This window comes from Peromyscus maniculatus, chromosome 5, assembly GCF_049852395.1.
Source record: "Peromyscus maniculatus bairdii isolate BWxNUB_F1_BW_parent chromosome 5, HU_Pman_BW_mat_3.1, whole genome shotgun sequence".
NCBI classification, from domain to species: Eukaryota; Metazoa; Chordata; class Mammalia; order Rodentia; family Cricetidae; genus Peromyscus; species Peromyscus maniculatus.
Window position 1 is genome coordinate 40,360,707 of NC_134856.1, and position 286,726 is coordinate 40,647,432.

The 286,726-nt window shown below is 46.5% G+C and overlaps 3 protein-coding genes and 1 long non-coding RNA gene across 6 annotated transcripts; 1 reads left to right on the forward strand and 3 right to left on the reverse strand.

Moving 5' to 3' along the window:
* Positions 1 to 12,721: 12,721 nt before the first annotated feature.
* On the reverse strand, positions 12,722 to 24,260 carry Nob1 (NIN1 (RPN12) binding protein 1 homolog). The gene is made up of 9 exons (XM_076572125.1): positions 24,122 to 24,260; positions 23,884 to 24,016; positions 19,184 to 19,314; positions 18,060 to 18,131; positions 17,653 to 17,781; positions 17,388 to 17,567; positions 16,041 to 16,138; positions 14,648 to 14,792; positions 12,722 to 13,315 (listed from the first exon to the last, which is right to left on the reverse strand). The coding sequence occupies exons 1-9, from the start codon at positions 24,185 to 24,187 to the stop codon at positions 13,046 to 13,048; spliced, it is 1,224 nt and encodes a 407-aa protein (XP_076428240.1). The 5' UTR covers positions 24,188 to 24,260; the 3' UTR covers positions 12,722 to 13,045.
* Positions 24,261 to 37,862: 13,602 nt separating this feature from the next.
* Positions 37,863 to 177,068, forward strand: Wwp2 (WW domain containing E3 ubiquitin protein ligase 2). 3 transcript variants are annotated; one of them, XM_006974134.4, is made up of 24 exons: positions 37,863 to 37,956; positions 50,735 to 50,819; positions 55,261 to 55,408; positions 55,706 to 55,827; positions 84,457 to 84,594; positions 87,645 to 87,741; positions 110,898 to 111,022; positions 123,928 to 124,138; positions 142,954 to 143,043; positions 158,744 to 158,918; positions 163,836 to 163,890; positions 166,765 to 166,846; positions 167,383 to 167,511; positions 167,842 to 167,917; positions 168,157 to 168,228; positions 168,418 to 168,506; positions 170,724 to 170,883; positions 172,129 to 172,262; positions 172,577 to 172,717; positions 173,123 to 173,243; positions 173,555 to 173,659; positions 174,732 to 174,828; positions 174,977 to 175,049; positions 175,326 to 177,068. In XM_006974134.4, the coding sequence occupies exons 2-24, from the start codon at positions 50,750 to 50,752 to the stop codon at positions 175,423 to 175,425; spliced, it is 2,610 nt and encodes an 869-aa protein (XP_006974196.1). In that variant the 5' UTR covers positions 37,863 to 37,956; positions 50,735 to 50,749; the 3' UTR covers positions 175,426 to 177,068. The 3 variants fall into 3 exon arrangements, with proteins under 3 accessions (XP_006974196.1, XP_076428241.1, XP_015848445.1); XM_076572126.1 differs by lacking the exon at positions 37,863 to 37,956 and adding an exon at positions 41,787 to 41,972; XM_015992959.3 differs by lacking the exons at positions 37,863 to 37,956; positions 50,735 to 50,819; positions 55,261 to 55,408; ... (5 more) ...; positions 142,954 to 143,043; positions 158,744 to 158,918 and adding an exon at positions 163,673 to 163,739.
* Positions 177,069 to 177,584: 516 nt separating this feature from the next.
* On the reverse strand, positions 177,585 to 180,046 carry LOC143273311 (uncharacterized). The gene is made up of 3 exons (XR_013051289.1): positions 179,609 to 180,046; positions 178,441 to 178,543; positions 177,585 to 177,703 (listed from the first exon to the last, which is right to left on the reverse strand). It is a non-coding gene; the product is annotated as an uncharacterized LOC143273311 (long non-coding RNA).
* A 16,434-nt stretch (positions 180,047 to 196,480) lies between these two features.
* Positions 196,481 to 205,092, reverse strand: Psmd7 (proteasome 26S subunit, non-ATPase 7). Its single transcript, XM_006974133.4, has 7 exons — positions 204,877 to 205,092; positions 202,739 to 202,830; positions 201,974 to 202,066; positions 201,250 to 201,347; positions 200,093 to 200,173; positions 198,495 to 198,586; positions 196,481 to 197,390 (listed from the first exon to the last, which is right to left on the reverse strand). The coding sequence occupies exons 1-7, from the start codon at positions 204,948 to 204,950 to the stop codon at positions 196,958 to 196,960; spliced, it is 963 nt and encodes a 320-aa protein (XP_006974195.1). The 5' UTR covers positions 204,951 to 205,092; the 3' UTR covers positions 196,481 to 196,957.
* Between the last annotated feature and the right edge of the window lie 81,634 nt (positions 205,093 to 286,726).

The following is a 286,726-nucleotide window of genomic DNA, read 5'->3' on the forward strand; positions in this document are numbered from 1 at the left end:
GAAATGGTGGCGGGCAACCACTCCCTTAGAAGTAATTTCTAGAAGTCCCTAGAAGCGAGCCAATCAGAATTGTACCTGTACTAGCACCCCTAAATGATGTAACCTTGTGACTTTTCCCTTTAAAAACTGAGCTTGCAGACAGGTGGGCGCTTCCTCCAGCCTCCACTGCGTTGGATGTATTGGACGAAGTCCCTGCCTAGGCTTGTATTGCTTTTGGATATCCAGAATTAAACCTTGCTTTTGCATTCCGGCATGCTCGTCTTTGGTGGTCTCTCTGGGGGTCACGATCTGGGCACAACAGACTGCATGAAGTGATGTCCCCTGACTGCAGGAGGTGAGGCAGAGGTGAGTGGTAGAGTGCTCACCTAGCATGTGGGAGAACTTGGGTTCGATTCCTGGTAGTACAAAACAATAAAACCCTTTAAAAACAAGCAAAACAGTGCAACAGCAAGACTCCACACCAGCCACATCTGACAGCTGGTGTGTGTGGCTGAGGAGACAGGGAGACTGAGGCAGACTGAGGACTCCCCTGGCGTGAGCTGTCCCTCAGTATTGATGTAACCTGCTTGGCTGCTTGTCCATCCACCTGCTTGCCTGTCTGGACCTGGACCCGAGCCACAGCTGTTCCCTGCTCCGGACCCATTCCTTGCTCGGGACTTGGTTTGACCTTTTCACCTCACAAACTCTGCAGCTCCGTTCTCTGAGTCCAGCAGGTTTTTTTGTTGTTGTTGTTGTTTTGTTTTTTTGTTTTTTTGTTTTTTTGGTTTTTCGAGACAGGGTTTTTCTGTGTAGCTTTGCACCTTTCCTGGAACTCACTCTGTAGCCCAGGCTGGCCTCGAACTCACAGAGATCCGCCTGGCTCTGCCTCCCGAGTGCTGGGATTAAAGGCGTGCGCCACCACCGCCCGGCTCAGTAGCCTTTCTTTAACCTGTATGTATGTGTAGAGATATGTAGCTACATTTACTGTGTGATGTGTGATATGAATTAATATTAGCAATTAAAATTGGAATAAAGCCAGGCAGTGAGGTACAGAGCTTTAATCCCAGCACTCGGGAGGCAGAGGCAGGCGGATCTCTGTGAATTTGAGACCAGCCTGGTCCACATAGCAAGTTCTATAACAGCCAGGGCTACATAGAGAGACTCTATCTCAAATAAATAAATAAATAAATAAATAAATAAATAAATAAATAAATAAATAAATAATAAAAATAAAAATAAACAAAAAGGACTGGAATAAAGAACATACATTTGCCTTGGCCAAGCTGCTAAGGTAGGCAGGCTTTATACAAATGGCCATCATTAAAACTGCTCAGCCTTACAACTTTATTGTTGATAAATCCCGACACCGAGAAAAGACTCGAGTGCCTTCTTCTGTTAGTGGTGACAGGCCAGTCACTGTATGGATCTCAGTGGCTCCTCCTCTTGGCCAGTGCAAAGCCAACACAAGCACACCCAGAGAGAAGAAGCAAGTGTCGGGGCAGCAGGCAAGGAGAACGGGGCATCCTTTCTGAAGCGGTGCTCTGCCCAGCCAAAGAAATGCGGAGGATTGCTTAGGGAGGCCCATTCTCGTTCCTACGGGGGACGCACTCTGGGGAGGGTACATTCCTGCCCGGGCCCAGTTTGCTGGGCCCTAAAGCTTTATCTGGAAACGAAAGGACACCCCGTCATTAGCACAGCCACTGCCCTTCCAGGTGCCGGCGTTGCTTAGCTACCAACAGCTTGAAGCCAGTGAAGCTGCGTGAGACCTTGTGTCAAACAGCAACAGTAAGAGCTGCGGTTAGAGCTCCTTGTCTAGAGGCTCTCTGCTCCCTGACCGGGTGCAAGGTGACCCGCCACTTTCAGCCCCACTGCCGCGACTGCGCGGCCATGACAGACTCTGCCTTCAAACGATGAGCTAAAGCACCCTCCTCAGGTTGCTTTTGTCTCGGCAACAGACAGGTAACTAATACACCACATCACAAGGCCGAACACCGGGTTTTCTGGTGTTTCCTTACATTTTCTGACTGAGGGCAATGCCTTGTGTTATCTCTCCGGTGTAAATGAATGCCAACATAAAAACCACAGCTCACCCTAAAGGGAATAAGAGAAGGTTTGTTCTGGAGCCATTATGAGTAAGCACGGCCTGGGAACACAGGTTTAGGTTACCCAAAATTCCATGTTCCAATGTGGAAGCAGTTTCACGGGGTTTTAGCAGTTTTACAGATCAAAGAAAGTCATAAATCACACACATAGGAACACACATAGGAACACACACACATAGGAACACACACACACACAGGAACACACACACACACAAAGGTAATAAAAATAATAAAAGAATTCTGAAGGCACCGTCAGGCATGGGCTCACGCCTACAGTTCAAGAACCTGGGAGACAAGGGCAGGAGGATCAGAAGTTCCCAGTCATTTTTGTCTACATATTGAATTTGAAGCCAGCCTGGGCTACGTAAGACCTGCACCCTCCCATGGGGCGGGTGGCGGATTGATCTTTTTTCCAGGCCTTAGGGTTGCATCAGGGAGTCTGTCTTCCACCTTCTGAGTGTTTGGATGTAAGCTGCTTTCCCCCTGTCAGTCTCGAGGTCTGCTTCTTCCATGTTCTCCCTCACCGAACTTCTGTCATCTGGTTTGTGTTTCCGTGCTGAGATTAAGAAAATGTTGCTTAGCCGGGCGGTGGTGGCTCACGCCTTTAATCTCAGCACTTGGGAGGCAGAGCCAGGCGGATCTCTGTGAGTTTGAGGCCAGCCTGGTCTACAGAGCGAGATCCAGGAAAGGCGCAAAGCTATACAGAGAAACCCTGTCTGAAAAAGAAAAAAGAAAATGTTCATTAATCCAAAGATGTGAAAATGTATACAAATGTTTTCATCTCCTTTTTTTAGGCAGGGTCTCATGTAGCTCAAGTTGGTCTTAATGTATGTCTAAGGATGACCTTGAGCTCCTGATCCTCCTGAATTCACCCCCATATGGTGGGATTATAGGTGTGTGCCAACATGCCTGGCCTCCCATCCAAGTACTAACCAGTTCCAACCCTGCTTAGCTTATGGCATCAGGTGGTATGGTCATAATCCAGTACGCCTGGTTTACAAATGTTTTCTTCTTGAGTGTGATACGAGGTAGAGAATAAAGCGCCCAGCTTGTAGAAAAGATATGTACCGCCGGGCGGTGGTGGTGCCACGCCTTTAATCCCAGCACTTGGGAGGCAGAGCCAGGCGGATCTCAGTGAGTTCGAGGCCAGCCTGGGCTACCAAGTGAGCTCCAGGAAAGGCGCAAAGCTACACAGAGAAACCCTGTCTCGAAAAAACCAAAAAAAAAAAAAAAAGAAAAGAAAAGATATGTACCAAGCAGTCACATGATCTGCTCATTATATATGGGAATAGTCCAGAAGGTAAACCTAGGCCACCAGGAAACACAGTTGGCTCTCTGTCCCTGCTTACTCATTAGCTGGGTTAGAGTCAGGACATGTGTTGTTGTTCTTGTTGTTTTGAGACAGGGTTTCTCTATGTAGTCCTGGCTGTCCTGGAACTCACTCTGTGGACCAGGCTGGCCTCCAACTCAGAGATCTGCCTGCCTCTGCCTCCTGAGAGCTGGGGTTAAAGGTGTGTACTACCACCTCTTGGTGAGTCAGAACATTGTAAAAATATTTATCTTTATTTATTATGTGTGTGTATTTGTACAGGTGAGTGCAGGTGCATGTGGCGGCCAGAGGTGTCTGATTCTGTGGGGCTGAACTTACAGGTGACTGGGAGGTGCCTGATGTAGATGCTGGGATTGGAACTGGTCCCCCGGAAGGCACTCTTAGCCACTGAGCCCTCTCTGCAGCCCAGAGTCAGAGGTCTTGAGTGTAAGTAGGACCCTACATGTAATCTCAGCTCTCAGGAAGCTGAGGCACGAGGACTGTGAATTCAAGGCCAGCCTGGATTATATAATGAGTCTACTTCAAAAAACAACGAATGTTTATCTTATTATTTTGAGACAGGGCCTCATGTAGCCAGGCTGTCCTGGAAGCCCCCATGTAGCTAAGACCTTCTGCTCCTCCTGTTTCCACTTCTAAGTGTCGGGAATTCCAGAGTGCACCACCACATCTGCTCACGAGGTGCTGGGGATTGATGCCTGGGAATTCCAGAGTGCACCACCACATCTGCTCCCGAGGTGGGTGCTAGGGATTGATGCCTGGGAATTCCAGAGTGCACCACCACATCTGCTCATGAGGTGCTGGGGATTGACACCTGGGCTTTATGTGTGCTGGCCAAGCAGGCCGCCAACTGAGATACATCCCCAGCCCCCAAAGAATTCTCCAGCCACCTCAGGAAGCTGCTAGTGTGCTTCTCTTTGAGCCTGGGTTGACTCACCTGGGATGTCTTAGTTAGGGTTTCTATGGCTATGATGAAACACCATGACCAAAAAGCAACTTGGGGAGAAAGGATTTGTTTGGCTTACACTTTCACCATAGTTCATCACTGAAGGGAGTCAGGACAAGAACCTGGAGGCAGGAGCTGATGGAAAGGCCATGAAGGAGTGTAGCATGCTGCTTACTGGCTTGCTCATCATGGCTTGCTCAGCCTGCTTTTTTTCTTTTCTTTTCTTTTCTTTTGTCTTGAGACAGGGTTTCTCTGTGTATTCCTGGCTGTCCTGGAACTCACTCTGTAGGCCAAGCTGGCCTCAAACTCAGAGATCCACCTGGGACCACCAATTCATGAATGGCACCACCCACAATGGGCTGGGCTCTCCCTCATCAATCACTGATTAATAAAATGCCCTATAGCTGGATCTTATGGAGGCATTTTCTCAGTTGAGGCTCCCTCCTTTCAGAAGACTCTAGCTTGTGTCAAGGTGACCTAAAACTAACCAGCACTGGAGACCATGGGTCAGCACTGCACTGTCTTTAAGTTTTCATCATATTTCTGTCTGTGGTCATTACAGGGCCTTCATCCCATGGTCTTGCATGAAACAGGCCTTCGTCCCAGGCTGTGTATGCAGTAGGCATCGCTTGTGGACTGAGATGGTGCTCTCAGTGTCCCTCCCCCACACCCGAGGGGAAAGGCAGGGTCAGAAGCTGTGAAGCTTTGTTGATGTTGTCACAATCTAGAAATAAAAAGTAGCGGGATCCCAGGAGTCCTCCTCCTCCTCCCGGTGAACGTACAAACAGGCTCATTAGTCACTGCTAATACTCGGTGTCCAGGTGTGGACCAGCTCTTCAGCACAAGAAGTCCCCAAAGCCACTAGCGTTTCCCTGAGCTGCGAGGATGGACTTGGCACATTGCTCACAGCCATTCTCAGGTCTGTCTGGGGACTTGGGTATCTGTTGTCCTCAACGGTTCCTGTGAGTGCCAGCCATATCTCTGGGGGAGAACAAGGCCTCAGTCTCAGGGGAGAGAAGTTTCTGTTCTAATCCCTGTCTTCTCTCTGCTTCCCACCATCACTATGGCAGAGGCTACAACCACTCTTGCATTCCCTGTGTTCTTGCTGTGGTATACAGTGCCTGAATTAGGGCAATGAAAGGGAGGGCCTAATAAAGAAACCAGAATAGCCGCTCTGTGGGGGTAAAAGGGACAAGTTTATTCCAAACTGCCAAGGTTGTCTCTTGGGAAAGCTAAGAGAGGAAAATCTCCAGGGTTCTAAGGGAATGGGTACCTGGGAGGAGGGAGCCTGGGGGCTGGAGTGGGAGCTTTGAAGTGGGTAATGCGTACTTGTGAGTGGGGACTGAAGGAGTCTGGGGGCCAGCATGGACCTTGATATGCTGACAGGCACAGGGCACAAGTTAACAGAAGAGCCTGTCCCTTCTGACAGAAATAAGGAGAATGACTTTTTGGCAAGTGGGGACTAGCTTCATCAGTTCCTGAGGAGATGCTGGCTTTTCTCTAACTACCCAGAACTTGGGAAAAGGAGTTTCTTTGGACCTGATAATCCTCATCTCCCCCAATGTGTAGCCCAGGCTAGTCTCAGACTTGCAGCCTCCTGTCTCTGCTTCCGAAGAGCTGGAGATACAGGCTGTACCTCCACCCAGCAAAGCGTCCTTATTGGGTCTATAACAATAGCTCAATTGAAATGACCTTCAAAAACTACGAAGGTTTTGTTTTTTGTTTTTGTCTCATGTAGCAAATTAAATTTTGGTCGCAGCTCACAGAAGGCAAGGTAGAGAAGGAACTCCATTGTCCCTGCTTGTCCATTCACCAGGAGAAAGAAGAAGACCTCCAGGGAAGTGGGACTCAATTGCTACCAAAGACAAGGTCGGGAAAAGGCATTTCTTCCCTGTTTTCTGCAGATTGGTGTGACTCATGCCTTCAATGGCAAGCACTTACCGAAACCTCACCAGACCCAAGGCCCTGGCTCTATGCAGTGGGGGTAAACATTAAACATTAGCCTCCTGCTCCCAGCACTTGAGACCAACGCAAATCAATGACAGGCCACCCTGCCTCAGCACCCACTGGCTCACAGAATTACATTCTTATGACTCAGCATGAAGAAGGGTCTCGTGCATAAGAAGCTTGGGTTCAGTGCAAGAGCACACGGGCACTTAGGTGCAGACACACTCGTCATCTTGGCTTTGGATTTCTTTCCATCCCTGTGTGCTGGTTTCACAGGCAAGTACCACCATGCCTGGCTGTTTTTTTTAGTTTTTTTGAGACATGGTCTCATATAGCTCATATGAGAGGAATCAAGCTTATGTGGCCTAGGCTGACCTTAAATTGTGGATCCTTCTGGATCCTTCTGCCCTAAGCCTCCCAAGTGAGCCACCATATCTGGCCTTTTTCTTTCTCTTTTGATTATCATCTCTCTCTCTTATCTATCTATCTATCTATCTATCTATCTATCTATCTATCTATCTATCTATCTATCTATCATCTATCCATACATCTATCATCTATCAATTTATCTATCAATCATCTATTTACTTCCCCCCCATCTATTTATTTATTATGTATACAGTGTTCTGTCTGCATGTATCCCTGCAGGCCAGAAGAGGGCACCAGATCTCATTACAGATGGATGTGAGCCATCATGTGGTTGCTGGGAATTGAACTCAGGAACTCTGGAAGAACAGTCAGTGCTCTTAACCGCTGAGCCATCTCTCCAGCTTCTATCATCTATCTATCTATCTATCTATCTATCTATCTATCTATCTATCTATCTATCTGTCTGTCTGTCTGTCTGTCTGTCTGTCTGTCTGTCTGTCTGTCTGTCTTCTGTCTATCCATCCATCCTTGCTAAGGACTAAATCCAGAGCCCTGACCATTACTACCCAGTCCCTTTTCTAGCTTCCCTTGCCCCTCTGTGCTACTCTCAAGGCTGGCTTCAAAGCCCTGATTTTTCTTAAATTAAAAATCAATAAATCCATTATTTGTTTCTATGGTGCATGAGTAGAGGTCAGAACAATGTGCGGGAGCTGTTCTCTCCTTTCACCATGGGGTCTCAGGTCACAGTCAGGGTGTCAGGCTTGGCAGCAATCAATTCACCTCCTGCTCCTTATCCCTCTCTCCCCCTCCTGCAGTGATCTCAGGCATGTGTAACAATGCCCAGCTACTGTTTGTAGACTCATTTTTATTTATTTGTGCAGTACTGAACCCTATGCAGGACCACCTGCAAGCTAGGCGAGTGCTCTACCATGGAGCTATAACCTAGCCTTAAAAAGTACTTTTGGGGGCTGGAGAGATGGCTCAGAGGTTAAGAGCACCAACTGCTCTTCCAGAGATCCTGAGTTCAAATCCCAGCACCCACATGGTGGCTCACAACCATCTGTAGTGAGATCTGGTGCCCTCTTCTGTGTACATAATAAATAAATAAATCTTTTTTTAAAAAAAAAGTACTTTTGGGATGAACTCTCCCTAGGTTGTCCAGACTGGTCTTGAACTCACACTGTAGTTTAGACACATGATCTCCAGTCTCAGCCACCATCTGGCTGTCCTGGAACTCGCTCTGTAGACCAGGCTGGCCTTGAACTCACAGAGATCTGCCTGTCGGCCTCTGAATGCTGGTGTGTAAATGAGTAAAGGTGTGTAAGTACACCAGTCACTTGACATTGTAGTAGTATTTCTCAGCTGGCAGTGCCTTCTTACAAAAGTATCTTATCTCCTCCTTGTGGCAATTCTGTGAAGTACGGCACTCCCATTTCGCAGGGAAAAAGCTGAGTCTCAGAGTTGTTGTTTTCCTTCTTCCTTCTTCAAAACGGGGTTTCTCTATGTAGCTCTGGCTGTCCTGGAACTCACTCTGTAGAACAGGCTGGCCTCGAACTCAGAGATCCACCTGCCTCTGCCTCCCAAGGTATGCACCAACATCGCCGCCGCTGGGCTAGTCTCAGAGACCTTTTTCCTAGAGTTACAGCTGATCTAGGAACTTGACTCCACACTTGAGCTCCAACCCTACCCTTTCCTCTTGCTAAAGCAATAGTACTTTGCTTACCAGAAAAGAACTGTTGCTTGTAGGACAAGAGACAGCATGTCTCTTCTTAGGCTTAAGTCCGGACCTACAGTAAGCAGTGCCAATACAGCGTTATGCTGTAAGTCAGCAAACCACAGAAGAAGTGACATCTGCATTCACTTCAGGCTGAGGTGTAGCTCAGTGGTGAACCACTGCTTAGCATTTAGGAGGCTCTATGATCGATCCTCAGCACCAAATGAATTTAAATAACGATTGTACTTGAAGTGGGCAGATTGATTAGAAATGGATGAAAATCTAGAGATGTGGGCAGCTGCTGACTTCTCACTCAAATTTTAGGACTTTCTCAGTAAGGAGAGATAGTTAATTATTTGCTGTTGTGGGATATTCCATCACACTGTGACCCCTGAGATTTCATTATTTAAATAAAATCAACCATAGGTCAAGAGGCAGAGCAGGCAATCAGTTGGCTGGAAGTAACCATAGAGAGTGAGGGGAAGTCGGGAGGTGGGTGAGAGAGAGAGGCACAGGAAGTAGCTGGTTGGGAGAGAAAGAGAGAGAGAGAGAGAGAGGGAGGGAGGGAGGGAGGGAGGGAGGGAGGGAGGGAGGGAGGGAGAGAGAGAGAGAGAGAGAGAGAGAGAGAGAGAGAGAGAGAGAGAGAGAGAGACTCTCTTTCTGGGATACCAGTGAAGGAGGGTCAGCTGGCTTTCTCTGCCTCTCTGAGCTAGCAGGTTTTCATCAGGAGCTAGCATCTGGCTCATGGGCCTTTATTGGTAAAATAAAACGATAGAGACTTAGTTAAAAAACATTTGGCCCCCAACATGGAGGTGGCTGAGGCAGAGGCAGAGGCAGAGGTGGCAGTGACGGGATTCGAAGGCTTGCCCAGGCCTCGGAGGCAGCAGCGGCTGCAGGGGTGTGGTCAGCAGCCGAGGCAGGCACAGCCACCGTGCAGCAGATTAAACAAGAGTCTGCAGGGTATTTGTGTTCCTATTCCTTCTGTAACCACCGACTCACCGTTTGAGGGGACCCAGAACACTGCCATGGGAGGCACGGTGGCAGGTGGCTTCTGCGGCAGGGAGTTTGCAGTAGCTGCTTGCTCACACCTCAGCCGACCACGAGGCAGACTGGGAAGCAGGATGCACCAGGCCAGAAGCACAAGGCTTGTCCCTCCAGCAACCCCTTCCTTCCAGGTAGACCCCGGCTCTCAAAACAGCCACAACCTGGCACCAAGGGCTCAAACACGCGAGGCTATGAGGGACATTTTTCAATCAAACCGTAACAACAGTTATTAACACATCTTTGGCCATGGGTAAATGATGAGAAGAAAAATGGAGACTTCCAGAAGTCCAGAGCGAAGACAGTTCTCCAGGCTGCTCACCATGCTCTGCTGCCTGTCTAGATGGTGTTGTGTGTGCAGGAGCCTCCAGTTTCCTGTCGTGTCCCTGTGTAAGCTCCAGCACCACAGCACCCCTATTCCTCCTGAGGAGTAGGCCTGTCACTGGTCATCATCGTGGAGGCTGTGCTTGTGGCACAAAGATGAGGACTTGAGTTTGGAGTCCACCACTCAGGTCAAAAGCTCAAATTCATGATTCTCCTGCCTCTACCTCTTATTCCAGGAAATAAGACCACATGAGACAGGAAAGTGAGTTAGCCAAACAGCCTGCTTTTGACCTCTGAGAAACCAGAACCCGGCTTGGTTCAACCCTTCAGAGTTGAAATTTTCTGCAATTCCACAACTGAACTGTAGGTGGCAGTGGCCACCACCTTTCCCCATTCCCTCCCATCAGGGAAGGGTATGAACATCTTTTGAAAACATGAAAATTCTCAATTACCTTAAATTTAAAAATTCTTAATCTTTTTCTTTGCAACCCAGGCATATTTTGATTTTTTTTTTGTTTGGTTTGGTTTTTTGTTTCTCGAGACAGGGTTTCTCTGTGTAGTTTTGGTGCCTGTCCCAGATCTCGCTCTGTAGGCTGGTCTTGAACTCAGAGATCAGCCTGCCTCTGCCTCCTGAGTGCTGGGTTTAAAGGCGAGTGCCACTGCTGCCTGGCACATATTTGATTTTCAAGAAAAAAAAATTGTTTTTGAAGGGGACAGTTTTGAGCCAGGGTCTCTCTACAGAACCCTGGCTGTTGTGGAACTCACAGAGATCCACCTGCCTCTGCCTCTAGTGTGCTGTGATTAAAGGCATGCACCACCATGCCCATCTTTAAAACATTTAAAAAATATTTTTTAAACATTTTTCTTTTCTAGTTTATTTATTTTTTACTTTGTGTGCACTGGTGTTTTGCTTGCATGTATGTCTGTGTGAGGGGGTCAGATCTTGGAGTTAACAGTTGTGAGCTGCCATGTGGATGCTGGGATTGAACCTGGATCCTCTGAAGAGCAGTCAGATGGCTCTTAACCACTGAGCCATCTCTCCAGGCCCTAAAAAAATTTTTTTTAACACTCAGGAGGCCGAGGCAGGGGGATCTCTAAATTTGAGGCCAGCCTGGCTTAGAGAATGAGTTCCAGGACAGCCAGAGCTACTCGGAAAAGTCATCTCAAAAAAAAAAAACAAAAAAAATTTTTTTTAAATTTGTTTTATGTGTATACTGGCTACATGTATGCACGTGCACCATGGAATGCAGAAGGCTGCAGAGGACCCCGGGCCCCCTGGAACTGGATTTATACATTGTGAACCTCAAGGGGAGTGCTGTAAACCAAACCCTGGTCTTGTGCAAACAGCAGCAAGTGCTCTTAACCACTGAGCCATCTCCCCAGGCCCACTCTCCAACTACTTGAGGTTTTTACTGTAGTGCATCTGTTTTTGTCCGTAAGTATGTTAAGCGCCATACACATGAAAAGCCAACATGGTCAAAGAGGGCATTGGATCCTCTGGAACCGGAGTTACAATCACGAGCTGGAAACTGAACCCAAGGCCTCTAGAAGCTCTCCAACCCCTTCTTGTTTTTTTTGAGACAGGGTCTTGCTATGTCTTCCTGCCACATGCTAGGAATACAGGTGTTTATCACACCTAGCTGAAATGCTTCTTTCCTCTTTCCACCCATGAGTCCTGGGACCTGAATTCAGGTCACTAGGCTGTGCAGCATTTTGCTGCCCTTGAAATGTTTTACTGTTTTTTAAAATACACACACACACACACACACACACACACACACACGTATTACCTGCATGTATGTCCATGTACTATATGCATGCCTAGTGCCCAGAGGCCAGAAGAGGGTGTCAGATCCCCACGAACTGAAGTTAGACGGTTATGAGCCCCAGTGTTGATGCTGGGAATCCAACGTGAGTCCTCTCGAAGAGCAGCCAGTGCTGTTGCTTGAGACAGGGTTTCTCTGTGTAGCCCTGGCTGTCCTGAACCTCACTCTGTGGACCAGGCAGGCCTGCCTCTCTCTCCTGGGATTAAAATCATGGACCACCGTAGCTGGCCCTCAGCAGCCTGGGCTCTTATCTGCTGAACTAGCTCTCCAGCTACCCCCCTTTCCTTCCCCCCGCCACCAGACAAGATTTCACTGCATAGGTCTGGCTGCTATGGAACTTTTTCTGTAGATCTATTACTAGTCTCAAACTCACAGAGATCCACCTGCCTCTGCCTCTTGAGTGGAGTCAAAGGTCAACACAATGGAATGACAAGACAAAGTGGAGCTGTCAGCACAGCGCTGCCTTCTTTCCTGTGACTTGGCAGAGGGAGGTGAAATGGAGGTGTGATGTGCCCTGGGTTCCAGCACTGCTTTCTCCTGCAGGCTAGGCTCCCAGTGGGTGTCAGCCCCTCAGCTGGCTCAGCCTTCATCTCAAAATTCCCACAGGTGCATTGACTGTTTACAAGCATGTACAGACTAAGCTGACACCTTAGATATCTTGTCCATCTAGTGATAATCTGGTCAAGTCACAAAAAGCCTGACACTGATATCATCTCTACGTCCTGAACTACTCGGTAACTCTGCATGAGGGAGTATCAGTCAGCTGTAAAAACAATAAGCAGCTGGTGTAATAAATGTACTATCCTGGGTTGAGTGTGTATTTAATAGAAGAAATTTTTCTGAATTTGATTAATACACTGCACTTATGTAAATGACCGTCCTTTCCCCAGATGACATATACTTTACAATTGCATGTAAAAAGATACCAAATGTTAGTCAGATGTGGACCCAAATGAAAGGCTGCGATGTGGATTTACTATACTGAAGTTCCTGGATGACTGAACTTTTTTGTTTTGGGGGAAAAAAAAGTAAAGTTTTATTGTAGAATACTTACAATTTCTGGGAAAAAAAAAAAAAAAGTCTATGTAGTTGGCTGTCAGGCACATGTCATTAGCGTCCATATCCACCAAGGATAGAGAATTTAAATGCACCTGGGCTGGCAGTCAGGTTTATTAGAAAAAGGTTACCTTTGGACATTTCTGCCTTTGAACTTAAGGCTCAGTGTTTGCTCCAGGGCACCCTTCTTTCTGCTTCAAGCTCCCCTTCCCAGGGCCGAGTCTTGGCTCTGGATGCTCACAGGCAGGGCAGCCGTGTTGCACTGCCACCCCACACAGCACAAAGTCTGAGGTGGTCCGGAAAGCCAGGACTTCTGCTTCTGTGTAGATGGTTTGCAGCCCACACACTGGGGTCGATTCTCCAGGCCTCCTCAGCAGCCAGCTGCAATCTGCTTTGCCTATGTGGCTTGCAATGTCACCTTTTCTTTACAAACTTCTTTCTGGAAGCGTTGGGATTTAAGCGTCTCCGCCCAGCTCCCAAGGTGCTGTCCCGGACCTGCAGGGTGGCTGAGCGGCTGGAGATGTCATTCTCCACAAAGGGAGACACGCCAGCTATATAGCCAGGGTCGAACACGTTGGTCTTCTGCCTGGCCTTGTGGGAGAGTCGCAGCTGGGGGAAGCGCTGATCCTCAGTCAGGTGGGGGTTGATGGCATATTTGCCCCCTTTGGGCATGGGCAGCGAGTACTGTGGCAGAGGGCAGGCTGTTAGAACAGGCACCCCACCCACACGGGTCCAGTTGCGGTCTACTCAGTGCCCTGCAGATGCTCACGCAGGCAGACACAGTGGTCGTGCCCACCGTGTGCCCACAGGACATGGGTTTCCCACATCATGCTCACCTCAACTGACAGATGAAAACCTGAAGACAGCGTCTTAACTACACTCTTGGCTAAAGACAAATGGTCAGAGCGCTTCACGAAGCTGCTGCCATTTCCACAGAGGTGTGCATTAGCAGCTCTGAAATGGCCACGTGGGTTCTCGGCCAGGCAAAGGCAGACTAGCATGAAAAGGGGCACTTCTATGGGTTTTATGGCCTTGAATGTACTCTGTGGTGCTGGGTTCATATTCAGGGCTGCAATCTTTGTTACTAAAAAGCATTCTTGGCTGGGCATGGTGGTGCACACCCAAAATCTAGGTGAGATAGAGGTAGAAGATCAGGAGTTCAAGGTCATCCTTAGCTATACAGCAAGTTCAAGGTCAGCGAAACTATTTTATTCAGAGTAATTGGAACTTTACAGTGCAGAAACCACCTTCACCAAGAGACAAGTGTCACCTGATTACCATGTACCCTCTGCTACAACACAGAAAAGTACCTAACAACCTGCCAAGTTGCCCCCACCAAACACTGAAGCACACCTGCAATCCTGGCACTCGGGACTTAGAGGCTGGGGGAGGCCGAGGACTGCAGCTGAGAGGCAGTCAGGACGCTGCCCTCTTACCCTCTCCCGACTCTAGTCCCTGCTCTAACTTCGGGGCTACCTCTCCAGGATCCCCTCCCACCTTTGGAGACAGTTTTACTCTGGAGCCACGTGGGCCTCCAACCTTGTAGCATTTCTCCTGGCTCAGCCCCTTGACTGCTAGTCTTACAGGCATGAGCCACTATACCTGGCTGTCCTTTCCTGATCCATCCCCACAAACCCAGGACTCTCCTGTGCTGGGCACTCCTCTGCCTCTGCCTCACCAAGCTCAGAGCCTTTAAACAACTCCTGTACAAATCCGGCCTCTACTGTGTTCCAGGCAACCCTTGATGAGCTCTGCCTTGACCAAATCAAGTGGCCACCACTTCCTGTCTGTGTACTGAGACCATGGGCTCCCGGCCCGAGTGGGGTGCTAAGAAGGCTCAGCTTTGGTCCTCTGGTCTTTTTTGAGACTGGGTCTAGTAGCCAAGGCTGGCTTTGAACTCTTGTTCTTCCTGACTCCACCCCAGTGCTGGGATTCCAGGTGTCTACCACTCTGCCCAGTTTTCCCTTGGTCTTTTGATTCTGAAGTTATTAGGGGGACAAGATACATGCCACCTACCCGGAGGCCTCGAGGATTCAGCACCTTGGGGTTTTGGGAGAAATGCATGTGTAAGGTACCATCGTCATTGACAGTCACGGACACCTTCTTCAGGGTCTTGTTCCCACAATGCCCACAGAACACTCGGTTCATGTCTGATGTCGTCCTAGGGGAACACAAAAGAAAGGGTACACACTGGCACCATAGGCAGGAGACCCCACCTCCAGCCTCAGAGAAGGAGAGGACAAGAAATGCAGTAAAAGCTAAATTCTGGTATACCCATCTTCCAAAAAACAAAGGCTGCTAGCCTTATGCTAAAGGAGGATGCAGCCCAGGCAGCTGCCTTCCTTAGAGGGGAAAGGGCAGAGAGGGAGGGAGGGAGGGAAGGAGAGAGAGAGAGAGAGAGAGAGAGAGAGAGAGAGAGAATGTGTGTATATGTATGTGCGCACGCGCGTCAAATCCTAGGATCCTTTGTTGGGGGGCGGGCAGTGGTAGTAGAGCTGTCACGAGTCTTGTGCATTTAAGACTAAGAACCATTACCTCACACTAAGGCTTCAGAGACTCTAAGGAGTGTCGTCACTACTGTAGAAGGTGGTGCCAAGGCTGAGGCTATTATCCTCTAGGGGATTAAGTCCACACCAGGAAGCTCCAATCTCATCAAGAGTCCCTCCCTCAGGCTCAGCAAAACACCCCAATGCTTCAGCACCACCCCACACCAGGCTTCTGCAAAGCTGGCCTCTGCCAGATGACCTACAAGATGTCCACAGACCCAGCCCACAGATGCAGGATGGCCATAAACCTGCCCCTAAGTCCTACAATGTACTTCCACAGCAAGGGAGTGGTCAGTCAACTGACAGTCCATCAGAGGGAACATCTCCTATGTGCCAAATACCCTGCTAAACCCCTGTGACTCACGTTCCCAATTCCTTACAACAAATCTCTCCATTTGAAGACCATTTTAAAGAACTAAGAAAGCAACTAAATGTTAAAACCTGAAAATCACATAGCCAGAAGGCATCTAGATGTGAACCCATACACTCTGGATTCACAGAGATAGAGTAGCCATGAAAACACAATGAATCCCCACGTGCCCATCACCCAGCTGGACCATCAACTCACAGCTATCGTGTTTCATCTCTACCCTCTGCTCCAGACCTCTCTCCTTCTACACAGGCCAGTGTGTGTCATCAGGGAACAAGTGACCTCTGTTCCAGAACCCACATCCTTAACTCTAGGCTCCTCAGAGAGGTGTGTGGAGGGACAGTCACTGTCAACCTGCCCCAGGGATTTCAGTGTGGTGGACAGTAGGTAGGCCGCAGGGAACACTGAGGTGGACGGAAAGGGTTCTCTTCTGAGGAGCCATCAGCAGGGACAGGGACAGGAAGACCCTGGGTGCAGACCCCCAGCCACATACTTGAAGCAGCCATGACAGCGTAAGATGTAGCTCCGGGCCTCTCGGATCAGCATGCCGTTCACTGCCAGCACGTGCAGCCCCATCTGAAGCAGAACGTTCTACAACAACACGTTAGTGGAAGACTGGAACCAGCTTCTTTACCACTAATTTGGCAATAATTCTGTACACAGTTATGGGAATCCAACTTCTAGTTTGGTTTATAATGCCTGGGTTCTGTTAGCGAACACCTGAGAGGTCTGGCTGAGAAGACAGGGACCTGCGTTAATGGGCAATTGCAGGAACAGAGCATGGTCTTATTGGCAATGCCTCCCAACGGAGATATTCTTTTTTCTGTTGGGGAATATATTTTCTTTTTTGGTTCGTAAGTTCTGTTTACTATCTCTAAAGCCTCAAACATTAAAAAGATAAATAAAAAAAAGCACCAACTGCTCATGTTAAGAACTATAAAACAGCCGGGTGGCGGTGGTGGTGGTGGTGGCTCACACCCTTAATCCCAGCACCCAGGAGGCAGAGCCAGGCGGATCTCTGCGAGTTCAAGGCCAGCCTGGTCTACAGAGCAAGTTCCAGGACAGGCACCAAAACTACACAGAGAAACCCTGTCCCCCCCCAAAAAAAGAAAAAAAAAAAAAAAAAAAGAATTATACCTTTGATCCCAGCACTCAGTGGGCAGAGGCAATTGAGTTTGAAGCCAGTCTGGTCTTTAGAGCAAGTTCCAGGACATCCAGGGCTACACAGAGAAACTCTGTCTCAAAAACCAACCCCCACAGCAAATGTGTGTGTGTGTGTGTGTGTGTGTGTGTGTGTGTGTGTGTGTGTGTGTGTGTGTATAAAAAACAAATACCCAGGGCCATCAAGATGGTTCCCTGCATAAGGGTGCTTGCCACTAAATCCAACAGCTTGAGTTTGATCCCTGGCATCCACATGGTGAACAGAAAGATGTGACTCCTCCAAGTTATCCCGACCTTCACACACTCTGTGGCACATGAACATTCACACTAAATAAGTAAATGTAATTTAAAAAATTAAAAAAATTTTTTTAAAAAATTTTTAAATGTATGCCTACAGACCAGAAGAGGGCACCAGATCCCACTATAGATGGTTGTGAGCCACCATGTGGTTGCTGGGAATTGAACTCAGGATCTCTGGAAGAGCAGCCAGTACTCTTAACCTCTGAGCCATCTCTCCAGCCCCAAACAGTCTTAAAAAACAACAACAACAAAATTGAACCCCTATGCATACTGTCACTAATATGATAGGCTCCCCTCAAACAAAATGAACAATCAGTCAGGTTTACAGAAGCTCCGCACCCCTCACCCCACAGCGTTGGCCTGGGTCTACCCCTCCTACCTGCATGGCGAAGTCTGTGGTCACACAGCCAACCTGTACATCCTTAGGGATGTCACACTGCTCCAACTCCTGCTGGACCTGCTTGATGTTGCTGGGGGTTATCCACCCACCCCCATCGTCATCACTGTCTTCAAATTCCTCTTCCTCCTCCTCCTCTTCCTCCTCTTCCCTTCTGTCAATCTGAAACACCAATAGACAAACTCCCAGGTCAGGACTCTTGTGGAGAGGCTCTGATGTCACTAGGAGACCACAAGCCAGGCCTTACCAGCAGCTCCTGCAGTTCATGATCAATGTTAGGCAGAGGGTTTCTCCAGAACATGAAGGAGCTGAATTCCAGGTTCTCAGGCCCATCAGCTGGGTGGCCACGATCCACTGCTTCATGTGAGGGTTTAGGCTGAGATTAAATGAAACATTTCTTTTTTCAGTGCAGGGGAACAAACCCTGGGCCTTACAAATACCAGCTAAGCACTCTTCCACGAAGCAGGATAAAAATAAAACTTAAATTTAAAAACATGAAAATTGAGAGGTTTAAAGGTGAAACCACTTTATATGCAAGCTGGGTCTGGAAGCACTACAAAAATATGCTCCTGGCCCAGGTCAATTTGCTTTGTTATCAAGAGCTATGACATGCTGTAGAAAAGAACCCCAGGGTCAGGGATCCTGAAAAGTTACCTTGGAGGGCAGATGGAAACCAGAAATGTGAAGAGGAGTTTCAGGGTGCTGAATCGAAGAGCTCACTTTAACCTAAAAAAAAAAAAAAAAAAAAAAAAAAAAAAAAAAGAGCATCGAGGAAGGACAATTAGTTTGAAAATACAAAATTAAGGCTAATCAAAAACAAACAAAAATCGCCGGGCGGTGGCACGCCTTTAATCCCAGCACTCGGGAGGCAGAGCCAGGCGGATCTCTGTGAGTTCAAGGCCAGCCTGGGCTACCAAGTGAGTTCCAGGAAAGGCGCAAAGCTACACAGAGAAACCCTGTCTCGAAAAACCAAAAAAAAAAAAAAAAAAAAAAAGAAAAAAAAAAAACTGGAAGTCACAAGGATATACAGACAAAATGACAACACTCCAACATCCTGACACCATTATTAAGTGCTTTCAGGGTGTTTGTGCCAAAATACAAAAGTTGTGAAGTGTGCACTTCTACCTTGTTTTTGTTTCAAGGAGGTCTCTCTCATTTCTGCTGTACTATAAAATGGAGCATCCTAGCAACTCTCCTGTTTCTCTCCTCTGTAACAGGAGTGCCAGGACTGCAAATCCCAGCCACTGCCACCTACCTCCTTAACATAGGCGCAAGCACAGGTCATCAGGTTAGAGAGGCTCCACAGAGACACAGGAAAAGCTACACATCACTGAAACAGCAGATGACCTCCTAGATGCAATACTCAAGGCTGTGGCTCCATGTAAATGAACAGCTCCCCTATGGATGTTAACTGTAGAGGTGAATTATGATAGGGACACTCAGGCTGTCACACTATTCCCTCTTTCATGTGTGACAGTTCCCATAATAATAAGTGTAGTAAAAACAAACCCGGGGCTGGAGAGACATGGCTCAGTGGTTGGGAGCACTTAGTGCTCAATCATGAGGACTAGAGTTCAGATCCCAGCACGCATGTTGAAGGTTAAGGGGCTCACAAATACCTGTAATTCCACTCCAAGGGACGCGATGCTCTCTCTTCAGGCCTCACAGGCACCCTCCCCATCACCCCAAACGCTTATACAGTCACACAGATACATACAGATACACAAATTTAAAAACCCAAACCAAACCAACCAAACAACCCAATACTCCTGATGTACCTTTTCTGGTTCTTGTTTTAGATGAGATACCCCAACGAATTCTGCTTCTAATTGGTAAGTCAGAGCCAGCACTTGGATATCTGTGGCAGAGAGGCTGGGATAGTCTCCAGTTTTCTTGGAAAACTCAGTCACTACAAGTAAACAAGAGATTTTCAACTTTAGTTAAGGGCAAAAACTAGCAGGTCCTTGGATAATCACAGTATCAAAAGAACATATATAGGGGCTGGAGAGATGGCTCTGCAGTTAAATTCCCAGCATCCACATAGTGGCTCACAACTAATTCCAGTCCCAGGAGATCTAAACCTTCTTCTGGCCTCTGAGAGCACCAGGCAGACACATGGCTGCTGTGGAATAATACTTCTGTACACTGTGAAGACATGTTGCTCTCACTGTTCATAAAACGCTGATTGGCCGATGGCTAGGTAGGATTTCGGGGCAGAGATTGCTGGGGAGAAGGGCAAGTTAAGAGAAGTCTCGAGCCAGATGCTGAAGAAGCAACATGGAAAGTTCCATAGATGAGGTAAACGAGCCTCTGGGCAGCACATAGATTAACAGAAATGGGTTAATTAAAGCTGTAACAGCTGGCTGGAGACAAGCCTAAGCTATCGGCCACACATTTATAATTTATAAGACTCTTCATGGTTACTTGGGAGCCAGCTGACAGTTGACAGGACAGGACCACAGGTTCCAATGAAAAACTCTGCCTACACTTGGTACACAAACACACATGCAGGCAAAACACCTAGTCACATAAAACAAGACAAAAAACATATGGGCCACTGAGATGGCCCAGTAAAGGTGCTTGACAGCAAATCTAACCACCTGAGTTTGACCCCTAGGCTCTAGACGATGGAAAGAAAACCAGTTCTCTCACCTCATTTGAATTGTGTCACATGTAAACTTTTTTTCAAAGAACTTAGAATCAATATCCCTTCTGGGAGTGGTGGCTCATACCTCTTATCCTGGTACTCAGGAGATGTAGATAGGAGGATCAGGAGTTAAAGACCATCTTCAGCCTTATAAAAGTTCAAGGTCAACCCAGGCTACTTGAGACCCTGTTTCAAACCACCACCACCACCACCAAACTAACTAGCCAAAGAACCAAACAAAAACAAGAATCAGGGCTGGAGAGATGGCTCAGCCGTTAAAGGCTAGGCTTACAACCAAAAATATAAGAGTTCGGTTCCCAGCACCCACGGCTGTCTCTCCAGCCACCATAAAAAAAAAAAAAAAAAAAGAATCAGTATCTCATGAAAAACTGCAACATCTATTTCCTGACCTTTTCTTCTTTGTGACTTAAAAGTCTGTATTTATCACCACCAAGTCACCTGCTGGGTAGCTTTTGGTTTTTTTTTTTTTTTTTTTTTTTTGGTTTTTTGAGACAGGGTTTCTCTGTGTAGCTTTGCGCCTTTCCTGGAGCTCACTTGGTAGCCCAGGCTGGCCTCGAACTCACAGAGATCCGCCTGGCTCTGCCTCCCGAGTGCTGGGATTAAAGGCGTGCGCCACCACCGCCCGGCACTTTTGGTTTTTTTTAAAGGTTTATTTATTATGTATACAGTGTTTTGCCTGCATGCAGAAGAGGGCACCAGATCTCATTACAGGTAGTGGTGAGCCATGATGTAGTTGCTGGGAACTGAACTCAGGACCTCTGGAAAAGTAGCCAGTACTTTTAACCTCTGATCCATCTCTCCAGTTCCATCAGGTAGCTTTAAGGTAACACTCTCATCCACCAGATCAAGGGATAGGATAATAGTAAGGAAAACAAACAAACAACCACCCAAGCTAACACAGTATTTGCCCCTGATAAGAGCTCCTCACTGAAGCTTTGACATTGTCAGAAGCCTCTTTTTTCTTAGCTCTAAAAGTCTTTAGCTCTAAGTAAAGCAGCTATGTTAACAGAAGAGATGACTGGATTTCAAAATAGAACAGAAAGTTAACTGTAATCATGGGCTATGATAAAACCCAAAGAGAGGGTTGCTGTGTAATAATGGACAGTTTTTTCAAAGATTTTAAGAACTGCACACCTGCCGGGCGGTGGTGGTGCACGCCTTTAATCCTAGCACTCGGGAGGCAGAGGCAGGCGGATCTCTGTGAGTTCGAGGCCAACCTGGGCTACCAAGTGAGTTCCAGGAAAGGCGCAAAGCTACACAGAGAAACCCTGTCTCGGAAAACCAAAAAAAAAAAAAAAAAAAAAAACAAAAAACAAAAAACTGCACACCTATAGTGAATGCTAATGGTTACTGTGGTGTTTGAGACACTGACAATAAACACAATAAAATTTCATCAGTGTCTTCTGATTAACAATGGCATAAGCTACACTAAACACACTGCTAACATTTCCTATAAAATGGTAATAGCCAGGTATTGTGAGACCCTCACTCTATTCTCTAAGACAAAGAAGGAGGCTTAGACAAAGATATCTTGATATAGATAGACTCAGGCCAGTTTCAAGCTCCCAGAAATGATGGCACCAGCCCCAGGAACTTAAAAGTACAGCCATCTGATAGCAACTAATTAACAAAAAGAGTGCCCCAAATGCCGAGCAAAAGCCAGGCCTTTTGGCAGTGACTGATTAACCATGGGATGTCCCAATGCTGGAGATGGCACTTCTCAACTCCGGAGACGGGGTGTAAAAGTTCTAACAGAACAAATGGACAAACTAAAACAAGATAACACGGAGGCCCGGGAAGATTTAGCCAATTAAAATTGTACCCGTACTAACTCCCCCACAACTTGGAGGGACTTGTGGTTTTTGCCTTTAAAAAGCCAGCCTCACAAAGAAAGAGCAACTCCTCCCCGCCTCACTGCACTAAACCGAGTGAATGCTTAAGGTGAGTTCCCTGCTGTGCGACTTGTAATGGAAATAAACCTTGCTTTTGCATTCTAGACATCCTTGGTCTTTGGTGGTCTCTCTGGGGATGTTTTTTGGCATAACAGTATGGCAGTGCATCTCTTTATTTTTATGCTTACAAGTGTTTTTTATATGTATGTATGCATGTCTGTGCATCATGTGTATGTCTGGTGCCCTCTAGGTTCAGAAGAGGGTGTCAGATTCCTGGACAGATGGTTGTGAGTTGCCATGTGGGTGTTAGGAATTGAACTTGGGTTCTTTTTTTTTTGTTGTTTATTTGTTTTTGTTGAGACAGTGTTTCTCTGTGTAGCTTTGGAGCCTGTTCTGGAACTCATTCTGTAGCCCAGGCTGGCCTCAAACTCACAGAGATCCGCCTGGCTCTGCCTCCCGAGTGCTGGGATTAAAGGTGTGCACCACCACCGCCTGGCGAACCTAGGTTCTTTAGAACAGTCTGTGATCTTAACTGCTGAGCCATCTCTCCAGTCCTATCATGGTACACACCCCTTGAATATTAGTATGTGGGAAGCAGATGTAGGCAATTCTGAGGTTCAAGGCCAGCCTGGTTTACATGGTGTGTTCCAGGTCACCCGGAGGTACATAGTGAGACTGTCTCAAAATAAACAAACAAACAAGTAAATAAAATTAGTATTACCAAGCCTACCTGGGCACCCAGCAAACTTTTCAGTATATTTTTGCCGAGATTCATTTATTTGATGGTCAGTGGTGGCACACTTCTTTGACCCCAGCACTTGGGAGGCAGAGGCAGGTGGATCTCTTGAGTTCAAGGTCAGCCTGGTCTATACAGTGAGTTCTAAGACAGCCAGGGCTACACAGAGAAAACCTGTTTGGGGAAAAAACAAACAAACAAACAAAACCCCGACATTTATTTTTGTTTATGCGCTTGAGTGTTTAGCTTGTATGTGCACCACACTGATTCATTTCCCCCTCAATTGCATCATATGAAATATTACTAATATTTTGTAAAGTTGAAGCCACTTGGCAAATATCCGGTGACTATTAAGTTGGTGGTGAAAGCTACAGAAACCACAAACTAGCAAAGTGGGCAAGTGTCTCCACCATCCCCTCGTTAACACTTCCCAACCCCACCAGCCTGGATCCCTAAAGAGGAAGACGATCCCTAAGCCACTAGTTTCCTTTCAGACCGAATGCAAAGCCTAAACATATCCCTTTTTGTTCTTTTTAAAATTTATTGTTTACTTTTGAGATGAGATCTCACTATGTAGCCCTGGCTGGCTTGGAACCTCTCACTCCAGAGGCCTTGGACTACCATGCGACTTCACACTGGACCCATCTTACATTCAGTAAGGCAGAGTCTCACTATCTAGCTCAGGCTGGCTTGGGACCCAGGACTCCGAAGCCTCTCTCTCTCCCCAGTGTTGAGACTACACCACCCAAGCCGGCTGCCTGCCATTTTCTTCATCGAAGGCTGCCTCTCTATTCAAAACTATAATCGTCCTACAGATAGGACCACAGATCTATGTTCTTTATTCCTAAATTTCTTTCGTTTTTGGCAGTACTGGGGTCATACTCAGAGCCTTCTGCATACTTGGCGAGCGCTCGCCCACTGAGTTTTTAATCATCTAAAGACCTTTACTGAAAGCTTCCAATGTGCCAAGAGGTATATAATACTCTTCTTCCGGCCCACAGTACTATGAGCGGCAGATATTACTATTCTCATTCTCCAGCTGAAGCCTGGAGTCTGTGGGATGGACCCGGGGGCGCACTGCTAGTTACTATTAAAGCAGGCTGAACTGACTGCCGACGGGCACCGGGACAGGCCTGTGTCCGCTCGGCCCAGCTCCGCCGACAGGGCTGGATGGGTACTCACCCAGGCGCACGTACTCCGGGAAGGGCTCCTTGAACCGCAGCTCGTAGGGCAGCACGGCCAGCCGCCTGCGCGTGGCCCTGTCCCGGATCTCTCGGACCACCTCCCGCAGAGTGTAGATGTTTTTCCCGATGTCCTGCGGACAGACCGGACCAGGTAGCACAACTCGCCTGACCCCCACGCGCACCCCTGGAGGGTCTCGAGCCCAGGCCCCCGCGCCCCTCGGCGGGATCTCCCGTACCTGCAGTGGCGCGTCCTTCAGGAAAGCGCCGGCGTCAGCCACAACGTGCTCCACCACGGGCGCCATGTTGGCGGACGTGGACAGACCGCGCGTGCGCGCAGAGCTCTGCGTGGTTCCCTACGTTTCCAAGGCAGTCCTCCCCGGGCCGGAGGAACAGCCGCCGACACCGAGCGGCGCCCCCTGGCGGGCACCGCCCACCGCTTCGGGACGATGCGCGCACGCGCAGCTGCGCCGTTTGCCCTGTCCGGGGAGTGTGCTTGCATGATCCAATTTGAGGGACGCCTGAGATGACCTGCCTCAGGATACACTTCATAGAGCTTTCTGTACTTTTAAAAGCAAAACTTGTAGACATCCACATGACTGAAAATCAGTAGGTAGAGAAAGAAAGAATCTATCACAACAAGTCTATAAGGTGTGACTCGGGCAGATAACCTCCAAATTGACTTGGAACCACTTTTTAAAATCTGTTATGCTGAACAGCGATTCCTTATGTAGCCCTACTTGAACGTCTTGGAACAACGGATGCATTAATTAATATCCTGGCCCCACTTCCCTAAGCAAGGCTCGTGGTTTTCTAAAAAATAATTCGTTGCTGAATTGAACAGAAGGGGTATTAATAACTTCCAAATTTCCTTTCAAATCTGAGATTAGGAGATCTGGACTACTACACGCTGGCAATGCTGATCTGAGTCTTTATCATCTGCTTTCATTTAAAATGTTCTGTTTTATTCATCTGTCCTGTATCAAAAATTCTTCAACACCCTTGATGGTACCCATTGTCAGTGACTCAAATATCTTCTGCATGCTCAAACATTTTTAAACACTTTAAATTACATTTTGGGGGGAGGCATGCCAGGTGCTCATTTGAGGGCCAGAGGACAAGCAAGAGAGTTAGTTCTTTTCTTCTGGTAAGAGAATCGTAGAGATGGAACGAGGTCCTTGGGCTCTGCAGGTGAAGGTCCTTCTCCTCCTCCTCTTCTTCTTCAATTTTATTTTCATAGGTTGTATTCCAACCATGTTTTCTCCTCAATCATCTCCTTACAACTTCCTCATAATTACAATTGCACTGCTTAAGAGGAGTTTAAAAACAAGGGGAAAAAAGCAGCTCTTAATATCAAGAACAACTAGACTTCCTTTTCCAAAGTCTGAACCATCCCATTCTAGATGGTGTTTCTTGGAAGCAGAAGGAAGAAAAGACCTGAAAAGTGCACTATTTGAAGAGTACCATCCCAGGGGAGATGGAATGCCGCAACACAAGGTGAAAACTGGGGACTTAGGGGTGTATTAGGTGTCCATCACTCTTCTTCCAAGGATGCTCACATTTCAGAGCCCATGATGCAAGAGGTTACATCAGCATAATGACTGACACTCGCACCTCATCCTCATAGCAATTTCCTTTTTTTCAGGCCTCAGATGGCCTTCTGAAGGTGCTTCTTGCTGCCTCCTCATTCCCAAAGGTTCTCACTTTGTAGCTCTGCCTGACCTTGAACTCAGAGATCTTCCTACCTCTGCCTCTCAAGCTCTAGGATTAAAGTTGTGTGCCAACACACCTAGCCCCCAAATATTTTATATGGATAATCTCAGACCAAATGTTTTATATGGATAATCTTAGCCCTCAGTCTCTCCAATCTCCAGAATTTCCCAGTGCTGCCTGTTCTGAAATAACATCCAGCTGAAGACTATCCAACTTCTTAGAGAATTTTTTTTTTTTTCAGTGTTTGGCATCTGTTTCTCTGCAGGATCTGACATTGCCTATTGTCTCCTCTTTCTGGATTTACCTAATTTATTTTTATTTTTTATGAGCATTGGTGTTTTGTCTGCATGCATGTCTGTGTGAGGGTGTCAGATCCCCTGGAACTGGAGTTACAGACAGTTGTAAGCTGCCATGTGGGTGTTGGGAATTGAACCTGGGTCTTCTGGAAGAGCAGTCAGTGCTCTTAACCTCTGAGCCATCTCTCCAGCCCTCTAATCAGGTTTTTGTCTCTTTCCCAGATTTCTCTATCTGCAATGGATTTTCCTCATTGACCTAAACAGTGAGTGAAGACACAGATCGGAGTCTAGTAAGAGAGATTTATACAAGTTGAAAAGGATTCCAGGGCTTAAACCCTAGATAAAGAATAATCTATAAAGTAAGTCCTGGCAGCTCATGCAGACAATTCCACCACTTCAGATTTGAAGGCAGGGAGATTGAGAGAGGCAGGGAGGCTGAGAGTCCAGGGTCATCCTTAGTTACATATCTAGTTCCCTAGCCTGGGCTACAGGTGAGTCTGTCTCAGATAAATGAGACAGAAGAAAAGAAGCTGCTCTGGGTCAGTGATTCTGACACTCCAGTGTGCACTGGAACCCCCTGGAGAGCTTGTACAAACCAGCTCACTGGGTCTGTTTCTGACTTGGTAAGTGTGGACAGGTCCTAAGAAGTGACGTCTCTGGTAATGCTGCTGCTGTGGCCCAGGGACACACTCTGAAACCCTGGTTAGGAGATTAGTCTGGAAAGGAAAGATCAGTTTTGGAATACTTATTTTCTATCAGCTATTAAGAACACTTATTTATGAGTCTGGAGAGATGGCTTAGTGGTTAAGAGCGCAGACAATGCCAGGCAGTTGTGGCTCACACCTTTAATCCCAGTGCTTAGGAGGCAGAGCCAGGTGGATCTCTGTGAGTTCAAGGCCAGCCTGGTCTACAGAGTGAGTTTCAGGAACAGCCAGGGTTACACAGAGAAACCCTGTCTCAAAACCCCTTCGCCCCCAAAAATTGCTTACACTTTACAGTATTCTTTTTTTTTTTTTTTTTTTTTTTTTTTTGAGACAGGGTTTCTCTGTGTAGCTTTGCACCTTTCCTGGAGCTCACTTGGTAGTCCAGGCTGGCCTCGAACTCACAGAGATCTGCCTGCCTCTGCCTCCCAAGTGCTGGGATTAAAGGCGTGCGCCACCACGCCCGGCTCAGTATTCTTACATTAAAAAAAAAAACTATTTTATGCAGAAGGGTGTTTTGCCTGTGTGTATATCTGTATACCAGTTTGGTGCCTGTGGAAGCCGGAAGCAGGCATTGGACCTCCTGGAACTAGAACTAGAGTTACTGAAGGTTGTGAGCTGTCATGTGGGTACTGGGAATCAAATCCACATACTATACAAGAGTAGCAAATGTTCTTAACCACTGAGCTGTTTCTCCAGCCCTGTTAGATTTTTTTAAAAAATCATTTTGCTCAGCTGGGCGGTTGTGGCATACACCTTTAATCCCTGCACTCTGGAGGCAGAGGCAGGCAGATCTCTGTGAGTTCAAGGCCAGCCTAGTCTACAGAGTCAGTTCCAGGACAGTTTCCAAAGTTACACAGAGAAACCCTGTCTCGGAAAAAAAAAATCATTTTACTCTCTTTTATTTCTCTGTTAACAGTTTTGAAAGGCCATTTATACAATAATAGCACTGTGGATTGGCTGAAAAATACTTATAAATAGTGATATTGTGCTTAGTGTCTAGGGAAATCTTAGAGTATGAATTTTGAGTTGGATTTTGAAGGACCACACACAGGAAGACACTGAGGTGTAATAGTCCAAGAGAGTGTTTGAGGATTTGAATGTGGTACCTGCAGCTGGTACAGGGTATCAGGGAGAGTTTCTCAGAAGTAAAGAAAGACCCTGGGACAATTCTGTGGAGCTTGTAGCTTTATGAAAATAAAAAATATGTAAAACTACAATCTTAAAACACTGAGAGCAAAATTGTGTCTTTAAAACATTTACAGGGGTTAGAGAGATGGCTGAGACAAACCGCTGCTCCTGCAGAGGACCTGAGTGTGGTTCTCAGTGCCCATGTCTGGTGGTTCCTAACTGCTGTGACTTCAGTTCGAGAGGATGACACCTGTTCTCACCTCTGAGGGCTCCTGCATCTATAATGTGCGCCACCACTGCCTGGCCTGAAACCATGTCTTTAAAAGAAAAAAAAAAAAAAAGCTGAACTGGAGAGATGGCTCAGCTGTTAAGAGCACTGACCGCTCTTCCAGAGGTCCTGAGTTCAATTCCCAGCAACCACATGGTGGCTCACAACCATCTGTAATGAGATCTGGTGACCTCTTCTGGCCGGCAGTCATATATGCTGTATACATAATAAATAAATCTTAAAAAAAAAAAAAAAAAAAAAAAGAATGCTTAAAAAAAAAAGAGCACTGGCCGCTCTTTCAAAGAACTTGAGTTCAATTCCCAGCACCCACATGGCAGCTCACCATTGTCCCGAACTTCCAGGGGATCTGATGCCCTCTTCTGGCTTCCAAAGGTGTAACAGGGCCCTAGATCTCAATAGGCCCCCAGAGCTCGGCATAACCCACCCTATGATGGAAGTACCGTTTGGGCTGTAAAACTCGGCACTCGGACAGCACCAATGGCCAAAGAACAAAGATCTAATCCATCCAAGTCCATAGTTCTGGAAGAGTCTTTAAATGCACTAACCTTGCTTTTCAGCTTCTATAGTTCTGCTTCTGGATAACTCTTCTTGTTAACTGAAGCATGTCAACCCACATTTTTTTTTTCAGGGACAAGGTTTCTCTGTCTACCCCTAGCTATCCTGGAACTCACTCTGTGGACCAGACTGGCCTGGAACTCACAGTGATGTGCCTGCCTCTGCATCCTAAGTGCTGGAATTAAAGGTGTGCACCACCACTGCCTAACATGGTTTTTTGTTTTGTTTTGTTTTTGTGCTTAAATTCTTACCCTGAAGCCAAGTGGCGGCAGCGCACACCTTTAATCCCAGCTCTCAGAAAGCAGAGCCAGGCAGATCTCCGTGAGTTCAAAGCCAGCCTGGTTTACAGAGCTAGATCCAGGACAGGCACCAAAGCAGAGAAACCCTGTCTCGAAAAAACAAAAACAAACAAAAAAATCTCACCCTGAGAAAGGTTTGGTGCTCCACTGGGATCCTGAACACACGCTGTAGTTGCTGGCTGACTAATAAAGACTTTCTATTGGCTCAAACCCGTGTCTGAGCAATCTTCTCTGGTGGATATCCCACATTTTGGGAGGTCCCACTGAGATCCCCAGAGATCAGACTTCAATACCCTGGGGGTCTCAGAGGCCCTTGTAGTGGGGAAGAGTGTAGTGGTCAAGGAGCTCCTTGTGGGTATGGAACCTGGGTTCCAGGTGACACCTCCACCCCAAAAGGAAACAAGAAGGCTGCCTGGCCTGTCACCTCAGGAGGTAAGTCGGCTTAAGGGGCCTTCTGTTTGGACACATAGGAGAGGTTGGATGCAGCCACTGGTCCAGTGTCCAGGACCCATGTGAGATGTCACTGGATTCCCTCTGTCTGTGCAGGTGTATGAATGTGTGGTGGCCACCCCCGGTTGTCTTTACTGTGTGTCTCTGGGTGTCTATGTGTTTCTGTCAGTTCTGTTTCCCATTATTGACCAGTGGCTTGTTCTGATGTGAGAACCCCCTGGCTTAAGACCTCTGCCCCTCCTGTTGGGGATCCGAACCCTTTTGGCTCTACCAGGTCACCCCGGAAGACCAAAAACCCAACCCAACCCAAACCTCCACTTACCCCCACTGGGAGCAGGAGCGCCTGCTTGTTTTGTTGCTCACAGTCAGGGTTGGTTCCTCCGTGGAGGTGGGGACGGGCCAGGTCTCTCATCCGGGGACCCCTGCCATTTAAGCAGGATGCACACAGGGAGGGGAAATAGTTCCGCCAGCTGAACATTCCCTCTGCCTGTTCTAAGTAGCCCCTGGGAAAGGGAAAAGTTCCCCTGTGCTGATCCTGAAGGAAAAGAGAAAGTTCCACTGCTCTCTCTTTCATGATTTAGTTCTTCTTTTAACCAATGATCTGTATAATTGGGAACAGCCATCTTTGAAAAAAGAAAAAAACTGCCCTTGGGCTAGGCAGGGGTATTGAAGCCAGACAATGCAGCCCGGATAGAATAGGTCCAACACAGACTGAGGAGACGGTAAAAGTTATTGCTAGGTCCTTTTTAGAAAGATGAAAGATAACTACTAAAAAGATTTCCTTTGTCACTCCCCAGGTACTGAAAAAAGTTAGAATTTTTATTTATTTATTTATTTATTTATTTATTTATTTATTTATTTATTTATTTAAGAGACAGGGTTTCATAGGCTATCCTGGAACTCGATCTGTAGACCAGGCTGGCCTCAAAATCAAAGATCCTTCTGTCTCTGCCTCTCAAGTGCTGGAATTAAATGGAATTAAAGTCATAGGCCACCACTGCCTGGCTAAAAGTTGGAAAAATATGTAGGTCCCAGTTGCTGGAGGTAGCTCAAAAAATGTTTAATAGGCTGGGCAGTGGTGGAGCGCTCCTTTAAACCCAACACTCAGGAGGCAGAGGCAGATGGATCTCTGTGAGTTTGAGGCCAGCCTGGTCTACAGAGTGAGATCTAGGACAGACAGAGATGCACAGAGAAATCCTGTCTCAAAAAACAAACAAACAGACAAACAAATGGCATTTAACAATAGAGAACAGAATGGGACAAGACCTTTTTATTTTTTTTTTAAGATTTTTTTTATTATGTGTACAGTATTCTGTCTGCATGTATGCCCACACACCAGAAGATCTCATTATAGATGGTTGTGAGCCACCATGTGGATGCTGGGAATTGAACTCAGGACCTCTGGAAGAGCAGCCAGTGCTCTCAACCTCTAAGCCATCTCTCCAGCCTGCTGGAACAAGACCTTTTGCATAAACTGAAAGCCACCATCACCTTCTCTGATAATGAGACATAGTTAGACTTACAGATATCTGTTGTGGAATATTTGTTTAACTATGCAAAGATGTGTTGCATTTGTTTAATTATGTGAAGATGTTTTGCTCTTTTACCTTGCCAGCCTAAGCACCTGACTGGTCTAATAAAAAGCTGAACAGCCAATAGCAAAGGAGGAGATATAGGTGGGATTTCCAGGCAGGGAGAGTAATTAGGAGGAGGAATTTAGGCTCAGGGAAGAAAGAAAGAGAGCCATCAGGGAGATGCCAGGGGCCAGCCAGCCAGACATGGAGGAATCAGGAAATTAAGACATACAGAATGAAAAAAGGGTAAAAAGCCCCAAAGCAAAACAGATGACTAGAGACAAGTTAAATTAAGTTAAAAGAGCTAGTGGGACAAGCCTAAGCTAAGGCCAAGCATTCTTTTTTGTTTGTTTGTTTTTTGTTTGTTTGTTTGTTTGTTTGTTTATGAGACAGGGTTTCTCTGTGTATCTTTGGAGCCTGTCCTGGAACTCACTCTGTAGACCAGGCTGGCCTCAAACTCACAGAGATCCTCCTGCCTCTGCTTCCAGAGTGCTGGGATTAAAGGTATGTGCCACCATCGCCCAGCTGGGCCAAGTATTCTTAATAACAAGTTCCTGTGTCTTTATTTGGGAGCTGGTTGGTGGCCCAAAGAAAATTCCAACTACAGATACCCAGCAAAATTTTTGTGTCTTACCCTCTGTCAGAAGAATATTGCCTAGCTGGAAGTTCTGTCTCCAATCAAAAGGTATAGTTAGACTATCTCTCAGACTAACAACAAAGTTTCCTGGGGTATGGGTAGAAACCAACACCCCAGGACTGGTCTAAGTTCCTATAATTAATTGTTCAACTAACCAGTTCAGCTACTCCATCCAGATTAAACAATACCCAATGACCCTTAAACAAAAAGGGAAACTGCAGTCCATATTACCTTGCTTGGAGAGAAAGGCATCCTGGTGCCCTGCCAGTCACCATGGAATACACCCTCCTGCCTATGAAGAAACCTGGGACCTCTGACTGTCTTGAGTCTGATTATTTCAGAGAAACAGGTGTACACTGTCTTGGACATGAAGGATGCATTCTTCAGCATTCCATTGGCAGAGGTGAGTCAACCCATCTTCGCTTTTAAGTGGACAGACCCAGTGGGAAGTTACAATGGGCAACTTACATGGACTAGGTTGCTCCAAAGATTTAAAAATCTGCCAGCCTGTTTGATGAGACATAAGAGCTGACCTCCTGCCCTTCTATTAGAGGTTTCCTGGGAAAACAGATTATGAAAGGGCCATTGAGGGACTGCTGCAAGAGTTACAGACCTTGGGCCACAGAATGTCAGCTAAGGAATCCCAACTTTGTACATCAGAGGCTGCCTATCTTGGATACTGGCCGAGGGGGAGGCACAAGGAGCCTGTCTCAGAGTCGGACTGCTGTCATCCTTCAGACACAGGTTCCAGAGTTCCCAGGAGCAGCGAGGCACTGCTGCCTCTGGATACCAGAGTCTGTGGGAACAGCAAGGCCTCTCTACATCAGCACAAAGGCGGACACCGAGCCCCTAATCTGGACTGAGACTAAACAGAAGGCATTTGAAGCTTTAAAAACAGCTCTGAGCTGGGCGATGGTGGCACACACCTTTAATCCCAGCACTTGGGAGGGAGAGTCAGGCTGATGTCTGTGAGTTTGAGGCCAGGCTGGGCTACAAAGTGAGTTCAGCTCCAGCTCTAGTATTTGCAGATGCCTCAAAACCGTTTGATCTGTTTGTCCATGAAACAAAAGACAATAGGGGTTTTGATCCAAATTCTGGAGCCATGGAAACACGCTGTGATACACCTGTCCTAACGATTGGACCCTGTATGAAGCCACAGGATAACCCACCTGTCTAAGAGCTACGGCAGCTACCGCTAGTCTAATGAAAAACAAACAAGTTAACTCTGGGTCAGGATCTTATAACTCACAGTCCCCCACATGGTTGAGACCAGAATGCTGGCTGTCTAATGACTGTGTGAGCCAGTACCAGGCCCTGCTCCTGGCCCACCCTCAGGTCTGGTTTGAGAAATCCACTGCCATCCATCCTGCTACTCTCTTGCCTGATGACAGCCCACAGGTGCTCATCCATGACTGCCGTGAGATGAAAGATGGAACCGAAATGATCTGGGCCCAAGCCAGGGACCTCAGCCCAGAGAGCAGCACCGGTCAATCTGACCCAGGCTCTCAGGTGGGGAATAGGAAAGTCCACCACCATATACACAGATAGTCGCTTTGCCTTTACTACTGGGCATGTCTACGGTATGATGTACAGAGAAAGAGGGCTTCTCCCTGCTGGAAAAAGGACACTAGAAAGCCTTGGCCCTCCTAGAAAAGGTTTGGCTCCCCCTATGAACTGCTGTCCTTCACTGCCAACCGCTGACCTGGCTGTCTGACAAATGGCCCTCAGATGGGTGGGGCCTATAGTAACTAACTCTATAGTAAAGAAGAAATGGATAGCTCGAACCCACACGTTGATGGACGACACGAGAGTGAAAGATCATTCTCCCAGAAACAACTAGCAGGAAGGACTCTGGCAACTGCCCTTCACCAGGCTACTCACTTAGGGATCACAAAGCTTTCTGATCTGTTCAGACCAAGGCATGTTATAACTAGGCTGGATAGCCTGGCACAAGATGTCTCAGCCAGGTGCCAGGTTTGTGCTCAATTAATTCAAAACAGAGGTCCCTTACCTAAAAAGGGGTTCTCAATGAGAGACCAACACCCCAGTGAACTCTGGGAAAACTGACATCCCTGAGATCAGCCTGCTAGGGGAGAATACAAATACTTGCTAGTTTTTATAGATGCCTTTTCCAGGTGGGTAGAAACGTTCTACCCAGACTGAAATTGCTCAAATGGCAGCTCAAAAGCTCCTCCAGGAACTGGTGTTGATTTAACCTTCCCCTAGCAATGGGGTGTGACAGTGGCCCAGCCTTCACAGTTAAATCACTCAATTAATAGCTAAAGCTTCAGACATACACTGAAAACTTCATTGTGCACACAGACCTCAGAATTTTGGACAGGGAAAAAGAATAAATAGGACATTAAAAAAACAACAACAAAACTCTCATTAGAGTCCAGTGAAGGGTGGATAGACTTCCTTCCTTTGCTTGACTTTGAGCCTGCTACACCCCATAGAGGGAGGGGGGTTTATTCCCTATGAGATTGTTTTTGGAAGACCTCCCCCGACGCTTCTCTAGCTCAGGGACCAGCAGTTGACAGATCTCTAACCACTCCCTTCTCAAGCCGTTACGAGCCCTCCAGCCCTCCACACAGGCTAGTCATTGGACGACCCGAGAGACCTAGCCGACCTCCGGGACCGCCACCACTTTACCCTTGTCCTTCAGCATCCACCGGGTCAAGCTGGTAACGAAAGGGATGCTGGGACCCACTTGGAAAGGCCCCTCGACGGATTCTCTCCACTTCTCTGATTGTGAACATAAGTAGCATGACATCGTGGATCCACCACACTCAGGTCAAGAAAGTGGAAGCAGCAAATGATGATGCCAGACAGATGGTCTCTGGGCTATGGACCCATTACAATGAAAGTCTCATTAGCCCCAGGCTCTTCTGCTCACTGCCCTTCTGCCTGCTCCTGAGTCTTATGTTTGGTACGAATACAGGGTCATGGTCCAAACCTTAAGGCCCAGACCTGGGACCTGAGACAGACAGATACAGGGGAGGTGATAACTAATGTGGTTACAGACCAGCAACCCACATTCCATCTTATTTACTCCCTGGTGCCCAGTTTAAACTTCTGGTTGTACCGGAGGAAATAAAGATACGGGAGTTTATCTTTTGAGACAGGAATACAGAGTTTATGATTCTATGCACGCTTTGAGGCTGGGCCTCCCCAGTTGCCAGGAACCAGGGGATTTCCATTGCAAAAATTAAGAGTTGTGAAACTGAGGCTTCCTGAAGAATTCCTTAAGAAAGAGTTTGGCCTTACAGGGAAAACCTGGAGAATCAGACTCTATGCCACAGGAAGAGACTCTGGGGAGAGAGTCATTTCCAGAAATCAGGCAGGATTTACTGGTTAGACTGTCAGCCCATTGACTGACAAAACTCACTGTGACTGGGGGCAGCCAGAATTAATGTTAGAGCACTTACAAGGGACTGGAACTTGTCTAATGTCCAAACCCTCTCATCTAGGCACTTGCCCTTACTCTGATGCCCACTTTTCTTTCCTTTTCTTTCTTTCTTTTTTTTTGTTGTTGTTGTCCCCCCCCTCCCGCCCCCCCTGCCCAAGAGGGTTTCTCTGTGTAGCTTTGAGCCTTTCCTGGAACTCACTCTGTAGCCCAGGATGGCTTCGAACTCACAGAGATCTGCCTGGCTCTGCCTCCTGAGTGCTGGGATTAAAGGTGTACACCACCACCACCACCACCACCACCACCACCACCACCACCACCACCCGGCTGATGCTCACTTTTCAATGGGTTAACTCACCTGCACAACAGCAATATTCCTGGGCCCTGAGACTACTTGGTGGGCATGTACCAATGGTGATTAAATGTGCCTCTTCTGATGCTTTCCAAACTCAGTAGACAGGTTCATCAGGACCTAGAGGTATTAATAGTTTCCATTTCTGAATTAAAACAAAAGTTGGATTCCCCTGCAGAAATGATCCTACAAAATTGGAGAGACTTAGACTTACTGCTCAGGAGACAAAGGAAACTGTATGGCTTTGAGAGAAACCTGTTGTTTTTATGATAATTGATCAAGAGTAATTAGAAAAAAAATTGTCATGGTTGAAGAAAACCTCCAAAAGGAAAAAGAGACAAAGACATAAGTCAAATAATTAATATCAGTGTCTGTTTTCTTAGACCCCCTGGGTCTATCAGCACTGGCTGGACCTTTAATTCTCATTCTGAATGGATTAATGGTAGGGCCTTGCATCTTAAAGTATATGGCCAATTATGTATCAGTTCAGTAAAATTAATGGTCCTGGTACCAACTACACCTCTTTTTTTTTTTTTTTTTCTTTCTGATACAGAGTTTTTCTGTGTAGCTTTGGTTGTCCTGGAACTTGCTCTATAGACCAGGCTGGCCTTGAACTCACAAAGATCCGACTACTGCCTCCCAAGTGCTGGGATTAAAGGCATGTGCCACCACTGCCTGACCCAACTACACCTCTTTAGTAGGGTAAGTCCACAGTTTGATTCATTCACTAAGACCAGTGGGGAATGTATTGGTCTCAGACCTTAGTAGGTCCTCCAGACCTTGGCACAACTGACTCCATGATGAACGTACCATTCAGGCCATAAAACTCAGCATGTAGACAACACCATCTTCCAAAATGAAAAAAGACTTAATCCATTAAAATCCATAGTTCTGGGAAAGTCCCTAAATGTACTAACCTTGCTTGATCCTGAACACCCAGAGTAGTTGCCGGCTGGGTAATAAAGACTTTCTATTGGCTTAGACCCATGTCTGAGCAGTTTTCTCTGGTAGATACCCCACAACAAAGGCACCAGACACCCAGGTGGTTCACAGGTGTAGATGCCGGCAAAACATCCATATAATAAAATACTAATGACAAATTAAAAATTTCAGTTAACCGCCCCCTTCAAAAAAACAAAACAAAAGCCAGGCGGTGGTGGCGCACGCCTTTAATCCCAGCACTCGGGAGGCAGAGCCAGGCGGATCTCTGTGAGTTCGAGGCCAGCCTGGGCTACCAAGTGAGTTCCAGGAAAGGCGCAAAGCTACACAGAGAAACCCTGTCTCGAAAAACAAAAACAAAACAAAAAAACAAAACAAAACAAAAAAACAAACAAACTAACAAAAAGCCAGGTGGGCGGCAAGCATCTGTTATCTGAACAATCAGCTGGGAGGTGGATGCCAGCCTAGGTTAGAAACCATGATTCAACCTGTCTCCTCCCCCCACCGGCACACACTGGTAATCCTAACTACTCAGAGGCTAAGGTAAGGGAACCAAAAGTTCAAGGCCAGTTAGAGCACTTTAAGCAAGACCCTGCTCCAAACAAAAACTAGAAAGGCAACCAAAGGGCTGGCAACATAGGTCAGTAGTGGCACCCTTGACGAGTACGAGCAAGGTCCTGAGTTCAACCCTCAGTCCTGTAAAACCCAGGAAGTCTCTGCATCCAGGCTGTGGTGAGGCGCGCCGGCAATGCCAGGAATCAGGAGGCCGGGGACAGCACTGAGTTCCAGGTCAGCCAGGGTTACAGGGGCCCTGTTTGCTAATTCACAAGGTCCAGTTTACTCCACACAGGCAGGGAACGGGAGTTGGTTCCCAATGGGGACTGGACTTGGGTGAAGTTTTGAAGTGTGCGGCGCCCCGACCCCCCCCTTTCCACTTTTTCTTCCTGGAACAAGAACAGAAGCTCTACAAAGGCCAGGACATTTATACTTTTAGAACTGAGAACAAGGCCTAACATAGAGCTGGCACAGGCTGCCAACATTAGCAAATGGACGAGATGCTTACGTTTGACCAGCATACCTTTGTGGGCGTCAATACATCCCTTGCAAATTTGGGGACGTGGTTATAGTTACAGGGTTTGTCCAGCATTCAAATTTGGGGGAGCATACTGTTTTTTGGGGTTAGCAAGTTTTTTGGTGGTTTGTTTTTCGAAACAGCGTTTCTCTGTGTAGTACAGTCCTGGCTGTCCTGGAACTCACTCTGTAGACCAGGCTGGCTTCGAACTCACAGAGATCTGCTTACTTCTGCCTCCCAAATGCTGGCATTAAGGCGAGCGCCACCACCGTCCGGCTAGCATATATATATATATTTTTAATCCAGTAACCCCCGAAAGACTTGGCTGACCTAATTGACCGGATGGTCATCTCCCACCTGTACGTACACACGGAGGGAAACAACTCTACTTCCAAAGGAATAAATAAAGCCCCTGGTGCCCGGTGGGCCTCCAGTTTCTACGTCCGCTGGGGCACAGCCCGGGACGAGGAGCTCCTTTCCCACCCGGACCTCAGCAGGGTCGAAAGCTCGCAGCCCGGGTGTAGGTGGTCCGCACCTGCCCGCCCCGGCCAGCCTCTTCCGGGTCAGGTGACCGCGCGCGCTCACGTGACCCGGCCCGAGTGCGGGCGCTGGAAGGCGGAAGTGGAGCGGAGTTCGGCGCCGCTGGTGTGGCCGCTGCAGGTAGGTGGCGCGGGCGCTGGGGGCTCGGTGGCGAGCGGGCGGCGCGGGGTGGCTGGGGGCGGCGGGCGGCGCGAGGGGCCGGGGGCGGCGCGGGGCGGGCGCCGGGGGGCGGCGGCTTCCTGTGGGAGGGGCCTGGCGCGCGGTTCCGGCCTCCGAGGAGGGGTGTCCCGGCTCGCGCCCGAGCGGGGTGGGCGCTGGGCCCGGCGAGTGTCGCCAGCTGCGGGCTCCTCCGGAAGGGGACCCCGTGCCCGGGCGCCTGCGGTGCGGAGGAGCCGCGTCTGTGCAGGGGGCCCGACCCCGGCCCGGGAGACCCGCCAGCTCCCTGGAAGGGGCTGCCTGGGAGTGGGCGTCAGGCTTGTAGGGACCGGGAGAAAAATCTGGACGCCGCGGCCTGGACCCCTTTCCGAGAGTCTCTTCCTTCTGTCCTCTTTGAAGATGATGGCGACCTGAGACTTTGATTTCGGTCCCGTTCAGTTTTTTAAACTTCAGGAGGGATCCCCGAGTCTTGATCGGCTGACTGTGGTCACACCCACTTTGCCCTGTTTGCATAGGGTTTTCCACTTGTTGGGAGCCTAGCCCTTGAGATCATCTTTCTTTGAGATGCTCCCGGATCGGCTCATCTTCGAGGGGAAAAAAAAGATTAAAGACGTGTAGGTGCTTTGCTGGGATCATAACATGACTTTCAACCTACACTGTTAGCGACCTGGGCCAGCGTTACCTCAGCAACGCATTGACTGCTTAAGTCTTGGACAGTTGGAAGTCTACCGATACTGTTTTAGACGTTCCGTCTTAGGCTTAAATTACGCAGTTTCCTTTACCATGTGACTTTTTATCTTGACCAGCTGTGACTAGGTGGGGTGACGGAGAAGTTTCTGTTTTGTTCCTTAGAACTGTGACCTAGATCATACTTTTTGAGGTTAAAATACCTATTTTAAGATTGTTCATCCTCCAGGCTGAGGCATGAAGATGGCTGCAAGTTCCAGGCCAGCCTGGGCTACACGGTTAAGACCTAAACAGACAAACAGGCCATCCTCTTTCCCTTCACGTTTACTAAACTTTGCAGAAGTGAAATGAGTTTTATGAATGCAGTGAAAAGAAGCCAGGGTTCAAATGGGACGTTGACAGAAGCCAGACTCACGGGTCACTAGGGGAAAAAAGTACTTGGCATTAATACATTAGGAGTTGAAGACTCCGGGGTCTATGACAAACATGCGAAAGTTAATGTTTGTAGCAGACTTGAGAAGTCCTTCCCACTTCACAGAGGACAAACAGCTAAGAGATTTGGCTTAAAACAATTAGTTTTATTTATTTATGTATGGGTGTGTGTGCGTGTGTGCGCCATATGTAGGGTGTGGGTACCCACAGAAGCCAGAAGAGAGAGCTACAGGTGGTCGTGAGCCTCTGGACTTTTCATGCTGGGACCTAAGCTTTGGTCCTCTGGAAGAGCATTAAATGCTCTTAACTGCTGAGCCATCTCTCTAGCCCCAACTTGACTTGTTCTGTTTTTCTTCCTTGTTTACTCATCTTCCTGATAGACTGTAAATCATTCAAGGGCAGTGATCCTATTTTATGTGGCTTCCTTGGCTACTAGCCTCCTGCCTGGAATGTTGTGAGTACTTGGTCAGTGTTTGAGAAGTAAGGGAGTTTTTAAAGGTCATACTGCTGGATGTGGTGAAGAAGAGGTTTGACCTTAAGTTTTCTCTTTCTCTGGTCAGTGACGCTAGCTCTGCTCTGTGTTACTGTATGTGGGAAAGCAAGAGCCGGAGGGACAGGCTGGGATTGGCTTGGCATTCTCTTTCATTATGTTTTTGTTGTTGAACTTCGCACCCTGCCACTGAGTTAGCCATGCCCTTCATTTTGTAATTTTTTTTTTCTTTTCCTTTAGGGACAGAATCTCAGTAAGTTTCCCTGGGTGGCCTCAAACTCCTGTAGCTCAGGCAAGCCTTGAACTTGAGCCCCTCCTGCCTCCGTCCCCTGAGGGATGGTAGGCCTGCACCACCAGGTCTGTGTTTCTCTTAGTGATTACTTTCCCATTTGCAAAAAACTTATACCAGAATCTCACTTATTCTTATTTTTTGGTTATTTATTTACTTATTCGAGACAAAGTTCCTTATGTAGCCCTGGCTGGTCTAGAACTCACGAAGCCCCACCTGCCTCTGTCTCCCAAGTGCTGGAATTAAAGTTGTGTTAAATTAAAATTAAATTAAAACTATGCTCAACCTTTCTTTTCTTTCATTTGAGACAGGGTCTCATTGTGTCTTTTGGCTTTTTGATACAAGGTAGGGGTAGCCTAGGCTAGCCTCGAACTGGCTGTGTTGCTAAGGAACTTAGTAATGTTTGACTCCCTTGGCTCTCCCTTCCAGGTGCTGGGTTTGCAGGCATTCATTTACCATTGTGCCTGGCCCAGCACCTCATTCAACCCGTGATCTGTGAAGAATGCATCGCTCTCATTCTGTGGAGGAAGAAACTGAGGCTTACTGAAGTCTGACTTTAGATTCCAGAACTAGTACATAAATGGAGGAGTTGGTTCTCTCCTTCCACCATGTGGGTCCTGGGAGTGGAGCTCCAGTTGTCAGGCTTGGTGATGAGCCATCTTTTCCACATAGTTTTTTTTTTTGTTCCCAGACCCATTAGTTTTTATTCACAGAAGCAATAAAAAGTGTCATTTAAAAATAGTTCTCAAATATAAAAAGTGTGCTGTTCGAGTGGGTATAAGTGGCATATATCAGTAATCCCAGAACTTGGGAGGCAGAAGCAAGAGGATTGCTCACAAGTTCAAATGTTCAGGTACAGCTTGAGTTACAAGAAAGAAAGAAACGACATGTAGAAAAAAATAGAATAGGGTCAGCGAAAACATTGTAAATGAACAATGTCACTGACCTTGTTGAGAAAATCCTGCCTGCACTAATACACTGTTTCAGTCCATTTTGTGGTGCCATAACAGACTCCCACAAGCAGGGTAACTTATAAACTGTTGAAGTTTGTCTTGGGGGTGATGCTGAGCAGTCTGAGATGGAGGGCCTTCCCGCTGTGTCATTTCATGATAGAAGGTGAGAGAGCAGGACTAAGAGCCTTTGGTGACAGATGCTGTTGTGTCCTGTCAGCACCGGAGCACTCATGACCTAGTCCATCAAAGGTCCCTCCTCCCATTCCTGTTGCACTAGGGGTAAAATGTCCACCACATATATTTTGGGGAACACATTCAAACCATTGCTTATGCCCTAGGAAAATATCTTTCTTCAGTGGACATTCGCAGACTCCTACTTTATTACAGGCATCGTTCTAGAGTTTGGCCATTCAGTACGGAGGCCACTGACCATATAGGACATTGATCCCTGGTATAGCCGTGGATGTCAAATACATCAGGTTTTGAAGAACCAATATGAAAACTGAAATGGTATACTTTTTTTTTCCCCTCCAAGCCATTGTTTCTCTGTATAGCCTTTGCTGCCCTGGAACTCACTCTGTACACCAGGCTGGCCTCAAACTCACAGAGATCCACCTGCCTCTGCCTCCTGAGTGCTGGGTTTAAAGGGGTGTGCCACCACTGCCTGGCTTACACGGATATTTTTATATTCTAGTAAAATCATATAAATGTGATTTATAAATACATGCTATAAATACATGCTATAAATGGTAATATTTTATATTTATTATGTTAAATACAACATAATTAAACAAGTTTTAGGAACAGTGACTCATGCCTATAATCTTAGCACTCCTTTTTTGGGGGTTGGGAGGCAGCTCTCACACTTGCTTAGTACTCAGGCTTTCTGGAACTCATATTGTAGCTCAGGCTAGCCTCAAATTGATACCTTGTTGTACCTTAGCCTCTTGGGTGCCAGGATTACAGGTGTGCTGGTTCCTGTATGAAGATCCCAAAGAGGAGACGGCATGGATCACGTGACTGAGGTTACAGTGGTCAGGTGAAGGGATAAGCAAGGTCAAACCCTGGAAGGAGAACCACCTTTGGCAGGCTTGGGGACCAGCCAGGAACACAGTGTGGCTGGAGAGGGGTAAGTGAGTCGTGGGTGGAGAGAAGGAGTTTGGAAGGGTGGCGGGTGTGGGAGGAAACACTGGGCAGGTCAGGGAAGGCCTTGCAGGCCTTTGTGTGGATGTTGGTCTTCATGGGATGAGGGAGGGAGGCATCTGAGCTGAGGATGGGTACAGTCTAGCCTGCCTTTTGGCGGGCCCACTGGGATGTGTGGAGGGAAAGGGAGCCAGAGTAGAAACAAAAAGAGGTATGAGGAGGACATTGCCACACTCGGTGAAAACGCACTGGGATATGTTTTGAGGCCCAGCCAGTTTTGTGGATGAGTTGACGTGGCTATGGAGTGTGAGAGGGTGAGGGCAGTCAGAGGTGACTCCAAGTGTTGGGAATGAACAAGTAGAAATGGAGTTATCACTAAATGGGGGACGAGAGCTGGAGGTGTGGTCCAGTTGATAGAGTACTTGCCTAACGTGCGCAAAGCCTGGGGTTTGATCCTCAGCACTGCGTAAACACCTGGCGGTACACATCTAATCCCAGCATGCCTGAGGTAGAGACTGGAGGAGGGTTAGAAGTTCAGTCAGGCTTATCCTCTGGAATCAGCCTGGCCTCCATAAGACCCTGTCTCAGGAAACAAAAAAATAGGGGGAGACTGTAGCGTAGTCAGGGCTTGGGTTCAGTTTCATTCACATTCATTGTGCAAGTCCTAGTATAAGCCCAAGGGAAGATACTGGGGGCAGTCAGATGAGGAAGTCTGGTGGCAGCAGGCTCAGGAGGTGGATAGTGTGGGAGCTGTTGCTTCGTGGGCTGGAGTGGAGACCTGACAGAGTCACCCCGAGTGTAGTGTGAATACCCCTCATCTGAGAAAAGTGCTGCTGCTGCTGTGCTTGAACTTGTGGGGTAAATCGCAGTCGTCTGAAGGCCAGCTGCGCACAGCTGTCTGTAACTCCAGTTCCGGGGCACCTGACACCCTCATGCAGGCCAAACACCAAATGCACGTAAAACCAAAACCAACAAGCTGATGGGTTTCTTTCGCTGTAGTTGAGAAGGCTGGTCTCCCAACTGCTACCTAGTAGTATGACTGAGCTTGGCTCGAGCCCCAACTTAAGTAGTTTCTGGCTTTCTGTGTTGGCCACCAGTTTAGGAGCCTTCAAGGCTGGAAAAGAGAAAGGCGGGTGGGACAGTAAGTGGCTTTTTAGAGTTTAAAATTCCAGCTTCGCCAAACACAAGTCGAGCGTAGTAGACTCCCCCCCCCCCCCCATGCAGCCTGCCATTATATAGATTTAACACAAATGTAACCTCACACTGACTGGTGAGTGATTGGATTTCAGTCTTGATCTTGGGATCTGAAGTTTTCCTCAGTCAGATAGTGGATTCATGAACATCAACTCAAATTGTGATCAGATCAGTAAGCTGTTGCTTAAGAAAAAAAAAACGCTTGTTTATTTATTATGTGTGCATGCATGTGGAGGCACATGTGTGGAGGCCATGGCACACGTGGAGAGGACAGCTTTCCGGAATTGTTCTTTCCTCCACCGTGTGGGAGGGAATTCAGATCCTCAGTGCTAGCAGCACACCTTTTCCTGCTGAGCCATCTCAGCAGCCGGGCCCCAGTGAGCTTTTCAGGACCTGCGTAACTTAGGGCTGGGATGGCCTGGAATCTCCAAGATCCTGCTCCCTTGGATTCCAACTGGAGTCTGTTTAGAAGGTCATGAGCTTCCTGTCTCATCACCGCCCTCAGCTTAGAAACAGTGGCTTGAGTGGTAATAAGTGCTGGGCAGTGCCAAGTCTCTGGACTCAGGGCAGGCCTCTTCCTTTGGTCACTCATGCCTTGTCTGTCCTGTTTATCCTGAGGTCTGTTTTGCCATCTCTGTTATTAGCTGATAGTTTTCCTTCCACCATTGAAATAGCTCACCCCCCACCCCCCACCCCCGCACCCCATAGGATTTCTCTGTGTAGCCCAGGCCATCCTGGAACTCACTCTGTAGATCAAGCTGGTCTTGAACCCAGAGATCCACCTGCCTCTGCCCCCCTAATGCTGGGATTAAAGGTGTGCGCCACCATGCCCAGCCTCTGGTTGCTTCCTGACTATCTGGGCATTCCACTGCTGCTGACATCATATGATCACCCACATGGCAGCCCACAGGCTGTGCAGTACCCAGGATCTCCTTAATAATTCCAGACAGTTCTGTAAAGATGGGTGCTGCATCTGTGCGCCAGTGTTGACAATCTCATCAGAAGTGATACTTCTACTGTGTTTACTGTTCTTCTGTTTCTGGGTGCTTCCTTGAGGGCTTTGATGATGAGGGCAGAGGCAGAAGGTGCAGCCTCAGTTCGGCCTGTCTGCTCTAAGCGGGCAGTTTCCCCATCACCCTCAGACTTTCCAGTCGCCAGTTGCCACGGCAATGTTGTTGCCTGCATTGTTTTGGAGGCAGATCCAGGGCACCGATCTTGTCAGACGTGCTGGTCTCATCTCCAGTGCACCTCAGGAACACTACTTTATCTCCTCAGGTTGAACTGGGACTGCATGGTGGAGGCAGCTGGTACTGGGAGCCTCTTTCAGCAGAAAGCGCCTCTCTAATTTTTATGTGCTATTTGGCAAAGTTTTCCAAGTTTGATTGTTTTTCTATTTGGGCCTCTGGCGAATGGAAGGCAATTCAATGCTGGACAGTGGAAAGAGGCCAAGAAAGAAGCATGTGTGTTGGAAAGATCTGGACAAGCTTGAGGGTGGGAAGGGAAGGAGAGATCTTTGGGACAAGCTCTTCTCTTTCACATCTTTCAGAAGAGAAACAGGGTTGGTCTTTACTTAGAAGTAAGCCTTGCCTGTTTCTCTCTTGTTTAGGGTGCTAGGAATTGAACCCAGGGCCTTGTGCATCTCAGGCAAGCTCAGTACCTCTGAGCCACAGCCCCAGTTCTTCTCTGCCTCCCTTTCTTTTTTGAGACGGTTTCAGTCAGCTGCTCAGGCTGGCATTGAACTCACTGTTGTAGCATAGGCTAGCCCTGAACTTGTGATTCTCCTGCCTCAGCCTGAGGTGACAGTCCTGTGCCACTAGCCTAGACTGACTCTTCTTCGTCTTCGTGTGTGTGTGTGTGTGTGTGTGTGTGTGTGTGTGTGTGTGTGTGTGTGTATGTGTGTGCAGCATGTGTTGTTTTTAGGAAGTACGGGGTATTGAACCTAGAGCTTCATGTGTGCCAGACAAGAGCTGTACCCCAGCCCCCCTTTTTTCTTTCTCTTCTCTTCTTGAGACAAGGTCTCTCTATGTAGCCCTGGCTGTCCCAGAACTCTCTCTGTAAACCAGGCTAACCTTGAACTGACAGAGATCTACCTACCTCTGCCTCCCTAGTGCTGGGATTAAAGGAGTCTTCTCTTTTTATTTTGTCGAGACAGGGTCTCGTGTAGCCCAGGCTGGCCTCAGATTTACTGTGTAAATGAGACTGGTCTTAAAATCCTGATCCTTCTGTCCCTACCTCCTGAATGCTGAGCTTAAAGCTCTGTGTTCTCTCTCTCTCTGAATTAGCCCAGGTGGGCCGGAACCTCATTACAATACATAGCCAAGAGTAACCCAGGACTTTCTCCTGGAGGCCAGAGGATCAGGAGTTCAAGGTCATCCTCACCCCATAAAGAGTTTGAGGATATTCTAGGCTAGAGGCCCTGTTAGAAAACAAAAAGTAAAGTAAAAAGCAAAAGAGAAGTAGAGTGGTGGATGCTGGCTGACGGCATAGCTCAGTGCTGCTTAGAGGTGTCTGCTTAGCAGGGGGGTGGGGGGAGGTCAGGCCCCGTCCTTACATCCTGAGCACTGAGAAAAACAGTAAGCAGGACTGGATGGAGAGATGCCTCAGTGGTGAAGAGCCCTTGCTGGTCCAAAGGATCCCAGTTCAGTTACCACACGGTGGCTCACAACGGCCTGCAACTCCAGTTCCAGGGTACCTCTGTGCGCTTGGTGAACATAAGCGCTCCCGTAGACATATACACATACAAGTAACTAAAAAATGAATAAATACATATTAAGAACCTAAACCAACAAGAAGAAAGAGCAATGAGTCAACTGGTCCTAACAACCCAGATGGACAAGTGAAAGGTATAGCCAAACAATGGAGCAACATTCAGCCACAAAAAGAAAGATACATGTTATAGCGACCTGAAAACAGCCTATGAAAGAAAGCAGTCACGAGAGGCCACACGAAGGTCACATGATTGCATTTGTACGAATTGTCTGGAGTAGGCAAATCCACTGTGACAGAGAAATAGATCGCTGTCTGCCAGGAGCTGGGGGAGGGAGGGTGGGCTGATAGCGGACGGAACAGGTTTATTTGGGGGTGATGAAATGGTCTGGAGTTGGATGGAGGTGATGGCAGCTCGGCTCCAAATCCAGCAGAACCCAGCGCAAGTCTGTACTTGAAGGGATGGCTTTGGGGTGAGGGCTGTAGCTTAGTGGATAGAGTGCTCGCCCTGCTCAGAGGCGGCCCTGGACTCCGTCTCCAGCTTCTCACGAACCAGGTTTGATGGTGTGTCTGTTGTCCCGGCACTCAGGGCGTGGAGGCAAGAGTGTCTGAAGTCCATGGTTACATAAGTGAGTTTGAGTCCCCTGGCTGTCCTGGGCTCATAAGGTAGCTCCATTTTCCTGACTTTCTTTTCCTTCTTCTCTTTTCCCTCCCGCTCCTTTCTCCCTCCTGCTCTGTCTTTCTGTTTGTTTGTAAACACTTCCTCATTATTAGCTGGAAGGAGTTATTAGTCACCTCTCTGTGGTTCTGAATCAGAAGTGGAGCACATTCTGTGTTCAGGTTTTCCAAGCTTCCTGGAGTGTGTACTGGGGATATGAACTCAACACAGTACTTATTTATATCCTGTTGATGGTGAGATCCTGAGACGAGCCGATAGGTTGTAAGTACTTGGGGATCAATGACTCTTATTTATTTTGCAGAGTCTTGAGGTTTAGCCCAGGGTAGCCTCAAACTCTGGCATCTATCTCAACCTCCTGTGTGGTAGGTTTACTCAGCAGACTGAGGTCTGTCTGTCTTCACTAGTTGTCATTATTTTTCTTTGTTTTTACAGTTCACATAGCTTACCTTGGAATGGTCAGGTGGTACCTGGCTAATTGGATCTACAGATAAAGCTCCCATAATAACAGAGACTGGTGTCATAAACGGCGGGCTGTAATTACAAATGACTGGGGAGGGAAGGCCTTGGTGGAGTTTTGGGCCCTTATTTCTCCTCTGTTCTCAGCTGGCTTTGATCTTTCTGAGCTTTCTGTAGCATTTATCTGTGGCATTTTGTTTGGGGCTGTTAGTTGTAGCTCAGGACACTTAGTTTGTATCTGCTGTAACAAAGTGAGGTGGGGACTCCATGTCTCATTGTCTATGCGTCTGGACCAAAGACCAAAGCTCAGGAGAACAAGTTGGTTCAAAAGCTACCCTTACTTCAGTTGCCTTAGGGAAGAGAGAGCCCTAGCAGACATCAAGATTTTTAAAAACAGTCTTTTGTTTTTAAAGTCTATAAATAGTGGGTTTCCAACTTTTAGTGCCTTAGCCTCTGTTAAAGCACAGACCCCGGAGCCTGATTTGTAACTGTTCAGAATACTGTCATTCCCCCTGAAAATTGTTGATTACTTAGAAAAAAAGATCAAACATACAGAATGTTTCATAGACCGAGATAAATATCATAAGAACTCTGATTTTGGGACTGGAGAGAGGGCTCAGTGGTTAAGAGCACTGGCTGCTTCTCCAGAGGACCCAGGTTCAGTTCCCAGCAACCACCCATAACTCCAGTTCCAGGGAATCGGAAGCCACCTTCTGGCCTCCATGGGCACCAGGTAAGCACATGGTGCACATACACACACACAGGTGTAGTACTCCTACACATAACATAAACATCTTACATATATATGTTATATACTATCTATTAAAAGATAAAATGCTGCACACACACAGTTAAGTTTCTCAGTGGGTGGTGTTCCTCCCCCCCCCCCCCCCCCCCCCCCCCCCCCCCCCCCCGTCCTACCTTTTGTCCTGCACTGAGGGAACTGTCACTGAGGGAACTGTTTTGGCCTTAGTGGCTCCTTCCTTTCCATGCTGTTGTGTGTCCTTACACCTGTGTCCCCCGTGACAGTTCACGCGGTCACCAGGGGCATTGTACTGTACTTAGGCAGCATGTCCTTCTCTTTCTATTGCTCTCCCCGTCTCTCCCCTCCTCCCTCCCTTTCCCCTCACCCCGTTAGGAATTGTGCATGTGAACTGGATTCCCACCTTTCAAGGGTGGTGTAGCATCTCAATTTAGAAACACAATTTGAAAAGGCAGACAACCTCAAGAAAGTGTGGGACCCTGGAAGGCAGGGTTTCAGAGATGAGAGCGCTCATGTGTTTGGCCTGTCTGTACAGCCGTGTGGAGGACTGAGAGCCACTGTTGGCAGTGGTGACAAGGTCTCCTGGGATCCTGAGCTGTAGAACACTGTTTTCTCTCTAAGGAGCATTCTGGAGGTTTCCACCAGAGGCAGAATATCTGTAAGACCAATTCAGGGTCAGAGGTGGAGCTCTGGCAGAGGACTTTCCTGTCATGAGTACAGCTCTGGGTTGAAGGTTTGTTTTGGTTTGGTTTTTATAGCCTAGGCTAGCCTTAGCCTCGAACGTGTGACCTTTGTGCCTCAGCCTCTGGAGTGCTGCTAGAATTACAGGTGTTTGCTACCACATGCAGCCCTTACAGTGTTTTGTTTTTCGGGCTGAGTCTTACTGTGTAGCCCAAGCTGACCTTGAACTCAGTGATCTTCCTGCCTTTCAAGGATTTTATTTGTGCACCACACCTCTCAGCCCATACACTGCTCTTAGAGCAGCAGCTTCAAGTGTGGTCCTCGGATCTCCAGAAGTCTCGAGACTGCATCCTCAGAACTAAAGCAGCACTCACTCATCACTCACTGTCTCACTGTGGCCACGTGTGCTGTCGTCTTCATGATCTCCGTCACCACACAGTCTTGGCAGAAGGGAACACGAATCCTTAAACGAGCTGCCTGTGGTAGTGCACACCATTTATCCCAGCACTAGTGGCAGAGGCAGGTGAATCTCTGTGAGTTAGAGGCTAGCCTGGTCTACATAGTGAGTTCCAGGACAGCCAGAGCTACATAGTGAGACCTGTCTCAAAAAACAAAAATAAATTAAAAAAAAAATAAATAAATTGACTATATTTTACTACTTAGAAAGTTTGCATTTATGTGTGTGTCTGTGCGTGTTTGTGCAGGTGCCTGCAGAAGCCACGAGTGTTGTGTCCCCTGGAGTTGGAGTTATAGGCAGTTGTGAACTGCTTGATGTGGGTGCAGGGAACGGAATTCAGTTCCTCTACAAGAGTAGTACATGCTCTTAACAGCTGAGCCATCTTGCCAGTTCCTATTTATTATTAGTAGTGTGTGTGTGTGTGTGTGTGTGTGTGTGTGTGTGTGTGTGTGTGTGAGATTATGCGCGCATGTGCCCCATGGCTCATGTGTAGGTCATCGGTCAGAGGACATCTTTGTGGAGCTGGCTCTCTCTTCCTACTGTGGAGGTTCCGGGGATTGAACTCAGGTCTCCAGGCTTGTGTGGCAGGGTACCTGCTGAGCCGTCTGGCCGGCCCGTCTGACTCTCGAGCGTGTCTTTTTATATTCTCTCTGTTGAAGTGTGCGTCTGCTGCACGGTGAGCTGTGGCGACTGCTGAAGACAAGCACTTGAGCAGTGCGTGAATCTGGAGCCAAACTGTGCATGAAATAACGATTTTTCCTTCAGAAAACAACCAAGAAACAAATTGAAGTTACTGGATTTGAGAAACTGGCAGACATTTTCTTCAAACTGAATGAAGCAAACCTGACACTCTAAGGAAAACAAGTGGCAGAATTGGTTCCAGTAGCAAAATTGTTCTTACAAGAAAATCAGGATTTCAGGCCACTCTTTCACAACGGGCTGGACAGCTTTCTGCTGTTTGGACACCTGTCTGATGAGATCCCTGATGACATTCACAAGTGTGTGTGTGTGTGTTTAATATTGTATAATGAACGTGTTAAGGTTTAGAATATCTATGCAGCTCAAGGAACCAATATTTTCCAAATGAGAAATGAAGATGTTCCAAAATTCCCTTTTGAGTAAGAGTTCTGTTTCAAGTGAACTGCTTGCAGCCCCCAGGAGTGACAGAGACACCTGTTGGTTGGTAATGACATTTTTTCATGGCTTTATTGGCCATTTGGGATCATCGGAGAAATGTTCAGTCAGATCTTCAGGTTCAACAGACCCATAAAAAAGCTGGATTAATAGGTTTACTTACTATTTATTTATACTTTTTGGAGACAAGATCTCTCTATTATGTAGTTCTGGCTGTCCTAGAACTCACTATGTAGACTAGGCTGGCCTTGAACTCACTATACAGCTGAGAATGACCTTGATCTGATCCTCCTGCCTCCACCTTGCAAGTGCTGGGATTATAAGCTTGTGCTGTCATACTGATTGCAGGTATGCACCATCATAGCTGTCCTGGGGTTGAGTTTTTTATTTTTAATTTTTTTTAGATTTATTTATTTTATTTTATGGGGATGAGTATTTTGCCTGCATGCGTGTCTGTAAACCATGTTCATTCCTGGTGTCCTTGGAGGTGAGAAGGAGGCATCAGGTCCCTTAGAACTGGAGTTACAAATGGTTGTGAACTACCATGTGGATGCTGGGATTGAACCCAGGTCCTCTGCAAGGGCCCCACTTAACCACTGAGCCATTCTCGAGCCCATTGGGTTGAGTTCTTTGGTCTCCTTCCAGCCGTTGTCTAACCCTCCCCCTCTTCCCTCGCAGCTCCAGGGTGATGACATGGCATCTGCCAGCTCCAGCCGGGCAGGAGTGGCCCTGCCTTTTGAGAAGTCCCAGCTCACTCTGAAAGGTGAGTGGCATTGCAGGAAGTATTTGAGGCACATCTGCCAGAGACCCAGGTCTTCTGAAACAGTTTGTTCTCAGAAGGTTATCGCATTATAACTAGAGTTCTTGGAAAAGAAGGCAAATAATGGGAAGGTGAGAAAAAGGGAACTTTTAGCTAAAATGGTCTGAGATGGTTGATTCCTTTGTGTCCCGGGCTCCTGTCTGTACATGAATGCTTTAGGTGGTCTAGCCTTATGGCTTTAAATGCCTCAAGTAAAAGGTCACTTTCAGATTGTTATCTGCAGCCCAGACCTTCCTTGGAACTCTGGATTGTGTATCTAGTAGCTGACTGTCACCCACTAGTGACCACAGAAAGGTGCCTGTGTCTGGAACCGTGCTCCGGACATTTCTTCTCATCGCTGGCATGGATCTGGCAGGGAAGCTGCCGCCTGGTACTCGGCACTCCTCCTGCTCCGGCTCTTGCCTACCCTAGCCAATGGCGCTGTTCCGATAGAGGTCTGCAGACCTGCCTCTCTGATTCTGCCCTTTCCTTCTTTCTTACAGGCTGTGGCCACACAGCAGACAGGTCTTGTTACAGTGTAGGCCACCAGATCTCCGCATTTCTGAGTAGGAGCTGATGGCCGCTGTTTTCTTATGTGTGTCCTACCTCCTTCCATACTCACTGGCCTCTTGGGTCTAGGCTGACTCACATGGCAGGCCTCTGCCTCTGGGCCTTTGCCCTTGCCATCTCTGAGTGAACTGCTTTTAGCTTCAGTCTTTACTCGGAAGTCCCCATTCCCTGATATAGCCACATCTTGCTAACTTCCTTAAATCTGTCCATCCCCACTTTATCATTCTTTTCTTTTTTTTTTTAAGTAACAAACACTCTTTTATTTTATTTTTTTATTCATTTATTATGTATACATTGTTCTGCCTGCACACCAGAAGAGGGCGCCAGATCTCATAACAGATGGTTGTGGGCCACCATGTGGTTGCTGGGAATTGAACTCAGGACCTCTGGAAGAACAGCCAGTGTTCTTAACCTCTGAGCCATCTCTCCAGCCCTATCATTCTTTTCAAGATTGTAATTGTTTAACACCAAATACTTAGATTAAAGGTACTTGGAAATTGAACCTAGGGCCTCAGATTTTCACCAGTTTGACTTGGGGAATGTAATGTAGCTCAGTTGGTAGAATTTGCCTAGCATGCATGAAGCCCTGGGCTCAGTCCTACTGAATAAATTGGGTGTTGTGGTGCTTGCTTATAATCTCAGAACTCCAGAGATGGAGGCAGTTTAGAACTTCAAAGTCATCCTTAGTTAAGCTCCATAGCTTGGGATACAGGCTCTCTTGTATCACAAGCTTGGGAACCAAGCCAAACCAAGACCAAAAACCAGGAAAGAGCTGGGTGGTGCTGGTGCATGCCTTTAATTGCAGCACTCGGGAAACAGAGGCAGGCAGATCTCCGAGTTCAGGGCAGCCTGGTCTACACAGCAAAACACTGTCTCGGAAAACAAAACCAAACACAAACACACAAACAAAACAAACAGGGAAAAAGAGCTAGAGGATAAAAACCAAAATAGAACAACAACAAAAAATCCTGTCTTGGTGGAGCTGAGAATTGACCTAGGGGAAGATTTGGGACTAGCCTCAGCCCTGCCTTCTGCTAACTCTGATTTTAGATAAGTTGATTCACCTCCTCGAATCTTAGATGGCCTAACTATGAAGTAAAAGGGTTGGACTTGACTCCTCCCGCCCCAAGATTTAGTTATTTTTATTTTATGAGTGTGTTTGTCTGTATGTATGTTTTTTACATGTGTGTCTAGTATCTGTGGAGACTGGAAGACCCCATCATTTCCTTAAAGCTGGAGTTACAGATGGTTGTGAGCTGCTGTGTGGGCGCTGGGGATGGATTCAGGTCGTTGGCCAGAGCAGTAAGTGCTCACAAGCACTGAGCCATCTCTCTAGCCCCCTTCTTTGAGTCAGGGTTCAATAGTCCCGTTGGTTTGGTCTGGAACTCACTGTGTAGACCAGACTGGCCTTGAACTCACAGAAATCCACCTGGCTCTGTCTCCTGAGTGCTGGGACTAATGGTGTATGCCACCACACCTGGCAGGAACTTGATTTTAAAGAGATTGTCCAGGACTGATTAAGACTCGTTCCTGTTTTTAAAGTTAAGGTATGCAGTTCTCCTGTCTCACCACCAGGTGGCCTCAGATATCCTTGGTGTATGTGTAAAGCAGTACATGTTCCACTTTAGGCCTTAAGTCTGTGACAAACCTTTATTTTGAGCTCCATCCCTATTGCTTGAGTCTTAGCCCCCAGTTTTTTTGTCTTGTTTTGTTTTGTTTCTTACATCCTCTTTACTGTTGCTTTTGGGTTTGGAGTAGTTACTGCTTCAAACAACCCCGGGGGTGGCTGTGACCTCTGTCAGGTTGTAGATGTTTTAGGATTCTCACCTCCCTGAGGGGTCTGGGAAGGAGCTTAGCTTACTCTCAATAGAAGGGCCCTCAGTGGAGGTTAGTCTTGTCCTCATGGGTGAGGAACATCAGTCATCCTCTGAATAGACACAGGGTTGATGGTATGTGGCCGGGCTTCCTCTGATCAACCCCATGATCAGGAGTTCCCGGCGTGTGTCATGAATGCTGTAGGATATGTGCCTATGGGATATGATATTTGTTGGCTTTATGTTCTATGTGTTGTCACTAGTCTGTTGGTGACAAGTGACTGTCACAAGGGCTGCTGTGTGCTGGGCATGGTGTGTATCTGCAATCTCAGTCCTTGGGAGACAGGCCATTTTCAGCTGCAGAGTAAGTACACGTGAATCTGGGCTACACAGCAAGATGCTATTCAAACCAGAAACAAACAAAAGCAAACCAAAATGAGAGAGGAAAGAGAGAGAGAGGACAGACAGAGAGACAGAGTGGGGGACTGAGCGATTGATTGAGATTGATTCTCATGAAGACTGTGAACAGTACAAGCGATACAGATCGCTGACCGTCATGGCGTGTGTTCAGACATACTGCTACTGAAGAAAAGTGGTCGGGGGATAAGCAAAGCCCAGGAATGGCATACAGCTTGGGTGGAGTCAGACTGCTGGGGGCACATTCTGGCTCATAGCTCCCTCTTTATGTAACTGGAAAAGTGACCTCCCGTCACCCACTGGCCCCTAACATACACTCTGACCCAGGCTGACCTAGACCTCACTCTGTAGCCCAGGGTAGACTTTTGAACTCAACATGATCCTCTTATTTCAGCCTCTCAAGTCAGTGGGATTATAGGCATGAGTGACTTTGCCTGGCTTTTTTGTTTTGTTGTTTGAGAGTCGCCCTGTCTAGCCTGGAACTTCTCACGTAGACCAGGCCAGCCTTGAACTTGCAGCAATCCTGCTGCTTCTTCCAGCAGCTGAGATTGCAGGTATGTGTCCCCATACCCAGCCTTAGTGACCTCTCTTTTAAGCCTGTTTTCTCCTGGGCACAGCTAGGGTGATGGTACATTCCTGTGTCCTGAGTTGATTGTGAGGCCTCAGTTCGATGCTGTGTGCATTGCAGTGTCTGTAGTGACTGTTGGTTGGATCTTAGTGATCATCTTTAGACTATTTAAACAAAATCTCTGTGGTTTGCAAAGAGGGGGAAACAGCACTCGACTTTGCAGTGTGGCCAGTGGAGACACTCAGAGCACCACAGGGGGTCTGCAGGGGCCTCCAGAGGAACCCCAGAGGAGCCCCTGCAGCAGCCGCTCTGAGGAACTGCATTCCAGGCCTGCCGACTGCATTCGTGCTGACTGTCCCAGAGCGAGGAGGAGCTGCAAGCAGACTTCTCAACAATGTAAAATGTTAACACAGCCGTGCAGTGTGCAGTGGATTTTGTGACAGCCATTTAAAAGTTGATATGGGGGGACTGGGCAAAGCACTTAGCTGTCTTGTGTGTTTTAGGTTAGGAGTGATTTTTTTCCCTTTATATTTCAGACTATTTATATGTCCATACTCCTTTTTTTCTTCTTTGTTTTATTTATGCTCTTTTCTGTTTCTTATTTTAAGTGTGTGTGTGTGTGTGTGTGTGTGTGTGTGTGTGTGTGTGTGTGTGTGTCTCCTTGGGTGTCATTACTCAGGCACTGTCCACTTTGTTATTTGAGACAGGATCTCTTGCCAGAACCTGGGACTTGCCAGTTAGGCCAGTCTGGCTGACAGTTGAGCCCAGGGGATCTGCCTGTCTGTGGGATTACAAACAATACTGCCATGTCACACCTGGTCTTCTGCATGGGTACTGGGGCTAGAAATGAGGTTCTCAGGCATCCACAGCAAACAGTGCCCTGACTGAATTGTTGCCATGGAATTCTTCAAAAGTACTTTTTTAAGAGACAAAGCAAAGCAAAACAAAAGATCTTTTAAAAGGAATAAACTGTAAGGAGCCAGGGGGCACAGAGGGGTTCTTTGACTCATCTGCTTTTCCTCTCTGTCCCTTCCAGTGGTGTCAGCAAAGCCCAAGGTACACAACCGCCAGCCGAGAATCAACTCCTATGTGGAGGTGGCGGTAGATGGACTCCCCAGCGAGACCAAGAAGACTGGGAAGCGCATCGGGAGCTCCGAGCTTCTCTGGAATGAAATCATCGTTCTGTAAGGGCATCACTTTGAGAATGAGGAGGCAGGGGTGGAGAGAAGACTGGGGGTAGCAGATGCTGCTGCCCTTGGCCCCCATGGTGCTCCTCTCTAGGTGTTTGTGTCTCATTGAGCTCACAGAGCGCTCATTGTTAGCTAGGGGGTTACAGGTCAGTGTGTGAGCTGTGTATATGACTGTTTGCCTGTTTTGTCCCTGCAAGATGTTAGCAATGTAGCTTATGGCGGTTTGTTTCATGTTAAAGGGGTGACTCTCTCATCTTCGGGGCTGTAATGAGTCACTTATTTGTTTTCCAGGAATGTCACAGCCCAGAGTCATTTAGATCTGAAGGTCTGGAGCTGTCATACCTTGAGGAATGAACTACTAGGAACTGCCTCTGTCAACCTCTCCAATGTCCTGAAGAATAATGGCGGCAAAAGTATGTATGATTCATCTCTGCTCAGGAAGGACATAGCACCCAGTCCTGGGGTTGACCACAGTGTCTCTGCCCCCTAGAGACCACTTACGGAGTTTGAGGAAGGCAGGCTTTAGCATGCTTGGTCCAGGGGCTGTTGGGTGCAGGGCTGTGTCCCCTAATTCCTCCTCGGGGATGGAGGCTCTCCTTCGACGCTCTTCCTCACTCAGGAGACATGGGATATGTTGAATAAAGCTGTCACATACGTCCAGCTGAAACCATTGCTTCCCTCCTCTGAGCTCTGGTACAGAACAAAGGAGCTGTGTGCGTATGTGTGAGTTCTGTGTTTGGGGTAGGGTTACAGATGGTGCCCCGTCTCCTAGACGCTCAGTAGATCTTACTGGCCGTTGGGATGTGACAGCAGCTCCATCTGAATTATCGAGTGTGCCTCTGCTGCCCGGACATATAAATCCTCAGGTCTGTTCCTTGTTGTTTGTGGCCAGTGGCCTAACCCATGCCTGTGGGCTGGGGACCCTCCCTCATAAAGCCTCTATTCAGAGTACTACCATATGTGGCAGCCAAATGCCATAGGAAGAAAGGCTCCTTTTTCTCCTGATGCCTACTGTCGAGAAGTAGTTTTTGGAAGTGGACTTAGCCTCCGTGAGACATGGGGGTGGTGTGTGTGTGTTGAGATTTAGGGAAGGTGACTGCAACAAGAGTTGAGTCTTTTCCTTCAGGGTCCATCCTTCACCTTGGGAGGCTTTGGTTCCTCCTGTGCTCTGTTCCTTTCTGCTGGACACCCCTCAATACAGTGAAGATGGGTTAGGACCAGGGCATGTCTCTGTTTTGATTGTTTTGTCCTTTGAGTTGACATTTTCTATGTGTGTGTGCATGTGTATATGAACTCATGTATATGCACACATGGGGTGGCCAGAGGTCAATCACAGTCATTTCTCAGGCACCGTCAACCCTGTTTTTTATGACAGTCTTTACTGAGATCTGGAGCTCACCAAAGTTAGGCTGGCTGGCTAGCAAGCCCCCAAGATCCTCTTGTCTCTGCCTGCCTAGGGCAGCATTATCGGCATATGCACAGTGCCTGGTTTCTGTGTGGCTGCTGGGGATTTAGTGCAGGTCTTCATGACTGTGGCAAGTGCTCTGCCAGCTGAGACACACCCCCAGGCCTCCCCACCCTTGTTTTTGATAAGGAATTTCATGTAGTCCAGGCTAATCTCACACTCTTGTGTAGCAGAGGATGCCCTTGAATTTTTGACCCCCTTCCCTCTACCTCTCAAGTGTTAGGAGCAATAGGCCGCAGTACCTTGCCTGGCTTCCAATTTGGCCTTTATTTTTCCAATCCTTAGTCTGCTTTTTGTGATTTAAAGGTTATATTTATTATGCTGGCGAAAATAGACTTGTGGACATTCTCTCATTAGGTTGTAACTCCAGGGCTAGGAGGATGTCTCAGCAGGTTAGAGGTGCTTGTTGCCAGGTCTGAGAACCCGGTTCAGTCCCTGGGACCCAGATGGTGGAGGAGAGAACAGATGTCCACGCGTTGTCCTCTGACTTCTAGTGCTGAGTGTGTGTGTCCTGCCTACATGTCCTCTAAAAACAGAGGTGGGGACTGGGGAGATGACTTGGTTAAAGGCTCAGATTGCTCTTTCAGAGGACCTGAACTCAGTTCCTGGTGCTTCTGTTGGGCAGCTGACAATTGCCTGTAATTCAGCTCTAATCCTCCTTCTGGCCTCCTTATCTGTGCTCACATGGACATGTACAAACATACACATAATTAAACATGTTTAAAAATCTACAAATCTTTAGGAAACGTGTAGTGCCAGCCAGGCTGTGGTAGCACTTATTCCCAGTGCTTAGGAGGCAGAGGCAGGCAGATCTCTGAGTTAGAGGTCAACCTTGTCTTACAGAGTGAGTTTTAGGACAGCCAGGGCTGCATAGAGAAACCTTTTCTTGAAAAACGAAAAGAAAAAGAAGCGTAATACCTGTACAAGTGACCTTTTCTTTCCTTTTTCATTTGTACGGGCAGCACACTTGGGCTTGATTTTGTTTTTGTGGTGCTGGCATAGAACTAGGCACGCTGGGTAGGTGCTCTACCGCTGAGTTACGCTCATAAGGACAACAGCATACTTCATTTTTATAGTGCTTCTTATTTATTGGCTGTTGCTCACGTGCACGAGCCCATTCCACAATGCATGTGTAGAGTTAGAGGACAGCTTTATGGAGTCGCTTCTCCATTTCTGACTTTGCCTGGGATTGAACTCAGGTTCCAAGCCTGTATAGTGAGTGCTTTTGACTTGTCTGGCAAGCATCTTTACTCACTGAGCCATCTGGCTAACCCCATGCTTCAGCTTATGATTATAGGGTTGGAGGGATGGCTCAGTGGTTAGGAGCATTTGTTGTCCTCCCAGAGGACCTGGGTTCAGTTCCCAGCACCCACATGGCATTTGCAGCTGTCTGTAACTCCAGTTCCAGGGAATTCAGATTCGGGGCAAACAGGAACACATTGTTCTGTATGCTTTTCATCATGCTTTTAACTCTAAGATGTGTCAGCATATCTCTATGTATTGCTTTTCTGAAATGGGGCCTCCCTAGGAAGCCAGGCTGACCTCAAACTCTTGATTTCCTCTGCCTCCTAATTCCTTTTTAAAAATTGATTTGTTGTATGGGTGTGTGCTCGAGTGTATATATGTGCTCCATGTGCATGCAGGAGCTTGCAGAGAGGTCTGAAGAAGGCATTTGATCACCTAAAACTGGAGTTCCACGCAGTTGTGAGCTGCACTGTGGGTGCTGGGAACTTAACCCGAGTCCTTTGGAAGGGCAGTGAGTGCTCTTAACCGCTGAGCCATCTCCTCCGCCCTTTATTTCTTTTTAATTGTGATACAATGTAGCTAACAAAATTTCCATCTTAACCCTTCAGCTGTGGTTCTGTGCTGTCAGGTACTTTCTTTCCCATTGGGCAGCCATCTCTGTCGTCTGTCCCCAGAACCCACCCTGTGCACCCTGTAAAACCCAAACTCCCCTCACTAAACAACCCCGCAGTCTCCCTAGCAGCCACAGTCCTCTTTCTGTCTTGTACTGTGGGTGCCATATGTGAGTGGAGACGCGGTATTTATCCTCATTTAGATTTTTAGTAACGTGCATGTCTATGTGTAGGAATATGTGTACATGAGTGCAGGTGCCTGTAGAAACCAGAACATGGTCTCAGATCCCTTGGAGCTTGAGTTACAGACAGTTGTGAGCCACTTGTGAACTCAGGTCCTCTGCAAGAGCAGTGCGCCTTCTTAACTGCGGAGTCACCAGCCTCTGCATCTGTCCTCTTTAGTGTTTCAGGGGCTGGAGAGAGGGCTCAGCAGTTCAGAGCCTTGCCGTTCTTTCATAGAGCCGGGATTGGGTTCCCAGCACTCACATGGTGGCTAACGACCGTTGTTACCCTTCCTGGGGGTCCTTCTGGCCTCTGCTGCCACAGGCGGGCATGGGGTGCACGTGCACATGTGCAGGCAGAACACTCGAAATTAAAAATAAACCTTTCAAAAGACCGGTTGGGTTTTTATGTGACAGAGGCTCATTCTATAGCCCAGGCTGGCCTTGAATTCATGACAGTCTTCCTGCCCTGGTCTCCTAAGTCCTGGATTTACGGGTGTGAGCCTGCACATCTGGCCTGCTTTCAGTTCTTTTGGAATTGCTTGCTGGTGGTGGGAAATTCTGTTTGGTTTATAAAGGTGCTGGAGATTGATTCCAGGCTCCTTGCATGCCTGGGAATGCTCTACAGTTCAGCTCCATCTCTGGCCTTAGTCTTCAGTTTTTTTTTTTTTTTTTTTTTTTTGGTTTTTTCGAGACAGGGTTTCTCTGTGTAGTTTTGCGCCTTTCCTGGAACTCACTTGGTAGCCCAGGCTGGCCTCGAACTCACAAAGATCCGCCTGGCTCTGCCTCCCGAGTGCTGGGATTAAAGGCGTGCGCCACCACCGCCCGGCAGTCTTCAGTTTTGAAGGGCTTCTCTATTGTTCCCCATATATATTGCCTCATAAAAGGCAGTATTACTATATCTTTAATTCTTTTTCTAAAATCTAAATTTTGATTGCTCTGTTGTGCAGCTGTATGAAAGTTAAGGTTAAACATTTGAATATTTTTCAGTGTTTGGCAGGTAGAACAGCCATGGTATCTCACAGGTTTATGAATCTCCCTGCTCTTGCTTGAAAATTTACTCAGAATAAGTTACTGAACATGAGTTGGCTAAGTTTAAACATTTTCAAGATTATAGACATATGTTGCCAAAAAGTTTTATCACTTTATGCGCACATAGGCAATGGCTGGGTTGCTGGTTTCTGCTGTACTGTAGCATGCAGTGGATTTTATTTATTTGTTTACTTATTTGCTTATTGAGAAAGGGTCTGTCTCAGAACTGCTATGTTTTGTTTTTGCAACTGCTACTGCGTGGCCGCCGCCGCCGTCTCTTTTTCTACTGCGCGGCCGCCGTCTCTTTTTCTACTGCACGGTCGCCTGTTTGTTTTTTTTTTTAAGTTCTAAGTCAGGAAAGTATAACTTTATCATTTTTTCTTTTTATCTCTTTTTCTTTGGGATACTCTCCAGAAGCCTACGCCTGCTTTTTTGAGTCCAGTGGACTTTTCCTCTCTCGGCAGCTTCTCTTTCCGTCCGAGCAGCCGCCTGACAGTTGAGCATGAGAACGTTCTCAGACCCTCCCTCACCAGGAGGGCTTTGCTCTTCTCTGACTCCCTGCTTCTGGCCACTGCCAAGATTTGAGGCTTGCTTGCCCTGACCTTTTTCTCTTTTGATAAAATTGTCCTAGAGCAGTGGTTCTCAACCTTCCTAGTGCTGCGACCCTTTAATTCAGTTCCTCATGTTGCGGTGACCCCAACCATAAAGTTATTTTGTTGATACTTCCTAACTGTATTTTGCTGCTGTTCTGAACTGTAGTGTGAATACCTGGTATGCAGGACGTCTGATGTGCGACCCCTGAGAAAGGGGCCTTCAACCCTCAAGGGTGTCACGACCCACAGGTTGAGAACCACTGGCCTAGAGCTTCAAAAAATTTTTTGTTTTATATAATAATTATTAGCATTTTTTTGTTAGCTGGGTGTGGTGATGTACACCTGTAATCTCAGCATTCAGGAGGTGGAGGCAGGAGGATCAGGAGTTCAAGGGCAGCCTAGGTTACAGGAGATGATATAAAACACAAAAATAAAAGGAAATACATTTTTTATTTATGTGTACTATGTGTACTATGTGTGTGTATGTGTATATTTATGTGTATTATGTCTCTGTGTGTGTATGTGCACTTGTGTGGGGTGTTCTCAGAGGCCAGAAGACGGCATTGGATCCTCAGGAGCTAGAGTTACAGGAAGTTGTGAGCTGCCTGATGTGAGTGCTGAAAAGCAAACTCGAGTCCTCTTGGAGAGCGTGGGCTGTTCTTAACCAATGAGCTGTCGCTGGAGCTGCGTTTGCTTCATTTAAATAGAGAGAGAGAGAGAGAGAGAGAGAGAGAGAACGTGCATGCGCCAGCTACAACACTGGGCTGTGACTTTTCTTCTTTAGCTTATTGTATAAACTTTCTAGATGGTATTTAAGTGCTCAGAGTAGATTATTCCTGGAAATTTTGGTTAAGTTCACTTACTTGGAGTCAGTTGAGGAATTTCCCATCACTATTCTTAGTGACATCTGTAGTTTTGGTCTTCTGTTTTTGTCAGCTTTAAAAACTAACATTTTTAAAATTATTGTTATTAAATTTTTTCAAGACAGGCTCTCATATCAAGGCCCAACTTACCATCTGGCCCAGTCTGGTCTTAGAACTGCAGCAGTCCCCGGTCTCAGCCTCCCTGAGCTCCCAGTGCCTGGCTTTAAGGCTAACTAAGTTTCCAAAGTGAAGGGAAGCACTTTCCAGCTTTGGGAACAGACTGCATCATGGGGAGTATTTGGTCCATGAGTGCAGGAAAGAGCCCAGACATGAAACCAGCCAGGCCTGGCATCTTCATTTGAATAATTCTTTGATGACTTCTTTAGCCCACACCCCACTCCCCATAATTATTGGTTTATTCAACTGCCCTGGTTCATCTTGAGTCAGTTTTGTTAATTTTTTTTTTCTGAGAAAAATCAATTCATGAACTCTTACTGTTTATTAGTATAAAGATTTTAAACAGCATTTTACTTAAGTTGTTCCCAACTCCCCCCCTCCCCCCATTTAAACTGTTCTATTTTAACTTTTTTCCCTTGCCTTATTACTGGAGATTGACTCAGGGCTTCTTTTACATGCTAGGTAAATATGCCACCACTGAGTTACATCTCCAACACTCTTCCCCTCCTGTCTTGTGTGTCCCGTCGTCGTCCCCCCCCCCCCATTTTCCTCTCTCCTTTTTCTGTGATGCTGGATCACACCCAGGGTCTCGTGCGTGCTAGGCACTGGCTTCATCTCTTGCTGCCATTGCTTGTTCTGGCGTGAGCTGTAGCACATTGTGTGTGGCTGGGTGGGCAGTGAGCCCATCTGATGAGAATCAGACAGGAAATGTGGGTCATAACAGGGCAGCAGGCTGCCTTTTCTTAGAGGAACAAGTCCTCTGGGACAACAGTAGCATGGTCTGTCTACATGATATTCGGATCACATTTCATAAAGCTTTCTCTTTGAACAAGGCTCTTCTGGCTTGCATTATATGGAGAAGTGACCTATCCCTATCTAACATGTAGACCTGGAGCCAGACTAACTGGACTGAATACAGTTCCCTCAGCTCTGTGACATTGGACTTTGGCCCCCATGTGCTCTTCTTTGCCTGGATTAAATGCTTGCTAACAATAGTGCCCACATACGGCAGAGCTCAGTGACTGTCCTCACTGAACCATGCTTCCCAAAGATGGGGTTCCCAGAGAAGGTGGAGGCCTTCTTGCCTGAATGGGAGACAGTCCTAAGGTTGTCTGAGGAGAGCTCTGACGGATGCCAAAGCTTTGGAGACTGTGGCTTCCCGATGCAGTCCTTGTCAGCAGCTCCCACGTTGGCGGTGTGGCCTGGAGATGCTTGCCGAGCAGTGTCTTAGTGTGACTGCAGCTGTGGAAGGTCAGTGGGTCACACTTAGCTCCTGGCCTGGTCTTTTTGTAATAGGTCAGGAAAGCACCTGCTAGGCAGTGGTCGCCCTACCTGGTCTTCCTTTGCTCCGCAGATCAGTTAATTCTTCCTCTCACTCCCTGTTTTCCCTGAGTGGACTTGCAAGTTGACTGGGACTCAGCTGTTTTATGCCTTCCCCCGAGGGATGCTGTGATGAAGGGTTTCCTCAAGACCTGTGGTTCTGTGTGGTCAGCTTTGCTGACCTTCTACAGGGACCGTGCCTTCGTTATGGCTGCAGAAGGACCTGCCCAAAGTGCTACTCTGGCTCCTACGGATAGCTCTAGTCTAGAAGCTTGCTTTCCAGGTTGCATATTGAATCCCCGCAGCTCTGGGGAATGATCCCAGCATTACAGAAAGCAAGCCCTGAGCCAAATCCTCAACACCTTTTGTTTTGTTTTTCTTGAGCTAGGGACTCATGTAGCCCAGGCTATCCTCAGACTTGTTATGGAGTTGAGGACGACTTGAACTGATTCTTGTGCTTTAACCTGGGCTAAAGTTATTTCCTATATGTAATGTATGGGTTATTTCCTGTGTGTAATAGATGATGATGATGATAATGTGCCAGCTATCACAGGGATGGGTTTACACTTGGCTTACATTTTGTTTTGTTTTCTAACCTCCTTCCCTCTGTCCCTTACCCCCTCCCTCCCTCCATCCCTCCCTTCCTCCCTCCCTTTCTTTTTGTCTAGTACTGGAGATAGAACCCTAGGCAAGCTTCTAACACCGAGCTATAGCCCTAGCAGGCACCCCCACCCACATTGATTTGTTTTTATTGTGTGTGTGTGTGTGTTTGTAAGTGTATCTGTGCACACAGGTCACAAGAGCGTGTGTGCAGATCAGCAGACAACTCATGGGAGTTGGTTTGCTTCTTACATCTTTGGGTCCCAGGGACTGAACTCCAGGTTGTCAGGCTTGTGTGGCAAGCACTGTCCCTGCTGGCCCATTGTGGTGGCCCTCTCACTGTCCTTTTGACGTGTTCCCATCGCTTGTTTTTATTTATATGTAATCTTGGGCCAGGTGTGGTAGCACATGCCTGTAATTGCAGCACTATGGAGGCAGAGGCAGGAGGATTACTTCAAGTTTGAGGCCAGCCTGGTCTACATAGTAAGTTCTAGGCCAGCCAGGGCTACATAATGAGAGCCTAGCTCAATAAGACAAATAAAACAAAAACTCACACCAAAATCCAGAATCACTAAAATTTACCCTGTAATGACGATAATTTCTTTAAAATCAGAAAAGGCAGAGCTGGAGAGGTAGCTCAGTGGTTAAGAGCACTGGCTGCTCTTCCAGAGGACCTGGGTTCGGTTCTCAGCACCAATATGGTGACTGACAACCATCTGTAACTGTAATTCCAGAGGATCTGTCGCCCCTTTCTGGGCTCCATGGACACTGCATGCACGTGGTGTACAGACATAAATTGCAGGCAAAACACTCATACATATAAAATCTGATACACACACATATGTATAAATACACACACACACACACACACACACACACACACACACATATATATATACATACACACATATATATGTATGTATGTTAGAGTGTTTACCTAACACTTGGGTTCAATTCCTAGCACCCTATAAAGTAGCCTGGTGACATCCTTGGCTTCATAGCAAGTTCTCTGTCTCAGTAAATGAGTAGCTAAATAAATCCCAGGAAAGAAGTAGCATTGGTCAGTAGCCCCTGCTGCATTCCCATGCTGAGGATTAATCTAGGGTTTTGGACATCTCAGGCAAGCACTCTGGCTGAGCGACTCGGTCCCAGCCCTTGCTTGTTTGTTTTGTTTTGTTCTGACAAAGTCTCATGCAGCCCATGGTAGTCTTAAACTTGATTTTCCTGTCCCTGCTTACCACAGGGTGGGATTACAGGTATATATTAGTAGGTCCAGGCCAGTTCTTGTTTTTTTTTTTTTAAACATGCTTTACTTTATAGTTTAGGCTGGCTTTGAACTCACTGTGTAGCCTGGCTTGGCCTGGAGTTTGTATGATCCTTTCGACTTATCTTCCCAGGTGCTGGGATGGTAGATGTGTACCACCATGCTCAACCTATAAAAAATGTAAATTCTCAGGTCAAGCAAACCGAAGACTCAGAAACTGGGGGTGATATTCAGTAGTCTGGTTGGCTCTAAGCTTCATTTTGAGACCTGCTAGAGCTACCTAGTTGTGGAAGTGATGTCAGATACTGACTTAGAGCCTGTGTGCAGTAGGCTTGTCCCTCAGTGAGTTTGGGGCGGAGCCTGCTGTGCTGTTCCTTTCTGGATCCTGGGTGTTCCCAGTGTTTTTGTCAGGCGGAAGGAGGGTCGGTGTCCTCGGACAGATCCCCCTCAGTGTTCTTAGGAACTCGTTGGCTTTTTTCTTTTGACTTTTTTGGTTTTTTGAGACAAGGTTTCTCTTTGTAGTCCTGGCTGTCTTGGAACTTGCTCTGTAGGACAGGCTGACCTTGAACTCAGAGATCTGCCTGCCTCTGCCTCCTGAGTGCTAGGATCAAAGGCACTCACCACCACTGCCTGGCAGCCCAGCTCTTTTTTATGTTTGTCATTTAGAACAAGATCCTGTTTAAGTTGCCAGACTGGCCTTGGATTTGTGTTACAGCCCAGGTAGGGCTTGAACTTCTGACTCCCAAGCAGCTAAGGGTAAAAGCCTATGCTGTGATGCTTGGTTTTGATGGACTTAAATAATAAAGTTTATTATTCCTTAAATAATAAGTAGTCTTAAAAAATTAGCTAGTGTGGTGGTGCACACCTCTGCTTCCAGAACTTAGGGGGAGGAGATAGGTGGAGCTCTCTGAATTTGATGTTAGTCTGGTCTACATAGCGACTTTTAGTTCAGTGAGGGCAACATAGTGGAACTCTGTTTCAAACAAAATACAAAAAAAAAAAAAAAACTCCTCTGTGTGTGTACGTACGTGTGCACTCAGGCACAGGCATTGGGTGCAGGCCTGCCAGTGTCACATGGGGTCAGGTGACACCCTTAGGTGCTGTCCTCACCTCCACCTCGTGTGAAATAGGGTCTGCTGTTGTGCTGCGCACACCAGTGAGCGGGCACACCAGTGTCTGGGATCCATCTCTCCACAGGGGTGCTGAGATCGCTGAGGTTTGTGCTCCATGTCTGGCTTATGTGGGTTCTGGGGGTTTGAACTTAGGTCACATTGAGTGGCAAGCACTTTGACCCACTGAACGGTCTCCCCGACTCTCTGATAGGTTTCTGTGTGTGCATATGTACATGTACATGCACACACAGTCACATGCACACATCATTCGTGCACAGGGATGAGCAAATATCTCTGTACCTCTGTATTAAACACCATAAATTAACATTGAATGAACCCTCTAATTCCAGCTGAACCCCACAGTTTCTTCTGTCATTCCTCCTCTCGTATGAGAAGCTCGCCTCTCAGCATCGTCTATAAGTTTATTCATTCCCTTGCTTCTACTTGAGACTTGCCACACTCATCCTGCTGTGAGTGTGAAGTGAGCTTTCAGAAGCTTCCCGCTCTTGCCCACTTATGTGTAGCTCTTTTCTTTCCCCTGTGTGTGTTTTCAAGATCAGAAAAAAAGAAAGCAAACAGCTCCTTGTTTATTTAAACATCTTATAAGCAGAAGTTTGTCACCAGGCTTTACCTCCAGAGAACAGACTGGCCAGTCAAGGGCTCAGGCCCCTCCCAGGCTCCCGAGGATGGAGGCTTCTGGTGGGTGGGCCCTGGCGCCTGACAGACAGAGTGTGCCTTTATTATAAAGTAAACAGACTGCTGTTTTCTCCACTTTCAACTCAAAGGGAAATAAAACTCCTGAACCTTAAAGGCTGATTCAGAGAGAGAAGAGGGGAATGGTGAAGGGGTGGTGGTGGTGGTTGTTTAATTAGAGTTTTAAATTTCAGTTCTTTATCTGACAAGCAGGCAGGCAAGGGAGGCAGGTGAAAGGGAGTGTGTGATTGCTGGGAGCTGGGAGAGGCAGTGCGTGCATGGGACAGGGCTGTGAGCCATAGTGCTTGAGCAGGCCTCCTGGTAGAGCTGCTGAACCAGTCCTGCACAGCCAGTGTGAACCTGGTAAACCACTGGGACCAAGTTTTCCAACCCATGGCAACTTCACAGCAACACTAGACTCAGACGTTTTGTCTTGCTCATGGGATTGAGTATTATTAATAGTCCTCATGTCCATAAAAGCAGTATAAAATTCATGTTGTATGTGGATTTTGCAAAGCTTAAAAATTAAAAAACAGGGCCTAGAGTAATGGGTCAGTGGTTAAGGGAGTTTGCTATTCTTTCAGAGGATCCAAGTTCGGTTCTCAGCACCCACAGGGCAGCTCAAAACCATCTGTAACTCCAGTTCTAGGGGCTCTCGTGCCTTTTTCTGCCCTCCACGGACACCAGGCATGTGTGCAGTGCACATATGTACCATGCAAGCAAAACATGCATACACATACAATGAAAAAAATTAAAAGTTAAAAAGCAGTATGGGCTTTTAAATTAAAAGTATTAATTGGGCAGTGCTGGTGCATGTCTTTAATCCCAGCCCTTGGGAGGCAGAGACAGGTGGATCTCTGTGAGTTTAAGGCCAGTCTGGTCTACAAGTCTTTCAAGACTGTTGCATAGAGAAACCCTGTCTTGAAAAACCAAAAAAAAAAAAAAAAAAAAAAGAAGAAGTATTTATTTACCTTCTGATTATTTCATATTGTGAATGCTTAATATGTGTTAGACATTGTTTTGAATTCTCTGTTTCTATTATCTACATATCTAGAAACTGTAGATGTAGATATATTCATACATAGTTACTCTTAAGAGATAATGCCTGGATAAACCCCTCTCTAACTAAAATCTCCTAAGCTGAAGTTTAATTTAATGCCCCAAACTCATTGAGCATGATAGCACAGCAGCTTAAAAATTACAGTTTAAAATTTAAATTAAAATGTAAAAGTTACAGCTTGGAGTTGTGTTCACCTTCCCCACTCAGCATCTGCAGAGAGGAGTAGACTGTCCAAGGAAAGGGAGCAGATTCAAAAGCTGGAGTATGATTACATTATGTGTAGGCGTGTGTGTGTGTGTGTGTGTGTGTGTGTGTGTGTGTGTGTGTGTGTGTGTGTGTGTGTGTGCGCGCGCACGCGCATGCCTATGGAGGCCAGCAGAGTGCACTCTCTCCCCTGGAGCTGGCGTTGAGGCCTGCCTGGCACAGGTGCTGGGCGTTGAACTCGGGTCCTCTAAAAGAGCAGCTAAGCTAACTCTCCAGCACCCCGCCCCCTAACCATCAGTGGAAACAGATTAGCAGTTGAAATGCTTAGCAGTTCGTTTGTTTTTGAGTTTGGGTCTCACTATATAGCCCTGTCTGCTCAGGAATTTCCTGTGTAGACCATATCGGTCTCAAAGTTGCAGGGATTTTCTGTCTCTGCCTCTTGAGTGATGGAATTTTAGGTGTGGGTCGCCTTACCTAGTTTAGGGCTTTTTGTTTTTGTTTTGTCCTGTATGCATGCACCCTCGGTTTAGCCATGGCCTTTATGGATTTTTGTTGTGGTCTTAAATTCTCCCAAAGATAGCTTTGTACTCCTATCCATTTGGGGGGGGGGGAGGGCACATAAATCCCTAGGCATGTGACTGCTGGGTCTAAGGCCCGAGTGGTTCATGTCTTTTGTTGTCAGCCACCAGGGTTTGCTGTCAAACCTGGTTAATTCATATGCTCACTTATGAGTGTGCACATTTGTCTGTTGTCATGTGACTTAAGTGACTTTGGATATTGTCAGGGTCCTCCCCCCTTCCAAGACAGGGTTTCTCTGTATAGTTTTGGTGCCTGGCCTGGATCTCACTCTGTAGACCAGGCTGGCCTCGAACTCACAGAGATCCTCCTGGCTCTGCCTCCCGAGTGCTGGGATTAAAGGCGCGCGCCACCGCTGCCTGGCTTATTGTCAGTTTTTTAACATTAGCTAGGGTGGTAGGCAAAAGGGGTTTTATTTTTGGTGTCTGTGAGGGCCTCATGTGGCCCAGGTTGACTTCAGAGCTGTTATAGACCTTCAGTTCCTGACAGTCTTGCCTCTATCCCCAAGTGCTGGGTGGTGTTCAATGCCACCTCTTCCTTTCCTCTCTGTCTTCATGTGTATTGTGCTGGGGGTGGCACCCAGGGTCTTGAGCTGCATCCCCAGCCCTGCCTTTTCCTCAGGGCCTCTGGTTAGATCCCTGTCATCGTTATTCTGCTGCAGTCACTTGTACAGCAGTTGCCAGTGACTTCCACAACTCACTTGTCTCACAAGTGGACACAATGCATTGTTCCACCGTGACGCTGTCTGTGTTGCTCGGTTTGGTAGACGTGCTTTGCCAGTTTTGTCTCTGGTGGCTCTGACTCAGTGACCTTTGCTAATTCTCCTCCTTGCCAGCCTTGAGACACTAAGGTGCTCCAGGTTCTTAGTCCCGTGTCCTCTTGTACCCTTCCTTTTATGAGGTCATGTGGCCTCATAGCTTTGAATTCCTCCCGTGCATCTATGATGTGTAGTCTGGGTCTTTCCTATGACAGTACAAAACAGTGTTTATTCCTACTCAGCACCTTGAAATGTAAAAAAATTGTGCAGCTCAGCTGGAGTGTAACACACTTGTTATCGTAGCACTCAGGAGGCACCACATGGTTCAAGACCAACTGGTCTACACAGTGATTCCCAAGCCAGACAGGGACTACCTTGTGAGACCTTAGTTTAAGAAACCAAAGCCAAAAACAAAAAATGAGGGACTGGAGAGATGACTTAGTAGTTAAGAGTACAAGTTGCTTTCTCAGAGAACCCAGGTTCAATTCCTAGCACCCATATATAGGCTAACAACCATCTGTAACTCCAGTTCCAGGAGTTCCAACACCCTTCTCTGGCCTATGCAGATACCAGGCATGCATGTGTGCATTGACACACGTGAAACAAAACACTCATACACATAAAAAAATCAACTAATGAAAACCAACAACAGAAAACAAAAAGCGTGCAACTCAAGTGATTTCATTGTTGTTTTTTTTGAGACAAGGTCTCACTACACACACACACACACACACACACACACACACACACACACACACACACACACACACACACACAGCCCGTGGCTGGCTAGAACTCACTTTGTAGACCAGGCTGGTCTTAAACTCTGCTTCCCCCAATGTCAGATCCTTAGGGGTATTCATTTTGTGTTTTGTTCACCCTTGTTTGCTGTGACCACCCTGTGTTTACACACACACACACCCCACGCACGCGCATGCATGCACACACACACACACACACACACACACACACACACACACACACACACAACCTCAGCTCCAGTGTAAGCCTTTGTTTCATCCCCCCCTATCCCATTGTATGGGCATCGGCGTCTGCTCTTCTCTTGATTGGCACCAGATGCCAGGCTGGGGTCTAAACCCACTGTGAATGGTCTCTGAAAGCTCCTTGTGTGTTACAGTCCATCCTCCTGCACCTCAGGCAGACATGCCCAAGCCAGAACCTCAAGGAATTCTCAAAGAAGCCAAAAGCAGCTCCCTCCCTGTGGCATTTCACCCCCATCCTCTCAACTCCCAGGCTGGGTCTGTTTTGTGGCTTTGGTGTCAACCATGAGCTGTTGGAAAGAAAAGTCCTTTTAACCAAGAATCTTGAAAAGTAAACACAGCCCCACAAACGAATGTGCAAACAAACCTGCTTTCAGTGTCGCTGGCTGAGAGGCTGCTTTGTGGAGCCTCAGCTGAGGAAAGAAGAAAAGCCTTGTGTTGAGTGAGCATCCTTGTCCTGGGTGGGAGCCTGCTGCTGGTGGCTACTGCTCTGTGATCTGTGAGGCAGTGGGCTTTTCCACCTCTGTAATGGATGAGCTGAATGTTAGTCAGGGAGGCTTCTCCTTTCCTCTTTCTGCAGGTATAGAGTGGCCTTTGAATTATTGCCTGTAGTAGGTGGTCAAGATGTTTCTCCCAGGGTGTGGGAGCTAGAGGAAGGAAGATACATTTGAGGCTAGCCTGGTCTACCTAGTGAGTTTCAGACCAGTTGGAGCTATATAGTGAGATCCTGTTTCAAACAAAAGAAAACAAAGTTTTTTCCCTTCATTTCTTTCTTAGGCCTAAGAAAGCCCTGAGCATTGGACTTGGGTTTGTGTGAGGAAGCTTACTTTTTCTTTACAGGGCGTTTTCTTAGGCTCCTGAGGCTAACCCGGGGATGGAAGGGTGGAAAGTTTGTTGTCTAGCATTCACACGACACCTTCCTTTGAGAGCTGAGCTAGACTGCAGAGTTGAAGCCATGAGTGAGGCAGGATGCATTGCTGGCCTCCTGGATTTACAGGTCTAAACAAGAAGCTGAAGCCCGGCTGACTAAAGGCACAAGCTTTTCTATGTGGGTAGATGTGAAGAAGAAAGCTCAGGGTGTCCTGGGCCAGCATCACAGACATCTTAGCCTGGCACCCACATGCCACACTGACGAGTGTTAGAGCTGTTAGGATGGTGGCCTTGCATTGGTGACAGGAAATAAGACCATTGTTGGATATGAACTATTTCTTTACCTCTGATACCTTGTTTTCACATGGCAGGAATATTAGAATCATTCTATAAATTTCTTTCTTTAAATATTGATATTTTGCCAGGTGGCAGTGTTGCACGCCTTTAATCCCAGCACTCGGAAGGCAGAGGCAGGTGGATCTCTGAGTTCGGGGCCAGCCTGATCTATAGAGTTCCAGGACAGCCAGGGCTACACAGAGAGACCCTGTCTTAAAAAACAAAAAACAAAAGCAAACATATATATTGATGTTTTGGTCGAGTTTCCATGTTATGTACACCCTTTTTAGTCATTAACCTAAAACCTAATGGGGCTCAATGTTTCAGGCTTTTGAAATTGTAATTTTTTGTTTGTTTGTTTTTGTTTTTTGTTTTTTTGAGACAGGGTTTCTCTGAGTAGTTAAAGGTATTCGCCACCACTGTCTGGCTCTTTTAACGAAACAAATCCAAAATATGAAATTGTAATTTCTAAAAACCCAGTTTTAATAGCAGAATTTTAACCATAAAAGTAATTTTTTTAGGCGGTCTCCTGCTTTTGCTATGCTGCAAACTTTTAAAAGGAGTTTTGTTCAGTGCAAGCTGTCTCAGTTCTGTGTGTGTATAAACATGGCTTTGGCCCTGCCTGGGCAGCAGGAGAGGGTGATGGCTGAGGTTCCCTGAGGGCATGGGGATGGATGATCTGTGAAAACTGGCCCAGGCTGCATGGAGATTAATGGTGTGAGGAGGACTTTCCCTCCCTCGGGCAGAGGAGCCCAATGAGGCAGTTGTAGTAACTGATGGAGCAGCTCCTTCTAAAGACCTCGATTTCCTTCCTAGCCTGTATTCATCTCTCCGAATCTCTATCAAAATGTAACACGTGCTGTGGCTTGACTGTCAGATTTGCCAGTACAGAGGCAGGCTGTGTTTTAAGGGGATCCTCTGCTCCGGGAAACTTTTTGGTGCCTTGTTAGCTGGATGGCTGTAATGAATGAGCAGTTCTGGACAGGAATGGGGGTGTGGGGATTGGCAGGAGGTGGGGCTGGGGGAGGGGGAGCTTCTCCTTGCTTCGGAGACCATGGTTTCTGCCCTGCCAGGACTCCTTTGATTCCCACATCCGTTCTTTGTGACGACATTTGACAATTAAATGCCAGTTTCATCTCACTCAATCCTCTGGAGTGGTCACATGCTCACATGTCCATGCAGACCCCCTTTCTCTCCCCGACCACCTTGTGCAGGTGACCCACAGACTTCCGTTTCTAGCCTCCGTCTCTGCCCTGAGCTGCCCTCTCTTGTTTCTGAGGACTCAGTAGTTCTTGTGGGTATGTCAGAGCCCTTCAACATGGCCACCACAGTGTCCAGATCTGACTTTGTCACCGCCTCCTGACAAGTGACCCTGTCTCAGTACTCCATATTCCAAGGTCCAGAGCCACTATAAGTCAGCGGGAGACCCAGGGGTGGTCTTTGGGACCCTGCCCCCTCTTTCTAATCTGTTTCACAGTTCTCTTGGTATTTACCTTGGCAGGCTTGCCCAGTTTTAAGATTTATTTTATTTTATTGCTTTATAAATTATGTGTGTATGTCTGTGTGTGAGTTTGTGCACATGGAGGAGGCCAGAAGAGGGTGTTGGATCCCCTGGAGCCAGATTTACAGACAGTTGTAAACTTTTTGAAGTGAGTGCTTGGAATTGAACTTGGGTCCTCTGGAAGAATAGTGTATGTTCTTAACTACTGAGCCATCTCTCTAGCCTCTGCTTACATTTTTTTCCTTTTTTCTTTTGAAAAAAGGGTTTCATGTAGCTCAGAGTAGGCCCACACTTATAAGTAGCTGAGGATGGCCTTGAACTCCTGGTCATTGTGCCTCTACCCATGTGCTGGGATCACAGCTGTGCTCCACCATGTCCAAGGAGGCCAGCTCCTTTCTTCTTCATCTCTTTTCTTAGCTGCATCCTTTCCTGGTCCCTAATGTTTTCATCTGTGGCCTCTCTGTCTGTCTGTCTGTCTGTCTGTCTGTCTGTCTGTCTGTCTATCACTGCCTTTCCTTCCCTCTAGCTTATTTTCTACACTGGAGACAGAACGAGTTTTGAAAACACAAAGCTGATCTTGTCATGTAAAAAATAAAAATTAGTAAGTACCACACTGTTGTACTTCAGATAGTGGAAAATGAAAACCAAACCAAGCCTATTAAAAGGCTGGCATGAGGCTTTGCAGTGTGGGGCCCTGGCTAGTGCTTTGCCTCATTGGATCACATACCACTTCAGCCCCATTCACTTCTGCTAGGCTTTTTTTAAAAAAAATTGTTTATTTTTTATGTGCATTGGTGTTTTGCGTGTGTGTGTCTATGTAAGGGTTTTGGGTCCCGTGGAAATGTAGTTATAGACAGTTGTGAGCTGCCATGTGCATGCTGGAAACTGAACCTGGGTCTTTTGGGCTCTTAACCACTGAGCCATCTCTCCAGCCCCCTCCGCTAAGCTTCTTCAATGTGTCTAGCTCCTTGTGCCCCAGGACCTTTGCACATAGAATGATCTTCCTCATACCCACCCCCACCCACCCCATCACCTGCTGTGCGAAACTTGAGGTCACCATTGAATTGGACTGTCATCTTGTGCTTTTCTTGATGCTTTCACAGGCCGAGAAACAGGCTGCTCATGACACTCTACATGCCGTCACGAAGCTTTCTCACAGAGGCCACTTTACATTGCTTTGTTATTTGGTTACTGGTGTTCTCTCGGGGAGTTGAGTGCTTCCTAGAGGCAGGGACTGTGTCTGCTTTCTAAGTCCAGCAGAAGCAGGCTTCTAGCAGGGTCCGACAGTGCCCAGCAACTGTTTCTTGAAGAACTGAACAGGAAGGAGAAAAAGAACAAATCTAGCTGCGGGTGTAGCTTAGTCGGTAGGGCTTGCCTAGCATGCGCAAAGCCCTGGCTTCTGTCCCCAGGACCACACACACACACACTGGAACGTATTGGAGGACACATCAAAAGTTCAAGATCATCCTCAGCTACATTGGGATCCCTAGGCCAGTCTGCTCTACATGAAACCCTGTTTCAAAACAAGAACAAAAGAAACGTTCATATGTTGGTTTTGTAAAATGAGTCCATTTTCTATAAAAGAGTTCATGAAACCCTCTGCAGATTTGAACTGTGCTTAGTTGTGAGGAAGGGTGGACTCCAGCAGTGGCACACGAGAGGCTTCAGGGCCCAGCTAGAGTCTGTCCCAGGAGGACACACCAAGGCTTGACTGTTGCAGGCCCAGGGAAGGTGGGGTGAAGCAGAACCAACCTCGTATTCTTCACAAGAATTCTAGTGTTTCCAGCCTGATTCACTGAGGTAGGAACAGCCTCATTTGTTAGGCATGGCTACAGTTGGAAGCTAGAGAAACCTCATAACGCTAAACCCAGGAAGCCCTGGCTTCCTCTGCTGCAAAGGGGATGTGAAAGAGTGCTCTCTTTCAGTCTGGGGAACTGCCAGCCTGTGTGTGTCTGAGTTATGAGGAGCTGGTAAAGACCGTGGACTCTGCCCTTGTGGAATTTCCCCTGGTTGCGTCTCTCTGTACACAGCTTTTCACAGTTACATGTAGAATGAACACCAGCCTGCTGATGAATGCTCTACTTATTCTCACTCCCCTGCTGGGCCTGTGGGATTTTGAGCAGGAGGAGGCAAGAAGAAGGTGGCTGGCCCTACCCAGCAGGCTTTAAGGCTAAATCTAGCCCTTCTTCATCGGCCTTGAGACACTCAAGCCTCAAATATGGTCTACCCTAAAACTAGCCTACTTTTGTGTCATCTCTTCTTTTTCTTTTCAGATTTCCAGGTAAATTCAGAATTAGGATGAAAAAGAAAACTTTTCCCTTTTTTTTTTTTTTTTTTTTTTTTCAAGATAGGGTTTCTCTGTGTAGCTTTGCGCCTTTTCTGGAACTCGCTTTGTAGATCAGGCTGGCCTTGAACTCACAGAGATCTGCCTGCCTCTGCCTCCCAAGTGCTGGGATTAAAGGCGTGCGCCACTACTGCCCGGCAACTTTTTCCTTTTGAAAGCTTTGTATGTACAGGGCTGGGATGTAGCTCATTGTTAGAGTGTGTCCGTAGCATCTTAGGCAGGAGGTCCTAAGTTCCATCCCCAGCATTGGGGGAAAAGCATATGGACCAGCATGTATGTTTGTTTTAATTTATTTTATTAGGTATGTGTGAACTACTTGTATGAATGTGCACCACGTGAATGCCTGGTGTCTAAGGAGTCCAGGAGAGGGGATGTATATTATGGATGGTTGTGAACCACCATGTAGATGCTAGGAATCAAACCTGGGGTCTGTAAGAGCAATACGTGCTCTAAAGTGCTAAGCCACCTCTCCAGCACCATGGACATATGTTGTCAGAGAGGGATGAGAAAAGGCTCTCTGCTAGAAAGTTCTTTCATACACTTCTGTGGACGTGTCCATGCCAGAGCTCTGGACTTTGTAATGGGATCGCATTCTTGTGGCATGGCTTGACAGCCCCACTTTATGTAGTTTGCCTTTTGTTGGCAAAGGCAGGTAACTTCCACACCCTTCGTATCCATCCTTACTTATTAGTACCACATTCAGATAGCATGTCAAAACCCCAAGTCAGCACTGGCTCTTTGCAGTCAGGAATTGTTAGCCTGCGGCCACCAGCATGTCCTGGCTTCGCAGTTAGGAGACAAGAGTAGGAGAGCCCTCTCGTGCTTAACTGATGCACTTTGGACCTTCTGAAACTGGATGTGTGTCAGGGTGTGTTCTTGGTAAGTGGTTTTTGTAAATTTACAGATACTCTGTGTCTTAATATGCTGACCTAGGGGAAAATAAAAAAAAAAAAACTAATGAACAAAGTGAAGCACAGTGAAAAATAAAAAAAATATTTAAAGTATAAAGAATAGCCAAGGGCTGGTGAGGTGGTTCATGAGTGAACATGCTCAGCCTGCAAGCCTGATGGTCTGCGCTGGAACCCACATACAGGTGGAAGCAGAGACCTGACTCCACAAAGTTGTCCTCATACGATGTGCATGCCTCCCCAACACACACACACACACACACACACACACACACACACACACACACACACACACACACGAGGGATAGAGAGAACAGCCAAGTCCCCTCTAAAATCAGTCGCTGTGACTTTCTTTCATTTTGGAGAAGTGGTTTGTTCAGTTTAACTATAAGGCACCTAGCTTCAAAGCTGCTCTGCTTCAGTCTTCTTCCTTGTTGGCAGCATGAGCTGGCTCCTGATATCAGCCAGCTTATTTTCTGAGACTCCCAGTGGCTGTAACTGTTAATAAAAGCTATGTGGTTTTTTTCCCTTAAAAAAAAATTACAGGGCTGGAGCGATGGCTTAGTGACTAAAAGCACTGGCTTATCTTCCAGAGGATCCAGGTTCAATTCCAAGTACCCACATGGCAGCTCACAATCACTTTAGCTCTGGTTTCAGGGGATCTGATGCCCCATTTTTTTTTCCTCTGTGGGCACTAGGCATGCACGTGGTGCACAGATATATATATATATATATAGACACAACACTCATATACATAAAATTAATAATCATAATAAAAAAGAATGCTTGCTTTTCTTCCAGAGGACCCTGGTTTAGTTTTTAATACTCACATTGGGCAGTTTACAAACTATTACTCTAGCTCCAGAGGATCCAATACCCTCTTCTGGGAGGCATTCTTACATGTATATGTCCCCAACACATAATTAAGAATAAATATTTTTTAGATGTATTTTCAGTGCATGTAATTGTGTGTGCTTGGTGCCTGAGGAGGTCAGAAGAGGGCATCAGGTGTGCACATGATCGTTCTGTCTCTGCTAACCTCCCCTCTTGCTAGTTTAATGTAAATCATAGACGACAGTTCTCATCTGTGACTGCTTTGTAAGTAACTGTAAAAGACAACGACTTATTTAGTCATTTAGTTTTTGATTTTGTTTTTTACAGCAGAGTCTCCCAGGCTGGTCCCAAACTTTCTGTGTACCCAAGGATGATCTTGAATTTTTCATCCTCCTGCCTCTTCTTTCCAAGTGCTGGGTTTATAGTTGTTGTACCACCATGCTTGTTTTGAAGATAGAGACTCTTAGCAATAGTGATCTCAGGCTCTTTCGAAGCTGAATGGTAGAGTACTGGATACAGGCTCTGGCTTGCTTTCCAGCACTGAAAACACTGTAGTTCTTGGTGCCTATTTTATAGCTAAAAACCCCTTAATGATAATCACTTCATCCCATCCCATCAACTACCCAGGCAGGTTTTTGTTGTTGTTGTTTTTTTAAATTTCTCCAGTTGCCTTAAGAGAGTTTTGTTTATATATATATATATATATATATATATGTGTGTGTGTGTGTGTGTGTGTGTGTGTGTGTTTGAGACAGGGTTTCTCTGTGTAGCTTTACGTTTTTGTTGTTTTTTTAAATTTCTCCACTTGCCTTAGAGAGTTTTGTTTATATATATATATATATATATATATATATATATGTGTGTGTGTGTGTGTGTGTGTGTGTGTGTGTGTTTGAGACAGGGTTTCTCTGTGTAGCTTTACGCCTTTCCTGGAACTCACTCTGTAGACCAGGCTGGCCTCGAACTCACAGAGATCCGCCTGGCTCTGCCTCCCGAGTGCTGGGATTAAAGGCATGTGCCACTACCGCCTGGCTGAGTTTTATTATTTTGAAACAGTGTCTAAGGAGGCCTAAGCTGGTCCCCAACCTGTTATGTACCTGAGGATGCACTTGATCCTTCTGCTGGTGCCTTCCATGTGCCAACACACTTGGCTGTTTGTTTTTTGTTTGTTGGTTTGTTTTTTGTTTGTTGGTTTGTTTTTGGTTTTTCCGAGACAGGGTTTCTCTATAGTTTTGGTGCCTGTCCTGGATCTCGCTCTGTAGCCCAGGCTGGTCTTGAACTCACAGAGATCCCCTGGCTCTGTCTCCCGAGTGCTGGGATCAAAGGTGTGCGCCACCACCATTTGTTACTAAGATTAGGTCTTGCTCCTAGCCCAGGTTGGCCTCAAGCTCAGCATCTTCCTGCTGCTGCCTTCCAGGTGCTGGGATTACAGATGCACACCACTACACCTGGCTGACAAGTTTGTCTTCTGCATTTGAAGTACTTGAATCAGAATCTGGAAAGGAGTACTGTCTGCTAAGCCTCTTTATCCCAAAACTCTCTTTTTTACCCCTTTTACTTTGTTGCTGAGTAAACAAGGCCGTTTTTCTTGACCAGTTTCCCATCTTCTGGATTTGGCTGCTGTGTTCCTGACGTGCAGTTCAGTGTGTCCATCTGTCCCTGGCTTTGGCAAACTTAGGAGTGAGCACATCAGGCCGCCCCAGGCTGGCATCTTTGTTCTTGGTGTGGCTGTTGTGCATTGCCCTTTAGGAGGGATGGCTCTCTGGTTGTCTCCTTGCCTTGCTGGGTAGTAGAAGGTTCTCTTGCAGTACCCTTGCTTTCCCTCAGATTCTAGAAGCCATACATCCTGGTGCTGTCTGCCCACTTATGTAAAGTAGCATCTCAAGATTTTGGTCACTTCAAATGGAAGAGTATGGTCATATGTGACAAGTTCATTTGCTGAAGCTGGCTTGAGCTGACGCCTTTGGCTTTTTTGGTAGAACTGATGTCTCTTGCCTGAGTAATATTTTTATTACTATGTGCTCCATTTTGCCCTAGTCGAATCTGGCTTCTGCTAACCCATGTTCTCAATTAGCCCCTGACTGCAGTCCCTGCCTTTTCTCTAAAGCTTGGATTCCTGGAGACTGTAGCCTAGTGGATATGCTCTCGGGGTCTTTCCAATGAAGTACCAGAGAGAAGTGCCAGGTTAAGTTTTCTTAGACGCTGCTGCATTCTTGGGGGACAGTGAATCGCCCACTGCAGCCACTTCCAGGCTGGCCTCATCTTACTTCAGCCTCGTTTCTCCTGGAGCTGGAGGGACTGTCGAGTAGGATCCGGTCACATCCCTTGCACACAACCCTCCCCTGGGACCCTGTCTTATGCAGGGTAAATGCCAAGGGCCTTTCACGGCTCTGAGGCATTATTCCTGGGCTCCAGTTGCCTGTGCTCTCGTCTGCTCCAGCCGCCCAGTGTTCCTGCCCTTTGCAGACAAGCAGGTGTGCTCCACCTGGTGACTGGCCCGCTTTTTCCTCCCCCTGGACTGGTCTTCTGTTAGATCACTGCATGACTCTCAACACCATCCTCTCAATTATTCATCTCTCCCCTTTTCAGGGAGATCTTCACCCAAAAGCTTCTCCCAGCTTGGTTCCCTCCATCCTTTCTTGTTCCTTTTTTAAAGCTGTATTTGCCACTGTCCTTTTTGTTGTTTGTTTGTATGAAACATGCCCTGACTGGTTTGGAACTTACTGTATAGACCAGGCTGGTCTCAAACTTGGAGATCCTCTGCCTCCCAAATGCTGAGATTAAAGCATGTGTGTACCATGTACAGCTAGCTACCCCCCTCTTTCTTTGTTTATTTGAGAGAGGTTCTCATGTAGCCCAGGCTGGCCTTGAACTTATTATGTAGCTAAGACTGGTCTTGAACTCCTGATCTTTCTGTCTCTAGCTCCCGAGTGCTGGAATTATAGGTGTGAACTACCGTGCTCCTTCTAACAGAAGTATGCAGTTAGGTTTTTAAAACTTTGCTTTTCTGGCCTGGGGAGACAGCTTGGGGTGAAAGCACTTGGTTTTCAAGTGTAAGTACTGGGATTGGCTCTCTGCATCCTCTGTAAATGCTAGGTGATTGTGGCAGCTCACCTGTAACTCCAGCTACCAAAGGCAGAGACAAGGGGATTCTAGAGCAAACTGCTTAGCGGGCCTAGTGATCAGCAAGCTCTGGGTTTGATTGAGAGACCTGCCTCCATGAATAGGTAGAAGACTACACAGTCAATCACCAATGTCAACCTCAGGCCACAACATACATGAACATACATGTGCAAAACATGCATACGTGTATGCACACCACATACACAAGCACACCAAGGATGCACACATGAAAATGAAAAAAAAAGAAAAAGAAAAAGAAAACCTTGTTTCCTCACAGCTATTGCAGACTCCCTTGTTCCCATGAGTCACCATGTGTACAGAACAGCTGGGGCAGAGTGCAGCACCATGTAGACTGTGGGACCCAGACAGAGCAGGGCCTGTGAGGCCAAGGCCAGTGGGCCTCGCTGATCTCGGTCTGGTTACAAAAACTGCCCTCTTCACCCACTGGGGGGGGGGGTTCTTTTCCTTTTCTTTCCTTTCTCCCCTCCCTCCTTTTGTTCCCCTTCCCTTTCCTGCTAAGGATTGAACCCAGGCCTCATGGATGCTAAGCACATGCTCTGCCACTGAGTGGCAAGCCCAATTCCTGTAGGTTAGTTTCTTTTTAATTTAATTAATTAATTAATTAATTAATTATTTAAATTACACTCATGATATTAATCACATTTGTGGTATTCATAGATTACATTCGCAGTATTCATTCAAATATATATATATAATTTTAAATGTCAAATGTCATTTCTTGAAGGGGGTAGGAGGTCTTAATTACAGGCTTACAGCACAATGGGAGGACCCCGGAGGGCAGAAGTTAGCTACTGATGTTTCTTTTTTATTTTTAATTATGTGTGTGCACGTGCATGTGAATGTGTTAAAATGTGTGTGTGTGTGTGTGTGTGTGTGTGTGTGTGTGTGTGTGTGTGAATATAGGCACGATTGCTGTGGCTCAATTGTAGGAGTTAAAGGACAGCTTTTAGGAGTCCATTCTTTTCTTCTGCTGTATGGGTCCTGGAGATGGAACTCCGGTCCCCAGGCTTGGTGACAGGTGCCTTTACCCACTGGGCCATCTCACCAGCCATGCAGAGCTTTTCTGATTTTTTTTCTCCTTTTGGATTTTTATTGTACATATATGAATGTTTGGCCTGTATGTTTGTACATGTACATGCTTGGTGCCTAAGGAGTCCAGAAGAGGGTGTTGTGTCCCTTGAGACTAGAGTCACAGACAGCCGTGAGCTGCCATGTGGGTGCTGGGACTGGAATTCAGGTCCTCTACAAGAGTAACATGCGCTCTTAACTAACACTAAGCCATCTCTCCAGCTCCTCCTTCTTTATTTTTATTTATTTATTTTTTTTGTAGAGAAAGTTTTACACTGTAGCCCAGGCTCACCCGCAACTCCCTGTGTAGACCAGGCTGGCCTTGAACTCCTGCCTCAGCCTGCTGAGTGCTGGTGTTACAGAGTGAACTAGTCCTGGCTAGGTTCCTTGATTTTAGGCAGTGCCTCCTAGGGTAGTAGAAAGAGTTGCTGGAAGAGAAAGGGTCTTTGTAGAGTCGTGAGTGTGGCTGTAAGGAGACCAGAGGGCCCCAGATGAGGTGGCGCAGGCTCCTGTTTATGACCAAGATTCCAATGTATGTTTCCCAGCCACACTTGGGCCTTTCCCCCTCGATGTGTGCGCCAGTCTGTCACTCAGTTGGCTAATGGTTTCTTTAGTCCCATTATACATTGTAAGGCTCCCTGGCTCAGTTTTTTTTTTTTTTTTTTTTTTTTTTTTAAATAATGGGGTGTACTGTTCTCAGTGGTTTAATTTTTTTAATAGCTTTGCCAATTAAAAAAAACTTTTCCAACTGTTTATTATGAAATGCACAAATGTACAGAATTAAAAGGGTGATGGAATAAACACCCAATGCCTTCCACCTTGATCCTCACGTGACATTTCACCACATCTGCTTTCTCTTCTGTGTGTGTGTGCGTGCGTGCGTGCGTGCGTGCGTGCGTGCGTGCGTGGAAGCCAGAGGAGTATGTCAGATGCTCTGATCCATCAATCTCCTTCCCTCACTCCTTTGAGACAGTGTCACTGAGCCTGGAGCAGACTAGTTGCCGACAAACTCCAGTCCCCACCCCGCGCAGTGCTGGGCGGACAGGAGTGCAGTCTCAGGTGGCTCTAACAAGTTTTTTTTAACTGTTGTTGTTATTATTATTTTTAAATTTTATGTGCATGGGTCTTTGGCCTGGATGTGTGTGTGTACCATGTGAGTGCCCAGTGCTCTTGGAGGCCAGAAGAGGGTGTTGGAACCACTGGAATCGGAGTTACAGATGGTCGTGAGCTGCCATGAGAGTGCTGGGAACTGAGCCCACGTCCTCTGCAAGAGCACCAAGTGCTCTTAACTGCTGAGCATCTCTCCAGCCCACATATCTGGCTCTTTTAATTTTAATTTTTTGTATGGTGCTGGGATCCAGCTCAGGTCCTCATGCTTGCACAGAACACACTCTTATCTGCCGCGCTGTCTCCCAACTCCTGTGTGCAGTGTTTTGTCGGAATTATTTGAAGGTAAACTGAATCTGTTACGACCTTCTTCTGGAAATGGCGGTCTGTTCTCCTGTAAAGCCACTTGGGATCTGTGCAGGTACTCTCACTGTCTGTTACACACCTCCCAAGTGTGTTCCAACAGGAGCTGGCCATGTGGCTCCCATTCATCTATAAGCCCTGCATTCCCTTGTGACGGTCATATAGCTTGGAAGGTTTTGTGGAGTTTGCAGCTGTAACCTAAAAAGTCCCAGAGAAAAGGCTAGTGACTATAAGAAAGTTCATGCTAGGTAGACTAAGGAATGCTGTACATTTTACCTCTCAATATGGACCCCCCACCATAAAATTATTTTGTTGCTACTTCATAACTATACTTTTCTACTGTTATGATTTGTTTTTTCCTTTAAATTATGTGCGTATGTTTGTGTCTGTGTGGGTATAGGTTGCCCATGGAGGCCAGGAGGGGGAGTCAGATCCCCTGGAGCTGGAGCTAAAAGTGGTTGTGAGCTGCCAGATATGAGTGAGAGGAATGGAACTCCATTCTGTGTATGAGTTGTGCCTGCTCATAACTGCTGAACCTTCTCTCCAGACCTTCTGTTAAGAATTTTCTTTTTGTTTTGTTTTTGTTTGTTTGTTTGTTTGTTTTTTCGAGACAGGGTTTCTGGATCTCACTCTGTAGACCAGGCTGGCTTCAAAACTCACAGAGATCCGCCTGCCTCTGCCTCCCGAGTGCTGGGATTAAAAGCATGCACCACCACTGCCCAGCTCTGTTAAGTTTTTAAAGGGGCTGGGTCTATCTTAGGTTAGAAGCTAGCTTTCGTTTTTCTGCCCATTGGGGAGAGGAATGATCCCCTGAAAATATTCAGATTTACTTCAGTGCTTATGAACACTCTATCCATAGACTACCTTGATCTAGAGCAATTGTTCTCAACCTGTGGGCCTCAGTTCCTTTGGGGGTGAACAATTCTTTCATAGGGGTCACCTAAGACCATTGGAAAATACAGATATTTACATTACAGTTTGTAACAGTAGCAAAATTACAGTTATGAAGTAGCAATGAAATAATTTGTGGTTGGGGTCACCACAACCTGAGGATCTGTATTAAAGGGTCGCAGCATCAGGAAGGTTGAGAACCACTGCTCTAGAGACAGGAACGATAGCTTATAACTGTAACCACAGTAACACATGAAGTGAAGTGCTGGCTGGGTGCAGGGCAGGTGAGGAGGGAGAATCTAGCATGAGGCGATTCCTTCCCAAACCCGTGGACATCTGCCTGCTGGCTCTCACTTTGTGACTGGTGAATGACCCTGAGATGGAGGCTCCAGCTCCCAGCTGGACCAAACTGAAGAGAAGTAAAGTGTTCATTGTGGATAGATACCCGCCCGATTGGAAGCTGTTGAGTGCACCCCGACTCAGGGCAGGTGGGCTGGGGTGTGCAGGGTGTTTCTCGTTCTGTCCTTCCTATGCGTAGCCGGGGTGTAGCGCCCCCCGTTTCTTCTGTGCCCCATTAGTAGCCTTGCTCCCTGTGGACTAGCTCGTCAGCAAGCACGCATAAGTCAGCAGTGTGAAGATGTCGCAGCTAACGTGGGTACAGTGTCTTGGGAAACAGTATGGGTTTCCCACTCGCCCAAGGTGAAGTTCATTACCGTTCCGCACGCGTTCCACCCCTTCTGCTTCTCATGCCACAGGACACGCTGGGAAGGGCGGGAAAGCACTTCGGGGAAGCCAGAGGAGGTGGAGTGGAGGCCTCTAATGGGCAGAGTCCTGACTGTGCATTTGACTTAGTCTGTCCATGTTGCGTTTTGTATCACACAGTGGAGAACACGCAACTGACCCTGAACCTGCAGACGGAGAACAAAGGCAGTGTTGTCTCTGGAGGAGAGCTGACAATTTTCCTGGATGGGCCAACTGTTGATCTGGGAAGCGTGCCTAATGGCAGTGCTGTGACAGACGGTGAGTGCCGCCCTGCTCCCCAGGCTGTGCCAGCGTAGGGGTGGGTAGACAGAGATGCTGAGACTGTTCTCTGCTAGCCGTCTTGGTTAGAATACTATTTAGCCAGCCCCGACTTTAGAGCTAGCTCTGCCTCTTCTTAGTCTCCCAGATCAAAACATGACGAGTTTTCAAGGACCAAAATAAATGTCACATCTCTGTGTGTGATTGTTTGGATTATTTGGCAGAGAAAAGCATCTTTTCATCCCATATGGGCCATGGAAATAAAACCTCTTTAACAAATGTGATTCTAGTTAAGTCTCTGGGGAGCTTGAGTGTGTTCCTATAAGACGGCGTTGGCTGGGGAGGAGCTGTGTAGCCTTGTGGAGACACAAACTGGCAAAACGGGCAGCTTAAGCAGGGGATAGTCAGTGTCCTGCTCTGACCCGAGAGTGTGGCCCGTTGGTAGTTGGTTCCGTTTGATCTAGTCTGAATTAGTCACTTCCGGGTCCAGCAGGAAGTGATCTCATGGAGTCTGAGGTCTGAAGTGGGTTGTTTCCCTCTCCTTTTTCTCATTAAATATTTTGTTAGGTGTGATGTAAGATGGAACTTCTGAGATTAAGCAGACTTTCTGTAGCGTCGGGTGAAGTGTGAACTCCCAGTTCAAAGGCAGGGTCGCATCTCAGTGGTTGGGAAGAACTTAGCTGTTGAGAAGAGTCTGCTCTGGGCCTGGAGGGATGGCTTCACCGTGGGAAGCACTGGCTGCTCCTGCTGAGGACCTGGGTTTGGTTTCCAGCACCCACATAGCACCTCACAATCATCCATAAATCCAGTTCCATGGACTGATACCTTCTTCTGATCTCCACCACATCAGGCACACATGGTACACAGACATACATGCAGGCAAAATAACTACATTAACAAATAAATAAATCTTACCCTTCCCCCACTAAAAGACAAAACAAAACAAGACAGCCTTGCACTGGGCTGAGCTTTGCTTAAGGTATTTTTGGTGTGTCTCTTTTTTGTTTCTTTGTTTTTGAGTCTGTTATTGTTTTGTGTGCTTTAACATGGGCGAGCATCCGTCTCTCATTGATTCCTTCAGTTGTATGTAATTGAATACCTGGTATATACTAGGTCTTAATCCAGGCGCTGGCCACATGACAGTGGGCAAAACTCACAACTCCTTGAAGTTTCTGACCTACTGGCAGTGGGGGAGGGAGAGGGAGACATCCAGTGAGTAAGTACAGAAATAAGCACCTAAGTGTCAGCGTGACAGGACCTCTGACAGAGAGGGCAGGATGGTCTGAGATTCCTGTAATCTGAGGGGACCTCATCAAAACGAGGGAGGTGTTTTCAGGAAGTTGAGACCTGGACGATGAGTTCAGACAGTGGCAGAAAGGAGTGGGTGGGTCTGTGATGAAAACAGAGTGGTTGGGGTGGCTGGATTCTGGGGAGCAGCAAGGTAAGTAAGGGTGGAGAGGTGGGTCTAACTCCGAGCACGACACCTCAGAGCCCATGGTCAGGATGGTGAACATTACCCTGAGAAACAGAAGGCTGCCCAAGGATGTTGTTTTCCCTCCTCTGTCTTCAGGGTGTCCTTATATAACCTCTGCTGTCCTGGAACTCCCTGTGTGGACCATGTCAGCCTTGAATTCATAGAGATCCACCTGCCTCTGCTTCTCAAAGGTGTGCGTCACCATGCCTGGCTTCTGCTGTTTTTGTTTGCTTGTTTGCGTGTTTTTTGTTTTTTTAGACAGGATCTCACTATGTAGCTCTAGCTGACCTAGAACTCACTATGTAGACCAGACTGGCCTCAAATTCACAGAGACCCATCCGATTAAAGACCAGTGCTACCTCAGCTGGCCTCCTTTTTAAAACATTTTGTTATTACATTAAGAAAATTTATCGTGTGGGACAAATGTGTGGAGGTCCCAGGACAACTTGTGGGAACTGACTCTGTCTGAGGGATCTGGGCGTTGAACCCAGGTTGTCAGGCGTGGTGACAAGTGCCACAATTCTGGCAGAGCTATCTCTCTGGTGCGCGCTATTTTTTGTTTTCTTCACTCATACAGAGTATTGGTTACATAAGGCCATTTTCTTTTTTTTTTTTTTTTTCCAGAGCTGAGGACCGAACCCAGGGCCTTGTGCTTGCTAGGCAAGCGCTCTACCACTGAGCTAAATCCCCAACCCCTCATAAGGCCATTTTCATGAGCATGTATAATGTCTTTTTTGCACTCTCTACCCCCATGCTCCTTCACCTGCTCCTCACCATTTTCTAGTTAGTTCCTTTGTTCCCAGCCTTTCACTTCTACCTTTATGTTGCATATATATGCATACTTTTAAACATTGATTTTCATTTTTTGTGGAATATGTGTGTGTATGCCACATGTGTGTAGGTGCCCCCAGAGTACAGAAGGAGAGACTCTAAGCTTGAATTATAGATGGTTGTGAGCCATTTGATGTGGGTGCTAGGAATCAAACTCTTGTCCTCTGGGAGCAACAATTGTTCTTAACCACTGAACCATCTTGACAGTTCCATATATGCATGATTTTCTGTTTGTTTGTTTGTTTTTGGGATAAGATCTTAATGTATTGTCAGGCTGGCCTTGAACTCATTGTCACCCAAACTCACTCACTGGGATATACTGTCTGAGCCTCAAGTAGTCATTGGAAAACCTTTTAGGTGAGAGTGACATCATCTATTTTGGCTTTGCAAGCTCTGTTTGCACTGTGGAAAATGCCCCCATTTTGTGTGCTCACTTGGTCCTACCTTTGAGAGGTGGGAGTTCATCTGGTGGATACGGCAGTCTACCTGTTAGTGTCTGGGATGTTCTTGAGTATATTGGAGAAAAGACATTGCTTTCTAGGTTTGGGTTCCATCTGTGTCATCTCACATGATTGTCTCTACTCCACAAGGAGTAGTTTGTTGGGTGCCTACAGCTGCCAAGATGTCCCTGTCCCATCATGGTGGGTAACTCCTCAGATCCAGAGCGAGTTCTCTGCCTGGTGGCCAGCTCTCCAACAAGGGCTGAATTTCTCAACATTTCTGTCTTGTCTTGTGATTGATCCAGGCTCACAGCCCCCCTCGAGAGAAGCCAGCGGGACTGCTATAGCTCCAGAGACTCGGCACCAGCCCCCCAGTACAAACTGCTTTGGTGGCAGATCTCGGTAGGTACCTCCTGTTGGTTATGGCCCTGGGAAGGTGCTTGAAGCTATGGAAAACACACATTTAGAACCTTGAAATTTTCTAATCCCTGATTTGGTCTGCTAAGGGGTTCTTGGGGGAGTACAGTGCTCTGCATTCTTAGGAGAGTCAGCAGTAGACTGACAAAGATTGGGGCTGACCAGGTTGGCATTCGGGTAAGAGAAGACCTGTTGACTAGACCTTGACCTTCTCTTACCCATCAGGGGCTGTGGTGGTCCCAATGCATGGAGAACATGGTTCTTTGGATGGAAACTTTCTGACTGCATTTCTCTTTTGGGGGGTGGCTGATGGTTCTCATTTTCATGTTGGTTAAAACCTTCTATGCTGAGGGTCTGAGCTCATTTACACTTGTTATGCTTATTGAGAATGATGTGATTCTGCTTACTATTCCTTCTTATACCTGAATTTGAGCTCTAAACTCATTTCCATGGCAACTGAATTCCTAGGCAAGAGAATAGTTTTAAATGTTTTGGATAGATGGTGGTGGTGATGGAGGAGGAAGAGGAGGAGGGGAGGAGGAGGAGGAGGAGGATGTGTTTAGTGTTTATTGCAATGTACAAAATCCCCAGACATTTTCAGAAAGAGAATCTTATGAATGTAGTTTGTGAATATTATCTTCTTACAGTAGGAAAATTGCTGTTAGAAATCTTCCCATGCAAATCCCAGAGGGTACAGAATAATGCTTTTGGGAAATAGAATTGTGTTCCAGCCAGTGTCCACAGCATCTGACAGATCCCCTTGAGGGCAGAGGTCAGCTTCGTAATTGGTTTGTTTGTGGCTTTATGAGGTTCAGGTGACCAGAACTTGTTGGCAAGAGAGAGAGGATGTTTGGACCTTTGCCTTTGAGACCCTGGTTTCTCTAGATGCTGAGATGCCGCTTCTCTGTTCTCATTTCTCCTGGTTTGTCTAAGGTGTCACCTCAATTGAAGACCAGTCACATTTTCTGTGACTTGCTGTGCTAGATGGCTTGTGAGATGTAATATATACAGGATTAGGACCTGTAATGTGTTTGGCAAGTATTATATTAACAAAAGAATGATCCAGAACTGGAGGGAACAGAATCTCTTCAGTGGTGACTAGCTCGAGCAGGGATGCCTCAGCATTTCTCCCTTCCAAAACTGGTTTCTTTTCTTTAGTGCTTAGTAACTACTTCCTTGTTTTTTTCTTTTAGCTGGACTTGGAAGCTTTGGGTCAGACACACTGATACCACTTAACTTGAGGCTCAAAGGATGCCTCAAGCATGAGCCTTGCAAACATGAGGACCTCAGTTTAATTCCAGCACCCTCATAAAAGTTCTGGGCGTGGTGTTACTTGTAATCTCAGTAGTGAGGACCAGCTGAAACAGGAGGTCTCTGACCAGCCAGCCTAGCCTACCTTGGGAGCTTCAGGCTAGTGGAAGACCCTGTTTTAAAAGAGGTATAAAGCATTCTGGAAGTTATTCTCTGGCCTTCACACATATGTATCTGCACACGTGCACCTGCACACATGAACATGTACACATTCAAAAAAGAGAAGAGGCTAGATTAGATTCTGTAATCTCTTTTCTCTCCCCTCCCTCCCTCCCTCCCTCCCTCCCTCCCTCCCTCCCTCCCTCCCTCCCTCCCTCCCTCCCTCCCTTCCTTTCTCCCTCCCTCCCTCCCTCCCTCCCTCCCTCCCTCCCTCCCTCCCTCCCTCCCTCCCTCCCTCCCTCCCTCCCTTCCTTCCTGACAGGAACTCATATATCAAAGGCTGGCCTTGAGCTCCTAATCCTCCTGCCTTTTACCTCCCAAGTGTGGAAAATGCACATATATGTTCACCACATCTGGATTAGCAATGCCTTTCCATTTGTTTGTTTGGCTTTTGGTTTTTCCAGACAGAGTGTAGCCTTGTTTATTCTGGAACTTGCTCTGTAGACCAGGCTGGCCTCGAACTCAGAGATCCGCCTGTCTCTGCCTCCCGAGTGCTGGATTAAAGGCGTGTGATACTACCACCACCCGGCTAGAGTGCCACAGTTTTCACGTGGAGGTCAGAGGCTAATTTGCCGGAGTAAATTCTCTTTCACCATATGGGTTCTGGGGATCTAACTCATGTCACCAGGCTTGGTAACAAGTGCTTTAGCTTGCTGAGCCATCTCACCAACCTGGACAAATACCTTTTTAATGGATACATGCATAGGTAAAAGTATAAAAACTTGGTGAGAAAAGCAAGGCTCAAAGGTATATACTTGTAGTCCCAGCCACTTGGAAGGTTGAGACAGTCAGATTACTGGAGCCAGAAATTTGAGGCCAGCCTGAGCAATATAGGGAGACTGTGCTTCAATAAAGACAAGTAAAATAAAATGGATGGGAAAAATAATCTTGAATTCAAGAGAATGGTTGATTTTGGCTCAAGGACATAGGAATAAGAAAGGCTGCAAAGAAAGTATGCCTAACATCATGCTGTTTCTTAGCCTGTGTGGTCATTTCTGAATGTTCCTCTTTTTCTTAAACACTGACGATGTGTTGTACATTTTCCTAGGCTTACGGGTATATTTCACAATACAATAACTGAATAAAAAGTACCACCTGCCACCCTAAGGAAACTGAGCCCCAGGGCTACTGGGGCTGAATTATTGTATGTTCTTCAAGACAGACTTCAGATTCCCAAAGGTTCTGTAATAGCTACCTACATAACCTGGTTTCCTGTGTAACAGGTTAGCAAGTATTTCTAAGGGGATGCTCCATGCTGGCCTCTTAGGAAATCTAGCCCCCAACCCCCCCCCACCCCCCCCACCCCCCCCCCCCACCCCCCGAGTTTCTTTGTGCAGCCCTGGCTGTCCTGGAACTCATTCTGTAGACCAGGGTGGCCTCAAACTCAGAGATCTGCCTGCCTCTGCCTCCTGCTAGGACAAAAGGCCAGCACCACCTTAGTCTTACAATCTCAGACCTCAGAGTTCAATGGGGGCACAGAGTCCAGGTGAAAGCCTGCCCCCTCCAGGTAACTTCAGGGCCTACTTAATCTTGGTGGCCTGAGAGGGCTGGTCACAGAGTCGGGAAGGTTGGGCTCAGGTTGGCAAGGACTCCCATGTCCCTGGTGCTGTGCACCATCGTTCAGGGCCCCATGCAGGGTCTTTATAGTGAGTTTAATCTTAGTGGTGGGAGAGAGTTTCATGGAGCAGACAGATGCATGCAAGAGAGGGGACCAGTAATGATTGCAGGTGCAAGGCTGAGCATTGTGGGCTGGGGGTTCCTCCTTTGTCCAGACATTCAGGACATGCCACATGATCCTAGGAGCTAAGGAGACCCAACGATAGATGTGTATGGAGGGGAGAGGAACCCAATGGAAGGGTCTGTACTGGAACTGGCTGCCTTCGTTGGGCTTCCCTGTGGGTTAGCAATGGTTGTGAAATTCCAGGCTGAAGTTGGAAAGCCGGGCTTGTCTGGATTCTCATTGTGGTTTGCTGTTTCTTGGTCACCTGTGATCCTCTCTTTTCTTTCTTCCTCTCTGTTGTATGAGGTGAGTGATGGCAGAGGAAATCCAGCCAACAGTACTGTCTGCGTGGGGCCCTTTCTTTCCTGGCCCAGCCTTGTGGGGCCCTCTGACATGAATGCCGGCTTCTGCTGGAAGGTCTGTGAAGGTTCCATAGACGAGGAAATGAGACAAAAAAAGAAAGTGTCTCTATTTACTTCTAGCTTCATAAAGTTGCTGTTTTTCCTCTCCAGTGTTAGGGACGGAATGGTTTATGTATTCTAGGCAGGTGCTCTGCTATTGATCTAAATGTACCCCTGCTGCCCGCCATCTTTTTAAATTTTAATTTATTTTATTTGAGATAGAGTCTCACCAAGTTATCTAAGTTGACCTTCAACTCACTCTTGTAGCTGGGACTGACCTTGAACTTGTGATCCTCCTGCCTCAGCCTCCCAAATAGTTGGGATTACAGGCCTGTGTTACCAGGCATGGTGGAGCTTCTCATTAATAGGTCTTTATAAGGGGACTTGGTTAGGAAGCTGGGTATGTGGGCTCAGTTTGTTGTCCTTTATTATGTGTATATCTGGTTGTTTTCTGATCTGGGAGCTGAACCTAGAGCCTTGGGCATGTCAGGCAAGCACGCTAGCATCCAGCTCTACCCCCAGCACTCCATACGCACACGTGTGTGAGGGATGGAGAGCTGAAGGCCTTGAGTTTGCCCAGCTCCTTCCAGCTAACTTTAGTTCACATCTGCATTTGAACATGTTCCTCCCAGTGACGTTCTTACTGTGACCGTTTTGGGACCTCCTTGTAATGGTTTTCCGTCTCCCTCTGTGACACTTCTTTTGTGCCTTGCTATGACGAAAACCTCTTAGATTTATTAGCTCCCTTGCCTTGGCATTAGTAGCCTTCCCCCCACCCCCCACCCCGACCCCAGATTGAGGAGCTGTATTCTGGGAAGCCTTTACAGCCCAGAGTCTCTGGTGAGCTCTGACTAGCTCACGGGCTGTGTCTGCAGACAGCGGATCCCAGAACAGAAAGACAAATAAATAAACTTGGGCGGGTGAGTCTGCTGGGAAGCCCTGGGGGGGGGGGGGCAGGGGAGACTAGGGAAGCAAGGCTGACAGGGGAGAGGGACTCTGGGAGTCGAGCCTTCGGGCACTGGGCATCCTTCCAGTTATTGCTGGCTATTGCTGTCCTTCTTCCATGGCACTGACCAAAGCTGACCTGGAGATGTTACCCTGCCAGCCTGAAATGGAGGTTAGCACCTTTCTGCTTCCCTGAAATGTGCCTACAGTCTCATTAGTGTTGCTGGGAGGAGAAAGGAACACATATAAACCCATTTCATCATTCAGTGGCAACAGACACAGTCCCGCTTCCAGGGAGTCTGCAGGTTGTCTTCTGAGCAGTTGAGACTATGAACCGCGTCTAGGGCATTTTCCAAAGTAATTATGGAGATTAGTACCATCTAAATATGCATATTGATGCACTGATTACCTATTAATAAAAGGGAATTACTGTACATTCACTTACTTGTATCTGTTTATTTCATAGCTAGCTGTTGGCGTTTCCTCTGTAGGATAGGAGCCAAGGGAGAGGTGATGTGTCCCAGCAGCTGAGTAGATGTAAGAGTTAGGAAGCCTGCTCTCTGCGGTGAACACACTGAAAGCCAAGCTCACAGTAGTCATGGCGACGGAAAGGTGGAAAGGCACAGTATCTGATACTAAGGACTCTGCAGCAGGACCCTAGGCAACAATCACAAGTACCCATAGTGTGCACACGCCCAAGTGCTGGTGAACACACCTGCACACCCAGAGTGCTGGTGTGTGCACAGGCGAGAGTGAAGTGTGTAAAGATAGCGTGAAGGCGTTTGCTGGCCCAGTGAAACGGGGTGGGGCCGTCTACAAGTAGAGTGTTCTGTACCACAAAGCAGGGAAAGTGAGAGAGCCTGGCTCACTGGGACGGCAGTCCTTTAGTTATGATGACGTGTACCATGTACCTCAATCCAGCCGCCAGCTGCTTTTGTCTGTTTGTTCTTGTAAAAGCCTTTTGTAGAGAGGAGCCCAGGTGACACATTGTCGCTCAGAGGCCATTGTTTCTGCTAGGCCTCTGGCTCGGTGGTGTTCGCTCTGTGGGTTTTGACAAATTCGGGGTGTCTAGCCACCGGTCCGGGCACACGCACAGGGGCCTCTGGCCTCCCTGCTCCCTCTGACCCTGGCTCTGGCCCCTGATTGTCTTCGTGTTTTTTCCTTTTCTAGAATTCTGCTCACTGTGGAGCTGTTTTCAGTTTAGTTTCATTGACTTGGAATACAGTTAATTTCTGTTGAGTTCTGAGTAGTATTCCATCGTCTGGATCCAGCACGTTTTATTTATCTCTGGGCTGAAGTGTGCTTTAGTTAGTCCTGAATTTACTAACTATGAACAGAGCTGCAGTTGGTATCGGCTTCTCATCAGTGCAGCCATATTATACCAGAACTTTCCGGGAAGGGGGGCTGGGAGTCTTCCATCCCTGGGGGAGAGGAGCTACATGGGAATGCCTGGTACAGTACATTTAAGACTAAAATCAGAAACCAATTGAGAGGATTTCTTCTCCTTGTAGAAATTTATATTTTACCTTTTTTTTTTGCTTGTTTTGTTTTATGATTTAGGGTTTTCTTGTTTTGTTTTGTTTGTTTGTTTTTGTTTTTCTAGACAGGGTTTTTCTGTGTAGCCCTGGCTGTCCTGGAACTTGTTCTGTAGACCAGGCTAGCCTGGAACTCAAGATCCTCCTGAGTGCTGAGATTAAAGGTGTGAGCTACCACCCCCTGGCTGACTCTTAATAGTTTTAAGCCTCCACAGTCTAGAGCCAGGCAAGCCTCCATATGAAGACACGCAACCCTGACTAAAAACTAAACCTAGTCCAAACCATTGGATGTCACCATTTCAGCTGCTAGCTTCTTGTCTAGAATCTGTGTGGGCCTCAGTTCTCATCCGTCTCTGGCACATAGCTGCCACAGCCACAGACTCCTAGCCTCAGAAAGCAAGAGGATTTTTTTTTTTTTTTTTAAAGAATTGAATGAGGACTGGGCCTGAGCAGTGGAGAATAGAGACAGAAAAAATACTTCAAGCTACCTAGGAGGTCTAATCATGGAGGAGACTGGAGGACGAGGGGGATAGAGGGGACTCTGGGGCTCTTAAACTGTGGTGTCATCCTCAGAGGAAAGGAACCGCAGAGAGGGTGTGTGTCACGTCCCCTGCAGTGTTGGCTCTGGTGCTGGGCAGGCTCCCTGGAGTCCTGCTGCCTGGCTGTGGGAAAGGAGGGAGAAGAATGGAGGCCAAACTTCAGAGACACGGACTCAACACTGTGTTCTTTTTTAACATGTTCATTTATTATTATTATTTTTTTATTTTGTGTGCATTGGGGTTTTGCCTGCACAAATGTCTATGTGAGAGTGTTTGATCCTCTGGGACTGAAGTTATAGACAGTTGTGAGCTGCCATTGGGTGCTTTGCAAGCCAGGTCCTTTGGAAGAGCAGGCAGTGTTCTTAACTGCTGAGCCACCTTTCTGGCCCCAAACACCGTTCTTGGGCATGGACAACAGGCCAAGATAAAGGTGACCACAGTTAGAATGCAGGACTGATATTCTAGGACTTCTCAGACCTAGAAATTTGTGGCTAAAAGGGGAGTTCTAGAGAGAAGCCAGTGAAAAGAGCACAGGTCTTGGAGGAATGGCTCTTTAGTTAAAACTCGGGCAGCTTGGTGTGTGTGGAAGGTGTGAGCAGGGCTGACAGCAGAGAGAGAGAGAGAGAGAGCAGACGTGGATGGTGAGAGAGAGAGAGAGAGAGCAGCCGTGGATGGTGAGAGAGAGAGAGAGAGCAGACGTGGATGGTGAGAGAGAGAGAGAGAGCAGACGTGGATGGTGAGAGAGAGAGAGAGAGAGCAGCCGTGGATGGTGAGAGAGAGAGAGAGAGAGAGCAGACGTGGATGGTGAGAGAGAGAGCAGACGTGGATGCTGAGAGAGAGCAGACGTGGATGGTGAGAGAGAGAGAGAGAGCAGACGTGGATGGTGAGAGAGAGAGAGAGAGAGCAGCCGTGGATGGTGAGAGAGAGAGAGAGAGAGAGCAGACGTGGATGGTGAGAGAGAGAGCAGACGTGGATGGTGAGAGAGAGAGAGCAGGACGTGGATGGTGAGAGAGAGAGCAGACGTGGATGGTGAGAGAGAGAGCAGACGTGGATGGTGAGAGAGAGAGAGAGAGCAGACGTGGATGGTGAGAGAGAGAGAGAGAGCAGACGTGGATGGTGAGAGAGAGAGCAGACGTGGATGGTGAGAGAGAGAGAGAGAGCAGACGTGGATGGTGAGAGAGAGAGAGAGAGAGAGCAGACGTGGATGGTGAGAGAGAGAGAGAGAGCAGACGTGGATGGTGAGAGAGAGAGAGAGAGCAGACGTGGATGGTGAGAGAGAGAGCAGACGTGGATGGTGAGAGAGAGAGAGAGAGCAGACGTGGATGGTGAGAGAGAGAGAGAGAGCAGCCGTGGATGGTGAGAGAGAGAGAGAGAGAGAGCAGACGTGGATGGTGAGAGAGAGAGAGAGAGAGCAGGCGTGGATGCTGAGAGAGAGAGCAGACGTGGATGGTGAGAGAGAGAGCAGACGTGGATGGTGAGAGAGAGAGCAGACGTGGATGGTGAGAGAGAGAGCAGGCGTGGATGCTGAGAGAGAGAGCAGACGTGGATGCTGAGAGAGAGAGAGAGAGCAGACGTGGATGCTGAGAGAGAGAGAGAGAGCAGACGTGGATGGTGAGAGAGAGAGAGAGCAGACGTGGATGCTGAGAGAGAGAGCAGACGTGGATGGTGAGAGAGAGAGAGAGCAGCTGTGGATGGTAAGAGAGAGAGAGAGAGCAGCCGTGGATGCTGAGAGAGAGAGCAGCCGTGGATGGTGAGAGAGAGAGAGAGAGCAGACGTGGATGGTGAGAGAGAGAGCAGCCGTGGATGGTGAGAGAGAGAGAGAGAGCAGACGTGGATGGTGAGAGAGAGAGAGAGAGCAGACGTGGATGGTGAGAGAGAGAGAGAGAGAGCAGCCGTGGATGCTGAGAGAGAGAGAGAGAGCAGCCGTGGATGGTGAGAGAGAGAGAGAGAGCAGACGTGGATGGTGAGAGAGAGAGAGAGAGAGCAGACGTGGATGGTAAGAGAGAGAGAGAGCAGACGTGGATGGTGAGAGAGAGAGAGAGAGCAGACGTGGATGGTGAGAGAGAGAGAGCAGACGTGGATGGTGAGAGAGAGAGAGCAGACGTGGATGGTGAGAGAGAGAGAGCAGACGTGGATGGTGAGAGAGAGAGCAGACGTGGATGCTGAGAGAGAGAGCAGCCGTGGATGGTGAGAGAGAGAGAGAGAGAGCAGCCGTGGATGGTAAGAGAGAGAGAGAGAGCAGACGTGGATGGTGAGAGAGAGAGAGAGCAGACGTGGATGGTGAGAGAGAGAGAGAGCAGGACGTGGATGGTGAGAGAGAGAGAGCAGACGTGGATGGTGAGAGAGAGAGCAGACGTGGATGGTGAGAGAGAGAGAGCAGACGTGGATGGTGAGAGAGAGAGAGAGAGCAGACGTGGATGGTGAGAGAGAGAGAGAGCAGCCTGGCAGGCACCGGTGGTGGAGCCTCCTGTGTGTGCTGAGGTCAGACCCTCCAGTGGGCTGCTGGAGCTGCAGAGCTCCCTGGAAAGGACCAAGGGTAATGGAGGTGGTAATTCGGGGTTTGGTTTAGTGACTGTCTTTGTGATGCCCAACTTAATAGCCTAAGTAGAGTGACTCCTTTCAAATGCTAAAACAGTTCAATATTTGAGGCTCCCCCCCCATTTTGTAATGGATAAAGGTAGCTATAGGACTAAAACCTGGGATTTATTTATTTATTTATTTTTTAAAGATTTATTTATTTATTATGTATACAGAAGAGGGCATCAGACCTCATTACAGATGGTTGTGAGCCACCATGTAGGTGCTGGGAATTGAACTCAGGACCTCTGGAAGAGCAGTTGGTACTCTTAACCTCTAAGCCATCTCTCCAGCCCATAAAACCTGGAATTTATATCACTTGACGGTTTCATGAAGTTATATACCCTTATAGAAATTTAGCAAAGACACTGGTCTCAGAATTCTTTGTGCCTGCCATCGTTACTCTCTGTTTATTTATTAATGTGCCTCCCTCTGGCATCTGCCTCCTGCATCTATCAATGTTACAGTCACCCTAACCTCCTCCTGCTGCCTACTTCGTAATACCAGGACTCAGTCCTTTCCATAAACACTCTGTACCTCAGATTCGCTGGTGGGAATCTCAGAGCATTCCTTTTTCTTTTTCTAATTTCATTGAACTTTATTATTTTAAACACCATGGTGGCATATGCCTATAATCCCAGTGCTTGGGAGGGTAAGGCCATCGTGAGTACCTAGTAAGACTTGTTGTATTGCCTCTTCTCAAAAGTTTGATTTATGCAAAAAACTGTCAATGTATTCCATAAAAGTGGAGGACAGTAATACATTGGCCATTCAAGAGAGGAATCATGGTAACCTTTGAGCAAAGATTCGAGGAGACAACTCCAGTTCCAGGGGGTGTGATGCTCTTCTTGCCTCCACAGACATCAGGCACACATGTGGTACACAGACATACATACATCACAAACATCCATACACACATTTTTTTAAAAAGGAAGGTGACACCTTGGTAGAAACCCATTAAAAACAACAACAACAACAGTATTATAGCCGGGCGGTGGTGGTGCATGCCTTTAATCCCAGCACTTGGGAGGCAGAGCCAGGCGGATCTCTGTGAGTTCGAGGCCAGCCTGGTCTATAGAGCAAGATCCAGGACAGGCACCAAAACTACACAGAGAAGCCCTGTCTCGAAAACCCTGCCCCCCCAAGGAAACCCCCCAAAACAGTATTATGTTAAACATAACAGACTAGACCCAGAAAGTTTCATTTTCTGTGATTCCACTTGCATAACATTTGAGAAAAGACCACATGACAGAGATGAATCTAGTCAGCAGTGGGTAGGGACCCAGGGGAAAGAAATTTGGGGGCAGTGGAAATGCTCCATGTCTGGATGTGGTGGTGGTCATGTCACATTAGTTACAAGTCATCAAATGATGACTGTCAAAGATAAATTGGCTGGGTGGTGGTGGCACACGCCTTTAATCCCAGCACTCGGGAGGCAGAGCCAGGCGGACCCCTGTGAGTTTGAGGCCAGCCTGGACTACAGAGTGAAATTCAGGATAGGCACTAAAACTACACAGAGAAACCTTGTCTTGAAAAAAACCTAAATAAACAATATATAAATTGTACCTTAATTTAAAAAATCTCCTAAAATTATATTTTTATTTATGGTATGTGTATGCCTGCATGAGTTCATGGGTACCACAGTATGCAGATGCCTATAGAAACCAGAGCCTTGGATCTCCTGAAACTGGGTTTACAGGTAGTGTGTGCTACCTGATGTGCGTGCTGGGAGCTGAACCACGATCTACAGTGCTCTTGATGCTGAACCGTTTCTCCTGCTCCTAATTTTAAAACTTGTGTAAGAAATTCTTTGGTTTAACATTAGTGAAGCTGTCTACCACCAGCTGCTTTTTGATCCACTTGGCATTGTTTTCTTATTTTTTAAAAAAATGTTGTGTTTTTTTTTTTTTTTTTTTTTTTTTTCACCAACCAATTTATTGTGTCGTCTGTGCCCCCCCCCCCCCATGCTTGCTTTCTTGTTCTAGCACGTAGGCTCCAGGGATCAAACTGAGATCCTCGGGTAAGGCAGCAAGCCTCTTGACCTGCAGAGCTACCTTACAGACCCTGCTTGGCCTTTGCCCCCATCCAGTTAAGGTCAGCCTTTTCAAAGGGGCTTTATACTTTAGGTGTACTTTTTTGTAAAAACCTTTAACTGATTTTAAAACAAAAGGAACCAGTGTGACCATTTGTAACTTTGTAGTCTGTTGGTCTGTTTATGTTTCTGTGATTCTTGGTATTTTTGGACTTGTTTCCATCCTCATGCCTCATAATTTCTGTCTGTTCTGCCTGTTGGTTTCCCTGAATGTTTAGCCCAGAGTGCAGGAGTGTGAGGGAGTGCCCCCGTAATCCTAGCCTGTAGGGGCCCAAACAGTCTGGCTCTCATAGTGAGAACCCATTTCAAAAAAGAAAAGAGAACTTTCTCAAAAGAAGCCCCCAAAATAAACTAAAAAGAGTCTTGGTGAGTCGAAGGTGTTTTTGACTCACTCATCACTTGATAACTGGATGCCACATTCTGAGTCTGGCAGTGTGAAGAGGCAAGAAGTGTCCTGTGCACTCCCTGTATGCATTATTTTCTGGTTGACTCTCCCCACCCCCACACAGGGTTTCTCTTCTCTGTGAAACAGTCCTGGCTGTGCTGGAATTCGCTTTGTAGGCCAGGCTGGTCTCAAACTCACTGAGATCCTCCTGCCTCTGCCTCCCAAGTGCTGGAATTGAAGGCATGCGCCACCACCACCACCACCACCTAGCTCTGTTTGGCTTTTTGATGATTTGTAGCATTTCTGTGCATTGAATCTACTTTGTGTGCTTACAGAGGGAAAAAGAGAAATTAATGAAGACCCAAAGTAGAATATGGTACAAAATAATAATAATTATTATTTTGTTTGTTTTTTAAAATGATTTTTCATATTTATGTATAGTATGTGTGTATGTATATGTGTGTGTTCATGTATGTGTAATATATAGTGTTACGTGCATGTGTGTGTGTACATGGTGTGGGTGTGGAGGTCAGACAGCTTGCTGGAGTCAGTTCTCTCCTTCCACCGATATGGGTTCCCGGGATTGAACTCAGGCCCTTGGGCGTGGCAGCAGATGCCTGTACCTCCTGAGCCATCTCACTGGCCCACTCAAGGTCTTTGCTATTTTTGTCTTTAAAATTTTTTGTTTGTTTGTTTGGGTGCTGGGCTCAGATTGGATCCTTGATTGAGTGTGCTTAAGCACACTTCCACTGAGTTACAGTCCTAACCCTCCCCCTCCCCAAGTTTTATTTTCAGTTAAATCATCATAGTTTTCTGTATTCTTGGAGAATAATGAACTATCGAGTCGAAGGAATTCCTCCTTCTTCTGTAGTCTGTTGGTTTTCTTGCAGGAGGAGGTATGCAGGGAGAGTGGGGTGAGACTCCAGGCTGAGTGCCACATCAGGGCAGTGTGCACTTCGTTCGTCTGTGTCCCTGGCGGAGCCCGGGACAGTGCCTCGCTGCACGTAGCCGCAGCTCACTCAGTCTTTGCTGAGCTGAAAGAGCCTTGTGTTCCTGGGCTTCACTTGCCAGGACGTCAGGGTGGGTCTTGTCTACTGGTTTACATTCCTTTGCGCCCCAACTCTGAGGTTGTGAGGACATGGCTCAGGAGCATGGGTGGAGGGGAACGTTTTTTTTTTTCTAACTCCCTGGCCCATTCCCAGTCTTTGACCCCCTTTCACAAGGGTGGGGATCTCGCAGCCTGCCTGTTCCTCTTGTTTCATCTGGGCCTTTCTCCCTGTGCTTGATATCTCTATATTGAACTTTTCTCATGAACTATTCTTTTCAGGTCCCTGCAGCTTTTAAGGCTGCCCCTAGACTCGGAGAAGAGTTGCCATGAAACCAAGGCTTGTTTCAGGCAAGAATGTGTGAAGACCTGTACTCCGACTCTACCAGAAAATAGCATTCTAACCCTTGAAGAACAGCCAGGTCTCATACACAGTTGTCCAAGTCTTCGGGTGCTTATTGGGCCTTGAAAGCCTGTACCCCACAAAAGACGCAGCCCCTGCACTGCTGTCCCGTGGTGATGGGCAGGGATTCCGGAGAGGTGCCCTGAAGGAAGAGGGTGAGATGGGGGCACTGTGCAGGGCTTGTGCTGGTGTTACTACCCAGCTGTATGTTTGAGAAATGGCGGCACCTTCGTGACCTCCCACTTGGCTCCTTCTGTCCTTAGGCCAGGAATGACAAACATGTCAGCTCTCTGGAGCTCTGGAGCTCTGATTTTCTCTCTGTCACCTGCTGGAGAAAGCACTTTGCTTAGGGATGGGGGTCTTGAGTTCCTCAATATTGGGGACAAAGTAAGGTGGACTGGCGGCTCTGCCTGGTGTTCATGCTGCTTGTGAGGCAAAGACAGATAACTTACACCGTGAAGATCCAAGTCAGTCAGAGAGCTAGGGAGCACGCTGCCTCCTTATTTGTGCTGGCTGGTTTGATGGCAGCTTGACACAGCTGGAGTCTTAGAGAGAAAATTGAGACCTCAGTTGAGAAAATGCCTCCAAAACATCCAACTGTTGGGCATTTTCTTAATTAGTGACTGGGGGAGGGCCCAGCTCATTGTAGGTGGGGCCAGCCCTGGGCTAATCAGGCTGAGCAAGCCATGAGAAGCAACCAGTAAATAGCACTCCTCTATGGCCTCTACATTAGCTCCTGCCTCCAGGTTCCTTCCCTGCTTGGGTTCCTGTCCTGACTTTCTTTGCTGATGAGCTGTAATGGGGAAGCATAGGCCAAATAAACCCTTTCCTCCCCAACTTGATTTTTGGTCATGATGTTTTGTTTTGTTTTTCTTTATTTTTTAAATTACACTCATCACTCATGATATTCACTACTTACACTCATGATATTAATCACATTTGTGGTATTCATAGATTACATTCGCAGTATTCATTCAAATATATATATATATATATATATATATATATATATATATATATATATATATATATATAAATTTTAAATGTCGAATGTCATTTCTTGAAGGGGGTAGGAGGTTAAATACAGGCTTACAGCACAATGGGAGGACCCCGGAGGGCAGAAGTTCGCTACTGATGGTCATGATGTTTAATCATAGCAATAGGAACTCTAAGTCAGAATCCTAACATTTGGGAGGTAGAAGCAGGTGGATCTGAGTTCAAGGCCAGTCTTAGGTACATAGGGAATGAAAGGCAAGCCTGGGCTAATCGATGCTGTTTCAAAACAAACAAAATAAAATCATATTAGACAAATCAGGCTTGTGACCTTAGCAAGCACACCAGACCAGTGGAGTGCAGCTCCTTTGCCTGGACCATTTAAAAGGAGCACTTCAAGTCCGAGAGGTTGTAGGCACACTGATCTGTTACCCAGGTACTTGCTGTGAGCCTCTTCAGGAAAATGACACAGGGAAGGGTCTCTGCCTCCATCCACCGATCAGTTGCTGGTTCTTCTGCCTCTGGCATAACTCACTTTAGACTAACTCTTAGACTGCCTGCCACCCAACCTGTATGCGGTCCTCTGCGCCTTGAACTATGCTTCATGAAAGGTCTTGTCTAGTTCGGAGACTTTCCGTTGTGTCCTTAGCATCTCTCTGCCTTCAGTAGAGCCTCTCTGAACCCTGGAGCCTCACGAGGGCTTTTCTAACCATTTTGTAAAACAGAGAGGAGAGAGGAGAGAGAGGAGAGGAAGAACTGTGAAAATGTAATGTGTGATTGGAGAGTTAGCATTTGTAATTAAGATTGGAATTAAATGGCCTGTGGTTGTGAATGGCCACGATATCAAGTGAAATCAAGAACTGTTTGGTGAAATGCAGCCGACAGAACTGACATGGCCGACACTGAGGGAAGATGGAAGGTGTCTATGTTTCTGGTGCAGTCACTTACAGTGGGTGACCCGGGCACACTCAGGTTTTCGGCATCAGGTAAGGAAGACATCTTTGCGAGGGGAGCAGAGGTCATTTGAGAAACTGTGCCTACCATAGTAAGTCTCTCAGTTTTTGCCTTTGATTGTGTGCTAGTCTTTGCTTGAAAATTACAGTTAGGAAAAACCTGCCCAATCAAACCAGGGCTTGGAGCTGGTGTGGACAGTGTGAGTCTGCTGATGTGAGCTATGATACTAGATCACTTCACATGCTGTTTAGGGTCAGCCTTCATGGAGAACAATACCTAAAACCTAGCAATGTGACATTCTAGCCTTAGGTCGAGTTTTACAAGCCTCTGACCCCTGGGCTCAGTGATCTTCAGGCTGCCTTGTGGGTAAATCTCAGTGTTTAAAGATGCGGTGCTGGTGCTGGTGAGTGTACTGGCTAATGTCTACAGTGTACAGGTTACAGGCCCGACAGTGCTCTGGACCAATCCCTTGCTCTTCTCAGCCATTTGGCTGTTTTTAGATGCCTCCTGTGAAGTCAAATTAGGTGCTGGGTATACATCTTTCATGGGCCTTTTCAAAGACAGATGTTAAACTTAACTGACAAGAAAACAAATACAGGCTTGAAAATCAGAGGGCCACCGGGGAGTGGTGAGGACGCAGGACATGGTGGGAGGGTGAAAATGCTTTTGCTTTTCAGACTCAGGCTTGGCTTTGGGTCCAGGTGGGTCAAGAGTCCAAGGGAGAGCATGCAGATGAGCGGATGAGCAGATCTGTATTCTCCTGGGTAGGAGGGCAGGAGATGGAGGATTGTCCACTGAACATTTCCTTTCTTCTCTCCCTCCTACCTTTGTGACTTGTCATATAGAACATTTAGAAATAACACACGGTGTCCCTAGTACAGCGGCCTCACACTAGCCCTGGGGACTGATTTCCTGTTCTTCCTACTCTAAAATCTATGGGCACTCAAATCCCACGGGTAAAGTGGTGTAGCATTTGGTGTGTAACCTACCTACATCTTCCCATATGCCCTCTACACATACCCACTAAAGGCCATGTAAATGATTTAGGGAATAATGTCAGAGAATAAAGTCTATGTGCATTTCAATACAGATGTCACCTCCATCCCCCAGTTCTTTTTGATCCTCACTTGGTTGAATCTGTGGAGGTAGAACCCCTTGGATAGAGTGCCATACTAGGGCCTGGCCAGTGGTCCATTCAGGATTAGAACTGTCAGCCTAGGAGGCATGGGAGGCTGGGCTAAGACACACCCACTTCAGTAGGAAGAAGAGGGATTGGATAGACAACTCTCCTTGCAGGCCAGCCCCCTGCAGTTTCCTCTTCTGTGTTCCTGGAGGCTGATGGCCCACAGGTCTGTTCCTGTGGGAGTGTCCCCTGCCCTTGCAGTGCAAGTTCCGACAGTGTCACAGCCTCACACGTTGCTGTCTGTCGGGGACCTTCCGGGGAACCCTGTTGAGCTGAGTCAGTCACACACTAATGCTCTGCACTTGATCTGGCTTGCAAGTATGGCAGTGTTGGAGTTTTCTTCTTTCTTTCCTTCTTTCCTTCTTTTTCCTTTCCTTTCCTTTCCTTTCCTTTCCTTTCCTTTCCTTTCCTTTCCTTTCCTTTCCTTTCCTTTCCTTTCCTTTCCTTTCCTTTCCTTTCCTTTCCTTTCCTTTCCTTTCCTTTCCTTTCCTTTCCTTTCCTTTCCTTTCCTTTCCTTTCCTTTCCTTTCCTTTCCTTTCCTTTCTCCCTCCCTCCCTCCCTCCCTCCCTTCCTTCCTTCTTTTATTTGTTTATCGAGACAGTGTTTCTCAGTGTAGCCCTGGCTGTCCTGGAACTCACTCTGTAGCCCAGGCTGGCCTCGAACTCACCAGAAATCCACCTACCTCTGCCCTCTGAGTGCTGGGATTCAAGGTGTGCTCCACTTATTGGAGTTTTCTGATCAGTGAAGCCCAGTATATGACCTGGAATTAGAGTAGATGTGGAACAATCAATTCTCTCTTAGGATGAACTTAGTCCAAGAAGTAGCAGTCACTGGAGGATTGCTGTCTCCTCCGGGCTGAGCAAAAGGCAGTCAGTCGCTTGTCTTCCTGTGATTTAGAATGGACTTGGCAGTGTCTTCTCTCTGCTTTTCCCTGTCGTTTCTGAGGCTGGCAGCTTAAAGCTAGGGTGTAGAATGGAGCCAGAAATCACTCTGGGAATGACTCAGATGGTCTCATTTGAGCTATAATTGTGCCGCTTTCCATTCACGTCTCCCCCCACCTCCTTTTTTTTTTCTTTTTTAAATCTGTGCTTGAGTGAGGAGCTTTCGGAAGAGTGTGGGGAGAGTAGGCTTGCCCATAGACGCCTCTTGACGTGGTGGAGGTGCTTCTCCATCACCGTTTGCTCCCTCCCTCTCTCCCTCTGTCCCTTCTTTCTGTCTCCTCTACTTCTATTTTAAGTGCCCATTTCTTGCTGATTCTGTCTTACTGGAAACTGGGCCAGCACCATTTAAATTTTTTTCCCATGCTGCTATTAAAAGACAGTGACCAGCTAAGAGTCTGAGGTGAGGACAGTGGGGTGAGCAGGTGGCCTCTTGACTCCAGGCTCTCAGGGAGTGTTGAGTCTGATCACACAGATCGGATAAGCTGATGAGGATGGTTTAGCGTCTGTGCGTGTTCCGTTAAGTTGGAGGAAAGCCATCGGTTCTTAGCTCCTTAAACTTCTCTTTCCTGCTCCAGTGAGCAGGTCTGAGGTCAAAGAACCTCATGTTCGCCTGGGCGGCGGTGGCGCACGCCTTTAATCCCAGCACTCTGGAGGCAGGGCCAGGTGGATCTCTGTGAGTTCAAGGTCAGCCTGGTATACAGAGCGAGATCCAGGACAGGTACCAAAACTACACAGAGGAACCATGTCTGAAAAAACAAACAAACAAACAAACAAAAGAACCTCATGTTCCAGGTCTCTTGCTGAGATAGACCAGTGTGCTTGGCATCTGGAGTTGCCTAAATCACAATCCTATCAAATCCTTCTGTGTACGTGTGGTATTCTCTCACTACCAGTTACCTGCCCTCTAAAAAAAAGAAAGTGTGTACATACTTTTTTCCCCTCAGTTAGTGGGATAGTTCTGCAGTGGCTGAAATATCCAAATTATTATTATTTTTAAGTTATGAAGTAAGCTGGGCACGCCTTTAATCCCAGTACTCGGGAGGCAGAGGCGGTTGGATCTTTGTTTTCGAGGCCAGCCCTTTCTACAGAGTGAGACTCTGTCTCAAAATAAAAACATGAAACGCAAACCACAACAAAACAACAGAAATACCTTATTGTTGTTTTAATTTGCAATTCCTAAGAATTCAGGGTGCTGGGCCTCATGCTTGTGTTCACTCGGTATCTGCAGATCTTTGGTGAAGAGTCTGTCCACATCTTTTACTGTAAAATACCGGGCTAGCTTATTTTTGAGTTTGAGACTTTGTGTTTTATAGGGAAGTCCTTTTGTAGTTCTGCATTTGCAGTCTGTGGACTGTCTTTTTTAAATTTAATGGTTTGTTGTGTTTGTTTTTGTGACAGGGTTTCTCTGTGTAGCCCTGGCTGTCCTGGAACTTGCTCTGTAGACCAGGCTGGCCTCAAACTCACAGAGATCCACCTGCCTCTGCCTCCCAAGTGCTGGGACTAAAGTTGTGCCCCACCACTGCTCAGCTTAATTTAATGTTTTAAGACTTATTTTTTAATTATGTGAGGTGTGTGTTTACGTGTGGGTATGTGCATAATAAGTGCAGGTGCTGGCAGAGGCCAGAGGCATCAGAGCTCCTGGAGCTGGAGTTAGAGACATTTGTGAGCAGACTACTGATAGGTGGTGGGAACTGAACTCGGTCAAGGCCTCTGGAAAAGCAGCAAGTGCTCTTAACTGCCGAGCCATCTCTCTAGTCCAATTCCTTTACATTTTTAAAATTTTATGTGTGTGTGTGTGTGTGTGTGCGCGCGCGCACGCGCACACATCCTTGGGGGGTTCTGTTCTCTCCTTCCACCATTACATGGGTTTGGGGGCACCAACTCCGGTTATCAGGCTTGCAGGGCAAGTGCTTTACCTGCTGAGCTGTCTTGCTGGCCCATCTTTTCATTCTTTTTCAAAACTTACTTTTTTTTTTTTTTTTGATTTTCGAGACAGGGTTTCTCTGCGTAGCTTTGCGCCTTTCCTGGAGCTCACTTGGTAGACCAGGCTGGCCTCGAACTCACAGAGATCCGCCTGGCTCTGCCTTCCGAGTGCTGGGATTAAAGGCGTGCGCCACCACTGCCTGGCAAAAACTTACTTTTTAATTAATAGTTTTTATTTAATGTATATGTGTGAGTGCCTGCATGTATGTTTGTGCACCACATGTGTGCCTGGTGCCCAACCAAGGAGGCCAGGAGAGATTGTCAGATCCCTCGGGACTAGAGTTGCAGTCAGTTGTAAGCCTCCGTGTCAGTGCTGGGGATTCAAACCTGGGGCCTCTGGAGGAGCGACCGGTGCTCTTCATTACCAAGCTACCTCTGCAGGGCGCCATCCTTTCATTTGTGACAGTGTCTTTGGGAGAGCAGTGTGTCCCAGTAGCATTATGGATATGCACTTGTGTTGGAGCAAGGGAGAGCAGTGTGTCACAGTAGCATTATGGATATGCACTTGTGTTGGAGCAAGACTGCGGGTCACAGTGTTTTGCCATGGTGTCAGCTCACTGGGGTCCGGGCTGTCCGTCAGAGGTAATGGTTGAATCTAGTTCAGTGATCAACATGAAAGGGGAGACAAGATGTCCCAAGGCATCCAAGATGTTGTAGTTAGGGTACAAAGTTTCAGGATTGAGATGAGAGCTAAGAGCTGTTGCTTGAGACTTCTGCTTCAGAACCACTTCGAGGAGTGTGGAGAGAATCCTAAGCTCTGGCCTTGACTGCTTGGTTGCTTCAGCTCCTGAGGGAGGAACTGAGGTGAAGACATTACCAACATTCAAGGAAGGACTTGACAGAAACAGAGCTCAGTTTCTGTAACTAGGCAACTCGAAACCATTGTGGAGTTTGGCCTGACTAGCGTGGTGGTTCAGCCCTCTCCTCACCGCCTGGGGGCCTTCATAGAACCTCTTTGCCCCCACAATGTGGAGGGGGACGAAGCCAAGGTTGAAGTCATTGGCAGAGCTGAAGCCAGGCTGCCTGTGGCAGAGGCCAGCCCATCTCCTCCCCATTGCCTTGAGTTTGTCCTACCGCTATTTTGGCCTGTGGTGTGTGGTTTCAGCGAGGGGGCCAGTTTGTAATCACGACACAATCGCATCTTTTAAGGGTTGAGTGAGCAAGCCAGTAGAGGAAACTGCTGAAGAGATTTTCCTCAATTAGTGAGGCCTTGTCCTCCCTGAGAGGGTCTTACTTTAAAGTTAATACAAGGGTAAGAAGAGGGAGAAGGGGTGGAGGGAGACAAAATATGTGTGTGTGTGTGTGTGTGTGTGTGTGTGTGTGTGTGTGTGTGTGTGTGTGTGTTTCATGTCTGGGGGAGGTGGTGGCAGTTGGCCCTCTCAGCAGGGAGGCAGCAATTCATGCAAAGTGCTCCCAGCTGCCCCTGGTTTATGGGCTAATCCCGGCCCTGCTCCAGCCTGTCATTCCGGGTAAGCTGCTATCATTAGTGGTTAAACATTTCTGAAAGTATTCCCTCTCAACTCTGACCACATGCCCTTTCGTGGAAGAGAGGTGGGGAGGAGCCAGGAGAGTCCTGAGCCCCACCCTGTTGTCCACATCCAGCTGCTCTACAGAGTGACGAGGAACCTTGGCCCTGGAAGAAGTCAGGATTTGTCCAAGCCCATGTGTCTGCTTCTCCCTTGAGGGACAGAGACCTACCCTGAAGGCTGTGGGTTCCAAACCTGGGAGGCCTGTTTTGTCCTTGTAAGGAGATTCTTGGTTAGAGTAAACCTTTATTAACTAATTTCATGTCTCAAGCTCTCTGCCCCCAACACACGCATGCACTGAGCTGAGCTGGACAGTTGCTGAACACTGCCTTTCCCTCTGGAGCTGGGGTCTGCTTTCTGCTCTTGATGAGTGGCTGCAGTGAGCGCATCACAGTAACAGTTCTGCCCATGAAGTGGGAGCTTTGAAATCCTTTCCTTTGACTGAGATATGGCTGACAGCTTTTGATTTATGAAATTAGTGCAGGGAAAAATAAGATGGAATGGGAAAGCCAGACCGAATCCTCTCTTAACTTTCAACAACTGTACTGGTTTTAGGTAGTATGGACCCCAGAGTTTGCTAGGTCTCGGGGTCTCTCTTGTTCTCGATAACTCTCACTGTACTTATTTGTTTGTTTTGTTTTAGTTTTTGAGACAAGGTCTTGCTATGTGGCCTTGGCTCCCCTGGAACTCACTTTGTAGAGCAGGCTGGCCTCGAACTGAGTACTGACATCACAGATGTGTGCTCTCACATCTAGTTCTGTGTGCGCGCGCGCGCGCGCGCGCGCGCGCGCGCGCGCGCGCACACACACACACACACACACACACACACACACACACACACACACACACGCTGCATAGCCCAAGAACAACTGTTACTCTCTCTAAAACCGTTTATGGGTTCTTTTCCTTACCAGAAGTATGCAAGCTCAGAGAAGGAAGCTGCAAAAATCCAAGAATGCAAACAGCAGAAACAAAGCGACCCTAGTCCCAGCTTCCAAGATAGTTACCATTGGTGGTAGGGCTTATGTCTATCTCGTCACTAGAGTCCGTTACTGAAAGCCAGGCATGGTGGCACACACCTTTAATCCCTGTACTCGGGAGGCAGAGGCAGGCGGATCTTTGAGCTGGAGGCCAGCCTGGGCTACAAAGTGAGTTCCAGGACAGCCAGGGCTATATAGAGAAACTCTGTCTTGAAAAAACCAAAAAGAACCTGTTAGTGAGAAAGTAGGTGGTAGGATGGTTTATAACCCCTCCCTCCCAAAACCAACCGTCCACTGTGCTGCAGGCCTGTGCCAGCCTGCTGGAGAGATGCTCTCAGTACCAGGGGACCCTGTGGGTGCTCCTTTAGCAAGGAACTCTGTTAGAGGTCAAGTCTCGCCACTTGCTCAGTAACGGGGGAAAGTAGCTCCAGAGAAAGTCAGCAAAGGTCTACCCATTCCACCACCACCCTCCAGCCGAGGAGGAGGGGCCGCATGAGAATGTGTTCTATAGAACTTCCTGTGCTTCTTTCCGTGCCTGTAAGTGGGCAATAGAGCCACCGGCAGAGCGGCCACGCTGAGTGCGAGGGTGCGTTAATGTGCAAGGCTTAGGTCATGGTGGTGTAACTCAGTGACTAGGGATTTCCTCTGGGGTCACTCTGGTCAGTTCTGCTGTTGCTGGTCTTTGTGTAAGTTGTTCTCTCAGACTTTGGTTCCTTGCCTGGAAAGAACCAGACTTGTCTTTATTCAGTAGATGGGATTTAAACCATCTCGTCATTGCAAATTAAATAATGACTACAAGCATACCAGTAATGTTTGTTAGCTAAAGATGGGAGCCAAAGGCAGAGAGGCCTAGATGCTTTCACTGAGTGGAGTGGAGGAACTCTGCAAGCTCAAAAACACACTTTTCATCATTGTTTTGTGCTCTGAGAAAATGTCAGATGGTTTCCTCTGCTAACTTCCTCCTGACGTCCACTTCTGTGTCGCTCTCACTCACCTGGAGAGCTGTTGAGTCCTCTTCTCCAGGGGTGATGTCCCAACATGTACACTGGTTCATGCTGCTTAATTCTCCTTCCAGCTGTAGAGAAGATTGATTTGTGTAAGCTTGGGGGCCCTTTTTATCTAAGGGGAGGACCATTTCATCTACTGCCTGTTCAAGGATTCTTGTTATTTCTAACGTTTAAGCCCAGTAAAAATAATGTGATGGACACAGGGTATTTTGCCAGTTATTTCAGATGTGGGGGTGATTTGCTCCAGATTTGTTTACTTCAAGTGGAAAAGTTTGCACAAAGCTGCCTTTTGGGCTTTTACCAAGAAGGAAGCTTCCCTGGGTCTCTGCTCAGAGCCAGCTCCTGTTGAGTGCAGAGCTGGAGTGACTGCAGGTCTTGTTTCTGATAAATAGCAAGAGAGGAGAAGTGTCTTTCTTTCTCACAGTGCCTTATGTCGGTCTGCTTTCTCCTCTGAACCCCCAGAACGCACAGACATTCAGGCGGCTCAGCCAGAACAACAGCCACCACTGACCAAAGCCCCAGTGCTAGGAGCCGGCACCGCCAGCCTGGGAAGAACCCCAGCAGCAGTGGCTTAGCCAATGGCACAGGTGAGTGATGAAACCCAGCGTCAGCTGGGCCTCTCCTGTGTGCACTCAGGGCATTGCCTTCTGGGCCAGGATGCAGTGGGGTGAGAGACACCGGCACTGTGTGGACCTGAGTCCATTACTTTCCATTGACCCGAACTCTTTGTCCTCTGGCTTATTCTGTCACCATTCCAGGCTTACTCTCCTTGTTCCATGCCTGCCTAAATAGTCCTTGGGCCGGGGTTGTGGCTCAGTTGGTAGAGTCTTTATGTAGTGTGCATGAGGAAGACCTGGGTTCAGTCTTCAGCACCTTTTAAAACTGACTTAAACATGCATGCCTATGATCCCTGCATTTGAGATGTAGAAGGAGGCAGGAGGATCAGAAGTTAAAGGTCATCTTTGGCCACATGACAAGTTCAAGGCCAGCCTTGAACATGATACATGATATCTGGATACATGAAATTCTGTCTCAGGAAATAAAAATGGAAAACAAAATATTCCTTTGTAAGAAAAATTTTAATAAGTATGCTTTTTGATTAATTTATCAACATTGGGTTTAAAAAAAGATTTATTTAGTTAAGTTTTTATGTGTATATGTGTGTGTATATGCCTGAGGGTATATATGTGCACCACACTCATGCAGATGCTCTTGGAGGCCAGAAGAGGGTGATGTATTCCCTCAAACTAGAGTTACAGCTGTTATGAGGCACCCAATGTGATGAGAACTGAGCCCAGATCCTTTGTAAGAACACTTGACCGTTGAGCCATGTCCCCAGTCCTGTTGTGTTTTTTTTTTTTTTTTTTTTTTTTTTTTGAGGAGGGTCACACTGTGTAGCACTGGCTGGCCTGGGACTCACTGTGCAGACCAGACTAGCTTCAAACTCATAGGGCATGCCTACCACTCCCCCAAGTGCTAGTATCGAAGGAGAGGGCTACTACACCCAGCCTTAGGTGTCTTAGTTATACCTGACATATTTGAAGAGAAAAAAAATCCCCTATTTAGGGAGTTTGTCAACCAGGGAAAAAGAAAAGACTGAGTTTGCCCTAAGAGCCGAGTGAGAGACGATGGCAGCATTCAAGGGGTTGAGACACTGACAGGTGTTAAGTCCTCACCAGGTGCTGCTGTCACATTCCAGCATGGACACCACTGGAGGAGAGACACTTGGTCCTCTCCACGGGGGTCCCGGAGCCTTTCTGCACTTGGCTCTTTCTCTGTACTCGGGAAGGAGAGCCTGCTACCAAGTAAATCATTTTCATCCCATTTCTGTCTCATGGAGGCAGGCAGTCATTTTCTGAAGTTCTGAGGACTGTTAAATCTTTAGGGACAGCAGGTCATTTGGTCATTTGTTCTCCTATGGAGCCGATGGAAGGAGACGTGGACATTGCTTCCACAGACTGTAGATGGGGAGTGCGTGTAATTCCAGTTGGGAGTTAGATGGGAATGACTTGTATAGATGCCTGTTGTGATTGCAGAGGTGTGACATGAAGACACAGCAGTTTGTTGTTGTGACAGTGTTATTGGCCCGTGTGGGACAGACTGATTGAGTGGCACTCTCTTTGGGTTTCTCTGTCATGGACTTCAGTTCAGAGCCCTCGGTGGCTAATGGTGCCGGTTATCTCACTGTGTACAGGAATGACGGTAAGAAAAAGGGCAAACCTGGGGCATGACTTGACTTCCTTCCTGGACTTGGGGACCTGCCTGAAAGAAGTCAGTTAAGCAGCTCCCCGTGAACCTCTTAGATGAGGTCACTGCTGGTGTGGAGTCCCAGCAGCCGCTGTCTCAGCATGCCCAGTGCTCGGGGTCCAGCTACCACATCCTTCCCATCTGCGTGAAGGGTGCCAAGCGAATGGCTGTGGACTGTTCCACAGAGCCGTACACAGCTCTCTGAGCAGCAGCAAACATGCCCTTCTTCGAAAACAGTCGTTTGTAGAGAAGCTGGCAGTAGCCCTGCTGGACACCGGCCATGGCACCCTGAAATCCCTTGTACACACTAGCCGGGTGACACACGGAAGCAGTCTTCTGCTGCAGTAGCTGGTCCACCAGTCACTAGCCTTCCGGGGCTCTACATTACCATGATAGCTATGTCCCTCCACCCTCTCTGCTTTTATAGAAGCTGCTGATAAATTGACTTCACGTGGTGATGATGGTCTTTGAGTCAGTCTTCATGGATATTTAAAGATTTTAAAAATTTTCAAAATGCAGGGTTTAGTGTCTTTGTGTGAGCATGTTCATTAGTGCAAATGCCCACAGAGATCAGAGGCATTGGATCCCCCCAGGATGTAGAGTTACAGATGATTATAAGCCTCCTGATGTGGGCGCTTGGAATTGAACCCAGGTCCTCTGCAAGAGCAATATGAGTGTTTAACTACTGAGCCATCTCTCCAGCTCTTCTGGGATATCAACAGACTTTTATTTGCTTTGTATTTAGTTTTTGGTACCTTTGCTTCTTGTCTTTATCTCTAGAACATTGTGTTCTAGCTTATGAGCTAGGTTCCCGCCATGTCTTTAAACAGCCATGTGTGTCCAGCTTTAGACGGTTAACCCTGGACATGTTTTATGGCAGTGTGTCTGAATGCCCAAACCATTCCTAAAACCCAGCTTCAAAGGGCAGCTCCTGCCTGCTAAAACACAAAGGCCTTGGCCTCTGCCTATTTGCAGTGATGACACCTCATCTTGACCTTGCAGGCAGCCTGGACTACAGAAAGTTAGACTGTTACTAGGCAGGGGCGCCCCCCTCTTGGCAGCGTAGGACGTGAGTGAGGATGCCTCCATCTCTTCATGTTAGGCCTGTGAGGACCACTTCCAGGATGGCAGTGTAGGAGCTGCGTCTCCTGCTGGAGTTTTCACAGGTACGCGAGATTAATTTAACAGCCTCCTGTGGCCTGTGTATTGTACTTATGCATATAATGACATTAGGGCCCATTCCAGCTGGCTTTTTCACACTGTTACAACTGTAGAATATCCATTTTTATAAAATGAGAGTGAATGGAAGCCTGTCTATATCAGTGCCTTGTTTCTAAGTTTTAGAAGTAAGGGGACTGGGAAAGACTGATGGATTTTAGCACCTCATCGGGCTATGTGCACAGTGATTTACTGTCTGATTTTTTTATTGAAAATTTCACCAAAATTTTTCATCTGTTACAGCTGCTTTAAATGTGATTTCCATGCACAGTGGTTATACAGGCTGTGGTGGGATCTAGACTCCCTATACATAGTATGTTTGAGACTCAGTGACTTACTTGCTGGGACTTTGTTTCCTCATTTATAAAATTAGGGCCAGAGTGTGTATCTTGTGTGTTGTTATAATAAGCCATATAAAGCACATGAAGGGTTGGGAGGGGGCATACAGAGTGCGAGGCATGGTGCCTAGCTCATAGCTTTTATCTGTATCAATCATTTAATTATGAGGCATGGCTGTTAGTTTTTGTTTCCTTTCATTATTTTTTTTATCCATGCTTCCATTTATCTGTGTGGTCTCCTTATTTACTTTTTAAAAGATTATTTTTATTAATGGCATGTGCATTTATCTGTATGCCCATGTGCACACGTGTGTGGGAGTTCCCAAGCAGGCCAGAAAAAGGTGTCAGGTCCCCTGGACCTAGAGTTAGTTATTGGTGATTGTGAGCCTGCTGTGGATGCTGGGAACTGAACTCTGGTCCTCTGAAAGAGTAGCTAACTGTGCCTCCTGCTAGAGTTTTCCCAAGCATGCAAGATTAATTTAACAGTCTCCTTTTGGTTGTGTGGTGTATTGATGTGTGTAAAAGACATTAGGGAAAAACTGGAACTCTTAGCTACCAGCCATTCTCTCTCCAGCCCCACTGTTTACTTTTTTAAAGTGGTTTCCATGATGGGAGTGTAGCTCGTCGACAGTTGGTAGAGTGCTTACCACATAAACTGAACTCAAGGGAAGCTGGGACTGTGAGACCCCCATCTCAATCAAATTAAAATAATAAATTCTAGTGTAGTTAATCACCATCCGTCATTTAACTATTCTTCCTCAACTGTTACGTAGTTCTCTATGTTCTGTTTTGTTTTGTTTTTGAGATAAGAGTAGCTGGCTTGGAAGACTACACCAGGCTGGCCTTGAACCCGTGGCACTCTTCCTCTGCGTGAGAGCTCTGTGGTGACGGTCACGCACCACCTCCGCCGGCACCTGCCCCTCTTTGCATACAGCCGTGTTTGGGGGGAAACATGAACTTTTTTAAAAGAACAGTTCTAGCTGTGTTACCTCGGCTGGCCCTGAATTCCTGGGCTCTAGCTATCCCACGGGTCCCTTCTCCCGACCCTGTGTGCAGGGAGGTTTTTAGTGCAGTTCTTGTGTCGATGGATATGAATTTTTAAAAATGAGATCCATTTCCTTTTAAGAGGATTGCTTCTATGTCCAAGGCTGCATAAAACTTTCACAAAGTATTATATGAGATTTTTTCCCCCAACCTTGTAAATACTGTTCTTGTTTTTTATGCTGTTAATGTTAAGTTCCACCTCATGGTTTGTTCTTTCTATTTCTTTTTTATTTTGCTTTGTTTTGGTGTTGGGGATTGAACTCCTGGCCTGATGCATGGTGTGTACACACTGTACCACTGAGCTACCCAGCCCTAGATTAATTTCCTCTAAAGTGTTGGGGCCCTGTTCTCCCTGAGTGTTAGTTAGGCCCCTTCCACTGTGGCTTTTCCTTAGAGCGTAGCACTTCCTCCTTTCTTTTATACTGTGAGATTTTTTTTTTCTTGTTTTGAGTAAGTTCCACTTACTTTGATGATTGGAATAATATTTTTAAATTTTTTATTTCATGTGTATCTGTGCTTTGCCTACAGACAGGTGTCTGTCACCACATGGCTGCCTGGCGCCCCCTTTATAGGGAGTCAGATGCCCTAGGACTGGAGTGACAAATGGTGGTGTGCTGCCGGGTGGTTACTGGGAATTGAACCCGCTCCTCTGGAAGAGCAGCCAGTGCTCGTAACTGTTGAGCCATCTCTCCAGCCCTGGCATAGTATGTTTTTAATGTCTAAAATGGCTAGCTCTGCCTTACTACTTTTTCTCTTTGAAAGTTCATACAATTTTCAAAAACAAATTTTAGACTTGAAATTTTGAGAGGCATGCTGGCAGTGGGTGTTACATCCATTTACTCTAGCTAATTAATTAAGACTATCTTACTGTCAGTCAGGCACGGAGCTGTGGTTCGTCACCTTTCCCTTCATTCTAGTATAACTTGACTCTTTCTTTTTGCTTAAAGATTCATTGTTGTTGTTTTGTTTTTGAGAGAGGGCATTACTATGAAGTTCTGGCTAGCCTGAAATTTGGTATATAGACTGGGCTGGCTTCAAACCCACAGGGATCCACTTGCCTCTGCCTCCCAAATGCTGGGATCAAAGGCCTGTGCCACCACCCCATCTGTCTTTATTATTTTTAATCATGTGTCTGTGTGTGGGTATGTGCTAGAGGTGTCTGATGTGGGTGCTGGGAACCAAACTCAGGTCTTCTCTAGCTCCTATTTTAAAACAAAAATTCTTTGTGTGTGCATGTATGATTACATGTATGTGTTCATGTGTGTACAGGTATGTATGTGCCTTTGTGTATAGGCCAGAGGTCACTGTTGAGTATCTTCCTCACTTGCTCTTCACCTTATTTTGAGACAAGATCTCTCTCTCTCTGTGTCTCTCTCTCTCCCTTCCCGACACCTCTCTCTTTTTCTCTTTGGACTTGGAGCTTGCCAGTTGCTAGGCTGGCTTGTCTGGGATTAAGAAAAAGAATGTCCAATTCCTGATCTTTTTCTTGGCCCAAGGGTTTCCTGTTCCTGAATGAGTGTGATTCATGAAGTTAAAGCGTTTAACCGACAGCACAGAAGAGCCTTGTGAAACCCTCACGGTTGCAGGAGCCGGCGGCTGTTCAGCCGCCCTGGTGCCTCCCCACCCCGCCCTTGGTCCCCACTCTTCCTCCGTCCAGGAGAACCAGGCTCCCTTCTATTCCCTTCCCGGTATTTCCACCTCACGAGCTCTGGGTTGAGTGTTGGTTCTGCTGCCTGCTGGTTGCACAGCACCTGTCTGCATAGTCCTGGGGCTTGCGTGTCTTCAGTGAAGTGGGAATAACATTTTCCTCATGGGCTGTGGGAATTGCAAATGAGCTAATAAAAGTGTACTTGCTAAAGGCAGTGAGGGATCCTGGATTGGATTCTAGAACAGAAACAGCGACTTCGTGGAAAAGCTGCTAAGATTCCAATAAAGTCTAGAGTTTAGGTAATAGTCTTGTACAGATATTTTTGGTTTTGTCAAATGTGCCATGGTTATATATAAAAATAACACTAGGGGACATTGGGTGAAGGACTCACCATCTTGTCAACTTTTCTATGTAAAGATGCATTCTAAAGTAGGGATGATAGCAAACCCTCTCAGGAGGCTTGAGGCAAGAGGATCATGAGTTCAAGGCCAGTTTGAGCTCCATAGGTACTGCTCTATCTCAAACGTGGAACAAACCAAAGCTAGATAACAGTTCACTCCCGAATATTTTTTAAAGACCTATTTTTTTTTTTTTTTTTGTTTTTTCGAGACAGGGTTTCTCTGCGTAGCTTTGTGCCTTTCCTGGAGCTCACTTGGTAGCCCAGGCTGGCCTCGAACTCACAGAGATCCACCTGGCTCTGCCTCCCGAGTGCTGGGATTAAAGGCATGCGCCACCCCTGCCCGGCTAAAGACCTATTTTTTAAATGGTAATGTTATACAATTATCAGGTGATTGTAGTTCTAATATCTTTTAAAATTATTAGATTTAGTGAATGCATATTTATTAAACAAATATTTATCAAATGCTGTTTGCTGGACAATATAAGCCAGGATAAGGCTTCTGCCTTCTAATCTCTTTCAGGCAGAGTTGAAAAGACACGTCAGCCAAGTGCCAGCCGCTGTTGCAGGAGCTCTGTGCTGCAGAGCTGAGGCCGCAGGCAGGCACTGTGGGATCTATACAAGCAATGGCCAGTCTGAACTGTAGTGCTCTGAGAACATCTGGAGAGCAGGGCTGCTGTGACAGAGATAGGCAAGAATGTAGGGGACGGAAAGTCGTGTTGCTGAGAGCGTGACTCGGGCAGTAGAGTGCTTGCCTTCCTAGCATGCCGGAGCTCAGGGTTTAGTCCCCAGCACTACATACACGGCCATAGCGGTGCATGCCTGTAGTCCCGGCACTCCAGCGGGAAAGACAGGAGGATCAGATATTCAGGGTTAGCGAGACCCTGTCTCCAAAAAAAGAAAGGAAATGTTAGTTGTACCAAGGGCAGAGACAGCCTGAGTCATTTTCAGACTTCCACTGAGGTAAAGCTGGGTCCTTGGCTTTACCCCAGAAAAGAATTTCAGGATGAGTAGTATGAAGCAGAATTGGAGTTTATTAAAAGTCTTTTATTATCATTATTATTACTGAGATGATCTCACTATGTAGTCCTTGGCCTAGAACTCCGTGTAGACCAGGTTTGGCCTTGAACTCAGAGGTCCAACCACCTCTGTTTCCAGAAGCCTTATTTTAATTTTATGTACATGGGTGTTGTGCTTGCATGTACGTTTGTGCACCATGTGGGTGCCTGGTGCCCTTTGAGGCCAGAAGAGAGTGTCAGATCGGATCCCCGGAACTGGAGTTATAGATGGTTGTGAGCTGCCATGTGGGTTCTGGGAACCAAACTTGGGTCCTCTGTAAGAGTAGCAAGTGCTGTTAACTGCTGGGCTAACTCTCTAGCCCCTTTAAAGACATTGTGTGTGTGTGTGTTGTGTGTGTATGTATGTGTGTGTATATATATTATGTAATGTAAGCACAAGGCCTTATGAAGGGCACTTGGGAAGAAAATAAGACACTGAGGCATGGTTTTTTTGTGGGCTGAAGAAGAGTCACGATACCACTGTCTTTACAATATTTGTACATAGAACTTGATTTCCATGGGGGCTGAGGAAATTTAATTGAGAGCACTTGCTCCTCTTTCAAAGGACCTGAATTTGGTTCCTAGCACCCACCTCACACACCTCAGGACTGACTGCAAGCTCCAGGGGACTCAGCACTCCTGGTCTCAGCAGGCACCTACATTCACATGTATACACAAACACCCATTAACAGTTTTTAAATAAAAAAGCATTTTAAGTTGGCCTGGTGGCTCATGCCTTTAGTCCCAGCAAGGAGAGGCAGAGGTAGGCAGATCTCTGAGTTCAAAACCAGCCTGGTCTGCAGAAAAGTTCCCAGGACAGCCAGGGCTACACAGAGAAACCCTGTCTCAAAGGACAGAGAAAAAGCATAACTCACACATGCAGAGGCTGCTACTCTTGTGCTTCCCTAAAGCCATTCTTCCAGTGTGCAAGTGTATGCATGTGTGTTATCCGAGGGGAGAACACACACGTGTCCAGGCACACACAGATGGTAGCAGTAGATCTACACTGGTCAGCAGTTTCCCATTGAATCATCTTGGAGTTTCTCCTAGCACTGGAAGCCAGTGTGAAGAGCTTGGCCCTTTGTACCCCTCCACTAACCCCAGCTAATGACCCTTAACACATAAAGACGTGTTTAAACCCTGTACCTCAGTGATTTTCTACACATTTCAGGAAGCTTTATCTGTGATGCTGTGTGGGTGGATGTGTGCAGAGTAGAGGGCAGGGAGTTGCCCAGAGGCATTGGATCCCCTGGAACTAGGTTACAGGTGGTTGCGAGCCGTCAGACAGGGTGCTGGGAACTGCCGTCCAGGCTCTCTGGAGGAGCAGTGTGTACTCTTAATGGCTGAGCCAACTGGCCACCGCCACCTGCTCAGTACATTTTTAAAGGAAACAAAATGTCATTTTTCAGATGATGCGAGGTCATCAGCTCCTGGAGACTGACAGAGGAAGAGTTGAGCTTTTCCACAGGCTCCATCTCTCAAAACTGAACCTGGGGAAGCAGAGTGGTTGAGGGGCAGCTCGTCCTTGTTTAAATGAAGACCACACCAAGGGAATTAGAATCAGTATTTTGCAACCTCCAGTGAATTATTGAATTCTTTGTCAGTTTCTGAACTCTTTGTTAATTTACTCATTCTCTGACTTTTCATGATTTAGTACATTATTGTAGCTCTGTGATAGATCTGATACACTAGGGAAGAATCCCCAACAGAAACCAGCACTCTTCTTTAGACTTTATCTCTATTCTTAGAAAGTTAGTTTCCCTTGTAATTTTACAGTGAATTTATCAAGTGACTTAAAAAGGCATGGTGGGGTTTTTTAAAGATCGGAATTGCATAAGGTTTATACATTCGCATAAAGAGGATTACCATCTGTTGTATGTACTAGCTTAGCTCAGACAGAATATGGAAAATAAAGTTTTGCATTTATGTTGGGGAAACATTCATTGTACAGATTTAGTTATTAAGCATCTGATGTAGCCTCTTTGCCAGGCAGTATTAACACTGAGAAGAAAGCAAGCAAGTCTTGGGCTAAGGCTACAGCCCAGCTCAGGAACAGTGCACTCGCCTAGCCTGTGCAAGGCTCTGGGTTTGATCCTCAGCACTGCAAGGTAAACAAACAGAACAAAATCCAAGGGACTCAGTCAGAGGCAATTCCACATCTCAGGCTCACAGCCATTTGTTCAAAGTCAAGCTTGGTTACATCCTGGGAGGACATTTAGGTTTCAGCTGACTACCAGTGTTAGCCAGTTGGATCTGGTTATAGGTAATCTTGGTCCCTACTGAAAGACGTGCAGAAAATACAGTGAGAGCCTTAAGTCCTTAGGGAGATAGCAGAGTATGAAGTCGATGTCCGATGACCATGCCAGGGTGTTCGCCTCCTGTGGGTGCTCGTTTCCTCAGTGTAAATAATTGGCGGGCCTAACTGTGCGGTTCTGTGTGAAGCTTAAAGAAATAATCCCAGGAAAGAACTTTGTGTCTTGTCTGGCACACTCCCCACTCCATCCCATAGTCAGTAGTAGTGTTTATTATTTTGATTTAAATTTGTCATCTGGGACTGGAGAGATGACTCAGCAGTGAAGAGCACTCTGCTCTTTCAGAGGACCCTGGCTCGGTTCCCAGCACTCACATGGCAGCTTGTAACCTCCCTAACTCCAGTTCAGGGAATCTGTAGCCCTTTTGTGAACTCCTCAGACACAAGCACACGAGTAGTGCACATACATTCATGTAGCAAAACATTAATACATATAAATAAAATAAATCTTTTAAAGATTGTCATCTGACTGTCTTGGTCAGATCCTGACACGATTTGGTAGAAATGACGGGCAGTTAGAGAAGGATAGCTTAGAGACAGTGAGGAAATAGTAGCCTTTGTGTCGGGGCGGAGGCTGAGACTAATGGGAAACAGAAAATGCACCAGACACTTACTTGAATTGCTTTGGCCTGGAGAATGGAGGCCAGCTGATGGAGTTGAGCTGAACTACCTTCAACTACATCTGCTCTACAGTAAACTGTAACTGTGGCGATCTCCTCAGAGATCCAGGAGCAGGTGCACACCTGCTTTTTAGGGGAACTACAAAACAAATCTCTGAATTAGAAAGAAGAAACTAGATGATGACTACGCTGTTTTGCATTGAACTTCTGATATAAATGTGTACACAGTTCTGCATATAGCTCCTATGTTTTCAAAGACCTGCAGTTCTTTGAAACCTTGTTTGACCTCTCTTCCAAGTTGGAGGACTTAGAGTGCCCTGGGGTCCTTGTAGACACAGTGATCATCAAAGACCTGAAGAAACCAACGGTGATGTGAAAAGGGTTAGGAGCTACCTTGTTTCACTAATTGTTATCTGTTGTTGCCTTGGAGACAAGTCCTTAGTTCTTAGCCTCTTTCATGTAGCTATTAATCCCAGCTTGTGTCCTTGAATCAAGAATCTTTAAAAAGGGCCGGGCGTGGTGGCGCACGCCTTTAATCCCAGCACTCGGGAGGCAGAGGCAGGCGGATCTTTGTGAGTTCGAGGCCAGCCTGGGCTACCAAGTGAGCTCCAGGAAAGGCGCAAAGCTACACAGAGAAACCCTGTCTCGAAAAAACCAAAAAAAAAAAAAAAAAAAAAAAAAAGAATCTTTAAAAAGTGGTGGTTCATAACCTGTGGGTCGAAACCTCTTGGAGGTTGAGCAACCTTTCACAGGGGTCACATATCAGATATCCTGCTGATCAGACATTTACATTACAGTTCATAGCAGTAGCAACATTACAGTTCTGAAATAGTTTTATGGTTGGGAGTCATCACAACATGAAAAACTGTATTAAAGGGTCACAGCATTAGGAAGGTTGAGATCCACTGCTTTAAGAGAACATTATGTGCAGCTGGAGAGATGGCTCAGCACTTAAAAGCAGTGTCTGCTCTTGGAAGAGGACCTGGGTGCAATTCCTAGCACTCAGGTGGTGGCTCACAACTGTCTGTAACTCCAGTTCCAAGGGATTCAACATCCTCTTCTGGCCTCAGCGGGCACTGCATGCATGTCATGCACAGACATACATGGAAGCAAAACACTCAAACACATAAAATAAGATAAAAATAATAAAAAAGAACATTATGGAAGTTTCTACCTTTTTATGTGTGCACAGGTATTTGAAGAAAAGTGCTGTCCATGTCTAGCAGACAGAGGGTGCTTTTTTTTTTTTTTTTTAAATACGGTTTTTCCAGACAGGGTTTCTCTGTGTAGCTTTGGAGCCTTTCCTGGAACTCACTCTGTAGACCAGGCTAGCCTCAAACTCACAGAGATCCGCCTGTCTCTGCCTCCCGAGTGCTGGGACTAAAGGCGTGCGCCACCACGCCTGGCCAGAGGGCACTTTAAAGGGAAGGATGGGCCTCTGTCCACTTGTCCTTGGTTGGGCTTCACTTCCACCAGCACCCATCCTTGTTCACGTCTTTCCTGCTACTCTTTCCTTCCATTGGTGTCCCTAAGATCGTTGTATTTAATCAATTTACTTAAAATTCATTCTCTCATGTCCTTTGGGACGGCATTACTAATGTACTGTAATTTTTGTAGTAATGCTTTGGTTGGTGTGTTTTGTTTTTTTTGTTTGTTTGTTTTTGTTTTTGTTTTTGGAAATAAATTCTCATTAGAATAGCCCTGGCTGTCTGGCCTAGAGTTTATATGGAGCCCTGTAACCAGAGTACCAGTTTGTGTCACTTGTCACCAAGACACTGATGATCCGATACAGGAATTGAATCTTTTTTTCTCTTAAAATTGTCATTTTTAGTTATGTGTAGGTGTGTGTATCTGCATGTAGGTATGTGCACATGAGGCCAGACGCGCCGGATGCCCTGGAGCCATTTGCCGTGAGTGCTGCAAAGCTAATGCAGCTCCCCTGGAAGGATAGCAAGTACTCGTCACCACTGAGCCGTCTGCCTAGCCCCAGGAATTGAATCTTTAAACTATACTTTATTTAGATCTGACAACCCGTGGAAACAGGATTAGTACCCCAGAAAATCTGCCTTCCCTCTCGGCTCCTGCCAGCACAACTCATGGGGTCAGGACGAAGGCAGCCAGTCATTCCGGAGCCTGGCCGGGTGGCAAGCCTTGTCTGGGAGACTCATGGTGCGGCTCTCCTATACTTTTCTCTTATTATCCCATCTCTCCTGAGCCAAACTCAGGGGCTTTGGGCACACTCTCATCAGTGTGTCTGCTGATTGTGATTATGATTATGATATAGTGTGTGTGTGCAGAGTCCCTTCCATATTATGAAATACAAATGTGCACTTATACCTAGAGTGTGAATGTGTCCCTACCCATCCTTTTTGGCTACTATCAGACCCGACTGGCATGAAATGCACTATGTGGCTTCAAACTTGAGGCCATCCTCCTGCTTCTACCTTCTGAGTGCTGGAACCAGTGTGAGAGGACTGGGTTTGTAAAACTTTCAATTGTCTGAGTAGGCCAATATCATAGACACAGTGTTAGTGTATGGTGTACAAAACCCAGTGAAAGAAAACAAAGGTCTTATTCCTAGTTATCTTTAAGTGCGCTTTATGCATTTCAGCGAACGAGGAACCTGCCACAGCCAGTGATCCAGAAGAGCCTTCTGTTGTTGGGGTGACAGCCTCACCTGCTGCAGCCTTGAGTGTGTCCCCAAGCCCCAACGCGACATCTCTCCCTGCGCCGTCCACACCAGCTGAGGGAGAGGAGCCCAGCACTTCGGGGACACAGCAGCTCCCTGCCACTGCCCAGGCCTCTGATGCTCTCCCTGCCGGGTGAGTAGCCTTGTGTCCCATGATGGCACTCTCAGGGACTGCCTCCTCCACCAGGTCAGAAACAGTGGGGTCATTTCCTACCTACTGGCCAGGGGTCTCTGGGAAGGCTGCCATGTTTAGAAGCAAGAGAGGTGTAGAAGTTCTTGCTCTGCCAGCATCTGAAAGAGCCTAAAGCACCCCAGGAGGCGGGCTCATGCTGCCTTTGGCTGGGACCCAAGTGGACAGCTTCTGTGGAGCAAGAATTCCAGTGCCTTGGTGGCTTCTGGGAGGTGTCTGACTAGATGCTGCCCAGACAGTCGGTTTTTCCTCCTCAGTTTGACCTTCGTGGGTTGCCACCAAGCTAGGCAGTTTGAGTTTGATCTCCATATCCACGTGGTGAAAGGAGAGAACCAACTCCTACACGTTGTCCTCTGACCTTTTACACACACACACACACACACACACACACACACACACACACACACAAAACACATATAGAACAAATTTAAAAAAACATGAATTTTTTTGGGGGGTGGGGATCAATTAGATCGGGGATTGAATCCATCCCTCTGCCTCACCTGGGTGGCCTGGCTGTGTGACTTACATGTTGGTTGTGTGGTGACAATAAGCATCCACGTCTAGGGACCCCAATAAAATGGTATGTGTAAAACGTGCTGGAGACAGGCAAGTGTTGCCTTGAAGTAGTTGTGAAGGAGCCTCAAAGGTAGACACTGCTTCCGACCTGGGAAACCGAGTCTTACCTCAGTTAAGGCTGACTGTTCTCAGGGCCATTCCCATTGGCCATCCTAGTTATCAGCATGGCACAAAAGAAACCAGTGTCACATGCCGGCAAGATAGCTTAGTATAAGTTGCTTGCCACCAAGCCTCAACCCCCAGGTGGAGGAGAAAAACTGACCCTGCAGGCTACCCTTGGACCTCCACCCTTGCCGGTGGCACGTGCTCCCTGCCCTAAGTAAGTGGTTGTTTAACACATTGTTTTAGGGCTGCTGGTGAGGTGGCTCAGGAGTGGAGGCGTTTGCTGCCTAGCCTGACAGCCTGAGGTCCACCCCCAGGCCCTACCCGGTAAAGAGGAAGCGGAGCTGACACCTGTGAGCTGTCCATTGGTCTCTACAGGCCCCCCCCAGCCACTCCCCCCCCCCCCCCCCCCCCCGCAACTAGACTCAGAAAAGAGTAGTTTGAAGAAACCCCCTTCTGTCCGGCTCACTGACTGGTGATGTGCTGATGTAGCCTTGAGGATGGTGAGTAGTCCCTCAGTGTATAGTTCAGAATGGACATTGGAAAGATGCCTCTTGCTTCCTGGGGAATACGATGCCCTGTTCCTGAGGCCCATTCTGAACCCCCAGTGGTTAAAGGTCCTGTATCAGAAAGCATGTGTGACTTTTGCTGCTTATCCTTAGCATTCACGTCACTTCTTTCTGCTAAATAGTGTTGAGCAAATGAAAACCATTGCAAATAATTCTTATTTTCTCAAAGCTTAAGAAAACTGGAGTGTTGAGAGGCAGTTTTGAAAAGGCCATTTTCTTTTGTCAAGTGTTTGATTGTGTGAAAAGCTTTCTTTTCTCTTTCATGGGTGGCATGAGAGACTTGAAAGAACCATGTGTTGTTTGCACTTTCAAATCTGTGTGCTGTAATTTGGGGGAACAGGCAGAGTCATTTTGGCAGAAAGGAGAGAAAATGGCTGCCTGTGTCCCCAGTGAGCTGTTTGTTTTCTTTCCCATGAGCAAAGGCCTGGAAGGCCGGCCTCACGCCCTGTCAGTCACAGGCAATTAGGGCTAATGGCTCAACATGTCTTTATGTGGGGCGTGTGTGAGGGTTACTGTTCTCTGGGATTGGGCCCTTCCTGTTTCCAAGCAGTTGGAAAACTCCGAACTCTGAAAACGCTCTTTATTCAGCAGCCCAGGGAAGCCGTTCCCCACCCCCCGTCTTGGCCAGAGGCTAAAACACTTCTCTGAGGTAGAGTTTAGACAGTGTCTTTTTCTTAGAGGATTTAGAATGTGACAAGGCCCGTGGTGGGTGTGTGTGTGTGTGTGTGTGTGTGTGTGTGTGTGTGTGTGTGTGTGTGTGTGTGACCCACTTTTAGGTATAGAATATTGCAGAGAAGAGTTTGGGAGTCTCCGTTTTCCAGGAGTACTGACTACCTCAGCTACCTCAGTATCTGGAGGACCATGTCGGTGCCCAGGATTGCCACTCCTCACTTGAGCTGGCCTCCAGAGTGCTTGGTAGTGCGGACAGCAGGCTTTTCAGTTGGCTTCGGTATTGGAACCCAGAAAGGACATAGTTCCTGTAGTCATCCTCCCAATGTGTAGATCCAGTGCCCTCCTCCCCCCTTGTTTCTAAGCTGAAGAGAGGCAGGCAGCAAGATGATGAACTTGGTCCTTATCCTGTTGTAAATACTAGTAGAGGGATTGAAGTATGGCTATTTGCAGGGAGCTGGTGGAGATCACAGAATACCTTTATCTTGTATGAGATTTCTAAATGAAGCATCTAAACTGAACTTCTGCTAGTGTTCAAGTTGCAGGTCAATGCCTCTACTGGATGCATTTTTTCTTTATTTAAAAGTTTTTCATTACATGTTCTTAAAGTCAGTGTAGTTGTGTGTACACAAATATACAGAGGTCAGAGGACAGCCTTCAGGGAGTCGGTTCTCTTCTTCCATCTTGTGGGCCTGGGACTTGAACTCACATTGTCAGTCATGGTGGCAGGTGCCCTCACCGAGCCATCTCACTGGCAAGCCCAGGGCGAAGCTCTGCAGATGTGCAGCTGAGGAAGAAATGGCCTGGGTTCAGAGTAGTTTATGAAGTCTGCTCTGGTCCCTTGACTTCCTGAGAATCGATGCCACTGTTGTTCCTGTGTCTCGAGCTCACTGTGCCAGTGTGTGTCTTAACTCAGCCTGAAACACAACCATTAGCTGACCCATCCAAATCTGTCCTAAAGACAGTCTGCAGTTAGCCCAGGCGACCACCAGACCAGCAGTCTGTCGGTCTTTTTTCTTTTTTGGTTTGTTGAGACAGGGTTTCTCTGTGTGTAGCTCTGACTGTCCTGGCACTCTCTCTGTAGGCCAGGCTGGCCTCGAACTCAGAGATCTGCCTGCCTCTGCCTCCCAAGTGCTGGGATTAAAGACACCTGCTACCGTCTGGCTATTCATCTTTCTTTATACTAACCTTTTAAAGTAAAACTTCTAAGCATGACTTTTTCCACTTGGAATGCCACAGTGACTTCCTATTGTCTTTAGGGGATAAATTTCCAAATCCTTAAGTAAACTGAAAATCTCTGACAGATGGTCCCCACCTGCCCCTCGGCCTCCCATGGAAGTCACTGTCCCTTTGCACTCTGAGCTCCAGTCATAATAAATGACTTTAGTCTGACCCATGTACTGCCTTCCTCCAGACTGAGGATCCTCCCCATGATGGTCTTTCTCAAAGCTTCCTCAGTGTCTTGACATTTAATTCCTGAAGTTTCAGGTTAATGACAATCCTGGGGAATCCACCCTCCTGCTCCCTGGTAGACAAGGTTAAATAACCACATGTCTGGCCATATCTTTCTCACACTTGTAATTGCTTGTTCAAGTCCCTCTGTCATTCTGGGCTGTAGGTGACTAGGAGCCAGGCACAAAGTAGGTCCAGGACCTCCTTGTAATGAATACATCTAAATGCTATGGTTCTCCTCCCTGTTTCCTTTTTTTTCCCTGTCTGAATGAATGCTCTCTGCTTCTCTGATGCTCTAAAGAGAGAGCGTCTATGACTGAATATTGCATTTTCCTTCATTCACTGTGTTGACTGGCTTTGGGCTCAACTGTGTGTCACAGAGCAGAACACCGGTCCTCGTTCACAGAGGCTCCTCATCACTGCATTCTCCTTGACCTAAACTATTTCTAAGCTAAACTAGATTGCTTGCTTGGGCCTCAGGTTGACTCTGTTTCCAGATTTATCTTTTCAGCTCCTCCATCTCCTTTGTTGAGTGATGAAAAAGGCTCACTGGGGATTCCAAGAATTGCCACATTGGCCCTCTGAAATTTACAGCAGGAAAGACTGGTCACACACATCTGTGTTTCCAGGCTGAGGGCTTCTGAAACCTAGGCTGCCTAAGGCCAAATACAACATTCCTTATTCCATTTCTCTCCCTGTCTGGAAGCCCTCTTTTTTTTTTTTTTTTTTTAAGCTTTTAACTTAATTAGCCCCAAAGAAGCTACTGGAAGGTATGGAGTTTCCCGGTTGTAAGTGTCTATTGAAAGAAGGGGCGTTGGACACACGTGAGGTAGTGGCCCAGGCAGGGAGTGGAAAGCGTGGCCACTTTGGTCAGTTGGCCCTGTGTCTGGTTTTTGTCATTGTCAGAGCCCACTTTGGAAACTGAATACTCATGAACAGACCATGTGTACATGGCTTTGACAAACCTCTAGCACGCCCAGCCTCTCAGCTCCCAGAGTCCCTCACACAGAGGCACATTATTTTACCCTGGCAGCTAGCACACGGCTGTGGTTTCTTACATAAGAGAAGACGCTGTGTTTGGACTGCCGGCTTACCTCAGCTCTGCCATTTCACACCATCCTTGTTCTGGGAAGTCATTGGCTGCTCTGTTTCCTGCCTCAGAGTAGAATTAATGAGTGGTGGTTTCTCGCCCCTCACATTTGCTGGCTGCCCCATGCCCTTACTGGAGACCCTGAGGCTGCTCTAGGTGGACCTTGAGACAGCCCTGGGAGAGTTCTCTGATGTCTTGTTTGTAGAGACACCGGAAAGGATGGGGCAGTTTGGAGCTTCTCTGCTAAGTTATAACTAGTCTTGGGCCACCGAGTCTCATTCCAAAGCGCTTCTCACTCAGAGCACTTTCCAGTGGTACACAAACTATAAATGGAGAACCTGCCTTTTGGGGAGGTTGCTATTAATTTATTTCTATATTTGCAACCTATGATGCATCTTTACTTTTGTTTTAACTTCTGCTCAAGGGATCACATACATGTCTAGAAGCTGAGGCAATGTCACAGACACAGAAGTTTCTAAAAGCTAAGAAGCTTCTCTGTTTCTGGGCACGGACTGTTAAGAGTTTGGACCATGGACCACATTTTGAGTAGCTTGGGATTAAAGGGTTGTATTGGGAGACTGCCCTTTTCCCACCTTTTGTTGTTGTGGAATATGGTTTTGTTTTTGACCCTAAAAGGATTAGTACATGCATAGGCAACTCAAATAGCGCATGTTCTGTCTTCTTGCCAAAAGACTCCACTGTCCCCAGTGGACTCACTGAGCCAGGAGGTGTTCTTCCCTTTCTAAATTGTGTGGTCACATATGATCATCGGTCCACTTTTACTGTCCTTTCTGGAGAGCTCCTCGAGAATGAGGAGTGTTGTGCCCATCCTGGCACCTCGGCATCTTCCATGGCGTAAGCAGATGGAGTGGCTCACGTTCTTACCTGTTCTTAGTGTTCTCAGTTACATTTTCATCTTAGAAAAGACCATGAGCTGAACATGGGGCCTCACACCTGTATTCCCAGCATTTAGGGAAGCTGAGGCAGGATGATTGTTGAATTTGAGGCCAGCCTGGGCTACAGAGTGAAAGACTGTTTCAAAAAGCTGAAAAGCAAAACCCACAAAACAACAAAGCAAAACCAAACAAGATCTTTGCTAGGCAGGAGAGACACAGGATAGCAACAACAGTGTCAGAGACCTTTCTAGATTTAAGCATTGGTATTTTTATGCACCTTGTGATCTTTTCCTGACTGTTAGTAGTAGCTACCAGACGGACTTTCACACTGAGTTTAACCCAGAGATCGTTTTCTTCATTCTTTTTTTTTTTTTTTTTTTTTGGTTTTTCGAGACAGGGTTTCTCTGTGTAGCTTTGGAGCCTGTCCTGGATCTCGCTTTGTAGATCAGGCTGGACTCGAACTCACAGAGATCCGCCTGGCTCTGCCTCCCAAGTTCTGGGATTAAAGGCGTGAGCCGCCGCCGCCGCCACCATCACCGCCACCGCCACCATCACCGCCACCGCCACCGCCACCACCACCACCACCGCCCAGCGTTTTCTTCACTCTTTACTGCAATGTGAGTTAGCTGGTTTTACTTTCATGCTGCAAGTGAGGACACCTTAAACAGTTCACCTGAGCTGACAAACATCGACACCAGGACGACACATAGTGACACCACGGGACAGTTGTCAACATGGGATAAACACATATCTACCAGGTTTGGGTAGTATGACGGTGTGCACTTGTACCTTTGTAAACTATTAGAAGCATGCAGATAAAAATGTGACTAGGACGTGGGTGAGATGCTTCGTTGGTAAAAGTGCATGACTCCAAGCCTGATAACCTGAGTTTGGTCCCTGGAACCTGAAAGATGGAAGAAGAGAACGGACTTGCACAAGTTGTCCTCTGACTTCTACATAAGTGCCACGCAGTACCCCCCCCCCATAAATAAATAGATATAAAAATTTCCCCCCCAAACCTGGAGGCCTCAAGTACATTTGAAAGTCTTATACACTCCCTCTGATGCGGTCGCTATGTACAGGGATACCTGGAATGTGGTCACACCCACATCAAGTGCCATGTGCTTTTCTGTTGTGTGAATAGTACAAGCTGTGTGATCTCTTGTTTCTCTGCAGTTGTGGCCATGCTGCAGTGAGGCCGGCCCCTCTGCATGCCTTTCTGTATACTTCCTTATTTCTGTAAGAACTGCCCTGGGACTGGTTGGACCTGCAATGCAGTGAGTGGTAAAGTGATTGCCTAACATACATAAGGCCCTGGGTTCGATTCCCCAACACTGCCTTAAGAAAAGGAGGTGGAACAGTAATGCCTAATTAATAGTGTTTTGCCAGGCATGATAGTGTACATCTGTAACTCAGCACTTAGGAAGCAGATCCAAGAGCATCTAAGTGTGAGGCTAGCTTGGTCTGGGATAACCTGGAGCAAAATGTCCTTCTGGAAGTAAAATTCCTGTACCACAGACCTTCAGCTTTAATTGCTTCCTGAGGTCAGCTTGTGGAGTCACCTTTTTTTTTTTTTTTTTTTTTTTTTTGGTTTTTTAAGACAGGATTTCTCTGTGTAGCTTTGGTATCTGCCCTGGATCTCACTCTATAGACCAGACTGGAGATCCGCCTGGCTCTGCCCGAGTACTGGGATTAGCAGCGTGCGCCACCACCACCTGGCTGTGGAGTCACTCTTGTTTGGGTGCGCATATGTGATCTTGGTAAAGCTCACATTGTCAGCTCTTTCATTTGGGCTAATCTAAGGAATTTGACTGGCATCTTTTTGTGGTTTGAATTTGAATTTCTTTGATTATCATTTAACCCTTTTAAATATTTATATAATGAATTACTTTATTGGTATAATTTTTCCACTTTTCTATTTGTGTTTCTCTCCCTTTACTTATTTATTTATTTGTTTGTTTTAAAAGTTTTATTTATGTTTTTTTATGTATATGAGTGCTCTATTTGCATATACACCTGCACACCAGAAGAGGGCACCAGATCTCATTACAGATGGTTGTGAGCCACCATGTGGTTGCTGGGAATTGCACTGGGGACCTGGAAGAGCAGCCAATGCTCTTAACTGCTGAGCCATCTCTCTAAGCCCCCTTAAAATTTCATTTTTTGTTCTTTTGGGATTTTTTGTTGTTGTTTTTCGAGACAGGTTTTTTTCTGTGTAGCCCTTGCTGTCCTGGAACTACCTCTATAAAGCAGGCTGGCCTTGAACTCCAAGAGATCTGATAGTTTCTGCCTCCTGAGTGCTGGGATGAAAGGCATGTGCCACTACAGTCCTGATTTGTTTCTGTCCTTTTAAAAAAGACATTTATTTTTTGTGTGTGACTCTTTTTTCTATATGTATGTATGTATACCATGTGCCTTGGAGGTCAGAAGAGGGGTGTGGAACTGGAATTGGAGTTATGGACAGTTGTGAGCCACCATGTGGATACTAGGGAGCTGACCCCAGCTCCTCTACAAGAGCAGCAAGTGCTTTTAACTGCTAAACCACCTCTCCATCCCTTTGTTTTTCTCTTTAGCCTACAAGATTTGTTTGCTTGTGACAGGATCTCATGTAGCCTAGGCTGGCCTTGAACTTGTTCTGTAGCCTAGGAACATGACTTGAACTCCTGATCCTCCTGCCTTTGCCTCCTGAGTATAGGGGTTACAGATGTGGCCTCATGATTCTGAATATATGCTAGATAATGTCCACTTACATATATTGCCAATACTTTCCCCCAGCCTAGAGCTTCTTCTTTACTTTGTTTATAGTGCCTTTAAAAAGGGGGGGGGGGTCTACAGAGACAACTCAGCAGTTTGCAGCACTTTTGCTCTTCAGAAGAGCAGCCTCAATTCCCAGCCCCCCACAATGGCCCACAACCATCCTAACTCCAGTTCCAGGGGATCTGTTGCTCTCATGGCACCAGTCATGCATGTGGTGTATATACATACATGCAGGCAAAACATTCTTACTCATAAAATTAGACAACTTTTTAAAATTTAAAAATGATAGCCAGGCATGGTGGTGGCGGCGGCGGCGGCGGCGGCGGCGGCGGCGCAGCCTTTAATTCCAGCACTCCGGAGGCAGAGGCTGGAGAGTCTCTGAATCTGAGGCCAGCCTAGGCTATAGAGTGAGTTCCAGGACAGCCAAGACTGTTACACAGGAAACCCTGCTCAAAAAACCAAAAAGAAAAAAAAGAAAGAAAAATTAAAAATGATTTTTTTTATAGTACAAACATGTGTGTACGTTGTGTGTGTGGTCATCTAAAGTTCCTCCTTGTTCTTAGGTTGTAACATTCTTACAGCATACACTATTTTGTTGATTAAAAAAAGAAAGACTGTATTCTTAATTATGCACATGTGTGTGGATATGTACTCCTGAGAGAGATGCCTGAGGAGCCAGAGATTTTGGATTTCCTGGAGCTGGAGTTAGAGGTGGTTGAGAGCCGCGTGACAGCCAGGTGCTGGGAACCAAACTTGGGTTCTCAGGACAAGCAGTACATGCTCTCAACCACTGAGCCATCCTTCCAGCCCCCATTCTTGATTTTGATTTGCCTGCTATTTCCTGTTTCATCTTTTTAAAAATCAGCACGTAACTTATAAACATTGGCATGCCATTGTTTAACTTCCAGTGTCTTTCTCTTGGTTGATCAGTCATATAATGGCAATTTAGACTTAATTAAAACCAGTATTTTTATATATAATTAAATGTTTATTAGGTTTGTTTTGTGTGCAAGAGAGAGCATGTGGAGGTCAGAAGACTACTTCCAAGAGTTTGTTCTCTCCTGCCGTGTGGGTCACAGGATCAAATTCAAGCCCAGTAGCTAGTACCCATAGTACTGAGCCATCTTCCCAGCCTCTCCTGTTAACATCCAGTTTTGATTATTTCAAGCATGTTATTTATTATTTGCTTTTCCATCCAATATGTTGCAAACATCTGAATAAGTTAATACTCATTTCCAGTTTGTTCTGAAACTCGAATAGCCCCATTATTAGCTTTTCTCTTCAGACAGTGAGGGTGCACACCTTTAATCCCAGCAGCACTCAAGAGGCAGAGGTAGGTGGATCTTTGAGTTCCAGGCAGCCTGGGCTACAGAGTGAGTTCCAGGACAGCCTGGGCTACACAGAGGCTCTGTCTCAAACCCAAGCAGACAAACAACAGAAGAAGGTAGTAGTAGCATTTCTCTTTGCACCACCTGGGGCCATTCAGGGTCCCCACCACTGCTGTGAGGAGCAGTAATAGACGCTCATCTAGCTGCATCTCTGACACAGTTCTTTCCTTGACTGTGTTACAAATTCAAATTCGTAGAGGATTTCTGTAGACAGGGTTATTGACCAAGTTGCCTTTAGAAAAAAGAAACTCATTTTTGCTCTCATCCACTATTTTTAAGATTATCTACCTTATGTTGTCAACTTTGCATTTGAAAAGTGTGTGTGTGTGTGTGTGTGTGTGTGTGTGTGTGTGTGTGTGTTTTACAGAGATTGTTTCTGAGACTTGTCTTTACTTTTTATAAAAGCTTATATTTGAATGTTACCAGACTCCATCTGGGATTTCCCCAAGGCAAAGAAAACAGGATTGTTGGAGAGGAAAAGAAAACAGACTTAATTCAGGAAACTCAGTAGCTGCTACTCTTGGGTTTAGGGGGCATAGAGTGCTGTTGGTAGTTATTAAAAGGAAGTTAGTGTGCTGAGATTGAAGTGCTAGTCCAGAATTCAGGAAAGGCCCCGGGAGAAGCAACAGCCCCTCTCTGTTGAGAAAAGACCCACTAAAGCCAGGGGCCTGTATGAAGGCAGTAGGTTGTTCAGAAGCCAGTATGAAGGTAGTAGGTTGTTCAGGAGCCTGTATAAAGGTGTAGGTTGTTCAGGAGCCTGTATGAAGGCATAGGTTGTTCAGGAGCCTGTATGAAGGCAGGTTGTTCAGAAGCCTGTATGAAGGCAGGTTGTTCAGAAGCCTGTATGAAGGTGTAGGTTGTTCAGGAGCCTGTATGAAGGCAGGTTGTTCAGAAGCCTGTATGAAGGTGTAGGTTGCCCAGGAGCCAGTATGAAGGCAGTAGGTTGCCCAGGAGCCTGTATGAAGGCGTAGGTTGTTCAGGAGCCTGTATGAAGGCATAGGTTGTTCAGGAGCCTGTATGAAGGTGTAGGTTGCCCAGGAGCCAGTATGAAGGCAGTAGGTTGCCCAGGAGCCTGTATGAAGGCATAGGTTGTTCAGGAGCCTGTATGAAGACAGGTTGTTCAGAAGCCTGTATGAAGGCATAGGTTATTCAGAAGCCTGTATGAAGGTGTAGGATGCAGTGTGTTCAGATTTCTGACTCTGAAAACATCACTGCAGAGGAAGGAAATCTTTGGGTTCAGCCTGGAAGTGGTCTCAGTTTCCAGAACGAGTAGGACTTGGTACAGAGGCATCTACTCTAAGAGCATAAATAGGAAAACATGAGTCAGTGTGTTTCCTCCTTCCTCGTCCCTCCTCCTCTTCCTCTTCCCCTTCCCTTCTCTGCTTTTGAGACTGAGTCTTGCTGTATAGCCTAGGCTGGCCTTGAATTTGTGATCCTCCTGCCTCAGTCTCCTCATTCAGGTGTGCCCTACCAGACCCAGCAAAAGCATGAATTTCATGGATTGTTTGTTTGTTTTTTGTGTTTAGCCAGTATGAAGTTGAATTTCTACATAGGCAGCTTTGGGAAAACACAAATACTTCTAGTATTTTCTTCTAAAGTTTCATTTCAGTTTAAGTGGTAGCAAGAAATCCTTTCTTTAGCATGCCCAAGGTTCTGTTGGCCACAGCTTTGTTTGTTTGCTTTGTTTATTCAAGAAAAGGTTTCCTGTACCTAGGTTGGATTTGAACTTAGTATGTAGGAGACTGGGTCTCACTAGATAGTCTGGGTTGGCTTTGAACTAAGGATCTTCCTACTTTAGCCTCCAGAGTATGAAAATTATAAATGTGTACATTATCACCATGTCAGCCTTACAATTTTGTTTTTTATTTGTTAATTGCATTTTAAATTTATTCTTTGAAATTTTCATGTAATTTATACGATGTGCTTTGATCATATCTATCTACTATTAACTCCTCACTCTGCCTAGTGCCTCCATTCCACTACCTCCCTAACAACTCTGTTTTCTAATGGAGAAGGCAGGTTTTCTTGACTATGAGGGCTGTTAACACCAATGCCTAGTTTAATAAAAACAAGCACATTAGTGACTACAAATAGTCAATACTTTTTCTTTTTTTAAAGAATAATTTATTTTTATTTCATGTGTATTCATGTTTTACCTGCATGTTTGTCTGTGAAAGTGTCGGATCCCCTGAAACTAGAGTTTTAGACAGTTATGAGCTGCCATATGATGTGGGTGCTAGGAATTGAACCCGGGTCCTCTGGAAGAACAGCCAGTGCACTTACCACTGAGCCATCTCTCCAGCCCCATCAATCCTCTTTCTAAGGCTGCATTTTTAGCATTTAGTTGTGTAATTTTATAAAGATCATGTAGGAAGAACCCCAGTACTTACCTGAACTCCTTACCAATATCAGCACATTCCCAGCTTTACCCTTTTTTGGTGACACTGAGATTCTGTCCAACATATGATCCAACTAAGCAATGTGTTGATCAGGATGGTTGAACATACCCTGTAATAGCAGTTAGTGGGTAACTCATTCCTGATGATTTTTAAGGGAGAATTACTTTGGGGAAAAATTTCTTCATGATACTGAGAGCCAAACCCGGCCTTCATGTATGCTTCGTAAGCACTCTATAACAGAGTTTTTGATAGGAAGTTTCCACTGGTCAGGCTGTCCTGAAGTCCTGACCCTTCTGTCTTTACCTCCCTCGTACTGAGATTCCATGTAGGCACCACACCTCGCGGATGGTAACCTTTTAGATAGTGTAGTAGAAAACTAATTGACATCATCCTATTAATGGGAGTGAGGCTTTGTCTTGGCCTTTCAACTCTTTAGTGTGGTGATTGTGGGGAGACTGGGGATCAAGGGTGGAAGGAAGATATACAACAGAATGAAAGAATGAAAGAATGAAGGTAATTTAGGTAAGAGAAAAATTACCTCAAGACTGAGTGAAATTGGAGACTTCTTAAGTCTTTTCAGAAACAAGACCCGGTGTGGCCAGTGTTCAGTCCAGTGTCACTTACTGAGGGCCAAGGAGCAACGTGTTGGGTAGTGACCTGAAACACACTCACTGCTTTGAACACTGTTTCTGAGAGCATCAAAGAAAGCTATTCAGTAGGGTAGACAGAACCTGCAAGACCCGGATGCAGCGCTAAGCAAGACCCATGGCAGTGGATTGAAAAGGCTTTTCATCTCAGTGTGAGGAAGACGCTTATAAGGGACAGAAACTCAACCCCTGGCAGGGATATGCTGACAGAAAGTCAAAGCCAGTATCACTTTCTTGGCATGAGGAGACCAAGCCAAGATCGTCGGGAGGCTTAATCTATGTGGGTCAGCAGAAGCGGGAGGCTTGTGTGGCTCTGACAGAAGTGACCCACTGTGCCGGATGAATGGGGGGAAGGATCTGTGTGACTCGTGAATAGCTGTGCAGGGACGGGAAGAGTGGGAGTTCTCAGAGAAAGGGAGCAAGCCAGGCCGGGGTCAGGGAAGACCCACAGGCATTTCATCTGAGCAGGAGTCCAGTTTTAAAAGGAAAAGTGTAGACAGAACAAGGTGGCAGCGGAAGGAAGGTCTTGTCCTCGGCTAACTGTTTTCCTAGCCGAGTCAGTTGAGAGGTTCAGAAGGACACAGAACAGGGCTGGACAATAGTAGTCCCTGAAAGAGTGACTTTCATTCCTAGGATCAGCTGCGATCAAAGATGGGAGGGCAGATCTCGTCTAGGCCTGTGTGCTAAAAGAGCCACCAAGGATTGTGGGCTGTAGGGAAGGGGGCGGGGGGAACACGATTGTGTGTCTTGGCAGTTCAGTACCACTGTGTGGATTAAAGGCATTCATTGCCTGGAATTTCAAGTATTTGCCTCTCTTCAAATTAAAATATTAGGCAAGGCATAATAAAGTCATTTCCCTTGTTTCAAATGAAACTAGAATGAAAGTTAAAGTGGAAATTGCATATATACTGAAAAGGCTCTAGGAATACAAGAAAAATATATTCAGAGTTTTTGTCTGCTTGTTTGTTTTTAACTTTTCCAGTGAATTTTTGTTAGTAGTTACATTATGATTCAGGGTCCCAGGGTAGGGACCATCATATGTCTAGGTCCCCCTTTTACTATCTGGGGAGAAGAACAAAGAACAGAGGAGAGGTTGTCGGAGCCAGGTCAGCTCTTCGCAGGCAATGTGCCTTCTGCTCTATGGTCACCCCAGGCTGAGACCCATGATGCAGGGCTGAGGGATTGAACACACGCTGGTACCACGCACACACAGACATCACCTGCCTTTCAGTTACTGACTTCTCTCGCAAGCAGAAGAAGTCCAGGTAGCAAAGGCTGAGGGGCCCCCAGCTGAATCAGGCCCTCTGAATAGGTGAGACAGTTGATTGGCTTGATCAGTTTGGGAGGCAACTAGGCAGTGGGACCAAGTCCTGTGCTCATTGCATGAGTTAGCTGTTTGAAAACTGGAGCTTATGCAGGGACACTTGGCTCAGTCTGGGAGGAAGGGACTGGACCTCCCTGGACTGAGTCTACCAGGTTGATCGCAGTCCTCGGGGGAGGATTTGCCCTGGAGGAGGTGGGAATGGGGGGTGGGCTGGGGGGAAGGTGAGGGAGTGGGAGGGGGGAGAACAGGGGAACCTGTGGCTGATATGTAGAACTGAATGGTATTGTAAAATAAAATAAAAAAAATTAAGGAAGAAGGAGGAGGAGGAGGAGGAGGAGGAGGAGGAGAAGAAGAAGAAGAAGAAGAGGAAGAAGAAGAAGAAAAAGAAGAAGTAGAAGTAGTAGTAGTAGTAGTCCAGGTAGCTCTGCCAGCACTTCCTGGCCTGGTTACGGTTTGGGAAGGGACTGTCAAGGGGGCCGTTTCATAGCTTTTGATTTTATTTAGTCTTATGCCTTCAGTCGTGGTGCTGACTCTGAAAGACCGCCCCGGAGCTTCACCAGTTCAGTGTGACCCTTAGCCAAGACGCCAGTGTCAGGGGGTTGCTTGTTTTTTAGATCTCCAGTTGCTGCAACAGATGCTTTAATTCATTCATTCATTTATTCATTTATTTATTTATTTATTTATTTATTTATTTATTTATTTTTAATTTTTTGGAGGTGAGGACTGAACCCAGGGCCTTAGCACTTGCTAGGCAAGCGCTCTACCACTGTGCTAAATCCCCAACCCCCAGATTCTTTATCTTTTAAAGAAGGGTATTCCAGATTGGGTTTGGTAGTACATGGCTATAAGTCCTAGCACTCAAGAGGCTGAGGCAGGAGGACGATAAGTTTGAGGACAACATGGGCTGCATATCAAGACCCTGCTTCAAAAAGTGGGGTGGAGCCGGGCGGTGGTGGCGCACACCTTTAATCTCAGCACTCCTGAGGCAGAGGCAGGTGGGTCTCTGTGAGTTCGAGGCCAGCCTGGTCTACAATTCTAGGACAGGCTCCAAAGCTACACAGAGAAACTCTGTCTCAAAAGGCAAAAAAAAAAAAAAAAAAAGAGGGGTGGGGACACCCCATCAAATTATCGTGGACAGTTTTACAAAATGAGTAGACCACCGTTATTAGAATCTGACCCCTGTTTTTTTTTTCTTTTTTTTTCATATATATATATTTTATTTTATTTTACAATACCATTCAGTTCTACATATCAGCCACGGGTTCCCCTATTCTCCTCCTCCCACCTCCTCCCCTTGCCCCCAGCCTACCCCCCATTCCCACCTCCTCCAGGACAAGTCCTCCCCCGAGGACTGCAATCAACCTGGTAGACTCAGTCCAGACAGGTCCAGTCCCTTCCTCCCAGACTGAGCCAAGTGTCCCTGCATAAGTTCCAGTTTTCAAACAGCCAACTCATGCAATGAGCACAGGACTTGGTCCCACTGCCTAGTTGCCTCTCAAACTGATCAAGCCAATCAACTGTCTCACCTATTCAGAGGGCCTGATCCAGCTGGGGGCCCCTCAACCTTTGGTTCATAGTTCATGTGTTTCCATTCATTTGGCTATTTTTTTCAATAATTGAGTAAAACTGAAATTTATTATAAGCCACAGTCATCCTAGGGACTCCATGCTATATATATAGCCTCTATGGTTCTATGGGTTGTGGTCTGATTGTTCTTTATTTTATATCTAGGATCCACTTATGAGTGAGTACATACCATGACTGTCTTTCTGGGTTTGGGATACCTCACTCAGGATGATTTTTTCTAGTTCCATCCATTTGCCTGCAAATTTCATGCTTTCATTGTTTTTCTCTGCTGAGTAGTACTCCATTGTGTATATGTACCACATTTTTTTTATCCATTCTTCCGTAGATGGGCATCTAGGTTGTTTCCAGGTTCTGGCTATTACAAATAGTGCTGCTGTGAACATAGCTGAGCATGTATCTTTATGGTATGAATCAGCATTCCTTGGGTATATGCCCAAGAGTGGGATGGCTGGATCTTGAGGTAGTTCGATTCCTAATTTTCTGAGAAACCGCCATACTGATTTCCACAGTGGTTGTACAAGTTTACATTCCCACCAACAGTGGAAGAGTGTTCCCTTTGCTCCACATCCTCTCCAACATTGGTTGTTATTGGTGTTTTTGATCGTAGCCATTCTGACAGGTGTAAGGTGGTATCTCAGAGTCGTTTTGATTTGCATTTCTCTGATGATTAAGGATGTTGAGCATTTCTTTAAATGTCTTTCAGCCATTTGTAGTTCTTGTTTTGTGAATTCTCTGTTTAGCTCTTTAGCCCATTTTTTAATTGGACTGTTCAGTACTTTGATGTCTAGTTTCTTGAGTTCTTTATATATTGTGGAGATCAATCCTCTGTCAGATGTGGCGTTGGTGAAGATCTTTTCCCATTCTGTTGGCTGTCTTTTTGTCTTATTGACTGTGTCTTTTGCCCTGCAAAAGCTTCTCAGTTTCGAGAGGTCCCATTTATTAATTGTTGTGCTCAGGGTCTGTGCTGTTGGTGTTTTATTTAGGAAATGGTCTCCAGTGCCAAGGCGTTCAAGAGTGCTTCCTATTTTCTTTTCTATTAAGTTTAGTGTAACTGGATTTATGTTTAGGTCTTTGATCCACTTGGACTTGAGTTTTGTGCATGGTGACAGATATGGATCTATTTGTAATCTTTTACATATTGACATCCAGTTATGCCAGCACCATTTGTTGAAGATACTTTCTTTTTTCCATTGTATAGTTTTGGCTCCTTTGTCAAAAACCAGGTGTTCATATGTGCATGGATTAATGTCATTGACCCCTGTTTTTATGTTTTTACGGTGCTAAGACTAGATTGCCGGGCCTGGCACATACTAGGCATGTGCTCTACTACCAAGGTGTATAGTATATACCCAGTTTTAATTTTCAAGACAGTATTTGATGTGGCCTGGGCTATCCTTAGTTCCCTGTGTAGCTGAGGATGACTTTGAGTTCCTGTATCCCCATCTCTATTTGGTGGATTCCTGTGGCTTTTGAATATTTCTATGTAAGTTTGAATGGGGCAGTTTCTGTTCAGTGTTTCTTACAGGTAAAATTATGAAGTACAAATCTTACATTCACTGAAGTAATAATCACATTGAAACAAATTTCTGTTTTCTTTTTTTTCTTTTTCTTTTCTTTTTTTTTTTTTTCTTTTTTTTTTTTTTTTTTTTTTTTTGTTGGTTTTTTGAGACAGGGTTTCTCTGTGAAACAGTCCTGGATGATCTGGAACTCACTCTGTAGACCAGGCTGGCCTCGACTCACAACATTCACCTGCCTCTGCTTCCTGAGTGCTAGGATTAAAGGTGTGCACCACCCGCCTGGCTGCAGCCAGTGCTTTTAACTGCTGAGCCATCTCTCCAGCCCATGATACAATTTTTAATTGTAGCAGGTTATGGTAGATTAAAAAGCAGAAAGGGGCCCATAACTAAGCTTTCAGAGAAGCCCATGGAACCCAGAAATTGGCATGCAATTTTTTTTTAATGCCAAATGCTGTTTATTGAAGGAGGGAAGAGGTCTTAAATACAGGCTTACAGCAAAATGGGAGAACCTCAGAGGGCAGAAGTTCGCTACCGATGTTTTACAATCTTGCATCTAAGCTGTTAACACCCATTATGCAGGATACCCAGACAAGGAACTTCCCTTAAGCATTCAGGAGGGAATTAACATAGGGAGGATATCAAGGTCAAGGTCAGCAAGCAAGGCAACAATTACCCAAAACGGGGGGCCAAGGCCCTACAGGTCCCCCTTTTACTAATAAATGAGCTTCTGACTTAGGTTGCGTGGGACATCAGCAGATCACCTTACCCATCATGGAGACGCCTGCCCAGGCCACACAGGTGCTCTGTCTTAGGTGGCATGCAAATTTTTGCTCGAAGTTCATTGTAGAAATGAACATTCTCGGCCGGGCGGTGGTGGCGCACGCCTTTAGTCCCAGCACTCGGGAGGCAGAGCCAGGTGGATCTCTGTGAGTTCAAGGCCAGCCTGGGCTACAAAGCGAGTCCCAGGAAAGGCGCAAAGCTACACAGAGAAACCCTGTCTCGAAAAACCAAAAAAAAAAAAAAAAAAAAAAATGAACATTCTCAATTTCTATTGTATTCTTTTGTTGTTGTTAAGATTTATTTATTTATTATGTATACAGTGTTCTGCTTGCATGTATGTCTGCTGCCAGAAGAGGGCACCAGATCTCATTTCAGATGGTTGTGAGCCACCATGTGGGTGCTGGGAATTGAACTCAGGACCTCTGGAAAAGTAGCCAGTGCTCTTAACCTCTGAGCCATCTCTCCAGCCTCTCCATTGTAGTCTTAAGGGATCTTTGATCCCACAACACTCAAGAAGCACTGATTTAAAAACTCCGCAGAGCAGCTGGAGAGACGGCTCTTCAGTGGTGAAGAGCACATACTGCTCTTCCAGATTACTTTAGTGCTGTTCCTAGGCAGGGTGGCTCACTGCTGCCTGTGGCCCTAGCTCCAGGGGGATCCAGTTCCTCCATCTGGCTTTCTTGGACACCTGCGCTCACATGCACATCCCCACACAAAGACACATAATAAAAGATAAATCTTTAAGAAAAGAAAGGAAAAATGATGGGATGCAGGCTTGTGGTGCTCAGGGGATTTACAGTAATCTCTGCTGTAAAGGATGCCACAGTGCTTTGGTCAGGGGTTCCAGCAGCAGCGCAGAGCTGCTGTGACCCTGGGCTGACCTTGAATATCATCTTTGCTTTGTCTTTTTCTTTGGAGCCCATTGGCAGTGAAGGACTTCCTTCCTTCCTGGGACTGGACCTTCCCACTGTATGTGTCATGCCTCCCCTGGGTTTTATTTTCCAGATGGGAACAAAGAGAACTGCCCAACGGACGTGTCTATTATGTTGACCACAATACCAAGACCACCACCTGGGAGCGACCTCTTCCGCCAGGGTAAGGCCTAAGACTCTGGAATGGGTACGCGGGATCTCCCATGGGCATCTCTGCCATACTGTCTTATCCTACCCTGTCTCTCTTTACTGGCTTTCCGTCCCTCCATTCTCCTGACTTCAACCTGTCCTTCATTCCACATGCATTGCACTGGACCCAACTCATGGCCAGGGGCTTTATTACCATGTGGTATTCAGTGCTGACAGGGCCGTTGAGTCCTGGAGACAGGTTTGAGGAAGCCCCTTGGGTCTTGGGGGTCTCAATGGCATTAGTCAGCTTTCTATCTGGAGACTCCCTTATGAGGAGTGGCAAATTCAGTTCCTTTCTTTAGAGACAGCAGACAATTACCCTGGGTCAGTCTCTCTCTCAATCTCTCTCTCTCTCTCTCTCTCTCTCTCTCTCTCTCTCTCTCTCTCTCTCTCTCTCTCTCCCTCTCTCTCTCATGTGCATACACCCACACACATACATATAAATATAAATAAAAATCTCTTAAGAAAAGAAAAAGCAGAACAAGACTAATATCGGGAGAGATGGAGCAGTTGGTAAAGTCCTTCCCAGGCAAGCGTGAAGACCCGAGTTCAGATCCCAACACCTGTGTAAAAAGCCAGGCGCAGTAAGCCTGTAAGCCCGACATGAAAGGACAGAGGCAGGAAGATCCCTGTGCTCACTGCCAGCCAGACTAGCAGAAGTGGTAAGTTCCAAGTTCAGTAAAATACCCTGCTTCAAAATAACATGGAAGGCAATAGAGGAAGACACTGATGTCAGCCTCTGTCCTTCATACATGTGACACACATGAACATGTACACAATGCAACATGTATACAAATGTAGAAAGAAAAAGAGAGTTGCTACATTTCCCTGTACAGCCTGCCTCCAAGAGCAGGTTGCTCCTAATTCATCTGGCCTTGGTGAGAACACAGTGGAGTTCTCCCAAACCAAAGGTGGAAAAAGACTTCCAAGTGAGGAAGACTGGCCAAGTTCAGGGAGAAGGGGTTTGATTTCCTGTCTGCCAGGGACAGAAAGTTCTTTCCACGTGTGTCTCCTAGAGCTCACGAAGGGAATGAATTCTGCCCTCAAGAAAGACTCACCCTCTTCCCACCCAGTGCAGCCATGAGGGGCTCCTGCATGTGTATGAACACCCCCCCCCTCCTCCCAGTTCTCCTAGGAAAGGGTGGAGGCCGGGGGCCTAGGAAGAGCCTCTGTGCTTTGGTAGGTTCAGCTGTCTGGGGTGTGCCAGGCAGATCCCACCTCACCGTGGTCTGGCTCCACAAATGTCCACACATGCGCTGCTGTCTCCAGCTTCCAGTGGAGCACTGGCTTTTCCTCCTCTTCCCTGCTTTCCTGGCAGTGGTGCTCCTCGTCTGTCATCCCTAGTGCGCTCTCTCTCTCTCTCTCTCTCTCTCTCTCTCTCTCTCTCTCTCTCTCTCTCTCTGTCTGCTTGGACAGAAGTCAAGTGAAGGCTACCAAAGTTAAACAGTGGCTTCTTAGTGTTTTGGTTTGGGCTTTTTTTTTTTTATTTCCACATTTTATTGTGGAAATGATGGAAATTTTTATACTATTATGGAAATTTTCAGGTATAGAGAGAATAGTATAATGAGCCCCACATACTTAGAGGCAGTTTTTTCTGTACCAGGGTTGACACCTTATAATAGCATATGGATAAGATCGAGCCCTCCACCATTTTGTAAATAATATTTTCTTGGAACATGGCCACATTCCTTTGCTGACCACTCTTCTCCTGTCCTCTCCTCTTTCCTTTCAGTGCTCACATCCAGTGCCTTGGGTGTGGTCGGCATGGTAGGCAAGCGCTGTTTGAGCCACACTGAGGTTATGGGAAGGTTTTTCGTGGCTGGCTGGCTGGTTGGTTGGTTGATGTGTTGTTTTGTTTTTGAGACTGGGTCTCTGTGCAGCCCTGGCTGACTTGATATGTAGCAGGCTGGCATAAACTTAGCGTAGCTCTGCCTGCCTCTGCCTCCTGAGCCTAGAGCTAAGGCCGGATGTTACCACGCCTGCCCTGGTTGGTTGGTTTTTTTGAGATAGGCTTCTCACTCTGAAGCCCAGGCTGTTCTGGAACTCACTTTGTTTCCCGAAGTAACACAGGCTGTCCTTGAACCTATAGTGATTCTGTGCTTCAACTTCCTGAGGTCTGAGTTTGTCTTTAATGGCTGCTTTCATTCTGCAGTGGCACATTGAGTAACTGCTACACAGACTAGCAGAAAGTTTCTGACATTTACTTTATAGAAAACCTTTCCAGTCTGTGATCTCTAACCTTCATCCACCCTCCTTGCTTGTCTTGGTTTAGGTGATTTTGAAGCAGATTGTATACATTATCATTTACCCATATTTCAGTACACACTTCTAAATTATGTCATTAGCCAGGTATAATGACGCACACCTTTAATCCTAGCACTTGGGAGGCAGAGGCAGGTGGATCTCAGTGAAGCCAGCCTTGGTCTTAGAGTGAGTTTCAGGACAACCAGAGCTACACAGTGAGATCTAGTCCTGAAAAAACAAAAAGGCGCTGGAGTAAAACCTCCATGTTGTTAGTATAAGTGATGGTACATTAAAACTACAGAACTAGACCACTTTGTGAGCAGAAAAGAAAGATTTATTGGGGATCAAGTTGCAAAGGCCATCTCAAGGTGGAGGGGAGGCAGAGAGAAGAGCAAATTGGTGGGAAAACAAGCCCGTTTTATAGGACATCAGGGTGGGGATCTGAGCCGATACAAACTGTCCATATTAATCCAGAACTAGGTGTGTTTGTGGTTGACCTTTGGGGGAACTTTAAGGAAAGTTCCTGGTGAACAGAAACTGTAGGAGGGCTGTTTTTCTAGTAAATGGAAACCTTTAGGCTTGTTTGCCTGGTAACAGTCCTTGTGTTCACCTGGCCAAAGTCCTGTTTAAGACAATGTCACCAGCACTGCCATTTTGGGGGAGAGGAGGCTTTGGACCCGGCAGTTAGCAGTATTGCTCCATATCATCCAACACCCAGTCAGTGTTTGGATCTCTCTAATTGTATCACAGGTCAGCATTGACTTGACAGTACGACTTGCACATCTGAACTTTAGAACAGGAACGCTGTAAAATGTACTGTGGCTGCCTCTGAACCTCTGGTCTGTAGGATGTGTAGCTTGTGTTTGGATTTTTTTTTAGACAGGGTTTCTCTGTGTAGTGCTGGGATTAAAGGCTGTGCCTTCACTCCTAGAGGATGTGTAGACATTGATCTGTTAAGCATTTGAGTGGAGCGCAAGTTAGAGATTGGAGTTCTAAGGATGGCTAGGGTCTTACTATTCATTAGATATTAAGATGGGACACCAATCATGCTTTCTTCTTTCTAGGATGAGGTTATTGTTACTGGATTTTTTTTAAATTTTTTTTTATTTTTTTTTTTGAGGCAGACCGTCATGTAGCCCAGGGTGGCCTCAAGCTTGCTATATAGCCAAGGTTGACCTCAAACTTCTGTTCTTCCTGCTTCTGTTTCCAAATGCTGGGATTCCCAGTGTGCTTCATGCAATATCGGGCCTTGTGCATGCTAGGCAAGCACTCTGCCAACCTGATCACAGCCTTTTAGTGTTCTCATGGGAGATGCCTGTCTTGGTACCCAACACAGTTCTTTTAGAATCTTAAGTGAAGGGCTTTTACTTCCTTGTATGGTAGGAAACCCAGAAAGAAGAAAAATATTGAACATAGTTAATAAGAGAAGTCTCTGCCCGGAGCAGTGTGAGATACAATCATGATCATAGCAACTTTAAAACAGCAAATAAAACAATTATCTCAGCAAACTTACTGATTAAGAAACAAGATTGGTCAAAGGACTCACTTTATCATGGCCCTATTATAGCAAATTCATAGCAACATATGTGCAGCTCAGTCCTTTTATTCTGGAGCACAAAGTATTGGGCCTGGTAGCTAAGGCTGCATCATGTGCTCTTTGGTCGGTCCTGAGCAGTGCTCCAACCAGAGCTAGGCAGAGAGAGAGGGATTGCTGTAGAAGGGCAGTGTTGGACAAGCCCCCAGACGTTTGTAGGGGTATACTTACATGAAAGCAGGAGGATGGCATCAGTAGAGGTGCCAGTGGGGGAGGGGAGGGAAGGTGCATTGAGCAGTTTTGCTGGTGTGCCTGTGGAGCTTTGGTTTTTGGTGCTCAGTGGAGCCGAAGTGAGCAAGCTGACTCCATCTTCAAACACTGCTGTGTTCTCAAAGATTATGACTCTGCACAAGATTTTATGGGAAATAAATGGTGGAATTATCCAGCTTAGAAATTCCACATTTTGGAACTAGAGAGAGGCTCAGCTGTTAAGAGTGCTTGCTACTCTTCCAGAAGAGCTGAGTTTGGGTTCTAGCACCCATGTCAGGTGACTTACAACCATTTGTAACTCCAGCTCTGGAGAGTCCGTGCCTTCTTCTGTTGTGGGATATTTTGATTGCATTTTTACACTCCCGAGACTGCCAATAAAGTTAACTTTGAATCAGAAGGCGGAGCTAGCTACTAGCGGGCCAAAATCAGCCTTAGAGGTTTTGGAGGACTGAGGATATATAGAGAGACACAGGAAGTACTAGGGAATGGCTAAGAAAATGGCTCGGCCTTTTTTTGGGATCAATAAAAACTTCAGTAAAAACCTGAGAGTCAGATATTGGGGTAAGAACCTGATTGACCACCAGTGAAGTGGCAGATAAGCAGTCAGTGACCTTCTCTGGGTAAAGTGTTCATCTAATTATTCTTTATCAATAAAAACTGTAGTCAGATATTGGGATAAGAACATGATTGATCAGAGAAGTGGCAGAGAAGTGACCAGTGACCTCCTCTCTCTCTCCTTCCATGACTCATAACACTCTTCTGGCCTCCCAGAGCACTCATACACAAGTGGAGCATGCGAGACACACACACACACACACACACACACACACACACAGACATACAAATAAAAACAAGTCTTAAAGAAGTTTGACGTTCTCCTAGTGAAGGACTTCTGGGTAAACATGTAGACTGAATATGTATTTATGCCATTCTTCCTGAAAACTTGCTAACACGGCAACAAATTCATTTTAGGAAAAGCACAAATGTTAAAAGATAAGATATAGCCAGGCATGATAGCACATGCGTATAATCATAGCATAGGAAGTGGAGGCCAGAAGATCAGAGAGAAGTTTAGGGAAGGATGAAGGGAATAGAAGAGGGAGACAGACAGACAGACAGACAGCACACAGGAAATAGTGATCAAAATGTCTTTACTGACAGGCGAGTGCTGGAGCTGAGGAAGCCTGCATTTGAACTATCTGGCCAGATTGCAGCACAGACATTAAAGACCCTAAGGAGGGGTGTGGGCTGAGATGAAAACCTGCAGATCACCTCAAGGCTTTTTTTGCAAGAGCAGTTCAAGTCCCAGGTTGTCAGTCATCACTCCCATTCTGCTGCCGCACGTGCATGTTAGAGCACATACTTCCTGCCACGTGTGTACACACAAACATACACACACACAGCCATGTGACTGTTACTGGCCCTGAAAAGCTTCTCAGAGAGCTGGGCCATGCTTAGGGACACAAACCTTAACTGGAGCAATAGATGGACTGAAGAAACCATCCCTCGGATGAGGAGTGGAGGGGTTTGGTGTGGTTTGGTTTTTGCTGGAGAAATTGGCCAGCCTGGAGGAGGAGAACTGCAGACTGTGACGTTTGAGGACCTTCAGATAGGCTAGCTGAGCCTCTGCCTCAGGAAGACAAGCGCAGCCTGCAGCTCGCACCTGAGTACGCAGCCTGCTCCTGCTTTATTCAGTGATTCTCCTGTCTCAGTTTCCTAAAGGCTGGGATTACAGGCATGAACCACTATGCTCAGCTTCTAAATTTTAATTAATATTCTCAAAGTTTGGGGAGAAAAATAAAAATACAGCCGCAGTATAAGAACACAGTATAAGAATCATGAATTAGCGGGGCAGTGGTGGCGCACGCCTTTAATCCCAGCACTCAGGAGGCAGAGCCAGGCAGATCTCTGTGAGTTCGAGGCCAGCCTGGTCTACAGAGTGAGTTCCAGGAAAGGTGCAAAGCTAATCAGAGAAACCCTGTCTAACCCCCGCCCCCCCCAAAAAAAGAAGAAGCATGAATCTATCACTGCTTATTGAATTCTGTATAAATAGGAAACACTCTGGCTGCTAGTCAGTCAGGCTGTGAGATTCTCCTGACCATCATGCCTGGCTCATCTTTCTGTCACTGACTCCTTACCTCCTCTCTGGGACCTGGCCACCACTGGGGCTGGCCCCTGGCAGTTAATATGTGTGGCAACAGACATGAGAAAATCAAAGCCAAGTATAGTGGTACATGCTTGAGATCTCAGTTCTTTTTGTTTACATGTTTTTATGTTATGTGCATGAGTGTTTTGCCTGTGTGTATGTGTGTGCACCATATGCGTGCTTGGTGCCTAGGTAGGTCAGAGGAGAATGTTGGATCCCCAAGACTGGAGGTGTAGACAATTATGAGTTGCCATGGGGGTGTTGGACTTGAACCTGAGTCCTCTGTAAGAGCAACAAGTGGTTTAAACCAGTTATGAATCAACACTCCAGCCCCATAATCTCAGTTCTTGGGAAGTAGAGGCAAGAGGATCAGCCTCGAGACGGGCCCAGCGACGGCAGCTGACAGGGATATTCAGACCCAGCGGCAGCCGGCAGAGACATTCAGGCCCAGCGGCGGCCCACAAAAGTAGACGGGCCCAGCGGCGGCCCGCTGAGGTAAACGGGCCTGGCGGCAGCGGCCGACAGGGACATTCAGGCCCGGCAGCAGCCGGCAGAGACATTCAGGCCCAGCGGTGGCCCACAGAGGTAGACAGGCCCTGCGGCAGAGACAAGCAGACGCAGGTAGGCCTGCGGCGGCGGCCCGCGGAGGTAGACGGGCCCAGCAGCAGCCCGCTGAGGTAGACGGGCCCAGCGGCGACAGCCTACAGGGATATTCAGGCCCGGAGGCAGCCGGCAGAGACATTCAGTCCCAGCGGCGGCCCACAGAGGTAGACAGGCCCGGCGGCAGAGACAAGCAGACGCAGGTAGGCCTGCGGCGGCGGCCCGCGGAGGTAGACGGGCCCAGCAGCAGCCCGCTGAGGTAGACGGGCACAGCGGCGGCAGCCGACAGAGATATTCAGGCCCGGCGGCAGCCGGCAGAGACATTCAGGCCCAGCGGCGGTCCACAGAGGTAGACAGGCCCGGCGGCAGAGACAAGCAGACGCAGGTAGGCCTGTGGCGGCGGCCTGTGGAGGAAGACGGGCCCAGCGGCAGCCCGCTGAGGTAGACGTGCAGCGGCCGACAGGGACATTCAGGCCCAGTGGCGGCCCCCAGAGGCAGACAGACCCAGCGGCAGCTGACAGGGACATACAGGCCCGGCGGCGGACCGCAGAGGTAAACAGGCCCAGGGACGGAGACAAGCAGACACAGCTTGGAACAGGGACGCCCCTAACCCCAACATCTGGGGAAGAAGCTATCTCCGTGGGTCAGAACCAGAACGAATCTGAACACTCCGTCTGAGGACAACCCAGGGCCCAGCTGCTGATCCTGTGAAACCCAACAACTTGGAGGTGTTGGTGAGACTACCCTGCTCAGCTGAAACCCATCTGGGAGAGGATTCAGATGCCTACAGTTTAAAGTCTGAAGAAACAAGATCAGCTGAGGAGTTGACAAATGAACAAAAAGTGACCTGAGAACACAGAAGAAGGCGCTACCCAGACACCAAACCAGATCACCAGAATCATAAGTATATAATTCACCGATCGAAATCAGCTGCCCCTGAAGAAATAGCCCAAAAGCACCAATTTAACCAAGAACCCCTACTAAACGAAGACTAAAAATAAGAACAAGAGAGGCACTCTCAGACACAGACACCACCTGCACCTCACAGAGGAAGAGATGAGTAGGCGCCAGTGCAAAAATACAGGCAACAACATAAAGACCTATATGGCAACATCAGAACCTAGTGATTCTACACCTGCAAGACCTAAACATACCATGACAGAAGAAACAGAAGAAATCAACCCTAAAAATGACATTAAGAAGATGATAGAGGCCCTTAAAGAAGAAATAAAACATTCCCTCAATGAGGAAATAAAAACTTTCCTTAAAGAGGAATTGAAAAACTACCTTAAAGAGGAAATAAAAACTTTCCTTAAAGAGGAAATAAAAAACTCCCTTAAAGAGGAAATAAAAACTTACCTTAAAGAGGAAATGAAAAACTCCATTAAAGAGGAAATAAAAAACTCCCTTAAAGAAATGGAAGAAAAAACGAACAAAAAATGGGAAGAAATCAAAGAAAGCCAAGAAAAAGCAATTAAACAGATGAAAGAAACATTCCAAGATCTGAAAAATGAATTTGAGACAATAAAGAAAACACATGCTGAGGGAATGCTGGAAATAGAAATCCTGACAAAACGAACAGGAACTACAGAAACAAGCATAACCAACCGATTGCAAGAGATGGAACAGAGAATCTCTGACACTGAAGACACGATAGAGAAAATAGATTCGTCAGTCAAAGAAAACAATAAAGACAAAAAAGTCCTAACACAAAACGTCCAGGAAATTTGGGACACCATGAAAAGACCAAACCTAAGAATAATAGGGATAGAAGAAGGAGAAGAATACCAACTCAAAGGCACAGAAAATATATTCAACAAAATCATAGAAGAAAACTTTCCTAACCTAAAGAAAGAAATACCTATGAAGATACAAGAAGCTTACAGAACACCGAATAGGCTGGATCCAAAAAAAAAGTCCCCTCGCCACATAATAATCAAAACACTAAACACACAGAATAAAGAAAAAATATTAAGAGCTGCAAAGGAAAAGGACAAAGTAACATATAAAGGCAAACCCATCAGAATAACACCAGACTACTCAATAGAGACTATGAAAGATAGAAGATCATGGACAAACCTCATGCAGACACTAAGAGACCATGGATGCCAACCCAGACTATTATACCCAGCAAAACTCTTAATCACCATAGGCGGAGTAAACAAAATATTCCAGGATAAAACCAGATTTAATCAATACCTGTCCACAAACCCAGCCCTACAGAAAGCACTAGAAGGGAAAATTCAACCCAAAGAAGCTAAACACATCCATGAAAAATCAAGCAATAGATAATCCTACACCAACATACACCACAGAAGGACAACACAACACAACCAAAAAAATAACAGGAATTAACAATCACTGGTCATTAATATCCATCAATATCAATGGTCTCAACTCACCTATAAAAAGACACAGACTAACAGAATGGATTAGAAAACAGGACCCATCCATATGCTGCATACAAGAAACACACCTTAACTCCAAAGACAGACACTACCTCCGAGTAAAGGGCTGGGAAAAGGTTTTCCAAGCAAATGGACCTAAGAAACAAGCTGGTGTAGCTATCCTAATATCTAATAAAATAGACTTCAAACTAAAATCAATCAAAAGAGACCAGGATGGACATTACATATTCATCACAGGAAAAATCCACCAAGATGAAGTCTCGATTCTAAACATTTATGCTCCAAATACAAAAGCACCCACATTCATAAAAGAAACACTACTAAAGTTTAAAACGCACATCAAACCCCACACATTAGTAGTGGGAGATTTTAACACACCACTCTCACCAAAAGATAGATCTACCAGACTGAAACTTAACAAAGAAATAAAGGACCTAACAGATGTTATGACTCAAATGGACCTAATAGATATATACAGAATATTCCATCCTAACACAAAAGAATATACCTTCTTCTCAGCACCCCATGGAACCTTCTCAAAAATTGACCACATGCTTGGACACAAAACAAATCTCAACAGATACAAAAAAATTGGCATAACCTCCTGTATTTTATCAGACCACCAAGCCTTAAAGTTAGAACTCAATAACAACAAAAATTATAGAAAACCCACAAACTCATGGAAACTGAATAATACCCACCTGAAACATCAATGGGTCAAGGAAGAAATAAAGACAGAAATTAAAGAGTTCCTAGAATTCAATGAAAATGAAAGTACAACATACCCAAACTTATGGGACACTATGAAAGCAGTGCTAAGAGGAAAATTCATAGCTCTAAATGCACACATAAAGAAGATGGAGCAATCCCATACCAATGAATTAACAGCACAACTGAAAGCTCTAGAACAAAAAGAAACAAACTCACCCAGGAGAAATAGACGCCAGGAAATAATCAAATTGAGGGCTGAAATCAACGAAATAGAAAACAAGAGAACAATACAAAAAATCAATGAAACAAAGAGTTGGTTCTTTGAAAAAATCAACAAGATAGACAAACCACTAGCCAAATTAACCAAAAGGCAAAGAGAGAACACCCAAATTCACAAAATCAGAAATGAAAAGGGAGACATAACAACAGACAATGAGGAAATCCAGAGAATCATCAGATCATACTTCAAAAACCTGTACTCCACAAAAATGGAAAACCAGGAAGAAATGGACAATTTTCTGGATAAATACCAAATACCAAAATTAAATCAAGACCAGATAAACCATTTAAATAGACCAATAACCCCTAAAGAAATAGAAACAGTCATCAAAAGTCTCCCAACTAAAAAAAGCCCAGGGCCAGATGGTTTCAGTGCAGAATTCTACCTGACTTTCAAAGAAGAACTAATACCAATCCTCTTCAAAGTGTTCCACACAATAGAAACAGAAGGAACACTACCAAACTCTTTTTATGAGGCTACAATTACCCTGATACCCAAACCACACAAAGATGCAACAAAGAAAGAGAACTACAGACCAATCTCCCTCATGAACATTGATGCAAAAATACTCAACAAAATATTGGCAAACCGAATCCAAGAATACATCAAAACAATCATCCATCACGACCAAGTAGGATTCATACCAGGGATGCAAGGATGGTTCAACATACGGAAATCAGTCAATGTAATACACCATATAAACAAACTGAAAGAAAAAAACCACATGATCATCTCCCTAGATGCTGAAAAAGCCTTTGACAAAATCCAACACCCCTTCATGATAAAGGTCTTAGAAAGAATAGGAATACAAGGAACATTTCTAAACATAATAAAAGCAATTTATAGCAAGCCAACAGCAAACATCAAATTAAATGGAGAGAAACTCAAAGCGATACCACTAAATTCAGGAACAAGACAAGGCTGTCCACTCTCCCCATATTTATTCAATATAGTACTAGAAGTTCTAGCTAGAGCAATAAGACAACAAAAGGAGATCAAAGGGATACAAATTGGCAAGGAAGAAGTCAAACTTTCACTATTTGCAGATGATATGATAGTATACATAAGTGACCCCAAAAACTCTACCAGGGAACTTCTACAGCTGATAAACTCCTTCAGTAAAGTGGCAGGATACAAGATCAACTCAAAAAAATCAGTAGCCCTCCTATACACAAATGATAAAAGGGCTGAGAAAGAAGTCAGAGAAACATCACCCTTTACAATAGCCACAAATAATATAAAATACCTTGGGATAACACTAACTAAACAAGTGAAAGACCTTTTTGATAAGAACTTTAAATCTCTAAAGAAAGAAATTGAAGAAGATATCAGAAAATGGAAGGATCTCCCATGCTCATGGATAGGTAGGATTAACATAGTAAAAATGGCAATCTTACCAAAAGCAATCTACAGATTCAATGCAATCCCCATCAAAATCCCAACACAATTCTTCACAGACTTGGAAAGAAAAATACTCAACTTTATATGGAAAAACAAAAGACCCAGGATAGCTAAAAGAATCCTATACGATAAAGCAACCCTTGGAGGCATCACCATCCCGGACCTCAAACTCTACTATAGAGCTATAGTAATAAAAACAGCTTGGTACTGGTATAAAAACCGACATACGGACCAATGGAATCGAATTGAAGACCCTGACATTAATCCATGCACATATGAACACCTGGTTTTTGACAAAGGAGCCAAAACTATACAATGGAACAAAGAAAGTATCTTCAACAAATGGTGCTGGCATAACTGGATGTCAATATGTAAAAGATTACAAATAGATCCATATCTGTCACCATGCACAAAACTCAAGTCCAAGTGGATCAAAGACCTAAACATAAATCCAGTTACACTAAACTTAATAGAAAAGAAGATAGGAAGCACTCTTGAACGCATTGGCACTGGAGACCATTTCCTAAATAAAACACCGACAGCACAGACCCTGAGCACAACCATTAATAAATGGGACCTCTCAAAACTGAGAAGCTTTTGCAGGGCAAAAGACACAGTCAATAAGACAAAAAGACAGCCAACAGATTGGGAAAAGATCTTCACCAACCCCACATCTGACAGAGGATTGATCTCCACAATATATAAAGAACTCAAGAAACTAGACATCAAAGCACTGAACAGTCCAATTAAAAAATGGGCTAAAGAGCTAAACAGAGAATTCACAAAACAAGAACTACAAATGGCTGAAAGACATTTAAAGAAATGCTCAACATCCTTAATCGTCAGAGAAATGCAAATCAAAACGACTCTGAGATACCACCTTACACCTGTTAGAATGGCTAAGATCAAAAACACCAATGACAACCAATGTTGGAGAGGATGTGGAGCAAAGGGAACACTCCTCCACTGTTGGTGGGAATGTAAACTTGTACAACCACTATGGAAATCAGTATGGCGGTTTCTCAGAAAATTAGGAATCAAACTACCTCAAGACCCAGCCATCCCACTCTTGGGCATATACCCAAAGAATGCTGATACATACCATAAAGATACATGCTCAGCTATGTTCATAGCAGCACTATTTGTAATAGCCAGAACCTGGAAACAACCTAGATGCCCATCAATGGAAGAATGGATGAAAAAAATGTGGTACATATACACAATGGAGTACTACTCAGCAGAGAAAAACAATGAAAGCATGAAATTTGCAGGCAAATGGATGGAACTAGAAAATATCATCCTGAGTGAGGTAACCCAAACCCAGAAAGACAGTTATGGTATGTACTCACTCATTGGTGGATTCTAGACATAAAATGAACAATCAGACCACAACCCATAGAACCATAGAGGCTATATATATATAGCATGGAGGTCCGTAGGACGACTGTGGCATATAATAAATTTCAGTTTTACTCAATTATTGAAAAAAAAATAGCCAAATGAATGGAAACACATGAACTATGAACCAAAGACTGAGGGGCTCCCAGCTGGATCAGGCCCTCTGAATAGGTGAGACAGTTGATTGGCTTGATCAGTTTGGGAGGCATTTAGGCAGTGGGACCAAGTCCTGTGCTCATTCCATGAGTTGGCTGTTTGAAACCAGGAACTTATGCAGGGACACTTGGCTCAGTCTGGGAGGAAGGGACTGGACCTCCCTGGACTGAGTCTACCAAGTCGATCACAGTCCTCGGGGGAGGACTTGTCCTGGAGGAGGTGGGAATGGAGGGTGGGCTGGGGGTAAGGGGAGGGCGTGGGAGGGGGGAGAATAGGGGAACCCATGGCTGATATGTAGAACTGAATGGTATTGTAAAATAAAAAATATATATCACAAAAAAAAAAAAAAAAAAGAGGATCAGCCTCAGTTGATAATTCAAAGCCATCCTCGGCTAAATAATGAGTTGGAAGCCAGCCTGAGCTACATGAGACTATGTTAAAAACAAACAAACCCCCCAAAACAAAAAAGAACCCCAAACTTATTAGATTTTTGGAGAAATGGAAATTAGAAGGTAAGTTTAGTGAACCTGGTACCCAAGTATGAGTCCTAGCCAGAGAGAACAGACAGACAGACAGAGAAGAGGGAGTGCTCTTACAACAAAATAGAAATCTACCGAAACTGGGGCGGCAGGAGGGGTGGAAGTGCCTGCCCCTAACCTTGACACCCTTACTTCAATCCCTGGAACCCATAGACCCCTGGAACTTGTCCACTGACTACCGTATGTGCACATATACACTCTGGCACTTAAATGTGCACGCACACTCATACACGCACTAAAGAAAACATAAGAATTTTTAAAGAAAAAATGATTACACAGGAAAATCCTGTCTTGAAAACACAAAACAAAACCAAAAAAGAAAGAAAGAAAAAAGTGAGCTGGGCAGTGGTGGTGTACACTTTTAATCCCAGCACTCTGGAGATAGACAGGTAGATCTCTGAGTTCTCGGCCAGCCTGGTCTGCAAAGAGAGTTTCAGGACAGCCAGGGCCTGTTACACAGAGAAACCCTGTCTCAAAAAAACAAAACAAAAAACAGACAGACAAACAACAACAAGAGAGAGAGAGAGAGAGAGAGAGAGAGAGAGAGAGAGAGAGAGAGAGAGAGAGAGAGAAGGGGAGGGGAGGGGAGGGGAGGGGAGGGGAGGGGAGGGGAGGGGAGGGGAGGGGAGGGGAGGGGAGGGGAGGGGAGGGGAGGGGAGAGGAGAGGAGAGAAGAAAAAAACGAGCTGGACACAGTAGTGTATGACTTTAATCCCAGCACTCAAAGACAGAGGCAGGTGAATCTCTGTGAGTTCAAGGCCAGCTTGGTCTTCATAGTAAGTTCCGGGACAGCCAGGGCTACATAGTGAGACCTTGCCTCAAAAAAACCAAAAAGAAAAGAATTGCCAAAGTGGAAATGCAAAGTATCCAGATTAACAGGGCTCACATCCAGTTCTCAGCCTGGAAAATGAAGAGTGACCCGCCCAAGCCACATCTAATGGAATCTCAGACTGCCAAGAAAAGATGTTGGAACCTTCCAGAGGGAGAAACTAGGGTCCATAGAAAGGACCGCGAGTCAGGAATGCCACAGCATCAGTAAGCGGCCGTCACACCAAGGGTGGAAATGGCTTCCCGTTGCTCTAACATTCCAATGGAGAGGACGAGCTCAGCATCCTCAGACATGCTGAGTTTCAGAAACTTGACTTTGGAGCTTTTGCTCGGAAAGTACCGAGTGATTTACTTCACCAAATGAGAGCAAGCCAACCCAGGAGAAAGGATGGTTGCAGCATACAGGGGACCCAACCCAGAGTCCATTGAAAGTCCTCTCAGGAAGACGGGGGTGAGGTGACCTGGGATAGCTGTGGAGAGCAGAGTATTGTGGACATGCAAGGGCCCACATTAGAGGAAGGCTAAGGAATTAATGACACCGAGAGATCACTGTCCTTTTAGAAAATAAATCACAAACATTGGTATTCAAAGTTGGGCATGTGGTGCTCACCTTTAATCCCAGCACTCTGGAGCCAGAGGCAGGAAGATCTCTGAGTTCAAGGCCAGCCTGGTCTACAGAGTGAGTTCCAGAAGAACCCAGAATATGTAGTGAGACCCTGTCTCAACAAATCAATATCCACTCTGACGTAGGCATTGTAGGGAGTTTACCAGCTCATGTGGTGGAAAAATCTAGATGCTCTGATTTCTAATGAAGCTCAGCTCTTGTGTCTCAATACTCTAACCCACGACCCAGCTTTTGTCTTGTGTTCCTGCCCTGCTGTCTGCTGGGCCAACCTGACTGTATAGCTAACAAGTGGCTGCTGGCTCTGACTTCTAACTCTAGTCAGAAAAGATGGAAGACTGTTTTCTCCCCTAGAATGTCCCAGCAAATATCCTGAGATTCATTTTGATTGTCCCAGTAGGCCACATGCTGACTTGTGGCCCAGGCACAGTCAGTTCCTTATAAGACATCCTGAGACTATCTTTAGAAATTGGGGGGTGGGGTCGGGGGCCAGCAAAGATGGTGGAGTAGCTGTCTCAGCCAAGCTCCTTGTTTCCAGGTGGGAAAAGCGCACAGACCCCCGAGGAAGGTTTTACTACGTGGATCACAACACCCGGACAACCACCTGGCAGCGGCCGACTGCGGAGTACGTGCGGAACTATGAGCAGTGGCAGTCACAGCGGAACCAGCTCCAGGGGGCCATGCAGCACTTCAGCCAGAGATTCCTCTACCAGGTGAGAGAGGGCGAGGCTAGCCCGCCAAGAAGGGGTGCCTCCCTGCCGCCAGGGTTGGCACACACACGCTCTGTAGACTGCTTGTGAGCAGGACTGTGACACTACAGACGTCATTCACCGCAGTGAGATCCCTCACGTTTCTAACTCAGTAGCTCCGAGTCTGCCTCAGGTCCGTCACCGGTGTGTCTGAAGCTGGGTTTGCCATCCTTCTTTCCGTTTCCATAGTAGTCTTGGCTCCCAAATCTAGAAGGCCTGAGACAGCTTTATTTTTTGTTTTGTTTTGGTTTTGGTTTTTTGGTTTTTTGGTTTTTCGGGCAGGGTTTCTCTGTGTAGCTTTCCTGGATCTCGCTCTGTAGCCCAGGCTGGCCTCGAACTCACAGAGATCCGCCTGGCTCTGCCTTCTGAGTGCTGGGATTAAAGGCGTGTGCCACCACTGCCAGGCCCAAGGCAGCTTTCTTTTGCCCCTTCTTTATCCCACTTCTCTCTAAACTTTAACAAAAAAATCTATGGAAAGAATCTTCTTTTCTTTCGGCCCAGACTTGAGGCTCTTTTGTAGGTCGTCGAGGGAGGACTGGAAGAGTTCCGGCTTCACTTCCGCTTGCTCTTCAGCAGTTTTTCTTTTTGCCTGGCTCTCTCACTTTAGCAAGCCCTCAGGGTAAAAGTTTGGATTGGGGGGTGGGGGTGTCTTGAGAAGTGAAACTTAAATACAAAAACCGTTTTCTTTCTGAGTATTGTGGAATGGTTTACTCAGCTGCTTGGGTTGGGGCAGCTACCTTGTTCTGTGAAATAGAAGACATCTTGTCCTGAAGAAACGTGGTGGGAACCTTTTTTTATTTTTGTCTGCTCTAAATTTCTCTGTTGGTTTTCCCTCTCGTGTGCTATGGTGCCGTGTCCTGGTTACAAGTAAGAAGGCTTGCTTTCATACAGTTATTTTGGGGTTTGGCCTTGACCCAGGGTTTGACTAGGAAGACTAAGAACTGATACTCTGCTAGCAGTCCCCACCACTCCCCCGCCTTCTCCTTTTGCTGGGTTTAAACTGAGATCTTGTTCTTCGCTGTGCTTTAGAGAACATGAAATATGGTTAACACGGGCGTCCAGACGGGCATCGGGATGGCTGGCTCCTGCCTCCCTCCCTTCCTGCCGGCCTCCGTATGCGCGCACCTTTTCCCTGCTCCCCGGGTTACTGCTCTCCTGTTCTGGCGTTTGCCTTTTTGACGGCCTGAGGGGCCTCTCTTGCTCTGAATCGGCGTGCCCACTGTTTTGCGTGCGTCACCCTCGCCAGTCCTTTTGCCCCGTGGGTGTTCCCTCTGTGTCCTCTGAGGACCCGCACAGTCCTGCGGGTTGTGTCATTGCACTAGCTCCGTCCCACGCCCGTCCCACGCTTATGTGGCACCTCTGTTTGCATTCCACCTGGCCTCCTCTGATGGCCAAAGGAGGAAGCCAGGGTCTGCAGGACCAACCCAGGCCACTCTGTGCTTCCTGCTCTGTGGACTCAGATTGGATCTTCCATCCTTCCCTCAGAGAACCCTTGGGCCACGTCCTCGGCACCTGGATTTTGCTCTGGCTCATCAGGTCCACCCTGCGAACACGATGCGTGCCTCTGCTCTGCACCCTCTGCCTTCCAGAGCCTTTTCTGTCCTCGGCTGTGTTTGCTAGACATTCTTTATTTCTGAATTTGTATCTTAAAATATTACTGGGACTTTGTGCTTAATCCCAGAGGGACTTGAACTCACGTAGCTTTCTGGCTCAAGGCATGCATCCTGGACCTCCAGCCCTGGGACATTACCCAGGAGGGTGGTTCAGCAGTCACACTGGTGTTTCTGGTTCTGAAGGACACTGCTCTGTCTCTCAGAGCTACCTGCACCTCCAGGTGTTCTGGGCATCAGTCCCCTTGTCCTGTCTGTGGGCTTTTCTGGCTCTGCTCTGTAGCACACTTGGACCCTCAGGGAAGCTGAGGAAAGGGGGCAGTTGGTTCCCGGTGAAGGCGTGGGAGTTTGCTTTGGTTTTTTTGGTCATGTTGCAAAGCTTTTATTTTGGTTTTTGCTTTTCCTTTTTTATGATGTGAGTTGTAAAATGCACCTTATGGAAGACATATCCAAAAAAAAAAAACAAGCGATCTGCTTTAGCTATAAACAGTGAAGTCACTGCTGGTGTCCATCAGTTCTGATTTCCATGCTGTGTTCTTCAGTCTCATCTGCCCTTTCCTGTCTTCTCTTTTCTGTCCTTCTTACAGACTGAAGGTGTGGTGAGTGGAGCTGATGGGATAGGAACTGGAGGGTGCCAAGGAAATTCAGTAAAGACTGCTATAATGAAGGAGAGCCAACACCTTAAAGTCTGGGATAGAAACAATGAAACTAAACAAATAGCAAGAGTTAAGGAAGGGGGGTTAGCTAGGTACGGTGGTCCACACCTGTAGCCCCAGATGTTTGGGAAGCTGAGGCAAGGAGGGAGTGTGAGCCTGAGACTGAAGCCAGCCTCAACTATAGAGAAGTCAATTCATGGGAAGAGAAGAAGGGGCGAGGGATATGTGTATTTTTTTTTGTTTGTTTGTTTGTTTTTTGAGACAGGGTTTCTCTGTGTAGTTTTGGAGCCTGCCCTGGATCTCACTCTGTAGACCAGGCTGGCCTCGAACTCACAGAGATCCGCCTGGCTCTGCCTCCTGTGTGCTGGGATTAAAGGCGTGCGCCACCACTGCCCGGCGCTGTTTTACTTCTAATCAGTGGTTCTCAACTTGTGCGTTTTGATCTTCTTGGGGATGGCATATCAGATATCCTACATATCAGATATTTACATTATGATTCATAACAGTAACAAAATTATACTTACGAAGTAGCAACAATTTTTTCCCCCATTTTTCCAGAGACAGGTTTCATTGTGTAGCCTTGGCTATCCTGGAACTAGCTCTGTAGACCAGGCCTGCCTTTATCACCTGAGTGCTGGGATTAAAGACGTGCACCACCACCACTGCCTGGCTGATGGATATTTTTGTTTCAAGTTCTGTGCCATCAGGAAGGACCTGCTGGAACCTGGGATACTTTATACATATTCCGAAGAGCCTAAGCACCAGACTTATGCGCCAGTTGCCTCTTCTTTTTCTTTCGTTCTGGTTTTCTTTTGTTGTTGTTTTTTGCCTTTTGAGGCAGGGTCTCTCTATGTAGCCTAGGATGGCCTGGACCTTGCTACATAGACCCAGGCTAGCATTTAAATGGGTCAAAGAGACCCATTTGCCTCTGCCTCCCAAGAGCTGGGATTAAATGTCTGTGTCACCACACCTGACTTGTTTCAGTTGCAGGCTGGGCATTGCTCAGTGGTAGGAGCATTCACCTAGCATGTGTGACTCCCTCATCCAGTCCCTGGAAACCACAGTCACACCTATTGCTGGGCACTGACCCGCTGCCTTCAGTTAGGCTCTTATGTGATGGATGCATTGTGTTTCACGTCCAGTCTTCAGCTTCTACTACAGAGTGCTTTCATGAAGACTTCTTAGCATAGTTGAAGGAGTATTACTAGGTGATGTACCTCACCACCACCTACCCCCCAAAAACTCACACACGTACCCAGATGACCAGTGTGAGCTGGGGAGATTTTCATCATTGAGGCAGATCTGAGTTGGCATGGAGTTGGCAGGGCCAGGCCCCAGCCCCAGCCCCAGGCCAGCTTCCCCCAACTTTGCCCAGCTTCCTTTGAGCCTTGTGGCAGGAGGCCTTCCACTGAAAGGAGCCCTGTCCCATCAAGGCACCTATGGTTTCAAGACTTAATGACGGTTGGAACTCACTTGGAAGAGGAGCCTGGATTGGCACCTTGGGAAGAAAGTTCCTCTGTCCCTTCGGTTGAGGGTGGAGGGAGGGATGTGGGGGTTTGGCTGGCAGTGGAGCACACCAGTGTTTGCTCAAGCCCAGACTGAGCCGCATTCATCCTGCTGCTCATGTGTGTGGCTCTGTCATCCCCAGATGGGGCCAGCCAGGTCCGCAGCCTGAAGTCTGCATTTAGAACCTGATCCCCAAAATGATGATTAAATTCTAGTAAGTGAAATAAAAATGCTCGCGAGAGGGGAGTAAAACAATGCTTGTTTTATTTCACTCTGAACAGTTTCTAACAGCGTGCCCCTGCTTCCCCAGGGCTACGGGAACTCTCCATCTACTGCAGCCCCTCCCCTGGGACCTGGGAGCTGAAGGAGGCCGTAGGGGCGCTAGTAGAAAGAGCCACCCCGCCGCCCTGGAGCCCCTTCCCCCTTCTCTGTCAGCAGCCCCAGCCCCACCTCCCCAGACAGGCAAATGCAGAACACTGAGCAACTTCAGGTTCAGGCAGGGAAAGAATAAAGGTGCTTTGTGAAGGGAAGGGAAACATTCCTGGGGGAGGTGAGGGGCTTGGGGCATGAAAGTGCCCTCAGTCTGGGTGGATGCTGTACACCCAGGAGGGAGGTGGCGGGCGGAGGGCCGGCCCCAGCCAGGAAGCCCTGGGCGTGGGCAGGGCTTGTGGGAATGATTTCATTGGAAAGGCCTGCGGTATTTTTTCCCCTCCTGTGTGTGGTTCTTGGAGAAAGTTGGAGGTGGTGAGGATTTCAGTTGCCTTGGCCGCCAGGAGCAGGAGCTGAGCAGAGCAGAGGTCGGCAGTGAGCTGGCGGGGGAGCTTGCTCTGAGCCCTCCTGCCATGCTCAGGCCTGACTTCTGGGGCCCCTGACCCCGCTTGTTCTCCCTGCTCCTAGCCCTCCAGTGCTGCGTAGAGTTCTTTTTCTGGTTTTTCTTAAACAAAGACTTTAAAGGAGCAGATGCTATCTAAGGTCTCACTGTGTTCTTCTCTACTAAGGGCTAAAATGTGGAAGTGAGTCTTTGGCTTTTCTACTTCTATTGATGCATTTATGTTTAACCAGAGTCTTCGTTTTCTTAACTTCTGTGTTCTGCTGTCTCTTGTATTTAGTCTTCGAGTGCTTCGTCTGACCATGACCCCTTGGGCCCCCTCCCGCCTGGCTGGGGTAAGTACTGAGTCCTCGGCCTTCTGTCCCCATCTCCTGCACGTGCTGCCCCTTGGGTCTTCTCTGCACTTCAACGTGTGCCGAGGACGCCAGCTGGGGCAGTGGCAGTGCGAGAGTCACCTCAGCAGTCACCTGCCCCAGCTGAAGGAGTGTGACCCCAAGAAAGAGCTCCCCAAGCGGCCACGGGACGGTTCTGCTGGAGTACGGGGTTTTGGGGGTGGGCAACTCAGGAATCCACTGAATCCCCGTTACTCTGACCTGTCTGGTGTCCATGCAGACCTCCCTCTGATTGTGACTCTGGCATAAGGGCTGTCGTAACAAGTCTTCTTTGCAGCTGAGACACCGGAGGATGGACAGCAGCCTAATTTTGACTAGTGTCAACCTGCTTTTGGTTGTGGTCCTGTTGCGAACGAGACCACAGGCAAGCAGAGTTACCCACTGGGTATTGGTCCTGAGAGTACAGCACTGCTAGTTAATGGCTGACGATCCCTTGTCAACAGTAGCTGCTTCTCACCCATCCCAGGTCCTTGTGTGACTTGCGAAGGAAGGGTTAAGGCACAGGCATCCTTTAAGGGCAAGACGTTCATGATTTGGGAGAGATTGTAGGCTTCATTGCTATTCTCGGAAGGAGTACTGTGCAGAAAAGTACCATTAGAAATGGCAAGACCCAGGAAATTCTGCAGCTTTCTGAGCTGGGCAGGATTTTGTTCAGTCCTACAAGAGTCCCTGATGCCAGAGGGAGCAGTTTTCACAGGAATAAGCAGGTAGTGGGTTGAATGTCTTGGTTAGGGTAAGGGAAGATGGTAGGTGCTGGTTTGGTGGTGCTCACAGATGGTATTACGTGGGTGGGGAAGTGCCACTGTATGCCCACAGTGTCAAGGGCATCATCTCCAGGATGTCTCCTTTGGGGCTAGATCTTGATGCAGACACAGCTGTTCCCTGGCAGTCATTTAAGAGGGTCTGTCAACTCCTCTAGAGTGTCATTAAGCTTCTGTTACATTCCAGAGTGCTAAGAGGCTCCTGTAGCCTAGCCAGACATATTGGTTAGTAAAAGCCCATGGATTCTTGATTTCAGGTAGGAAATCCCCATATACATAGACGACTTGCCTGGCTCCCCGACCCTCCAAGTAAGGTTACTGGCACCCCAAGGATGAGTGGGTCAAACATGAGGGTAAAACTTGGGGATCCTGACACAGGCAGGGGAGGTGCGTCAGGCTAAGCAGGAGTCTGCAGCACCGTATGGTATCGTAGCTGGTGACTTGGAATCTGGACTGCAGTTTGGCTTGGGCTGTGCACTTACTTCTTTCTAAATGATGGTCACCAGGAAGAGGACTGTGGAGACTGGAAGGTAGCTCACAGGCACAGAGTGTGCAAGCATGGGAGGTAGGAGAAGAGGAGTCAGGCTCAGGCTGAGGCTGTTTGTGTCTATCAGAAAAACAGAACACTGAGGCTGGGCATGGTGGCACTCATCTGTAGTTACAGCACTGTGGAGGCTGAGGCAGGAGGATGCTAGAATCCAAGAGCTGCAAGAAACACTATGCCAAGAGTATCTATCTATCCTTTGGGGGCTTTGGGTTGGGTTGCCAGGGCTGTAGCAGGGCTGCCTCCCCGCAAATGGCAAGAAGAACAGAAAAGCCAGACCAAAAGAAAATACCTTGGATGGTGGGCCTGCTCGTCTTCCTTTTGCCTTGAGGTTTCAGGTGCCATTGTACTCCTCCAAGGAGCCCCGTGGCTGTCCCTAACTATGGTTTGCTGTGGGTGGGCACCTCCAGTTTAGAGCAGATTGCTCCTGAGCAGCCTTGGCATGTGACGAATGTTTCTGAGTCCATTTGCCCCTAAAACATGGTGCTGTTGTGTTCATAAAAGGCCTTCCCCATCTCTGCACTACAGACCCATTCACTGAAGGCTGTCCAGTAGGTCCATAGGCCTCCAGGCCATAGCAACAGAAGGCCAAGTGGCCAAGGGCTCAGACCCACTGGACAGGTCACCCTGCTTCATTATTGCCTTTGACCCTCGGGTGAGCAGCCATGGAGGGTTTATAACCGTGGCTCCTGAGCTGGGACAGCCAATCCCTCAGACACCTTAGGGTGGGGACTGGCTAGGGGTGGGAGCTGCTTTCCAAGGCCAGACGTGCCCACTAGCTGGGGACTGAAAGTCTAAAGGGTCCGCCACCTCCCGGGCTTTCTTTGCTGTGTTTTCTTAGCTTTGTGAGGGTGTGGTTGACAAAGTCTGTTTATAGTTTCAGTTGTGTGGACAACTGGTAAGGTAGAGTTTGAGACCAGACCTCAGACACACAGGAACTGTCCCAGCATGGTTCTAGAGGGGAGCGGGGCTGCTGGTCTCCTCATTTCTTCCCCTTTTCAGTTTTTAGGTTCCCCTCGCTCCTGGAACTAATTACCGTTGTTTCTTTAATTTTCCCGTGTCACTGTGACCGGGTGAGCGCCGTTAGTGCTGCTATTGCCAGGGCAGAAACAGCTTTGTGGCTTGGGAACCTCCTGGGAAAGGTGGCCTGCTGAAGCTCGGAGCTCGTCTCTGGTTTCCTTCCTCCCAGCCTCCATTCCACTCCGAGGCTGGCCGGCAGGGTAGCCATACTGCACGGCTGGGTGCAGTTCCGTCCCGGGTTCTGCAGGGTTGCCCATCCCTACTGGCACACCACCTTTCCACCCGACAGGGTTGGACATGGCTGTGCCCTTCCCCGGCCCTGCAACAGGGAAGGCAGGCTCTTTGGTGACAAGTGTGCCTGGCCAGGCTCTCTCCTCTTAACCTTCTGTAACAGGTCGGTGATGGGGACAGCACTGTAACCCATCACCCAGGCAGCAGGAGAGGGCCAGACTGGTGGAATCTGACTGCACTCTCCTTCTTCTCCTGTGGCAGAGAAGAGGCAGGACAATGGACGGGTGTATTACGTGAACCACAACACACGCACTACCCAGTGGGAGGACCCGCGCACCCAGGGGTGAGGATGCAGGCCGCGGGGTTGTGAGGACGGGGTGAGGGCTTCTGTGCAGTTCCACCTGTGGTCACATGGCGTTGCATTTGCCTCACAGTACTAACATCGGGGACCTTTAGCCTTAGTGAGGACCTCGGAGTCTCAAGACGCATAGCAGTCTAATGAGAGTATCACACTTTCCTAGTGGGCACAGGAGCATGGAAGAGTGTCACAGCAGGCACTGAGAATTTGATTGTCAAAAAGTTGAGGGCACTCTTGCCCCTCAGAAGTAGGGCAGGGACACTTGGTGTCTCAAGACTGCTGGTGATCACTCAGGCTGATGTTACCCAGCCAGGACTGGCATTTTAGCCCCGTAATATATGGCTGCTTTTTGCACATGGCCTGTTTTCTTACAACTTGAGTCTTGCTGGGTGCATATCCTTGGGGTGCCCCTTCCCCTACGGAGGGCTCTGAAGAGCATGGAGGAAGCAAAGACAAAATAGGACTTCGGGGACCCCAGCCTCTAAGCTCAGCAGCCCATAACCCCTCTTCTGTGTTTTTAGGATGATTCAGGAGCCAGCCCTGCCCCCAGGGTGGGAGATGAAATACACCAGTGAGGGTGTGCGGTACTTTGTGGACCACAATACCCGCACCACCACCTTTAAGGATCCTCGCCCCGGGTTCGAGTCAGGGTAAGGACCTTCACAGCCACAGTCTTGTCCCCCAGCACAAGCCCAGTCTGTCCTGTTCACTTGGCTGGGGAGGAGGGGTCTGTATGTGTATGTGTTGTGCTAATCATTGCCCTCCAGTGCCAGTGTGGGTGGGCCCAGGGCCATCCTCCTTACCCAACCTCTAAAGGTGGGAGGTGTGGCATTTTCTCCGTGTGTCTTTCCCTCTCGGTGGCAGTCACTCCTCTTTAAAGTCACGGAGCAGAGCATCCGCTCTCCCTAGGGCTCTCAGAAATGGGCTGCTCATTGTCTGAGAACTCAGACAGGCTTCAGCACATCCTTTGCTCTTACCAGGACAAAGCAAGGCTCACCTGGTGCCTACGACCGAAGTTTTCGGTGGAAGTATCACCAGTTCCGGTTCCTCTGCCATGTGAGTTGGGCTTTGAAGTGCTGTCAGCTTGGTCTTCCAGACCCACATAGCACTGGGTGTGTGTGTCTTAGATGGGTGCAAGATGCTTGCCCCACTCTGAACTGCTTGTCTCTAAGGAGTAGGCTTCTAATCCTGGGGTATGTGGCTGTGTTATCACAGATGTAAGAGCCCATTGCATGGGCATCCTTGAGTAGGCATCCTTGGGAAGCCCCAGTTGAGAGTCTTCCTTTCCTTTTCAGTCAAATGCCCTACCCAGCCACGTGAAGATCAGCGTCTCCAGGCAGACACTCTTCGAGGATTCTTTCCAACAGGTTAGAGACTGTTACTGATTCTGGGATCCTGCACCAAGCAGGCTTCCTCCCATCACCGAATCCCACCTCATGGCATAAGCATTTGTAACCGTTTCTGCTAGACAGTAAGCCCTAGAGTCCCCTGCCCCCACACCCCTGCCTGCTGTGCTGGGGGCAGGGGCAGGATGGCCGGATACCCTGTCTCCCCAGATTATGAACATGAAACCGTACGACCTGCGCCGCCGGCTCTACATCATCATGCGTGGTGAGGAGGGCCTGGACTACGGTGGCATCGCCAGGTGAGCTCGGGTGCCCAGAGGGCTGTGTTCTTCCCCATGTCCCCTGGCTTCGGGGCCCATGGCTAAAAAGCCACCTCCTCCATACTGTTCTTTATCCCGAGTTCCCCTGCATCAACAGGAAGGGCCCCAGTGTGATATTCAGAATCATCTCTTGGGTTGGGGATGCAGCTCAGTTAAGGGAGGATGCTGTCCAGTGAGCAGGCCCTGGGTTTGATCCCCAGCACCACATAAGGCATGGTGACTCACATCTGTAATTGTAGCATTTGAGCAATAAAAGCAGAAGGATTAGATGTTCATGGCTGTCCTTCGCTACATAGTGAATTTGAGGCCAGCATGGGTCTCTTGAGACCCTATCTCCAAAAAGAAAAGGAAGAAAATCCCATGATAAGTCTCTGCTAGTACCAATGAGCCATGAAGCAGGGTCAGGCCTCAGCCCTTTAGTTACTAGATTATGGGGGTGCTGGAGGATTCCTGGGAAGGGATATGGTGTATGGCTCTATGCCAGCATACATGTCATTTTTCTATACTTAAAAACCAACCTGTCAAGCCAGGCAGTGGTGGTGCACACCTTTAATCCCAGCGCTCGGGAGGCAGAGCCAGGCGGATCTTTGTGAGTTCGAGGCCAGCCTGGTCTACAGAGCGAGATCCAGGAAAGGTGCAAAGCTACACAGAGAAACCCTGTCTCGAAAAACCAAAAAAAAAAAAAAAAAAAAGCCAACCTGTCAAGTTGTATCAGTGGGCAGTAGCTAACTATTGGGGTCTGTGGGTGTCCCTTAAGATCAGCTCTCGGCTTTCCTTCTTTTTGAGGCAGCCAGAGCAGGGGAAGTCAGGTTTCTCTGACGTATCTGATGGATCTAAGCGTATCTGTCCCTGCTGCATGTCACGTACACCAGTCAGCAAACTCCCTAACAACGCAAAGCGCTGCGCTGCCTCACTCCACAAACGTTGGCAGGCTGCCAAAGCCTCGCCTTGGACGACAGGCAGACGGCCCAGCAGGGAGAAGGTGCATCTTGGCTGTGCTGACCTCTCATCCCGCTGACCTTGTGGTGGAGGGATATCTTCCTGCTTGGCTTTGGGCTCACCCACTGCTGGTCCTGTTTGCTGGTGGTGTAGTCTGCTGTGTTGACCCCATCCTGCGAATGGATTGTTCTTTTTTTCGTGGTGACCTCTCCAGGCTGTGCTTGGTGGGCTTCTGGTGTGGCTCCCGCCCTGTGTGTCTCTCTCTGTGTCCTGCCAGTGGTTTTACCCTATGGTAGGTTACGTCATGCTGTTCTACCACAGGGTAGAACCACGGACAGGATACCGGGGCACCCTCTGCATCGAAGGACTCCGTCTACACAGCCACAGACAGACAGCAGCCAGGGGCTGTTCCCTGCTGGTTTAGCTCAAGCCCTAAAGGACCCCGAATTCTGGCTTATACTCAGGGTGCAGATAGATGCCGAGGCATCTGTTGGGTGGGTGTTGGTCGAGATGAATGTGTCCGAGATTGGGATAGGGTATGGTAAATGGATTCTGGATGATGGGAGGGCAACATGCAAGTTAGGTACCTGTGGGGTAGCTAGAGTGAATGAGGTTTCTAGAGGCCAAATGAATCACAGAGCTTTCAGGGCTTGGGGGTTGGGAACAACTACTGTGTATCTCCACATTGCACTGCATACCAGGCTGGGTGGAGCGGGGCGGATACTGTTGTAGAGCAGAAATGTCAATGTAATAAATGTGTATATTCGTGACTTCATTTCATTTATTTATTTGGGGCGTAGGTGTATGCGTATGAGTTCTTATGGGCCATATAGCATGTGTGGAGGTCAGAGGACAACTTATGGGGATTCAGTTCTCATCTTTTACCAAGTGGGTCCCAGGATTGAACTTGCGTTGTCAGGCTTGGATGCAGGAGCCTTTACCTGCTAAGCCTTCTTGCTGGCCCAGCCTATAATGTTTTAATAAAGTACCTTTGTACAGTACACAGCTCCCACAGTGATGCATGGTGGCCTTGGGTGTGAGGAGCCTTTTTGCCACAAGAAGCTCTAGAGATTGTAATGTACACGTACTCTGGGAGCTGACAGGACCACACAAGTCTCCTGAGTACCATCTCCAAGTGCTCTTGTTCTCCCTCCCCCACGATCTGGGATGGCCGGCTCACTGACCTCCGGGACACATGCGTCCAGATGGTCTGACCCAGCAGAGGGCTCCATTGTTTCGTCCTCTCTCCCCTCACAGAGAGTGGTTTTTCCTCCTGTCCCATGAGGTGCTCAACCCTATGTACTGTTTATTTGAGTATGCTGGGAAGAACAATTACTGCTTGCAGATCAACCCGGCCTCTTCCATCAACCCTGACCACCTCACCTACTTCCGCTTTATCGGCAGATTCATCGCCATGGTAAGGGACCTGGGACCTCTGAGAAGGGCAGCCCCAGGAGGCTGGCTGTAGTCACCAGGAGCAGCAGCCCTCAGGGACCAGGGTCCTGCCCTCTGTCTAGGACTCACTGTGACTCTCCCCTCTTCCTCACACAATTTCTAACCTGAAAATGAAAAAACAAAAAAGCTAGGTAGTTGTGGAGAAGCGAGAGATTTCTCGGTGGCATCTGGGGTTGTCACAGGGCTTCTTACGTTACTGCACAGAAGCCCAGGGACTTCATCTAAGTCCGCGGGGACTTACAGGATGTGGCTGGGCCAAGCAAAGCCCTAACTGGCTGCCCGCGGCCTTTGTCTTGGAGGTGCTGTGTCTTTCCTGAGCCACAATGGCAAGGAGGCCTTTGGAAATGTCTGCTGAGACCTGGACCTTCTGGAAGAGAGTTAGGGATCAGCATGGGCTGAGAGCAGAGCCACAGTGAACTTGCTGGTGCAGGGCAGGGGGAGGGGTGCAGCAGCCGTCGTCACCTGGAAATACAGGCTCCACATAGCGGTGGGGAGGGCCATGCAGTGTCCCCTCTGATGACCCACACTGAGCAGGGACCTAAGAGGCTGTGGTCCGACTGGCCCAGTGCCAGCTTTTCTTTGTTGATGTCCTCAGCCTTACCCCGCATTCCCTTCTCTGCAATACCAAGGGACCTAGGGCTTTGTCACTAAATATGGCCATTCCCATCATCTGGAAGTTCTTGGCTAAATGCTGGCAATGGCTCCAGAAGTGGCACATTCTTCCTGGGTCTAGAGCCCTGCCTGGCCCAGCAGCAGACAACGACAGACCAGTGAGACTCTTAGACTATTACTCACCACTGGCTGCCAGCTCTCGCCAGCCTCAGTGTCTACATTATTTTTGGCCTCTTGTGCCATCCGCTCAGTGCCAGTGAGTCAGGGCTGCCACCTAGAGCAGCTTTGAACAAGTTTTCCCTGAAAGTGGGGGACAGGCCTCTGCTAGAAAGGGGAGTGGCCTGGCCAGTTTGCTGGGCAGACAGACAGTGGGTCTACTTCGCCTGCCCTGTGGCTTTCAGGGCGGGATGAATCTGTCCCTATGCCCAAGTCAGAAAACAATGTGCTTGCTTCCCAGGTCTCCCCTTCAGCTAGGGAAGCTGGCTCTCGGGGAGTCCTTTCACGGGGAGGGAGCTGACACCCAGAACACTCCTGAGTCTGCCTCGGGTGCTGGCCAGGAAAGTCTGACCCCTTTCTGTGGCTCTTCCTGGCCCAGGCTCTGTACCATGGCAAGTTCATCGACACAGGCTTCACCCTTCCTTTCTACAAGCGGATGCTCAACAAGAGACCAACTCTGAAGGACCTCGAGTCTATTGACCCCGAGTTTTACAACTCCATTGTCTGGATCAAGTGAGTCCTGGCTTGCCCTGCTGTGGTGGAGCCGAGCGCTGATTGACCAGTTGGTACCCTGACCCTGACTTCCTCTACCAGAGAGATCCCTGGGTGCTTACCTGGCCTCCCCAAAGCCTATAGAGATGAGAGCTTCTAGGTCCCCTGTTCTAGAATTCTCTCTCTGCAGCAGAAAATGCGCCAAGCCACTGGTCAGGGTTCCAGGCCACTTGTGAGTTCCTAGTGCCTGTTGGGTGCCTTAGTAAGAAGTCGGGCAAGTCACGGGCAGACCTTGATAAGATGAACATCTTCCTCCTTGGCCTCCTGTGTCCCAGAGAGAACAACCTAGAAGAGTGTGGCCTGGAGCTGTTCTTCATCCAGGACATGGAAATCCTGGGCAAGGTGACAACCCATGAACTGAAGGAAGGTGGCGAGAGCATCCGAGTTACAGAAGAGAACAAGGAAGAGTATATCATGTGAGCCTCAGGCCTGGGGGAGGGGCACGTTCCAGAGAAAAGGACTCTACCCTGTTCTTGTTCCATCTTTGACCTGGCCCCACTACACAAGAATGTCCTCTGCCTTGGTTGGTCACATAATGACTTGAGCTATGGACCTGGAGCCTCTGGCCTTCCCAGCTGCAGGGAACTTTTAAAAGAAATCTAAAGCTTAGATGTTGCCGTCTCTTTCCTGACTCAGAGGGCTTCTGTGTCCAGTGTATTTCAGTCTTGGTTCTCCAGTGCTGATGTACAGACCTCTCTCTCGCCCAAGTTCTTTTGGTTGCTTGGTCTATCCCTTTGAACCATAGAGTTGTGTAAGTGTGAGGTCCACGGTAAAGGAGCAATGACTCCTGGGCTCCATCAGTGGCTTGTCTTTGGTTGTAGGCTGCTGACTGACTGGCGATTCACCCGAGGTGTGGAAGAACAGACCAAAGCCTTCCTGGATGGCTTCAATGAGGTGGCCCCTCTGGAGTGGTTGCGATATTTTGATGAGAAAGAGCTGGAGGTGGGTGCCAAAAGTTGTGGGCCCTTGAGTTCAGTGCTTCTAGGGTGCCCCAGACCCATGATGTGCACCCACAGAAAGTCACCCACCAAGCCCCCCACGTCAGCAAGCTAGAGGCAGCCGTGCAGGTAGAGTCTGTCCTGATCCTCAGCCCTGACTCCCTGTGCTTAGAGAGCAGGGCCATTCAAACTTGTGAAAGAACTAGCAGGAAGTGGACGGAGTTTGGGAGTCACCCACGGTGAGAGGAGGCCGCAGCGTGTGGGTGTGCGGCCGGCTGTGCCATGGGGAGGGCACTGACGCGTCCCTCCCTGCAGCTGATGCTGTGCGGCATGCAGGAGATAGACATGAACGACTGGCAGAAGAACGCCATCTACCGGCACTACACCAAGAGCAGCAAGCAGATCCAGTGGTTCTGGCAGGTGCGTCCTGGGCTCTGTCGCCCTGGGGGCAGGGGGTGGGGTGGGGCAAGGGTCTGTCAGGGATGGTTACCAGTTACCCAGTGGGTTTGTCAGGGATGGTTACCAGTTACCCAGTGGGTCTGTCAGGGATGGTTACCAGTTATCCAGTGGGTCTGTCAGGGATGGTTACCAGTTACCCAGTGGGTCTGTCAGGGATGGTTACCAGTTACCCAGTGGGCATGAGACCTGCCTAGACGCCAGACTCAAGGACCCTTCATCTTTGACATATTCCTCCCCTCCCCAACCTGGAGAAGTAGAGGACAAGCCTATCTGGGCAGGATAGAGGTGGTTGTGGCTGTATTGTTTCCACCTTGCATGACAGGTTGTCAGCAGTCAGTTGGGGCCTAGTCTCTAGGAGCCAAAGGGACCCACGGCCAGGAAGTTCGGCTGCAGTCAGAAGGGGTGGGATGGAAGGCACTAGAAAACTGCAGTGAGCCCATTATCCTGAATTGAATGACTTGGTTCCTTTATATATGTGGTATATGTGGTTTTTACAGCTGTTTAACAAGGAGAGCATGCATGGAAAAAGATATGTGCAAATATCCGTGTGTGTGTGTGTGTGTGTGTGTGTGTGTGTGTGTGTGTGTGTGTGTGTTTTGCGTGTAAAGTTTTTGTGGAGGTATGCTTCACATGGCATGCAGTTCACCATCTCAGACATTTTAAAGTGTTCAGTTCAGTGGCTTTAGCTCCTTCACTGTGTTGTGCATTATTCAACTCCACTACGGTTCATTTCCCTGAGAAGAAGCCCTGTTTCCACCAGACAGCCACTCCCAACCTTAGTGTGTCTTTAAAAGCAGCATGTGGGGGAGGAGGGAAGGATGCCAGGCCCAGGATGTCCCTGAGACCAAGCAGTGTCCCATGGACCCTTGGGATGTTCTACAAATACTCTCAAGGGAAGCATCTTTGAAGGTCCCTGATTGGTGTCTGCCTCCCCTGCCCATTGTGCTTCCCCACCCACCCCCCCAGCCTGGAGATGTCCCTGCTAAGGTCTGACGTGCTGAGTGAAGGGCTCCCTAACTCCTTGGAATTGCAGGTGGTGAAGGAGATGGACAACGAGAAGAGGATCCGGTTGCTGCAGTTTGTCACGGGAACCTGCCGTCTGCCTGTTGGCGGATTTGCTGAACTCATTGGTGCGTTTTCCCTCTGTCCTCCTGGGGCTTCGGCACGGGGTGAGGACAGCCCGGGGCATGCACGTCTTCCTGGAAGTTGGGGAGGGGAAGGGTCTTGGTTTGGGGAAGGCCATCTGTGTTGACACGGTACACTTGCCTTGGATGGCAGGGAGCAACGGACCCCAGAAGTTCTGCATCGACAGAGTTGGCAAGGAGACCTGGCTGCCCCGGAGCCACACGTGGTGAGTTACTAGAAGCCGGCGGGCTGGTGAGGGCAGGCTGGGAGGCGGGCTGGGAGGCGGGCTGGTGAGGGCAGGCTGGGAGGCGGGCTGGTGAGGGCAGGCTGGGAGGCGGGCTGGTGAGGGCGGGCTGGGAGGCGGGCTGGTGAGGGCGGGCTGGTGAGGGCGGGCTGGGAGGCGGGCTGGTGAGGGCGGGCTGGGAGGCGGGCTGGGAGGCGGGCTGGGAGGCAGGACACCTGGAGTCCTGGCCTCCCCATGCCACTCTTCTGTCTTCCACAGCTTCAACCGTCTGGATCTGCCACCCTACAAGAGCTATGAGCAGCTGAAAGAGAAGCTGCTCTATGCCATCGAGGAGACCGAGGGGTTTGGACAGGAGTAGCCGAGGCTGCCCCTCCCATGCCCTCCAGCACACGTAGTCCTGAGTCCTTCCTGCCTGAGATGCCATTGGCTGCACAGCCCTTGGGAGGCCCCTTTGGATAGTGGCCCTCTGTGGGACCGTGATTTGATCATGTTGGTGACCCAAGAGTCTGACCCCAAGAGGCTCTGTGGCCCCTTTCTCCTCCCTGATGATGGCAGTCTGGAAATAAAGCCCCCGTCACCTTTGGCTTCACCACCTATTGCAAAGTCAGAGGGCTGTTGCCTGCCCTCCGCAAAATCGCCCCCTCCACTAGGACCAAGTCTAGGTGTGTGTGAGTGTGTGAGGGACCATGCCCTGCCTCAGGGGCTGCCACGGAAGCTGGGCCTCTCATGTGAGTTGAGGAGACAGGCTGTGTGGGTCGGCCGACTGGACCCAGGAAGCCAAGGGGCTTTGCCAGCAGAAAAGGCTCTGCTTTCCCAGACCCTTCCTGGAGTCTGAGGAACAGGCCTGAGGGAGCAACTCCGCATCAAAGCTGTCTTAGTTGTCCTTCCTGGTGGGCTGCAGCCGAGGGACTGAGCAGCAGGCACCCAGTGCCGCCAGTCGTCTCTTCCTAGCAACCAAAGGGTTGAAGACGCCACCACCTGTGTGTGGGTGGGAGGGAGATAGCAGACCCCAGACTTTGTCCTGTGACATAAACTTGAAGTGTATTTGTGTGTAGGCTCGCCTTCTTCCTGTTTGGGTATGCTGTTACCACCCTCTGTCAAGGAGCTGCTGCTCCAGGTGTTCTGGGTCCTTGAGGGGCTCAACCCTCTTGATCCAGTAGCTTCCCAAATGGCTGCTCCTCTCAGGAACCTGCTTAGTTAGCAGTTCCCCAGCTCAAGAGGCCTGGCTCTGTAGCCCAGTGCACCCCTGCCATCCTCCAGCCTTTGCTAGACCAGGCAGCCCCTGGTTAGGACCAGGTTGACAGCGCTGCTGGTCCTCAGTGGCTTCTGGAGCTCATGGTGGCTCAGGATGGAGCACATCTTGGCCAGCCGAGAGTTTGTGCTGTGCAGGCATGAGGCTTTGTCCGACCATGGGAAAAGACGCTGGCTGGATTTATGATGCTCCTGACAGCCTCCTGTGTAGGTACACAGGCCCCTGGGGGTGTCAGAGTGGTTAGAGGCACACTCCCTCATGCAGACTCCCTGTGCATACTAGCTCTGGGGCACCCCAGGCATGCTCTCAAACTAGTCACAGGTGCCTTCCAAGGACAGTCCCTTTCTACCTTCATCACCCCCCACACACACCCCATATAGCCTGTGACCCCTCCCCCAACATTGCACACGCTACTCACCCCTTCCTCTCCCACGCAGTTTCTTACTGTACTCCCCACGAGCATCACAGAAGCTACTCTGCTGGGTGGGGGACCAGCTGCCCCCAAGGTCAGGAAGCATCAGGCTCACAGGTGTTCATGTGTGTCTGTGTGTGCTTGTGTGCTTGTGTGCTTGTGTGCGTGTGCGTGTGTGTGTGTGTGTGTGTGTGTGTGTGTGTGTGTGTGTGTGTGATGGAAGTGTGTACAGAAAGGCCTGTGCTAGCTAGTACCAAGTTGGTTGACAGATTGTTTTGTAATGCCTGCTCCTGCCTCGGTATTGCCAGTTTCTTGTGCAATAAACAATCAGCAGCTGTGGGTGGTGTCAGTGTGGCTGTTTACATGCACTCTGTCCTGGAAAGAAGCTTCCAGACCCACAGGTCTTCTAGGATCCCCAGGCCAGAGCAGAGTGATAAGGCCCCAGCCTTGCTGCCCTTGAGAAGTGTGGGTACCAGTAACCAAGGTAGCCTTACTTCTGGAATGGGTGGCGAGCCCTTCTGCAGGGGTCACTTGCTTCAGCCCTGGTCACTGGGTCGTACTCTCTCAGCAGAAGAGCTGAGATTTGGTTAGGGCTGTCACTCATCCAGGAAGTGGCTCAGGTCGCATGAGTCCCGTGACAAGGGAATCCTTGATTTGAATCCAGGGTCACACCTTGGCTTGCCACTCAATTATTTGGACAGGTAAGGCTTCAAAGATGGAGCTGGGTATGGTAGTGCATTTCTTACAATCCTAGCACTTGGAAGGCTGAGGCAGGAGGATTACTACAAGTTTGACGCTAGACTACATAGAATGTGTCCCTGCCTCAAAAAGAGCCAAAAGGGAGTAAAGAGATGACTCAGTAGTTTTTATTGCTCAGTTATCAGCATCCACATGGTGGCTCACACTGTCTATACCTCGTTTCAGGGGCTCTGTCACCCTCTTCTGACCTCCACAGACAATGGACACGACATGCTGCACATAAATACATGCAAGCAAAACAGTCATATACATATATCACAAGACTTTCTTAAAAAGCCAAACAAGCATGGACTAGAACACCATCTGATGAGTGAACACATTTAACATCAAAATGACTATACATTCTTTTGTTTGATTTTTCTACACAAGGTCTTTCTGTATAGCCCTGGCTATCCTAGAACTTACTCTGCAGACCAGGCTGGCCTCAAAGCCAGAGATCTGCCTGCCTCTTCCTCCGGAGTGCTGGGATCAAAGGTGTGCGCCACCATGGCCCTGCTAATGACAGTTACATTCTAACCACACTGATTCCAGGAGGTGGAGGCTGGCTCCTCGAAGCTAAGTGACTAGTTCACTTCCCATCTTACTTTGGGGGTGTGAGAGCTTAAAAATGGGTCTTTTGTGCCTGCTAAGTATAAACCCAGCTCTATGACCTTCCAGAAGCTTTTTTCTACTTGATGGGGAAATGCTATACTTTGATTAAAAAAAAAAAAAAATTACTGGGGAACATTTACATGGATACAGAAGTTTCATAGTAAGATTTTTTTTTTGGTTGTTTTCTTGAGACAGGGTTTCATTATGTAGCCCTTGCTGGCTGGGAACTCACTGTACAGACCAGGCTGGTCCCAACAGCAGTCTGCTTGTTTCTGCCTCTGGAGTGCTAAGATTAAAGGCCTGTGTCACCAACCCAGCCATAGTAGGTTTTACTCTGACCTGTCACAGCGAGGACTCACCTACATGTCTCCAGACATAACTGTCACGCCGTGGGTGGTGGGCCTTCCAGACAGGTCTGTGTCCATATGCAATTTGTAGATGTCTTAGGTAAGGTTGCCATCACTGTGAAGAGACACCATGACCACAACTCTTATAAAAGAAAAACATTTAATGGGAGTGGCCTACATTTGCAGAGGTTTAGTCTGTTATGGTGCGACATGGTGGCCTGCAGGAAGACATGGTGCTAGAGAAGTAGCCAAGTGTCCTACATCTCGATATATGGACAACAGGAAGTGGTCTGTCTCACTGGGTGTGGCTTGAGCATATATGAGACCTTAAAGCCCGCCCCCACAGTGACACACTTCCTCCAACAAGGCCACACCTCCTAACAGTGCCACTCCCTTTGAGGGCCATTTTCTTTCAGACCACCTCAGTAGATATGTGTGATTTTTAAATATGCTAAAAATGGGATTTGTACAGCTGTTGAGCGACCTCTTTCATTAATGAGGTGTTGGGGCACTTCTCACGTTGGTCACCATACTTGATTTCTTCACTGCCATGTGACATTCATACCATTATTCTGTAATGTACCCATTGCCTTCCTGAGGTGAGCTGTGTCCAGCAGCTTGCTGGGGTCTGCACAGCTTAGTCAAATGACCTTGGGCAGGCCCAGTGGGAGACAGCTAGATTGTTGCGCATTGTGGGTTTTGTTATGTTTGAGATCATTACTATGAAGCACAGTCTGGCCTAGAGTAGTCATCCTCCTGCCTCCGTCTCCCAGCTGCCGGGATTTCAGACACTCACCACCACTCCCAACTACATTTTTATTTTAAAAATGTAAAATGTTCAAATTCAGAGATGCAAAGGGTCTGCACCAAAGGCCTCCATCACTCTGGTTCCTCTTCTGCTCTCATCCCCAGTCCCTGTCTATACTGGAACTATTCATTTCTGTCACCACACCAGCAACTCCCTATCGTTAGGGCTCAGGCTCTGCATATGTCTAGAATGAGCAGAAGCTGGACTATCGAAGGATTTCTGTTGGATAAAAGCCAGTAATCCTTAGGAACTTGTGACGTGGTAGTGAAATGGCTTTCCTGTCCTCAAAAGTCCCTCCCCACAGCTGCTCATCCTCAGGATTTGTCCACCTGCGCTCTTGCCCCTCTGTTCTCTGCTCTGGCGCTCTCTCACCTGCTATCTCCACTGCGCTCTCCTGGGTCTCTGGCCCTGTCCCTGTCCACTGTGCTCTCTTCTCTCTCTGCTCTGGACTCTCCCGGATGCTTTGGATATCCTTTCATGGAGTGGTCACGTCGGCAGTTCCTTTTCTGTTCCCACACACCCATGACCATGTCAGGCACAGGCCACAGTGTCCGGTTTCTTTTCCCTGTCTCTCCTTTTTTCTTTTCAGATCTTAATTGCCGTTATTTATAATATGTAGCATCTCAGACCTAAAATGCTTCCAATTCCCTCGGTTTCAGTCTGGCTGACTGCTTTGCTGTGGTTGTGTCTGAGCCAGAGAATCTGTGGTCTAGGCTTTAAACCAGGCTTTTTTCTTCTATTTCACGTGGCTGTATTGTATTTACACTAAAGAAGTGAAGTGTGGATTCATTGTACCATTTTGGAAGTCTCAAAAACCGTCAACAAAAGAGCAGGTTGCTAGGGTGCACTTGTAATTCTATCAGAAGTTCCAGAGCATCTTTAGTTACATACTGACTTAAAGGCCAGCCTGGACTACATGAGACCTGCCTCAACACACAACAGCAGAAAACCCGGGATGCTTTGCTTTTACATTTCCCATTAACGTTATCCTCATTGTCAGTCTTTAGAAAACCCCACAGAACCTGCTGCCTGGGATGCCTTTAAAGTCCTTCCTTTACATTCATGATTGATTGATTGGGGAGGGGTACGTGCCACAGCACACATGTAGAGATCAGAGGGTAACTTGTAGGAAGCAGTTCTCCTTGCCACCATATGGGTCCTAGGGATAATACTCAGGCTGACAGGGTTGGCAGATACTGACTGGTGTTTATCAACCTGGCACAAACTTAGACACATCGGGGAAGAATCATATTGAGAAAATGCCTTTGTAAGATTGGTCCGCGGGCAAGCCTCAGGCGGGTCATTTTCTCGATGGATGACTCGTGGGAGGGCCTAGCTCACTGTGGGTGGTACAACCCCTGGGCAGGTGGTCCTGGACAGTATAAGAGCAAGCCAGTAAGCAGTGTTCCTCCATGGCCTCTGTATCAATTCTTGCCTTTGGATTCCTGCCTTGAGTTCCTGTCCTGACTTCCCTCAGTGACGGAGTGTGACCTGAGAGTTGTAAGCTGAGAGAAACCCTAATTCAAGTTGCTTTTGATGATGGTGTTTTATCACAACAGAGCCCTGACTAAGTCACTGCCTAACCCCCTCATATCCCCAGCCCCTGATGATATACCCGGGAGGTAGGGGACTTCTTAGGTGGTCCTCAGTGCTCCCCTGCTGATGCTTACAGCTCTGTGGAGTGACTTTTTCCTTGAGTGTGGACTAGTTTAGCACCTGTTTTTCCAGCCAACAGTAACGGGATGTCCGGTCTGTGACTGCAGACACCTGTGGCCTGGTTGGCGGCTGACTCCTTACTGCCTCTCAGCATGTGCACTCTGAGGAGGAGGCTGCTGTGGTGAAGCCCTGGTGGCAAAGGATAGAGGGCAGATTCCTGTCACCCAGCTAGCAAAAGAGGAAGATGTCCGCTAGGCCATGAGGCCTTGCATGCTGCTAATGGCCAGTACAGTAGCTGGCTTTTTGCTCTTGGAGCCATCAGATGCCAACAGCCCAGGGGACAGCTGGATTGCAGCCTGTAACCAGCCCTGAACCAAGGCTCCAGATAAGCTATGCCTGGGGCTGCTGACCCACAACATCTAGGAGATGGGAGAGGCGTGTTGTTTAACTTGTTACCCAACAATAGATGGGTTCTACACTCGCTGTCCAATCAAATGTGTGTAGATTAGTTTTGCTTTTATTGCCTGGTATTTGAATATGGCTATGGTTCTTAGTAAATGAAAGGCTCATGGTGTGGAGAAAACATGTTGCTGGGTGTGATAGGACACGCCTTTAACACCAGCACTTGGGAGGCAGAGGCAAGGAGGATCTCTGTGAGTCTGAGTTCAGCCAGGGTTACATAAGGAGACCCTGTCTCAATAAAACAAAGAAATAAGCCAGCAAGCCAGTATCTTGTTAACCGGCTCTACATGCCCAGAGGCCATGGTCATATTCTTCTGGGGAGGGAGGGGGCCACAACTCGGTGTCACTCTGTCCTTGCCTCCAGTCCTCACCTGGCACCCTTCGCTTGGCCCAGCCTGAGGCTGCAGGTGGCCTCAAGTGCCATTAGTACTTGTCTGGGCCTCCAGCCAGTTGGCAAGGGTCAGTCCAGTCTCTCAAGGACAATTTTGGGTTCATTTCCTGTGTAATTATGGGGTGCGTAACCAGGAAAACAGTATGATTGCAGCAGTAAATTAACCCAAAGAGTGGCCTTTGCAGCCCTGGACTGCCTCTGAGGGTGACTTGGGGGCACAGTTCCTGCTCCAGGGGCTGCCTGTGCATATCTGGGCCCTGGCAAGTGGTGGGTGAAGAACTTCCTCCTTCCTGGAGGGAGTTCATTTCACCTCTGAAATTTCAGCTCTTACAGCAGTAGTTGTTTGCCAGCTGCCTGTGAGTGCTTCACACTGATTGGACTGTGAAATGAGTGACAGATGTCCTGTGCATAAAGTGGTGCAAACTGTCATCTCAGCCTGCTCTGAAAGTGATGGGGGTACAGAGGCAGGTTCTTTTACTCTGCTGGTTAAAGAACTAAAAGAGAAGAAAGACATGCTACTGGAAGTCTTGGGGAGTCCCAGCAAAACCATCATATAATACCTGGGAGATCAGTGTCCTCTCTTGTGGTTCTCAGTTTCATTAGTAAAAGATTTTAATGGACACAAACAGCTGGGCAATGGTGGCACACGCCTTTAATCCCAATACTCAGGAGGCAGAGGCAGGAGGATCTGTGAGTTCCAGGACAGGTAGGGTTACACAGAGAAACCTTGTCTTGAAGAAAGAGAGAGAGAGAGAGAGAGAGAGAGAGAGAGAGAGAGAGAGAGAGAGAGAGAGAGAAAAGAAAGGAAGGAAGAGAGAGGAAGGAGGGAGGGAGAGAGGGAGGGGAGGAAGGAAGAAAGGAAGAAAGGAAGAAAGGAAGAAAGAGACCCAAACAGAAGCTTGAGTTTAAAAAGGAAAATAGGACATGCAAGTTGTACATCTTGAAGCTGCTTAGAAGGGAGGAGAGTGGAGAAGAGAAGGAACCAAAGCCATGTTGCTTTAGATAAGGCAGGGAGCAGAGCTTTAGAAAATCAAGAAGAGTTGGGGAGAGTGAGGTGATGCCAAGGGACAATCCATCTGCAGACTGGGACTTATGGAAAGTGTCTCTAAACAAGAGTTTCAGAATGACAAGAGGTCAGATAAGATTGGCAGGTTGGGTGTGCAGCTCACACAGGGTTTGTATTAGGGTTCTCTAGAGTAACAGAACTTAGAGAATCAATCTCTATTTAGAAAAGGGATTTATTAGAATAAGTTACAGGCTGTGGTCCAGCTAATCCAATAATGGCTGGCTATGAACAGAAAGTCCAAGAATCCAGTAGTTGTTCAGTCCATGAGGCTGGATGTCTCAGCTGGCCTTCAGTAGGTGCTGAAATCCTGAAGAAGTAGGCTCTGATGCCAATGAGGACTTGCTAGCCAGGTGAGGGCAAGCAGGCTAAGAGCAAAAGCTTCCTTCTTTCACATCCTTAGATAGGCCTTCAGCAGATAATTGTGGCCCAGATTAAAGGGGTGACTCCCTACCTCAAGATCCAGATTAAAGGTGGATCTTTGTACTTCAAATAAAGCAAAAATCCCTCATATGTGTGCCCTCCATTTTTGGATTTTAGTTAATTTCAGATGTAGTCAAATTGACAACCAAGAATAGCCATCACAGGCTCCATTCTAGTGAGGAGGGAGGGATTTAATTCTGAGGACAGTTGGGGCGGGGGTGTGAGGAGACAGATGACACCGGAAACCCAGACACAGGAGTGGTATGACCTGAGTTATAGCTTAACAAGAGTGTCTCAAAATGTGGCTTGCAGAAGCCGGCATGTTGATAGCTGGAAGAAGCACCAGAGCAGCTGGGTGGCTTGGCTGCCAGAGACAGGTCATGGTTGTTGGTGAGACTCTGACTTGGACGTACAACATAAGTTGACAGACACATGCTGCCTTGTGGAGGTGAGATGACATGATTTTGCTAGTGGGCTGGAAATGGTGTGTGAAGGAAAGAGTAAAATCAAGGGTGATTTCTAGATTGGAGAAACTAGATGAGAAACTTGAGAAACTCAAGTTGAGAAACTCAAGATGGCGGTATCATTTACATAGACGTGAAAGCATGCAGGAGAAAGCTAACCTGAATTCCTCTTCCTGTAAACAAGGGGTAGGAAATGTCCTGATCTTAACCACTGAGAGCAAAGAGAACCTGGGAGGATTCAAGGTAGCAATTTGGCCATCTTGGTTCTGTAGGCAGAGGATTTTGAGTGGTCAGTCAGCGTGGGACATCACATTGCTCAGGGAATGCTGGTGTGGAACGGACCACTTCCTGTAGTGGAGGGACAGCGGGAAGCCCCTGGGAAGCTGGGACTAAAGCCAGGTAGAACCGTTGAAAGTCTGTATGTAGGGGTGGGAGATTCCTCAGTTGCTAAAATGCTTGCACTATGAAGACCTGAGTTCTAGTCCTGCCTAGAGCCAGGTGTTTGTAATCTCAAAGCTGAGGAGATCCCTGGGGCTTGCTGGCCACACAGTCTAACCTAGTTGGTAAGTTCCAGACTAATGAGGGATCCTTGGAGCAGGCTTTCGTGGACTACCAGCCCCCCAAACCATAATACAGAGACTTATCATTATGAATGCTCAGCCTTAGTTTAGGCTTGTTTCTAGCTAGCTTTAAAAAACAAAAAACTTAAATTAATGCATTTCTATTAATCTATATGCTGCCCTGAGGCTGGTTTACTTCATCTCCGTACTGTCCACCGTCTTTTCTGCTTCCTCCGTGTCTGGCCAGCTCTTTCTGTCCACCAGCCCCATCTATCCCTCCTCTGCTTGGCTATTAGTCATTCAGCTTATTAGACCAATCAGGTGCCTTAGGCAGACAAGATAAAAAGCAACACATCTTTACATAGTTAAACAAATATTTCATTCCATAACAGACCCTGTCTCAGAAAACAAAGTGGGTTAAGAGTGAATACTGAACGCACCAACCAGGAGGTACTGGGCAGTTGGGCACTATGGTGATATCTTTGTGATGAGGAAGCATGGCCCAGCACACCTCCAGTGTGACCAGAGTAGGAACGAGGAGACCCACACACAGGTCTGGAGCTGTCCACTTCAGGCTCCAGGGGAGACCATGGGTCCACCTGGTACCTTACAGTACCAGCCAGATGGACACTATCAGCAGAGGTATGGTGTGATGGTTCATGGGAGAGAGAGAGAATGGTTCGGGCCCTGTGGACAGCGGCATGTCTGAAGAGATGAGAAAGGAAGGGAGCGGGCTGAGATGGTGAGGGAATGGAACCCTTGGCCAGCAGCAACACACGGGGAAAGCTTGTCCTGCACTTTGTGCAGCACGGTGGAGATCACCTTGTTGAGAGCACAGGTGAGCTCGCCCCGAGAATGTGACTGGGGGAGACCTAGCCCCACCCCTCTTCTCCCACATGGCAACATGGGCTGGGGAGAGATGCCCTCCCTCCACCCCCACCCATCAATGTCTAAGGTAGGTGGGAGAGTTGACCCTGAGGTAACAAGAATTGGAGAGCTGTCCCTGACCCCTACCAGCTGCAACATTTGGGAGAGCAGGCCCTGCACCTCACCAGGGCAGCACAGTAGAGCCAACCTTGTTAGTGCAAGTGTGGGCGAGCCAGCCCCGAAGTTGTGAGCATGGGAGAGCTGGCCCATTTCTCATCTGTCTTGTGGTGGCAAGGGTGGGGGAGAGTTGTCCTCTTCCTCCCCCACCCATCAACATCTGGGGTAGGTGGGAGAGCTGTCTGTTAGTGCAGGTGTGGGTGAGCCAGCCCCAAAGTTGTAAGGGTGGGAGAACTGTCCCCATTTCACATCTGGAGGACCAATGCTATAGCTGCCCAGGCCCAGACCCAAGGTTATAACTTGGCCGGCTCCATCATCCACCCCATCTATGATCTGCTGGAGCACATGAAGGGACCTGACCTGCAGACGCAAAGCTGCAGGATTTCCACAATGTGGGGCAACAACAGGGTGTCCAAGAGGAGCCCTAGCAAGGGCCCAGCATCAATAGTGTAGTAGAAACCAGAGACCTGGAACCGGACTAATGACTCTCTGCCATGAACACTTGCAAGTAAAGATATATGGACAAAGGGGCACACCGTGTGACACATGGTGTCACATTGCAACTTCCATGCAAACTTCTTAAGTTTTTCCTTTTTTATTTTATTTTTCCTTTTCTCTTTTAAATTTTGTTTTATTTGGGGAGTGTGCAGTGGCAGAGGGCAGATTTGAAGGGACAAGAAACAAATAGGATCAAGATACATGATGTTAAAGACACATAGAATAAATAAAATTAAAAAAATTAGTGAATACTGATCTTCCAGAGAACCCAGAAGTGGTGCTCCATTGCCTGGAACTCTAGCTCCAGGTGATCTAGCGCCCCCTTCTGGCCTCCACAGGTACCTGCACACAAGTGCATATAGACACACAGAGACACACACATAAATGATGAAATAAATCTTAAGAACAAACAAAAACAACACAAAATGGATGGCCCCTCTGGCCTCCATATGTTCATGCCTTCACATAAAGACACACACTCACTGGGCAGTAGTAATGCACACTTTTAATCCCAGCACTTGGGAGGCAGAGGCAGGTGGATCTCTGTGAGTTCGAGGCCAGTCTGGTCTATATATAGATCAAGTTCCAGAATAGCCAGAGCTACACAAAGAAACCTTGTCTCAGGAAAAAAAAAAGTCTTCAAACTTGAAATGGATAAACAAAAGTCTACTACGGGGCAGGAGCAGCAGTTAAAAACACTGGCTGCTCTTGCACAGGACTTACCCACATGGCAGCTTACAACCCTCTGTAACTCTAGTTCCTGGGGATTTGATGCCCTCTTCTGGTCTCGGAGGGCACCAGGCACACATATGATGTACAGATAGACATGCAGGCAAAATACTCATCCACACAAAATATAAAAAACTTAAATCTTGGGCTGGGGATTTAGCTCAGTGGTAGAGCGCTTGCCTAGCAAGCGCAAGGCCCTGGGTTCGGTCCTCAGCTCCAGAAACAACAACAACAACAACAACTTAAATCTAAAAATGAGATAAAAGGTTAGTCTGTGGCTTAGCACTGCCCAGCTCTGTCTGTGTGGCAATGCTCTGCATGACACTAGCAGCAGCTCTGGAGAGAAGAGTGATGCTCATGGATTGGGACGGATGTGACTGTATGGGAGCAGAGCTGAGTTTTGACGTGGGAAAAGACTTCCCAAATATGACCCGGGAAGCAACGTAACCACAGGCAAACAACTAATAGACAGCTCACAACTCCCACTCCAGAGGAACCGTGGGCACTGCTCTCACATATTCAGACCCCCAGACACACATAATTAAAGCAATATCTAAAGAAGACCTTTTTAAAAGGTGCCATAGCTAATTCTGATGTGTTTGTTTCCATCTTTGAAGAACAGATCTGGCGTGGAACTGAGGGGCTAGAGACGTAGTTGGTAAGTGAAGCACTTGCTTAGCATGCATCAGACCCTGGGTTTGACCCTCAGCACCACAGAAGCTGGGCCTGGACACAGTAGTTGTCTTAGGGTTACTGTTGCTGCCATGAAACACCATGACCAAAAGCAAGTTGGGGAGGAAAGGGTTTACTTGGCTTACACTTCCATGTTGCTGTTCATCACTGAAGGAGGTCAGGACAGGAACTCAAACAGGGCAGGATCCTGGAGGCAGGAGCTGCTGCAGAAGCCATGGAGGGGTGCTGCTTGCTGGCTTGTCCTCATGACTTGCTCAGTCCGCTTTCTTATAGTACCCAGGACCTCCAGCCCAGGGGTGGCACCACCCACCATGGGCTGGACCCCCTCCCATCAATCATTAAGAAAATGCCCCACAGGCTTGCTTACAGCTCCATCTTATGGAGACATTTTGTCAACTGAAGTTCCTCCTTCTCAGGTGACTCTAGCTTGTGTCAAGTTGACATAAAACTGACCAGCACAGTAGTGCACACCTGTGATCCCAGCACTCAGGGGCGGGTGGAGAAAAGGGAATAAAAGATTAAAAGATTCAAGGTCATCCTTGGCTACTCAGTGAGTTTGAGGCCAGTATGGATACATGGTAGTCCTACCTTCCTTCCTTCCTTCCTTCCTTCCTTCCTTCCTTCCTTCCTTCCTTCCTTCCTTCCTTCCTTCCTTCCTCCCTCCCTCCCTCCCTCCCTCCCTCCCTCCCTCCCTCTCTCCTTCCCTCCCTCCCTCCCTCCCTCCCTCCTTCCCTTCCTTCCTACTTTTGTTTTGTTTTTCGAGACAGGGCTTCTCTGTAGCCCTGGCTGTCCTGGAATTCGATTTATAGACCAGGCTGGCCTCAAACTCATCAAGATCTGACTGCCTCTGCCTCATGGGATTAAAGGTGTGCACCTTCACATCCCACCTTATGACACCCTTTCTTTTTTTCTTTTTTTTAACTTTTCCCAATTTATTGCCAGCAAAGACAATGCCTGCTGTCCAGCTCATAAATAGAACAATTGAAACATTTAAAGCATTGTCTTGTAGCAAAAGTCACTTTTTTGGGCTTTCTTTTTGTCCTTATTATACCCAAGAGTTCGGGGCAAAGTTGGTCAAACAGATCTACAAGTACTAGGCCCCTATGATTGTAGCATTCCAGAGGCGCAGGGTATAGCTCCTGGGTCAGCTTGCTCAGTTTGGCTATGTTGTGAAGCAGTTTCATCAGGAGAGGCAGAGGCAGATTATTATCAATGAAATTGACCTTGGTGAGCTGGGAGCATTGGCTCAGGGCAGGCAAGAGCACCCTGAATCCTGAATCCTCCAGCCAACATTTCTCCAGTTCTTTCTAAAAAAAAAAAAAAAAAAAGTAAAAGTAAAAAAAGGGACTTGAGCCTGTCAACCAGTCAACACACCCAGTCTCCAGCACTAGACAAAGATCTGTCACCTACAACTTGAGGCGGAGTCAAGGGATTGGATGGGTCTTGCTAAGTTTTTTTAGAAAAGAATACGAACAGTGGCACATTCAGCAGGAACGATGCTTGCTGCCAGCCCTGATGACTGGAGTGTGCTCCTTGGAACCCGCACCGTGGAAGGTGAATCCTGACTCCTCCAAGTTGTCCTCTGACCTCCACGAATGTGCCATGGCATGCTTACACACATTCATACACAATCAATAAAGTGCAACAACAACAATAATAAACCTTGTGGGCAGTGCTTTGGGCTTTAGCTAGCAGGGTCACAGAGGTCATAGAGATAGGCCCTTGGAGGGTCGGGGTATTGGGGACCCTTGTTGAAATCCTTGGAGCTAGTTTGTAAGTTTTCAAAACTCAGTGGTTAAACTTTGAGTTTTTTCCTACTATGTAAATATAACCATCATTAAAAATGATCTTAAAAGCAGGGCATGGTGGTGCATGCCTTTAATCCCAGCATTCTGCAGGCAGAGGCAGGTGGACCTCTGTGAGTTCAAGGCTAGCTTAGTCTACAAAGTGAGTTCCAGGGCAGCCAAGGCTGTTACATGGAGAAATCCTACCTCAAAAACAAAACAAAACCAGTAAAACCAAACGACAACAAAACCCCAAAACAACAACAAAAAACCCCCAACCAAATAAATAAACAAACAAAATGACGTTAAAAATGGGGGGTTGTTTGTCAGTGGTGTAAAGCTTGTCCAGCAGGCACCTGGATTCTAGGCCTAGTCCTGAAAACAAAACAGAAAATAAAAAAAACCTTACAATTAGATTATATTTTTAAAAGACCATGACTCAAACATCCAAATGATCTCACTCTATCTTGTTATCATGTTCTCTCTGTCTGTCTGTCTGTCTCTCCCTGGTTTGTTGAGGCAGAATCTTATGTAGCCCAGGTAGGCCTTGAACTCCTGATCTGCCTGCTTCTACTTCCCAAATGCTGGGATGACAGCTATTGGCCACCATGCTGGGATTCATGTGTGCACTCGAGGTTATTTCATTGTGTCTTTGTAGAAATACTTTAGGATTCTTCCCCTCTCTTGGCTCCTGTTATTAGGTTGGACTCCGCCCTGGGATATTTACATCAGGGACATTGGTATAAATGACAACAAATCAATACCTCTCACCCAGTTTGGAGCATTGTGTGCCTAAGAGGGACTGCGGTGAGGACAAGCTGGGCTCTGACGGGTAGACTGCCGCACAGGTAGTAAGTAGTGTGGGCAGAGCAAACCAAGGGCCATGTGCCAGCTTCACCCAGCCTTGGCACTCAGACACTCTCTACATTGTTTAATCTTCCCCGGATGGTTGCGGCTGTAAACAGAAGGGGGCGAGAAATGGCTTCAGGGGAGTTTCTCAAGTCTGCCTTGAGCTGAGAATCAAGAGCATCGCTTGCTAAAAGGGGAGACCATACAATGGCGCCACCTAGTGGCCAAGAACAGATTGCCTCCAAAGAGGAATAAGGGGAACCCTCTTTATTTGGGCTCTGGACACCCTGGTTTCCACAGCTGCTTACTTTCCTTTTCCTTGTTTTTCTTCTACGATTGCATTTCTCTACTTCCAGAGTGAATTTTTATCCAGTCCTTTGACAAAGATAGAATTAAGTTTCTAAAAGGCATCATGTGGCAGCCGATAATCTTTTTTAAAAATTATTATTAAGAAATTTTCTATTCATGTTACATACCAACCACAGATCCCCCTCTCCTCCCTCCTCCCACCCCCCAGCATTCCCCTCCAAACCACCCCCAATTCCCACCTCCTTCAAGGCAAGGTCTCCCATGGGGAGTCAGCAGAGCCTGGTACATTCAGTTAAGGCAGGTCCAAGCCCCTCCCCTGCACCAAGGCTGCACAAGGTGCCCCACCATAGGCACTGGGCTCCAAAAAGCCCCCTCATGCATAAGGGACAGATCCTGACCCCACTGCCTGGGGGTCCCCTAAACAGTGCCTGCTAAACAACCGTCTCACCTATCCAGAGGGCCTAGACCATTACGGGGAGGGTCGGGGAGGGGTTCTACAGCTATTAGTCCATAGTTCATGCATTTCCACTAGTTTGGCTGGCTGTCTTTGTATGTTTTCCCATCATGATTTCCATGTCCCTTGCTCATAGAATCTTTCCTCTCTCTCATCAACTGGACTCCTGGAGCTCGGCGTGGCGCCCGGCCGTGGATCTCTGCATCTGCTCCATCAGTGGTGCCAGTCTGTGTTAAATAGAATGAACTTGCAAGTTTTCCCTCTTGTGGGTCACGTAAATACTTTTACATCTTTGAAACCTGCCCCATATTCTTCCTATTTCCTGGGAAAAGTCACACGAAGTATTATTTTCTTATGGTGAAGTTTAACAAACAGCTCTCGTTCAGTCTCATTTTCATAGGTAACTGAGGAAAAACTGCCCTGAACCCCCAGTGGGTTGCTAGGTTTTACTTTTATTAGGGCCAGTGCCATTTATTTGAGGAGACGCACCTGTGTAGGGTTGAATTCTCAATTGAAGGGGCTTCTAGGAGCCGGAGTAAAATCCAGAGCCTCCAACTTCTCCTTGAAAGACTTACTTTGCATCTAGCACATTGGAAACTTAGGGAGCCCCTCGAAAATGAACCCTCTTTATCCTTTTAGTGACTGATAGTCTGAGCTAAATTGAAGGACATTTAGTTGGTTGGCTCAGCACCCCTTTTCCAATTCTGACGGCTTCTATCTTTTCAATGAGGATAACCTCAAGGATAGTTATTTATCAGTTACTTTCTGTTGCTATGATAAGACTACATGACCAAGAGCAACTTACATCAGGAAGAATTTGTTTGCGCTTGTGACTCCAGAGGGATAACAGCCCCTCACGGCAGTGAGGCACGGTGGCAGGCACAGGAAGCTGAGAGGGCACATCTTTAACAAGCACAAAGCAGTAGGGCGTGGCTATGAACTCTCAGCTCCTGCCCCGCCCCGGTGACACTGACATACTTCCTCCAGCAAGGCCTGCAATGACCTCTTCAGATGGCACCACATGTTCAAATACGTGAGCTGGGAGGGACACTTCTCATTCAACACTTCTGTTACTTTTCTATTGCTATGATAAAAACACCACAACTCAGGCAAATTTAGGAGTTTACTTGCGCTTGTGGTTTGAGGGTAAGGGTCCATAATGGCAGGGACGGCGGGTAGCAGACATGGAGGCTGGAGCCAGCTGAGGGCTGCGGGCTCACATCTTGAACCACAGCAGGGAGCTGAGCTGACGAGCCCAATGTGAACACACTGGGAACACAAGGTGGCTTTTGAAACCTCCAAGTCCTCACCCAGTGACAGACTCCCTCCAGCAAGGCCATACCTCCTCAATCTTCCCAGTGTAGATGCACTAGACTTACAGGGGACATTATATTCACACCACCATACTATCACAATGATATTTTGGATCTTTTCAAACAGAAAATCAGGAAGGACTAGTGCTCTGCCTGAGGTGTCAGTACAGGCCTGCTGTGATGCTGCTGGGTACCTGGAGGCTAATGTGCATCTGTGGGAGAGAGCCCACCCTGGGATCCCTCTCTTCAATGCTCCAAAAGAACAATTTATTTAGAAATCTTGAGACTGCGGGTTATATAAGCACAGATCTTCATTTTAAGCCAGGCTCGTGGGTTGGCAGTCAAACCCATGGTCACTTGGATAGGCAACTTTACCAAAGCCTTCTAGGCTCACCTTCTTCTACAGGACGTCAGCAGTCTGGCCTGAGAAAACGTGCTCAGGTGTTCTCCCAGCTGACACTCTATTCCTGCTCTTTTGGCTTTGTTAAAACCCTGGCTGTTAAACAAACATATTTTGCTGGAGTAAAAAAAGGGGGAACTGGGGTCTCATCATTCCTCTCCACATTCCATTCTTTTCCTCTTTCTATATATTTAAAATTTTTTATCGGTGGTTTCTGCTGGAGTATCCACTGCACATAAGCACTGGAGGTTTCCTGTTGCAAATCACCCTCTGGAATAATGGAAGGATCTTTCTACTAGCACTTGAAGGAGACCCGATCTGGTGTTGGTGTGGGCCCGGGGTTCTGTTTATGTCTTTCCTCAGGACAATGAGGTACCTCTTTGGATTCCTGAGCGATGTGTGCACCCTGTGACTGCTGCTGAAACCCAACATGACAGAGACCTATTGGGCCTTAATGAAAAACTCTGTACTTCTGATGCCAATGGGGACTGAGAGCCCAATATGGCCAGCTTTGGCTAGCATTAACATAAGCCTAGGAACTGTAGCCATGCTTTTGGATTCTCCAGAAGAGCTGCCAGCCTAAGTCGTGCTGGGATCAAGAAAAATGGGTCTTGGCGGTTCGTGTTCCTGGAGTTGTATCCATGCCAGTGGATGTCCACATGCTCCAGAAGAGAATTTGACATTGCTGCTGCCATTGTTGCTGTTATAGCATTGGCAGCCACCGCTGCTACTGTTTCTGGGATTACCATTTCATAATTACTTACTACAGCTAGCACAGTGGAGACCCTGACAGCAAAAGTAGCTATAACAGTTAATTAATCTTTCATTCTATTGGGCATGATAAATTTAATTCAATAGTTATATACATTTCGATTGGCTTTGAAAATTATAAATTTATAAACTCAAGTTCCATTTGTGTAGCAGGAATCTTCAAAGTTCTTATTAATAAAATCAAACCTGAGGCGAGTTATTGGAGTCCATGCTGGTAGATCAGAGAGACAGAACAAGCCACAGTTATCTCACCTCGCCGGATCCTCAGCTGGTCTTGTCTCCTCAGACTGGAGGCCTCTGAGTCCTCATCCGGAATGGGTCTCAGCTGAATTACTGCTCAAAAGCCTGAAGCTTAACCAGGCCAAACGCTTAACCAGCCAAAAACTTCTAGTTTCTGGTCCTCACGCCTTATATATCTTTGTGCTTTCTACCACCACTCCCTGGGATTAAAGGCTGGCTTTCTGGGATTAATGCTTGACTATTTCCAATGTGGCCTTGAACTCACAGAGATCCAGAGGGATTTCTATCTCTGGAATGCCAGGATTAAAGGCGTGTGCTATAACTGCCTAACTAGTGGCTTGTCTGTTCTCTGACCCCAGATAAGTTTATTAATGTACACAATATTTTGGGGAACACAATACCACCACACATTTGCTTTTGGGATACCATCTTACAAGGACTCCAATTTGCAGTAAGGCTCGTTAAGAAAGGGAATGGCTCAGTTGCCTTTAGCCTACTGGCTATGGGTGGGATAGGACCTCTGTTGGTCTTTTCTGTGTCGAACACACAGATTGCAAGCCCAGTGCCACTTTGGGATCTTTGGCAGCAGTTAACTCTGCAACTCACACATGATTGAGCCTGTATGATAATGAGTATTCAGAGATGGGTAATACCTGGAGGGCACTCACCAACCTAAGACAGAGCGCCTGTGTGTCCTGGGCAGGCGTCTCTATGACGGGTGCCTTGCTGACTACCCACGCACCCTAAGTCAGAAGCTCATTTTTTAGTAAAAGGGGGAACTGCAGGTCCCTGGCCCCCGTTTTGTGTAACTGTTGCCTTGCTTGTTGACCTTGACCTTGATATCCTCCCTATGTTAATTCCCTGCCGGGTTCCACCCTCCTGAATGCTTAAGGGAAGTTCCTTGTCTGTGTATCCTGCATAATGGGTGTTAACAGCTTAGATGAAAGATTGTAAAACATTGGTAGCAAACTTCTGCCCTCTGGGGTTCTCCCATTGTGCTGTAAGCCTGTTTTTAAGACCTCCTCCCTCCTTCGATAAACAGCATTCGGCATTGAAAAAAAAAAGTCCTGGAGAGATGGCTCAGAGGTTATGAACACAGACTCCTGTTCCAGATGTCCTGAGTTCAAATGCCAGCAACCACATGGTGGCTCACAACCATCTGTAATGAGATCTTGTGCCCTCTTCTGACCTGTTGTCATACATGCTGTATACAAAATAAACAAATCTTTAAAAAAAAAAATAGGTAGCATATCACAATGATAAAAAACAAACAAACAAAAAACCCTGGCTGTTGTGGAACCTGCTGTGTAGACCAGGCTGGCCTTGAACTCACAGCTACCTGTCCCTGCCTCCTATGTTATATTCTCTTTGCTTTAGGCTGTGCTGGAGACTGAGTGCAGGGTTTCACAGGTGCTGGGCAAGCAAACTACCACCGAGATACACCACTAGCCTATTTTCTTTAGAAATCGAAGGCCCCATTAGGGAAGTAATAGTCCATTTTGCCCACATGTGGGTCAAACTATTAAACAGAGTAAGTCGAGACAGCCATGCTCTTATTCAGTAAATATCCAGTTCATCAAAATGGGGAAGCTTGAAGTCCAGTTCGCATAGCCTCAGCTCAGGTACTCGCTCAGCCCTGGACTTCTATGTCAAGGACCTGCTCTTCAGATGACTCTCCACATTCCTCCTACCCCAAGTTTCAGGACCACGGCAACCTGTTTTTTCCTAACTTTTTTTGGGAAAAAAGTTTTTTTTTTTAAATATTTTTTAAGATTGATTTATTTATTATGTATACAGAAGAGGGCACCAGATCTCATTATAGATGGCTGTGAGCCACCATGTGGGTGCTGGGAATTGAACTCAGGACCTCTGGAAGAGCAGTCAATGCTCTTAACCCCTGAGCCATCTCTCCAGCCCTGGGAAAAAAGTTTTAACTGTCTAGTTTCTTTTCCATTAGCATTTTCTAAAAATGGCAACCCCGGGGCTGGAGAGATGGCTCAGCAGTTAAGAGGACTGGCTGTTCTTCCAGAGGTCCTGAGTTCAATTCCCAGCAACCACATGGTGGCTCACAAACATCCGTAATGAGATCTGGTGCCTTCTTCTGGCCTGCAAGTATGCATGTAGGCAGAATACTGTATACATAATAAATAAATCTTAAAAAAACAAAAACAAAAACAAAAACAAAAAACAACAGAAAAACCACTGGCCAGGCAGGCTTTCTCATTTAAAAAAAAAAATATGGCAACCCCATTTCAAATCTTCAACTTAGTGATTTGGGCTCCATCTTGTTTTAAACTTTTTCCTGGCATGTATCCCGTAATGGGCTCCATTTCAATGTTTTTATACACGCATGCGTTTTGATCATATTCACCCATTACCCCCTTCTTTTCGTGTCTCTCGTGGGCGTGTGACCCAGCGAGCTGATTTAGGATTACTTACAGCAGTGTACCAACAGCTCCACTACTGAAGACTGCCCAGCAACCACAGCCTGTAGATCCACAGGAGGGAAGGGCCTTGTGGGTCCTCCCCATCTCAAATTTAAATCATGTACATTTCTTTTACCCAGTTAGATGTGGCAAACATCTCCATTCTAGACTAAATTCATTTGCCCTCCATATCTCAGAATTTAAATGAACTTCTGTGACCTACACAGGTTTTACCTACAGCTCTTTACATTTAACTGTCAATGTTTGCTCTGACTGGCTGGTGCTTTGGCGTGTCTATGGGTAATTTGTGCTTCTGATCTTAACTTCATTCATTTTATTGTTAATTTTTGTTATAGTATTTTTAAAGTTGTGAACATTTTAACCCAAGTGGTACACTTGAAAATTCTCAAGGATGTTGTGGGTGTTCAAGGAATTGACAGGGTGGGGTATGGGGTGCATGCCTTTAATTCCAGTACTTGGGAGGATAGCCAGGGCTACACAGTGAGATCTTATCTCAAAAAACATAACAAGATGACTTGACAGCTGGGTGACTAGCCCGTGTCAAATCCCTCATTGTGGACATTCATTTCTCAGCGTTCCATTCTTAGTTAATACTGCCATTAACTTGGTGCCCAGAGTTCCTAGGACCTGCTGCTGCAGCCACTGAAAACCATTTTGCTTGCTCTTGAAAACAACACAAACCACTAGGACAGACTTAAAAACCAAGTCATTTAATCGTATCTTTGAAGGTAAACAGTACATGGACCTGGGAGCCCGAGCCCTAAGAATGCTAGAGTTAGAGGTCCACAATGTGGTGTGGTCTCAAGAGTTCAGAAGGGTCAGAGCACAGCGGATGGGATCCAAGAATTCCATTTAGCAGTTCTGCCAATTACCACCAACAGATCCCATGATCTTAGACAGGAAACCACACCCAATGCCGGTTTGAAGGGTAAAAGAAGGAAGACCGCCAAAGGTTACACTGTCCCCCGCATCCCCCAGGCATGCAGCTGGAGCTGCAGTGTAGGGCTGCGAGCCGTCCTTCTGTCCATGGACTCCGCAAAGGCCACAGCAAGGGTGACAGGCAGAGAGCTGTCAGAACAGCTTTAACAAGCACTGACTGGGACAAAGAACCCTCGAGCGGCACACGGAGTTAGTTTATAAGATTTTAATTTACATAAAAAAGCCACACCATTTACTTTTTCTCCTTTTTCTCTTCTTTCTTCACATCACTCTTCTCCTTCTCTTTGTCGTCTTTTCTCTCCTTCTTGCTCTCTTCCTTCTCCTGTCCCTCCTTCTTCTCTGCATCCCGGTTGGCGATCTTATTGTTGATGAGGTTGTGCAAGGCGACCACCGAGCGGATCAGGGAGGCCAAGTACACCACCACCATCTGGTCATTGGTCTTCAGGTAGAAGGCCTTGACGAACTCCTGCAGGCTGGCGTCCGGCAGCAGGTTGAAGACGTCCTGCAGCTGGTAGATGATCTGGTGGTTGATGGGCAGCTTGCCACTGGTCACTTTCTCCAGGTAGCTCCTGATGTCCAGGAGCTTGGAGTTCAGTCCCTTCAAACCATGGACCTGGTTTGTGATCCGCTGAGAGAGAGTTCCCACTGTAGTGTCCTTGATGTCTCTGGAACAACCCACGAGAAAGGCAGGAAGAGCATCAGGTTACATGCCCACAAATGTAAGGGCTGTCTGGGATAACAGTTCAGATCAGCAATAACTTCCTGGTCACCTGGGTCTTTGGAAACTTTTATTTTTAAATTTATGTGTATGTGTGAGTGCAATGCTCTCAGAGGCCAGAAGAGGGCATCTGATTCCCCTGCAATTACAGGGACTGTGAGCTACCTACCTAAAGTGGATGCTGGGAACCAAACTCAGGTTCCCAGCAACAGGCATCTTTCCAGCCCTCATGGGTAACCTTGTTTAGTGCTCTGCCTTGGCTTCATTGGTTTATACAGGATGACATTTTCCCACCTGTTTTGCTACAATGTTGAGTAGCTTAAATCAGTCAGTAGTCACTTTCAAAACCCCAAGGTGAAAATGAAATCTTTCAAGTAGGGCTCACAGACAAATCCCATGCCTGGATGAAGATTCTCTGTAAAAATAGTGTTCACTGGAGAGCACAGGCCTGCGTTTACACACATGAATCCTGTCACAGTCATACATCCTCAGTCAAGACACTTTAGAGGTGAACTTGTTCAACCATGGTGATTTATAAATCAAACGGCTAGAAGTGGTGGCTCACGCCTTTAATGCCAGCACCTTGCAGGACGGGCAGGAGAATGGTGACTGCCTAGCCTGGCCTTCAGTGAGACCCTGTTTTAAAAAGCCAAAAGGAAAGAAACCAAAGGCCCAGAAAGGGCTGTGATTCATGTCAAGAGAGCATAGTGGATAACCTGACCCTGAGCTCAACTCCTACCAGGTCCTTTCCACACATTCTGTTCTCTAGGCAGCTGACTCTGGCACTGTACAAAGGCCTCACCTGCCTCACCCCCGCCCCTGTTGGCCTCGAACTCAGATTCACCTGCTTCTGCCTACCAAGTGCTAGAATTAAAGGTGTGCACCAACCACCACGCCCAGTGTGCACGCCTGTTTATATGTGCACCATGCATGTCTCTAGCACCCTTGCAGGTGGTTGTGAGGCGTCCTGTGGGTGCTGGAAACTGGGTCCCCCGCAAGAGCAGCCAGGGCTCCTAACCGCCCAGTCACTCCCCCAGCCTCCCCGTCTCACCTCAGCAAGTGTTCCACTCCAACCTCCTCAGCTTCCTCTGCCCCAATTTCACTGGTCACGTGCTCAAAAGTTTTTGATGTTGGCGTTCCGTCCTGCGAGAAGAGGCTTAACTATTGTTATTTGTTTTCAACAAGCCAACTGGCATGTTTCTCTTCTCACACCCGTATCTTCTGTTGCCCGTCAGCACGTTTCATGGCTGTTTGCTTTGAAAAACAAGCCCCCAGGGCTGAGGCGGGTCTGCCGGGACACTGTCGTTAGCTTGTTCACATCATGTCGCCACTAAATTGTTCTCTCAAGAAATTTTTCTGGTCAAGGAAGAGTGGGGTATTCCCTCAAGCCCATCCCTGGGGATCAATGCTCAGAAGACTCAGGAGAAGAGTTCAGTTATTTTTAGAATGGAAAACACGGAACCCCTGCACTTGAGGCACACTGATGCCAACCAATTTAACCTCAACACGTACTGTCCCATGAACCAAATGACCCAAGAGCCCTAAATGTGACACATTGAGTAACCAGTAGTTTGAAGGAAGGAATTCACCCGAGGTGGGGGTTGGTTCACCTGACCACCCCGTGACTCAGTGGTGGACTTGAGAAGACAGACACTAGACACTTTTTAGCCCGTCTGTCAGCAGAGGCTGTGCCCTTCCCATGAGGGCTCTGTAGACTACAGGGCTCTACCAGCTTGTGCAGAGTGAACTACAGGGCCCAGACAGGTCTCATATTACACACTGGGCCTGATGAAGTGTGGCTGGCTCTCATTTTATTCAGGATGGTGTGAGAATCCCCCAAAGGCACCGTAGTCTTTGGACACTAAGCTGGCCCGAGCCTTCCAGTCCTTTAGGACTTCATGACAGCCTGGTCAAGACCAGGGATAAAGCTTTACTGCAACCAAACAGCACATTTGGATCTAAGTTCCCTGGAGCTACAAAAAAACAGAAAACCAGGACAAGGCTTTAAGTAAGGCTGGGAGGGAGCCACCCTAGAACATCCTTTTTCAAATTCTAAAACTGTATAGTAAGAGAAATATTACAATCTCAATCCCTCTTGACTCTAAAGACTGGGATCCATGGATAGCCTAATATAAATACTTTGTGCTCACTCCACAACCCTGTTATATCAGGCTCTACCCAAGAACTCACAACCAGCTTTCCTAAGGACAGAGAAAGGCTGGCTACTGCTCACTGACACCCACGTGACAAAAGACCACAGGTCTTGCCTCCGGGCACTTGACAGCTCTTCTTGCCGTATTTGAAATTGGGACCGAAATCTTCAAAAGGCTCCTGTACACTGTACTAGATCAGGAATTAGCTCTCGGGCCTGGCCTTTCCTTTGCTGTGAAGGTCTCTGGGCATCATCTAACTACTCAGAGCTTTAGTTTCTTTAGTGAAAAAAGATTATAGGTTTCTTTGGTCCTTTTCTATTTCTAAAATCTGATGATTCAAAAACTCAAGGCTAGTCTGCTAGCAGGAACCAACATCTTTTTGTTATAGAGTTAAAGGTCTGTTCAGTTGAACATGGGAAACAAAACAAAAACAAAACCTAAAAAACCTACCCAAGAACTCGCCAACCTTATCTCCAGCCCCAAACAAGCGACTTACATCGTGAACTTCTTCTACTGAGATGTAAGCTTCGGTGGGAAGTCCCAGGTCCTTCGGCTTCACGTCAATAATGACCAACACCTGGAGGAAACAGAGCTTAGCAAACGTCCCTCCTGACAAGTACAACTTCAGCCTCTCTTCCGGTCACTCAGACCATTTTCTTCTTCCAATTAGAAACAAGTCAGAATGGTCAGCAAAAAATAAGTTTCTATTTCACATGTGCCATCAAATCACAGGAGCCCAAATGTCAACCTCTGCCCACTCCCTCCCAGGTCTTACTGACCTTTTTTTTTTTTTTTTTTTTAAATTTACTTTTTTTTGTGTGTGTGAATTTGTTTAAACATTTGTTTATTCAATAACTACCTAGACTTTTTCATGAGGATTGCAAAAATGAGTAAGGGATAGCAAACAAAACCTTCCACGAGGGACTCAGGGTTCAGTAGTGGAGAAAGCAGAAAGCAGTAATCCAGTGTAGGTCAAACATCAACAAACAATAATTCTTGCAAGACAGGGAAGGGCTACCTAATCCCATGCAGATCACAAACGCTCCTTGAAGGAGGCTGGGTCAGGCCTGGAAGAATAGCAGGAATTAGCCACGTGAAAAGTGTGCATGCAGTATACTAGGCAAGATGAAGACATGGATATAAATGCCAGACTAGGAACATCAGGCTGTGGAGAAACATTAGCATTGTAGGTATGTGAAGTGCCAGGCATGGCATGGTGATGTGTAAAGTTACCCAGTAGGCAGGGTACTGCTAAACTACTTTTTAAAATTACACTTTGAGAAAGAGAGAGCACGTGAATGAACAATTGTGGGAGTTGGTTCTCTCCTTCCCCGTGTGGTCCAGGGAGAAAGACCTTGTCAGATTTGTCGACGGGGGCTTCTCCTCACCAAGCCACCTTGTTGGTCCTCCTAACCCTTCTGAACTTTAACTTTCTCATTTATAAAGACAACATATAGTTACTGAGAGGATTAACTCAGTTACATACATGGCACTCACAGGTGCTGTTACTTGCTAAATACACTAGGTTACAACAAAGTACTGGGCAATGCACTTGACTGCAAAGCTCCTGGAGAAGCAGCAACAGAAGGTCTGTTAGCCCGGTCCCGACGATGCCCTGAGTGGCTGGCACAGTTCTGAGAACAGTGTACTTACAGAGTTGGGACAGTATCTTTTCATGAGTTCATTGATGGCGATATCGTTCTTGTGCAGTTTGGGGCCTGTGTGGTACCACCCAACTATTCTTTCTCTGGCTGAGAAGCAAAAACTTAGTAAGTCTTAATTATTTCACCAAGATCTGTGCAACTGGCTCAAAATAATAAGAACAGCAGTACCTAAGTTTTCTACATTTTTGAGAATTCCAATCAATCAATCAATCAATCTTGACACATCTGTGAAATCTAAAACCCCAAAACAGAACTCTAAGAAAATAAGCACCGTGTGACCCAGACACACCTGTATCGCAGACTTGCTTAGGGACTAGTCACACGTGAAGCAACCAGATATCAATTACAGAGCAATATGAACAAATAAATGCATGTTCCCATCCCACAGGTGGAGCTGTGTGGTGGGGTGAGTATATCCACAGAGATGTAGCTGCTGTACTGAAATAACACGCAACAACACACCTTGCCAGTACTAATGCTCTAGGGGCATGTAGACCCCAGGGCCAGCCCTGCCTCCAGCCCAGATGGTCTACATGGCCTTAAACGACTACCGTATTTTATCTATCCCGCCTCATTTCTTGATTACCCACCACTTGTCTATTTTCACTTAGTCCAGCTAAGGCAATTGATCCTTGACAATAAACAAAGCCACCAGGTTTATACACACACACACACACACACACACACACAAGCAATTAGGAACTCAGACTTACCATTGACCTTCTTAAACATTCCATACATGTTTTCCAAATAATCGTGGTCTAAAAACCAGACAGAATCATCTTTGTCATCTTCATCAAATGGTACTAAAGAGAGGGAAAAGGAAATGAAGACTTCTAGGGTGAGAGGCTCAGACACAGTGGACCTCAGCCCGCAGATCCGATGCTTCCCTTGTCCAATGCAGCACTGCTTCGCCTTCACCCAGCCCTCCAGCCCTCCAGCCACTCTTAGATGCTAAAGACTCAGCTACCCCGGGAAGAGCCTCAACAAGGACACACACTCTCTGGCCTGCTAAAGGTCCGGTTCTTCCTGACATTTCCTGCATGGCCAATTCTAGACAACACCCACTGTCCCTTTATAGACCACGGACCCTGCCAGCAACACATGGAACATACATGTAACGTTTTGGTAAAGATTCATGACAGAGCGTAAGGTCAACAGTGGTCTCCCCGCCACCCCCATCTTCCTCCTTGCTCGACCACAGCCAGTGTTCAAATGTTCTGTGTATCCGGAAGGCTTGTTCTGAGATGCAGCCACACTTCTATGTTTCCCCAATCTGCAGCAGCTCTTGCACTCACTCCATGAGATGAGCAGCTGCAATGCAGGCTACAAGTTAAAAATATTCACTAGTGTGTAGCCATTAGGCTCAGTCAGCAATTCCGAAATAGGATCTTCAGGCTGTCTAAAAAAATACTCACTTTCCATAAGTAAACCCACATTCTAACCATGCTCAGCAAAATCAAAAGCTTATCCTTTACCTGCAAAACTGTTGGATACATCAAGTACTTTCTTTTGCCATGACCCCAAAAGCACACCAACAACCCGCTTCTGGTTTCCAACCTTGCCGATTCTGAAAGAGAAAAACAGGTGGTCCGTCTTCACAGGCACGCAGACACTCACTCCGCCCCAACAGATAGCTACTCAGTGGCAAGTATCAACAGCACAGATACAACTGAGTTTACCCGGGAACTAAGCCCATAAACAAATGTAACAGGTTAGTTCCTGGTATTAAAGATAAGGAAACTAGCCTACCACACACTGGAAGGTTACTTCCTAAAGACTGCAGATACTTGCTTGGAGAAAATTTATGCTTTTTTTTTTTCTCTTTCCCAGTTTTCTTGTCCTTTAAACTGTCTTCTCTACACTGAAATCTCCTGGGGGTGGGATGCTAGAGCGGCACAGCCAATACTAGAACCTCCGTACCATGGCAACCAGCTCTAGGAGATGTACTCCATCCTCGGAAGGGCTACTGGCCCGGGGAGATTCCTGCTCCGAAGCCCGAGTGTGCCATTTTGCAGCCTCTCTCACTGGCTTATTAGGCCAAGATAGCAAGAAACTAGTGACTAAGCACAGGGGGAAAGGATGGATGAGGGAGAAGGCTTCTGCTTCACGTCAGTCTCCATCTCAAAGCTCCCCTGTGGTTTTCTGTCAAGGAGGTACAAGCATATTGTTCTGCAAAGAAATCTTTTCTGTAACCACTAGCAAACCGTACATTTGGAGATACTTAGCAGGAGATTCCCTGCTAAGGAAACATACAAGCCACAGTTAAAATGATCTACACCTCTTCACCAGTCCCAAGTCTCACATTAGTTTAACTGTAGTAGTTTAACACAGGGCCTGGCAAATCAATACTACATTTGGAGTACTGGTAGAATGAATTAAGGGTTCCAAATTCCTGGTGTCCCCGCCCCCTCCAATCCACTGGAAATACTTCAAACAGTGTGAGTTTCCACATGTCAATGGAAACTCCACCCACGGGCCTTTTTAGTTCACAAAAGTCCATTTGTGTCTTTAGAACCCTCCATCTGTTCCACGCCAGCCACCAGCAGGGTCTGCCCTTACTTGGTTCTTATCAAGTACTGGAATAAAACTGAAGCAGTACTCAACTATCAGGGCCCTAGTATCCCAAGGGAGTCAAGTTGGAGCTACTGTAGAAGGCCCGCAGATCCAGTTAATACCGAGGAAGCTCCTAGGTGCCATACAACTGAACCCGGAATCAAACCCCTCCATCCCGAGGTTGTTTGGGGATCTGGTTGAGTTAGCTGCACAAAGCCTGGTTCGGGCCGGGCACTAGCACGACTTTACAGCAAGCACGGGCTCCTTACTGGATTTTCACATTTGTTAATTCAACTAATTATCTTGTAAAACTTCCAAACACGTGCAACAGGTCTGGCAGGATGAGCGCCTGGGGAAGGGTGGTAGAGGCAGGGAGCTAACCAGGTGAACTGTAGGACGGCCCCGATCCGTACCTGCTTCACTATTTAGGGAAAAAGCTGGCACCTTATCATCCACATTTTTTTTTTTTTTTTTTGGTTTTTCGAGACAGGGTTTCTCTGTGTAGCTTTGCGCCTTTCCTGGAGCTCACTTGGTAGCCCAGGCTGGCCTCGAACTCACAGAGATCCGCCTGGCTCTGCCTCCCGAGTGCTGGGATTAAAGGCGTGCGCCACCAACGCCCGGCAATCATCCACATTTTTAAGGTCCCATCCAACCAGATTCCCGTTTAAAACTTGGTGGTTACCACCGATGCCCATCTATAGAGTCGTTCATCGGGGACCAGCATTTCGGTGACCAGCACTTGGGTGACAGCTTTCACAGGCACGGACACGAGAGACTGAAGCGCAGTCCCGGGACACCGAGCCGCCCTGGTGAAAAAGGCGCGGCTGCGGCGGGGGAGCGTGGTCCAGATTCCGGTCACTCACCAGGCGGGCCAGGCCCGGGAGTGGCGGCCGCGGAGGCGGCGGGGGGGTGCGAGAGTGCCACTCGGCTCCGCGCCCCGCGGTGTGGGGCCGCCAGGGTCGCCCGCCCCCCGCCCGCGTCCCCGGCCGCCGCGTTAAGCCCGGGGCGCCCGTGACTCAGCAGCCCCGCGCCGGGTGGCCGCCCCGCGCCGCCCGCTCACCGGTTGAAATGATCCACCACACTGAGCAGCACCAGGGGGTGGACCACCACCTTCTGCACCGCCAGCTCCGGCATCGCGACTCAGCCCGCCCGCCCGCCGGCCCGGCTCCCTGCGACCCACAAACACCGGCGACCGCAGCGATCCAGGCCGCTCCTCCAGGCCCCAGCGCCTCCCCTTCCGGTTTGGCTGCCGCCGCAGGATGGACTTCCGCTCCCAGGGTGCTGCGCGCGCGCGCCCGCTCGGTCGCCAGGGCCGCCATCTTGAGGAAGGGAAAGGGCCGACTGTGGGAATTAACGCCGCTGAGGAAGCTTGACTTGGGCCTCTCCTAGCTTTTTGCCTCAGCTGCTTTCCGGCTCACCCTTCTTCGCCCTCTGAAAATTTGTAGAAGAAATCCCCAGAAAAACAAATAGTAGCAGATTATACTTCGACCAGCTAGCCAGGTGTGGTGGTCTATACCTTTAATCCCAGTACTCAGGAGGCAGAGGCAGGTGAATCTCTAAATTCACCAGCCTGGTCTACAGAGCGAGTTCCAGGACAGCCAGGGATACACAGAGAACTCCTATCTTGAAAAACCAAAACCAAACCAAATTAAAAAAAAAACACAAAGCTATTTATGGAAGTAGACAGGACTATAATTTTCAAATTTAATCAAGTGATGACTGCAGGTGTTTAATGTATACGGTCCCTTAGGAAAGGGAACTGACTTTTTCAGAGCTATTCTGGGGAACATTATCATGTGTTTTGGGTTAAAAGTTTGCTAGCTCACAGCTATTATTTAATTATTGTTTTTGAAAATGTTCATGTACCCAGGTATGGTGACACATGCCTTTGATCTCAGATCTTAGAGACAAGTCTGTGTGTTCTAGGCCAGCCTAATGTACCCAGTAAGTTCCTGGCCAGCCTCATCTACACAGCAAGTTTCAGGCTAGCCAGACAGGCAGATCCCTGGAGTTTGCTAGTGAGACCCTGTCTAAAAAAACTGCTAATGTAGAGCTGGGGATGAGTAGCAGAGTGCTTGCCTAGATGCACAAATCCCTGGGTTTGATCCCTTGTACTCCCAAATAAAAAATGTTAATACATTTATCAGAATCATATTAAATTTCTGTTTTGTTTTTCTTTATTTTAAGACAGGGTCTGGTGTAGTCCTGGCTAGTCTGAAACTTACTGTGTATACCAGACCTACCTCTTCTGGGATTACAGGTGTGAGCTATCATGCCTTCAAAATAAGGTTGAAGAATGCATTCTCTATTTCTGGTCACGCACATTTGTTGTTGGAACAGCAAATGGTACAGAGAGATAAAACAGAGTAAAGAATTCCCATTGTCTCAACTTGGGATACGACCAATGCTCTGGAGGAAATATCTGAAAGTTTTGAAGGATTCTGATTTCAGAATCTGATAGTGTCCTTCATGTCTGTTTATTTCAGGGCTGTTGGACTTGACAGCACCACTCACGTTTAACTTTTCATCCCTGACTCGTGAACGGGAAGAAGAATGATTTATGTTTTTTATGGTTGACTCCCTCAATTGCTGAGGAAGCCTGATCTTTGTATTTCTGAAGAATTGGGGTGCTTGTGCTCAGAATCTCCTTTCACTGTCTAGGGAGCCTTTTGATATCCTTCGTGGGTCCCTCCAATCACCTTTCACTGCAAGTTTTTCTTACTTTGCAAAATCTTGCTTTGGGTTTTATTTCTTTTCATTTTTTACATGTATTAGTGTGTGTGTGTGTGTGTGTGTGTGTGTGTGTGTGTGTGTGTGTGTGAAGGTCAGAGGACAACTTGCAGGAGTTGGTTCTCTGCTTCCACCATGTGGTTCCTGGGGATCAGAACCAGGTCGTCAGGCTTGGTGGCAAGCACCTATACCCACTGAGCCATCTGGCTGGCCCCCTTTTAATATTTTTATTTGACATGAATCAGATGACTTCTACTACTTCCTAAGAAAACAGAACTTTTAGATTAAGAAAATTTGGGGCTGGGAAGATGCCTCAGTTAGTAAAGTGCCTGTCATGTAAACATGGGGACCTGAGACTGGATTCCCAGCACATGTGTGCAAAGCCACATGTGTTGGTATTGTTTACAACTTCAGAATGGAGGGCTAGAGACAGGCAGATCCCTGGAGTTTGCTGGCCAGTTAGCCTAGCCATAGAGGGAGACAGCTGGCATAGACCTATGGCCCCTATACATGCACACACAAGCATGTGCACCTGTATGCATACACACATACAAATACACTCACATGTACACTTCACATAAAAAATTTTTTAAAAAGAAAAAAAATCCCCGAAGATAGGGTTTTACTGTGTAGCTCTGATGTCTTGGAACTTGCTCTGTAGACCAGGATGGCATCAAAACTCACAGAGCTCCGCTTGCCTCCGCCTCCTGAGCGCTGGGATTAAAGATGTGCACTGCCACACTCAGCATGACAATTTATTTTGTCAACCTTCATTATACAATGTGTTAAAGCATGCTCACTGGTGTGCAGTGCCTGATTCGGAGTGGACTTCTTCATTTCATGCCTCACACAACGCTGTTCAGCACAGGAGAGACGCGTCTAGTCTAGAAAGAGCTTGGGCAGATTTCCCCTCTAATTTTGTCCTCAGAGATTTAGTGACTATTGAGTGATCAAAGGCTGATTTAATTTTCCTTATGTGTCAAATAAAGCTTAAGATGGGAGTCAAAAGGAAACATCTTTTTGATGAACACATAGAACAGATATAAAGATGACAGATTGAAATAATAAGGAAGCCTTTTTTTTCATGTTGCACCCTGATTTTTAAAATATGGAAATGACTTTAAATAATCCCTGACACGGGAGCTACTCCCAGGGGCTGGATTCTTTCAGCGTAATACAGAAGAGGTGGTGGCTGTGGGAAACCCACTGTCTTTCGTTCATCAGATTCTGGACTTAACTTTTTGGGGACCTGATGAGATTTTAAGGATAATCTGGTTTTCTCTTCTTTGATCATTTTTGTCTTTAGTTTAGGGAGTTAATCTTCCTGACCCAGGATCTTGAAAGGGTTCTCATTTTTGTTAAATACAGGAAGGGAATAATGGTCCTGTAAATATTCTCACAATATCTTGAGTGCTGTGACCTCCAGCACTTCATCTTATTGAATTTAGAAGCAAGAATGAAGCAGGAGAAGGAGGAGGAAGAGGAGAAGGAGGAGGAGGAGGAGGAGGAGGAGGAGGAGGAGGAGGAGGAGGAGGAGAAGAAGAAGAAGAAGAAGAAGAAGAAGAAGAAGAAGAAGAAGAAGAAGAAGAAGATGTTGTCAACAACAAGGGACTTACCTCTAGCCCAAGTCTGTGTCCAATGCTGGGTTTCAGAGACAGCCATCCTTGGGAATACCTGGTAATTTACGGTTTCCAGAACCATATTTAGGCACAAGACCCAGGATGGACCCACCTTAAAGAGGCAGATTGGTGTGGTCCAGACATATAGACTCAGACTTTGGAGAGAAAATGGCAATTGTTGAGACAGTAGGCATCTGTACCCAGATGTGGGTCCTCAGCTTAGTTCCTTATGAATTAGGTATGAGTCCAGAGTGCCAGGTGGCTAAGGTGTCTGAGAAAACAGAACATGTGGAGAGATACCCAGACAAAGGTATGGGCACTGATCACAAGATTTCTCTAACAGAATGTAGCTCAGAAGGCGAAAACAAAGCATCTTCCCCACTGAAGAAGTTTGGCTCCTTGAGGAACCAGTACTGCAGCAGCAGGCGGCTGGTATCTGTAGGAACTGCTGGTGTCAGGCAATTTCAGCAGCCTGTGGGATGTGAAGACATGCAATAGATTGGGGCCAGAGCAGGTGAAAATAAAGCCAAGGACACCACAGAGAACTGCCTGAGCTTGTGTACATGTGCAACTCCTTTGGAGTTCTAGAAGTATCTGAGGTTGGAGAAGCATGGCAAAATAATAGGGTATAATTTAGTCATTACTGTGACAAAGTACTTGGCAAAAGCAATTCAAAGGACGAAGGTATGAGGGCCGGAGAGATGGCTCAATGGTAAGAGCACTGGCTGCTCTTCCAGGGGTCCCAGCACTCACTTGGTAGCTCACCATTGTCCTTACCTCCAGTCCAAGGGAATCCAATGCCCTCTTTTGACCTCCTTGGGCACCAGACATGGACACACAGGCAAACAAAACACCCATACATATTAACTAACTAACTAACTAACTAACTAACTAACTAACTAACTACCTTAAAAAAAAGTTGTGACGGCTAATTTTAATTCTCAACTTGACACAAGCTAGAATCACCCAGGAAGGGCCTCTAATAAGCTCTAGAGCAGGTTGGTCTGTGGGAAATTATCACTGAGTTGGGAAAGAGCCTCCCACTGTAGGAGGCACCGTCCCCTAGGAAGGTGGTCCTGGATTGCTTAAGAGTCAGGAGAGCAGTCTGCTCTTGACTGTGGATGTAAAATAACCTGCTGCTCCTAGTTCCTGCTGCCTTGACTTCCCAGCAATGACGGGCTGTGATAATATCCTGACAAAGGTCACAGCAACAGGAATGAAACAAAGACTGAAGTGTTTTTTTTTTTTTTAATTCATTCTAAACAGGGCACCAGATCTCATTTCAGATGGTTGTGAGCCACCATGTGGTTGCTGGGAATTGAACTCAGGACCTCTGGAAGAGCAGTCAGTGCTCTTAACTACTGAGCCATCTCTCCAGCCCCATGACTGAAGGTTTATGTTGGTTCAGAGTTCAAGGGTACAGTCCACCATAGGAGATAAGGCATGGCCGTAGGGGCGTGAGGCGGCTGGGTACGCGTGTTCACGGTCAGGAAGCAGAGACAGATGGACGCTGGTGCGTGGCTCACTTCCTCCTTTCTATTCAGTCTATAATTCTAGCTCATGGAACCATGCCGCTCACAGGTGGGTCCCTCCATCTCAGCTAACCCACCTAGACACCCTCTCCCGTGCATGCCCAGAGATTTGTCTCCTAATTGGTTCCAGGTCCTGTCCCATTGGCACTATTAACTATGACACAAGAAGAAGGTGGCACTGGCCAATGAAGCCCCAGTTATATGTGTACACAAAACGGTATAGCGTAGTCCACAAAAACGGCCTCAAAGTCTCTGTTAGCTATTTTTCAAAAAGGCACATTTTTCTTAGGACTAATCCTTTAGATTTTGTATCACTTTATAATCAAAGTAAGGAAACAATTTAAAATTCCTTACCTTTTATCAATCAAACTTATTGTCATACAAGAAAATGCCAGGGAATGAGAAGTAGGATTTGGGTAGTGTGACGTGACGCAAAGCACTTTGGGGCATAACGGTGTCTGTGTGCGCTGGACTGTGCTAACGCTCTAATGGCCCTGTCCATCTGTTGTAATGGAGGTAATCTTTGGAAGATTGTTAATGTGCTTTCTGTCTCTTGCTTTTCTCATGCAAAATATTTACTCTGGTTTTGGGGTGGCATCCTTCTGTGAGGAGGGTATAGGCCATGACAAAATGAGTCAGAAAATGTCTAGCCTCAAATATGAAAACAGGGACCTTCCCACGTGTGACAGTTATAGCTCTGCAAGCTAGGGCTTTGTCCTGAAAGAGAGTTTTCTAGTTGTTGTTTTGAGATAGGATGTCATGGAGCCCACACTGGCCTCAAACTTGAGACTTGGTGAAAAGGATGAGCCTGAGCTCTTGATCTTCCTGCTCCCACCTCTCACACGTTGGGATTCTAGACCTGGACCACCACATGCAGCTCTACCCTTTCATCTTCTGATTTTTATTATTTGCAGCCTAGACTGGGGCTCTCAGTTTGTAGGGGACTCCTGTAGTTTAAAGAGCTTCCCTGCTGGGGTCTGGAGAGACACTCAGCTGTCTAAGAGTACTACTCACTTCTGTAGAGGACCTGGGTTTTGGTCTCAGCACTCCCGTGACAGCTCATAGCCATGTGTAACTCCAGTTCCAGGTGATCTGACACCTTCCTCTGGCCTTCTGGGGCACCCGGTATGTATGCAGTGCAGATATCTACATTCAGGCTGTTGTAGAATATTATTTAAGATGTGTTACTTTTGTTTATGTTGGATTTGTTTAGCTCTCTGAAGCTGTGTTACTGTGCCTGTCTAAAACACCTGATGGTTTAGTGAAGAGCCGAATGGACAATAGCAAGGCAGGAGAAAGGATGGATGGGGCTGGCAAGTAGAGAATATACATAGAAGGAGAAATCTGGGAGGAAATGAAGAAGTAGCCAGAGAAGGAGGAGGACCCCAGGGACCAGCCACCCAGCTACACAGCAAGCCACAGAGTAAGAGTAAGATTAACATAAGTAAGAGAATGGGAAAAGCCCAGAGGCAAAAGACAGATGGGTTAATTTAAAGTTAAGAAAAGCTGGCAAGAAACAAGCCAAGCTAAGACTGGACATTAATAATTAAGAATAAGCCTCCATGAGTGATTTGTTTGGGAGCTGGGTGGCGGGCCCCCCAAAAGAACAAAAACAACAACATAGGCAAACACTTATACACAGAATTTTAGAAAAGAATTACCCTCCCTACCACTGAGTCTTAGGTAAAATCATGGAGAATGAAGGTGTGTTGTAAGGGAGGTCAGGGTGGCATGGCTATCTATAGACAAGATCAAAACGTTTCTCCTTTGGCCTTTACCTCAGCCAGGCAGATGAGTGAGAGTACCAGGAGATGGGGAAGGTTCTTTCTTGATGAAATTTTGGATGATCTCACATTGCTCTGTATCTACTTGGGCACAGCCATATTGACTTGATGGCACAGGGAGGCCAGGAGAATGAAGGCTTTCAGATTTGACTCCCAGAACTACCAGTGTCCTCACATGGCACACAGAGGGCGCACAAGCAGCTAGAGGTGATAGCCTGGCGAGAGTGGACCCCTAGCCTTCCTAGCATAGGATGCCTGAACCAGTCCTAATGGGTTGCTAGAAATGTGGAAGTGGGTGCTTCTGGAAGTACTTTCTGCTACTTTTCACAGATATCTAATTGGTCCATGAGCTGGGATGCTTTAAGGGCTTCATGACCCTCTGACCCTGCCTGCTGTAGTTTCTTTATGTACCGTCTGTGTTGAGAGAATTTCTTCCCTGGAGGGGATTAGGTACTCTCTTAGTTAGGGTTTCTATTGCTGTGAAGAGACACCATGACCAGAGCGACTCTTATAAAGAATAACATTTAATTGGGGCTGGCTTACAGTTTCAGAAGTTCAGTCCATTATCATCACAGTGGGAAGTCTGGCGGCACACAGGCAGACATGGTACGGAAGAAGGAGCTGTGAGACCTATGTCTGGATCCACAGGCAGTAGGAAGAAAAAGTGAGGCTTGAGTACCTGAGACCTCAAAGCCTGCCCCCAGTGACACACTCCCTCCAACACCACCACCACACCTACTCCCAACCAGGCCACGCCTCCTAATAGTGCCACTCCCTGTGAGCCTATGGGGGCCATTTTCTTTCAAATTACCACAAGTACTGTTACCCTTCTCCAAGGTCCTAAAGACAAACCAAAGAGTTCAATTTCACCAGAATTCCCTTAGGGGAACCAATGAGTTTATTGGACTGACTTACAGAGCCTGGGTGAGGGGTTACTCACAGGGCCGTGGGCGACCCCAAAGAAGCCATACTGGAAAATCTTCCCCCACCATGGATAGTGGTGCTCCTATAGTTGCACGGGCGAAGATCTCTTCCCTATAGTTGCTGGGATGGAGGCCCTCCCAGCCTATATGCCCAGTCCCCTTCCCAAGACCCCTGAGGCCATGTGCAATTAGGGAAGAATTGCCTGCAGCTGCCTGGGAGGAGTGGCTGAATACTCAGATGAGGGTCCACTGACTCTCCCGACTCCTCCTTCTGGAAGGGAACATCACCAGTCAACAAGCCCAGCTGGGGTGATCGTTTCCTAGCAGACAGGCCGGTCTTAGGAAGATGGCAACTGTTTGGCTTTGAGTTAGTGTGCGACAGCCTAAATGCCAGCCATGCTTGGGGCTCCATCACCGTGAGTTCTCACTCGTGTACTGGGACGCTTGCATGTGGTTTTGCTCTGCCTTCTACTGTCTAGAGAACCCCCAATACATCCTACAAGTCTCAGCTCAGGACCTTGGCCCCAGCACAAGTATATTCAAGTATTTAGTACAAGGCATTTTCTTCCTTTCTTTCTTTGTGTGTGTGTGTGTGTGTGTGTGTTGCATGGTGCATGTGTGCATGTGCCACCCTATGCATGTGGAGGTCAGAGGATAGTTTCAGAGAGTTGATTTCCTCTCCTTGCACCGTGCGGGCTTCAGGACTCAAACTCAGGACATCAGGCTTAGCGGCAAGCACCTTTACCCACTGAGCCATCCTGCCACCTTCCCCTCCCCCACACCTCGGGCTCCTTCTTATCCAGTTCCTACTTCTGGGTTCCGACAGTAAAGTGAGGGGCCTTGGAGGGTGGAGAATTAGTGCTGCTCATCTTTTTGTGTGCCACTGCTTGGCTACACTCGAAATGTATTCCCTAACGGTCATGTGCCAGCAGCTTTGTCTGGGGTGAGGCAGTGTCCAGAGCTGTGGGACCTTCTAGATGCAGGATGCAGTCGTTACTTTCCTCATTTTTGTGTGTGACCTCATTTGCTGTGACCAAACACCTGATGGGAAGCAGTTGCAGGGAGGAAGGGTTTATTCTGGCTTACGGTTCCGGGGATACCGTCCATCATGAAGAGGAAGGCCTGCTGGTCACATTTCATCCTGTCAGGAAGGAGAGAGCGAGCAGGAAGTGTGGCTGGGCTATCAAACCTCAAGGCTTGCCTTCAGTGACCCACTCCTACCTGCAAGGCTCCACCTCTTTCAGGGTCCATGGCTTTCCCAGACAGTACTACCAGGGACCAAATGCTTGTACACTTGAGCCTGTGTGGGGACAGTTCACATTTCAGCTGCAGCACGGGCTGGTTGGGAGGTGATCAGGTTCTCAGAGGTATCAGGGTAGTTCTCATGAGGTCACAGTTACTCACGAAAGTGAGTTGTTAGGAAAACAGTGAGTCAGACCCTGGGGCGCTCTGGCTTCCTGTCTCCTGCGGTGGTCACTTCTGTACCTATTCCCAGCAAGCCGAAGCTGCCTTAGTTACTGTTCTATGGCTGTGAGGAGACACCACCACCACGGCAACTCAAAGGAGAAAGAGTTTATTTGAGGCGTACAGCTTTAGACGGTGAGTCCATGGTGTCTATGACCCGCACGCAGGGAGCATGGTGGCAGGCTGGCAGATGCAGCAATGAAGCACCCCTGCGACCTTGAGGGGCTTTACATCTAGAGACACACTGTGGTCATTTGAATGAAGCTGGCCCCCAAAAGCTCATGAGGAATGGCACTATTAGGAGGTGTGGCTTTGTTGGAGTAGGTGTGGCCTTGTTGGAGGAAGTGTGTCACTTTGGGCTTGTGCTTTGAGGTCTCATACATGCTCAAGCCACACCCAGTGTCTCAGATCATTTCCTGTTGCCTGCAGGTCAAGGACTCTCAGCTCCTTTTCTAGCACTATGTCCGTCTGCATGTCACCATGTTGCACCATGAAGATAATGGACTAAACCTCTGAAAATGTAAGCTATCCCCAATGAAATGTTTTTCCTTCATAAGAGTTGTTACATGGTCATGGTGTCTCTTCAGAGCAATAGAAACCCTAACTAAGATAGGCAGAGGGAGCTAACTGGGAATAGTGTGAGTCTTTGAAGCCTCAAAGCCCATCCCCTCCAACAAGGCCACACCTCCTAATCCTTCCCAAACAGTTCTACCACCTGGGGACCAAGTATCCAAATATATGAGCTTATGGGGGGGCATTCTCACTCAAACCACCACAAATGCCATTAGTAGGGCTTCTTGATCGTGAAGTTTTAGCTTCCAAAATCATAAAATAAACAAAACTCACATGTTTGTGGCTGCACGCACCCTTGCATGTGTGTTTGAAGGTTGGAGGTTGATGTGTCTTCCTCTATCACTTTCCACCTTATTTTCAGTTTTTATTTTAAAATTAAAAATATTAGAATTATTTTTATGTGTATGAGCATTTTACATATATATATATGCAAACATATATGTGTGTGTGTGTGTGTGTGTGTGTGTGTGTGTGTAGACCACATGCATGTCTGGTGTCCAAGAGGCCAGAAGAGGGTGTTGGATTCCCTGGCACTGGAGTTACATATGATTGAGAGCAACAAGTGGCCTTAACCACCAAGCCATCTCTCCAGTTCTTATTTTAAAGATTTACTTTTCTTTCATGTGTATTTATGTGCCTGCTAGTCTTATGTGCATTGCATGTGTGCAGTAGTCCATGGAGACCAGAAAGAGGGTGTCAGGTCTCCTGGGACTGGAGTTAATAGGCAGCTGGGAACTGCCCAGTGTGTGTGCTGGGAACAGCAAGTGCTCAGAACTGCCGAGCCATCTCGCCCGCCTTCTGTTTTAGTTTTTGGGATAGCATTTCTCACTGAGCCTGGAGCTCACTAGTTGGTTAGTCTGGCTGCTCCTGGGATGCCTCTGTTTCTGCCCCCAGGACTGGGATTTATCAGCTGGCTTTTTATATGGGCATCTAAATTCATGTTCTCATGTTTTTACAGCAAGTGCTTTACCCATGGAGACATCTCCCTAGTCCACCTCTTTTCTTTGTAAAGAACCTGGACTCTGATGTTTTGTGATAGAAACAGAAAATAGACTAAGCCAGTATCTCAAGGCAGGCTGGTGTTGGGCACATAATATCTCTTGGCTTGTTGACTGCATGTAATTCAAAGTTATGCTTTCAGAAGCTTTTAATAAATTTATGTTTTATTTTTTGCTCTTTCCAGGAATGTGGGTAAATTACCAGTAGCATGGTGAAGAGCTTTTGTGCAAGCTGTGCTGACCTTTAGGTTGCTCCTGAACATGTTAAATCCTGTCTTATGTTTGAGGAAGCATAAGTGATCACAGGTCCAGCCTTCAGTTTGTCCACTCTTCTACAGTGGATGCCCAGGGCTCCTGCTTTGCTGCATATGGTATTTTCCAGTGAATTTGGGGGCTCTTAATAATGCCAGAAACACAAAGTTCTTGTTTTAAAATAATACTGTGTAAATACTTCAAATGTGAATGTGAAATATTAGTCGATCATGCTTCAGAAAAAAGCTTGGAAAGAAATACACCAGATGGCATCATCCTTGAGTAATGATGGCTAGTATCTTTCACTCTGTTTCTGTGTGTGCAAGTGTGTGAGTGCATGGGTGAACACACATGCACATGCATTTGTGTAGGGTCCAGAGGTCAATGTTAGGTGTCTTGTCTATTGCTCTCCACCTTACTTTATTTTATTGGAGACAAGGTCTCACTGTGCTACCCTGGCTGTCCTGGAACTCACTATGTAGACAAAGCTGATCTTGAACTCACGGAGATCCACTTGCCTCTGCCTGCTGAGTGCTAGGATCAAAGGCGTGTACCACCATGCCAAGCCCCATTTTTAAAAATTTTATTAAACATTTTAAAACTCCTATGTGTATGTGTGTGTGAGTAAAGTGTCTGTGCAGTTGAGTGCACTGGCTGCAGAGGTCAGAAGAAAGCGTCAGATCCCTTGGAACTCTTGTTCCAGACAGTCGTGAGCTGTCCCAAGTGGTTGCTAATAACTCTTAACCACTGAGCCTTTTCTCTACTCTCTGCCCTTTGAGACAGAGTCTCTCACTGAGCCTGGAGCTCACTGATTAGGTAAGACTAGTTGACCAATGAGCTTCAGAGAGCCTCCTGTCTCCGCCTCCTCAGCACTAGGGTTACCGGAGCACACAACTAGTACTGACTAACCTGTGGGTTATTTTCCTCCATTGGTTAAAGAATTAAAAGACAGGGCGACGGCTCAGGGCAGAGTGGAAGCTTATTGACAAATATTATAGACTTCTCGGGTGGAGACAGCCCGCCAGGGCTGAGGGGACCATCAGCAATGAAGAAGAGTGGGGTTTTATTCCCTCTCCCCCATCAGAATTTTCCCAGGGGCCTGCCCTGAGAAGATTCCTCCCAGAGTCCTGGGGAAGACGCTACATCTGGTGGGGGGTATCTGAGGGAAAAGAATCTAGGTGCACCATGCTCTTTCGTCCGTTTACTTTGCTTCTCTCAGACAAAGTTCTGTCTCTACAGCTTCAGTTCTGTCCTGACACTCAGCTCCTCTCTGTCCCTTCTTTTCCTGTCCCCTCATAGTTTTAGTCAGCTCCTAAGCTTTTGAGCTCATCTTTGTCTTCAGTTTCTCTGTCCAAGCTCATTTCTTCTCTTCCTCCTCTCTTGATCTGACCCAGTCCTTATTCTCTACAAAAGCTCTGCCTTGTTCCTTTCTTGCTGACCATGCAACTCTGCCCTACCGTAGAGAAACTCTGCCTTGTCGTCTGTCCCAGCCCCGCCCCCACACCCCGTCCCCCATGACTCTGGCCTAACCAGGAATCCTGCCCCACTCCTCACTCCACCTGAATATGCAAAAATCCTTTGTTCTGAGTCAATTGCTCTGGAATGATATTTTCCTTGCTGGGGAAGGAAGGTCTGAGTTTCATTTGCACAAGAAACAAAACTATGTTCATAGCAGCATTCATTGTAATAGCCAAGACCTGTCAACCTAGATGCCTGTCAACTGAAGAATGGATAAAGAAAATGTGGTACATATACACAATGGAGTACTACTCAGCAGAGAAAAATAATGACATCATGAGGTTTGCAGGCAAATGGATGGAACTTGAAAAGATCATCCTGAGTGAGGTAACCCAGACTCAGAAGGACAAACATGGTATGTACTCACTCATAAGTGGATACTAGATATAAAGCAAAGGATAACCAGACTACAACCCACAGCTCCAGGGACGCTAGCTAGTAAGGAGGACCCTAGGAAGGATGTATGGATTGCCCAGTGATGGAGAAATGGATGAGATCTACATGAGCAAACTAGGGGTGAGGGGGGTAATGGAGGGCAAGGGAAGGGGGATGAGAGCTTAGGGAGCAGGAGGTTTGAGCTGGAATGGGAACAGAGTGGGAGAGGAAGGAAAGAGATACCATGATAAATGAAGACACCATGGGAACAGGGAGAAACAGGGCGCTTGTGGTGGTGGTGGGGCATGTTTCCCAGGACTCCATAGGGATGACTTTACCATAGACTACTGGCAATGGTCGAGAGGGTGCCTGAGCTGACCTACTCTGGTGGTCAGATGGCTGAATACCCTGACTGTCATCGTGGAGCCCTCATCCAGTGACTGATAGAAGCAGATGTAGAGATCCATGGCTGTGTCACAGGTGCAGCTCCAGGAGTCCAATCGATGAGAGAGAGGATGGATTCTATGGGAAAGGGACATCGAGATCATGATGGGAAAATGTACAGAGACAGCCAGCCAAACTAGTGAAAATGCATGAACTGTGATCCAGTAGCTGAGGAGCCCCCATGGAACTGGACTGGGCCCTCTGGATAAGTGAGACAGTTGTTTGGCTTGAAGTGTTTAGGGGGCCCCAAGACAGTGGGATCAGGACCTGTCCCTAGTGTATGAGCTGGCTTTTTGGAACCTAGTGCCTATGGTGAGACACTTTGCACAGCCTTGGTGCAGGGGGAGGGGCTTGGACCTGCCTCAACTGAATGTACCAGGCTCTGCTGACTCCCCATGGGAGACCTTGCCTTGGAAGAGGTGGGAATTGGGGGTGGGTTGGGGTGGAAGGCTTGGGGGGTTAGAAGAATGGAGGACAGGGGAATCTGTGGTTGGTATGTAAAATGAATAGAAAATCTCTTAATAAAAAAATTATTAAAAAAAAAAGAAACAAAGCTATGCATCTAAAGTTTGCTTGTCTCCTCGGTGCTGTGGGGGTGTTACCTAGTGGATCAGCAGGAGGTCTGAGAAGTCTATGCTTATTTCTATGGCCTAGTAGTGTATGCCGGCACAAGAATTTCATAGCAAGAAACAGTTGGATATTAAAAGTTGAATGACACCAAATATTCCTTGATAAACGGCTTCCCTCTAGAAAAATTCCTTAATCTTTCTAGGTATAGTCTTAATGTATGCAGCTGAATCTCTATAATATATTCTTGTGGCTTGCAGCACCCCGCTTCTCTGTTATGAAAGCTACGTGCCCTGTCTGTAGCAGGGATCAGATCTCTGTCTCTGTCAGTCTCGCTTACCTGGGGAAGAGTGGGTGCCCTGACCTCCTCTGGTCTTCGTGGTGTAACAGTACAGAGACAGGTCCCATGTGAGCGGGGACAGCCTGTGTGTCAGAGAAATGGAAATTTACAGCCCGAGACAGAAAGCCATGAAGAGACGGAGACTAACTCCCCACCACTAGGGGTAAAAAACTGTACAAAATTCTAACGAGTTATTACATTTTATGGTCTCCCAGCCTGGTGGCCTACAGCCTCACCATCATGCCTGGGTTTGTATGTGGGTGCTGGGATTATAACTCTGGTCCTCATGATTGTGCACCAAACTTCCCGAAACTACTCAACCGTCTCTTTGGCTTGCGTTTATTTATTTATTATTATTAATAATATTATTTTTTCCCCCAAGACAGGGTTTCTCTGTGTAGTCATGGGTGTCCTGGAACTCGCTCTGTAGACCAGGTTGGCCTCAAACTAACAAAGATCCGCCTGCCTCCGCCTCCCGAGCGCTGGGATTAAAGGTGTGTGCCATCACTGCCCGGCTGTTGTTTATTTTTGAGAGAGGGTTTTGTGTAGGTGTCAAACTCACTGTGTAGCCAAGAATGACCCTGAACTCCCACTGCGTTTGCCTCTACTTCCTGAGCACTGAGACTGCAGGCGTGCATGACCACCCCTGGTTTATGTGGTGCTGGGGCATCGAACCTACGGCCTTGATCACGCTGGGTGAGCACTCCAACAACTGTGCTGCAGGGTACAGTTTTCAGAAGGGGGAATGAGTGAAGGCAGAAGGAGCAGGTCTCCGGTGTGAGCGTCTAGTGAGTTAGCACTGTTTTAGGAGCGTGCCAGGAGCTCGGCAGATGTCGGTAGACATAACTACTGTTAGAACAGAGATGTGTCATCAGCCTTCTATCTTATGACAGGCCACAGACGTTTTGTGTTCTTATTACCTGGTGTTTGTATTTTAGGCAACCCAGAAGAATAAGAGGTGACACTGTGTTTTGCCTTCACCAAATATTTCTTTATCTTTTGCCCGATGTATTTTTATTATGAAAATAGTATTTTTTTTTTTAGAATCCTTTTCACTAAAATTGCACCTGTGACCATGTTGATCTTTCCAGTGGCTGTTGTTGCAGGGAAAATTCGATTTGTTTAAAGAGGTCTCCCGCTTTTTGGCTTTGTACAGGTGATGGCCCTGTGTGCTGGCCTTGGATCCTATGTGGCTGTTATTCATCTTGTTGTTGTCATATTTCATTTAACTGCAAATTAAAAAAGAGCCGAACAAAATTACAGCAATTTCTGTTCCTACCCAGGAAATAGAACTCTCCACAGGAACCCTTGCATGAGTTAGAAAATCATTTTGCATTGTGCTGCTAGGCCCGCAAGGTGCCCACCACGGAGCACGGCTCGCCTCTCTTGGATGAAGCCCAGAGAGCCCTCAGCGCAAAGACCGTAGGAAATCAGCCAGCTGAAGAGCTCATTTTCTTTCAGGATCAGTGTTGGAAGCCGCTGCGATTAAAACGAGGTCCTGAGATTGGGAGTGGAGCACCCACAGCAGAGATTATGAAAGGAAAACCCGGGAGGTCACGCACAGCCTTGGGAGCCGCTTCAGCGGGGGCCTCACTAGACCTTTGTTTTGAATTTATCTCTTCCGTCTATTAAACATGGTGCCAATTTTAATAAAAACAACTCATTAAATTAACATGAAATAAGCCAGAGAACTGTTTTTTTGGGGGGTGGGGGTGGGAGTGGGGGGCTTCGTCCATGGTAGGCAAGCGCTCTGCCACTGAGTCCACTCCAGGTTCCACAAGTTAATCTCGTCTTTGTTTTAAAGGGCCTTGATCCCACTTTTATTTTTTTTTCTGTTGTCATTCTGATACTGGTTTTGTTCAAATTTTTTGTATTGCATTTTTGTTTATTTTGCACGCATGCATGTGTGTCTGTGCACAAATGCCACAGCACACATGTAGAGGTCAAAACGCAGCTTTTGGGAGTTGGTTCTCACCTTCACCATGTGAGTTCCAGGGACAGAACTCAGATCAAATGTTTGGCAGTAGGTGCCTTTACCTGCTGAGTCCTCTCACTATTTTGTTTGGTTGTAGGATTTCACACTGTAGTCCAGGCTGGCCTTGAACTTGCTATCATTGTGTTAGCCTTTTCATTTCTAGAAGACAATGTTTCATAGGACTCTTCTCCGTTCTCCAGCCCTTACAATCCTTCTCTGTGATGTTCCCTAGGCCTTGGAGGAAGTCATATAAATGCTCTGGTCAGGGCTAAGCCCTCACTTATTCTCAGTAATTTGACCAGTCTCGACCCTTGCCATTAACCATCATCCTTTGCAAAAAGAAGCTTCTCTGACTGAGGCTAAGAACAGCACTAGTGCTGGGTATGGTGATGCACATCTTTAATCCCAGCACTCGGGGAGGCAGAGGCAGGCGGATCTCTGAGTTCAAGACCGGCCTGGTCTACTGTTGCAGGATGGACCAGGCTACACAGAGAAACCTTGTCTCCAAACAAACCAAACCAAACCAAACCAAATAAACAAACAAACAATAAAAAGAAAAGGAAAAAAGATCCACACTGCCCTTGTCTCCAAGCCCTATCTGTCCTGCCCTTCACACCATGCATTCAACTGTAGGACTTTCTGTTGAGTTTTTCATTTTTAGCTTAAGACCCCATCTCAAAGGGGTAGGGAGTTGGATCTGGAATGCTCTCATCAGTCGCAGTCAGTAACAGATTCGTGAATTAATTGGTGGTGGTCCATTTTTACAATGTGTGTATGTACCCAAACACACAAGTACCACAAGTTTGTATAATTTCATTTGCCAATTATACAGTAGGGCAACAAAACAAAACAATTCGTACATTGTCCACTGACCTTTAGCGATTTCTTCTTTTTGACATGGCCATTAGAAGACAAGTAGATATTGATAGACTCCATGGTGATGATTGGTCACCCCTGTGTCCCCTCCATCCCTGTTCTCTCAGTTTGTGCCTCATTTTCTGGGCTTATGTACAGCTTTCATCAAGGCCATCCAGAGCACTGTCAAGCTTGTTATGAGGTAAGCCCACAGATACCGCACATGGATGCTTTCCAAGCCCAAAAGAAAGTCAGCTAGCCAGCAGCTGCAGGGGAACTCGCCCAAATCATGCAGCCCAGAGCCTTATAGTCTTTATGTACAAAAACCATGTCCTGGTTGCCACACTTCAGTTAGCAAAAAGCAGAACCCCAGGAGCCGGATAGCAAGGTTAGTACATTTAGGGACATTTCTGGAACTATGGACTAGGTCTTTGTTTCAGTTTTGACAGGTGTTGAGGCCCGTGTGCTGAGCTTTAAGGTCTGATTGGTGCTAAGGTCTGGAGGCCTGGTACAAGCTGATCACCAGTGTCAGGTCTGGAGGCCTGGTACAAGCTGATCACCAGTGTCAGGTCTGGAGGCCTGGTACAAGCTGATCACCAGTGTCAGGTCTGGAGGCCTGGTACAAGCTGATCACCAGTGTCAGGTCTGGAGGCCTGGTACAAGCTGATCACCAGTGTCAGGTCTGGAGGCCTGGTACAAGCTGATCACCAGTGTCAGGTCTGGAGGCCTGGTACAAGCTGATCACCAGTGTCAGGGTTGTTAAGTAGAAACAGCTCTGCTTGGGGCTTGGGGAATTGTAGTTTAGGAGATATTAATTTGGATGACACCAAGAGTGGATCCAAGGAGGGAGCACATGGCTTGGGTTTAAGAAGGAAAAGAACAGATGATTGGTGTGAGTAAAGAGGTAAGCCTTGGAGTCCCAGGCAAGCTGTGGGTGGCCTTTGTGTTTAAGCTGAGGGCCACTCCAGGACATTGGCCAAAGGGCAGCATGTAGGGTGTCTGTGGGCTCAACTAACAATGTGGCTGTGACAGAAGTGATGCCATGCCATCCTCCTCCTCCTTCTTCCTTCTCCTCCCCCCCTCTGTCTCTCTCTGCTTGAGACAAAGTTTCATGTAGCCCAGGTTGGCCTCAAATTCATTCTATAGCTAGATAACCTTGAAATCCTGATCCTCTTACCTCACCTTCCAGAAGTCGGGGTTAGAGGTGTGCACCACTAAGCCCAGCCCTATGCATGCCCTCCCTTCCTCCTTCCTCTCTTTCACCAAGTCTTCTTCTATACCCAGGCTGGCCTAGAACCCCCTATTCTTCTGCTTCAGCCTCCTGACTGCTGGTATTACATGCGTGTGCTACTATCTGATTCAGATAAGGTGTGTTTACCCCTCAAAGTGAAGTATCTATCAAACAGGGCTGGTAAGACGGTTCATCAGGGAAAGACACTTGCCACAAAACCTGATGACCCGATTCAATTCTTGAAACCCAAGTAAAGGCAGACGGAGAGAATCAGCTCTACAGAGTGGTCCTCTGACCTCCACATGTGTGCACATGCACCCACACATACATCATACACAGACAGACAGACAGACAGACAGAGAGACACACAGAGATCAAAAATAAACTTACCAAAGCCTTTCCAATGTTCACAGACAGAATTTGAACATACGCAAAGTTCTTTGATTACATTTCCTCCCAGCCTGGGACCAGTGGTGTAATCTGTACCCCCAGCTGGTGGATGGTGAAGCACAAATGACAGACGGAGGGCCTGTTCCCTAAAACTAAACAAAGCTCAAAACCCAAACTCTAACTTTCTCTCTTAGTACATACACTTTTTCATAAATCCATTGTTTTGAATCCAAATGACCTACTCAAACATGTGACTGAAAGACTAGATGGACTAATTAAATCTTTTGAAATCAAAATGGTCTTGAAAGTACTATGCACCATTTTTGGTTATTGTCAAATAGCCCCTTCATTTTTCTGCCCCCTTTTATCATAATTTCCGAAGCTCCCCTTTGTAGCTAGAGCTCCAGGAGGTGAGCTCTTGGGACTGCCAGGCCAGCATAAGGCTAAGCAGGGAATGGCAGAGTGGTTGTCTTTTCACGCAGTACTTAGTTAGCATTTGAAATAGAAGATGTTTGATCCGAAGGGCAATAATAGCATTGGGGATCTTCTACTAACTCCAGGCCCAGGAATGAGATGCTCTTCAGTGGACTGATACCTTAGCTGCTCAGAAAAACCCCTTTCAAAGGTAGTTCAAGCTTGATTTTGATCAAATTCAAGTAAGGAGAATAGACTTTTCCTTGAGCATAGATTTACGCTTTTACCTTTAAAATTTAAATTCCTTCCCTCTGACATCAAAGAGAGAGGAGTGCAGGATTTTAGAATCTCATTTTTAATATACTAAAGCCTTAGGATGATATTTAGGAAATTAGGAAGAAAAATGTGAAATAATTAAATTTTGGTTTTTATCTACCATTTGATATTGAATATACCATATTATATTCAGCAAGAATAATTCCCCACTTTCTTTTCTTTTCTTTTTTTTTTTTTGAGCCAGGGTCTCACTCTGCATATGGCTCAGGCTGGCTTTGAACTCTTCTGCTTCAATATCTAGAGTGCTGGGTTTACAGGTGTGCGTCACCATGCCTGGCTTAGGGACCATTTAGCAGAGTGTATGGACGAATGGTTTTGTACTGTTCTGATGAATTTTAGTAGGCTTTGTTGGCAATGTTTTGAAGTTGTGTATTTAAGTTAAAATAAAAAAAAAAAAAAAAAAAAAAAAGAAGCAGCAGCAGCAGCAGCAGCAGCTTTGTTTTGCAACTGGAAAACCATCGTTTACCACGTGTCTCCAGCAGAGGGAGCCATCTGACCATGGACGTGGTGTCGCTACTTGCCAGGATCCTGTAGCCCATTTTATCAATATACATAAAAAACTCAATGTTCAAATTAACTAGTTCAATAAGTAATTTAGCTCATTGATTTTTGGGCATATCCTAAGTGCCATTACAAGCTACGGATATTTTAAATGCCATTACCTAATAGAAGGAATGTTTTAAGCACCTTTTATTGATTTTATTACTGCTTTATTTTGCTGTCTTGGTTTAAAATCATTTTAACCACTCCGTAATCAAGAAGAAATATATCGTTGGTGAAATACGGTCAATTTCCTAAAAACCTTTGACATCATTAAATAAGGAATTACAGTTGTTAAATCATGTCAGGCAATAACGGAGGGACAGAGAGATATAAAATTTGGAGCAGCGGGCCAGCATACCGTAAGGCCCACTGACCTCGTGCCCACAGATCCCACGTGTACCAGTCACACTCCAGGACTGCTTATGGTTTTCGCAGCCATCGAGAAAGATTTAAGATCCCAGGTAGCCAGGAAGTTGGAAGGATGATAGCCGAATGGGATCGTTCTGGACAGTCATAGCCTTCTTAACGACTTCTTGTGATCTTTAGTTAAAACGATTCTCTATTTGCCAGTCTCATTTGCTTTTCTTGCTCAGTTCTAGCATGTTAATATTCTGTATAAGATGGAAGCGAGGTAATCTCCAATTTTTCTTTTTTTCTCCTCCTTTAACTGCTCCCTTCTTATGCTCATTTGGTTTTATATTAGTGGTATTATGGAGCTGATCAGCTGGGAGACAGGCAAGGAATATGGCCCATAGACTGCTTAATCAAAGAGGGGCAGAGGCAGGTAGTGAGCATGGGGCCTTGCTACAAGGCTGCTAATGAGTTGATTGCACTGACATTTGATATAATTTAACTGCAAATATCAATACTTGTATATGATTTGGTGCACGGTTGTTGAACTGTGATTAGAAGTTGAAATGATTCCTGGTAAGAGACCACCTGGCTGTAGCCCAAGACTGGAGAATGGAATTCTCCTCGTTAGGTGGAATGGGTCCAGAAAGTCAAGTGTTTTGATTATTAATAGACTCTCCCCTTTTCTTTCAGCAAATGTTAGCTTCGAGAGGAAATTGATAATTATGCCAGGTCTGTTAAATGATCGTTGGGCGAGCTCATTTCATTCCTTCAAATGAGCTCGAGTCTACGATTGTGGCAATCATTCATGGGCCAGGACAGAAAACGGGGCCAAATAACGGCGGGCGTCACTTCCAACATGTCAGTGAGGTTCAGAGCACCTGGACGGAAGTCATCCGTTGGAGGCTGCAAACCAGATTTGGCTGTAATGTGAATGGTTAGCTAATATATTAGCTCATAAATGAGACAACTACGTTATCCTAAACTGCATTGAGTAAATACTGAGTATGCAAGACGATATTGCTGTAGGTGTCTCACATACAGAGAATATCAAGTCTTGTTTCTCCTCTGTAGAGGTGACATGTACAACTCCTTCCCCATGGGAGGGTTGGAGTAGAGATGGAAGCCATGGGACAGGGAAATGCCAGGGAGGGCTATGGAGAGATGGCTCCTAAAAAGGACCTTGAACATGGGGCGATGGCATTCAGTAAACTAGCGATACAAACAGCACTATGTGCTCAAGGGGAAATCAGAGGGAGTGCCTCAAAAGTACCATCTCATTTATCCTTTTTCAATTTCATTACAGAGTGTTTAATACACTGTGAAATGTATGTGTGCAAGAACAGTGAAAAAACTAAGGTCTCTTTTCTTTCCCAACAAGATGTAGAATCTTAACAATTCCCCTGAAGATCTTGTGACTCACGGCTCCACCCAGTAAGTACTTCAAGTTAATGAATATTATCTCCTCCAGGTGCAAAAAAACAAAAACAAAAACAAAAAAAAAAAACCAAAAAACATAGGAACTTCTGGATTGGCCAAGATCTGCAACTTTTATTCTTCCCTCTGGTTGGATCCCTGAAAAAGGAAATGAAGGAGTGTGTGGCACTCACCTGGTATGCAATAATTACATAGAAAGCCTGTGTGTGTGTGTGTGTGTGTGTGTGTGTGTGTGTGTGTGTGTGTGTGTGTACACACTCTTGGAGGCCAAAAGCAGGCATTAGGTCCCCTGGAGCTGGAGTTACAGGCATGTGAGAGCCGCTTGATGTGGATGCTGAGAACTGAACCTGGTCCTCTACAAGAGCTGTGCCTGATCTAAATTGCCAAGCCAGTCTTCCAGGCCACTCTGGTCCTTTTTGGATATGGGTTTTATTGTTCTAAATGTAGTGCACACCCATGGATCCCAGTGCTCATTCTGTCTTATCATGGTTTGTTTTTGCTATCTTTTTTTAATAATTTAATTTTTTTTTCTGAGACAGGTTCTCACTACGTAGCTCAGGCTGGCCTGTGAACTTTTGATCCTCCTGCCTTTAGGCCTTTCCAATTCTGGTATTACAGCTGTGCGTCACTCTACATGCCCTTCTCAGGCTTTTGAATGTCAAGTGTGCTATCTGTCTGCGGTGCGTTGTCTTGGACATTTCACCTGCCTGCGCCTGTGTGACACTTAGGTAGATCTGACTCCCTCCTTACATAACCTTTACCATCCGAGACCCTGGCACATTCTCATTAATGGACTCCACCAGAGAGTCAAGGACATTCTTGGTGGTAATCCAGCTAGAGAGGGGAATCTTCCTTTTAAATGAACGCCTAGAGTGACATGGGGTGCCTGGCCCACGTGCAGGTCTGGGCCTCAGGGAGTCAGTCACCTCTGTAGTGAGGGAAAAGACGTTGAATGACGAGAACCGCCACTGGTTTGAGCTACTGGAGCTCTTGTTCTGTCAAGAGCCTCAGGTGACTCCAGACACAATCTGCTGCGGTCAGAAATCTCCATAGAGAGGTTCGCGTTAGACCATGGGTTAAGGAAGGAGGATTCGGAAAGCCTTGCTCCGAGTTAGACTAGGACAAGGCAAACCACAGAAAGGGAAAAACCAAACAGGAACGTTAGGTATAATTTGTTTCAGTAAAATGTCATTTAATGAAATCCCAAGGTCAAAGTGGGGTTCTGAAGGTATGCTGCTCTGAAATGTGGCTTCTACATGCCTATGTGCACACTATGTGTGCATGCACCTACATACATGCACATGGATGCATACATACATACAAACCTGTCTCACCCCAGCCCTTGGTAAAGCTAGCAAGTGTCTTGCTCCTGTAACTTCATGCTTGCCAAGAAGCCAACTTGGCCCCGGTAGATAATGTGAAAATCTGATTTTTATTTGTTCCTGTTGTTTGGGCCAAAGCAATACGGAGCCCAGATTGTAAACTGGCCAGTTTCTCCTGTCCAGACAGCTACTCAGCCGTGCAGATGGATTCCAAGTGCCTCAGTCCTCTGCTGTGGAAAATGCATTCAAAAATTGTGTGTTTCTGCACTTGAAAGTAAGTGCGATCTGGCGAGAAGAATGAGTCCAGTCCTGTTTGGGGCTTCACGGAAGATTTGGTGATAATCAGGGAAAGACATGGCTGCCTTTTGTGTCTCAGCTTCGTCCCTAGGCACTCACAAATAACAGAATCTGCCCTTTAGGAGTTCATACGGCTGTTGGGGGAAGGCGTCCAGAGCTCCATGGAGAAAAGGGCTACGCAGCGAGGCAGTGCTCTTCCTAGTCCTTTTAGCATCAATTATGCTCTGAAATATGTTTTCAGAATTCCAGGACCTGGGGCCCGAGACTGAACTGGCAGCTGATCAGTTCAGCAGGATTTAGAGTTGTCCATCTAGACACCAAACCAAAGTTTGTTTTGGCTAAATGAGGTAAAATGTACAACTGTGTCTAGAAACGTACTAATAAATCTGTTGTAACGACCTCCTTACCACGCATCTTTTCTGGTTTTTAGCTGGAGATCCAGGTCACACAATCTACAAGCTTGTCATTTCAGTTGCTCCAGCAACACCCTGAGCATAGGAAGCTGTTTAAACTTGGATTTGTTTGTATTTTTCTAACATGTGCATCTGGAAGGGTCTCTTTCCCCCCTCCCCACATATGAAAATCTGAAGAAAAAAAAAAGGAGACCTGCGGTTAAAAGCTTGGAAAGGCTACGCACGCTGCTTTTTGTACACCTTGAAGACTAGCAAAATCTTTAATATGAGACTTTATTTGTACAAAGCCAAACTTCAAAACCACTCAAAAGCTTTTCTTATTAACTGCTGTCAGTCCTGTGATTTACAGAGGCAATAAAGAACTGGAGGGGGCACATTTATCACACACTTCCACACCAGAAGCCATTTTGTCCGGCGGTTAAAGGCAAGTGACGAAATGAATTCTTTTGTTCTAAAGCAACACACATGTCCTCTGCTCCCCGTTCTCCCAGTTGAACCCACCAGGCGACACTGGTGGCGGTCGCCACCCCATCCCCGCTTCATGACAAACTGCGGCCATGGAAACCTTGAGGGTACACTTAAAATATTTAGCCGGGAATAGCAATTATGATCTTAACCTGGCAACATATTTATAACATTAATTCTTTGTTTGCTTTGAAAAATGTGTGCCCGTATTTGTGTGTGCTGTCTTCCATCTTGGAAGAGCTGGATGATCTCCTTAAATAACGTGGCTTCTTTTCTTTTGCTCGGTAGAGCTCTTAGGATTTGGATTTTGAAGCTTGTCTAAATTTTGATGCTGTCAAGAGCCCCGTGTCTCAGAACACTGTCTTTTAATTCACTTCCTATTATTTGATGTTGACTTGTTTTGTGTTCTGAGGAGACAGGTATGATGCACGAGATGGGAGATGCTTTTCAGCCGCCTTCTGAGTTTTGATTACACAGTTGTGCGTTTCTCAAATGAACCGGTCAGGCATTGAGCTAAGGTGGACAGAAAGGCTACAACAATTTTACTGTTTGAGAGACTTAAAAACAGGGCAGTTTTGAATATTCTATAATTGTGTACATCCATCACCCAATAGTATTTGTTAAGCGTCCACTGGCTTGTGACCATGAGCCAGGCACAAAGATTACTGGGGAAAACGGCAACAATTTGGAACCAGACATGGTGGTAACCGGTTTATACTTGTGGGAGATTGTACACCAGTGTTAAATTGGGGATGTTTTTCCTAACTGAGCCAATTATGTGGTTAATTCATTCTCAGAAAAAAACAAGAGGGCCAATAAGAGATCTTTCAGTGTTTTCTAATTCCACAACAATCCGCCATGCTTCCTAATTGCAGTGTTAATGAAAAAACAATATGGGGGTGTGTGAAAGATGGCTCGGCAGTTAGAAGCACTTCCTGCTCTTTCAAGAGGACCTGGGTTCAATTCCCAGCACCCACAGAGGTGACTCACAATCAGCTCCTGGATATTTGGTGCCCTCTCTGGCCTCCATGGTTACTGGCACTCACATGGGCATGCCCATACACAGAAAAAAAACCTCAGATATACATGATTAAAAAGTAAAATTATTATTATTTTCTTATTTATTTATTTATTTATTTATTTTTTGAGAAGAAGTCTTTCTACATAGGGCTGGCTGTTCTAGATTAGGCTGGCCTTAAACTCACAGAGATCCACCTGCCCCTGTGCTGGGATCAAAGGCATGAGTCGCTACACCTGCCTTATTTAAGATTTTTTTCAGACAATATATTGTGATCATATTATTTCTCCTCCCCTAATCCCTCCCAGGTCCTCCCCGCCCCCTGCCCCCTGCCCCCTTCCAGCTTCATGTTCTCAAACAAAAACACACAGACACACACAGATATACATAACAAAAACAAAATGATCTTTTTAAAAATGAAAAATAATGTGCCCATAAGGTAGCAGTAAGGCAGAAGCCACGAAAAGATCCAGGAAGGAAAATTTCAGGTCGGGGACTTTCGTCAGCCATTCTTACGAAGTTTGAGCGGGAAGGACTTTGGAATGGAATTCCGTGGGGGTTTCGTGGAACTCTTCGTCCTTTTGCGATGTATAATTTAGTGGTTAAAGTGATTCTCTTGCCTCTGTTGCTATCAGTTGCTTTCACAGGAAGGGGAAATAGGTCCTTCTGCCAGTAATTTGGCAGAAGTGCTGAAAAGCCCATTATCCCAGTTGGAGGGAAAGCCAGCCACCCCGGTGTGAGGATGCCGTGTGAGGATGCGGCAGGCTTTGCTGTGTTGAATTTGAGCAGTCGGCTGGGACTCCGGTCCTGACCACCAGATGTTCTTGTTGCACCCACCTCATGTTTTTTTCAGGTCAGAGGCCTTTTCCGTTCCCGCTCTTGACTGATTTCCCTGTTTTTGTTTGCTTGTTTGTTTATGTGCACGGAGGTTAGAGGACCACCTTGGGGGTGGTTCCTTAGGAGCTGGCCATTTTTTTAAAAATTTAATTAAAGAGTTTGTTTGAACAGACAGGGATCCAGGACTATGGTAACACCAGACAAGCCAGCGTACCCGAGGGTGGTTAGCCCAGGCTCCAGGGATCTGCCCACTTTTGCTTCCTTAGTGCTACACTTTCAAAATGTGGCGCCGTACCCCGCGCCTGATTTTAAAAGAAATTTGTTGCTATAGAAAATATAGGATAGGCCTTTAATCCCAGCACTCAGGAGGCAGAGGCAGGTGGATCTCTGTGAGTTCCAGGCCAGCCTGGTCTACAGAGTGAGTTCCAGGGCAGCCAGGGCTGTTACACAGAGAAACCTTGTCTCGGAAAATAAATAAAAAAAAAAAAAAAAAAAAAAAAAAAAAGGAAAAGAAAAGAAAAGAAACAAGAGAAAGCACAGGATGGAGGGCTGGTGAGGGTCAGTGTGCATGGACACTCGCAGCCACATTAGCAACCTGATGTTGCGGAAGGAGAGAACAGACTTCAGAAAGTTGTCCCCTGACCTCCACGTTTGCTCTGTGGTGTTCATGTGTGTGTACATAGGAACACACACACACACACACACACACACACCCCTACCTCACATTGATTAATAAAATAACACACACACACACACACACACACCTACCTCACATTGATTAATAAAATAACACACACACACACACACACACACCTACCTCACATTGATTAATAAAATAACACACACAAACACACACACACACACACACACACACACACACATACATACATGAAAAAGAAAATAGGGTATGGAGAAGGAAACAAACCAACCATTGTACAGAGAAATCATACCTTTTCTTTCTATGTATTTTAGAGAAGCACTGCATTTATTTGATGGAAAAATTTGTGTGTGTGTTTGTCATGTGAGTGTGTGTGAGAGTGTGTGTGTGTGGGAGTGTGTGAGAGCATGTGTCATGTGAGTGTGTGTGTGTGTGTGTGTGTGTGTGTGTGTGTGTGTGTGTGTGGTGTGTATGAGCATGTGTGGTTCCCTTTGGAAATAGGTCTCACTTTCCTCCTAGGCTCAAGGGATCTCCTGTCTCAACCTCCCCAACCCCAGGAACTGCAAGCTCATACCGTAGTGCTCAGCACTGATGGTGAAGGGCTGAACTCATTTCCCATGACATGTTTCGAGAAGGAATAGGTTATTCCAGCCTATTTTCGGTATGAGGTGTGCAGGGGGTACCACACCCCTCTTCCCTGTAGCTGGTGGCTGGCGTTTGTCTTAAAACTCTGAGAATTGGAAAGATCCAGAAAATCTGCTACAGCTGGAGGCCAAGATCAGAAAAAGGGAGCAGACTCAAGCCCCGGATTATTTATTATATAAGGCTTTAGGTCCTAAACCAAGGAGATGGGAAATTGGGAACTATGGGAGAAGGGGACAGGAATGTCTTGTGACTTTAAAAACTGCTCCCTTGTGCCAAATCAGCGCGCTGGCCATTTTTGCTTTTTCTCTGTATTGTCCTTTTCTGCAGAATAGTATATGAAAAACCACTTTGTTTTCACTGGTCTCTCGAGTTTGTTATCTTATTTCAAACCTTATAAGATCCTTAGCCAAAAGGAGGGAGTAGCTGCTGGTAGTTGAGGAATTGCCATTTGCAGCCAGGGCACCCAGAAGTCTGAAGTTCGGGCTGATGTGGCTGTCTGGCCACCTTTAGAGGAATCCCATCGTAACCGTTTGCTATGATTTGAGCTTCATGCTTCGCTGTTGGAAAGAAAACCTTTTTACAGAGATTTGCTTTTTATATGACTTTGAAAGGAGTTACATTTTATTTCTGACACTTACTGTACTCCAAAGTCTCTAGTCTCTGATATTTAAGGTGGAAACTTTTAACTTTCTCTCTCTCTTTAAAAACACACACACACGCACACACAACAGAACTCATGGGGCTTTTTAGTACAAGGGCCTCTCAAATAATCCCAACGCTTTGAAAAATGAAATGCTTTATTTTATGAAGCAGTTTCGGGGTCAACGTTTTCCCCCCTAAAATGTATGCTTTCATGTCGGGCAGTTTAAAGAGCGGCTGCTAACTGGAACCAACCGCCAATGAAGTTGTGTTTCCTATTAGTCTTGTATCTTTCCTATTACTCACTTCTGAGAGGGCAGGGGGACATCTAACAGCGCTGCAAACAAGAATGGAAGAAACAGATGTTGAAACCCTCCTGCCTCAATCGTTATTTTCTTTTTGTTAAAAATCTCAGTGATTACTCGTGGTTTATGGAATAAAGTTTGTTTGCCCGGCTCATGGCAACATGGTCAGCAGCAGCTTCTGGTGGGAAATGGGTGTTTGACGAGAACTCCAGAGAATCCAGAAAAGGGAGCTGATGTCTATGCCGGGGAGCACCTCGAAGGGGGAGCTGTGGCATTCGCAGTAGTTAGGTGAGCAGGAGCCTCTGAGGGTGTGTTTATTATGTTGTCATGGTGAGCAGTGAATTGAAAAAACAAGACTGGTCCTTGGGTAGCTGTGACTTATGGGTAGTTATCTTTACAACAGTTCCATGCTGGCTTAAGTAAAGATCTTCAGGGGGAAAAAAACCCTACCAACTTTATTTTTCAAATAAATTCAGCTAAGAGCCTGTGGGCTTCCATGACACCACATAGAATTATTATTAATGTGTGCTGCTGTGAGGGTAGCACTTGCTGTGTGGAACAATCACCCTGGCCTCTGGAATTTCAGGAAAGTGGTAGGAGAATGAGAGGCAGATTAATGGGCTGCAGCGAAATGCAATGTGCCAGGTGATGGGCACAGTGGTCTTTTTTTTTTTTTTATCATGACTGGGGCAAGGGAATGGAGAGAGACTGCTATTTAGGGTCAGGTCACACATGGGGTTGGTGAAATTGTTCAAGAACTTTCGTTTGTTTGTTTGTTTATTTATTTATTTTGTTGCAAATGATGGCCTTGGTTATGGCCAGAAAAAGTGTGCTTAAGATTTTGCTTTTGTCTGGGATGCTCCATTTTCAGTCAGGTCTCCCAAGGGTGCTGTGTGGTGGATTTGAAAGCAGGGATGTGACCCTTCAAGGGTCATGCCTGTCGCCACGGAGTCTATCATTGAAACCAAGTACTGGGCACAGCATCGCTCATTAGCACATATAAACTCTCACAATTAGTAGTTCTGTTTTGAAGACCACTGTTACGAATAGAGAGGCTCTTCACATTTACTTATGTGGTTTTTGGTGTGTGTGTATAGTATACATGTTCATATGTGTGTGGTGCATGTGTGCTGGTGTGGCGGCCAGCATTTGACCTTGGGTGTTTTCCTTGATTGTTTAGCACCGTATACATTGGGACAGGGTCTCCCAGGAGAACCCAGAGCTCCCTGGTTCTGCTGTCAGGCTGGCCACATTGCTCTGGGGGTCAGCAGGCTTTCTTCGGGTTCTAGGAAGCTGAACTCTGGTCCTCATCCAGCAAGTGTTTTACCTGCTGGGCCTTACTTTAAATTGTTCTGAAGTCACTATTCCTCAGCCTTCACCACCACATTCACATCCAGCCATCTTTCCACCCTGTTCCTCTTTCCTTCGTGCCTCATCTAGATCTGCGACACTGCTGTTCTCCACCAGCGTCCTCTCACAGCTTGCCTTGGCTCACACCGTCTGTGTGAAATGCCCAGCGTTCACCATCTCTAAAGTCCAGAGAACGGGTCCCAAGGACCTGTGTCTCACTTCATGGAGTAGACCACTTTCTTTCCTCCTCACCCGTTGACATGATTATCTGTGAATGAACTGTCTCTCCTTCCAGAGATGGTGAACCCTGGGACTTGGAACTTGGAGTCCTGTCTTTTCACCTCAAACAGGCTCTGATATAGTCCCTAATGTGGTTAAAAGCTGTACATTAATTTTCAGTGACCAGAGTTCAGTTGCTGGTGATTGCTGATGATCCTTCAGAAAAAAGGATCTATGACACCCCCACATGGTGTCACATAACTGAGTGTGTGGTTCATGGGAAATTTGACAATGATAAAAGATTTCTGAACATGAGGACAATAATTAAAAATGAAACCTAGGGCTGGAGAGATGGCCCTGTGATTAAGACCATGTACTGCTCTCATGGAGGACTGGAGTTCTGTTCCCTGTACCCATGCCATGCAGCCCACCGTCACCTGTAACTCCAGCTTCAAGAGGTCTGGTGCCCTCTTCTGGCTTCCACGGGTTCCTGCACGCACACACGTATATTTGCACACAGATACACACACCATACATATACTTAAATGTAAGATCAAGCTTTAAAAATGAAATGCACGATGAATCTGAGGTGTTTCTGAAATGCCTGCCATGTTGCACCGCACACCTTTACTGTAGACTTGTTTTTGAACACACAACTTGAGCACTTCGTGCCACACAAGCCATCCAGACACCCTGTGTCACCAAGCATTGCCTGCAGCACCTTGGCCCAGATTCCAGATGTTGGATGTTGCAAACTGCAGTGTTTTCACAGTGTGCACACAGTCTCCTGCTCTTACAGAAACATAATGGTTTCATTACAGAGGTTAGTGTTTCATTATTTTTCCATCACCATTTCTCAGCACGTATCAAACTTGCAAGGCTTTGTGGGGGACAAAAGCAAACAGGTCCCATCTCACTTTGTCTTTCATAAATGGCAAAATTACATGTAAACCAAAGAAGAATTGTTTTGCAATAAATTCATGATTTATTATCAGTAAATGTTCAACTTGCATACTTACATTATACACCTCTATATTGGGGTCATATAAACCTTTTCCAGCAAATAGGAGTCACGAGTAGAAAAAACTTAAGATGCCTTGCCTTAGAATATTAGAGTCAAGGAGCCCAAGGAGCCCACATACTATTTATGAGTAACTTAAATTTTGTTTTATTTTGTCTTGGTTGATCCCGCCCCCCTCCCGCCCCCCTCCTCCGCCACTCACCTCTTCCTCTCCCCTCTCCTCCTGTTCCCATCCCTCCTTATACTCCCACCCTAGTGTTCTCCAGTTTACTTTTCTATCACATCTGTTCCGTTACTCTGCCCACCCCTGCGTCCAAGCCTCTGTTCCCCCCTCCTGCGTCTCTTCCTGGTTTTCTGGCCTTTCTACACTTATTCACACACAAATAATGCATTTTACACAAATACGTAGAAATTAGAAGCTAGGATTTGTATGTGAGAGATCATGCAGAATTTGTCTTTCTGAACCTGAGCTATCTAACTTAATAGAATATTTCCCAGTTCCATTCATTTCCCTGAAAATTTCATTATTTCTTTAAAAACTTATTCTTGAGAATTTTATACATACATGCAACAAAATATAATCACAGCAAATATCGTGATTTAAATTTTCTGTATGGCTGAATAAAATCCCATTGTGTATATATGCCATGTTCCTCTGTTGATGGACACCTTGGCTGGGTCCATTTCCTTACTGCTGTGAATAGAGCAGCAATGAGCATGGGTGTGCAGGCGCCTCTGTGGCAGGAGTCCTTTGGGTGATGCTCAGGAGTGGGAGAGTGGATTGTATGGTGGTTTCTCCCATGTGGACTAGGCACAGTCCTAAAACCTGCATCCTAAGGTCATTAAGGGATCTGCCGTATTAATGTACTCATAGAATTTCTCTTGAAAGACTGGTCCCCAAAATGTTAGCTAATACTGCCATTTGAGAAATGGCTGGAGAGATGGCTCAGTTGGCAAAGGACTTGCAGTACAAGCGTGAGGACCTGCCTGTGGATCCCCAGCACCCATGTTAAAAACCCTCTTGTCAGCATTTGCCTGTACCCCCAGCTCTGGGGAGCTAGAGATAGGAGGACCCCTGAGATTTGCTGGCCAGCCAGTCTACCCATCAGCGAACTCCAGGTTCAGTGAGAATGCCTAAGGAAAATACGGTGGAGGGCAGTTGAAACAGACACCCAGGGCCAACCTCTGGCTTCCACATGCTTGGGCACATACACAAACATATGTGGACACACACACACACTAAAAAAAATACCTGTGCTTTGTTTGAGTTCAGGGAAAATGTTGCAAATTTATAAAGTGAAATATAGTAGTTAGAATTCTGAGCTTCCTTATTTCTGTAATCTTGCTACTGTTAGGAATTGTAATGTGTTTCCAAATGGTCTTAGGTAACCCTTGTGAAGGGGTCGTTTGACCCTCAGAGGTTGAAAGCCTTAGGGGGTTGTTCAAGATGGAAAGCCCTCCACATAGGTGGTTTTTACTTTGTTTTAGAATTTGATACATGAGTAGTGCATTTACATATTTTTATTTTCTCCTCTTCCTCTTCTAACTCTTTCTGTGTTCCCCCATCTCCCTCTGAAATTATCGACCTCTTTTCTTTAATTACTATCGTTTATACATATATATGTATGCACACACACACACACACACACACATACACACATTCCAAACCTACCGAGTGCATTTATGGTTGCTTGTATGTACATGTGTTTAGGGCTGACCACTTGGGGTTGAGTGCTGGTTCCTGGAGAAGAGCAATTTTCCCTCAGCAGCCATATAGAGCCTGTAGCTCTTCCTCTAGGGTGGAGCCTTGTGAGAGTTCTCCTCTCCAACTGGCACGCCAGCTTTGAAGGTGACTGGGATTTTAGAATGGGTTAGAAACAACAGAGGGAAACGAGTCAGTGGATGGCTGTACTGTAAGACTTAACAAGCCTGCTGTGGGGCCAGGGAGGTGACAAGGTACCTGAAGACCTGAGTTAGATAGATACTTCGGTCCCACAGGGCAGAAAGACGAGAGCTGACTCCCAAAGGTTGACCTCTCACCTCCACACGCATGCGGTAGTGTATGTGTGATTCCCCGCCCCCCCCCCAACTAAATGAAAAAGTAAAAAAGAAACCTACTATGCTCCAGTGTTCCTTTGGTTTCTCAGCAGCACTTAGGTAGACTGTACAGTGTGCCCATCTTTCAGATGTGAACACTAGTTACCAGAGAAGAAGGTTACAAAGCCAGTGAATGAGAAAGCCAGAGTCTGAACCAAGCTAGGAATTCATGAGCAAGCAGTTGTCTTGGTTGGTATTTAGACTGCTGATGGCCTCTGTTTTTATTTATTTGTTATTTCTTTTAAGTGTTTTAGCCAACAGCACTGATGGGTGTTAGTAATAACAATTCTATGACGCCTGCAAAAACCAATGTTTGTGGAATAACAAATGAAAGCATATTAGTCGGGTTTTGCTGCAATGCTGTGTAACAAACAACTCTGAAATGTCAGTGCTTTACAACGGCCAACACTTGGTTTTTGGCTGAGGAGACTCTGCTTTAGGTCCTAAGTGGAGTTTAGGTATCTTCCATATGTATATGAGTCAGCTAGTGCTACTGTAACAAAATACCAAACACCCGGATACATAAACAGCAGAAAAATTCCCCCCCAGAACATCAAGGTGTTACTTTTTTGTTATTGCTGTTGAAACAGAGTCTCATGTATCTCAGGCTGGACTGAAATTCTGTGTAGCTGAGGATGACTTTAAACCTCAGCCTCTCCCGCCTTCACCTCCTGAGTGCTGGGGTCATGTCTGTGTACCACCATGCCTGGTTTCTCTGCAGGGCTGAATCACATGGAGGAGGAGCGGGACCACGGGCATCCTAGGCAAACACTGGACCAGCTGAGCTACATCCCCAGCCTCACGGTTATTGGTCAGGTTGTTTGCTATTTATCTAGTCTCTTTCTTCAGTGTGCAAATGGCCACCGTCTTGCTGTGTCCTCTCCTGGTTCTTGGTGTTTTTTTCTATGCCCGAATCCCCTGAAGTCTCACTGTTTAAATCTTCTCTTCCAAGGACATCAGCCTGTTTGATATAGAGCCTAATCTATCAGTCTCACTTTTACTTAATCGGCTCTTTAAAGGCGCTATCTCTAAATATAGTTCTCTCTCAGTCTTCCTCTTAATGACTACTTTCTCATTGGCAAGGAGCTTTCCATAGAATCTCATTTCTTTTGCCTTTTTTCTTTTCTTTTCTCTCTCTTTTTTTTCTTTTTGAGACAGAGTCTTACTATGTAGCCTTTTCTGGCCCAAACTCACACATATCCACCTGGTGCCTCTGCCTCCTGAGTGCTGGAATTAAAGGTGTATGCCACCATAGCTGGTCAGTACACATAATTAAAAAAATTAAAATAAATGTTTAAATTTTACTGGCTTTCTTTTTCCTTCTTGATTTGAGAAGAGTTCACAGTGGCTTACTGCGCAGGAACTAACAGATTCCTTCTCCTCAGTTATTTGAATTTTCTGGCAAAACAAGTGATAACCCCATGAGTAATTGTAGAGCTGTGTACTGTAATTTTCTCTGTAGATCAGTCTCCAGGACACACTGTTTTCTCTCTGTTCAAAATAATGTATAAGGAATTCCAATGTTTGACCTTCTGGTCCAATGACATATTGCCTCATAGCTTCTCAAAATCTAGCAATAGTCCTTTTAATTTTCTGTACAATTTTTATTAGAGTTTAGAAAAGGTTAATTAGGCAACTGCTCATCTCAGGGGAAGAAGATTTTTAAAAAATATATAATATTACAAAATGTCCTTATTGGGTATGAAGGTAACACCACAAGGGGGAACTATAATTTTATCAAATTTGTCCTGGCAAGTTGGCTCTGAAGGTAAAGCGATTAGAGCCTGCAGAGTTAATTTTAATATGCTAATACATCACAGCAAGTTGGGGACTTAAATAAAATGATACAATTAATATACTTTTATGAGATGTAGAAAGACTTAGTAAGGTCATTTGCAGATTACATTAGAGCTACATTTGGACTTATTGGGTTTAAAATTCAACATTCTTTAAAGGAAGCTGTGGATGTCTCAGCCAACATCCCAGCCACCTTTGACTGAAAGAGTGAACGTCTGATTGGGTGGATCTTGAGCTGGGCTCATAAAATAAGTGAACGTCCAGGCTTCCTCTTTAAATACAGCCAGGATCAAGCTTTTAGATCTTAATTTCTTTAGTGTTGCAACCCAGAAAATGACATGCTAATTCTGGAAGAGATTTTTTTTGAAAGGCTATTTAATTAATTGTAGTAGATTTTCCCTTTTTACCCTGCCTTTGGAATTCTACAGTTTTGCTTGGCAGTATGTCTGAGTTTCTTGGTCCTTCTGGATGGACAGTTTTGTTATTTTATCTGAAACATTGAAAGTGATTATATTGCTTGCTGAAGAAACTGTAGGTGTGTGTGTGTCTGTGTGTCTCTCTGTGTGTGCACATGATACACATATGCAGATCAGAGGAGAACTTGCAGAAGTCCATTCTCTTCCTCTACCATGTGGGTCCTAGGGATTGAACTCAGGTCATCACGATTGGCGGCAAGTGCCTTTATCCACTGAGCCCTCTCCCCAGCCCTCCACTTTAGTTCTTGGACAAGATTCCTCCACTCTGCCTCCCCAGTGCTGAGGTCACAGATATTCACTGCAGTTCTAAGCTTTTATGAGAGTGATAGGGAATCTACCTCATGGTTGAGAGGCCAAGTACTCTACCAAGAGAGCCACACCCCCAGCCTCCTCATCCGCTAACTTTTATGCTAACATTAAAACTTGTTCTCTTGAACCTCTTTCTAGGACCTAGTATACACATAAAAAATCACCCATTGCATTTCCACGGAGTCCTGATTACCACGGGTTATTCCTGAGTGTCCCCGTGAAGCCTTAATTAGAGGAAAGAGTAATATATATCTGAAGCAGAGAAGTCACAGGAATAAGAAATACTTCAAATAATTCTCAATTTCTCATTAGCAGGCCCTGATAGAGAGCAGACGTAATTAGAGCGATAGCATCTAACGGGCACGCGTACATTTGACTAAAAGCCAAGAGCAACAGAGTCACGATATTTATGTTCATGTTTAAATTACTCAAGTGCTTAATTGTATAATTTCAGTTTCAATTACCAAACGCCCTCACTTTTAAAATTAGTCCTTCGAGTATTAGCTGCATGATGTTGTTATTAAAGTTGGAAATCTGCTATTAGGGTTTAGAGGATTATTGAAAGTTGTTGGCATATGTCTTGTTTAATAAATAAGTTTAATTGTGCATGTAATCTGGTAATTGAGTAATGATGAATTATACTTTTTACAGAAATGTAGAACGACTCCCCCCCCCCCTTAGGGTGAAATAAAGCCACTTTTTAGGGATTTATTTCTCAGAGAGAATATTATTAATCATCTAAGATATCACTTTTATACTGTAGGAACCCCTGTAAATAGTGTGACTTTTAGATAAGATTTACTTCTGTTTATATGTGTGCACATGCGTGTGCAGGTGTCCTCAGGGGCCAGAGGAGGGCATTGGGTCCCCTGGAGTTGGAGATGTAGGTCATTGTTAGCTGCCTGATGTGGGTGCTGGGAACCGAACTCAGATCCTCTGCGAGAATATCAAGTGCTCTTAACCACTAAGCCATCTCTCCTGCCCCGATGTGAGATTTTTAATGGAAAATTTACATGAAACATTTCCCTCTGCCTCCCATCCTCATATAAGAAAGGCTGGAGGCAGGGGGATAAAGTTCAGTTACCAAGGCAGCAGAGCTTAAGTATTTAACCTGTTCACTGCGTTTCCCTGGAATGGAGAAAGCGCAGTGGGTGAGCAGTATTCTCACTCCATGTGGCGCTTTCCCACTTGGTCGGCAGCTTAACAGCTGCTGTTAATGGGAGTGAACTTCAGCACTCTTGACAGGTCCTGGTGTTCATCCCGCTCCCTCTGGGCCCGAGCCTTTCCAACCACATGGTCGCTGCTCATGCTTCTGTGAGCTTGGCTGGTCTCTGAAGGGAGGAGCAGTGGTTTCAGACCTATGTCTCAGAAAAAGAAATCGGGAATTGAAAATTCAAATATATTTTTATTTCTAAATGACATTGATTCTGAGGTGAAACCTTTGCATCTGGAAGGGTTACAGTCTTGCCTGTGACTTCGTTTGGTGGATAAACAAGTCAAGGGACACATAGTTTGGACTTGCTTGAGATCACATAGTGACTGGCGAAGGACCTAAGTCCAAGACTTGTGCCTCCATTTCCTAACTTGCACATGCATAGTCAGTCGTGGGAGCATTGGAAGGAAGGGCCTTGTTTCAAGTTGCATGCTACAGATGTCTTTCTGATCTTTGGGTCTGAGTGAGTTTTGGAATTCAGATTTTCTAGGTTGGTTGTTTGGTTCCTCTCCAGCTCCGTTCAGGTGACAGAGCTGGGGAGACAGTTCAGGGGGTAGAGGTGCTTGCCGCCAAGCCTGATGCCCTGACTCTGATATCTGGAACCCACATAATGGAAGGAGAGAACTGACTTCCTGTAAGTTGTTCTCTGATCTCAACATGCATGCCGTGGGACTTGTCTGCCCTCCTTAAGTAAAGAAATGTAAAGACGACAGACAGGTAGTGGATACACGGGGACAACGAGAACAGACTAGAGTTTCCATTCCTACCTCGAGACTAAAGCACAGACAGAAAGGTGGTGATTAGTTTGGCAAACCGGAGATGGAAGAAGACCAGCATCAGAGGAGAGCAACAGGTCTCAGTGTCAGTCAAGACCCCCGAGTGTGAGAGCGGAATGAAGGCTGAGGATTGGCTGAGAGCCCTGAAAGGAAACAGTAAGGTTCTCTTTCCCCACGGGGTCCCTGGGATAACCTCTTCTCCACCTAGTCAAAGAGGGGAGTCTCTGGAGAGTGAACAGCAGTCCTAGGCACAGCTGGTGCAGGGCAATGATGCATGGCTGAATTGGAGATAAGATGAATCCTGAATGCTGAATGAGTGGAGTCCCCTGTTTCCTGTTGCAGCCTCCAGACACCCCGGGGCAGGGTTCTATGCTCCTACTCAGAGCACAGAGGAATCTTCTCTGGGGAGATGGCCCCAAGGAAAAGCCCTGGAAATAATGATATTTAAGTCAATGAAAGGGTGAGGGCTCCATTTGACTCCCCATTGAGGTCAGCAAGCCTTTCCCATGGGCTCATCCATCAGCTGGTCTCTTCCTGCCTCACTCTGTCACGTGACTAGATGGATGGCAATCTTCAGATGCTTATGGATATGCAAATGAAAGAGAATAGAACTGTTGTAAAAGGATATAGAACACACACACACACACACACACACACACACACACACACACACTAGATGTAACTTTAAAAAATCAGCGAACACAGGTAAATAGAGACTCAGAAGGGCTTTTTAACAGCAGTCTTGGAAGCTGGGAAAGGGAAAAACATCTTCTAAAGACTTAGAGAAACTGACTTAGAAACTAGATTTCTGTATCCAGCAAGCTGTGAGATGACTTACATAAATCATTAAATACAGCATTTTTGTTTGCCTGCAGAGGGAGAGTTCCTCAGGGTCTCTAGTTTTTCTTCATATTTTGAGACAGGTGTTATGTAGTCCAGGCTGGCCTCTAACGTCTCACACATTCAAGGATGACCTTGAATTTCTGATCCTCCTGCTTCCATTTTCTGAGCGTTGGGGATGATAGATGTGTGCTACCATGTCTGGTTTATTTGGTGCCGTAGATTGAACTCAGGACTTTGTGCACACTTGGTAAACACTCTACCAACTGAACTAGATTCCAGCCCATCTGTGTTGGCTAGTTTTTATGTTACCTTGACACAAGTTAGAGTCCGGAACCTCAGTTGAGAATATGTATCCATGTGGTTGGGCTGTAGGCAAGCCTGTAGGGCATTTTCTTTTCTTTCTTCTTGTTTTTAATGTATACAGTGTTCTGCCTGCATGTATGTCTGCTGCCAGAAGAGGGCACCAGATCTCATTACAGATGGTTGTGAGCCACCATGTGGTTGCTGGGAATTGAACTCAGGACCTCTGGAAGAACAACTAGTGCTCTTAACCTCTCAGCCATCTCTCCAGCCCCTAACTAGTGATTGATGGAGGAGGACCCAGCCCATGGTGGGTGGTGCCATCCCTGGGCTGGTGGTCCTGGGTTCTATAAGAAAGCAGGCTGAGCAAGCCATGGGGAGCAAACCAGTAAGCAGCACCCCTCCATGGACTCTGCATCAGCTCCTGCCTCCAGGGTCCTGCCCTGTGTGAGTTCCTGTCCTAACCTCCTTCAATGATGAACAGTGATAAGCCAAATAAACCTTTTCCTCCCCAAGTTGCTTTTGGTCACGGTGTTTTATCACAGCAATAGTAACCCTAACTAAGATACTATATCTAGTGTTTCCATTGGCAAAGAGTCTGATGTATTTTAATGTTTTAGTTAATTGGTGAATTATTATTGTGTGTGGTACATGGGCACACAGTTCATGGTGGTCAGGGGATAACTGAGGAGTGAGCTCTCTCCACTTTTATATGGTTCCTAGGGATCAGACTCAGTTTGCTAGGCTCATGCAATAAGAGCCTTTATGCACTGCATCATTTTGCTGGTCCCGGAGGCTGATTTATTACTTGTTCATAAATGGTTTGGGCTGTAACGTGCAGTGGAAAAACACATTCCATACAAGGGATGAGGAAATTCAAGAAAAACCCTTATAGTTACAGCAGGCAGTTTCCATCCCTTCCCCATTGCATTCCCCCGGTCTCCCAGGATTGCCCTCAGCTGAGTCAAGTGTTAGATACTCTCAGTCTTCTCCTCAGTTCCTTAGAACAGCAGTTCTCAGCCTGTGGGTCTCGACCCCCTTGAGGTCGCATATCAGGTAGCCTGCCTATCAGATATTTACATTATGATTCATAGCAGTAGCAAACCTACAGTTATAAAGTAGCAATGAAATAATTGTATAGTCGGGGGTCACCACAACATGAGGAACTGTATTAAAGGGTCACAGCAGAGGAGCTGAGGACGGAGACACAGGTGCAGCCTGTGAAGAGCTGGGTGGAGTTGAGTCTGCCGGGCTCAAGTCTCAGCCAATGGGATTTAGGAGCTTGATGGATAACTGCCTCATCTCTCTGGCCTCAGCTGTCTGTGCCAGTTCCAATCTACGCACTGGGTTTGTCGCCGAGGATCCCAGCAGGCCATGCTCTTCATGTCTGAGAGGTGACTTGCTCATGGGTGCCCCTCAGTAGGCCTGGGGCTGTCTCTCAGCCAAATCACTGGCAGCCTTTCTTGAGAATTATCTTTTGGGGGGAAGCAGGGATATTGTATATGTTTTCTGTGCTAAAATACAGAAACATCTTCCCTTTGAATTCTTTGCAATCAAGAAAAATGAGATGAGCTGGATAATTCTGTATTGATTTGTAAAGTGTGGGGTTTTCTTGCTCTGTTTTATTTGGGGAAAAATGGCAAGAGGAGGGGGGTGCCAGGAGGGTTACCCTTTCCTTTGTCAGCTTGCTGGGTATTTCAGAGCGCTTTCCCCCTTTAAGATGTTTTAGAACTCTTCCAAATTATTCTGGTAATTGACCATGAAAGTAAACCGATAAGTCTTTCTAGAAATTTCCATAGGTGCTGTAGCATTAGCACATGGTGATAACACCTTCTTCTGCTTAGAAAGGTGAGAAAATGAGCAGGAATGAGAATCAGCGCATGCCCGTGCCATGAAAGAGAGCCTGTATTATACCTGCCCTATGGCTTTCTGTTGGTTTGATTTCTTGTATGTTTTTGGAAAACAGCTTTTTTGTTTGTTTGCTTTGTTTTTGTTGAGACAGGGTCTAGTTGTAGCCCAGGATACCCACAAATTGAAGATCCCCCTGCTTCTAGCTCTCAAGAGCTGGTATTGCAGGCTTGTGCCCTCCACCCCATCCCACCCCATACACATGCAAGTGGCCTGGGACTCTGTCTTCTTGTCTCAGTGTCCTACAGGCTGGGATTACATGCACATGCCACCAGATCTAGCCAGATGTAGCTCATTTGCATGCTAATTTTATTATCCTTGCTCATCATTTTGAAGCCAAATTTGTCTTCCAGGAGTTTCCAGTTGAGGAATAGTGAAAATGGATCATGCACGTGAGTAGCTCTGACTTTTGTGAGAGGTTGGTGGGTGGTTTGTGATTCCCTCACTGGTGGTGACGAAAGGGAGCTTTGAGTGAGAGGGAAAGATATTTTGTAAGCGGTCATGGGTTTGGACTGGGTGCCTGCCCTGGACTCAGCAGACTAAACCCATGTGGAGCGTGACGGCAACTATGGGCATTGGTTGGCTGCAGGATGCCCGATCCCAATGGCCTAAGCTGTTGACCGGCTGGTGAGTGAAGCTATAGTCAGCTAAATTGTTTTCTTGGTTTTCCCTGTTCCTTTTGAGGAAGGCATTTCGGACTGTAGCCCAGGTAGGCCTTGCATACACACTTCCTGTTTTAGCCTCTTGAATGCTGGGATGACAGCTCTGAGCCACCATGATGCTGTGTAAGTTTTTCTACTAATGGTATTTGAGTGTCACTGGCTGGAGGTTTCAGAATATTATTGTTCTAGTCATGAGAGTTGCCAGGGTTGAGAAGAATTTTCTTTTGACTTGTTTTGAATTTCTGCGTTCATGTAAACTCTATGCAACTTAGCTGGTGTAAGGAATTTTCTCCTTAGTGGACTACTGCCAAGGGGAGGGTTATGAAAAAGTAGGTCATGTGTGTGCATGTGCAGACTGCAGGTCAACCTCAGAGGTCACTGCTTGGGGGCTGGCCACCTTGCTTTTTGAGATAGGGTCTTTCACTGGGACCCAGGGCTCACTGATTAGGCCAAGTCTGCTGGCCGGTGAGGGAGGCTCAGGAGCACCAGACATCCTCCTAGATCTGCCTTCCCCGTTCTGGGGTTACAAGTGCGAGCTACCGTGCTTAGCTTTTACAAGGGTTTGGGGCATTGAACTTGAGTCCTCACACTTGCACAAGCGTGGTAAAGCTCACTTTACCAACTGAGCTTTCTCTGCGTCCTTGGTTTTTAAATTCAAGTATGTTGGGTTAACCTGTTCTAACTGGGCACACTGGAACAAAGTGTGTTTCTCATCTAGGAAACTGCTTTGCAGAGTCAGGGGTATTGATTGAACTAACGCCCGCAAAGTACCGAGTGGCGTGCCTGGGATATAACGGTGCTCTGAACATTCGAACCCTGAAGTCGGCTAAGCAGTGGGGGCCTCTCCTCCTCTGCTCATGGGAGACCCAATCTCATTTCTGGAGCATCGTGGCCTTGAGATCTTGGCTTGAATTTAGTTCCTTCTTGAATTTAGTGCACTAGCCTATGGTTGCTAGTGCATTTCGGCTCCTCAAGGAGCTAGTCCCAAAGCAGGCATGCTCCTCAAATTGTCATTTTAGCACTGACATTCCTTCCAAAACTGCTTTGACACTGGGGCCTGTAGTCTAAGTACTATTTCTGTACATACTTGATCTAGCCCATTCTGGCTTTTTCCTCTTGATTTCTTTTATCCTCCTTTTCCTCTTCTTTCATCCTTCCTTCTTTCTATATTTTTGCATATGTATGTGTGCAAGAAGTGTGTGTACAAGGTGTGTGTGTAAGATGTGTGTGTGTGTGTGTGTGTGTGTGAACATGTAGGTATAGATGGCTAGGGTGGTGGTAAAGCAATCAAGCTGTCTCCACAGGGCAGCAGCAGAGAGGAGCTCACCAGTGGCCCACTTGTCACAGTGCACAGGCGATCAGTCATTGGCCAGAGGAGCTTATTGGTGAACATTTAGAGTATTGACCAACAGGCAGGAGGGATGGGGTGTGAAGCATGAACAGCCACGTAGAAAGCAGAGCATCAATCAGGATCCAGAGACATCACAGCAGTGGCCAACAGCCTTGTTGCAGGAGCTTAAAAATGACCACTGGAGGTTATTGACCACGGAACAAGCCCCACAACACTTAGACGTGGGAATTGTTTGCCTTTCCTGGTTTATCCTAGCTCACACAGGTGGATTCTGGGCAAAGAATTTGTTTTTTTAGGAAGTTGTAGATTTTCTCTTTTTCCCCCAGTCTCCCCTTCTTCCTCCTTCCTTTTCTTCCTTGGTCTCAGGAGCCCAGACTATCTAATTGCTGGATAGCAGAGGATGGCCTTGATTTTGAGCCTCCCTGGAGGATCGTGAAGGGGGAAAATTTGGATTCTTTATCTCCAGAAAATGTAATTTTTTTTTTTTTTGTATTTAGACAGTGGGTTGAGGAACCCTGAAACTTTTGTAGAATAATCAAGTGAAAAATCTTACATTATTTCTGTGCTAGATAGGTAGCTGAGGCTTCCATGAGCTGGCCCCCAAAGTCGGCATTATTTACATGGCAGAGCTGGGATGGGAGTGTTTTGAGTTTTGTCCACATCGAGTCTGGAAGCTGGGTCCCAAATTGACCTCTGCAGAAAGTACAGAAGAAAGGAATAGAGGACACCATTTATTCGCTGGCTGTTTGTAAATAAATCAAGAGTTCCAATGATTTGATTTCTTCCTTTTCTTAGGATGATTGTTTATAAAAAAGGTTGGGGAATGATAAACTATTGGAAAACGAGATTGAGAATAACTCAGAAATCAAATATGCCACAGTAAGAAAGACAGAGATGATTATGAAGAAAAAGTGGCCTATAATGGACGTGGTGGCGTGGTGGTTTTGGAGCAATGGAAAAAGATGCTTGTGAATGGCAGTGTTCTAATCTCTAATGAGACCGTAGACCATATTAAATGAATGGCTATTTATAGTCTGGGGTAAGTGAAATGTTCATAAGGTATGCTTATTTAAAAATTTCCTTCATTTGATCATTAAGATATCTGTCTCTATATCTATATAAGATATCTGTATCTAGATCTCTATATTTAAAGACAGGGTTCTTGCTGGGCAGTTAGAGCACAACTTTAATCCCGGCACTCTGGAGGCAAAGACAGGCAGATCTATGAGTTTGAGGCCAGCCTGGTCTACAGAGTGAGTTCCAGGGCAGCCAGAGCTACAGAGAGAAACCCTGTGTTGGAAAACAAAAACAAAAACAACAAAAAAGTGTGACTGGCTAGGTGAGCAGAGGACTCGGGTGAGCAAGGGTTATTCTTTTCTACTCCTGCTCTCTTTCCTCCCTCCCTCCCTCCCTCTCTTCTTCCCTCCGTAACCCTCCCTCCCGTCCTTCCTTCCTTCCTACCTGTCTGTCTGCCTCTCAACAAGGCTGGCTAAGAACTTGCTATATAGTTCAAGATAATCTTGAATTTAGAATCCTCCTGTCTCCACTTCCTGAGTGTTGGGATTATAGAAGTGCAGTACCACACTTGTTTGTTGGGGTGCTGACCATCAAACTCAGGGTTCCATGCATAGTAAGCAAGCACTCTACTAGCTGAGCTGTAAGCCCGGCCCAAGTCAGTGGCCCTGATCTGTTTCTCAGATTGCACTGGGACACCTCTCATACCCGTCAGTCAAATCAGTACATGTTCACAGATTCAAGACCCCGAAGTTTTTAGAGTCGCCTCAAAGTTAGCCACATTTGCAAATCTGACTAAGTATAGGTAGGCACCATGCACCCTAAAGCCACACTGTATATTCCCCAGGCTTCAGCTCTGGTGCTATTAACAGGTAAGGTCAGGGGTCACAGCAATCTTTTTTTTTTTTTTTTTTTTTTTTTTTTTGGTTTTTTTGAGACAGGGTTTCTCTGTGTAGCTTTGCGCCTTTCCTGGAGCTCACTTGGTAGCCCAGGCTGGCCTCGAACTCACAGAGATCCGCCTGCCTCTGCCTCCCGAGTGCTGGGATTAAAGGCGTGCGCCACCAACGCCCGGCCACAGCAATCTTATGAATAAATGCTGTATAACTCAGTTTGGGCTGTGGATATACCTAGATGATTACTGGGCAAGCATGTTAACCTGAGTTCAGATCCCCAGCATCCAGGAAAATGGAACAATTAGGTATTTACCTCAGCAATCTTAGTGTAATCATAATCGTGTCTTAGGTCATTTGGGTCACTAAAACAAAATCCCATTGGGATTCTGATTGATTCCTCACACTCAGAATTCCATGGTCCAGGGGATGATAGATTCAGGGTCTGCTGAGGGCCGCTCTTGGCTTAGACTGCATCTTCTAATCACGTCTGCATTGTCTCATTTGGTGAAAAGGATGAACTGGTCCCTGGCCTGTTTGATACAGACACAAATGTCATTGGCTAGCGCCCATTCTTATGACCCAACCACTCCTCAAAGGCCCCTCCCCCTAACACCATCATCTTTAGATTCAGTTTCAGCATAGGATTTTGAGGGACCCTAGACATCCAGACCATAGCACCCCACCCCACCCCAGCCCTTTTAAGGTATGAATTACACCAGGGGCTAAGATAGGAATCGTTACAGGGAGGATATTCTTTGGGAGCTACATGAGAAACGCCTGCCGCCATTGTGTTGCAGTGGGAGCCCCACAGCAGAGTGAGTTTAATTAGCTCAGGTAGTTCCATCTATGTTTCCTTTTCTGCCTTTCCCCTTGACTTGGTTCATCAATGGAGCACCCGAGGTGGGGTCATTTACAAAGAACAGAACTTCCTCTCACAGCTACAGAGGCCGGCAAGTTCAAGATCGGGATGTTGACATGTGCTCAGGGCTACTCTCTGCTCCCAAGATGGCACCTAGAATGGAAGAAAGTTACAGTTTCCAGTGGAAGATGGCAAAGGCAAAAAGGGACAAGCGGTGTACAAGCTCTTTCAGAAGGCCATCTAATGCCATTTGCAAGGGGAGCGCCTTTAAGGCCCAACCCACTCTTTATAAGGGCTCCTCCCGCAAGGGCTGCGCCTCCAGGTTAAAGCTGTTCTGTTGCTAACACTGGACTTCAGAAGGGACATGTTCAAACCATGGCCCTCCCTGCCCACGTCCTCCTGGAACTTAGGAGCAGACACTTGCATGGGTCTGTAAAGCCTCAGAGTGCCAGGCTATTCTTCTGTTACTTTCCTCACCAGCAGAAGCAAAGAAAAATGAAGTCAAGTTTTCACTTCCAGGAGAAGGTTGTGAGAACATGGATGTGCCTGCAAATGTTCTTTTCCCTACTTCCTTAAAAAAAAAATAACTTACTCTCCGAGCTGCTCTCAGACTCATTTGTTAGCCAGGAATGACCTTGAACTCCTGGTTATCAGGCCTCTGATTCCTCGGTTCTGGGATTGCTGGCGTGTACCACACTGTATCTGTGGGCTTTCTTCCCGTACCACATGTTGGGACCTTCAGTGAACAGACTGCCAGTTGACCAAATGTCTTTCTCTCAGGAATGCCCAGGCTCTGAACGATGTAAAAGATTGAAGTGGGTTTAAATCTATGCTCACAGGAGATTTCACTCAGAATAGGCCTTTATGAATATTCATGTTGAAGTACTTAGCCTCGGGGTGTGAAATATTAATCTCTTACCTGAGTTTTACATCTAATTCTCTTTCAATGACACAGAAAAATTAAATGTTACCTGCCACCAGGGGCATCATTAGGATGGGCTCTGTGGATTAAAAGTCTGAGAGAAGAAACTCATGATCTCAAAAAAAAATTTTTTTTTGTTGCTATTTCCAATTATGTGCCAGGCAAAATTTACCAAGTTATCACAATTGTTTTTGTTCCTGTCTATCCATATCTGAGAAGCAAATAACAGTAGAGGGCAGTTTCTCTTAGTATTCAGTTTTAACGATATTTGTTAAGGATGAGTATCCAGGGCTGGGGATGTGGCTCGGTATACGGTAGAAAGCTTGCCCAGCATTCGTGAATCCCCAAGGCCAATTCTCAGAACTGCATAAACCAGGTGTGATGGTGCACAGCTGTGTCCCAAGCTCTTGGAAGGTGGAGACAACAGGAGTTGAAGGTCATTCTCAACTGCATAGTGAGGCCAGCCTTGGATGCATGAAGCGCGCACGTGCACGCGAACACACGCGCGCACACACACACACACACACACACACACACATCAAGAAACAAAGCAATATGATTCAGGTCCAGAGAATCCAGTCTTAGGCATGGAGAACGAAGATTCTCAGAACCAGGTGTGGTGCCACATGAGTTAGACCCCAGCACTTAGGAGACCGAGGAAAGCATGTCATGAGTTCAAAACCACCTGTGCTGCATAGACTGCTTCAAAAATAATAAAACACAAAAACTTTAGTGACAAGTAAGTATTGAAAGCAACTGCCCTTCACTGAATGGAAGAGCTGAAGAATAACACAGAAAGGTATGTCTGTTGTGGTACATGCTTGTCTTTGTCTTGATTTTTTTTTTCAAGATAAGGTTTCTTTGTGTAGCCCTGGCTGTCCTGGATCTTGCTCTGTAGCCCAGGCTGGCCTCGAACTCACAGAGATCCACCTGCCTCTGCCTCCTGAGTGCTGGGATTAAAGGCGTGCGCCACCACTGCCTGGCTTGTCTTGACTTTTTTAAGGATGTATTTTATACATGTGGGTGTTTTGCCTGCACATGTCTGTGTACCACATGTGTGCCAGGTGCCCTCAGAGGCCATAAGAGGGTTCCAGATGCCCTGGAACTGGAGTCACAGATGATTGTGAGATGCCAGGGTGCTGGGAACTGAGGAGCAAACTGCTGGGCCGTCTCTCCAGCCCTTTTTTTTATTTTTATTTTTATTTTAGTTTGGTTGTGTTTGTTTGAAAAGTTGAAAAAGGCAGTTAAAAGGTAGTTTAAAATGTTTTGTATCCTTATTATAAAAAGATTTGTGGAAAAAAATTGTAGAAGAAATTTAGGAATAAGGGACAAATGAAAAGATGTTGCTGACCATCCCAGCAAAACCTACTATTTTATCAGTTTCTTTTACTCAGTCTTTTATTACCCACTAAAAACTTCAAAAATAGATTCACACTACTGTTTTGGATATTGTTTAAAATAGCTGTCTATTGTATGGATATCTTATAACTCATTTAAACAATGAGACATTTTGATACTTAGTTGCAATTTTATGTTTACATTTTAAATTTTATTTATTTATTTATTTGTTTATTTATTTATTTATTTGTGTGTGTGTGTGTGTGTGTGCGCGTGCACATGTGTGGAGGCCAGGTGTTAACCTAAGTGTCCTTCCTTAGGAGCTGTCCACTTTGTGGGTTGTTTTTTTGGGAGACAAGGTCTGACTATGTAGCCCTGGTTGGCCTGCAACATAGAGGATTTGTCTGCTATTATGCCTGGGAAATAGAACATGTTGTGTATGTCCATTTCTTTTATTGTGAACTCCTAGAAGGAGAACAGCTAAATCAGACTGGGCTAGTACCTCACACTTTTATTCTGAGCAGAGGGAGGCAGAGGAGGCAGAGGTAGGTAGATTCTGGAGTTTCAGGTCTGCCTGGGTTATACAGTGGGAGCCTGTTACAAAGCCAAACCAAACCAAAAGCAAACAAAAGAACTCAACAATAAATATGTCCACCCCCCAAATCCCTCAAGAGTATGTATGTATTATATATTAACCCTTAATTAAAAACATCAATTATTTGTGTATATGCATAGGTGTGTGTGCCTTGGCACTCCTACGGAGGTCAGAGGACAATTTTGTGGGGTCAGTTTTCTCCTTGCACCTGTATGCGGGGTCTAGGGATGAAACCTGGGTCACCAGGCTTGCATGGCAAGTGATTCATCTGCTGAGCCATGTCACCAGTCCCACATTAACACTTTGGATATATATTGTCAAATTGCCCTTCCAGAAATAGTGTTCCATCCCTTGGTCCCTCATGTTATTTCCTCATGTTATTCCACATCTTCCCATCCATCCACCTATCCATTCATCCTTTCTTCTGTCTACCCATCCATTCATCCTTCTATCCATCCACCCACCCATCCATTCATCCTTCCATCCATCCACCCACCCATCCATTCATCCTTCCATCCACCCACCCACCCATCCATTCATCCTTCCATCAATCTACCCACCCACCCATTCATCTTTCTATCCATCCACCCACCCATCCATTCATCCTTCCACCCACCCACCCACCCATCCATTCATCCTTCCATCCACCCACCCATCCATTCATCCTTCCACCCACCCACCCATCTATTGATCTTTGCAAATATTTTAGGAAAACCCAGTCATTTGTTCCTCTTTCAACTTATAGTGGATTGAGAAATTTATCTTCATCTCAAATGAAATGTCTTTTCTTTTTCTCAAAAATACTTATTTCTTGAAGAAGAATAAAAGAACAAACAAAAACCTTTTCTTCCAGAAGAGCTAGAATCCTCTTCAAAAGATGTGATCAGTTCACATTAAGGCTGTGTGATGGTTGCCCAGCTGTACCAGTCATGGGCCTGGCAGGGCAGTCCTCTCCCAAGACTTGACTCTGTCCCCACATCTCATTACAAGATTCTTTGCAGTGAGATTTCACCTGTACATAATTCAGTAATTTACATTTTAAAACTTAATTTTGAATTTGAGGAATGAACCCTTCTCATGAGTTTGATCCCGTGGGTAGCCTTGGACATGGGCTAGCCAAGAACAAGCGATGACTTTCACCTCCTGGGTTCAGTCCTCGGTGTGGGAGTCAACAGGCTGGCATGGGAGGGAGGGTGGCATTCCTGCCATGTGCAGTGTTTGTATCTGCGCAGACTGCTGTCACAGCAGTGAGAGGGAGGCTGCAGCGTTCACTAATCAAAGTTCACATGAACACATCCTTATATAAAATATAAAATACATCCTTAAATTGACCTCCCAGGCTCCATTTTGAACTCTGCTAAAAGTCTGTTTCCATTTATTTTGGCAGCTTAAGTTGGAAGAGCAACCTGGGTATTAGGAATTCTAAGGAAAACAGTAGCCTTGGGGCATCTTGCTTGTGTCCTCTTATTTAAATGCTCCGGGAGGTTAGCCTGTCCTCACTCTTACTTACTGCTGAGAATGAAAAAATGGATTTCTCCTTTTCAGCTCTCCCCTTCCACAGAGTTTCCTAACATAGCCCTGGCTGGTTTCAAACTGGCAGGCAACCTGTTGGATCTCCCAAGTGCTGGGATTGCTGTCAGACTCTATCACACCTGACTGCTGCAGTTAGGGTTACTGTTGCTGTGAAGACTCACCATGACCAAAAGAGACTTGGGGAAGAAACGGTTTATTTAGCTTACATATCCTGAATCACAGCTATTGAGGTAATCCAAGACAGAAATTCAAACCAGGCAGGGACCTAGAGGCAGGAGCTGATGCAGAGGCCGTGGAGGGGTGCTGCTTACTGACTTGCTTCTCATGGCTTGCTCAGTCTGCTTTCTTAGAGAACTCAGGACCACCAGGCCAGGGATGGCACCATCCACAATGGTGCCCATCATCATTAAGAAAATGCCTTATGGCCGGGCAGCGGTGGCGCATGCCTTTAATCCCAGCACTCAGGAGAAGAGCCAGGCAGATCTCTGTGAGTTGGAGGCCAGCCTGGTCTATAGAGCAAGATCCAGGACAGGTATCAAAACTACACAGAGACACCCTGTCTTGAAAAACCAAAAAAAGAAGGGAAAAAAAATGCCTTAGAGGCTTTCCTACAGTCTGATCGTTTTTTTTTATTTTTTTTATTTTTTTATTTTATTTTATTTTTTTTTTGGTTTTTTCGAGACAGGGTTTCTCTGTGTAGCTTTGCGCCTTTCCTGGAGCTCACTTGGTAGCCCAGGCTGGCCTCGAACTCACAAAGATCCGCCTGGCTCAGCCTCCCGAGTGCTGGGATTAAAGGCGTGCGCCACCACGCCCGGCTTTCCTACAGTCTGATCTTATGGAGGCATTTTCGCAATTGAGGTTCCCTCCTCTTAGATGACTCTAGTTTGTGTCAAGTTGACATAAAACTAGCCAGCACAGATAGCCTGTTGATCCCATCTGATCTAAGCTACTGTGATGGCAATTACTGAAGATGCTTCTATTTATTGATGGTCCCTGAGCCTCCATCTGGGAATGTTATAGCTAGGTTAGATGTAATAATTTTTTTTTTGAGATAGGCTTTCTCTGTGTAGCTTTGGAGCCTGTCCTGGAACTCACTCTGTAGACCAGGCAGGCCTTGAACTCACAGAGACCCACTTGCCTCTGCCTCCTAGTGCTGGGATTAAAGGTGTGTACCACTACTACTTGGCTAGGTTAGATGTAATGATGAATATCAAATTTGCTATATTATAGACAGGTTGTATGCCAATCCTCCAAACCCTGCTGGAAATCTCAGTGGCCACCTTGCCTGTGGGATTATGTAGTGACCATTTATCTGTCAGTTAAACCCCACTGCATGATAGCCATGCAGCATATTCCTATTTTCTCTGCTTTAAATTTTTTAAAATTAAAACCCTTTATTTTTTTGCGTATGTATGTGTGCATGCCCATGTGCAAGTGTGTGTGTGTGTACATGTGTGTGGATAGAGGAAAATCTCGGGTGTCATCTTCAAAAGCACCATGCATCTCCACTCAGACAGGGTGACTCATTGGCCTGGAGCTTATTAATGGGTTGGGGCTACTGAGCCCCATCAGCCTGTCTGTACTACTCCAGCGCCCCCCCCACCCCACCCCCCACCCCCACCCCCGCTGGGATTACAGGTGCACGCCACCATTTCTGGCTTTTAAAGTGGGTTCTGGGAATCAAACAGCATTTCACTGGCTGCACTATCGCCCAGACCCAGTTTATCTTGCTTTGCATCCTGTGTCTATGCCTTGAGGAGAAGCTTTCTTTCCTGTCTCTTTGTCTTGGGGAAATAAGGCAAAAGGAAACAAAACAAAACTCCTCTCTCAGCTTTGCTGTGCTTTTCCTTTGAGTGTGCAGAGAATTTTGGAATGGAAGCTCTCTTGAGTTTCTGTGCACTTCACTCAAAATGTTCTTAAGATATCCTTAACCGACAGGCGGTAGTGGCGCATGCCTTTAATCCCAGCACTTGGGAGGCAGAGGCAGGCAGACCTCTGTGAGTTCAAGGCTAGCCTGGTCTACAGAGTGAGTTCCAGGACAGGCACCAAAACTACACAGAGAAACCCTGTCTTGAAAAACAAAAAACAAAAAGCAAAAAACAACAACAAAAAGAAAGATATCCTTGACTACGTTCTGCCTTATTCCTATTCTAACAGTTCAGAAATTGAGAAATTGAGGGTCTAGATGGTTCAGCAGGTAAAGGGACCTGCTGCCAAGCCTGATGACCTGAGTTTGGCCCCTGGGTCCCACATCGTGGAAGGAGAGAACTGATCTCTCCCACCAGCTGACTTCTGACCTCCACATGTGTACTATAGAACCCATGTGCCCCCCCCCCCCGACAAAAACACATGACAAATAAGTGTAATATATTTAAAAATTGGGATCAGGGACTTAATTTTACTTTTCGTCTCCAGTACAGTACCAGGCATATTAGGTGATCAATAAATTCGATGATGTAATGGAGAAATTACTATTTTTTTTTCTTTTTTTAAGCTGGAATTTGAGATGGGGTCTTGCGATGTAGCCCTGGCTGGTCTGGATCTGTAGACCAGGCTAGTCTTAAACTTGCAGCAATCCTCCTGTTTCTGTGTTGGGATTACAGGCTCCCACCACCCAACCTGGCCACTGTGACGTTTGTTTTTGTTTGTTGGGTGTTTAAGCTTGCCAAGGTGGTAGGATTACAGGTGTGCACCACCACACTGGGGTAGCTGAGGCTTTTTCTTTTTCTTTCTTTCTTTTTGGTTTTTTGAGACAGGGTTTCTCTTGTGCAGCTTTGCGCCTTTCCTGGAACTCACTTGGTAGCCCAGGCTGGCCTCGAACTCACAGAGATCCGCCTGGCTCTGCCTCCTGAGTGCTGGGATTAAAGGCGTGCGCCACCACCGCCCGGCTCTTTCTTTTTTTAAATGGCAGTTTAAGAACTTTTCTTTTTGAATCTGTGGCATAAACTCAAGTTTACTTTAAAAAAATAGAGAAAAATGAGCGCCCTTTTACAGTAGCCGGTAAGGCAGATTTGAGATTATAAACCCCTGAGCTCCCTCTTCGTCCAGCTCCTTGGTTCTGGCAATGTCAGGCCTTGCCATGCCCTCAGGACTGTCACTCTACTTAATTAGTCTTTGCACACCACTTGTGGACTCCTTCCCTGTCCTCTAGTGCCCTCAGACACCTTTAATGTCACCTCACAAGCTTGTTTCTCAGTCACCCCCCACCCCCACCATTTCCAAGGCACTGCAAACCTCTTCATATTCACCGGCAGAAATGACACCAACAAGCCCCAGCCCAGACGTCAGTCAGGGCCTCCTCTGTTCTCGAAAACACAGCGCCATTCTACCGGGGCAGCCTTCTTTGTCAACAGTCACACTTTTAAATACGTGCTTAAAGTAGTATTTGTTTTTTAAATACATGCTTAAAGTAGTATTTGTATGCGTATGGTTTTTTTTTTCTCCTGCATATATGTCTGTATTCCATGTGTCTGTGATGTCCCTAGAGGCCAGAAACAGGAGTTGGGACTAGAGTGACTGTTGCTTGTGAGCCACTATGTCGGGGCTGGGAATGGAACCCGGGTCCTCCGGAAGAGCAGCCAGTGCTCTTAGCCACTGAGCCGTCTCTCCAGCTCCACAGTCTCTTAGAGTACCTTGTCTACAGGGCCCTTGAAATGCAGCATGCTAACTTTTGACAAGCTTCTCTTCTTTCCACTTTCTACCTGGTTGTACTTCCTCCCCAGGAAATCTCTGACATCCGGGACTTTTTTTTTTCCTAGCCTGTTAATCAGGGAGCTGGAGAGATGACTCATGATGTCAGGTAGGAATTATTTGTCTTTCTTGTGAGTTGTCCTGGGGCTAAGCAGCATGCTCGGGATATGCTAGGAGCAGCTGAGTGTCCGCAGCTCTGAGAGGGTCTTATTGTCACCAGATCAACCTGCCTTTCGAAAGTTTCGCACATTTTCATGATTTCTTTTTTTATGATGGTGAATATTTCTCCTCTTCTTTTTGACACCTTAAACATGAAAAAGGACCATTGGATTGTACTGTGGCACCCTTTGTATGATAATTTCAGAACATGTACTAAATAAAAACATCAGCATGTTCTCAGACCAGGCTTAATTCCATCCCTCAGGAGGCTGAGCAAATGGCTCTCTGTGACCTCCATACCAGTCTGGCCTACATTGAAAATTCCATGCTAGCCAGAGCTATACCCAGTGAGATTTTGTCTCAAAAACAGATAGTGAAACATTCCAATGTTCTCTAGGATGGCCAAGGCAGGTTTGAGCTTTAAGCCATGGCACCAGTTGGCTGTTGGTTAGCTGGGCATTGTATTCGCGACTCAGCTTACCTTCATCTCTCTCTCTGTCAATTTAAAACAGCTTCCACACATTTTCCATAAATAAATAACCAATAACCCAGAGCAGCTTGGGAACCCTCTGAGTTTACAGGAGTTGCTAATGGGATTTGCCTGTCCTTTGCCCAGGCTGGCTTGGTGACAATGTGCAGTGGACCCCCCCACCAGCCGCTCCCCCCTACAGTGTTCCCCATTCTCTAGGTGGGAAATAGAAATAGAGCTGCAGCTGTCCCAGGGTTGCCTCACAGATTCCACTTTCTTTCTCTTGCTTTCTTTTCTGAGTTATTTAAAATACATTTCTGTGTGTATTATTAAAACTCACTGCGACTTCCCATTTTCCTCAGAGTAAAAGGTTTCCACCAGTTTAAGCCCTGTCTTGGCTTTACTTGATTATTTGAATTCTCCTTTTCATTTACTTTTAAATGTTACAGTGTACACTATTTTACTTTATTTTGCAATGTACAACACACTCCAGAGCAGCAGGACTGGAAACACCGGAGTAAGATCAGCACAGCCAACATCACCTACAACACCGATTTGAACAGACAAAGCTAATAAAGATGCCCCTGACGAAAGTATCCCTTCTGCATGAACTAAGCTGATGAATGGTGAGGAGTGTTTACTCTGCAAAAAACGTTCCTTTGCCCAAAATTATCCACACCCTATTTCCTTACAATAGTGAGTTCTAAATGACAATTAGGATCACGAAAGTCTGATTCTTCTTGCGGTTTGTGTGTCCCCAGCAGAGAAACCCACAACATTTCACAGCTAGTAAAGTTCCGTGAACACCCCCAAACCTACCTATGATAGCAAATCACACAAGAAGCCACTTAAAAAGCCATCATCAGGACTGGGGTGGTGGCGGTGGCGGGGGGTGGGGGGGATGGCTCAGTGAGTAAAGAGCTTGCTGTGCAAGTCCAAAGACCAGAGTTCAAATCCTCAGTACCTATCTAAATGGCTGGGTGTGCGTGGCAGCCTGTTCGCCCTCCCAGGGCTTGAGAGGCAGAGGCAGGGGATCCTCTGGTGAGCTCTGGGTTCAAGTGAGAGACAGTGCTTCTACATATAATGGGGAGGTCCATCAAGGTAGATACCCGGCTTCCAAATGCACCTCCAATATATACACCCACACACATGTGAGCATGCACACATGCACAAACACCTGCAATTAAAAAAAGAATGCCATCATATTGCCGTGGCTCCAGAGCTCTGTATTTTCTCCACAAGAGGGCAGGAAAGTCTGGGCTGTAAATGAACTTCTTCACAACGTCTTTCTCAGAAAGCACCCACTTTACTTTTCTGGTGTGCTTTTTAAAATGTGGAGTTTTCCCTCTGTGTAGTTTCCATGAGGAAATGATTCTGGAAGCGGCTCTGATTTTCTTGGGCTATGTATGGTTCTGCTCCCCGGCCCATCACCTACTGCTTCTTCAGACTCTAATCAAGTTCTAATTGCTGGACTTAACACACCATCAATGACTGAGGCAAGCCTTTCCTCACTGACTTGTGATACACACACACACACACACACACACACACACACACACACACACACACACACATATATATATATAATTTAAAGGGATTTTATTTTAAATGTATATTATATATATGTACATTTATATAGTTCCTTAACATATGCACAGAGAGGAAAACACCAGAATTTCACTGGACTATTATTGCCAGTGTGAGGATGAAGACCGCGTCAAGGGAAGAGGGGCATCACATGACAGGCTTGGGACCAGTCCTGATTGTGTGTGCTCATTCGTCTCCAGCTCCAGATAATTCAGCTTTTCCCCACCAGCTTCCACCGCACAGTTATTTTGCCCCCCCCCATTTCTTTCTTGTTCTTTGAGACTTAAATTATAGGCCACACTGCAGAACCAATCTAAATCTGTGATAGTCAAAACCGAATGCTTCTCTCTCCTGGTGATCAGCCCGGGACCGAGCTTAAAGCGTGAAGCCATACTGTGCTGGCATAACAATGGGACACACGAGCGGAGGTGGATGGTGTCTGGCAAACTCAGTTTATTTTGACAAAAATACAGTTGGTGAAATATTGGTAGGATTTTGATTTGGAAGTTGAGAGTTTCTGAATGCCTGGTATCAACAGGACCTCTTTCCCATTCTGTTTGATATTTTATATTTTTATAAAGAGCTAATAGGCTATGTGAAGGATAAATGGTGCAGCACAATAAAGCATTAAAGACTCAATTTTTGTTTAAGGCCGATTGCGATTCCCCCCTGTAGTGCATGAAATTAAAATGCACACACAGAACCAAATGATTGCCGGGGAGCCGTGTTTTCAGAGGCGCTCCGTCCCTGCAAGTGGCGGTGCTGCTGACAGGAAGCGAGGTGGGACAGACAATTGAGGTGGCCAAGAGCAGACTCAAAGAGGATGTTTATACAGAAGACTTATTGACAGCTACAGACATAATCGGTTGGCACAGCATAATCGGTTAGTGACGGGCAGTGCCAAAGCACATGAGAAAGATATCATAGAAGTAACACAGGGACCCTGAGCTGCTGGAAGGCAAGGATGACAGAACTCACTACTGCCACAGCGCGGTCCCTGTGGGATGCAGGCAACATGGGTGCCCCCAAAACCTACTAATTATCTGGCTCCTGTTCCTTTAAGTATTGGAAGAGTTCATAGCAGTGGAGAATTTGCAAGACACATTATTGCCGTACTTCAGATGGCTGTGTGAGTGTCTTGTAGACCTGTTAGCAGTCCTAAAAATTCTTTTCAATTCTCTGAATGCCTTGTGACTTATATTTTTTTGAGACAGGGTCTCATGTAGCCCAGGCTGGCCTCGGACTCGTTACGTAGCAGGAGATGAACCTGAACTTCCAACCTTTCTGCTTCTGTAATCTTTTGCCTGCATGTAAGGGGAAGGGTAACAGGCACAGGCCTCTACACCCAGTTTATGAAGTTTGTCTTGCTCAGCAAGTACGCTGCTAACTGAACTGCATCCCAGGCTCACCTTCCTTTTTTTTTTCCCCCAGACTATCTTCAAAACACAGACGGCGGGAATGACTTATAAAGCAGTATAGAGGGTTGTGTGTATGTCTATGTATATAATATTTGTTTTCATTTTTCTTTTACATTATGATTCATCGTGCTTCAGCTTGACATGGTGCGTCTTGGTCAGGGGACGTCACAGTCATTTCTCCCTTTCCTCACGGGGAAGAAACGGCAAAGTTGAGAATTCCAAAGCTTAGTGTGGGGAGGAATGCACTCAGGGACTCAGCCCGCAGGAAACATGAGGAAAACATCTTATGTTAAGATATGCATCTAATATGTTTCTCAGATTTGGAAAGAAAAGCTAATGTCTGGGAATGTCTTTTGATTCACTGGCCAGAAGGACCGGCATTCAGTCTTTCCTTCTCCCCAAGTACCCTTCACCCCCATCTTTAGATTAGAAATGATTTATTTACAGGGAAAGCAGGGCACTTTGATCTACAATACAAATGTTAAACATTTATGAGGTTTAAGAATATTTATGAATGTGTAAAAGTTATTAAAGTCAATGTGTTTTGGGTTACCTTGCGATCAGGTAGAGTCTAAATACAAACCCAGCAAGATTTAAACAGAGAAGAAAGGGCAGAGAGACTCTAGGTTATGAGTAGATTTGTGAAGTTTAATAAGCGCAGGGCATGTGCATGTGTCTATTTTGTGGATAATTTAGAATGCATAGTCTTATAAAATATTGACCTAATATACATAGGTACATTTTTAGAATCATGAATTGTAATGTTAAAGCTACAAGAAAATTTCATTATAACTTTTTACTTCTAGATACTCAAAGATATTATAAAAGTTATTCCTTTTCAATTAAAAAAAACTGTCTACAATTAGTTAAAATAATATCATTTGGAGAATACTGGCTGCTGGGGGGTGGGCATTAGTTTTAAAGTTAAAGAACTTTTATTTGTTGTTGAAGGTTGTTTTAAGGTTTTATACTGGTTCACAAGAAAAATATTCATTATAGTTGCAGAAACTTCTACATATAAGAAGGGAGCCAAAAGAAGCCACAGAATGCTTCAAGTTTCTTCTATGCTTTTATTAAGTCCATCTTTTTTCTAGAAGCATCTACAGGGCTTAAAAGGATAAAAGCCTCTCTAGCAACTTAAAACAAATCAAACATGGTTGTCTATTTAAAAATTTTTTTTCAGTGGGTTAAGGACCACGCTGTGGAAGTAGTGAGTTTTGTCATCCTTGCCTTCCAGCAGCTCAGAGTCCCTGTGTTACTTCTATGAGTAATATGTATGCTTGGTGCTTACAGAAGTTAGAGGGTATTGGATCTCTTGGAACTGGAGTTACAGATGATTGTGAACCGCCATGTAGGGGCTGGGAACTGAACCTGGGTCCTCTGCAAGAGCAGATGGCTCTCTTAACCTCTCAGTTATTTTTCCAGCCACTAAATAAGTATTTAAAGTTTCCTGGAGTCTGAAGAGATGGCTCAGAACACTTGCTGTTTTTGCAGAAGACAGGAATTCTCAGGACCTTCACTGGGTGGCCCACAACCATCTGTAACTCTGGTTCCAGGGGATCTAACACCCTTTTCTGGTCTTAGGGGACACAAGCATAAACATGAGCATGGTTGTGCATGTGCATGTGCTCAAACATGCACACACACACACACACACACACACACACACACATGCACAATACAGATGTAAAGATACCACAATTTACTACTATAAGGTTATTTCTCTCTCTCTCTCTCTCTCTCTCTCTCTCTCTCTCTCTCTCTCTCTCTCTCTCTCTCTCTCTCCTTGTGTTTGAGTGCAGGTGTGTGTGTCTCATGGCACATACATGTGGTGGTCAAAGGACAACCTTGGATATTGGTCCATCCTCCCACCTTCCCCTGGGACAGCCTTTTTGTGATTGTCTGTGCACACATCAGGCTGGGTGGCCAAAGGAGCTTCTGAGGATTCTCCTGTCTCTTTAGTCTCGCCACAGGAGTGTTGGGATTGTAGCTTCGTGTGGGTTCAGGGGGTCCAATCTTAGGTCCTTATGCCTGTGCAACAAGCTCTTCCCTGCCCATCTGTCTCCCAGCCCCGCAGTAGGATTTGGAGGCTTCTTAGTTTTCTTTCTGTAGCACAGATTTAGAGGCATAAAATGACACTTAGAAACCCTAGGCGGGCACGATGTTGCACATCTCTAACTTCAGCACTGGGGAGGTCAAGGCAGGAGGATCCTGAGCTTGAGGCTAGCCTGGGCTACCCAACAAACCCCTGTTTCAAACTATAAAAACAGACAAATAGTTCTGGTTGTTTTCTTTAACGGTTATCAGAACAGGGCAAAAAAGGGGAAGAGGCCAACTTCAGCACATGGGAGAGCATCCGTTCTCTTTCTTTCTTACCCTTCCAGCCCAGAACCAACCTGTGACTATAGCTAGCCAAGGCTGAGCCAATCTCACTGAGAGATAGGTGTTTCCTGAGGCAACGGGGCTTCACTCTCTGAATTTTTACCAGCTAGGCTATTTCTATACCACGGACAACTTTGGTGTGTGTCCAGGTCTGCAGGAAGTATAGACTTTATCCTTGAGGTCAGCAAGGGTCTCTAGACCGACTCCTCAGCTTCAGGCTTTGCTATGATAACTTTGTCTCCTGACTTGAATGACTGTGAGTAGGATATGCAAGACCCATTACTTTTCTTTTTGAGATGGGGTATTCAGAATCCTAGCCTGTCTCAACTTAGTATGTAGTTGAGGAGACCTTGAACCTGATCACCCTATCTTCACTTCCCAAGTGACGGGATTTCAGGTGTGTGCCACCACACTCAGTCAGATTTATGTTGTTTGTTTTGAGACAAGGTCTTACTATGTTGCCTTGGCTGGCCTGGGACTGGCTATGTAGTCCTGGCTGACCTCAAATTCACAGAGATCAGCTGTGCATTACCACACTCAGAAGATTTTTTTTTTAAATAGAAAATATAGCTACATAGAGAACTACTATATTATTTTATTTACCAGGGAGAGCTGTAAAACATTCACCCACATCTTCTAAACTTTATATTTTCCATTAACATAACTATTGAACATTTTAAAAATGGGGCCAGAGAGATGGCTCAGTGGTTAAGATCACTAGCTGCTTTTCTAAGGGTCCAGCTCTATTCCCAGCACCCACATGGTAGTTCACAACCATCTGTACTGCCATTCCCAGGAGATCTGACTCCCTTTTGTGGCCTCCTTGGATACTGCACACATGTGGTACACGGACAAACATTCAGGCAAATACTCCTACACATAAAACAATAAATAAAATCTCAAACAATGTAATTGGGTTGTAAATAGCAGAAAATATCTTACAAGGCCAATTCTGCTCCGCTGGCTCTTAAATGGGAAACATCTAGACGTTAGTGTTACGCGGGGTGAATTCACTGAGGGTTTTCCACTGAGAATTGGAACTGAGAGAGATGTGTGCAGTGTTAGAAGTGGAAATGTCTCTCTTATGAGCCTTTGGAATACAGATCTTTCTCCTTTCCAATCATTTCCAGCCTGAAGCACTGACATGTCTAATTAATAATAATATTCTATTAAACAGTATGATTAATCTGAGAGATCATTATGCACAAGTAGATTAAAAAAGCACCCTAAATCCCTTTGGTCCGATTTAAGATAAGATAAACCTGAACTTCTTACCCAGAGCAGTTTTTCCCCTCCTGTGTGATGTAACTTGAGGGTACATTCTATTTCTGTGACTAGTTCGTGCATGTTCTTTATTGTCTGACAGTCTTAAAGGAGACTCGTGGATAAATAACGCCTATCTAGTTACCCCAATCTAAACTTGATTTTGTAATTTGGTGTATATCCCTTGCACCATTCCTGTGATTAGTATACTACAGGGCAGAGCTGCTAATTGTGGTATTTGACTAATAAGGAAAAAGAAATACCTTTGGGGGAAATTAGGCAGAGAAGGACCCCATGGGATATATCTCAGTGGGTCCCGAGGCTTGAGCCAGCCTGACTCCTGAGTGGGAGAAAGAGCTTCGATGGGGCTTCACAAGTTCAGCAATGAAAAACAACACAAGAACTCTGGCTTGGCCAAAGAGCCTCATTTCTAAGCCTGTGGGTATTTTTTTTTTTTTTTTGTTTTTTTTGTTTTTTTTGTTTTTCGAGACAGGGTTTCTCTGTGTAGCTTTGTGCCTTTTCCTGGAACTCACTTGGTAGTCCAGGCTGGCCTCGAACTCACAGAGATCCACCTGGCTCTGCCTCCCGAGTACTGGGATTAAAGGCGTGCACCACCACCGCCCGGCTGCCTGTGGGTATTTTAAGAGTTGCTGTTCCTTGGATTTTTTTTTTCATTTACAGGTAGCAATATTTTTGGTAAGCTTTTCCACTGCTAGGTGCTGGAGGCAAAAATCTAGGTTGGGGTGGGGGACATGGCGCCATGGGCAAAGTGCTTGCCATTCAAGGGTAAAGACGTGTTTGAACCTTCAGAACCATGGGGAGCTAGATTCTGTGACACGTATCTGCAGTTCCAGCACGTCTGCAGTGAGATGGGTGGAGACAGAGAATGCCCCGAGCTTATGGGCCAGACAGCTTGGTAGACATGGTAGAATGAAAGCGGGGGACCCTTCCTTACGGTGGAAGGTTAAGGCTGACACTAGAAGCTTCCCCTGTCCACCGTGTGTACTCTGTTGGACACACGCTTGCACACATATGGACACGCACATACATACAATATATCACACACACACAGATATTAAAAAAAATTCTAGATTGGGCATCTTCTTGGCTTCAGTTCCCAGCATTGCCACCCATGTGAGGCTTTAAACAGAGAAGCCAATGCCTAGAGGTACAGAGTCATCTCTAAAGTGAGTTCATTGAGTTCCTAGCAGAGGTGCCCCTGGGAGAGAGAAGTCAGATGTGCTGATCCCAGTGGGGCCCTGTGTCTCTGGAAAATCTCATTTCCAACTTGACAAACAGTAGGAAAGTTGAGGCTGTAAACCTGGTTCCAGTAACTAAAAGTAAATGATGAGCTGGGTGTTGGGGACCATGCCTGAAGTCCTAGTACTTGGGAGACTGAGGCAGGAGGATGGAAGGTTTAAGGTTAGCCTGTGCTGCATAGCAAGATCTTGTCTCAAAATCAAAAAAGAACCAACAGAAAATCCATGATAAATGTAAAGCCTTTTGCTCTATGCCTGGACCTCGGGTTGTTAAAAGTCAGCAGTTACCTCTGTGATTGAAAACCGATCAGCTTCCAGGCAATGTCTGAGTTGTTTTTCGGGATTATTTTGTCTTTTATTGAATTGTACAAATGGTACAAAGAGTTATTCATGAGCCAAACATCAGAGCCAGATGATACTTACCTAAGTCATAACACTAGAACATATATAATAGTTAAGGTTCACATATCATGCTAAAAATTTAGTTTATGGCCAGGCTGTGGTGGCACACACTTTTAATCCCAGCACTCAGGAGGCAGAGACAGGCAGATCTCTGTGAGTTCAAGGCCAGCTTGGTCTACAGAGGGAATTCCAGGACAACCAGGGCTACACAGAGAAACCCTATCTTGAAACACGGCCCCCCCAATTATGGTTAGTATTGATTATAACAATTTAAAAATGTATTTTATGTTAAATAAATTTATTGTGAGGTAGCTGAAGTGAAGAAGATGCCCAATCTGGCTGACTTGCTCAACCTGACCTCCTGCCTCAGTTCTTCAGAGCTGGGGTTACAGGTGTGTGCCACCATGCCTACATTACTGGTTCTTCTGTGTCTTCAGCTGCACTGTGAATTGAAATCACTCACTTGGCCAGTGTCTTCAGCGGGCAGAAAGCTGACTTCCTCTTTCCTGCTGAATCAGGCCACCTTTCTTTCTAAATGTCCTCAGTGGTTCCTAATCTGTAATTTTTTTAAACCTCTTTATCTGTAAGTGTAGACAGAGAACCTCATGTTTATCTGTCACTAAAGTGTGTAAGCCTTTGACGAAAATGCTTATTTATATGTTTACTCTTTGGCTAAACTCCAGCGGTAAACAAGCTGTCTACCAGTGTTCTACACCCGTGGACTGAAGTGGCTTTCATACAAATGTATATGGCTAGACTCACTCTTGGTTTAAAGAGTCCTAAGCTATGACATAAATACTTCCTGTGGTCTCATACCTGGGCAATCCCTCCACCGAGACTCTTTTCTCAGGTGACTCTAGGCTGGGACAAGTTGACACTAGGACACTGGTGCTGACTCTTTCCTTCTTACTCAGTCTAGGACCCCAGCCCATGTGGTAGTACCTGTCACATTCAGTGTGGCTCTCTGTTAACTGGTCTAGAACCTCCCTTATAGACATATGCAGAGGTTGTCCTCCACAGCGGCTCTGTATCCCTAGGTGACGATCAAGATCGACTGCCACAGGGAGGTTGGCAGGAACTTTCCAAGACTCGTTCATTTGGAAACCTCTTCTGTTGCTCCTCAGGGGCACTGAGATCATCTGTATCTGGTCTCAGAGTCTGGGAATTTGTATGAGAGACTGAATTTTACTTCTGGGATGCTTTTCTGCAAGTCTGAGAAATTGAGATAAATGAATTGTTTTCAAGGAGTTGAGAAGCAGCTCCGGACGGACAGGATAATCATGGTGTAACAAAGCTTGTATTATTGAAGCTGGGGTTTGCTACTACAATTATACTGTGTCTGCAGTAAGTGATTACAGTAACAGCCCCCAGTGAATCTTGCCTTTCCTTGCCCACACCCCTTAATGTGTGACTTATGTGTTCACATATGATGTAGGAAGAACTCTTGACTTTGGGCTGGCTCTGAGACTTGGTTTGCCTAGCAGCTAAGGAAGACACTTGCTGTTGTTCTCTGGTCTCTACACCCATGTGTGTACACCCAGAAGAACATGTGCTCCACCAGACCCTGCAACTATTTCTTGTTATATTTAAAACAAGATCTGAACTTCTTACCTGGGTTGTAAATAAACCCTGTGATATATTTTTTAATAACTTATTTATTTTTATTTTATGTGCATTGGTGTCTTGCCTGCATGTATGTCTCTGTGAGGGTGTTGGGTTGCCTGGAACTGGGGTTACAGATGGTTGTGAGCTGCCATGTGGGTGGTGGGAATTGAACTGGGGTCCTCTGGAAGAGCAGTCAATGCTCTTAGATGTTGAACCATCTCTCTAGCACCTAAACCCTGTGATATTAACAACCAAATTTCGTCAGGCGGTAGTGGCACATGCCTTTAATCCCAGCACTTGGGAGGCAGAGCCAGGCTGATCTCTGTGAGTTCGAGGCCAGCCTGGTCTACAGAGTGAGATCCAGGACAGGTGCCAAAACTACATAGAAAAACCTTGTCTCACCCCTCTCCCCCAAAAAAACCCCAAAACAAAAACAAGAACAAAAAACAACCAGATTTCAGTATGAGTTTTGGAAGGGGACAAGCCCCTGCCTGGCTCACTTGCCTTTCCTGGCTCACCTTCATCGCCATCCATAGCCACCTTGGTCTTCTTGGTGTCCTGCACACTAGCTTTGCTCCGTCCTCCAAGGTTTTGCACTTGCTCTTCCTTGTGGAACACACTTCCTCAGATCTTTGAGTGGGGTTTTCCTCTTAGCCTTCAGAGACTTTAGAAGCATCTTCCATGGTCTCCCACAGACAGCAGGCTGCCCACCATCAGTTATTTCTTAGCACATCTGTTTTATGAACTCCTCCTCCTCCTCCTCCTCCTCCTCCTCCTCCTCCTCCTCCTCCTCCTCCTCCTCCTCTTCTCCTCTTCTCCCCACCCCCACTACTGTTTTGGGTGGCTGTCACAGAATACTGGAGACAGGGGCGTTTGTGAAGGAAAGGTTTATGTAGCTCTTGGCTCTGAGGAGGAGTTCAGGCCTGGGAAGCTGGGTCTGGCAAGGTCCTCATGCTGTTAGAAAATGACAGATGACACATGGTGTGTAAGAATGGCCAGTGAGCGTGTGCAGAAGAGGGACAGAGACAGAGGCAACGATTCACTTCATCACAGTCGATCCAGAACGGTAAGGACTAATCCAGTCTCAAGAGAAGAACATTAACCTCTCTTAATGGTCCTGCTCCCCGACCCTGCTCCGTGGCAATCGAATCTCGAGGAGTCTTGATGGAGACGAACCACATCCGGGCAGTAACTCTGGCTTCCGGTTTCCTTTTGTGTTCAGTGACTTGGCTGCCCGGTTCATTCACTGCAATGCCTTCATCAGGTACGAAGGGGTAAATGTGGTAAATGTTGGGAATCTCCAGCTCGGGCCCCATTCCAAACCCCGCCCAGATGTTCTGCTGGGAACTCGCCCCACACCTCCCAATCCAAACCCCTCCCTCAGAAAGCACGCCAAGTGGTGGCTCCTCCTCTGGAGCTCTCAAGACCCCTTGGACAGGGTATTTAAGGTCTGGTCCGTAGACCTTCCACATAGTTTCTCCTCTTCCCCTGAGATCACCCGGGGATGCTTGGCTCATTAAATCTGGACTTTTAATTCAGTCTGACTTGGCTGCTTGCATTGGTGGAGTTACCCGCTACTGGGGGATTTAAAAAATATTCATCAGTAACAACCTCGATTAGAAGCATGTGTTCATCCTCCACCCTCTCACGCTTCCTTCCTATAACCACTGACCAAATCCTATAGATTCTATACGTCGGTCTTTCAAAGGTGGCCCTTCCTTTGGCATCTGCTAACACTGGGTTGGTTTCACCAGCTCTTAGCCAAGAGCCAGCCTGTGGTTAGAGGCTTGGGAATCGGCTAGGTTTCCCTTTCTTCATGGCACTGTGATCCTCCAAACCTACTTTTGCTAAAGGGTCTCCAGGCTCATCTCACGCCCTGTGTTTAATTAAATCCTTCTCTCCTATCATAACCCTGGGGGCAGGGGCTACTCATTCATATTTGTTATTTAGCATGTGCCTGGCATGGAGTAAATATCCAGTGAATGCTCAAAAGAAGAGAATGAGCTGGGCAGTGGTGGTGCACGCCTTTAATCTCAGCGCTCAGGAGGCAGAGGCAGGCGGGTCTCTGAGTTTGAGTCCAGTCTGGTCTCCAGAGTGACAGACAGCCAAGGCTACACAGAGAAACTCTGTCTCAAAGGAAACAATAACAACAACAACAACAAAAACAAAAAACCCAAAGAAGAGAATGAATGGATTCACATGACACACGTCAGGCTAAATAGTGCCGTATAAACATAGCTACCAAGCCAAGCCTAAATAGATGATCTCTGTCAAGGCTCAGGGACCATGGAGGAAGAGGGGACAGAAAGAATGTAAGAGTAGGAAAACAGGGAGGAGAGCTGTGAAATGTTGTCTGGACCCGGCCTGGCTGTTGCCCAGCAGCTGTGGTTAACCGCAGAAGGTCAAGCCAGCCAGTGTTCCAGCATGGATGGGGAGGCCTTTAAAAGGCCCCCTCCCTAGTGGGAGTGGAGATTACAAAATACATCACATTTGTGCACAAAATTCCCCAAGAATGAAAAAAAATAGCGACCAAACCCACAACCTCAAATTTAGTAGGCTAAGCCACTGCTCCTGCTAAAGTCTAGACATAGCTTGTGATGTCTAAATTGTGCATTTCAAGGCAGCTCGTTACAGGCAAGCTTCGAAGAACAGTGATGGAGGAAATTGTTTTTGAGGCAGCCATGCTTTTTATTCCAATGTCTTTAGCATTGGCATTTAATTTTTTGAGGTAATTACCTAAAAAAAAGAAAGAAAGAAATTTACAATCCTAAATTTCAAAAAAATCTCTTCGGACAGTATTTCAAGTCTATAGTTCCGATCATGTTTTGAACTCATAGCAATCCTCCTGCCTCAGTCTCTAGAGTGTGGAGATTATAGGAGTAAATCACCACACCTGACCACACCCTTCTTGCAAAGCAAATGGCTTAGGGCAACGATCTCCAGATCCCAGAGTATTAAAACATCTACCTTTTGTGTCTTTTCCTGTCTATAAAATACATCGCTATGTCTTAAGCAATTTCAGAAGACTATTATTAATAAAGCTATTCACATACGGTAATGCTCTGGTCTAACGCTGCAAGATTTGAGTTTTGTTCTTATTTTTGTTCCATTACTCCATGGGCAGCCTTTGTGTCTCTAAATATTGGAATCAGAATGTCTGTGTCCACGTTAGTTAGTGAAAGAGAGGAAGCCTTAACTTTTTTAGAGTCTTTCCAGACAGTGACTATATGATACATTTTTGCATGTAATTTTTTATCTGCTTCCATCAAGTGTAACAATATGTTGAATTTGCCAGGGGCCTTTAAAGCTTGGATGCTGAGAAGGACTCAGCATGAAATTTTAAAGAGACTGGACCTTTCATCTGTTTCAGCAGCAGGGTACCTCACTATGGGGACAAGGAAGGAGGAGAGAGCGCCAGAGAGCATATTTCTAAAGCAACAGCAAAAAATAACAGCTGAGGCAGTTATTTCATCAAAGGTAGATTCCTCTCTCTCTCTCTCTCTCTCTCTCTCTCTCTCTCTCTCTCTCTCTCTCTCTCTCTCACTCACACACACACAAACACACACACACACACACATATCTCTAAAATTTTTCACATGCTTTAGCTGGAGATTATTTACCCCATTGCCTGCATCTCCTGGCATATGTTAAGTTTTCAGGCTTCATGTGGTCAAAGTGAGGGAAAATTCATAAATGAAAATATTCATTTTAGAAGGTACTGTTACTGGTAATCACATTTAAATGTACTGGCAAAGGAATGCGGTGAATAACTAAACCTGGCATTCCCTGGAGTCCCGAGTCTGTTTATCTGCTTGAGGATGTGCCTGATGCAGATGTTTTCTTCCCGGTTTTGTGTCCTCTTTCCTCTCATGGACGTTGGTATAAATTTTGACTGGTGAGGGTGGGGCAGTGCAAGAAGACACCTCCGTGTCTGGGGTTAATTCTGACACCCTGTCTCTTTATCTGGATCCTCTTTGGCATGGAGTCCCTTTGTATCGCTGGGTGTGGTGTGGACATGACTCTCCTGGAAGTGGCAAGGAAACCACAGATGGGAGGCCATCTCCTTTTTCTCTGACCCTGAGCTGACATCAGTATGAAATGCTCAGAGTTCTCCGTGGCTGGTATAGAAATCTGTCATTTGCTGGGCAGCGGTGCCGCACACCACCCCAGCACTTGGGAGGCAGAAGCAGGTGAATCTTTGTGAGTTCAAGGCCAGCCTGGTCTACAGATCAAGTTCCAGGACAGTCAGGACTGTTACACAGGGTTTCTGTCTCAAAAAACAAAGACAAAACAAAAACAAAAGCAAAACAAAAAAGAAATCTGTTACTCAAGTGAAACTCCAGAGATCTGTGTCTTTGGAGTTGGGAGATCCATGTCCATTGTTTGTTAGCCTTGGTATTTTCTTCCTTTATCATTTTTTGACTTTATTGCCTTGGATCATTCACTCTAAACTCTTAGTTTTCCATTTTTTATTCTCTAGGGTGTTGAGGAGAATTCAGCATTTGCTTTGATATTGAGGACTGGCTTCAGATTAAACCCCTTTCTCTCATAGTTTCTGGCTCTGTAACAAATGACTACACATTTGATAGCCTCCATGAACACACATTTATTATCTCAAGGTCTGGAGGCAAGGATGCAAAATAAGCCCTTGGGGTTAAAGGAGTGTGTTCCTTCTGGAGCTCAGGGGTGGGGTGGATCTGTTCCTCATCTTGACCAGTTGATAGTAGCAGCCTTCATTCCTTGGCTCACTCTCCATCTTGCACATGTGTCCCTCTGTGTCTTTTTTGACCTCTGTACCATCTTTCCAGAGATCCTCAGTCACAGATGCCAAGTCCCTATTACCATATAAAGTAATGTACCCAGAAGTTCTGGGAACTAGGGTATGGACATCTTTGGGGCATGCTCTTCACCCTAGCACCCCCTTCAATGTCCTATTAGACAACAAGCTCTGCACGTCTCATGTACTTTTGCTCTGTTCATGGATGTGCAGATCATTCCAGGCCTGAATGGCAAGAACAATGGGCTTCTTAGATGCGCAGCAGATAGAACCTGACATCTGAGCCAAACGATCTCATGAGAGTTCAAACGACGATCAACTTCAGGAGAGAAAATGTCTTATACAGTGGCTTCCTGAGTATTTGGGACCATTTTGTGTTCTCTTTCTGTCTCTCTCTCTCTCTCTGTATCACGGCACATGTGTGGAGATCAGAGGACAGCCTCAGGTACTGGTCCTTCTCTTCTACCTTGTTTTGAGTTTGATTCCAGTCCTCTGGAAGAACAGGAAGTGCTCTTAGCTGTTGAGCCATCTCTCCAGCCTCAGTAGCTTCTAATCTAAAGAGATGTTTCAGCATTTCCAGAAATCTTATATCCCCTTTGTATTCATAGTAATGCTTACAAGACTTCCTTCTATTTAAGGTTATAGTTAGGGGTGAAGATTTTAATTATGAGGCCTCCTTATGGCTATAAACTAGACTCTTAATTAAGAGGCTAAAGCTACGCCAGAGAAAATGACTGAACACCTCACACCAGCTGTCTGAGTCAGCTGTAACCACAAATATCTGCAGTTACTTTCCAAAGAAAAGATTTTTTTCGCACGTGTGCGTGCATGTGCGTGTGCGTGTGCCATGTGTACATGTACCTACAGAAGTCAGAAGAGGGTATCAGATCGCCTGGAACAGGAATTTCAGGCAGCATTGAGCTGCCTGACACAGGTGTTGGGGACTGGGCTCTGGAAGAGCAGCAAGTGCTCTTAACCACTGAGTATCTACCTCTTCAGTCCCGTTCCAGAGGAGTTTAAGGCTCTCGAAATAGTCCTTACGCAGATGAACAGAGCACTGGGCAGTTCTTCGTCTGCCTCACTGGTGTCCGAAGGCATTCTTGTTTAAAGCAACATGGAGGTAGCATTACAACAGGTAACTGCTGACTTGGTTATCCCAGGCAGTCTCTCATCTCTCTCCTCTCACCCACGTCGTGGGGATTTTCAAGTTTAACCTCTGCGTTGACCTTCTTGATCCAGATTCCAGGAGAATGCTCTTCCGAGGTCCTGAGAAGCCAAACCCAAGGCCACCAGTACAGCTTGCTTACGGCTCCAAATTGCCGTTTTTTTTTTTTTTGGCCGGAGAGGAAGTCATGCTTCCAGGGTTCCCCACTCAAGTACAAGTTCACACCTGTGTGTAGCACCTGTGTGAGCCACTCTGCTCATTCCAGCTGGGATATGCTGAAGACTTCCTCTGAGAACTTCCAGTCCCTTCTTTGGCTCTGTGGCTGAAGTCATCTTTGTTTCCTGCTCCTGTTACCCAGGTCTGCACAATGGAAACAAAAATAACAACATAGATGCATCCTTGGAGAACACAGACGTGCACATGCACACAGTCGTCTCCACTCTCCTGGGGATACTGTACCATCTTTCTGTACTGTCGTAATAACCAGCTGCTGTTGTATTTCATATCAGTCTTGGCTGTTTTCTCTGCATTTATATGTTTGACTATTTAGAAATAGCACCACTTTCTCTCATTCTTTTGGCAAACTGTCATTTTTGACTGAAGTTATTATTTTTTGATGTCTCATGGCAGTACATACATATTTGTCACATTCTTTAAAATTTTTTTGCATGGTTTTCCATATATGAGTGAATCAGTGTTTGGCATGAGAGCAGTGATGGATATTTAGCTTTTGAGTTCAACATTGAAAGTAAGGTTCCAATAAATATTTTCAGCTAAAAGGCATGTGCCTAATGTTTTGGTAGATATTGCCCCTCCCCCAAGCTATGTGTTTTTTCTAAAAGCTGTGCTGGTTTGTGCTATTATCATCGGTGTGCAGGTAACCTAATTTCACATATTCTTTTTTTTTTTTTTTTTTTTGGTTTTCCGAGACAGGGTTTCTCTGTGTAGCTTTGCGCCTTTCCTGGAACTTGCTTTGGAGACCAGGCTGGCCTCGAACTCACAGAGATCTACCTGCCTCTGCCTCCTGAGTGCTGGGATTAAAGGCATGCGCCACCACTGCCCCGCCCAAATACCTCATTTTCTTTGGAATTGTCTTTCTCTCTCCAGAAATCCCTGTGTATTATGGATTGTAGACCTTTACATGTTAAATCTACTCCCTCCAGTTTTTTAATTGTGTTTTTTTGTGATTTATGTAATTATATATGTTAAGTTGATTTTTGCTTTCTTATAAAATGTATGATATCTTATAATATGGAAAGTGATCATTAATTAATTTAGAAAATGACTGACTCTCCTCTGTCCTGGAGTGGGCTAAATCGATCTACACGTTACAAATGAGAAAAGGTTAGCACGTGACACTATTGCAAACGGAAGCCACTTCTAAATCAGGCTAATTATCTACTGACTAAGAGTGCAGCGTGCTGGCTACTGAAAAATAAATATAATTTGTATGTGAATCACAAATCATACTTAGGTACCCCTTAGGAGATTGTATGGGACATGAGTTAGCCAAGCCCTAAATTTTGCTTCAGTTAAAAAAAAAAAGTCATCAAAATTGAAACGGAGCCAGGTCAGCAGGGACATGCCCCAGCGCAGGATGAAGGCTGTCACATAGTGGGAAGCTTGACCTAGAGCCCAAAGCCTGGGAAGAGCTTCTTTTGAGATTTTGGAAGCTGTCTCGGGTTTCTGTTTCTGTACACCAAACTACCCCTGAACTTAGTCATTAAAAATGTAGCCAGTTAATTTAGCTTTTGATACCGCGGACTGAGTCAATTCTGTCGCGGCTCTGCGGGCTGGCTCTTCCGGTTTGAGCTAAGCATGGCTAATCTTGTCTAGGGTTCCTTGTGGCCTGTAGTCAGCTGGGAGGTTGTAGGGGTTGAGTGGTTTATGATGGCCACAGTGATGGCGGACTCTCTCCACGGGGCCTCTCACCCTCTCACAGGCTGGTCAGGGCCCGTTGCCATGGTGGGCTCAGAGTTGTAAAAACCGTGAGAACAGAAGTTGTAAAGTCTCCAGAGCAGTGGTTCTCAATCCGTGGGTTGCGACCCCTTTGCAGGTCTAACAACCCTTTCACCTTTCATGGGGGTCACCGAAGACCATTCTTCGAATCAGATAGTTGCGTTATGACTCATAACAGTAGCAAAATGACAGTTATGAAGTAGCAATGAAATAACTTGGTGGTTGGGGGTCAGCACAGCATGAGGAACTGTATTTAAGGGTTGCATCATTAGGAAGGCTGAGAACCACTGCTTCAGAGACTTGGGCTAGGGACTGATACACTGCCTTTTCGGGGGAGAAGTTGAAAGGTGGTGGCCGACATGGTGGGTTACCACAGAACTCTAGTTCAGATTTACACTTGCTGAGTGATTTAATCTTTACCTCTATATTTGATCATGCTCAAAAATATCTCTTTCACAATGCCAGGTAAAATCAAACAGGACAGTAAGCCTGGAAACCTGACATTGTTTTGTCATAGTATTGGCCTTTTAGGGAATGTTTTCTCATCCTGTTTCAAACAGGGTGGTTAGGAATGTGATGTTTGTGTTTCTGGACTGGCCAGAATGGTATAATCTTATCTTCTGCTACCGTTATTTTCTTCAGCATTGTTAGAGGAGACGGGGGTTTAGATACTGGGTTCTGTCTGTGCATGTCGTGATCATTTACATAAAGTGTTAAAGCAAAGAGTCTCACATGAGAATCTTCGGTACTAGCTGGCTCCTAGTCCTGAGTTCTTGGATTAGATTCCCTTTCAGGTCGATTGACTGCCTGCTCTTTGGCGCCTCGTGACTGATCTTGGTTCTATGGAAGTGCCTGAGATTCCATCAGGCCTTGGTTGAGGCCTTGGGTGTGCTGTCTGGAGTTCTGGGGAAACTCCATCAAGTCCTTTCTCCAGCCTCTAGAGATAACGAGGGCTGCCCAGTTTACACAGATGTGACCCCAAGGCTCAGCCAACAGACCTGCTGGTTTATAACTTCACTTACAAAGTTAGGATTTCTTGGCCAAACTTTTCCCTTAGAAGGATCTGTGATTAATGTCAGGGTGTAACCAAAATACTTTTATATAAAGATGGTGCTTTTAAAAGACTCAAGGTCATTTTCTACTATTTAGGAACCAGAGACACCTGGAGAAATCTATGCATTTACGTCTCAAAAGCCTGATCCCCTCTGTTCTTGGACACATCCCAAATGATGTTAATTAAAACAAATGCGCTGCTCCACAGAGGGGCCGTGTGTCGTGGTGGAGCTGTCCCTGAGCTCTGGAGCCCGAGTCTTGTTTGAATTAGGAGGATGTCTGTATGCTAAGGCACCCCATGGAGACGTCTAAGGCTAAGGCTTTCAGCTGTCCATACTGTCTCTATTGAGAGACATATTTATATCTTCCAGACTAGCAATTAATCACTCAGTGGGGTTTTATACGGGGGAGGGATTCCTGAGCTCACAAGAGAATCTTTTTGTGCTGCCAGGAACCACAAAACATGGGCACAATTAAAATGCTGATTTAATTTATTAGATAGAGGCATAGAACAGGAATGTTTAAATGATGTTGACAGAGCCAGAATCTTAGCACCACCTATTCTTAAAAATAGAAAACAAATGCCTGCCCCTTAAATGAAATTATATTAATAACATGTTTCTGTAAGCTGCTTGGAAGAGAAATAAAGCTATTGACATTAATTAAAATTTGAAGACGTATCATTTGTTGTTACCATGCAGCTTTTGTTAGGGGGAAATAGCTTTCAAAGTGATCTATTTATGAAAATTAAATGGGGAAAATTGCCTATTGAGCAAATGTTGGTTAATAAGGCTGCCTTTCTTAGAAACATGGGTTTTTAAGTAACAAAAATGTTTTTATATCCTAACTAATAATGGTTTCTATTTTTTGATCATTGCAAAAATTGCCTTTGTTACTTGAATTTTGGTATTTCTACACAGAATTCTATTGTTAGGGAGATTATCAATTTTAAAACCTAGGAAGGTGTTCATCATTTTCAGGGGGTTGGGTAACATACTTGCAAAGAGAATTTCACCTGAAATCAGTGTGGTCAGGTGTGTGGTCCTTCTCCAAAGTGTTTGAGTCCAGCGGCAGAGGTAGGAACCAGCAGGCTTTAACTAGCAGCCTTTAACATTAGCAGCCTTTAACTAGCTCTCCTTAAAGGAATGCCGTGTGCCACAAAACAACACTTCCCTGGTTTCCCACAGGCTAGAAAGTGCCACGCGTTAGTGGGTAGTGGCTCACCCTCCTGTAGTATAGAAAGGATGGCCAGAGCAGTGGGTCTGGAGCCTCACAGGAGATAATGTTCTGAAAAGGGGCAAAGGGTCTTCTCCTTTTGCCGTGGCTACAGAGACACTGCACCTTGAGTTTCCAAAGCTGACATCTAGCAAACCTCTTAGATCATGCCGCGTTCTTCAGTGAATGAGTGCAGGAAGCACGAACAGTGTGGGCTGCTCCTTCTTACCCCACTGCCATTTTTGTAAGGTTTATTTTTATTTTTGATTGATATGTCTCTCTGTGTGTATATGCCAAGTGTATGTGGGGTGCCTGGGGAGGCCAGAAGAGGGCGTTAATCTCCTGGATCTGGAGTTACAGACCATTGTGAGCCATCTGATGTTGGTGCTGGGAACTGGACTCAGGTCCTCTAAAAGGGCGGGAAGGGTTCTGAACTGCTGAGTCATCTCTCCAAGCAGCTGCCCTATTGTGAGACATTTGTACACTGTGTGAAAGTCTTCTGTGTGAATTGTGTGGCTGGTTTAATAAAGAGCTGAATGGAGAGAGAGAGAGAGAGAGAGAGAGAGAGAGAGAGAGAGAGAGAGAGAAGAAGAAGAAGAAGGAGGAGGAGGAGGAGGAGGAGGAGGAGGAGGAGGAGGAAGAGGAGGAGGAGGAGGAGGAAGAGGAGGAGGAGGAGGAGGAGGAGGAGGAGGAGGAGGAATCTAGGTGCCTGAGAGACACAAGGAGCCATGGAAGAAGCAGGACAGGTGGTATGTGACAGAACATAGATGACTAGAAATGGGTTAAGTTACAAGAGCTAGTTAGTTACAAGCCTAAGTTATAGGCCGAGCTTTCATAATTAATAAGAGGTCTCTGTGTCATTACTTGGAAGCTGGCAGTAGGGACAGAAATAGACTTGTTATTCCCCTCCCCCATTTTTGAGTCTTCTGTAGTCTAGAAAAGGTGTGAAAGGTCATTGACCTCCATTGGTCTCAATGACTCTGGCATAGGTGTGCAAATGGATTGGAAGCGTTGGAATGGCCCCGCACTATTTAAAAGTCAAGCAGTCCCTGGGAAGGCAATTCTATGAACATTGATATGGTCTGAATTTGCTTTTGGTAAATGGCACTATTTTGTAGAAAAATCCTGTTGACATAGGTAATAAATACTAGTTAACCACAGTTGACGTTGTAAGAGCTGTTTTTCTCTTCAACTTTTACTCATTCCCTCATTTAGTTCAACTCCTGTGGCTTCTGCTCTGAAATATCCAATGTTCTGCCCTCCCCCCTTCTCTGCACCCGTGGGCTCTTCATCTGCTGTTTCCTTCCGTACTGAGTCGCTTTGCCTGCTCTGTTGGATGCCTCAAATCACATCCTGCTCAACTGGGCTTCTGTGCCAGGCATATAGCAAGTGATTATTATATTTCTGAAGTACTAGTGAGGGCTTTTGTATCAACCATTTAATTCAGCCATCTTCAACAGGGCAAGGGTGTAAGTGTGAATGTAATCTTTTCCTCCTCATCTTGAGATGTGGCAGTGTTTAGAGGGACTCTTGGCTGTTACACATGAACTGAGGTGTGTGTGTGTGTGTGTGTGTGTGTGTGTGTGTGTGTGTGTGTGTGTGTGTACATGTGCACACATGTACTTATGTGCATGTGCCCACACATTACTGGCATCTGGTGGATTGAGTCTAAGCCTGATGCTAAATATCCTTCAATGTACAAAACTGCAGTAAATAACTACCTGGCCCCAAACGTCAGTAGGGTCAAGCTTAAGAAAAACCTTCGAGTTTTGGTTTTCATTATTTCGTTCTCTTTTGTATTCACATAGATGGATTGCAGTAGATGTTTCTTCAGACATGAGACTGCATATGTGGAGAGATTAAATGACTTACCCAAGTCTACTGCTTAAGGGAGTTACAGGACCAGAAATTGAATCCCAGCTTGTGGTTCTAAATCTAGATAATTGCCAGACTATTTCAGGGACTTCAGTGAGGGCTGTGATTCTTGAATTTATCTACACAGTGGCCTTAGAAACCTATACACATGTTACTCAAAGGCAATAATCAGAATCGAGGGCAGAAAATATTTTTTTTGTGCTCATTTGAAAGATAACTTGCAGTGGATTTAAAAATCTTGCATAAGAATTTCAGTTAGTTAGGCTTGTATCTTCCCTTAGAGAACAAAATTCTTTAGCACAGTAAGTCAGTCCATTTATGCATCCCGTTGATGTTGCTCTGAAAGATTGACATTAATTACATATTTTTGGATTACTAACACACGAGTCTGAAACATCTAAATTGACCATTATTTTGCACTAATAGCCTAGTTAATTTTAACATCATACCTACTTATTATGTCCACAGAACATGGCTGCCTCAGATGTGTGGGTCTATTTACTAACCAGTTAAATATCTGAAATAAGACTATGAGGTATCTGCATCTAGATTGGATGGGTGGCCATCAGAGAACAGTTAAGTCAAGATAGGATGAAGATAGTGTGAGATGTAGAACCAGGTATAAACTTACAAAACCATAAGACAGTAGGAAATTATGTTTATAAGAGAGGAAATCATTTCAGTGATATTCCAGTGAAATCCAGGCAGAAGTGAGATTGCTAATCACAATTGTGCATCCAAATGAAGTGACTAACTCATTCTGACCAACAGAATGGCAGTTTCAAGGACCCCCTTGACAGTGGCTATAAATAAGCTGGAAACTGAGCTATTTCCAATTCTGAAATTAGTAGCTGAAGAAACATCATGGACACATTACTAAACACATTTTGAACACATTAACAAGACATCCCATTCATGAGAAAATGTGTCCTAGCCAAGAATACCAACATTGATGAAACGTAGACTGATGGCAGCCAAGCAGTTAAATTGTCTATTGGTTTATGGAATTTCACTTAAAATTATGAAATTGAGGGAATATCAATGGCCTATGAAATAAAATTGGATGACTTGGTGATTTCAACCTCCAAATCTTATTTTAAAAACTTCTCAGTGTGGCTTGTTTAAAGTTCTGCAGTTAGCAGGAATCTTTGAACATGTTATTTAAAAAGGCAAAATTAAACAGACCTCCAAGAGACATTATTTTATATTGAGATATTATACAAAGATCTCTCTTAGTTCACGGGATATGGCAGCTGAAAGGATTCATTTTAAGTTTCTGACAAACCTGTCTAAATTGTAAACAGTAGAAAAACTATGGTTTCCAGATTCTGTGGAGTTCCGCACTCAGAGAGACAGAGGGACACAGGCCTCTGAGTAGGGCTGGGACCAAACAGAACGGAGGAACAAAATGGAGAGAGCTTCCTGTCAGGTTCTGGACTCTCCTGCTCAGGTTCTTGAGTGTCTATTCCTGTCCAACTCTATTTTCAGAAAAGGACAAGACAATCTCATGCCCAGGAAAGAAACATGTCTGAGGTTTTGAGGTTTATTTGTAACCACTTCTGCTAGAATGAATAAGAGGGCTTCAATGGGAGGCTCTCTGGGACCCAATTGTGTCTTTTGCCCAGAAGCAGAGATCTGTGCTGGCTCCTTCCGAACCATCATAATGTCTTACTGAACATAACTACCATGAACAATGAGAGTGGACCACAGAGCCTCAGGTAGGTCAAAGAAATGGATTGCCTGTCTCAGTGTTTCTCATTTTTCAAATCCTGAGGATTTTCTTAGGGGCAACCTATTTTCAAGAGCACACCTTTCTGTGACAGGGTCTTGTGTAGCCCAGGCTGACCTCAAGCCTGCTATGTAGCTGAGGCTGGATGTGGACTGCTGCTGCTTTTACCACCTCTGAGGTAATGGGATGACAGGCATGCGTGACCATGCAGGCCTAGAGCGGCATCACTCTGTGAAAGAATCGGTCTGCTTGTATGGGAAGCTGGCAAACAGGACATTCCATTTTTTTCAAACATTCAACTAAAGCAGTAATTTTGGAATTATGTTTTTTGAGTTCATAGATAATCTGTTGTGTGAAAAATCTGTTCCATTTCCCTTAAATACAATTCTAGCAAGAGAATTGTTTGCTTAAAGTCACATTTTCACTTTGCCTTTAAATAGGGCTATTTGTTTTCATACATTTTGAGATTACGTTTTGCTAAATGTGATGGCACACACCTGTAATCCCAGCACGGAGATGACATAGGCAAGAGGACTGCCACAAGTTCAAGGCCAGCTGGTGCTACATAGTGAGACCCTATCTCAAAGTAACATTGAAGTTGGAGAGCTGGTTTAGCGATTAAGAGCAGCACAGTACTGCTCCTGCAGAAGACTCAAGCTCGGCCCCTGGAACCCACGGTGGCTCAGAACTGTAACTCTAGCTTTAGGCGATTCACACCTTCTTCTAGCTTTCATAGGCACCTGCATGTACATGTAGACACTCACAGACAGATACACACACAGATACACACACACACACACACACACACACACACACACACACACAGAGAGAGAGAGAGAGAGAGAGAGAGAGAGAGAGAGAGAGAGAGAGAGAGAGAGAGAGAGAGAACCTGTGCCTTGGAGCTTGAATTAGAACCAGTGTGCAGTTTATGAGATGGTGTCTTGAACACCTAAAGAATGTTCCAGAGCATCATAGCATTTAGTTGGAAACAGGGCATCAAGTTTTTGATAGGGAGAATAAAGTAGTAGCTGAGGAACCAGAAAGATAAGTACACGAAGGACTCCAGAGCGGGTCATGGATTGAGAATAGTAAGAGTACAGAAAAGTGAAGTCGAGGCAGGGAAGGGGTGAATGGGTGGGTGGGGGCTGGGTAAGGCCCAATGGTGGATTCTGTGTTTTAGTCACAGGCTCCCTCTTTTTGAACCTGCAACCTAAAAGTATCAGAACAAAGCCTGACACAACTAGATGTTTTCATAATATTAACATCAGTAGCCAAGCATTTCGGCATGCATTTGTTACATGAGGTATAAAAAATTAGTTAACCTCTAACTGGGGAGTAGACTCTGAAGTCTGAGAATATGTGTACCGATTGGAATCCTTTGAGCACTGACATGATGCCATAGGTGGAAGATGCCATACCCTCTCTTGAAGTGTGACAAGTTGTATTCAAACTCCAGGTCCATTGAAAAAAATCATATAAAATGATCTCCAGGCAGTTATGCATAAGGTGTATATGAAATGTAAGTGTTTAGATTTGAGTCCTTTCATCATGTGTTTGAAAATAACCTCAAACTCAAAACTCTAAAACCCCAAGCATGTCGGATCCTAAGCATAAAGTTTAATTAGTGTGGACATGTCAAAGACTTTATCGTGAAGAATTGGTAATCCATGGAAGAAAAGACAAAGTACATATGAAATTGCAGCGAGCAAGATGGCATGTTGGAAATCAGAAAATCTAAAACTCAGCATGTAAGGGCCAGGGAAGGGACTGTCCAGGTGGGCAGGACCAGTGATGGCATTTTGCTAAGGGTGGAGTTGGCCCCACAAATGCTCATCTTATATTTCTTTCCACAAAACAAAAGGTAGAGAATGTAAGATTTAAATGTCTCATGAAATTGATTTAAAAATATGTTTAGAATTTAAGACCAGCTCTTAAAAAAGTCATCCATTCTGTTAAGAGTTATGTGAAAAGAAAGTCTCCCTAGTGAGGAGTGCTTAATGGATGCTTGTGTTGTGAGGCGGTGATGTTAGCAGAGACACCCAGGCATGATGCTACATGCCTGGAATCCCAGTGCCTGTGAGACAAAGGCAGGGGGAATCACGAGTTCAGGGCCAGTCTGGGCTGCATAGTAACATGATAGCCAGAAAAAAAATCAGGAAATAAAACAACAAACAAAAAACCCACAAAAGGACAACAGCAGGTGTCTTTCAACCAGAAAAATGTCCCCAGGAAACATCAGACAATGACATGGTATGATGACGGTTACAATTAATTCATTTCTTTTTTGAAACAGGGTCTCCCTCTGGAGCCCATACTTGCTCTGAACTCATGGTGAGTCTCCTGTCTCAGCTTGCTGAGATGATTGATGAACGCTACCATACCTGGTGAACATTACAGTTTTTTTTTTTTTATGGCTTTCAATTAAGTTTGTGACACTGATTTTTTTTTTACACTTAATTTTTTTCTCTATTGGTAATCTCTCTTTTAAGACATATTATCAATCTTTTCTTTTCTTTTTTAACAGTTGGACAATAACACATGTTTTTGTTCGTTGTTTCTTGAGGAGATTTCTGCTTATTATCCTCAAGGGCTCTTGGGTTTGTGGTTTGGGTTTTTTAATTTTGCAAAGTTCGACAAGTATCTCTATGATCATTTCTAATTTTCTTTCTTGAACTTCAGTCACACATCAGACACTTGGTATTATTCTATAGTTCCAGCTCTTTTTAAAATTCTTGTTTTCCTTTGTGATTTAGTTTGGAATTCTCTGTTGATCTGGCACTAGACTCTGTGTGATGGTCTTAGTCTCTGATTCTGTCTTTTAGGAAAGTCTAGTGTTTCTATGTGATGGTCCATAAAGTTTTTTTGCATTATTCATTCATTCATTCATTCATTCATTCATTCATTCATTCATACATTCATTGTGTGTGTATGTGTGTGTGCGAGTGCACATGCATATGCATCACATGGTACGTGGTGGTCAGAGGACAACTTTGGGGAATCTGTTCTTAGGTTACAGGCTTGGTGGCAGACACCTTTATATGTTGAGTTATTCAGCCCTGTGGTGTTCCATTTTAATAGTTCCCACCTCTCAGCTTATATTTCTTCTCTGTTTGTTCATGCTGTCCATCTTTTCCACTAGATGTTTGGCCATACTGATCATGGTTAGTGACTCTGATCGTCCCAATGTTTATATCATCTCTCTGTGCCTGTATAATTTGACAGTGGAAGTCTCTTCTTGCATTTTTAGTAAATGCTGGGCATCTAAATGAAGAAACCAAAGTCAGTAATGTTTTTGCCTGCTCATGGCCATATGGCTTTTTCTTTCATGCCATTGGTGTGAAGGCTGAATGAGGTAGTCACGTGTTGAGCTGGTAGACTTTGTATGTCCCCAGCTCTCTCAGGAAATGTTGCCTCTCTTTGGACATTTGGTTAGTAGTGGCTGATATCCACTTGTACTTGGAAGACTGGGTGCTGTGCTCCAGTGTTTCTGTCCTGCCTGCCCCCACCACAGAGATGTTTCTTTATGTTCATGTTCTTCCTGATGGCAACATCGCTGCTTGTCCATTGGTGTTGGGCTTGTGGGAGGGGTAGAAGGCTTTCCACTCTGGCAGCTGAGCCTTAGACTCAAGCAGTCCTTGGAAGTAGGTCTTCTCAGCATGCCTCTCTCTTCTCCCATGACAGCCAGACTCCTAACTTGTGTCTGTCTGCTTTTAGGTGGGAGAACATTTTTTTGTCACTCCTGGTATGACTGGTATCTTGCAAGTGTTCTGGGCTCTTGGGGCTGGAGAGATGGCTCAGCGGTTAAGAGCACTGGCTGCTCTTCCAGAGGACCTGGGTTCAATTCCCAGCACCCACATGATGGCTCATAACTGCTTGTAACTCCAGTTTTAGGGGATCTGATACCTTCACACAGACATACATTCAGGTAAAACACAAATGCATGTGAAATAAAAAGAAATAATTTAAAAAGAAAAGAGTTCTGGGCCCTGAGAGGTGCCACTCTGTCTCTTCCTTAGAAGCAGTAGGTCTTTTTGCCTGGGCTTGAGGGACAGAGTTTGTTGTCCCTTCTTTACTAGCCTAAGTCTGTTACTTTCTGCATGGAAGGTCTCTTCCCACCACAGCACATGGATCACTGAAGAGGGCTCTCTGACATCCTATCCTCTCCCCATCTTTCTCC

What these genes read in the sequence shown, in the direction of transcription:
- Nob1 (XM_076572125.1), bottom strand. Translation starts at nt 24,187, where the DNA reads ATGGCGCCCGTGGTGGAGCACGTTGTGGCTGACGCCGGCGCTTTCCTG. An exon ending in TGAAGGACGCGCCACTGCAG is followed by an intron (nt 24,017 to 24,121) that starts GTACGGGAGATC and finishes GTCTGTCCGCAG; the next exon opens with GACATCGGGAAAAACATCTA. An exon ending in TAAAACAAGAACCAGAAAAG is followed by an intron (nt 18,132 to 19,183) that starts GTACATCAGGAG and finishes TTTTTTTTTTAG; the next exon opens with GTTAAAGTGAGCTCTTCGAT.
- Wwp2 (XM_006974134.4), top strand. Translation starts at nt 50,750, where the DNA reads ATGGCATCTGCCAGCTCCAGCCGGGCAGGAGTGGCCCTGCCTTTTGAG. An exon ending in TGCTTTGGTGGCAGATCTCG is followed by an intron (nt 87,742 to 110,897) that starts GTAGGTACCTCC and finishes CTGAACCCCCAG; the next exon opens with AACGCACAGACATTCAGGCG. An exon ending in TCTGATGCTCTCCCTGCCGG is followed by an intron (nt 124,139 to 142,953) that starts GTGAGTAGCCTT and finishes TTTATTTTCCAG; the next exon opens with ATGGGAACAAAGAGAACTGC.
- Psmd7 (XM_006974133.4), bottom strand. Translation starts at nt 204,950, where the DNA reads ATGCCGGAGCTGGCGGTGCAGAAGGTGGTGGTCCACCCCCTGGTGCTG. An exon ending in AATGTTTAAGAAGGTCAATG is followed by an intron (nt 201,348 to 201,973) that starts GTAAGTCTGAGT and finishes TTTGCTTCTCAG; the next exon opens with CCAGAGAAAGAATAGTTGGG. An exon ending in AAAGATACTGTCCCAACTCT is followed by an intron (nt 200,174 to 201,249) that starts GTAAGTACACTG and finishes TGTTTCCTCCAG; the next exon opens with GTGTTGGTCATTATTGACGT.